The following is a 270,045-nucleotide window of genomic DNA, read 5'->3' as shown; positions in this document are numbered from 1 at the left end:
TCCCATTCTTCCAGGCGCTCTCCGCTCTCACGAGCCCCTGGCGCCCCGGGTGGGTGGGGCGGGTGTCTCCTTCCCCTGCCCGGGCCAGGAGTCACGCGCTGGGCCTGGCACGGGGGAGGCCCTGCCTGGGGCGCGGGGCTCTGGCTGGCAGGTCCTTGGCAGAGCTGGGCTGCCCTGGAAGCCCCGGGCCGGGGCAGGCACACCCCTTCCATCCTGAAGCCTTCTTCCCAGGGGAGAGCACCCAGCCAGGCCCACAGACAGTGTGGCCTATCGCGGGAAGCTGGTCCTTGGGGCAGGAAGCCTGGAGCGTGAGCCCCAGTCTGGGTTCTTGCTCAACATACCTGGGCCCTCGGCAACCCAGCCCTGGGCCTCTTCTGCAATGGGACACTCAACTCATCCCCCAGCCAGCGAGCACTGGGCTGAGCCGCTCCTCTGAGGCTGGGCCACCCTCCCAGGGGCCTACCTCCCTTTGCTGTGGCCTGGCCTGGCCTGGCAGATCTTCCCTCCCCAGCTGGGAGCTGGCCCCCTGGCCTTATTCCCAGCGTCTATCTCTGCTCTGGGCAATTATCTTGGGCTGGGCGAAGCTGCTCCAGATAGCGGGTACTGGGCGGGCTGGAAACGCCTCGGGCACCCCCACCCCCATGCCCAGCCTGGGTCTGGTGAGGTCAGGATCTCCGTGGCCCCTGATAACCTGCCTGGCCAGGGCCTCTGGGCTCTGTATCTAGCGCCCTGTCGGGGGAGCTGAGATAACCAGGGTCCAGCCGACCCAGATCTGACCAGCCCTGGGTCTGGGAGTCCTGGGGGAGGGCCTGCAGGCCCCGTTCCCCCTCACTCTAGGGCTGTCCTCTGGGGGACTGTCGCCGCTGGGGAGCGCCGGGGACGTCGTAACCCCCACCTCCTCCTCCCAGCCCTGTGCTGGGCAAAGCTGGGGGGAAGTCCCGCCAGCCAGGAGCTGTGGGAGGAGCCGGCATGAGGGCACCAGACTGTTGCTCCTGTGCCCTGCTGGGCCAGGCTTCCTGGCACACGCTGGGCCGGGCCGGCCAGCTCCTCGCCTGGGCCCATCTCCTGCTGCCCTGGCCTGGGCCCCCGTGGCTTGCAGTGACCTCCCTCGGCTTCTCCCCTGCGCGGTTCCCCCAGAGCCTCCCAGCCCACCTCGGGCTCTCCTCTCAGCAAGGAGCCCTGAGGGCCCTCCCAGACGGAGGACTCTGGCCTCCTCTCAGGGGGCTCCCGGCCAGTGAGTAGACCCCACCATGACCCCTGAGTGGACCCCACCATGAGCCCCAAGTGGACCCCTTCATGGCCCCCATCATGACCCCCGTACACAGAGGGGGAAAGGGTTTTGCCGCAGGGTGCACTCAGAGGAGGGTCAGTCAGGATTTGAACCCAGGTCTGTTTTTAAGAACAGAGCCTGGCTCTGGCCAGACCTCCTGCTCTGTCCCGGGGGATCGAGGGCCGGAAGGGCAACATGACAGGAACTAGGCTGGGACAGGTCCCCCGGGACGGACAGTGGCCACTTAACCATGTGTGGGGGATGGCCTGTGCCCTGGGAGCCCCCAGGGCAGAAGGCCCTGGAGCTGGGGGTGGTAAGTGAGGCCTAGGTGACCGGAGCAGGGGCTGGGACCCCATTGGCCAGCTCAGGTGGGAGTGACCTGTTGTCGTGGCTCGCCTGGGGCCACCAGGACCAGTGGGCTGCCTCCTGCGTGACCCCTTGGCCTGCCCGTTGCGTGCGGCCACAGGCGGCCAGCTTTCCGGACCCCAGCTTCATTGCACAAGCTCCTGAGGTCGTCAGCACCAAGGACCGGGTTGCACCACCGAGTTCCCAGGCCAGCTTCCTCTTTGCTCTGTTGACGACCTCATGAGTGGCTCTCTGGGCTGAGGGGGTGTGGACCTCTGAGCCCTTGGCAAGTCCCAGAAGCTGCCTCCTGGGCTCCTGAGATGGGTGGGGAGCGTGCCGAGCCCGGACTGGCCTCGGTCTGCCTGGGGCTCAGCCTGCAGGTCTCTGGGGCTCGCCGGTGAACCCTGGGACATGAAGCTTCTTGGACCCACTGTGCAAACAGACCCACACGGAAACAGACCCTCACGGAGGGAGCAGAAGCCCTAGAAACTTCTTGTCCGTGAGCTCATCTGCTCTTTTCCAAAAATTGAAGCTAAACAAACCCAATCAGCCAATAGGACAAGCATCCTCTCACCTCCTCACAGGGGGAGAACCGGAGTCAAAAGAAGTGCCCAGCCTCCAAGTGCCCTGAAATTCCTCTTCCTCCTCCAAAAAGTCCTCCCAGACTACATTGCCTCGCCGGGCCCTCAGCCTCCTTAGGCAACGGGGCGTCCTGCCTGTTGCTACTACGCCCCGCACACTCACAGCCGCCCCGCGCCCCGCCCACCCGCAGGGGCCCTTTCTGCCCCTTGGGGACCCCGTGTCCCCTTCCTCCTCGGCTGGCCTTGGCACTGTGCAGCGTCCCTAGATGCTTGCTGGTTGCCTCCTTTTCTTCACCTGCAGGAAGGGTGATGGCTTCCCTCAAGGAGTGAGGATGGGGGAGCTGGCTCATTTGTGACCTATTAGTGCCCCAGCCCTGGGGGGGCGCAGGCGCCTTGGTTCCCGAACCCTGGGCTCCGAGCCCTCGGGGTTGGGGGGTGCTGGCCTGTGGCCGAGGCAGGGCAGGTAGCACGTGTGGGGCCGGGCCTGACCTCAACCAAAGGGCGCTCGTCGACAAAACAGGCTGTGCTGCTCGGCGCAGACAAACCGGCAGGTGCACGGGAGGGAAGAAAGGAAAAAACACAGGCGGCGGCGGCCTGGAGCTCTGTGCTGGTGGCCGCCCAGCCCCCAGCCCTGCCCCCGCCGTGCGGTTCTCACGGAACCAGAGCCGCCCTGGGTGGACACCTCGCAGCCTGCGGCCTTTCCGCCCGTCTTACGGCAGGTCCCACACATGTTGTTTTCATTGTGTGTCAGTTACTCAGTCGTGTCCGACCCTGTGCAACCCCATGGACAGTCCACCAGGCTCCTCTGTCCATGGGATTCTCCAGGCAAGAGTACTGGAGGGGTAGCCGTTCCTTTCTCCAGGGGATCTTCCCAATCCAGGGACTGAACCCAGGTCTCCTGCGTTGCAGGCAGATTCTTTACCATCTGAGCCCCCAGGGAAGCCCCCCATACATATTGTTGTTCAGTCACTGAGTTGTGTCCAATTCTTTATGACCCCATGGACTGCAGCATGCCAGGCTTCCCTGTCCTTCACCACCTCCCGGAGTTTGCTCAAAATTATGTCGGTTGAGTCGGCCTACGCGTGGTGCCTGACAGTAAAGGAAAGTTCACGTTGCCTTGTCCTTTAAAAGACTGAAGCTTCGTTCAGGCCAGGCCCTGCTCCACGCTTCTGCAGAGTAATTAGCCAGGTGGCCGCCAGGGGCCCCAGCAGACCCCCCGCCCCCACTCCCCAGCTGCCCGTGGGCTCCAGGTGCAGGCGGGGATGCCCCAGAAAAGCCTCCTTTTGGGCCTGAGCAGGCCCGGACCTCGCACCTCCTTTCTCTCATCCCTTTCTCCTGGTTTCGGCTGGTGGGGAGTTTATTGCCCTGAAATACAGGTTCCAGCCCTGGCTTGCCCCTCCCTGCACCTGTCCAGGAGGCCTCCTGCTCACCCTCCCCACGCAGGGCACCCCTGGAGTGGCTGACTGCCGGCTCCCAGGCTCCCGATTGCCCCAAATCCAGCAGCTCCCTCACAGCTGCTCCCAAACGTGCCTCTTCTCATCCACGGTCTCCTTCACCCTGCAGCAGCTCCACGCTCTGTTCCCAGCCCACGGGCGAGGCTCTCAGGGCCAGAGAGGCAGAAATTCACCTGAGGTCCCCTCACTGGGTGGGGCTGCCTCCTCTTGGGGCCCTTCCCCACTCCCTGCCTCCGCAGTGAGGCTCCCAGCAAAGCCCGACAGTCTGTCCCAGCCTCCCCCAAAGATCACCTTGACCACCGGCCCTGGAGATTGTGACCATGGGCTCGCCCCTGCGGCTGGGTTGTCAGGTACGGGGCCGTCATGCAGCAGACCTGCGGCAGAGCCCAGCTGGCCTGGCTGCCTCTCCTAGCCACCCCACCCTGGAACGCCCCTGTCCCCTCCCTGGGCTCTGGCTATGGGACCCTCCCATCCTGGCACCTTGGGCTCACCGCTCCTCGCCCCAAACTGCCCCTCCCAGCCCAGACAAGCCCTCTGGCCCCGGCACCTGTTGAGGGTCCTTCTGTACCAACTGCCTTTGGGGAGGACTCCCTCCCGAAGACCTCTCACCAGCTCCAACCCACAGCCGTGGACCGACGTGTCCACTCTCTGCCTCAGGGACCATCCCAAGCTCAAAGCCACACCCGCACCACTTCTGGCCTGCCCACTTGGACCTTCATATCTCCTGACTTGTCTGGATACCCCCCACCCTCCAAGCCCATTGGACCCTAAGGCCGAGATTCACCCCAAGCCCCCACACCCTCCCCCTGCACCCCTGATGTCTCTCAGCACCCCCACCCCCTGCAGCCCCAAGGGTCTCCCCAGACCATCCTTTCTGGCTGCCTCTTAAAATGCAACAATGGTGATGAATCCCTGACACTGCTGGGCTGGTGGAGGGGGTTGGCAAGCAGGATGGAGTCAAAGCTACTGCAGCAGAGAGGGGTCCCGGAGCCCCCCGGCCTGCGAGCTAGGCCAGGCAGCCTCCCCCATCCAGGTCGCCCTGCAGGCACAGCGTGTTTTGACAGCTGGGAGGGCCCAGGCCGGCCCCTGGCCTGGCCCGGGTTCATTTTTAATTAGTCTTTCTGGAGGCGAAAGTGGGGAGGAGGCCGAGCAGAGGAAATCACCTCCATCGGGGAGGATAACTCAGCTGGAGGTGGGGGAGCACCCCCCTCACCCGGGGGGCCATGGCAGGGCAGCGGAGGGTGGGGAGCGGGGAGGAGGGGCTCCGGAGAAGGCTCTGGAATCTGCTGTCCGGCCGGCTGGGATCCAGAACTCCCTCCTCCAGGCTTCCCGAAGATGAGGGGAGGCGGAGCTTCTGTGACCCAAGGAAGAACGTGTCCCCCCCCACATCCTCCCCACCGCCATCCCCAACATGTGAACAGCTGTGACCGAGCATTTCCTGCTCCTGGCCTGGGGGCCTGGGTGGATAGGGGGCTCCTGGGCGGTGCCCCACTGGCCTCGCTCCCTGGGGCTGGGGCTCTGGAAAGCGGCGGGGGTGGGGTGCTCAGGGGCAGATGCGCACAGCCCTCCCCCAGCCCCCCACCATCGGCCAGGACACAGGACACATCCGTGCCTGGGCTGGTGAGGCGGGTGGAGTCGGTCTAGAGTCTGGAGGGTGGGTACGTTGTGACAAGTGCTCGAGCCCGCTGTGCCTCAGTCTCCCCGGGTCACACAGGGCTCCTTGTGGGCTTGGAGGCCTCTGTGGGGACCCGGGGGCTCCCCTTGCCACAGCAGGGCCAGGTCCCTGGGGAGGGGAGACGTGAGCGCTGTGACCTCTGGCTCCCCGGTCTGGGGATGAGGCCGCCAGGCCCTCCCTCGCGTATATGCGGAGCCACGCGAGGACCTCTGCCGTCTGCCCTGACTGTGGGGGCAGGACCTGAAGCTGGGTACACATCACCCGCTCCTGATGGAGCCGGCCGGCCCTGCCACGTCCCCAAGGCCCAAGCTCCAGGCCTCTGCACGTCTCAGGGGCCGGCAGGGCGGGTGGCACCCGGCCTGCTAAGCGCAGTGTCCGGGCCCTGCTCACAGCCCGGGGTCAGAGGACCCAGAAAGGACCCCTCAGTTGCCACCTTCTGCTCCCTGCAGATTCCAGCACCCTGGCAGGAGAGGGGCCTGGAAGCTAATGGAATGGGGTTTAGGTTCGGGGGCCTGGTCCTCGACCACCTGCCTCTCCTCTCTGGCCCTTTCTGCGCTCGGGCCCAAGCCTGCAGCTGGGGCCAGGCGGGCCGGTCAGGGGAGTTGAAGCGGTCCCCTCTTGGTCCCCAGGGACATACCCTTGGCAGCAGGGAAGCCCCTGCTCTCCACCTCCGAGGCCCCGGCCCGCCCCCTCTGATAGATTCCCCTGCCACCCCCTGCTTTGTCTGCTCAGACCTCTGCGCTCCCCACGAGCTGCTCCCTTTGGGAAGGCCCTTCCTCCCACACATGTCCCAGGCCCACTGACCCCCTTCTCCCCAGAGTGCCTATCACCCCTCCAATTCAGTGGGGGTCTTGTGCTGGCTGCCAACAGGGGTCCTGCCCCCCCAAGCCTGGAGCCCCCTGGGTCAGGGTGCAGAAGGCACTCGGTCAACACTGAGGTCATGCGGGAATGGCTTGCTCTGTGGTCCAAACCGAGGCCCAGTGGTCAGCTGGCGGGCTGGACAGGAGGCAGCCACTTCCTGGGCTGGCTGGTGACTCATGGTCCCGTTTCTGGAAAAACTCCCACCCTCTTCCACCCCGACCAGATCCCAGGGCAGGGCCCGGCCACATGGGGGCCAGTGTGGGGAATGTGGTTGTGATTAGGGGCCGGGGCCGGGGCCTGGGGGGAGGGAAGTGGGGGCCCCCGGGACAGGGACAAGATGCCTGCTGAGATGCCTCCCCCTCCTCGGCCACTGGGCTGGGCTCCCCGAGCTGCCAGGCTGAGGCTGAGCTGCCCGGGCCTCCCCAGATGTTTTTATCCTGAGGATCAAAAAACCCAGTCACACTGAGGGTGGAGGGACCCCAAGCCCTGCCCTTAGCCTCTCTAATGCCCAGGACCACCTGTGGGGCCGGCCCTCCTGGGTCCTGCGTCTCAGAGAGGCTGCAACACAGCTGGGCAGGCTCTGGCCAGGCCTGGACCATCCGGAGGAAACAGGAGGCTGCTAAGCAGGGTGGGACGAGAGGTTGGTCCCCACCAGGCTTCCAGGCCACCGTCTAAATGCCGTTTGCTCAGCAGGTCCCTGGAAAAACATCCTTCTGGGAGGGCTTGAGAGGGGCCAGCAGAGGCGGGCTAGGAGGGCTCTGGGCAGGTCGGGAGCAGGGCCCAAGCCTCCTGAACAAACAGCTCTCGACCCACGGCAGCTGGAGCTGGGCCCGGCCTCCCTCCCAAGCCCATTTGGCTCCAGCGGCCACCCGCCCTCGCCCGCGGCAGGGGATGGAGCGGTGACAAGGAGGCGTGGCCCCTGCGCCTTTGCGTGGAGCTGGGCACCTGGCCTGGCTGGGGACCCAGCGCATGTCTGCATCTTAGCAGCGTGATTGGTGTGGAATTCACGTGGCATCCAGTCTGCGCATTTCAAGTGCGCCGTTCGGGGTCTTCAGCTTATTCACAAACAAGGGCGGCCGTCACCAGTCAAGCCTAGGACTTCTTCATCTCCTCCAGAAGAAACCCCTCATCAGGTCGGGGTCCCCCACCCGCCACGCCACCCTCCACCCTAAGGAGCCACTCAGCCTCTTTCTGCCCTCTGTGGACTCCTCCGTTCTGGACGTTTCCCGTAAGGGAAAATCATAAGCGACGTGGCCTCTGGGGCCGGCCTCTCGCTGGGCATGACCTCCCAGGCTCACGCAGGCTGAGCCGTGTCTGTCCTCAGTCCTCTTCACGGCTCAGTGACGGTCCACGGACCGGATGGACCACAAGTAGCTTATCCTTCACCTGCTGATGGGCACTCGGCTCTTGGCTGCCGTGAGCCTGTGTGTCCAGGCATCATGTGGCCATGCAGTCCTTGTTCCTGGGTATGTGTCCCCCCAGGAGTGGCCCTGCCAGGCCATCTGGCAGCTCTGGGTTTAATCCCTCGAGGAGCTGCTGCCTGATTTCCGAGCAGCTGCCCCATTTCACGTTCCCAGCGTCTAAGGTTCTGATTTCTCCACCCGCTCGCCAGCCTTCCCTGGATCATCTGGGCTCCTCTCCAGATATGGACAGCTGAGCTGGCGGCAGGTGTGAGCGTGAGGAGGGCCCAAGACGCAGGCGCACCGGCGTTCACTCAGCACCCGGGGGCTGGTCCAAGGGGGCTCAGCCCTGGAGGCAGGTAGGGTCACTGTTTTCGAGAGTGCGGCTGGGAGAGAGAGCAGCCCGCCTCAAGTAGGGGCTGTCCTGTGGGGGCACAGGCCGCCTGGCCCACCCCCTCCCTGGGCGGTGCCCGCCAGGCTTCTTGGCGAGACAGGAATGCAGGGAGCACAGGGCCGCTCTCTGTCTCCCAGCTCCACGCTTCTCCTGCCCGGGACCTAGAGTTGGCCAGTAGGTCTGAAGCCAGAGAGCCCGGAACAAAGAACATCCAGGCGTGAGACCCTGGAGGGCCCTCCTGGCTCCCAAAGCTCCCTGGGCACCGTGGCCAGAACGTGAGCGGTGCCCAGCCTGGCCCGCCACCCCCGGCTTGCCTCTTTCCGCCTAGGCACCCATGGATGCCCACGGGCTGCGGGCCCTGCTCCCCTGCCGTCTTCTCTCGCTTGGAGCACTCCTGTTCCGTGGGAGCCCCCTTCCAGCCCCGGCCCCTGGTGGTCCATGCCCTGCCCACTTGCTGCCCCTGGGTGATGCCGGTGGGTGCCAGGAGCCCTGGGATGATTGTGCCCAGGCCCTGTGCTGGGCTCACAGGGAGAGGCCCTGCCTGGCTTGACTCAGCTGCGGCCCCGCCCCCGTAGGAATGCCTGTGACCATTTGGGCAGCACTGTCTGCCCACTTGCTTCCTAGAAACCACTGTCCCTTCCCTGGGTGGTCCCCAGAGAGGTGGCAAACAGCCAGATGAACATGCTAGGCACCCTGACCTACTGGATCCCCAGAAGCCCCCGAGGTTGGGTAGAGTCACCCGAGCACCAGCTGAACCTTCTGGCAGGCTCAGGGTGGAATAGCACCCTGCCCCTCAGCTGCCCCTCGGGTTAGGTTTCAACAGCTCCTTGGGCAAGGCTTTGGGAGGAGGCGTCTGCTGCGGGGGGTTACACCTCAGGGCAGGTGGCGAGGGGAAGGTGCAAACCCCAAACGCCATCAGTTCCTTCTAAGGCGAGACCAGAGCCCTCGGGCGCCTGTGTGTGGAGTTAGCAGACCCCTGGGGGTGCAGACCGCTGCTCGTCTCACCCCGCCACCCCTTTGCTTCCAGGCTTGTTGGGGTGGCCCAAACCACCCCAACTCGGAGCTCTCTGGGGACAGGGTGCATGGGCCACTCGGCTCCCCTACACCTCACGAGATGCCCAACAGAGCAGACGCTCAGAAGAGAGTTGCCGAGTGAAGGGCCAAGACGTCCAGTGCCCAGGGCTAGGCCCCTACCCACTGTGTCCCCACAGGTGGCTTCCCTGCAGCAGAGCTGGGTGGTCCCTGTGCCATCACCCCCAAGCCCCGGGGCCAGCACGTGGTTCAGGGGCTCCTGGGTGTTTGGTGGGAGGTGTCCCTGCAGAGAAAGCCCCTATAGAGGGAAGAAGGGTCCAAGAAGGGGTGGGGGGTGTTTGGGGCCACTGCCTGCAGAGGGAGGAGAACTGGGGGGGCGGGGGGCTGGAACTAGGCCAGCCTGCGGAGGTGGGGGTTGGGGAGGGGGTGGCTCTGCCCCCCGAGGCCTTGGGGCTCCCACAGTGGTGCTGGGGTTGGGATCCGTGCAGTCAAGGAGACCCTGCCCCTCCTCAGGACCCCTCTTCAGGGCGTGGGCACTGTCAGGCCTGCCCAGCACCTGGCTTGACTCTGTCTCTGTGCCTGCTGCCCGCGGCTGCCCAAGGGGAAGCCGCCAACGAGTCTTTATGGCCTGCCCCCCAGGAGGAGCCTGTGGGAGGGCTGGGGGCCCCAGAGGGGTAGGCGGAGAGGCCTGACCACACACACCATTTGCTGAGGCTGCTGCCCAGCTGCGAGGCCTCACCCCCCTGCCCAGCCCCCAGGGAACCACCTCGGCCCATTTGGCATTTGTCCCTCTGACCGAGGAGACCAGAGGCTTGTTTTCCCAGGGAGTGGGGACAGAGAAGGAGACAGGGGCTGGGGAGAGACTGGGGCGGGCCAAGAGAGGGCCAGCGGGCTGCACCCCCAATCCCCAGGAGGCTGGCCGGCTGCGGGGAGGGGCAGGCCAGGCCACACTTGCTCCCTGGCTCAGCTGCCCGGCCCGGGGGAGGGAGGGACAGGTGAGTCAGGAGCGGCCAGGCCCACATGCCAGCGGGCACGGCACAAAGACCCCTTTGAAATCGAGATCAAATGCTCTGGGAAGAGGCAGTGAGTTTCGGGGCCTCACCATATAATGTGGGGGGGGGGCAGGTGAGGCAGGAGGCCCGCTTCAGAGGCCTGAGGGGTCCTGGGAGCTTCCTGCCTCCCCCTTTCTTCCTTCCCCATTTCATCCCTCCTCCCTTCCCTCCTCCCATCCCTCCTCCCTTCCTTCCTCTTCCCCCCTCCCTGCTGCTTCCCTCCTTCCTGAAGAGGAGTCCTCAAGGGAAGAATATCTCATCTTAACTGAGCCAGCGCTGGCTGACCACCTCCACGGGCATCCTCAACCACCTCCATGGGCACCCCGACCCTGGCCCTGCGGGCCACTAGGCTGGAGGCAGCTGGCACCTCCACACACAGGGCAAGGCCAGCAGGTAGCTCTAGGATGGACAAAAAGGTGTTGGGAGCAACGGGACTCAGAAACTGCAGCGGGGGGTGATGGCTCGGGGCTTAGGGCAGGGCTCCTGGGACGGAGCCTGGGAGTTCGGCCTGGGAGACCTCATCAGTGCAGAGCAGAGAGGAACTTGCCTCCCTCATTCTGAACACTCAGCCTCTATTAATATCACTGAGCAGGGCTTCGCCCCCGGGTACTCCCCCAACACAGCCAGCTGCTTGGCGTCCGCACCCCGGCTTGCCGCCCCAGGCCCAGCACTGGCATCTACTCCCTTGCAGCCCTGTGGGAACCATCCAGCTGCATGGCTGGTGGGTGCCTGGCCCGCACCCCACCCCCGGGGTAGGGTCATTAACGTCCTGGCCCTGCCCACAGGGCCTCCCCAGGTACACACTGCCTCCCTCTCTCACCAGCCGCCCATTCCAGCTGCTTTGATCCCCAGCCTGGGAACCCGGGCTCTGCCTCCCCCACACCTCTAGGCATCTCTGGGCACCGTGCCCTGAGCCTGGGCCAGGCCTGCCCCTGCCCCTTGACCCCTGCCTCCCTCTCTGGTGCAGTTCTGGCCTGGACAGCAATCCCCAGCCCCCGCCCCCCTCACCCGCCACCAGCTCAAGGTGGCCACATGGTCTTAGAGGTGCCAACTCTGTGTGTCTCTGGCAAGAGTGTCTGGAGGCAGAGCCTGGGGAAGGGGCAGCCCAGGGCAGCGAACTTGGAATGAGCCATGGCTCAGAAAAGCCCCAGTGGTGGGGGGCCCGCTGCCTGGGGCTGGGCTTCGAGAGGCTGTGTAGTGGGTGCGGCTGCTTGCAGGTGGGCACGGAGGGCCAGAGAGGGGCTGGAGCTGGAGAAGCGCTGGGCACGGGTGTGGGGAGCAGGCCAGGCTCCCAGCCCCACCTCTCTGGGTCGCAGCGTTCCACCCAGCTAGGGCCAGAGGAGCTGGGGGTGCGGCTGGGCTGGGGTCCTGGGCTGAGTGCCTACCCACCTGCACGGGCTGGCGGTCCAGTGAGCTAGGTTACGGCCCGGAGCCCCCAGGGCTCATGGAAGGATGAGGTGCCCTGGGCTGCACCCCCTCCCCCAGCCTGGGACGGCTGCTGCTGAGGGACCCCACCCCAGGGGGAGGGAAGACATCAGGACACCCAGAAACTTTCCCTCCCTGCCCAGAGGCCAGCAGCCTTTGAAGTGGGAAGGTTTGGCAGCAGGAGGAGAAGGGCCAGGGTATAATTAGAGACGGAGGTTTCACTCTCTCACACTCAAGGGAAAAGCAGCCGGACTCCCAGGATGGAGGCTGGCTCCTCATACAGAAGCCTGGGCAGGGTCTCCCGGCTCCACGGCCACCCTGGCTTCCATCCCTGAGAGCGCAGGTGGTGGGACCTGCTCCCTGAGGACCACCTACCTGCCTCGTGATGGAGAAGGGAGCAGGCAGAAGGCGGAGGGGGCTCCTGGCAGCGCTCCCCTCCCTGCTGCGGGGGTCAGCTCAGGGGGCGCCGCCCTCATCTCCCAGGGTCTTTCCACCTGGGGCCCGGATCCTGTTTCTAGAACAGAGTGGGGGGAGCCCCTGGGGCGTCAGGCAGGAGTCATGGTCAAACCCTGCTGAGTGTCATCCCCAGAGAGCAGGACCCTGGTGGAGACCAGGGCACCAGGGCTGTGCTGGCCAGGTGTACTCTCTCCTGGTACTCTCTCCTGGTACTATCTCCTATACTCTCTCTCCCCAAACTCTCCTGGTACTTTCTCTCTCCTGTACTCTCTCTCCATACTCTCTCCCATACTCTCTCTCCTGGTACTCTCTCCTGGTACTCTCTCACTGTACTCTCTCCTGGTACTCTCTCACTGTACTCTCTCCCCACACTCTCTCCCTGTACTCCCTCCTGGTACTCTCTCCCTATACTCTCTCCTGGTACTCTCTCTCTCCCTGTACTCTCTCCTGGTACTCTTTCTCTCCTGGTACTCTCTCACTGTACTCTTTCCTGGTACTTTCTCCCCATACTCTCTCCCTGTACTCTCTCCTGGTACTCTCTCTCCCTGTACTCTCTCTTCTGGTACTTTCTCCCCATACTCTCTCCCTGTACTCTCTCTCCTGGTACTGTCTCTCTGTCCTTTCTCTCCATACTCTGTCTCCTCGTGCTCTCTCCCTGTACTCTTTGCTGCTGCAGCTGAGCCTGTGCCAGGAGGAGGACCCCCCTGCTCTCGGGCATCCTGGGTTGACAAGGAGAACGGGGCAAAAGGTTGACCCATGGGTCTGGCCACTCCTGCCTCACCTTCTCCACCTAAACTCTGGCCTTTGGCCATCCTGTGCCCTGCCTGGAACACAATTTTAACTTTGCCTCTTATCTGTCTTTTAGGTCTCAACCTGGATCTCCAGCCAGGCCTCCCTAAGCCCCCCTATAGTGAAAGTCCCTCATCTGCACTCTTGCATGCTCCGAGCATCTTTATCTCAGCACTGACTACACTGAGCATAAATCCCAGTGTCTAACCCTCTCCTTACTGTGTAATCAGAGGACACAACAGAGCCTGGTGGTGATTTATGCGTCCTCCCATTCTTCCTTCCTTCCATCTATCCATCCACCCACCCCCCTATCCATCGATCTATCCACTTATGCATCTACCCATCCACTTATCCATCCATCCATCCACTTATCCACCCACCCATTTATCCATCCATCCATTTATCTATTCATCCATCCACTTATCCATCCACCCATCCACTTATCCATCCATCCATCCACGTATCCATCCATCTATCCATTCAGTTCAGTTCAGTTCAGTTCAGTCGCTCAGTCGTGTCTGACTCTTTGAGACCCCATGAATTGCAGCACACCAGGCCTCCCTGTCCATCACCATCTCCCGGAGTTCACTCAGACTCACATCCATCGAGTCAGTGATGCCATCCAGCCATCTTGTCCTCTGTCGTCCCCTTCTCCTCCTGCCCCCAATCCCTCCCAGCATCAGAGTCTTTTCCAATGAGTCAACTCTTCGCGTGAGGTGGCCAAAGTACTGGAGTTTCAGTTTTAGCATCATTCCCTCCAAAGAAATCCCAGGGCTGATCTCCTTTAGAATGCACTGGTTGGATCTCCTTGCAGTCCAAGGGACTCTCAAGAGTCTTCTCCAACACCACAGTTCAAAAGCATCCATTCTTCGGTGCTCAGATTTCTTCACAGTCCAACTCTCACATCCATACATGACCACTGGAAAAACCATAGCCTTGACTAGACAGACCTTTGTTGGCAAAGTAATGTCTCTGCTTTTGAATATGCTATCTAGGTTGGTCATAACTTTCCTTCCACTATCCACCCATCCACTTATCCATCCATCCAGTTATCCCTCCATCCATTCACTATCCATCCATCCATGTATCCATCCATCCACTTATCCATCCATCCATTCACTATCCATCCATCCATTCACTTATCCATCAATCCATCCACTATCCATCCATCCATTTATCCATCCATCTATCCAGTTATCCATCCATCCATCCACTATCCATCCACCCATCCGTCCATCCACCCACCCATCCATGCATCATCTATCCACTCCTCCCCTTTTCCACTCACTCAGCACAGGCTCATGGGGCATCTACTCTAGGCCGGGATCTGCTCTGGGGAGAGGACACAGAGGAGAGAACAGAGACAGCACTGTGGGAGGGATTATATCAGGGGCCTTGCGGCAGCCCTTCCTAAAAAGGCCATCTGAGCTGGGTCTCTGCAGGGGCTGGAGAAAGGGCAGGGGAGAGGTGCCCGCCTGTCCCTGCAGCCACGCTCTGAGATGCCGGGCCCGGGCCATTGTCCCAGGGACAGCAACGCCTGCCAGCAGAGTGTGAGGTCACCTGCAGTACTTCATTTCAGGGAATGACCCAACTATGGGCGTGGGAGGGGAAGCACGCCTACACACCCACACGCACATGCATGCACGCACACACACCCCTAATTTCTTGTTCCTCCTCCTTCCCAGACTCAAGAACTGAGTGTCCAGAGCTTCAGGGAGGAGTCCAACCATGCAGTTGGTGACAGTGCCCTTCGGGTCAGTGTGGGGGCAGGATAAGGGCGGGGTTGGGAGTCCTGTGCCCTTGAGGCTGCCCCCACGGCTGTGGGCATGTCACCAGGTGGGTCCCCTTCCTCTGATAGCACCTTCCTTCCTGGCCCTTCAGGCCTGCTCCAGAAGCACTGCCAGGAATAGCGGGCAGTACACCCCAGAGCAAGGGCACGTCAGGCATCCAGAAACGTGTGGCCCACAGTCCATCCAGCCTCAGGCCCCTGGGGGCGGGTGGGGGAGAAGGGGCCCAGCCAGGACGGGCGCAACTCCTGCAGCCCTGCACTGGGACATTGCCCTGAGGGCAGGCTGCCCCCACCTCTCCTCACTTCCTCGGCCGCCCTGGAATCAAACTGCTGCTTCTCACAGGGCGGGGCCGGGAGGCTCTCTGGATGGCAGTGATGATCTCCAGGCTCAGGGTCCAGCATGGACCAGGAGAGCACGGACAGAGAGGGGCTGGACAGAGGGGTGCACAGCACGGGGCACGGCCTCCCTAGGAAGAGGGTGGAGAACGTGTCTGGAAGGCCTTGGTGGGGCCTGTCCCGGCTAAGGTCTAAAGAGGGACAGAAATTTGTCAAGGAAGCCAGGCGGGGAGCCGGGCGGGGTGGAGGGAGGAGGCGGACAGCGCAGCTCAGCAGGAGGACCGGCCCCAGGCAGCGGGGACGGAGGTCCCCCACAAGCAGCTGGGAGGGCCGTGTCCCTGGAGGTCGGAGCAGCACACGGTCCCCACGCTGACCCCTGAAGCACCTGCATCAGCCACCCATGCAGCTGCCCACCAAGGCCCCTCTATGCCTCTGGATAGCTGTCAGCAGCCAGAGGTCCTGCCAGTGGTCCAGCCCTAACTTCCAAGAACAGATGTGCAGGCGAGGGGCATGGAACATGACCCCCCTCTCTGACTTTGGCTCCCCCACTGGCCTGACCCCACGACTCCGGCCACACTGTCTCTGGGCAGACACTCCCACACCCAGACTCCAATCCCCGAAATCCCTCCTGCCTGGGGCTCCCCAAGGAGGGGCCGACGGTGGCAGGGGCCAGGACCTGTGGAGCGTAATAAATACTCATTAAATGAATGAATGCAGCCGGAAGAACTCGAAGCCAGGCCCACAGTCACCGTTAACCAAGACAGGTCCTGGGGGTCTCAGAGCAGCCTGGAGGCAGGGCGTCCTGAGCCCACTTTACCTGGGAGCCGAGCACCTTGCCTGTGGGTGCCCCAGCCACCCCTCCACCCCACGCCTTGGGTGAGCAGGAGCAGGAAAGCACTGCACGTCCCTGGGACTCGTGGGCCCTGCCCAGCCCTCCAGCCTGAGGCTTGCAATCCATGCGGGGTCTGTGCCTGAAGGGACAGGTCCCTGGAACTGGGGAGCCCCCGGCAGGCAGCAGGCAGGGGAAGGAACTGGTCATTGTGGCCGCGGTCAGGGCAGACAGAACCTAGAGATGGCTGGGGTACCCAGGAAGGGCAGGGCAGGCCAGGCTTCCCAACAGTGCTGGACGCCCTGTTCCTTCCAGCCCCTGGGGGCCCTCTCTAAGCCTGTTTGGGGCAGCAGAGCAGGCCAGGCACAGTCCAGGAGCTCGGCCTAGGGTCCGACTTGCTGGGAAACCCTCAGAACCCTACCCTGGGAAGAAGGGCCTGGCCATGCCCACTGGTGGAAGTTCTATCCCTGCCGCCTTCCTGCAGGAGGAGACGTTTCCTTGGCCATTTAGGAAGCTAGAAGACGTGGTCCTAGGCGTGGAGCTGGGGGAGACGCTGACTTTGGGGCAGGGGTGGCTGAATCTCATGAGCCAAGGGCAGCCCTGAGGGGCTCCTGAGCTGGGGAGGGCCTGGGGCGTGAGGCTGGTCGGGTCCTGTGGGCATGGCTTGCACTCTCCCTTCCCAGGACCCGCCCAGCTGCTGATCTAGGGCTCAGGAGAGTCCTCAGTGGTGGGATCAGGGACGCACACTTCCTGTCCAGGAGCCACCCTGTCCAGGGCCCCAGCCAGCCACCGGCTCTGACACACACTCCCTCAGGAAATCCTGGCTCCGGGGCGGCCCCCGGCTCAGGGAGGCCAGAGCCCCGGGGGGTGAGCCTGTGGGGAAACGTCCAGTGGTCCTCGTCCATCAGGCCCCAGTGCCACTGCACCGCCCCCTCCCCGCATGCTCCCATCTGCCCACGGCCCTCCTGATCCTGCCTTCCCACTGCAGGCCCCTGTCACCTGCAGCATGGGCCCCCTTCCCCACCCCAGAGTGACCCCTGCCATGAGCACCCTTCCACGGGGCCTCCCCAAGCCACATCCCCTGCCTGCACCTCTGAGCCAAGTCTGGGGAACTACAGCCTTGCCCTCCCCCGCTGCCACTTTACATTAGGGGCTCCAGACACCCCACAATCTGATCCTCACCCCCCCTGGGGAAAATGCACCTTAGAGCAGAACGGCACACCCAGTTTTCAGAGTCAGAGGACTAGAGACCCCAGGAGGCTCAAGCTCAGACCGGGGAGTCTGTGGGCCTCAGGCTGAGTCCTCATCAGGGGAGGAGGTGTCCCCCACACCTGACAGGTGGGGAAACTGAGCCCGGGGCAGGGGGCTGGAGATACAGAGGACGTCTGAGTGTGCAGAGCTGGGCTGGCTGGGCCACGGCCTGCTGGCACCCGGGGAGCCCACAGCAGGGGCTGGAGGCACAGCGGCTCCCTGCAGATGGCCCCCAGCCCAGCCACAGGGTTCCCCAGGCTGCTGAGAGGCTAAACTCACACAACCACTGTCCTGGGCCAGGAGACTCCTAACCAGAGGGCCGCCTCCACCCGGCGGGCCTGCCAGAGGCCACCCAGCCAGGGCTCAGTCCTCCCCACCCACCCACTGCCCTCCAGGGTGCCCAGCCTGGGCAAGAGCCTGGCTCCTGGACTCAAACTCCAGCTCCACCCCCAGTGGTCAGTGGAGACTGGGTGGAGGGGGGCAGTGGAGGTGTGCCAGGCCCCTGGTGGGTGGACTCAGGCAGAGAGGTTCTGCTGCAGTCGGGGTGCAGGCAGTGTGCAGGCACAGCCCTGGGGGGCTGGACCCCCTCCTTGTGGTCCTCCAGGCTCTGTGGCCACCACCCTTTTCCCAGGACAGATTCGGGTTGGGGCCCAGGACTCAGCGGAGCCCGAAGCAGATCAGAGCTTGAATAGCAGCTGTGCTCGCTAGAGGGGAGGGTCAGCACCAGCTAGGGAGCCCACCTGAGGGACCCCGGCCCACCCCTGTCTCTCCCTGCGGGACCAAGCCGGCCGCTCGGTTCCCACGTTCCCAGGCTGCAGCGGCAGGTGTTCCTGTCCACCTGGCCCGCCCCTCCCTGCCCGCCTCCCCCACACGCTAGGGCCCTTGGGACCTCTCCCCTCCCCCATCCCACCCACACCCCCAAAATCACCCCCCGGAGACACCAGACACGGCAGGCCCCGGCGCTGGCACTCTGCAGGCCCCTGCCAGCGCACAGAGTGGACGGAGGAAGTGAGGGCCGTGCAGGGCGCCTGGCCCGGGTCACTGAGCCCCTGCATCCACCTGGGAGAGCTGACGGGAGCTCCCGGGGCCTCCCCCTGCAAGGGAACTGCTTCCTGGGGAGGCTGTGTCCCCGCTGCCCTGGTGGCCACCCTAGAGGCAAGTCCAAGGCACTGCAGGGTGCCCTGAAGCCCCCCGCCTGGCACGGAGTCCAGGACACCTGTCAAGAGCAGGCCTCTCCTGCCACATCTCCTGGTCCCCAGCTTGGGGGCCGCCTGGGGTTCTCAGGAGGGCCTGAGAGCAGGCAGCACGGACGGCCCCTTCAACACGGGGCCAAGCGGTCGGTGAGCTCCCTTCCGACCAGGGCACCCCAAGGGGCTCGAGGCCGAGGTTGGGAGAGGAGGGAATATGCCCGGGCAGTGCTCGACCTGACATGGGGATCCCGGGACGGGAGGAGTGCGCAGAGGATGGGGCGGGGTGCGGGGACAGGTGCGCCTCCGCACGGAGCCTGAGGCACATTCCTGGCATGCACACACTCCCCTGGACACACACAGGCGTGTGCATGCACACACAGAGTCCCTGCCCGCCACCCTCGGGCACCTCTGGCGTGGGCGCTCGCCGGGAGGAGCAGCGGGGGCTGGACCCCGGGTCCCACCTCTTCCTCTATTCATGGCCAGTCCCCTGAGTGCAGACACTGACGTGGGTCGGGGGATAAGGCTGAGCAGAGCAGGCCGGGCGGGAGGAGGCAGGCACCCACAGGGAGGGGACGGAGCTGCCCTCTGGCTCCACTGCCCCATTTCCACTGGGCCTGGAGGGCGGCAGCGCCCAGGGCATGTGGGTCGCGGCCCCCGAGCTGAGACGCCGGGGCTCGGGCTGCCCCCGGAGACTTCGCTGAGGCCCTCGGGGTGGGCCCCCCCACCCAGCCCTGGGGCCTCACAGGGAGCCGGGGTCATGAAGGCTCAGGCATAGCCCTCGGTGGTGAGCAGGGAGACCCAGCCGCCCCAGTGCTCAGCCCCGAGCAGGGGGCGGGGACCCCCGAGTGGCAGCACAGCAGGGACACCCGCAGACCCCAGAGGTCAGCGGGCAGCGGAGATCCCCTGCAGCCAAGCTGGGCTCCGGCCCACCAGGTTTGTGGCCACGGCAGGGGCCTCAAGCTCTGTGAATCCAGTGCTGAAACAAGGCCCACTGTGCAGCGTCGGGGCCAAGCTGAGCGCCTTGCATCCCCAGGGTGTGACTCACCACATGGCCGGGCATCTGGGGGACACACCCCACCTGGGTGGCACCTGCCCCTCCCACACACCCACCCCTGCCCGTGCACGTGGGCACCTCACATCACAAGCTGCGTCTCCTCTGAGCAATTGGGACTTGGGAGGGCTCCATCCACGTTGGGATGTGAGCAGCAGCCCTGGGCACCCAGGGGCCCTGTCCTGGGCTCTTAGGGCTGCAGACAGGGCTGCACAGCCGGGACCCAAGCTGAGCAACAGCTCAGCAAAGCTGCAAAATTGCCTGGAGACAGGCCCCGTCGGAGTTACGAGTTATGAGCAAGAAGACGTTGGGCAGCTTGGGGCCGCTCCTCCCCTCGCCAGCCGCCGTGGCCACTCTGGGAGCCGGCCATGGGAAGCCATGGTCATCAGACGCCCCCCGCCCCCAGCTGCCCACCTCACTTGGCCAGTTCCCCTCTGGGCCTCAGCTTCCCATCCATCATGAGGCAGTGGGGGCCCAGCACCCAGGCTGCTTCCCCCCACCCCCGAGAGTCTGCTTGGAAGTTTCTGGGCCTAGACGTGAGGGGGAAAGGCAGGGGAGGGCAGGAGGAGAAGAAGGTCCAGGTGGGCAGCCCCAGGCCCGGGGGAGGGCTCACACTCTCCCTCTAGCCCACCCCTGCTCTCTGAGCCTGCCCTCTCAACCGGAAGCCTTTATGATCCCCAATCTCCTGCCAGCTGTACCTCCACTCCATTCCTTCCCAGGACAGGAGGGACCTGAGTAGAGCCTGCTGGGGGGTGGTGCAGGGCGGGAGCAGGGCCTCCTAAGCCCACCCTCCCAATTCAGGACCACCCTGCCCCCGCAGACGGCCCTGGTTCCAGCCTTCTCAGAGACCCCTCTGGCAGAGAGGGGCTGGGGAAGGGGGGGTCTCCTCCACACATCGACCTGCTCCTCGCTTTCACTGGTGCTGCTGGAGATGGGCTGCAGGTGGTCCCTCTCCACAGATGCCCCCTGACCCCTGGCACCCAGTCTGGACTGAGGGCTTTGGGCTGAGGGTGGTCCCAGCCCGTCCAGACTCATCTCCATTCCCGGAAGCACACGTGTTCCCAGGAGCCCTGCAAACCCAGGAGCCCAGCCTCCGGCAGCCCCTGTCCTGGGAGCTTTCTCAGGAGGGGCTTTCTCAGGAGTGCTGGGTGGGTGGGGGGCGGGCAGGCTGACGCCGGGTGGGGCGCAGTCTTGGACACAGCGGAGACTGAAACTGGGAGTTTCAGGTGCGAGGCTGGGCGAGGGCCAGGCCGGCAGGTGAGCCGGGCGGGCAGGTGAGCGCCGCAGACTGGTTTCCTAATTCCTCCTGGAGGCTCAGCCCCTGGTGCCCGCCTGGGTGGCCCAAGCCCCCTTGTTCTGACATCATCCCTTTCCCAGGGCAGGGAGGGCCCGCCAGGGACCCTGAGAGAGCCTGCTGCTGCGGGGGTGGGGCAGCGGCGGCTTCCTTATCTGTAACTAGGGGCAACAGCGGTCTCATCCAGCCGCAGGGTCTCCCCACCCCTGCTCCCAGCTGTGCCATCAGCTCCTGGGAAGCTGCTGCTGCCTCCTCCAAGAGGCCCGCCAGGACCTGGGGCTGGAGAGGAGTCCACCCCCTCACCCCACCCCCAACTCCCAGCCACATGGAAACAAGCCAGCCTGGCTGGGACGCCCGCTTAATCTTTTGCTGAAAAGATAATTTCTTTCTGTACCATTGTCGGGCACTGGTGGGGGGGAACAAAGGGGCTTTTGTGACAGCCCCCCTTGGTACGACCCGGCAAGGCCTGGCATTTTCCCTCCAAATGTAAAGCCCTGTAACGGGAAGTTTTCTCATAACCCTCTCCTTTTCTCAAGTACAGAATCACTTTTGTTACCGAGGGCCAGCGCATGGCAGTGGGGAGGGCCCGGTTTTTCCTTCTCATCTTTTGCAAAATGCCCTGTGCAAGGGGCCTGGAAGGCGGGGGGCAGGGTGGGGAGCTGAAGCGTGCCCCTTCCCCTCCATCTTTCCCTGGGGGAGGAGGAGGTGAAATGAACACATTCCTCAGGGCTTGAAGCCCACGGGCCTCCAGCACCCACTGCCCTGTCCGTGGGGTTAGGACCATTCCTCCTTACGATCCATCCATCCGTCCATCCATCCATCTGTCCGTCCATCCGTCCGACTGTCCATCATGCCTGGCAGAAGGGCCAGAGGGCACAGAGCTGTGACTCCCCCATCCCACTCCCACCCTGCACAGCAACCCATCAGCTCTACCCTTTTCTCCCACACACTCACCGCAGCTCTTTGGGAATGCAAAAAATAAGGGGAGGATCACACAAAAAGAGAAGATAAAAATCAGCAGTAATTCCTCCTGGCAGGGACAGTTTCTTAGTACCTAGGGCATGTCCTTCTAGATTGGATTGGCCCTGCACACTCATAACAACACATCTTGCCTCACAAAGTTGGAGGCTCCGTTCATTCATTCATTCCTCGGGTAACCCTCAAGCAGCTCAGGGCCCGGAGCTTCGCCCTAGACCAGAGGGGCTGTTGCAAACGAGCCGCCCTGGGGCCCAGCCTTCCCCTCCCGAGGGAGAGATAGCCATGGGGTAAACACACTGGTTTGTCATCCAATCACGCTATCACCTGACGCTGGATGGTGAGCGCTCACCCGGACACTGGACATGTTTCTGCAACGCCCTTGCCGGTCGTGGGACTGGGTCTCACGGAAAGCGTTGTTCCGCGGTTTATCAAACATGCTTTCGGGGCAGCTTAGTTGTGAAGCTGCTGTTTGCATGCCAGGTGCTTGCTGAGTGCGGTTTTGGAGGTGCTGTGCGAACGCTGCTGTGCAGATGAAGAGACTGAGGGTCAGAGAGGTACCCTGCTGAGCCCACCAGGGACAGCACGGGGGCTGTTTGACTTGGCAGCTGACGTCCCCTCCCCGCCTCCCGTGGGGCACTTCTCTGTCCCTCCTCTGACCCTCGACAGAGTCAGCCTTGTCTGGGACACCTCTTTCCCGCCAGGCTCTGGGGGCCTAGCCAGGGGCTGTGGCAGTGAGGCTCTGGGACCAGGCATCATCTCAGGAGCTTCCCACCCCCATTAGGGCTCACCGAGCCGTCACCCATCAGACAGAGGAGGAAACCCCAGCTCAGGAGGGCTGGGCTGGATCGGGGTGCGGTGGTTCCCGGCTTCCCTAAAAGAAGCTGGGATGAACTGGCCCCTCCTGTTCCCACAGCCCGGATCTCCCCACAGATAAAGTCAAGCCGTCTTTGGACTGCTTCCGTAAGCGTGACCCCCTGGGACCGCACCAAGCTGGAGTTGTATAGGATAATCGTTCCTCTGTGGCTGGCCGATTTCACTCAGCGTGATGTCCTTGTGGTTCTTCCACGCTGCCATCTGCATGGAGATTCCGTTCCTTTTCGGGGCTGAGTCGTATTCCAAAGCTAGTACTGCCCACACTCACTTCCGCTCTGCACCCATCAGGGCACACGCGGGTTGCTTCCACGTTTCAGCTGTTGTGAATAATGCCGCTGTGAACGTGCACCAGCAAATCCCTACTCAAGTCTCTATTTTCAATTCTTTTGGGTAAACATCCAGAAGTGGGATTGCTGAATCGTCTGGTAATTCTTTTTTTTTTTTAATTAATTAATTTATTTTCGGTCGTGCTGAGGAGGCTTGCAGGATCTCAGTCCCTCAGCTTGAGATCAAACCCGGGCCCCGTAATGAAGGCACGGAGTCCTAACCGCTGGGCCGCCTGGGGAGTCCCCGTGCGGTGTGAATGATTCTGTGTTGCGTGTTTGGAGGGCCCGTCACACTGTTCCCAAAGCGGCTGCACTCGTTTACAGCCCAGCAGCAGTGCTCACAGTCTCCACGTCCCCCACATCCTCTTCAAAACTTGTTTCCTGGTGGTTCTGTTTTTATGTTGACAGCAGCATGATGAAATGGGTGTGAGACGGTACCTTGCTGTGGTAACGATCATTTTCCCCAATGACCCCTGGTGTTTAGCCTCTTTTCATGCGCTTCCTGGTGAGTTGTATGTTTCCTTTGGAGAAACGCCGGTCTTCTTGCCCACCTTGGAGTCGGATTCTTGTTTTTGTTGTTGAGTTGTACGAGTTCTTTAAAAAAATTTTTTTTTATTTTTAATTTATTTGACTGCACTGGGTCTTAGCTGTGGCACGCGGGATCTTCAGCTTTCGTTGTGGGATCTTTACTCGTAGCACGTGGGATTTTGTTCCCCGACCAGGGATTGAACCTGGACCCCCTGCGTTGGGATTGCAGAGTCTTAGCCGCTGGACCGCCAGGGAAGTCCCTGTAGGAGTTCTTAGTGAATCCTGGATATTACCCCTTGTCATGTATATGATTCCCTGGGCTGCCTCTCCACTGCCTTGATAGTGTTCAAAGCACAGACATTTGATTCTGGGGCATCCAAGTCTCCCGTACAGCTTCTTTGGAAAACGCACTCCCCGGGGAGATCCCGGGGTGGGGGCCCTTCCCTGAGGTTCTCCTTGGGCACACCTGGGACCAGGTGGCCGGGAAAGCTGCTCTGGGCTCCCCCAGGAGACAGGGCTGGGCACTGGCGAGAGGCGACGAGAGGCACATGGCTGCTGAGGGCGCACCGTGAATCCAGCCCCGCCCTAGGACAGGGGCATCGCCTGTCCTGGGGGGCAGGCGAGGCACTGGGCAGCACAGGTCCTCCCAACAGGCGCCCGCTCTCGGGGGCCCCGGCACAGGCTTCCTCCCAAGCCCTCTCATTACAGACGCTGATCCAACGCAGGAGGGAGGCTGGCTTCCAATTCCAGTTCTCAGTTCCACTGAGAACCTGGCACATTACTGCTCAAAGTTAGGACTCGGTGGCCAGGATGGGCAGCCCTGGCCATGTCACTTCTGTCCCGTCGTCAGCACTGTTTGATTTTCCTGGAGCCGCCATGACAAAGGGTCACAGACCTGGGGCTGCCAGCAACGGAAATAGGGTGTCCGCCTTCTAGCATCTGCTTCCATCACTTCACGCACATGGAGGGGGAAACATGGGAACAGTGGAGTCTTGGGCAGCAAAATCACGGCAGACGGAGACTGCAGGCATGAAACTAAAAGATGCCTGCTCCTTGGAAGAAAAGCTATGACAAACCTAGACAGGGTATTAAAAAGCAGAGACCTTACTTTGCTGACAAAGGTCCGTATAGGCAAAGCTATGGTTTTTCCAGTGGTCATGTATGGACGTGAAATCTGGACCGTAAAGAAGGCTGAGTGCCAAAGAATTGATGCTTTCTAACTGAGGTTCGGGACAAGACTCTTGAGAGTCCCTTGGACAGCAAGGAGATCAAACCAGTCAATCCTAAAGGAAATCAAGTCTGAAGATTCATTGGAAGGATTGATGCTGAAGCTGAAGCTCCAATACTTTGGCCACTTTGGGGAAGAGCCGACTCATTGGAAAAGACCCTGATGCTGGGAAAGTTTGACAGCAGGAGGAGAAGGGGACGACAGAGGATGAGATGGCAGGATGGCATCACCAACTCAATGGACATGAGTTTGAGTGACCTCCAGGAGCTGGTGATGGACAGGGAGGCCTGGCGTGCTGCAGTCCATGGGGTCACAGAGCTGGACGTGACTGAGCAGCTGGACAACTCTGGAGCCACAGGCCTGGAATCAAGGGTCCCAGTGTCACGCTGCCTCTGAGGGTTGCAGGGGAGGGTCCGTCCTGCCTCCTCTCGCTGCTGGGGGCTCCAGGGCTCCTTGGCATGTGGTCGCGTCGCTCCAGCCTCTGCTCTGGCTTCATGGGGCTGCTCGTTTGTGACTGGGTCTGTTTCCTCTTCTCTCTGGAGGGCGCCTGTCAGTGGCTTCAGCTCCCTCCTCAAGCCAGGGTGGTCTCATCTCAAGACCCTTAGCTAATTACACCTGCGAAGACCATGCGTCCAAATCAGATCCCTTTCTGAAGTTCCTGATCCCCATGACAGGGGGCCCCTGCTCAGCCCCCCGCAGGCCCTCAGTTTCACCCGCCCGGCACACCGGGCCCAGCTTCTCCCGCAGCAGTGAGGCCCAGTGATCAGACCCGTGGCCGGAGCCCTCCGGCTGGGCCTGTGGTTGCTTCATCGCTCAGTCGTGTCCGACGTTTTTGCAACCCCACGGACTGCAGCCCGCCAGGCTCCTCTGTCCATGGGATTCTCCAGGCAAAAATCCTGGAGTGGGTTGTCATTTCCTTCTCCAGGGAATCTTCCCGACCCAGGGATCTAACCTATGTCTCCTGCATTAGCAGGCAGGTTCTTTCCCGTCGAGCCACCTGGGAAGCCCCTGGCTGGGCTTACCTGGTTCTTTTGTCCATGATGACTCTGGCTTCCTGGGGTCTCCTGGTCCTGGACAAATGGAGTAGGGCAGCTTTACAGCCCGAACTCACTACGGACGCTCTCTTGCTCCGGGTTCCACTCAAAACTGACTGCGTTCTGAGCTACCCAACAAATGAGGTGGGGCAGTGCCCAGGGGGGTCTCTGGAGCTGCCTCTTGGACCACTGAGGCAGCTGGGGCAGGTGCAGAGGCGCCATCGGGCCACAACCGTCGGAGACCAGCGGCCCCTTGCAGTGTTGGAGGGCGGCGTTGGTCTCTGCCATCAGGTACCGCCCGCTGGTGGAGAAGCCCCTGAGTCTTTGCTGGGCTTGTCAACCACTTGGCACCTCTTGGGCCACCAGTCAGATTCCCTCAATATCATCAACACAGAGAGCTTGTAGGATGCTCTGCGGAGAGGCACCACTTCTGACCTCACCCCCACGCTCCGCTGGACGGTCAGGCCAGGTCCGTTTCTGACCTCACCCCCATGCTCCACTGGACAGTCAGGCCTGGTCCGTTTCTGACCTCACCCCCGTGCTCCGCTGGACGGTCAGGTACAAGTCACAGTGGTCTCCCCGTGTGCTCCCTCGGGTACGCCGCTGCTCTGGGAAACATCCGGGCCCCTCCAGGAGGCTCCGGCAGAACTGCCTCTGCAAACCTTGCTTTGTCCTCACAGGGTTCTTCCTTGAGGGACCCGTCTCTGATTCAAGTGCTGGGCTCCGGGTCTGAAAGCCGGCCCAGGTGAAAATGCTTCTACCGCAGCAGCTGGTGCCATTCCAGCTCACTGTCCCCGCACTGCGGGACAGTCCCCCCGGCCAGCTCCCGCCCATGTTCCCATCGGCCTCGCCCCACGGCTGACAGAGACCAGCGCGCCCTGCCGCCGTTGCCGCGGGCCCCCGGGGCTGGCTGCTGTCCTGGCTCGGCTGCCCCGGGGCGATTCTGGCCTCCGCCCTCTGACATTCCCCATCACGGAGGCTTCGGGAGCTGGGAGGCGGCTCCTGGACGCACCCTCTCCCATCCAGCTGGCCTCCACGGCCCGGCCACCATGGAGCCTCCGCTGCAGCGTGCTTCCTGCCGCGTAGGCCGGGCTGTCCTCCGGGAAGGCAGAGGTGGGCAGAGGGTTCTCTGCATCCTTCCAATGCTCACATGTGCTGCCCCCGCCCCTCAGCTAATGTGGGCTGAGCCCCAGAACCAGCTCCAGGGTCAAATCCTGACCCACGACCCAGAACCACCGTCAGAACTCTCCCCACGCAGCATGACCACGGCCCCGCCCTGGCCCCCCAGGGTCCTGTGGTCCCCCCCTCACTAGTCCCCCCGCCCCTGCCCCGATGGTCACAGCAGCCTGGCCTTGGGAGAGGCGCGGAAGGGAAGGGGAAGGCGGGGGTCCCATGGGGCATCTGCGAGGTGCCCAGAAGGAGTGGCCACTCCTGGGGGTGTCCTCTCCTTGGACTCCCTCACCCAGGGCCCAGAGTGCCCTCCTGCCAGGTCAGAGCCCCGACCCATCCCGGGGGGCCGTGCCTGCCTCCCCTGCATTCCTTGTGTCCACTGAGGTCCTGGAGCCCCACATCGCCCGCCTCAGCTCTGGCTGCAGGGTAAAGCCAGGGGTCTGGGTGAGTCTCCCCTCCTGTGGATGGAGGGGAGCTCGGCTGACAGCCGCCAGACCCAGCCGTAACGTGATCGTCCCCCAGCCCCTGGGTCTGGGGGGACCGCAGCCGGCCCCCCCTCCCAGATCGCCCTGGCAGGAGGGTACACACCTGTGGCTCTAGGCCGGGGCTGTTCCGCCACCTGACTGGACAGCACCTGGGTTCCAGAACCCCACCCTGAGCTTCCCCTCCCTGGAGCCACGCCAGGGCCAGCAGACCTGGTGTGGCTCTCTCAGGAGCAGACCCGAAGTCCAGGCCGGCTCAGTCCTTGGAGAAGCCAGGGAACCACACGAAATGCACCCCAGGACTCCCTGGGAGCAGGGGTCATGTATTGACATTTCCGGCCCCCAAATGCTGTCACTCCTGGGCAAAGTGGATAATACAGGCGCCAGCTGCTGGAAGAGAGGCGACGCAGGCACAGCACCCACGGATTGGGGTGGGAGGAGGGAGCGTCAGGCGGAGCAAACAGTCAGCCTGGGGACTGGTGGGGATTCGGTGCGGTGAGGCAATCTAGGAGGACTTTCAGGCAGTGGTGTGGCCAACCCAAGCTTCACCCGGGAGGCTCCTGTATTAAGACAGCACAGGCCTTTGAGGCCCAGCTCCCACCAAATGAGCCTGTTCTTACCTCTTTCAAGGGCACAACCCCCTGGGGCCCTACTCTCTGGGTGAGGAAATCTAGCCCAGGATGGCAACGGGATGCCACAGGGGCCACCCACCGCCTCCTCCTTCCCCTCCTCCGGCTTCTTCGTGCCCTCAGGGGCCCTCCCCTGGAGGCCTGGCCGCAGGGCCCAGTGCTCAGACGGAAGCCTCCTTCAGCTCTGAGCTCCCAGGGAGGCCATGCCGGTCTCCAGGTTGGAACGGCACCTGTATCTTGAATCCCAGAGCTACACTTCCACCTGCTCCCTCCCCACCTTCCTGCCGGGAGAAGGCAGGCCCCTCACCCTGGACCCCCACGTCTGCCGCTTCCCAGCAGTGGTGCCCCAGAATCTGCAGGCTCTGCCAGCCCCTCTTCTGCCCCAGGTCCCCCTCCACCGGTGTGAGCTTCTAAGGAGGGATCATGAAACAGTGTCCGAGGCTTAATCCCTGCAGGACTCCCCACTGTGGCGAGATCAGAGCTCCCTGTGCCTGGGCGGTGGGCGGTGTGTGTGGGGGGCTGTCACTGCCCTGGTGCCTTCCTCTCTTGGCTCCCTGAGCCTCACGCCCTCCTCCCTGTTTCTTGGAGGCTCCAAGTACTCACCCACCACAGAGCCTTTGCACAAGCCGCTGCCTGGCCAGCCGCTCCGCCCACACTGACTGACTAGGCATCCGAGTGGATGCACGCAGCTGCTTTCCAGTCTGTGTGCTGAGCTCCTGGGAGCAGAGCTGTGTGGGCACAGCAGGTCCTCGAGGAGTGAGTGAGCGAGGCAGGGGAGAGGGGCACAACCCACCTTCCCCAACTCGGGGAGGCGCTGGCTCACCTGCCAAGACCCAGGGAGGGCCTTCCATCCAGCCAGGGGTCCCAGGACACCCCTGCCGGCTGCAGGGCCTGAGGATCATGGGGTGGCAGGGGCCCAATGAGGGGTTGCCCATCCCAGGATCCCCCTTCTTGCGCTGCGCCCTGGGGTTCAGAGGGGCCTTGGGGGCCAGGCCAGACCAGCCAGAGAGGAAATCCTTGTATTTTTGAGGACAAATGGAAACACCGCTTCTTGTTTATTTCCTGGTGAATTGTGCCCAGGCCAGTAGGCTGGAGGGAGCCGAGCTGGGGTTAACTCTTTCTTCTCTGGATTTAATTGTCCCTCCTTCCGCCTGGCGCTCCTCTGAGGCTCCCAGAGCCTGGGGAACTGCTTTCCTGTACTCCAAGGGGGAGGGGAAGGGCTGCAAACACACACACAAATCAAAGCCTCAGCAATAAATGAGCCCCCAGCCTGTGGAGTCTGAGAACCCGGAAACGCCCCCGCGTCGGCCCCAGAGCCGGGGATGCGGGGCCCGGGAACCTGGGGCTTCTGACCCAGAGGAGCCTCTCTAAGCCTGCGGGTGGCTTCGGGGATCCTGGGGTGGGGGGCTCGTCTGCGGCAACTTTTTCCCATTACCTCACCCGGAAGGGCTGAGCCAGAGTGGGGTGAGCCGCCCCCCTGGAGCCACTATCAGGCCGGCGCTCCGGACCGGTGTCCTTGTGTCCTCTGCAGCCAGGGCTGCGTTGAGCCCAAGGTAGATGCAGACCCAGTGTGCCGGGGGTCCCTGCCTCCACTGCCCTGGCACCCTCCTGCCAGGCAGCAGGCTGGCCTGGGGTGGGGGGCAGACTCTGCAGGGGCTCAGACCCACATCCTGGCTCAGCCCTTCACAGTGCACTCTGCAGGCTTTGATGCAGAAATTTATGAAGGCCGATGGGTAGACCCACAGCTGGGGGGCAGGGTTCACGCAACAGGAGGCAGGTGGCCCCACTGCGAGGAAGGTCACTCTGGGCCGGGCAGGGGCCGTTTGACCTCCCAGGCCTCCCTACAGCCTGGAGGCTGCACCCAACCAAAGAGGACACTGAGGCTGCTGGGGAAGACCCGGCGTGGGGGCAGCCTGCTGTGGGAAGACCCAGGGTGGGGGCAGCCTGCTGGGGAAGGCCTGCGGTGGGGGCAGCCTGCTGGGCAAGACCCAGGGTGGGGGCAGCCTGCGGGGAAGGCCTGGGCTGGACGCACCCCTTACTTCCCACGGTCTGGAGGCAGGGGCTTCTGCAGCCCAGGACCCCCTCCTTGGCAGAGCCTGGAGAGGTGGTCTCCTGCCCACCTGCCTCTGGCCCCTGCTAGGCTGGGGCCCAATGGCCCGCCTACTCCGGTCCCCTCCCCCCAACTAGCCAGGCTAGACACTGCCCCCAGCAAGCTGGTTCTCACAGTCCCAAGGCCACTCCCACGCTGTTCCGCAGTCACCCCCCTGGCTCCCAGCCCCCGCCCTGCGGCTCGCTGGAAACACCAACCAGATGTTGGGACAGTGGCCCGTGGTGGCGGGGAGGAAGTGGCTGGGGGGTGTCCACCTGGAGAGTAAGCAGGGCCTGGTGGGGCTTGGGCACATCAGAGAGAAAGAGCCCATAACAGCCCCATTGATCAGACAGGGAGATGAGGACCCGGAGGCCCACAGCTGACCCGCCCAGGCCAGGGGACACAGGCCTCCTCTGGGGTCTCTGCCTCGCTGTGCCTCAGCAGCCCACACAGTGTGCATGTGTGCACACGCTCGTCCACACACGTGTGCACACACTCGACACATGTGTGTGCACACACTCATCGACACACACGTGTGTGCACACGTTCACACGCTGCAATGTGTGCACACGCTCAGCAATACACGTGTGTGCGTGCACGCTCGTCCTCACACGTGTGCACATGCTCATCCACACACATGTGCACACGCTTGTCCTCACATATGAGTGCACTTGTACACTCGCAGGCACCCACCCAGCACACACGCCTGAGGACAAGTACACGCACACAAACGTGCGCACACAGGAGCACCCACACAGCATGTGGTAACACACTCACACACAGACGGAGCCCACCTGTGTGCACACTCACACGTGCACTCAGGCATGGGGTACAGCCGGCTCCCCCTCTCAGCCACCAGGCCTCACCCAAACCTGAGTCTACAAGGCCCTAGGCCCTGGGCAAGGAGTGGGCAGGGTCGGGGCTAGGGGGAACCTGCAGCTGTGTGATGCCCGCAGGGAGGCAGGGAGACGCTGTCCAGGAGGACAGGGCACCTGCCCAGAGGGCCCCTGCGTGGGCAGAGCCAGGACAGCTCCCTGCACGGGGTGACCAGACCCCCTGTCCCGGGACCTCCCGCCGTCTGGAGTCCCGGCTCTCGGCCCACCCCGGGCTCTTGACTCAGCCCGTGTGTCACCGGATAAACATTTATTGGATATTTCCTGCCCGGCCCCAGTCCTGAGTGCCTGTCTCCACCATCAGCATGGGGGCCGAGGGAGGGGGTGAGTGTGCAGGCCGGGTGTGTGGGAAAGTGTGGCAATGCGAATGTGCACCTGTGCGGGGAGCCGGCCCCTCGGCCCTGGAGGGAGCGCTGCCCTGCGCTGGCCCCACTTCCCGCCCGTAGGGTTGGGGGGCTGGGTTGGAGGCAGGCCCTGGCTGCCCCCTCAGCCTTGGGGTCTGGCCCTGTGGTCCTCCGGGCACCTGGCCGCACTGCTTTGGGGTCTGCGCCTTCCTGCAGTGCCCAGGCCTTCTTCTGGGTCTGTGCCTGAGTTGACCCCTGGAGTATCGCCTGCCCTCTCAGTTGGCTTATGTGATACCCCCACTCACCCTGCTGGCCTCAGTCCCCGCCTCAGGCGTCTCTGCGGACCCCTAGCAGGGCCACCCCTCCTGAGGGCGAGTTCCCAGGGGCCCATGGGCCCAACTCGCAGTGAGCGCTCTGCAGACGCGTGGAGGGTGAATATGGGAATGAACGCATGAACCTCTGCCTGGCTGGGAAGAGCGAGAGGAAGCATGGGAGCCGCTGGGGCCCAGGAGGAGCCCTGCCCAGCGTTTCTCCTGCCCCTCCCCGTCACCACCCTGTCCCGGGGTCCCATCCTGCAGGTGCCAAGACCAAGGCTCGGAGAACTGGAGGTATTTGCCCCTGGTCGCTCAGGTTCACACCTTCTACTCCGGGGGTGGGGTCAGCACCCCCATTGGCTGGTTCCAGCAGGGCCTGTGGGCAGAGGGGCCGGGTGGCAGGGCAGTGAGTCGGGCCCACGTTGCTGGGCCTTTGTGCCCCCCCTGTAGCCTTCTGAGGGGCAGCCCCTCGGTCTGGGAGCAGGGTGAGGGGGCCCTGGCTCCCCGGCTGCACTTGCTCGTGACCCCGTGACCCGAGGCGTGCAGGCTGGGCCCGGGTGAGCAGCTGGCCTGTCCTCCCGCCAGCCCGTGGGAAGCAGAGGTGAGGGGGAAGGAAGGCCGGCTCCAGCCAGCCTGGGGGGGGGCAACTGCAGGGACGTCCTGGGGCCGCTCATTGTGACCAGGGCTGCAGGGGAAGGAGGAGGAAGCTGGGGGGGCTGCAGACCCCAAGCAGGGAGGCAGAGGGGTGGGTGGGAACTGCCATGGCCCCAGGTCCGGCTCCCCGGCCACCCAGGCCGCCCCTGGAGACGAGCACCGCCGGGCTGCTTCCCTGGGGACGGGGCGGTCGCTGAGTGCTTGCTGTGTGCCTGAGGGGAGGCAGGCACCGCGGTCGGCTAGAAAGGGACACACCCGCCACGCTCCAAGAGACGCCCTGCTGGGAACCCTGCGAGCCTGGGAGGGGGGCGCCCTGGGCGGCGGGGGTCCAGAGGGCTCCAGGTGGCCCTGCCAAGGGGTAGGACAGCTGTCACAGAGGACCACAGGCGGGACGCTTAGAGCAACAGGAATTAACCGCTTCCTAGCTCTGGAGGCAAGTCTGCCTGCAGGCCGCTATCCCTCGGAGGCTCCAGGGGACAGTACGCTCCCTGCCCTTCCCAGCCCCTGGCGTCTGGCTGGCGACCCTCGCAGCTCCCGGGCTGGCAGCAGCATCGCTGCTATCCCAGCCTGCCGTCACACAGCCTTGCCCTCTTCATGTCCGTGGGGCCATGGACGCCTGTCACTGCATGTGGGGCCACCCTACCCTGGGAGGGTCTCATCTCCAGATCCTGACTGAATTACATCTGCACGGACCCCGAGTCCAGAGAAATTCTCCTTCAGAAGGTCCACGTGAACCTACCCTTGCGGGGGATGCAATCCGACTTGCCACAAACACCGTGAACCCTTGGCCCAGCTCCGGACATCCAAGGGGCCCCTACCCAGGTGCTATCTTCAGTCCCTGCGCCCTTGAGTCAGAGTTAGCTGGTGGGGGGTGGGAAGGACTCCTACAGAGGGAACAGCGTGGACAAAGGCCTGGAGGCTGGGCTGGGGCGCTGGGGCCCAGGCCCGGGCGGGCGCGCTCCCTGCTCTCTGCGGACGGCCAGCTGCCTCGGCTTCCTGGCAGTGTGCCCGGCACCCCCCTGCCCGCAGGTGGCTGCTCTCCTGGCCCTGGAGGTAGAGGCTGTGGGCCCCGTAGCTGGGAGCTGGGGGGGACGGCCTGGGCTGTGGGCAGGCCGGGCTGGGGAGCAGAAAGGAGACACCCGCTGTGAGCCCGAGGGCCTGGGAAGCCTGCGACAGGTACGTCCCCAGCTCCCGGGGCCCGGCCAGGGCCGGGCTAAGGTTTCCTGAGCTGGTGCCGAGGCTGGGCTGGGGTGTCCCCAGCCCGGGCCAGCCCAGGGCCCGGCTCCCAGGGCACCGCAGAAATGTCCCTTTGTTGGCCGAACAAAGCAGCTTTGAGCCGGGCCCTTATCTCAGGTGCAGTGAGATGGGGCTCCGTCGAGCCAGGCGGGAGCCAGCCGGCCAGCCTGGACGGGGCCCACCCCCCTGAAGGAGGGGCAGGGCAGGGCGGCCGGAAGGGGCTGAGGGGGTAGAGGGTGGGCTGTCTCCTGCTCTTCAGGGCCCGTGTGGGCTCACAAGGGATGGAGCAGGCCCATCAGATAAGGCCCAAGTAGAGAGGCGGGCAGAGCAGGCAGACACACCCAGGTGTCACGGGCAGACACACCAGTGGACACGGGCTGGCCTGGATGAGGGTGGGGTGCCCACTCCGTGGCAGGGTCCCAGTGGTCAGGGGCTGCTCCCTGGCCCATGCCTGGGTCCCTCTGAAGACAAAGCCCCCAACTCTGGGTACCTCAAGGGCAGGGCCAGGAAGTGTGTCCTGCAGGGGTCCCTGCACCTGGCCGAACCGCCCCCCAGGGTCCCAGGGAGCTCAAAGGCCCACCCAGGCGGCGAGGGTGGGGCGGGACGCCAGCCAGAATGTGGCGGGGACAGGTCGGGTCAGGACAGCTTGGGGGGCCTCAGGCATCTGGTCAGCTGGCACCCTGCTGTTGCCCTGGCCTCCATTTCCCCATCTGTGCAAGGACCCCCAGGGCTCCAGGGAGACTCGGCCGCCCTGCCCTGCTGTCTGAGCACCCACATCGGGCCGCCTCGGTGGGTGGGGCCCCCAGGAGAGAGCGCAGTGGAGGACCAAGATGGGAAACGGGTGGGGTCAGTCGGTGGCACAGCTCGCTGCCCACCTGCCCCCCACACCCTCAACAGGCGGGCTATGTCTCGGCGGCCTGGCACCCACATGGCCTGCAAGGCGCTGGACGCAGACGTGGGCATTCGGTCCCCTCTCTTCTCGCCCCTGTGTGTATTGAACAGATGAATGTGTGAACGAGTGGATGAGAATAAGAAAATAAGAGGAAACGGGCAGGCCCACCAGCCCGGGAATGCAGGGTGTCTCCGGCAGGAAGTTCTCTCATCAGGCCCAGAAGATGCAGGGCTTTTCCGGAAGACCGAGGGGTGAAGCTGCTCGGGCTGGGTGCCCACCCTCCCCTCCAAGGGCTGCAGGATGGCGGGGCTGGGGGGCAGGGCATCCCGGCAGGTTGGAGGTGGGAGTGGGGGTGAGTGGGGGGTAAGGGGGTAGGGGGTTGGTGAATTAGGGGGTAGTTTCCTGGCTCAGTGAATGCGGGCCTGAGCAGACACCCTGCCCACACCCTCCCTGACCCCTTGGGAGCTGCCTGGCCACCGAAAATTGTCCTAGCGGCTCAGAAGGACTGGGAACGGGCGAGACCAGCAGCAGGCCCTGTCTAAACAGGCTTATCTCAGCGTGCTCTGTGGGGTGCAGGGGCCGCCCCCTCCCAGCTATAATTAGGCCCTAGTTGGAGCTGGGCCCTGGGAGGACCAGGGCTTTGCTGCACAGAGGCCCCCTGCAGCCCCCAGCCTGAGCCCCTGGAGCTTGGCCAGGCCGAGCGAAGGGCAGCCACGTCCCCTCTTTCCCCGCTTCCCCCACCACCACCCCGGGCCCTCCCCCCACACACCCCGTCCCTCCCCAGCCCAGGGTCAGAAAGCAGCCACTGAAGAGACCGGTCCCCTTCCCGCCTGTGAGCGGGCCTCTCTATTTCCTCTCCTCCCACTCCCCTTGACTTTCCCACAAACATCTCTGCGCATAAAAATAACTTCTTTGGGAATGACAGTCCCTGGCCGCCTCCTTCTGAGCCCCCCTGCCTGAGGGGGTCTGGCAGCCCGGCCCAGGATGGGGTCCCTCTGAACACTGGGCTGTCCGCAGTTGTCTTTAGAGAATTTCACCGACAGAAACACCCAGGCTGGGTTTGTTTATAAGTACCCAGTGTTCGGGGCTATAAAGGTGGGGGTAATACCAGGAGTCTCTGGGTCGGGGTTGGGGGCAGCCTTATGATATTGTAGACTTTGATGCTGTCTGTTTTTTACCAAGGAAAATGACTTCTGTCGTTAAGACCATTTGCCAAGTCATTTAGAATCTTTATTTTATTGGTTGGGAAAACGGTCTTCATACAAAACCTAGCCACTGCCCCCACCCCTCACCCAGGGAAGTAATGGTTCCCACGGGGCGGGGCCTTGCAGCTGGGGGTGCTCCATCTCAGCCCCCCAGGGGAGGTGGGCTCGGGGGTGCTTGTGGTTTTTCGGAGAACGTCCTCACCACATCACTAAGGACAGAGCCTGCCGGCCTGCGGGTGGGGCTGGCCAAGGCCCGGGAGCCTGACGCAGCACCCTGTGGCCCCCCGGGCCGCCCCCTGAGGCTCAGTGTCCCCGGGTCAGCGGGGGTCCCAGTGGAAGGCTGGCGTCCGGGCTTGGCCCTGGGGTCCACGGTACTAACCACACACCTACACGGTCACACGGAGAGAAGAAGGACCCCCTTGCGGCCACCGCGTCCCCTCTGCCCGCTCCGCGTCACGACCTTTCGACCACCTCAGCCCCTCACGGAGGCCCTCTGTTCCCACGCGGGTTCCCCTCAGGGTCTGGGACCATTTCTCTAGGTGCGTGCTGACGGGGCCCAGCTGTCTCTGAAGCCCGGGGACAGTTTTATGGGTCTCGGAGCCTCACGGCCCCGTCGCCAGTGCCGCCAGAGTCCCCGGCTTCCCACAGCCTCACGGCCCGGGGTCAGCGGGCGTCCGCTCGGGTGGGCTCACTCGGCTCCTCTGCTTTAGTCTCGCCCTGCCGCATGTCCGTCGTCCAGCAAACACGCGTGAAGTGCCTTTGGGAGCAGGGGGTTGCTGCGCGGACTTTTCCCTAGTTGCGGTGGGCAGTGGCTACTCTTGCTGTGGTGAGGGGGCTTCTCACTATGGGGGCTTCTCTTGCTATAGAGCGTGGGCTCTAGGCACGTGGGCTCAGAAGTGGTGGCTCCCGGGCTCCGGAACACAGACTCAATAGCTGTAGCTCACAGGCTTGGCCGCTCTGGAGCCCGTGGGATCTTCTCAGATCAGGGACTGAACCCACATCTTCTGCATTGGCAGGCGGATTCTTTACCCCTGACCCACCAGGGAAACCCGAGGTGCGAGATTTTGTGCAAGACGCTGAGGCATAGCAGCCTAATCTTGACATCCTCCTGCAAAGCACGTTTGTTAACCAGGTTTTTCTGAAAGGGTGAAGGTGGAAACACCCTAACAGCGGGATGTGGGGGCCAATGCCGAGGGATCCTCCATGTCCACATTGCTCAACTATATGCAAATGGATTTTAAAATCTTGGATGAAATGGGCAATTTTTAACCAAAACTTGCACTAGAAAATATCGAAAATGTAAACATACCAGTGATCAGAGAAGAAAAGCAATCGTATGACCCACCAAAGCACAGGTCACCAGCAGGATTCTGCCAAAGTGTCAGGAAGGAGATTGCTCAAGCGCGGTTTCAACTGCTTCAGCCCATAAAGGAAGGGGGGAAAAAAAGAAGGAAAAGAAAAGCTTCCAATTTTATTTTATGGGAACAGCATAATATGAATATCAAATGCAACTGTAAAATTGCACTAAAATATTTTAAAACTGTAGACAAATTTCACTTTTGAAAATCAAGGCAGAACTCCTAGGCAGGCATCAGCTGGCAGAACCTAGCAGTCCTAAAAAGATGACGCCCCCCTTCTCCACCCCCACCTGGGCCCTAGGAGCCAGGATTCCGGCCCGCACCTCTGTACCCTCGTCTTCATCCTCCATGGACTTGCCCTCGGAGGCTGCAGGTGAGGCTGGGCAGGGATGGGGGTGGGAGGAGTCCCCACCTCGTGGCCTCCCTTTTTGCCCGGCCTCATCCCTCACCTGAGCATCTCTCTCCACGTCCTGTGCTGACCTGTCCCAGCCCTAAAGACTGGAGCGCATATGGCCCTCAGGCTGTGGGATCGCTTGCTATTTCCCCAATCCCCGCCCCCACCTCTGTAAATAGTCCTTTACAAAGTCCTTCAAATTACCTCATCTGAGCACAACGTCTGTGGACTTTCTGCACTCTGAATTATATGATTGTACCTCACCTTTGAATAGCTTAAAAGAAAAGAGATATTTCCACTGAGATCCAAAAAGGCATTTGACAAAATGCATCAATATTCTGGATTTTAAAAAATCATAATAAAACAAGCTTCCCTCGTGGCTCAGATGGTAAAGAATCCACCTGCAATGCAGAAGACCCAGGTTTGATCCCTGGGTCGGGAAGATCCCCTGGAGAAGGGAATGGCAGCCCACTCCAATATTCTTGCCTGGAGTATTCCATGGACAGAGGAGCCTGGTGGGCTACAGTCCATGGGGTTGCAGAGAGTCGGACGCGACTGAGCAACTAACACTTTCAATAAAATAGGGCTGGGCAAATATTTTCTTAACTTGATAAAATATCTGTCTTCACCCCAAAGCAACACCTTGCTTAATGTGAAAACTTTAAAAACACATGTATAAAAGTCAGAATTGGACAATGGGATCCACCAATATCTAACATTGTTCTAGAGGTACTGGCTACTGAAATTAAAAAAGAGAAAGAAATAAAGTTATGACGATAGGAAAAAGAGGAGATAAATGTGTCACCATTTGCAGACAATTTTATTGAATATTTAAAAAACTGAACTCTTTCAAACAATTAAAGAATTCCTTATGGTGTCTGGGAGCAAAATAAATACAGGAATCTCAATATCCTTCATGTACAAATATTAACCCATTGGGCGATATATGAAAGACTCCCTATCAGTTCAGTTCAGTCACTCAGTCGTGTCCAACTCTTTGCGACCTCATGGACTGCAACACGCCAGGCCTCTCTGTCCATCACCGACTCCCGGAGTTTACCCAAACTCATGTCCATTGAGTCGGTGATGCCATCAACCATCTCATCCTCCGTCATCCCCTTCTCCTCCTGCCTTCAATCTTTCCCAGGATCAGGGTCTTTTCAAATGAGTCAGCTCTTCGCATCAGGTGGCCAAAGTACTGGAGTTTCAGCTTCAACATCAGTCCTTCCAATGAACACTCAGGACTGATCTCCTTTAGGATAGACTGGTTGGATCTCCTTGCAGTCCAAGGGACTCTCAAGAGTCTTCTCCAACACCACAGTTCAAAAGCATCAATTCCTCACCATTCAGCTTTCTCTACAGTCCAACTCTCACATCCATACATGACTACTGGAAAAACCATAGCCTTGGTGAGATGGACCTTTGTTGGCAAAGTAATGTCTCTGCTTTTTGATATGTTGTCTAGGTTGGTCATAACTTTCCTTGCAAGGAGTAAACATCTTTTAATTTCATGGCTGCAGTCACCATCTGCAGTGATTTTGGAGCCCAAAAAACTAAAGTCAGCCACTGTTTCCACTGTTCTCCCATCTATTTGGATGAAGTGATGGGACCAGATGCCACAATCTTAGTTTTCTGAATGTTGAGCTTTAAGCCAACTTTTTCACTCTCCACTTTCACTTTCATCAAGAGGCTTTTGAGTTCCTCTTCACTTTCTGCCATAAGGGTGGTGTCATCTGCATATCTGAGGTTATTGATATTTCTCCCGGCAATCTTGATTCCAGCTTGTGCTTCATCCAGCCCAGCATTTCTCATGATGTGCTCTGCATATATAGGATTGCTGTAAAATTATAAAATATTTGGAGATCAATATGATATTCCAAATTCACATTAAGAAATATTTAAAATGCTACTGAAGGACATAAAGCAATATTTAAACGTATGGAAAGACCTAACTTAAAATATAAAGACAATACCATAAAGAAATCAATTCTCCTTAACAAATCCATAAATATATTGATGGTTCACTTTCTGAAAAGCTAAATGAGATACATTTTTCAATTAAACAACCTAATTCTAAGTTTCATGTAGAAAACTAAACAAGCAAAAACAGCCAAGAAAATTCTGAAGAAGAAGTATATTTCAGTAAGAATTAGGTTGGTTGCTATAACAGAAACCCGTACTCAGAGGCTTATTCTGATGAGTGTTTATTTCTCTCTACGATAAAAGGAGCCCCTAGTGAGGCAGGCAGCACAGGGCTGCCTGGCTGTGGCGGCGCCGTGGTATTCAAGACACAGGATCCTTCCATCTCTCTACCTTTTTGCGTGATTTCCTTTCCAAGTTTGTCTAGTGGTGCAAGATGGCTGCTAGATTCCAGCCATCACCTCAGATTCCAGGCAGCTGGGAGGAGAAAAGAAGGAGGAGCACTCCTTTACAGAGAAAGTCCTTGGAAGCACCAAACCACACTTCTACTTTCCCCTCTAGAACCCCTGTCGTCCCCCGTCTGGAGCCGAACGCTGTAGCCACAGTCCTCTGCGTTGCTGCTGGGGCACGCATGTTCTCAGCGCTTTGCTCAGATAGAACCATGTTACACAGGAGGAAAGGCGAAGGCTATGGCTCCTGCATTCTCTGCCGGTGTAGGAAGAGGAAACTAGCCCCCACAAGCATCAAAACCATTACAACCTAGAATAGTTCAAACAGTGGGATGCTGGTGCGAGAATAAACAAGTAGATTAATGGGACACAATAGAACCTCAAACGGTTTCAAACACGTAAGAGAATTTCGCACATGGCAAACACAGAATTGCAAATCAGTGAGAAAAGATGGCTCATTCGAGACCCACCCATACCTGGGAAGCCATCTGGAAAGAATAAAGAGAGTAAGGTTGGAGCTATATCTCACATCTCGTACCAAAATAAATTCCAAATGGGTCAGAGATTTGAAAGGGGAAAATTGAAACCACAAAGTCTTAACAATAAATAGTAGAAATTTCTTTATAAACTTGAGATGAGAACTTCCTAAGCAGGATGTAAAATACAAAAACACCCAGAAACACACAAAGGAGTGTTTGGATCATTTCAAATACACGAAATAAAATTTCTGCATAGCAAAAGCCACACAAAGCAACTTGGGGAAAATATTTGCAAATTGTGTCAAACAAAGAGCTCGTCTCTATCATATGTAAAGAACTCCAACAAATCAACAACAGGGCCACAACGCAGCGGGGGATAAAATGAAAAAGCAAAGGGCGAGAACAGGAGTCTCAATACTCTTCCTTTTTCATGAAAGGAAAAAGCAAATGGCTCCTAAAGCGATGAAAGACACTCAGGCTCACTCTTGGTGAGAGAAACGCAAATGATGGCTGCGCTGAGGGCATGTGTGCCTCTCAGACCGGCAGAGACTCCGATCGCACACTCCTGGCATTGCCATGAGAATACAGGGACTCGCACATATTACTGTAGATTATTGGAAATGGTTACAGCCTCAGCAGGCAGGCGTTTGGCAAAATGCCTCAGAATTACAAACTCACATCCTGCGACCCAGTGGTCCCACCTCTAGGAGGGCATCCTGCCCACAGTCACCTTGGGTACCAGGTCATGGCAGCATGGTTCCTGAGCCAGCCAGAAGAAAACCTTAAATGCCCATTAGTGGAATGTACTAATATAAACCACATAGGAAGGCAGAGAGTAAGGAAGAAAGCCTTCCAGTTTTAATAAAAGGCCGTGTCTGCAGACTGTATGTGATAAAAAGGAGGCCCAGCGGTGTGTGGAATGGGCTTCTGATTGTGTCAGGGAACAGAGGGGGCTGGCAGAGACGTGTGCACTAGACATGCCAGCAGAACCTGGTCTGGGGAAGGCCCCACAGACAGGGCACCTGCCGGCCCTCAAGACTGGCTGCATGAGAGCCAGGGCATGTGCAGAAGGCTTTCCTCAGCGCACTCTTTGGATCCCTGTTGGTTTCAGGACCAGGCGAATGCGAGTGAAGGAGGGGCTGGGGTGCTGGCAAAGCCCGGCCCCCTGTTCCAGATCTGGGTCGGGACTCTGGGGGTGTGGGACGAGCTGTGGAAGGCTGGAGAGGTCGCTTATTCATTCATTAAACAGGCTGCTGATTGCAGAACTCAGTCCTGACCAAGCAGGCTCTTCCCTCTGGACTCAGACCTCAACAGCGGTGACACAGCGCCATTGCAGCGGGGAGCGGAGGGGCACTGACAATCCCTGGGGCCCAGGGCCATGCTGTGGACAGTCAGACCCTGAGGAGGGGGGCCTACCAGGCTGGGATTCCAAACAGAGGAAAGAGAATGCCTAAGGCCCAGGCGGGAGGCCCAGTGAGCTGCCCTTTCCACCCAAGAAAGTCTCTGTGGAGGGGCTGGAGGGTCGGCCCACAGAAGGGGGAGGGCCGGGGTGGAGGACCCCTCCCTGCGGGCTGCTGAGGGGCAGCTTCCAAGACTGCTTTCTGGGGAGGCCTGGCCCGGGCTCATCAGCATCTCATTTGCATGGCCATTCATCCTCTGGGGCATTCCCAGCCACCCCAGAAGCCCCTTCCTGCCCTGGAGAAAGGGACCAGACCTGGGTCCCCCACCAGTGCCCCCCACACTGCCCCTCTCCAGAGGGAAGGACAATGGGGTGGGGAGGAGGCGGAGGCAAGGTCTGGCTGGGCAGCCAGGCTGGCGGGAACCATTGTGTGTGGGGCCCCCGAGTGTTTGCATAGCAAGTGCCTTGGCTGCTGAATGGGGCACAGGCATCCCAGGAATGCTGCCTGAGCTCCGAGGGCCTGTGGTCTCCAGCTCTTGGCCAGCCAGGCACATCCTCGCCCAGCTTCCGAGTCCTTCTGCCACTCACACCTGGCAGGCGCAGGGCGGACAAGGATGAGAGGGGCCAGGTTTCGGCAGCGGGTGGGAGTGACCCGGGCCCACCAAGCACAGTGGCTCAGCTTGCGCGCTGCACCACGCCAGCGCACCCCATTCACCCGGGCGGCCACAGCTACCAGCAGCCCTGCAGTCTCCCTGTTGACCTCAGTGATCTCAGCAGTGAAAGGGGACAGGACATCCCTGCCCTGACAGGGCATCTGCTCTCAGCCCAAGGTGGGAAGGGGAGGTGTGGCAGAAGCAGGGGGGGCAGAGGGAAGGAAATCTGCTAACTCTGTGAGATGGGAGAGGCCCCTGTCCCATAGGCTGTGGGCCACGCAGGAGCATGAGGGGCTGCTGTGGGTCGTGCGGGGTCATGGATGCCTTGGGGGTTCCCCTCTGCTGATCTGGAGTGACGGCCGGTAGTTCAGAAGCAGCCCCCGCCGCTGTCTGGGAAGTGGGGGAGGCGGTTAGGGATGGGGTCTGCCTCCCAAGGAGCAGGAGGTGAGTGGGTTGGTACCCATCAGAGAGGACACGAGAGTCAGCACCCAGAAAGCACGGCCAATCTGATCGGCACTGTTCCCAGAGACAGGTCCAGGGGTGTGCTTTCTGGCGGGGGGCAATGTACCTCGGGGAGAGAGCAAGGGCAGAGGTTAAGAGGTGGGAACAGGCCTGGGGAGTGCCAGGCGCAGGGAGGAGGGCTGTCAGTGACGTTGGTAATCGGGGAGGTTGGCACGGAGCAGGTGGGTCACCGGGGATGGGGGAAAATGAGGCCGAGGGGCAGCCAGGAGGCCCCGGGCATGGCGGCCTGTCCCCTGTCTACCCCAGCCCAGGGACGTGCCATCCTGGAAGCAGGGGGTTAGTGGAAGTCATGGGCAGCCTGGGGGTGGCAGGGCCCTGACCAGCCCTGAGCTGGCATCCACAGCCCGGCAAGGGGACACCGGCAGTCAGCAGGCCAGCTGGGGCCAGGCTCCCCGGGAGGCCCAGCCTTGCAGGAGGGTGGCCCCCTCTGTCCCCTGCCACCCCCTGGAGCCCCTGGGAACTAGACAGGGTGGGTCAGATGCTCTCACCTTCTCCGAGGGAACTCAGCCCCACTCTGCCCCACATCTGCTGTGCGGTTTACGGCCAGTGGCTCCCTTTTCCTAGCCTCGGCAGCCCATCCGTCAAATGGGGATGGCCGCTGACCTCACCAGCCAGGGCTGAGTGATAACTCCGACTGGCTCAATGGAGCTGGCTGAGGGGATTCCTGTCGGCATTTGAACAAGCCAGGAGAGCTCCGTGGTGGAGGCAGCACTGGGAGTGGGAACATGACCAGAGGCAGGTGGGCCGAGGTTCCCAGTGCTGGGAGGGCCACTGGTTCCCAAAGTGGGGATGAAGAACAGGCTCTGGGAGTGGCAGGGGCTTGCCAGGGACGCAGAGGGAGGGCTGGGCGGGGCGGGCTCAGGAGCCTCTAGGGGAGGACAGCACCTCGAGGCCAGGAATGGAGATGGGTGCCCTGATCGCCAGGCCTGTAGGTCTGGGCATTCTCAGGGCATCTCATGGTGTGGGCCAAACCTGGGGGTCGGGGCTGGAAGGCTGGGCCGACGGCTGGAAACAAGGATCTTGTCCACCTGCAAACCTGAGAAGCGGCATCAGAAGAGCCTCAAGGGGTTGCAAGGAACTGAGGTGGCTCCCAGCCTCGGGTCTTCCCGGGCCTCCAGTGAGGGGCCGGGGCGCATGGGTTCAGGGCAGAGAGAGGGCATCTCACCCTCCCATCCTTGGCAGCGGTGTTGGGGGCCTGTCCCCCCATCTCAGGGTCTGAGTGCCAGACGGGCCTGCCCGCCAGCAGGTCCAGCTCAGCTCTGGTCCCTGGCGCAGGGCCCTGGCTCTGGCTGAAGGGGAGGCCTGGCTTGGGGTGAGGGGGGGAAGGGCTGGGAAGGGCAGGGCCTTCCTCACCTGGGGGCACAGTGCCAGCCCTTGCCCCTGGGACTGGTGTCGTGCCAGTGGGGGTCAGCTACTTGGAGGGAGCACCCCGACCTGCCCACGCTTCAGGCTTCTGCAGTGGTGCTGAAACTCACATGACACAGAAGCGTGCGTCTTAGTCGCTCTGTCCTGTCCAACTCCTTGCGACCCCATAGACTATAGCCCGCCAGCTCTTCTGTCCATGGGATTCTCCAGGCAAGAATACTGGAGAGGGTAAGCATTCCCTTCTCCAGGGCATCTCCCTGACCCAAGGATCGAACCCGGGTCTTCCACATTGCAGTCAGATTCTTTACCGTCTGAGCCACACAGGGGTTCCCGACACACACGTAGTCACTTTAAACTGAACCATTCAGCGGCATTTCATGCATTCTCTGCAGTGAGCGAGCATCACCACGATTTAGTCCCAGAGCCTCCTTGTCGCCCCTGGAGGAGACCCCACCCCACGGGCATCACTCGTACCCTGCGCCCGCCCCCTCCTGGCGGGGTCACTGTACCTGCAAGGATTTACCGCCTGCAGGCTCTTCGCAGAAACGGGAGCCTGTGGCACCTGCCTTCCTGTCTCACCTTCTTCACTGAGCACATGGGCCTGAGGATGTGCCAGGACTCCAGCCCCTTCCTTCCTTCTTTCCTTCATTCATTCGTGCCAAGGGCAGCACTCAGCCTGTCCCCACGAGGTCCCCAGGAGGCCACGTGGCAGCCGCCCATGTCGCCTTGAAGTCCCTGAGGAAGGCAGCGCTGCCCTGATTTCCCGGTGAGACAATGAGGCTGGGGGAAGGTTAGACGGGCTGGCATCCCTCCCAGAGACCAGGCCCCGGGCTGCGCTTTTAGGGAGGGACACGAAGTGGGGGGGTGCTTGGCATGAGGGCTGAGGGCAAAGGCCAGGAGGGGTTGGGTGGAAGGTCTGAAGTCAGACCGGGGCTTCCCCGCTCGGTCTTGGGCTGGCTCCCCATCTGGGGTGTGGAGGGGATGAAGGAGCAGCAGGCGCCCACAGGGAGCCAGCCTGGGCCCGTCCCAGTCCCGGCTCCTGGCAGAGAAGAGCAACGCCCCCACTCAGCCTGGAAGCGATCCGCATCTCTGTGAGCCTTGAAACGCTTGACGGTGAGAAGGCTGCCTTGTGGGCAGGGGGTGTGCCGCTCATCATCTGCGTGGCCTTCCCCAGCCTGTTCACCTCCCTGTTAGGCTCCTGGGTCACTCTGAAATTAGGTCTTAAACAGAAAGAGTGGGGAGTGTGTGTGGCCAAGTGCCAGCCCGATGGTGGCAGACCGTGGGAGGCTTCCCCCCACCCCTCTGCGTGGCCCCAGGGGTCCTGGGGAGCCTGGTGAAGGCTCAGACCCTCTCCCCAGGAAAACTGGAAGCTCAAAATCCTGCATCAGACTCCAGGGTGTTCTGGGAACTGTGGAGAAGCGTTGCGGCCACTGCCAGGGTCATCAGATCCCATCCTGCCTTGCCTCTCTCCCGCCACGTGACTCAAGCTCTCCACTTTTGCACGGCCTTCCTCACCATATGGTCAGATAACTCATTAGAGAAAGAAACAATGCGGCCTGCTGGGATGAATGCGGGCTACTGCCGTTCCGGCCAGAGTCCCAGCCTAACCCTGGTTGCCCGAGGCCCTGCCGCTGAGGCTACTACGCCTGCCACCTGCAGGAGGAAGACCCAGCCGCAGAAACCTGGACACGAGAAGGTTAGGAGGAGAGTGGCCGCAGCTGGCTGCTCTCCGGGGCCTGCTGCCTGGCACATGGGCCGCGGGTTCCTCTGCTCCCTGGGCCCCACTAGCCCTCAAGGGTCAGGTCCTTGTTGCCCCTGCCCTCCCATGAGGAGGCCTGCGTCTCACCCCAGGGTCAGCGTGTGGCTTGGGTGGGGTGGCACCATTCCCCGGTCGGACACCTGACCACTTACCCACCTCCTCCATTTGCGCACTCTTTGCCCTGTGCCTGGCTGGGCTCCCTGCCCGCCAGGCACTGCCAACACCCGGGCCTGGAGCTCACGCTCTCCCAGACGTCCGGGGGGCCCAGGCCCTTCCCCACGCCCCGAGCCCAGGCCCTTCATGGGGCAGGGACACTGACTGCTGTCCATGTTCTGTTTAAGACCCCAGCAGGCTCCAGGAGCGGGAGCAGAGGCGGCCGGTAGAGGGTTCAGGGTTCGATGGTGTCGGCCCCCAGCCAGTCTCCCTGGGAGAAGACCCCTCACTCCACGCATCCTAGTGGACTGGGTCTCAGAGACCACCCCCCCCCACACACACACACCAAGTGCACAGGGCCAGGTCCCGGCTGTGAGAACAGGCTTCACCCTAGGCCACACCAGGGGCGCACACACTAGCCCCCAGAGAGCCTCCTGCCCTGCAGCTGCTGAGCTGGAGACAGAGCCTGCAGTCTCAGCCCCTGGGGGCCCCGGGGTGGGGGGTGGGTCTCCAAGTCCAGGGTTTTGTGAGAAGGTCCCCCCCGCCCCCTGCACGGGCCACAAAGCAGAGCAGAGCATGGCAAGAGCCCAAACCACGGTTTCCTACCACCTGGAACCAGGGCGGATGCCGGGGCCACCGGAACGCTGGGTGCTCGAGGCTTCGTCCCCGTGGCCCGGAGAGTCTGCCGCCGCCGCCTCCTCCCATCGCGTAGGAACCGTTTCCCACGATGTTGGAACTTTCCACAGGCCTGACTTCTAACAACTGCACATCATTCAATTAGACAGACGCGGACGGTTTCTCAGCCGGCCTCTACGCACATCTGGGCCGCTTCCGGGTTCTATCGCTTATAAATAACACAGCCAGAGGAGTCTCCGGGCGGCTGGTTTTCTGGGTTTCCCATTATTTCTTCAGGTTAAATTCCCAGAAGCAGAATCACTGGGTCAAAAATATGAACACTTTATGCTTGTTGCTACACACAGAAGTCAGAATAAATCTGGGACCCTGTCTGGCACGGAGACGGGACTCCGTGCTGAGCCGCCCCCTGGGGCCAGGCTGCCCGGGAACCGGCAGCTCCCCGGCACATCCCCGGGGGCTGAGATGGGGGCCTGGACTTCATGTGGGGTGGCGGGCTGGCACCAACCTCGGCCCACGCTGTGGGCTCCCTGAAATTCCCACGAGGGCCCCTGGTGGACCTCCGAGCTGACTCGGCAGCTGGAGACGGGGATGGGGGTGTAGACGCCAAGAAGTCATCACTTCCTGCCCGTTTCAAACATTCTGTGAAGCCCTATGATCCAGCCCTTTCCCTTCCCGCTGGGCCTCCAGCCCCTGGATTTTCCTGTTTACTGCACCCCAGAGGCTGGCCTTGACCTGGCTTCTCTCCTCTGGGGCTGCTTCCCGAAAGGACTGTCCGACTCCATTTTTGGCCCAGGCCGGCAGGTCCAGGGCAGACGGGCTGGCCCGAGGGTTGACACCCCACAGCTGGGACTGACGCCAGGCCACGCTGTCCCCAACCCATGCAGCCAAGCAGGGCCCTGCTGTGGGCTTGGGGCCCCAGAGCTGTGGCGGGCTGTCTGGCTACCCATGGCCTCCGAGGCTGTGACCCTGGAAGGCCAAAACCCAGCTCTGGGGTCATGCAGCACTCAGCTCGGTGCATACAGGGAGGGTTAGGGTTAACCCCAACCCAGTGTGACTCCAGCCTAGGAGCTCAGCCACTGAGCTCAGCGCTCAGTGCGTTGACCCCTCGTCTTTCTACTCCAGGAAGAACCAAGCCTGAGGGACAGTGCTGGGGGCACTTGTGTCGCAGAGACCGCAGTGTCGTGGGGAAGCGTTCTGTGCAAGAGTGCAGACAAACCATGATGTGTCCGCCTTCCTTTGTGTGGGTCACAGCAGACCTGTGGGCTGAGCATCCCAAGGCTCTCCCTGCAGCGCTGGGCAGGCAGGGGGCATTTTTCACCCTGTATTAGCTTTCTAATCCTTGGCCCATCCCATGGGGTGAATAGGGTAGGAAGAAATATTCCCATTTTCCAGAGGAGAGAGGTGAGGTGACTCATTGTAGTCACAAAGCTGGTGACCAGAACAGTCAGGATGAAGCCTTGAAGCCAGGCCTTCTCCTCTCAGGTTGGGGAGGGGATGGGCCCTGGGGTGGGGCCAGGCCAGGGTGCAAAAGAGCCCCTGTGGACAGTAGGCTGAAGACCCCGGGGCCAGGCACCCTCCCTGTGGACAGCAAGCTGAAGACCCTGGTGCCAGGCGAGGCTTCTGCCCTGGAGCCGGGCACCCTCCCAGGTCAGGCCCAGAGGCGGCCCCACCTGCATGGTCTGGCATCAGCCATGTCACTTCCTACTGTGACCTGCGTCTGCTCCTCTTTAGCACCACATCTAACCTCTGGCTACCCCTCTGCCCCTGTCCCCCGCATGTCTCACTGTAGCTCTCTCTGGGGCAGGTTGTTGGCCCTGCTTTACAGATGGGAAGGTCGATGCGGGAGAGCTGGACCTGCCTGAGGAAGAGTGAGGACCCGCAGAGCCGGGGGCAGCCCAGCTCCGGGGCTCCCACCCGGACACCAGGCCCTCACGGTCTCAGGACAGCACAAGACTCGCCCAGTGAGGGCCGGGCCGGCCTGCCTGGTTCCTGGGGGGACACACCGAAGCCCAGCGCCTGCCGGGGTGATGGAAACGTCTCCCAAGAGTCAGCACAAACTGCGGCCTCGCTGTGGGGCCTCCGGGGGCCTCCGATTCCCGCTGGGAGGCTCCCCTGAGCGCCTAGGTGCGGAAACACCTGCTCGCCCTGGGATGGAGGCAGCCGGCACGGCTCCGCGTGCGGGAGAACGCAGGGCTCAGGCGCTTCCTGAGCGGAGCCAGCACCCCCGTCTCGCCCAGCCGTCCAGCCTGGGCAGAGGAAGGAAGTGGGCACGGGGCGGCTGGAGGGAGGGTGCCCACCCTGGGCCCGGGTGGGAAGGGGGCTCCAGCACCCGGTGGCCGTGGCGCAGCCCCAGCCGGGCCGGGCGACCTGGGAAGGAAGTGGGTGGATGCAGTGTCTGCTGTGGACAGGCATCACACCAGGAGGTCTGCTCCAAGCCCTGAGGTCACTGGCCACAGGGGCTTCTCAGGCTGGCTTGGCAAAGTCACGGAGACCGGGGGTTGGCGGGGGGGCAGGCCTTGGAGGGTTTCTGGCTGCTGTTTGGCAGCTAGGCCTCCCCGGCTCTGGCCGGGTACCAGGGCAGCTCAAGGAGCCCCGAGCGGCCATTCTCACAGGCAGGCAGAGCTTGCCCAGCCACCGGGCGTCTCGGGGATACAGGCCTGGACTCTCATCTGGGCTCTGCTCCCAATGCCTTGTGCCCATCCTGAATGCTACCTTTGCCTCTGAGGCCTCAATGACCCAGTGGTCCTGCAGTCAGGACAGCCTGGCCCAGCCTTCAGCAGGGTTGCTATCAGTAAAAGGGAAAGATAAATATTTAGTTGCTTTGTAAGTAGTAAAGCCCTGGAAGGATGAATGGTTTTATTCAGAACAGCTCCAGGCGTGGCTGAATCCAGGGGCTCCAGCGATGCCATCTATTTAAGTTTTGTCTCTGTCCATTTCTGGGCCCCTTGGGCTCTGCTCCCCACCGTGCGGCAAAGATGGCTCGTGTCCCCACCACTCAGCAACTCCTGTGGAAGATGGACTCTGCACAAAGCCTGGACCTCTGCCACGGGCAACTCGGGCCTCATGCCCATCAGTGGACACAGAAGTCCAGACACACGGGTGGATGATTAAGGGAGCAGCAGTAGATGTCCACCCAAAAGGCTGACTGCGAGCCAGACCCAGAAGCCCTGAGCATCCACTTAGCCCATTCCATCCCCTCACAAGTCCCAGAAGTGAGTCCACTCTACAGATGAGGAGCCTGAGGCTCAGAGCAGGAAAGCCACCTGCTTAAGGCCACTCAGCTTGCTAGACTGTGGCCAAGAAATGTGGATCAGGGGGTCCTGACCCCAGAGTCTAAGATGCACCCCCCAAGCTCTCCCTCGGGCGTTAGGGACGACTCGGGAAGCCCTTGGCAGCGCAGAAGTCAGTTATCCCTGTACCAGGGCCTGTCTTCTGGGGGCGCCTCTTATTTGGGGTTGACACTTGAGGTGAAGCCTCTCAAACTGGGTACCTGTGAGGCCCGAGAAGAGCTGAAACCCATGGGACAAAACACAGCCTGTTTATTCTGAGCTGGGTCTTACTCAGGGGCAGGTGGTAGATGTCAGGAATGGTGTGGATCCAGCTCCAGACCTTTCCATAAAGCAAGGAAGTCACAGCGAGAGAGTTGCACAGATGGGTTAGTCCCAGGGTCTCAAGAAGTCATGTTTACACAAGAATAGAGTCTGTTGCGTGTGCAATAGCTCTATACTACATTATCGGGTGTGTAAGAGTGTTATTGCCCCAGGAGGTAACAGTGGTAAAGAATCTGCCTGTCAATCCAGGAGCTGCAGGAGACATGGGTTCAATCCCTGGGTCGGGAAGATTCCTCTGGAGCAGGAAATGGCAACCCACTACAGAATTCTTCCCTGGAGAATTCTGTGGACAGAGGAGCCTGGCAGGCCATCCATGGGGTCACAAAGAGTTGGAAACAACTGAGCGTTTTAAGTTAACCGGTTAATAGTGTTATGCCTGAAAAATAAGTACAGAACTTAATTTTAAAATACTTCATTGCTAAAAAATGCAAGAGCTGTAGTAGTAACACGAAGATTCACTGACCACAGTCACCATAGCAAATGTAGTAACGATGAAAACGTTTGAAATATGGAAAGAATTACCAAAATGTGACACTCAGACAGGAAGTGAGCAAATGCTGCTGGAAAAATGGCTCCGACTGACCCACTCAATGCAGGGTCACCGCAAACCTTCAATCTGTAAAGATCGCAGTGCTCAAGAAGTGCAATAAAATGAGATGCACCTGAATTCTAAAACAAATGCAAACTCATTTTTAAATGTGAACACGTGCATTCGTGCAAGGGGACAGCCATAGTGGGCTCCTGGTCAGGACAGAACCTAGAGCTTTCCTGACCTTGAGATGCAGACCTGAGCTGCAGAGACCCTGGGCTGTGGGGTGACCCCAGGCGAGGTGCCGGAGAGCGGACACAGCGTGGGAGACAGGGGACTGCCATGAGCCGGCTCAGAAAGTCCCTGGCTTGTACTTTTTCATTCATCCCCCGGGTTGAGTGTCTCTACTGCAAGCCTCAGGCTCTGCGGATCTCGGGCAAACTGTCCCACACAAGTCCTGTCCTCAACGGAACGAGTCCTGACCCGATGGGTGAAAACTCAAGAAAGTCACATGACATCTAACCATAAAGACGGCCCAGAGGCTGGGGTGTGGGCCTGGGGAGGCTCCTGGGAAGGGACCCTAAGAGAGGAGGAGCCTCCACCTCTGAGACAGTCCACCCTGCGGGCTCTAACAAAGGCGGGGAAAAGCGCCCAGATGTGTTTTAAACACGGCTTCTGATGCTGTAAGTCAACTCCACTCCCATAAAAGTTAAACAAGCAAAACCCTCGGCCTTGGCTGGGGTTGCCCACGGCATAACTCCCTTCTCTACGCTTCTTGGTTTTGTCTGAATTTTTATAATGGGGGTCGATGGGAGTGTTTTCATTCATGTGAAAAAAGTGGAACCGGTAAACACAAACATGTTTCTTTTTCCTCAATTGGCCTTGAAGTAAAAAAAAAAAAAAATTGCTTCCCACGGAGGGAGAGAGGCCCAGGCCTCCCTGGCTCACCCGAAGTGCGGTGCCAGCCCGAGCCTCTCTGCCTTGGTCTCCCCGCTCGGGAAGCTCAGAGCCTGTAAGGTCGGCTGCGGTCAGGAAGCCGGGCCCTTCTGGGGATCCTCCCCACCTTCACGTCCCCTCTGGGTCCCTGGGTCCATGGCCCCGGCCGCTGTGGGTCCCAGGGCCCAGCTTGGGAGTGAGCATCACGTGTGTGTGGGGGGGGTATAAATGAGTGGTGTGGGGGCTGACAGGGCCTCTGGGAGATGGCGCTGGCCCCCCCACCTCCACACGCGGGACGTACCCGGGGGTGCAAACACAGCACGGCTTGCCAGCTGGAGTCTGCGTCTAGTGGGCAGGGCAAGGTCAAGTCTCAGTGTCGTCGTCGCATTTTGGCAGAGCGTCCTCGCCCCGTGGGGCGGCGGGTCGTCTCCTGGCCCAAGGAGGGAAGGGCCCAGCACTGGGGGCCGGCAGCCGCCAAGCACGGAAACCAGGGCAGCTTTCTCCCCGCAGGCCGCAACGAGCCGAGTCCCACTTTACGAGTGGACCGACACCAGGGCATCTCGCGAGGTCGTCTCATCTAACGCAGGCCCTGCTGCTGCCGCGTGCCAGCTGGCGGGCATGGAGGCTGGTATAGGCAAACCCCGAGAGATCCCACCTACCCTCGACCCGCCCCCTTGCGAACACCCGCAGCCCCCTGGTGCAAAGCTTGTGAAACTCAAAAACCAGCTTTCTCTGCATTAAAACCCCTTGCATTGGTTTCCTGGCCAGAAGTCCGAGATCAAGGTGTCAGAGGCGCCGAAGACGGTCTCCCGGCTCCCCCAGCCTCTGCGGCTCCCGCCGGCGGTGGGCAGTTCTCAGTGGGTATTCCTGGCTTGCGGCCACATGCCCCTGATCTCTGGGTCCGTCGTCACGGAGCCTGCTCCCAGGTCCCAGATCCCTTCGTCTCGGGACACGGGTCACTGGATGGGAGACCACGTTCTCCAGCCTGGCCTCACTTCAGCTTGATCACATCTGCAAAAACCCTATTTCCAAAGAAGGCCACATTCACAGGTTCCCAGAGGAAACCATCCGCTGCATCTCTGGGGACACAGCTCAGCTCGTAACACCCAGGAGTGGTGGCAAGTGATAAACCAGGACCTGCTCTTGGCCAGCAGGGCCCGGCATGGTGAGGGACACGGGGCCCACGGATCCTGTTGAATGTACCCAATTTCATTCGGCGCAGCCAGGCTAGAGGCTCAGGAGAGCCCCCTGGCACCCGTGGCTGGTTCCCCTGGGAGCAGAGTGGATGTGCCGGGGCCAGCCTGCCTGCACAACATCTCCCTTCACTTCCTGGGGTCTCTGCCCCCCGACGCCTCCCCAGAGAAGCCTCCCGAGCTGACCTCGCCCAACGACCCTGCCTCCCGCCTGCCCCATCGTGCAGCACAGAAGGAGCGATGTCCCCTGAGTCCACAAAAGGCTCTCTCACCACCCAGCCAGGACCCTCGTCCTGCTCAAAGCAAAGCCGGAGGTCTCCAACCCCTACTCAACCCCCTGTTGCCTTGCCATCGCCTCCCTGCACTCTGGGCACCAGTCCATTTCTCAGCTGGGGGTCCAGTGGGTTCAGAGCAGACTCAGCCGATGGAAGAGGTCGGGGCTCAGGTGGCCTCCTAACACAGAGGCCGGGTAGGTCACTGCTGCCCGGGGGTTGCAGCCCCGGCCTGGCAAGATGTGCAGGCACATAGACAGACAGATGGATGGATGGATGGACGGCAGGCCGCTGCAGCTGGTTGCTGGGCATACCGCATCACGTTCTCTGGGACTAGCTGGGCCCCCTGCGGCAGCCGGGGTGGGGCAGTGCAGGGCTGTCCCCGCTCCCAGCTTTGCAGGGCCACGGTGGGCAGAGGTCTCCACGCAGAGATGGCATCTGCTTTGCTTCATGGCTCTTCCCACGTATTAACAGCCAAGCCCTGCTGTTCTAAGTGAGGAGCAGACGGTAGTACAAACACACTCAGGACCCCCAGCTTTGGGGAAGCGCGGGTGGATACCCACCCTCAGAAGCCAGGGCCCCCAGGAGGGGTGAGGGGCCCCTGTCACGTTCACCACCACAGCCCACCTTCCCCAGCGCCCTGCACAGGGGCACTTGACCCTGGCGCCAGCAGAGCCCTGGGCTGGCGGCCCTTCCGGGTCCTGCCCGCAGGCGTGGGAACCAGCGTTCCTTCTGTGAGATGAGAGGGAACGCGGGGCAGAAAACGCATGAGGCCCGTCCCCCCAGCCTCATGGGTGCCCAGGCGGGGTGCTCAAGGCTCAGTAGTCACCCTGGCCTTTCCTGCATGAGGCTAAGGCCAGGAGGGGTCACCATCAGGGTTCCCAGGTCCGCCGCCCCCCACACCGCCCCACGGCCGTGCCCCCGGGAACAGGCACCCTAATCCCATCACAGCCTGCTGGCTCCCACAGCGCTCAAGTATTTTTATCCTCCCTGTGCCCGGGCAATAGCTGGTCTGATTTATGTTGTGCTAAGACCCTCGGTGGCTGCAGGCCCCTCTGGCGGGCTGGACAGTGCTGAGCAGTCCTCTCTCCAGTGGGGACCACACAATTATCGCCACACGAAACACAGCTTTCCTTGCTGGTTTTTGAGAACTGTTGCACCAAATGTTTGCCTGAGAGATGCTGATTGTGATGAAAAGAAGAAGGTTGGAGAGGCCAAGGAAAAAGGGACAAGAGAGCGGGAGGTTGCAGAACCCCCTCCGGATCGCGGGAGCTCCCATCGCAGGCATGGACCACTGGCATTTGCCACCAAAGAGCCTGTTTTTATTTAAACGGCCCAGAGCAAGTCTCTGACTAAACTAACATTCCCACGCCAACACTCAGCAGCGCCTCTGGTTTTTGGCAAATTTTTTCCTTAGCTGTCAAGGCAGAAATATAGAGAATTCTGGTCTTACTTAAGGATTGTTGGGGTTTTTTTTTCCCCTGCCCCTGGAGACATGAAAATAACTCACAGATGTGCAGTACCTGCTAATGTCTGCGCTCCGTTTAGTCCGGGAAGAGAATTCCCTGGGCTCCGTGTAACCCAAACCCCGATGTCCAGGCCCATTTTCTTTTTAACAGGGGGCCGCGGCAGTGGTGGGGGGCGGGCGAGTGCAGGGGAGGGCGGACGTCCTAGACATGTTTAAATGTGTCTGGAGCAAATGGGAGGAAACCCAGGCAGCCCCGAGAAAGCAGCGGACGGACGGGCTGAGATTCCCCATGGGCCCACGGTGGGGTCGGGCAGCCGGAGGGGCGGGGGCGGTGGGCGTGGGGGGGTGGGTTCGCAGGGTGGGTGGGGGGCAGAATGTCTGCAGAGGCTCCTCTTCAGCAAATCCCTCTGGGGCAGAAAGATTTTGCTGTGGGAAGCCTGTGTCTTCCCTATGAAAATAAAGATGGACTTTTTTAAGAAGGCAATTTCCAGCTATTTTTAACTTCAGAAAGGAAGAAAGGGAAGGAAGGCGGGACGGAGGGAGGAAGGAAGGGAAGAGAGAAGGAAGGGGAGAGGTTGGAGTTGGGGGAGGAGAAGCCCAGCCCGGTTGTTCCCGCGTGAGTGAGTGACTCAAGCCTGCCGAGGCTCCTACCAAAGCTGGGGGTGGGGCCAGGCAGTTTCATCCCCCGGGGCCCTTTTTTTTTCTTTTTTTTTTTTTTTGGAGAAAGTTCTGAGCTGCAGCCAGCAGGGCTGGGCTGGGTAGAAGCTCCCTAGAGCCAGCCTGCCCCCACCTCCCAGCAGGCTCTGCAGGGGTCCCAGGACCCACGGGTGGGGGCTGGGATGGGGACACCAGGCTGGGTTCCATGACTTCAGAGCCTCAGTGTCCTGTCCAAAAGGTGGGCAACCCCGCCCCTCAGCCAGCCCTGCAGGGGTGTCACCTCTGAGCTGGACAGCCTTCTCTGAACACCCCCACCTCCCGCCCCAACCTGCCCCCCACCGCCCCACGTTTTAGCCAGCCAACCCTGCTCCACACCATGCCCCCAGTACTAGGTGGGCCCTTCCTCCTCAGGCTGGCTGTCTCCAGGGATACCCAGAAATGGGCCACTGAACCCTGAGTGACCCAACCCCGAGTCTAGCTCTGCCCTGGCCCTCTGGGCAGCTTAGGGGTCAGGGGTCTGGAGAGGTCCAGGCCGGGCCCGTCTTTTCAGAGCTTGGGAGACCAGGCCCAGAGTCCTTTCCTGCTGGGTCAAGCTCTGAGCATTTGGGGAGGGGGGTCCCTACGGAGAAGCAGGTGGTCTGTCAGGGCCTGGGCACGCCCCGTAGCCCATGCCTCCATGACAAGCGCCAGGGCCAATTATGCGGCTCTCGAAGCCCACACCAGCCAGGCCTCATCAGCTCACCTGCTCAGGGAGGCAGCTACCTGTCAGGGGATTTGCCTGGGCAACACTCCCTAGGCTCTGTGCCTCCCTCTGAGAGGCTGACCCTCCTTCCTGGGTTTCCTGGGCAGCAGGGGGCAGGCCGGGGGGCTCACAGTCAACCCCGTTCCCTGGCCCTGAGCTGTCTAGAGGCCTTGTGCCCTCAGGGAGTGACCGCTGTGTGTGACAGGTGGACAGGCCCCTCAGAAGGGCAGGGCCTGGTGCAGGGTCCTGCAGCATGGCACCGTTTGGAAGTCACCAGAGTGTATGCATCTGTTGGGGGCGGCAGGACCCACAGTGACAGGTCCCTGCGTCCACCCCACCCCCTGAGGAACACCGCATGGAGGTGTGAGAGTTGGGAGGCCCAGGGGTTCTGGGACAGCTTCTTTTTTAAAATTATTTTATTTATTTATCTTTGGCCATGGTGGGTCTTTGTCGCTGCTCGGGCTTTTCTCCAGTTGCGACTGAGTGGGGGCTGCTCTCCAGCTCCGGGCTGCTCATCGTGGGGGCCTCTCTTAGGCACAAGGGCTTCAGTGGTTGCAGCACACGGGTCGATAGTTGCAGCTCATGGGCTCAGCAGTTGTGGCGCAGGGGCTTCCGGATGGCTCAGTGGTTCAGAATCCGCCTGCCAAAGCAGGAGATACAAGAAACACAGTTTCCATCCCTGGGTGGGGAAGATCCCCTGGAGAAGGACCCGGCAACCCACTCCAGTACTCTCGCCTAGAGAATCCCATGGACAGAGGAGCCTGGCGGGCTATGGTCCAGAGGGTTGCAAAGAATCGGACACGACTGAAGCGATTCGGCGCACACCCGTGGACTTGGTTATCCCGCGGCAGGTGGGGTCTTCCCAGACCAGGGATCAAACCCATGTCTCCTACAGGGGCAAGTGGGTTCTTTACCACTGAGCCACCAGGGAAGCCCTGGGACAGCATCTTGGAGCTGGTGAGGCCAGTGAGGGAGGCGTTATTTCAGCAGAGCAGGGACCGACCCACTGCAGACCGCCTGGGACTCAGGGCACGAGGGGCTGTCCCCAGGCCTGGCGGAGCTGGCCCAGGAGGTCTGCCAGCACCCGCAGGGGGGCCCCGGCCGGCCCACTCCCAGCACAGACAGATCTGGGTGACTGTGGATCCCTGCGTGGGGAGTGAGTGCAGGCAGATGAGCCAACTGGAGACCCAGCCTACCCCTTCCCTTCTGGGTGCTGGCAGGAGTCCAGCTTGGGGAAGAGGAGCGGGGAGCAGGCGGAGCCCCAGGCACACACGCACGGGGGTGCCCGGCCCGGGTGCAGCCCGTCGTGGTGGAGGCATGCTACGTCGCCACCAAAACCACCTCCAGAAAAACGCTCGAACCTCTGGAAATGTTCTGGGTTGCTTTCAAGACGAAAAGCGTGGACAGGACTCTAGGAATCTGTTGGTAGAGGAGGAGACCAAGCCCAGGGCGGCAAGCATGGGCCCTCAGTGAGCCTGCTGGTCAAGGCCTGGCTGTGGTGGGGCAGGAGGCTGGGCATGTCTCAGGCGCCCAGGCCCTCTCTTCCCAAGCGGGTCAGACACATTTTACAATTAAGCTCAAAAGGTGGACAAGCGCCACCCCTGGGGTTCTGGGCTCGACCCCCGGCTGCCCTGGCGGGCACGGCCCCCGCCCCCACCCTCACCTCTCCCCACATTCTGTCCCCTCTGCCGCAGGGCCACCGTCACCTGCACCGAGCTGCCCAGCTGCCCCCACGCTATGAGCAGCCCAAGAGGCCAGGGCGGGCAGCAGCCCTGTTGTGGTCCCAGACAGCTCACCCCAGGCTTCCAGAGCCCATCTGCCTGCTGAGGAGCAAGGCAGGGACCTGGCCAACCTAGAATCAGTCTTCTCAGGACGACCAGGAAAACCAGGAGCACCCCACGCCCTCCAGGTGCATCCGAAGCACCAAGACCAACCTCTGCAGGAGGGAGAGGGGCTGGGGCCCTAGGACCAGGAGTCTCTGTCTGGCTGCACCTTAGAATCAGGGCAGGGGAGCTTTAAACAGCACCCCCCCACCCAGCAAGCCAAATCATGCTGGACTCCCTGGAGGAGGGGGCTGGGGTGAGTTTCTTTGGGAGGCAGGAATGGACTCCCCAGCAGACCTCCCCTGCCCATCCTGGCGATGGTATCCCTGGGGGCAGAAGAGGGGAAACTGACCAGCTCAGCCTGGGATGCGGGGGCTGAGGGCCTTCTCCTCTTCGGGCCCAGCAAGCTGGACCCTGCAGAAGAGCGTGGCCACAAGACACTGACCCCTCTGCGAGCCGGGCCTGCAGCCTCACCCCCACCAGTCCCAGGTTCCCCAGGCGGCCTGGGGGCCTGTGCAGGGACCACCCGGCAAACCTGGCCCCAGTGCCCACCACAAGGAGGCAGGAAGCCCCAAACCATGTTCCATTGCTGTGCCCCCCAGATTCAGTGCTGGCCACCCCAGGCCCCACTCTCCCACTGGGCTCTGGACAGGACCCGCACCCCAAATTCCCCTCCTCTCCCCAACACCCCCAACCAGGGCTGCCCCTAGGCTGCCCATCCTGTAAGAGGAGGTCTCCAGGGTCTGGGCCGTCAGGACCCCCAGTCCTCCCCGCCTCAAACCCCTTGGCCTGGGAAGGTTGTTAAAGAGAGATAAGAAGGGGCCTAATTTGTGATTGGAAAAGCTTGGTGCCCACTTGCCAGGGCTTGGCCCACCTCCTTCCCAGGCCTGGAGGGGAGGGAGGCCTGGCCCAGCCCCTGACCTTGGCCTCACACAAGCCCCTCCCCAGTCCCAGGCACTTCTGATTTTGCCAGGGTCTCCTGGGGGCCCCAGTCGCCCACGGGATACCCCAGGAAGCAGGTGGCTGGCATGGGGGTTAGAAGCTTGGGAGGCCCCCTTCTCTGTTATCACTGGCTAATGAGAGTATCCGGCCCCTGGGCAGAGGCCCAGTGTAGGCCTGGCAGGGCTGGCAGAGTCAGGTGAGACTCCCCCAGTCCCAAGTCCCTCCTCCAAGATTGCTTCCTCGGTGGAAGGCTGAGGACTTGCTCCCAAGCCAGGGCTGGATGGGCCTTTGCTTTTGATCTGGGGCCTGTTGGCAGAGACGCTGGGCTCCAATGGAAGGGCACACGGGCAGTGGCCCCAGAAGAGTGCCGGCCCTGAAGCCCTCCTCTGTCCATCCCTGGGAGAGGAGAGGCTGTGGCGTGCAGAGCCCTGAGACTGTGAGCTGGTTGTTGTGGGTGGGCAGGGGAGGGACTTCGCAGCCGCACCCCCCACCCCCTTCCTGCTAAGGAAAATCTGCTCCTCCAGGCCGCCTGGCTGCTGTTATATAAACATCTCTGCTGCCTCCAGGCGCCTCCTCTCCCGGGCACTGACCCTGAGAGGAGTTACCCCAGGCTCTGAGAAGTGCCATGCCGCCAGCTTCCTGGAGGAGGCAGGCCAGGGAGTCTGAGCAGCAGCTGGACAAGCTGTCCCTCCTGGTGCTCACAAGTGCATCCTAGCTGTCCCCAGGTGCCCTGCAACAGGTGCACCAAGGAGGGGGGCTGGAGCGACCTGCCCACCAGCAGGCAAGCCCCACGCTGCCCACCTCTCTGGGCCTCCCTGGCAAGGGCGGTTTCTCAGTCAGCCTCTGGGATTTCTGCGGTCCTGAGGGTTCTCCTGCCAGGGAACCGCACGCCGGCTCACTACCCTGTGTTGAGAGGGGGTGCTGTTTTGTACCAGTGTGAGGCTGTAAACCGGCTTAGCAGGGACAATGGCAGGCATTTTGGACGCCCAGCACTTAACCCGGGCTGGCACAGGATGCCCAAATCTGGCGCTGTGGTGCAGAAATAAGTCACCCGGAAGGAGCACGGGGGAGGGTCCAGGGCTGCCTGACCCACAGCGTGCTTCGCGGGCCACCTTAGGCTGGAGGCGCGGGAGAAGGGGTAGGACGGTGACCAAGCAGCGTCCGGAGGGGGTCCGTCGTGGGGGAGCTGGTGCGCAATCTTTCTGGCCAGGAGCTGGCCCCAGACTATTTCCTTAGGGATACCCAGGGTCCCTTTGGCAGAGGCTGCAGCCGCGGCACCACCATCCTTCAGGGTCAAATGCCACGATCTTCACAGCCGCGGAGGTGGGGGCGGGTCTGGGCTGAATCTTTCAGAGGTTTTAAGTTGCGACCAGGGGGGCTTCTAGGATTGGAGCCCCGGGCCAGGGGTACACTCAGGGCTGCCGATGGCGCGACTTCTCCCAGAGCCTCTGTCCCAGGGACCCCCACACTCGCCTGCCCGGCCCAGGTCCTCTCGGGGACAGGCCTGTCAAAGGCGCCCCTTTTCTCGCTCCGCCTGCGCCTCCTCCGCTATTGAGATGTAAATCGTTGCCAATTGTCGCAGAGTGCGGCGGAACCCACAGCCGGATCCTTCCGCAACCCCGGAGCAAACTTTGGGTCTCCGAAAACTTTCGAACGAGAAGTAGTCCCTTAGGGCATGGGCCCCGACCCCGCTCCGCACGGCCGCGGCCCCCATCCCCGGAGGACCCGGGCTTGGGACCCCGCGCCCCAGCCTGAGGAGGCGCGGGGCTGGTCGAGGAGAGTGGAGGGGCGCGGCCAGCGAGGGGGCGCGGGGTGCGGAGGGATCGGCGGGGGCGGGCCCCGGGGGCGGGGCCGACGGGGCGGGGGCGGAGCGCGCGGCGGCCGGGAGCCTCACTAGTGCCTCGGCCGCGGGAGGGAGCGCACGGGCACCGGGATCGGGGCGCGGGCCGCGGGCGCAGCGTAGGAACGATCGTGGGCGCGGAACCGGGCCGGGGAGGCCGCGAGAGCCCAGGGACGCTCTCCACCCGGAAGGAGAGGGCAGTAGCGGGCCGTCACCGCCCGTGGGACAGTCCCTCTGCGCGCGGGTGTGCCCGAGCCCCCGCCGGCCGGGCGCAGGAGGCCGCCCCCGGGAGCAGCGGGCAGCCGGTGGGCAGGCATGCCGCCGCTCCTGGCGCCCCTGCTTTGCCTGGCGTTGCTGCCCGCGCTCGCCGCACGAGGTAGGCGACTGCCCGCCGCGAGCCCGCAACTTTCCGCGCCTTCGGAAACTTTTGGCGGCTCCCTAGGCGCGCGTCCTCGGGTGTCTGGGAGCGGGCGGCCAGGGTGGGGAGGGGGACCCGGCGACCCGGGGCGGGGTAGGAGCCAGAGTCCCGGGCTCGGGGAGAAGGACTGACCTTCCCCCGCGCCGCTTGCCCGATCGGGATGGACTTGGCGCCGCTCGCGCCTGGAACCGAGTTTGGCGCCGGGTTTGAAGTCGGCTTTGAAGCCGGGCGTGGGCATCTGGGGGCCTGGGAGACCTAGCTCTGGGCTCGCCCTTTACCAGCCGCGCGTGGGGCTCGCTCCCGGGGCGGGCGGACGAGCTGCCTACTACTTTTCGGTTTGAATCGAGTCGGTTTTGGTTTCCTGTTGCTTTGGGGCCATTTATCTTTTTTCTTCGCCTCTTGCCCGCGCCGGGGGCGGATGTTGGGGCGCGGAGCTTGGGGTCCAGGGCGCCGTGATCGTCTTTACAGAACCGCACTGCGGGACCTGGCTGCCCAGCGTGGTGGGCAGAGGGGAGCAGGGTGGACCAGGCGGCCCGGCCCGGCCTCCCTTCGGAGTAGGAGAGTTCGCGCAGGACCCGGGCGAGGGCCCCAGACCCAGGTGTCCCCCGGCTCCTGGCCGCCCCGCCCGCGGTGTCCCCTCCCCACACCCGGTCGCTACTCCTATCCTGGCTCACAATTTGGGGCGGGGTGGGGGTCGTGTGTGCGGAAGATTGAGCTGCTACGGATGGACTTTCACTTTGTGGAGTTCACATTTGGAAACCTTGCAGGGGTTGGCGGGGCAAGGGTGGGGGGGTTGGTCATTCCTCTCCATTTCCCGTGGAGAGGAGCTCCAAGGAATCGGATGGTGATTAATGCTTCTCTTCCCCTAAAAGTTGGAGGGAGAGCTAGCTCCCTACTTCCTGAAGATGGGGTTCCATGTCACACCCCCGTCCCCACCCCCAGAGGGGGCTTAATTTACACAGCCCTGGTAAGAAGGAGGCAGGGGGTGGGTGGCGTGGGGGGTAGTGAATTAATTGATCCCTTCCTGGGAATGAAGTCAAATTCCTTCCAAATGGAGCATCTTCACTGCCACCCCCAGCCCCTGGCTGTGGGGGGGGGAGGCTGCCACTGAAGATGCCCACCCTGGGGAGCCGGTGTTGAGTCTCGGTGGAGGCGTGGCCAGGTCCCTGGGGTGCAGTCCTGGTGCCCCAGGAGGCGGCCCTGGCGCACAATGGGCTGCTCTGATTCCTCCGCCGGGCGCTTTGTTGGCGGGCGGGGCAGCGGCTCTTGCAGCTGTCGCATTTTCCCACGAGCTGGGGAGCTGAGTGTGGCCAGCACTGCCACCCCCCCAGCGCCACCCCCTGGAAGAACTTGTTTGAACAGCAAGACAATCCTGGTGGTTGGATAGGGGCCTCAGCCCAGCCAAGGTCCCCAGTGAAGCTGGGGTGAGGGGTGAGAAGTTTGGGAGACTGGCCCAGGGTCATCCCAGCGTTTCTTTCCTGCTGTCTACAATGCATTTCAGGCCACTCCTCCCCACCCCTCCACTCACTTTGAGCTTGACCTGTCCACCTGCCGCCCAGCCAGTCTATTCCTCCCCGCCCCATCTCTGACCCCAGAACTCTGGGCAGAATGTTGAGTCCCCTTGGGGTTCATGCAGGGCTTCCTGGGGGCCCCCTGCACCCAGTAACCCCATGACAGGAGGTGAAGGGTGGACAGTGCCCCTGGGGGTGCTGGCCAAGCTGACCTCTCCTCTTGCCCCTCCCCAGGCCTGCGCTGCTCCCAGCCCGGTGAGACCTGCTTGAACGGTGGGAAGTGTGAAGTGTTCCCCAACGGCACCGAGGCCTGCATGTGAGTATGGGCCCCGCGCCCCTGCAGGGACCTGTTGCTTTGTCGGAGCGGAGCCCCTGCCTTCTGCAGCGGGCCAGCGGGGACAGAACACTGGGCCATTGTCTTCTGGAGATGGCCCAGAAGGCTGGGCGCGGTCACGTGCTAGTTTATTGGACAAAGTCTGGCAATTACTTAATCACCAGCAATTATGCTGCGTGTGGAGCCCAGCCTGGCCGCTGGGGGTTCGAGCGCTCCTTTGAGGACCACCTCGGGCTCCTGGGGTGCTGGGTGGGCATCCCTGCTCCCCTATTTCTTCCCAAAGTCCCTGAGGCCTGCAGGGAGGCTCCAGAGCATCTGGACGGAGGCCAGGCCCTCCCCGCCCCGCCAGCCAGGGAGAGTGCCTCTGCTGGGGGCAGGTGAGGCTTGCTCCAGGCGGGTGAGCGCCTCCTGGACAGGAGGTGCCTCTGAGCGAGAAACTGACTAGTTCAAAGGCACACCCACCCTTTGCCGCCCTCTGCCTTCCCTGGCCTCTCCTCTCTGGCCTCAGGTGAGGTTGGGGAAAGGCGGTTGGAACTCATCGTGGTGGCTGTGCCCGTCTCTGCAGGGGTATGGGTGGGAGTTCCTGCCAGGAGCTCTGTCTCTGTCCCCAGCTCTAACCTCCTGACCTGGTGGCCCTTCGCCTTCCCAGCCCTGGGTCCTCAGCTGTGAACGGGGGTGGGGGGCGGGGGTGGCGGTGGTGTCCGGAGTCAGGGAACCTGGTTAGGATCTATCGCCTGCCTGCCTGCGAGTACCGGTCAGCCTCTCGGGAAGTTTTTCTCCTGTGGCCGATGCCCTTCAACTTGAGTTCGTCCCTGATGGGAATACCGAGCAAGTTCCTGGCGGCTGGAGAAACGCCCCCTCCCCAGGCTGCAGAAGTGGGTCCCCAGCCGGGCTGGCGCGCCCTCATTCCAACTGCTGAGGGCCCATTCCCTTGACAACCCCCAGCTCGGGCTCACTGCCGGCCCAGCCAGTGGGCAAGCAGCCCCTCCTCCCCCCACCCCGGCCCCAGACTGAAGCCAATTAAGCAGGGCTGTGAGCAGTTTAATGGACAAAACGCATTGTGTCTTTGTCGGACACTAATGAATGCGCACTACTTTTTTTTTTCTTTGCTTTTTTTGGGGCCTTTTTCTCCTCCTGCAGAAGCCTCACCGACGCTTGATGCCCTAAATCTTGTTTCCTTTCATTGAGAGACCGACAGCTGGGATTCAGTGGAAGTGCAGGGGCTATTGTTGGGGAGGCGGATTAATGCTGGGTGATTAAGTATGCGTGGCTTCCCAGAATGCCCACTCCCTTCCCTGCCGCTCACTGGGATGTGTGTGTGTGTAGGGCTGGGGGCAGTCTCCGTATTTCTGCAGAGGGCTCTGGGGAGGGCAGGGGCAGTGCTGGGCTGGGGAAAGTAGGAGCCGTCTCTTCTTGCGCCATCACTGGGGAATTGGGACGGGGCAGCCTGGGGCCCCCCACCCCGGGCCAGCGCTCCGGCCACACGCTGCCCTGGCTGCTGCAGCTGTCACCCACTGGCCTCCGGGTGAGGCGCTTCAAAGGGACGGGGTTGGGGGAGGCTCTCCCACCCCCAAACCTGGGCAAACCTGGGCAGGCAAGTTCCTGCCTCCCCAAGCCAGGCCCTGGATCAGGGCTAGGGTGCCGGCCTTTTTCCTCCTTTTGGCCTGGTGCTACCCCCCACCGCCACCTTGGCGGGAAGCCTGCCTGTCTGGCCTGGCACCCCGCCTCACTCGGCCCACAGAGACCCCATTGTGTGCATCCTGCAGACCCACTGGGAAGTTGAACGGAAGTGCCGTCCTTGCAGGCCCCAGCTCTGGGCGCCTCGGGCCGGAGGCAAGGGATCAGCCATGACGGCTGGCCAGGGCCAGCCGTGGGCAGGCCCCAGTCCAGGCTCGCGGGGCAGGGTGGGGGCACTGTGGCCCCCCCCAGGGTCCGCGCCGTCTTGCTCTCACCCACCACCCACTGGTCTGCGGAGGTTCTGCTGGCGGGGGCGGCCCAGCTCTCTGGGCTGAAGGGGAGAGCTGCTTTCTTCTCTCCAGGGTGTCTGGGTCTCAGGCCGACCTGGGTGTGAGCTCTGGCTCTGCAGCCTCCAGCCGGGACCTGCAGAAAGTTCTGTGACTTTCCTGCTGCTCCCCTGTGGCCAGGGCGTGGGAATCGGTGCTATCATGTGCCAGGCGCATTCACGCCAGGTGACTCATCCGTTTCCATCCAGAGAGAGGGAGCCTTCCCCAGAAGCCGCCCGTCAGGTGTCTGCGGGGCTCGGGGTCGGAAAAAGAGGTCCGTGTTGTTGCGAAGGCCCTTCAGGAAGTCCCAGAGAGCGGGGCCGGGCCACCCGATGGCCGTGAGCCTCTGGGGGCGGAGTGCTCTGCCCCAGGAGGGTGGCTGTGTGTGGTGGCCCCAGCTGGGGGTGCCTGGGGAGGCTGGTGAACCAGGGGCGGCCTCAGGTGGGTCTTTGGGACCCTCTGCCGCCTCGGCGCCCAGAGTACGCTGGAGGGAAGTCGGGCAGGTGGTAGACCTCGGCTTTGGACGATCCTGTACTTGAGGCCAGGCTCTCCCGTGCCCAGTGTCCTCATGACCTCAAGTCATCGGGTCTCCTGAACCCAGATTCCCCCAGTCTGTAATCTGCGCTTGATCTGCGATTGATCTCTTGGTGGTGCGTGAAGGTTACGTAAGAGGCACGCAGCAGGCGCGGGGCGAGTGTCCGCTCCCTTGCTGCCTTCTCCTTTTGAGCTGACAGCGCTGGTTTCAGGATCCCCATTCGAGAGAGTTTAGTTGTCTAATGAGTGAGTTCAGAGAACCCGAAAGATACGGCCTGGTGGGCCCGAGCCGGGGCACCGCCTGGGAGGGGCCGGCCAGCGACTCCGAGGACTTCTCACCCGCGGGGGCACCCGTGAACACCCTCCTTGCTTCCTTCCCAATTCTGAGCACCTGTTGTGTGCTGGGCGCTGCTCTGGTCGTGGGCATGTGGGCCCAGGTCTGATGCAGCCCCCGCCCCCATGGTCTCTCCGCTTTCCAGTGTGGGGGTTAGGAGAGGCGGCCTGAACACGTGACACGTCAGAGGGAGGGGAGTGCCGTGGGCAGGGCGGCCCGGCCCCACGTGGCTGGCAGCAACCCCGGAACCGTGGGCATCGGGCGTGTAGTGGGGCCCAGAGATGTCGGCGCCAGGCCCAGCGTCACACAGCCCGGCGTAGCGCCCAGCCCCGCCTCGCTCTGTCCGGGGACGTGTGTTCCTAACCACGGCCGCATCCTGCCTGTACTGCCCCGGGGCCCTCGCTGGTCGTCCTGTGAGGAAGCAGGGCGGGGACAACGACTTCCCTTTAGAAGAAGAGGGTCAGGGGCCGAGTGGAAGTGACTCGGCCACCCGGCTGCAGAGGAACACTCTACATCTGTGTCACCTGGCCCGCCCGTTTCCACTGAGTCACCTGCGCGTCCCGGGCGAGGCTGGGGGAGGAACAGGTTAATTCTCACCCTCACCCCCGCCCCCACCCCGGGCTGAGACCGAACCAGGTCTGTACAGGACTTCCTCTGTTTGTCAGCGCCTGGGCGCCAAGGACGCAGGGTTAGAAAAACACAGCAAACGCACAGCCGCAGCCCAAAACCATCACCTGCTGCCTCTGACCACGGGGGGCGGACGTCAGGGAGCACGCGACCCCCACAGGAAGGTGCCCTCCTCGGGCCTGGCTCTGCCTCTATGGCGGCCAGTGTTTTTTCCACTGGGGGAAAAAAAAATAGGGATTTTTTTTTAAAGAGAGAGAGAAAAAAAAGAAAGCTGTGCCCTTAGCTGGAAGAGGGTGGGGCCGGGCAGACAGCTGAGAGAGAACGCTTTTCGTCAGGACAGCTGAGCTGGGTCAGGGCAGCCGGGGCCACTAGTGAGAGGGCGGGTGTGGGGCCCCCTCCCCGAGGTGGCGGGCGGTGGGGGCAGGTCCAGAGGGCGGCACGGCTCCACTCCCCCGGGGCTGGGTGGCAGCCCAGGGGTCCCGCGGAAGCCGGCACTGGCTCCATCCCTCGCTGACAGTGACGCTGATGGGTGGCTATGGCTGTCGCGGGCAGATGGGGCTCCCGCTGGGCAGGGCCGGGCCAGGCTGGGCTCGAGGAGGGCACCTTTCCTGTTTCATGTCTCGCCTATAAATAGTGAAAGGATGTGGCTTTGCAGAGTCGATTGAGTGTCCTGATTGCTTTCCTCAATGAAGTGCCCACAGTCGCTCCATGCACAGACAGCCCCTTTCATCCGGCCTCGTAAAAGTGCGGCAGACGTTTTCTTCGGCGGCCTCACACCCCCTCAGGGTGGCGGCCGGCTCTGCATCTCATCCTCAGTCCCCACTTTACAGGTGGGAACGGCTGAGGCTGAGAGATGAAGAGGCTGGGAACGGGAGTAGGGGACCTGGGGCCAGCTTGCCTCATCTTCTGCCTTCGTGTCCGGGCACATCCGGAGCCTGGCAGACTCTTCCCAGAGGCTTTAACGAGCGGCTGGCCTGGGGGCATCGCGACCTGTGGGTCAGGGGCCGTTTGATGGGTCCTGAAGTTCCCGGCCGGGCTGTCTCTGGCGGCCGCACCCCGTAGTCCCATGGACTGTAGCAGGTACAGAGCGACTGGATCCTCCTCTGTGCCTGAGAGTGCAGGGTTAGGTGGCCGCCCAGAGCTCCCTTCCAGCGGCATCCTGGCAGGACCCTGGGATGGGCCCGCAGATGCCCAGGAGGCGGCAGTGGGCTGCAGCGTGGTCGGGGGAGGAGGGCCCAGGAGCCAGGCCTGGCCGTGCGGTAGGGCAGCTTCTGCCTGCCTGGGGCCAGCTCTGGGCTTCGGTGTCCTTACCCCCACCCCCTGGGCCTGCTGGTGGGCCGTGGACACACCCACTGGAGCGGGGGCCGTGATTGACAGGTGCTGCTGCAGAGGAAGGGCCGCTGGGCAGAGAAGAGCCCGTTGCCAAAGTGGCCTCTGTTGGCTTCTTCCCTGGCATCTCCTTCCTCAAGGCCCCGCCCACCTCGCTCCGCTGAGGTCACAGGTTGCTGAAGACCAGATGCGGGGTTGGGGCGGGGCGGGGGGAAGGGAGGATTGATATTTGTATTTTGGCGGTCGGTTTCACATATTATAAGTTTTATGATTTTAGATGTTTAAAATGTACATTTCGGGAGACTTGCCTGGTGGCCCAGCGGTTAGGACTCAGGTTCCGCTGCAGAAGGCACAGGTTCCATCCCTGGTCGGGGAGCTTAGTCGCTTCAGTCGTGTCTGACTCTGTGCGACCCTGTGCCCTTACAGCCCTCCGGGGTCCTCTGTCCATGGGGATTCTCCAGGCAAGAATACTGGAGTGGGTTGCCATGCCCTCCTCCAGGGGATCTTCCCAATCCAGGGATCAAACGCATCTGTTACGTCTCCTGGATTGGCAGGCAGGTTCCTTACCGTTAGCGCCACCTGGGAACTGTGCGACACAGCAAAATAAATAACCGAATAAAGTCTGCACTTCAGCGGCGTTTAGTACATTCACAACGTTGTGGGACCAGCATGTCTGTCTAGTTCCAGGTTTTCACCACCTGAACAAAACCCCCATAGGCGTTAAACAGGCGTCCCCCCTTGCCCTCCCCGCAGCCCCGTGTGCTCTCACCTGCTTTCTGTCTCTGGCTCTACCTGATCTGCGTGGTTCACATGCGTGGACTCGCACTGCTTGCCTCTCCCGCCTGGCTTTTTTCGCCCGGGGTGCATGTCCGTGCGTCACTCCTCTGGGCGCTCGCTGGACTCGACCTGCCTGAGAACGTCGGGGGGTGGATGGCGGTGGCCCAGCATGGTCATCCTGGTATGGCCTTGGGCAGAAGTCCAGAGGCGGTGGGTGTCAGAGGTGGGGGGTGTCCGGGAGGCTCCCTGGAAGAGGCGGCGCTCACTCCTGTGTCCGCATGGCCAGCCATGGGACCCCCTTGAGTGGGGCCTGGCACATCCAGGGGTACCTGTTAAAGTGGGGTGGCGTGCCTTCAGGTCCAGGGGATGAGCGCACAGGGCTCCACGGCCGGCACCCCACCGCCTGCGCGGGGCATCAGGAATGCGAGGGGCAGCGGGCGTTTACTGAACGCTCTCTAGGTGCTGGGGCAAGGCGGGCAGGGCAAACGCATGCCTGGCTCGTTGTTTGAGAACCAGACTCGAGGGCAGATGCCTTCACCTCCTGCAGGACGAGGCTGGTGCTGTGGGAATACCCCGCCCGGGTGCCCCAGGCCCACTAGGGCCTTTTGGAGGGAGTCCACTGTGGAGACTCAGGCAGATGGGCTGCAGACAGGTCAGCAGGAAGAAGGGCAGCTGGGGGGCAAGTCTGAGACCTGAGCCCCTACCCACGCCGTCTGCCTGCTTCCCAGCCTTGCCCTGGCCTGGAGCACATCTCTCCTGAACCCTCAGGGCTCATCTCGGAGTTAGTGGGTGTACCCTTGGTGGGAGGCACCCCGCCTGGTGTGAGAGGGCCGAGGGTCAGGGGCCTGGGCCCTCGCTCTTAGCCACAAGCCGATCGCCTCCCAGTGGCTCTCGGGGCTCAGGGAGGCTCCATGTTTCCTGCAGGGCACCAGAGGGGTGCTCTTGCAATGTTAGCATCTGGACACTTGCTCGGCCCCAGTGGGGAGGCTTGAGTGGGTCCCCCCGTCACAGGTGGGCGGCAGCTCTCTGTGCGTCTCTGAGACGCGTGGAACTCTGAGAACAGAATGGAACTCTGAGAACAGAACGCCCTCCCCAGGGTTTCACCGCTGAGTGGTCCCTCCTGGCTGGGGCTCTACTCCCCACCTGCACTCTCGCTGCCCCTGGCATGGAAGCGTCCTGGGAAAGGGGGCCTTGACCTCGCCATCCACTCCCCGCCGAGGCTCGGGCGCAGGGGTCATCATCATACCGGCATTCACACGTTCAAGTGAATTAGGTTCATCGTTGCCCGTTCCCTTCCTGACACCGAGCTGCTGCTCTGCATGGGAGCCCGTCGGGTGGCGTGTGGACACCTCCAAGGGCCCGGCCTCGCCTTCCACGCGGCGCCCGCCCGCCCCTTCTGTGGCTCAGCTCCCCCAGGATCCCCAGCCCCTTGCTGCGCTGTCTCAGGCTCTCCTGGGTGGGGGCCTGGGACGGCCTCTAGAGGTCTGATGTGAGCCTCCTGCACCTGAGTCGCTCCGTTTCCTGGAAGGTGCATCCGGGGTCCTGGTTCTCAGCAAGCCTTGGTGGAGGCGGGGGGTGCCCTGGGGAGGCCGCGCTTCCAACGCCCACGTGGCGGTTCCCAAACAGGAGAGGCACTCAGACAGCCCGCCAGTCCCCACCAGCCTCAACCTGGGAGTCCTCGTGGGACAAGTCAGTCACTGGGCTTGGGTGTCCATCGGGTGTCTCTGAAGTGCTTGAATCGGTTGCTCTTCTCCGCTGGGTAAACGATCCCTTGTCCCTCTGTTGACACTGCTGATTTGCTGAGCAAACTCTTTGCCCTGCAGGCAGCATGAAAGTCCAGCCTCAGCCAGCCCTGCCGAGGCCTGGGGCAAGCAGGTCCCATGTCATCACGTTGGCCTTAGGGTCAGGGCAGCGGGCCAGGAGAGGGGCTGGGGGTCTGAGCCGCGCCGCACGGGGGACAGGCCGCTGGAGGCTGGGCGGGCACTCGGGGTGACACGCGGGCCCCAGGCTGGCCCTCCTCCGGGGACCCTGCCGGCCTCCTGCTTCCTTCACCCCTTGATCCTGGGTCAGCTGAGCTGCCAGCCTACTGCCTGACCCCAGGAGGCCTGCTGGACAGGCAGCTGGGTCCTGGCGGGTCATCACGGGTCCACCGGGGGATGAGTGTGAGAGGAGGTGGGCGGCTGCCCCTGGAAAGCTGTCGGTGCCCCCCTCCGTGTGAGAGGAGGTGGGCGGCTGCCCCTGGAAAGCTCTGTCAGTGCCCCCCCTCCCGCAGGGACCCGGGGCTCGGGGACCTGCCTCCCACCGTTTCCTCTCGGTTTCGGTTGCTGGTAAGCGGAAACTACACGGTTACTGGAAATGACAGGTCTAGGGGAGAAGCCAGAGTTTTGAGTGTGTGTGTTTTTCCCTGAAAGCTTTTCAGTACAAGACATGCTGGGCTAAGACCGGGCTGAGGCGGGGCCTGGGGGTGGGGGGTGCTGGCCCCACTTCCGCCCCCAGGGCCTCCGTCTCCCCTCTGACCACGGAGAGGGCTGAGGGAGGTGACTGCCTCTGGGCCTTCCAGGTCAGCCTGAGGGTCTCTCCTGCGCTCGCCAGGCTGGTTCCGGCTCCCAGGGGTGGCCGCACAGGGCGGGGCTCCCCTCACTTCCCCCTCCACGGCTCAGGATGAGGGTGGCCTTGGGCCTGACTGAGAGCCAGACGGGGTGGGGGAGGCCAGGCAGGGCTGTGTGTCCCGGTGTCCACGGTGGCAGGGGCCTCAGGCCATGACGGCTTCTGCCCGGGGGTCCAGGGCCCAGGCCCGGCCCAGCACGCCACTCGGCAGGCATCTGGGACATGGCCTGGGTCAGGGCTGGACCCAGCTAAGCCCATCCGGGTTTCTAGAAGGCCTGGCCTCCAGGCCACAGGCAGGCACGGTCCACGTCAGCTGCCCGGCCCTGTTCCAGCTCGCTGCTCCCGCCAGGCTGGGAGAGCGCTGTACTCTACAGCACAGGCCATGGTGGGCTGTGTGACCGGGGGCTGCTCACCCGCCCCTCTGAGCTCCCCTGTAAACAGTAACACACGTGGGTCCCGATGGGACATATCAGCGTGGCTTCACTCCACTCTCAGGCCTGTTCCCAGTGCTCCCAGGCCTCATCCAGAAGGCTCTCTAGAGACCAGCCCAGCCCGGATTTGGGTGAGGTCATGAAGGGCGCTCATGGCTCAGACGATAAAGCGTCTGCCTACAGTGCAGGAGACCTGGGTTCGATCCCTGCATCGGGAAGATCCCCTGGAGAAGGCAATGGCAACCCACTCCAGTACTCATGCCTGGAAAATCCCATGGACGGAAGAGTGTGGTAGGCTACAGTCCGTGGGGTGGCAAAGAGGCAGACACGACTGAGTGACTTCACTTTCATTTTCACGGAAGGGCACAAGGTCGTGGCCAGCCCGAGAACCTCCTGCTTTCCCCATGGAGAAGAGTCTCCCCTGAGCCCAGAACAGTGCGGGTCTGTCTCTCAGCAGGTCCACGCCAGCCTGGGTGCAGCTGCCAGGGTTGTGTCTCCTGGTGTCTGCTGTGGTCCCGTGCCTTGGTGACTGTGCTGAGCCTGGGGTGGGGGCCAGGGCGGCTGCGGGCTTGTGGGCAAGCCTGGGGACACGGGGCCTGGTGGTCTGCCTCGCACAGGGGTTGGGGACTGGGCAGGTGGCGAGCCTGAGCTGGGAGAGGCGTCCAGGGAGAGGGTCTCACGGGAGCCTCATCAGGGCCCGCTCTCCGCTGGCCCGCCCAGCGGCCGGCGGCTGTGGGCTCCGTGCTTCCTCTCTGTCCCTAGAGCCGGACAGACAGGAAGGAAGGCCACATGAGCTCTTGTGGCTGAGGGTGGTGACAGGTGTCCGGCATTGGTGGGACCCCTCCTGCCACACGGAAGGGGTGTGGGGAAGCCGGGGCCCAGGGCAGCCCCACCCCGCCGGCTGGGAGCTCCCCGATTCCCAGGCTTCTCACTCAGACACCGCCCCCACTTCCAATCCAGGGTTTTGAGTTTCAGCAGATCTTGTGGGGTTGTAAGAACACATTGTCTGCTCCGGCCCTCCCGGTCTGGGAGATCAGGCGGTCAGGTGAGAAACCCAGGCCTCCAGGGTGGGGGAGGGGGAAAAGGAATGGGATGCGGAGGCCCCACACCCCCTCCTCCACCCAGGGAGCTCCTGCTGGCCTCCCAGCTGCCTCCAGGGGGCGCTGTGCTCTGGCCGCCCCCCACCCTCACTCCGAGGGCCTGGAGTCTGACCACCACTGGGGACAGCAGAGGTTAAGAGCTGCATTCAAACACAGGTAGTGCCGTGGGCATAACCTGCCAGAGCCCTGGTTTTCTCATGTGTACAGTGGGCCAGTGTCCCTGCAGGCCCATTTTGAGAAAGAAGTGAGATAAAGCCTGAGTACAGGTCCGGGAGCAGGGAGGGGGGTCCACAGTGTCTTCGGGGACCCGTGTTGAGGGGGGTCCTCAGTGTCCTCCCGCGCTGCATTCTCAACTGGAGAATGGGAAGAAGCGGGGCTGCCCTGAGTGTCCGCTCGGGTCGGCGGGAGAGGATGGGAGCCACCGGGCAGGCCTCCCCTCTCCCCGCACCGCCGCACAGCTGAGCAGAGGCGGGCACTTGCAGGATCGTTTCTGGCTTTGGCTCGGATCTCAGTCTGTGGTTGCTGACTTAATTAATCGAGTTTTGGATTAAGCGCCGCCCCCCCCCCCCCACCATGGCGCGGGCCGCACGCTCATCGATCCCTTCCCTTCGTTGTATCCAGTGTCTGGGGCACGGGTCTGGCTCCGTCTTGTGACGAACAGAGCTCCCCGGCTGCTGGGGGGGTCCCCTCCCTGGCCTCCCAGAGGTGGGGCTGCAGGCTCGACCACGTGGGTCTCAGGGGGCTGTTGGGGTGAGCCCTGGGTAAGGACACCCATTCCCACCTTTGTCCAGCTCCTGGCTCCATCTTTGGGGGTGATGGTTGGGGAATTAACCCAGCAGAGCAGGACCGCGGGGGAGGAGTGGGCAGCAGGCTTTTCTTCCTCTCCCAGCAGCCCCCAGGGTTCTCGGGACAGCATGTTGGCTGTGCCTTTTGCAATGTCCGGAGGGGCCGGCCAAGCAGCGGTGTGCCTGCCCGTGGGTGGGCCCGGGTCGTTCTCTGCCCACTGCAGCTGGGCCATCTCCAGGAAGCCGCTTGACCTCTGCCTTTCCATCCCTTCAGACGGGCAGCCACTTCCCACGTCGAGGGTGGGGCAGCTCTGATCGCCGCAGGGGGGTGGCGAGCCGCAAGCATTGTTTTCCCCGCAGTGGGAAAGGTGGCTTCCCGGAGGACCGCTTCCGTCCACACACAACACAAAGGGCTTCCCCGCGCTCCTGCACTTCCTCTTTCCAGCCTATTCTAAACCATCCAGAGGTGCAACTTGGGAGAAAAGAGGCAGACAAAGAGCCCCGAACCCGGGAGGAGCTGCTGGGCCCAGCGGCTCCACGCCCCACCCTGCCTGGACCCCCTTCCTCCTCTGCAGCTGCTGCCTGTTCTCCGCTGAGGGTCAGCTGCTGTTGGGGGTTGGGGTCTGTCTGCCTCAGACCTGGCTGGACCTTTTCCGGGGTCCCCTGTCCCTCTGCAGCCCTGGCTGCTGCTCGCCTCCTCCCTGAAGCTTGGGAGCCAGGGCAGCGCCCTCCCCTGCAGCTCTGAGCCGCCCCAGCCCAGCGGCCGTGCGGGCTGGAAGCAGACCGCAGCTCAGCCAGGCGCCGGCTGGGTCCCTGCAGTCGCTTCCTGGGGCAGCTGGGGCTGCAAGTGGTGGGGTGCTGTCGCACAGTGTGGCCTCCAAACTCCTGCAGGGCTGGCCAGGCTCCGGGCTGCCCTGGGCACACCCTGCCTGAAGCAGAAAGGGACCGAGACAGGAGAGGGCAGAGGGCCGTCGTCTAGGTGCTCTCGGGCACGGCAGAGTCATGGCTCAGACAGTGGTCTGGACCAAGGATGCTGAGGGTTTGAGAGAAACCTGGAGCCCCGCCCGCTGCAGCTCTTACCCTGGGGCCGTCGGAGTCCCTGGGCACCCCTGGCTTTTGTGTCTCCCAGGGGCTCCGTTCCTCACAGCTGAGCTGTCCTGGTTGTGCCCAGTGGGGGAAGGACCCCAGGATGGGCACGGTGGGTGGGCACAGTGGGGGAGGCCAGCAGAGGCCACTAAGCACCACCCCCAGTCACTGCGCACCCCCCTACCTGCCACGAACACAGCATCCTGGAAGCTGTGATTCCCTACTGGGATTCGGGGCCCTTGAACCAGCCTCTGCCCAGAGGGGCTCAGGACCCCTGGCAAGCCTTGTCCAGGAGCACAGGTGGACTCCTTGACCTCGCCCCCTCTGAGGGAGGAGCTGGGGGCTCAGAGTCTGTCCGATGCACCCCCCCTCTCCTGGCCTCAGTCTTCCTGTTCCATAAGCCGGCAAGAGCCTCCTCTGCCCAGTCTGCAGATGGCCCCAGTCGCCCGGGCTGGGCTGGGGGTCTGAGAACCTCCCGGGCAAGCTGCCCCGAGGTGGACGGGCCTGCCTGCCTGGTGGTGGGCCGTAGTGGTCTTTGTTTGGCATCCTGGACCACTTCTGGGGAGGAGGGGGTACCCTGACGAGCCATCCGTGCTCCCTGGCCCCCCTCTTCGGGGCCGCAGTGACACTGTGTTTGTTGGAGGGTCCTGGGCAGAAAGCCTGTGAGCGAGGCAGTCTGGTGTGGGGAGGGTCTTCTAGCAGGCACCCCACTGCAGGCAGACTGGGGCTGGGCGTGGGGGGTGGGAGGGGACTTCGGCTGCAGCAGGTAGGACCCCAGGCCCTGACTCAGCCCCCCGGGGATACGGGCTGCATGGCTGGGGGTCAGGGACATGCATCCATCCCTGTCTGCGTTGGGTGGCACAGTCCCTGCCCACCTTTGGGGCACAGGCCCCGGGCCTGCAGACGTGGCCTCCAGCCATGGGTTACCGGCTCTTGCGCTGATATCCCAGGCCCCAGGCAGCAGGGTCGGACGGGGCCCTCCGTGCTGGGGAGCCCTGTGTCCCCCACGGCTTTCCTTAAGCAGGTGCCCGGGCCCTGGTGGAGCCACCGTCCCCAGGGACACATCGGTGAACTGTGTGCAAATCCAGTCTGGCGGTGTTGGCTAGAGTGAGAGTCCTCTGTGCCCCAGATGCCCAGGCCACCTCTGCACTGGGCCTTCTGTGCCCTCGATCCCCCAACTCGCATGAAACGCAGGCCTGGCAGGCAGTGCCCATCTGTGCCGCAGAGCCCCCCAAAAGTTCTTCTGATGGACGGTCTCGCCCATCCATTGGTGGTGCCCCTGGATGCCCCTCCCCTGGGGCGCCTCTGTCCGGCCTGCAGAAGGAAGGGGGCGGCACACCCCCGATGACCCCCGTCTGCACCCCCACCCGGCCAGGGCCCTGTGCTCACCCAGCTCTGCCCCGCTCAACCCCCCACTCAATCACAGACTCCTCAAGGGCAGAACCCATTGAGTCCTTCCTCGTGCTGAGTCCCGCCTTGGAACTGCGGGTAGAGAGAGCTGTCATCTCTCCCCTGGGGGTGGCAGATGGCTCGCTTAACTCAGAAAGGAAAACAGCATCATTTAGCATTAGTCCCGGGTGAAGGGGTGAAAGGTCAAGGCAGCATCTGCCTCCGGACGCTTCTGGGGCTGCATTTCTATGGAGCCGCGCTGTGGGGTGGGAGGGGTGGGGGGAGGAGCTGGCTCGGAGGAAACTCTGAAGGAGGCTCCAATGAGCTCCAGGCTGGCGGCGGGTGAGCGGGTGTCCCAGCAGCTGTTCGGCGCTGCCGCCCCCCACCCCGGGTGCCGCCGCTCTGCAGCTCTGATCCTGGAGCCCCCAGCCACCACCTGACCCTCAGCTGCTGTTGGTCATGGTGGGCCAGGACACTCCGCTGGGCGATGTGTGGGCCGGAGGAAAGGCGAGTGGAGGAGGAGACACTGAAGGACCACTTTCAGAGGGGAGCAAGGAAGGGGAAGCTGCCACGGGCCCCCAGGCGCCAGGAGCCGAGTGGCACGGTGCACGGGGGGGTTCTCGTCCAGCCTCAGGGTCCCCGACGGCCGCTGGCCCGGAATCCTGAGGCAGGTGTCGGGCACGACTTTCCCCTCCAAGCACAGGCCCCTGTCCCTGCCAGGCACTTAGGCTGAGCTGCCAGGACAGGTGTTCAGGACCGAATGGCCACGAGGGACTTGGTCACTGGTCCCAGCGGACTGGCCGCGTCTGAGCAGCCTCACGGGCCCTCTACCTTCTCAGGGAAGTGCGGGTGCCGTGGGCGCCTCCCCAGGAAACCCTGGCACTGCAGCCAGGGTGGGGGGCAGGCGGGGACACGTCTAGGTGAGGGGGGAGCATGGCTGGAGGCCGCCCAGAGCAGGGACAGGCCTCTGTGATGGGTTGTAAGGCCCCTCCACCCTGCCTACCCACCCCTGCCCCCCGCCAGGCTGACCTGGCCCTGGGCGTCCTCCCATGGAGCTAAGCCAGGCCCTGGTTGTACCCAGCACCCCCCCGGAGCACCTGCCTCAGCAGCTCCCCCCTCCCGAGGCTGTCCCTCCCTCGCTGCCCTGCCGCTCCCCTGGCTGGGGTGCTTGTGGTGGACGGCGGCCAGGCCCAGCCCTGGAGCCGGCCCGCATGGGCAGCGTGCCTTCACAGCAGCGTCCGCCAGGCCTGGACAGGAGCAGGGAGGACAATGGGCCCCCTCAGCCGCTGCCATCCCCCCACGGAGGAGCCTCCCCGGCTCCTGCTCCGCCCCCCGCCTGCCGGGGCTGGCAGCCGCCGCTGCGCTGGCCAGGAGCAGCTGCCGCCCGCGTCCCCGGCCACAGGCGCACCTGCTCCCCAGCCGCCCTTTGTCCCTGCTGCCGCCGCCTGATTTACTGGGCGCGCTTTTCCTCCCACTAATTCACGCAGCCTCCCTGGCCAGGATGCTCTCGGTCCAGGTGGGTTCTCCCACAGTCCTCTGCGTTAGGCTCCCCGTTCAGGACGGGCTTGGGGTGGGGTTCAGGGACACACTGCCCCGTGGCTGGAGGCTGGAGGGTTGTGCACCCCAGTGGGGCCTTTCTGGTCCACTTGGGAATGCTGCTGAACCAGACCAGTGATGAAGGCGGAGCCCACACGGAGGACGCGCTGGGCAGCCTTGTGTGCGTTCCCCCCAGGCCATGGGGCAGGCCTGCCTCAACTCACCCACCTGGGTGGGCTTCCCACGCCTTGGAGCTGAGCATGGACAGGGCAGGCGGGCTCCCACCCCCCGCCCAACTTTGATGACCAAGCGTCCTCTGTCCAGCTCCCACTTTCTGCTGCTCTTTAGTAGCTGGGAAAGAAAAAAAAGAGCCTTTTCTCCAATAGGGAGCGGTGGCCAGCTCCTGCCTGACAATGGAGGGCATTGAGAGGTGGGGGAGGTGCTACCTCCTGGGTCTCCCCCCTCCCCTCCAAGGCTCTGGGTTCCCAGTGCCACTCAGGCTGGGACCAGGCAGCCTGTAACTGGATCCACGCTCAGTGGGGGCCACACCACCTTCCCCAGGCTCCAGGGTATGGCCCTGCCGGAGCCCGAGGTCCCAGGGTGCCGGTCGCACAGGGGGTGCGTCCTGGGGTCTGTGCCCCCAGAGAGGAGCCAGCCACACCGTCCTCCTCCCCTCCCTGAGCGGGCTGGGCGGGAGCCGCGGCTCAGCCCTGAGTTACCGCCCCTGCGCCCCTCCCAGAAGGGCAGCTGGTTTTCTTTAAGCCAGTTGGTTTGGGACTTTTGGCTTCAGGCGACAGATGGTGGTCCGGAGTGGCCATTTTGCGTCCTCCCCGCCCGCCCTGCCCAAGCCACAGCCTCAGAGGAAAGCCCCTGCTTCTCACGGATCCCCCGCCCCCAGGACGGAGGCTGCCCCCGCCCCCTCTCCCTGTGCAGCTTTGGGCAGGAGGGGAGGGAGGGGGCCCCGGCCGGCTGGCATTTGTCGGGGGCGAGGGGTCCTGGAGTGAAGGCCTGAACCCCAAGGAGCAGCCCCTCTCGGGGGGGTCTCGGGAAGGTGGGGTGGTCGGAGCCCAGGAGGGCCCTCTTTTCCCCCAGAGTCCCCTTGGCTGCCCTGCAGGGGGAGGGGCCCCCAACCACCAGCGCCCAGGGCTGTGGGCCCAGCGTCAGGGCTGCCTTCCCAGGCCGCTGCCAGCTGGGGGCCATGGGCGCGTTCCACCCCAGAGGCTCTGCCGCTGGGAAGAGGGAGGCCTGGCTGGTCCCAGAGCCTCTCCTGGGCTTTCCCTCAAGCTCAAGGCCGCGAGGTGACCCTGGGGGGCATGTACCGCCCCGTCTCAAGAAGCCGAGGCAACAGGTGGCCAAGGGCGGCCCCGGGGCAGGGGTGGCAGGTGCCGAGCCCTTCCCGGTGGGGAGCGCCGGGGACCAGGCCTGGGGCTGGGCGGGGGGCAGGGCGCCCCCCACTCCCGGCTCACCTGCTACCGTCGCAGCCCGGGAGCCGGCACAGGGCCTGCCGGAGTGGCTGTCCTCCTGGCCCCTGCTTTCTCCAGCTGTGCAGTGGGCTGGGCTTCTGATGTGAAGCCTTCACCCCCGAAAGGGAGAGACTGCGTCCGGGCACCACGCGTGGGTGAGGGTGGAGCGCCGAGCAGCACAGTCCTGTCGCGTCAGACCCCCGAGAAAGAATTCCACGTCGGCAACAACAGGGGAGCCCGGCCACGTGGCGTCTGCAGTCCCATCCCTGTTTGCTCTCGTGTTCGTACTGAAAGAAGAGCCATCTGTGAACTCTTTTATTACCCAAATAATGCATATTCGTTACAGAAAACCTGGAGAGAAAGAGAGTAGGCAGGTCCCCGAAACAAAAGGTTGCACACAACACCATTCCCTTCCACGGAGAATGGCTGGGTCTGGCCCGCGCAGCCCCTTCTCAGTGGCTCACGGGTGCAGACAGACGCCTCCGTGGCTTCTGAAACCGACGCTGGGGCCCGCCAAACACTCTGGTCTCTAATGTCTCCAATTAACATAATCACTGTTTTTATGGACATGAAATTCCCTTGATGTAAAAGTAATCACTTTAAAGCGGAGAGCTCAGTGGCGCTTGGCACCATGGTGATGTTGGGCAATGACCCCCACTCTGGTCCCAGAGCCTCCCCGAGCCCTTTGAGGGGGGCTGCTGCCCAGGAGGGGACCCCCATGGATGCCGGGGCTGGTGGAGGGCTAGCTGGGGAGTGGGTGCTCACCACCCTGGCATGTCTGCTACAGCTGCGGCGGGGCCTTCGCGGGCCAGCAATGCCAGGCCCCCAACCCCTGCCTCAGCGCCCCCTGCAAGAACGGCGGGACGTGCCACACGACGGAGCGAGAAGGCCTGGTGGACTATGTCTGCGGCTGCCGCCTGGGCTTCTCGGGGCCGCTGTGCCTGACGCCCCGCGACCACGCTTGCCTCGCCAGCCCCTGCCTCAACGGCGGCACCTGTGACCTGCTCACGCTCACTGAGTACAAGTGTCTGTGCCCCCCGGGCTGGTCAGGTGAGGACCCCGGAGGGGCGGGGTGGGCTGGCCTTCCCCCAGCCGCCCACACAGCCGATGCCGGGCCCCCGTCCGCGTGGCCGTGGACGGTCCTGGACTGGGCTCGGCTGTGGGGGTCAGCGATCCAGAAATTGCCCAGAGTCCCCACTCTGGGGTCCCCATGCCGCTTTCCAGCCTTGGAGGTGTCAGTTTCCGGCTCGAGGGCACCCCCCGGCCTCATGCCGCAGCCTCTGTAAGAAAAGGGGAGACTCCCCCCCATCCCTGCAGGAGCCGTGGTGTCACCGCCGGCTCAGGAGGGACGCAGTCTGGGTCAGCTCCCCAGGGGCCCTGGCCTACTGTGCGTCCCACAGTGGTCACTTAGCCCCTGAGCGGTTGGGGTCCCCGGGCGGTGAGGAGCTCATGCCACTGGGCCCATGCCCGGCTCACCCACTGTCCGGGTCTGGACGCTGCCCCCAGCTCACAGGAACCAGGGAGGCCGGCTAACCACCCCCCCACCCCCTGCCCCCCCAGGGAAGACGTGCCAGCAGGCCGACCCCTGCGCCTCCAACCCCTGTGCCAACGGTGGCCAGTGCCTGCCCTTTGAGGCGTCGTATATCTGCCACTGCCCGCCCGGCTTCCACGGCCCCACGTGCAGGCAGGACGTCAACGAGTGCAGCCAGAGCCCCGGGCTCTGCCACCACGGCGGCACCTGCCTCAACGAGGTCGGCTCCTACCGCTGCGTCTGCCGCCCCACCCACACCGGCCCCCACTGCGAGCTGCCCTACGTGCCCTGCAGTCCCTCCCCCTGCCAGAACGGGGGCACCTGCCGCCCCACGGGGGACACCACCCACGAGTGCGCCTGCCTGCCAGGTACTGCCCGCTGGAGGCGTTCAGGGGGTGGGGAGCCGGGCAGGCTGGGTCTGGGGGCATCACCCGAGCCCGGGCGGTTGGAGGGCAATCTTGGGGGTGGTGCAGGGTAGGCTGTGGGATGGGGGCACCCACCCACCAAGTGCCGCCCCAGGACAGGTCTGCTGTGACACCCTAGTGCTCCTCCCCTGTGCCAGGGACCCTGCCACCCCCAGGGAGGGCCTGAGCATTCCGTCTGCTCCGGGGTCACTCTGCTCTCCTGGCCCCCTGCTCCGAGTCTCCCAGGCTGTGGATACCAGCCTCCTTCAGGCCCCCCCGGGAGGCCCCTTATCCCGAGTTCCCTGGGACCACGTGCATGTTACAGAATTCTCCCCCGCTGCGGGGAGCACCCTCGCCTGTGCTGCCCACGGGGCTTCCCCTGGTTCCTGGAGGTAGGGCCGGGGGGGCCGGGGCTCACGCGTGCCTCCCCCCAGTGGTGGCCTTCCTCCTGGCCTCTCCGGTCGCCCACTGCCGGGGCAGGAATGACGGGTAGGCCCAGCCCTCCCCATCCCCCCAGCAGCTCCACCGTTCCTGTTTCATGTCCCAGACTTTCCACTGTAGTTTTCATCTGAGTCTGATTTGCTGCTGCTGATCTAAAAATACTAATAATGACGAAGAGGTTCGAAAACCTCTAGTCTATCACTTGCATAGGGGCAGTTAGGCAGAACTGGGAAGGGGAGGGTGTTTTGGGGTGGGGCGACGAGGAGGTGGGGTCGGTGGGGTTTGGGTGCTGGAGAGAGGAGGGCCCAGGGTCTGGCTGACTCAGGACTGACCCAAAGGTCGCTCCGGCCCCCACACGGCCCTTGGCCCAGCCCGGCCCTTGCAAAGAGGAAGTGCTTTTCCCGCCCGCAAGCCCCGGGCCTGTTGCCTCTGCGTGCAGACGGCAGGCGTGTGCATTTCCGGTCCCTGGTTCTCCCCTCACCACCTGCCCGCCCCGGCACTACCCACTGCCCAGCTGGGCTGCGTGGCTCTTTGAGAGTCTGAGTTCAGATGCCTTCCTGAGGGAGGCAGGCTGTGGGACCCCAAGCCTGCGCCCTTGCGTCTGGCCCCGCGGGTCAGGCGGGGCTGTGGTGCGGGCCGGGGGGTGGTGGGAGGCATGGGCCTGGCAGAGGAGGCTGCACACGTGGAGCAGGTGGCCCCACCAGCCGGAGGTGATCTGAGGCTGCGGAGAGGCGGCGCTTTAGGCCCGCCGCACGCAGGAGGGACTGGAGTGTGGGTGCCAGGCTCTAGTCGGGGGGGCCTCCGAGGGAGGGGCAGGAGGGGGTCCAAAGGCGCCCCGGGAGGGGCATTAATTAGTAACCGGCTGCAGGTTTGGCTATTGCCAGACGCACCTTTCTGGGTTGATTATTGAACCAGCGGGAGTCGAACGGATTAATAGCTAACTGGTTGGACGTGGAGGTGGTGCGTGGCCACCTCCTGGCTGGGAGAGGGCAGGGAGAGGGTGGGGGGCTCCCACCCTGCCTGCGCCTCTGCTGCTGGGAAGTGTGGGGGCCGCACCTGCACGCACACCCCCACCCCCAACTGCCTGCCGGGGTCCCTCTGTCTCCCTGCTCCAGTTCCCTGCGTAGGGTCTCCCAGGCCCAGCGTTGCTCCGTCAGATGGGGTATCCGCGGCCGCACATGGGGGTGTGCAGACAACCCCGAGCACAGGGCTGGGCCCGCAGCCAGTGCCCAGTCACAGAGGCCATAGCACAGACGTCTTCTCCGACAGAACCCTGGGGAGCCTGTGATTGTGGGTCCCCGTCTGTTCAGCTGGCCCTTTACAAAACGATTGCTTAGGAATGTGCTGACCGTGGGCTCTGGGGTGTGGGGCCCGGTCACAGGAGTGGGGAGGGCAGGGTGTGGGGCAGGGACTCCAAGGGCTCCGAGGCGGTGGGCATCACAGGACAGGCCGTGGAGAGCAGCTCTCCGCCCAGAGTAGGGTGTCCTGGGTCCAGCCAGGAAGGTGCCAGAACCCAGGGCAAGCGTGACAGGACGGGTGTGGGCCTGGCCCCGTGAGGAGGCCTGACCGGGCGGCTGGCCCCTGCTGCAGGCTTCACTGGCCAGAACTGCGAGGAAAACATTGACGACTGTCCGGGGAACAGCTGCAAGAACGGAGGCGCCTGTGTGGACGGCGTGAACACCTACAACTGCCGCTGCCCCCCGGAGTGGACAGGTGCGTGCAGCGGGCGGCTCGGGGGGGTACCTCTGCTGCTGGAGTCTGTCCCCGTGGGGGGCAGGCAGGAGGGAGCTGAGATCTGGGGCGGGAAGGATGCTGTGACCTGTAGCTGACCGCCCCCCCGCCAGGGTCGGAGGCCCCCCAGCCCCATGGAGCAGCACAGACGTGGGCGGCACCAGCCCGTCTGTGTGGGCCATTCGCAGCCTGGCCCCGGGCTGGCCTGGCCACAATCAGGTCCCCAGTTTGAGTCCAGCTTGCTGGCCAGGACACAGGGATTCTGGCCAGCAGGATGCAGGCCCTGCCCACAGGTGAGCATGGACACGGAGCAGCCAGGCGAGAGCCCCCAGGTGCCAGGGGTGCAGGGGAAAGGCTGAGTCTGGCTGGCGGGGCTGGAGGAAGTCAGGAAGACTTCCTGGTGGAGGTGAGGGTCTCAGCTTGGCGGAGGGGGCTGGAGGCACCGACTGTCCCGGCCCCTCGCAGGTCAGTACTGCACAGAGGACGTGGACGAGTGCCAGCTCATGCCCAACGCCTGCCAGAACGGCGGGACCTGCCACAACACCCACGGCGGCTACAACTGCGTGTGCGTCAACGGCTGGACGGGCGAGGACTGCAGCGAGAACATCGACGACTGCGCCAGCGCCTCCTGCTTCCAGGGCGCCACCTGCCACGACCGCGTGGCCTCCTTCTACTGCGAGTGTCCCCACGGCCGCACGGGTGAGCGCCCAGCCTGCCACCGGGCGGAGGGCCCTTTGGCGGTCAGGCCCGGGCGAGGGGCCTCACACAGAAGCTCACGCTGCAGCTCTGTGGGGCCCATAAGGGGGGAACCCCAGGAGGGGCCTCCTGGAGTGAAGCGGGCGGCTGTGAGCCTCCTGGAATAGCTCCGGCATCGTAGGGCCCTCCACAGGGTCACTGGCTGTGTCGTGGCGGGGGGGCCCTCCCTGGGGAGCCGGGTGGGAGCGGACACCAGCTGTGGGCAGTCGGCGTTCCCAGCCGGGGGAGGTGGGGGGACAGTGACGCCGCTGATCCCCACCGCCATGCCCAGGTCTGCTGTGCCACCTGAACGACGCCTGCATCAGCAACCCCTGCAACGAGGGCTCCAACTGCGACACCAACCCCGTCAACGGCAAGGCCATCTGCACCTGCCCCTCGGGGTACACGGGGCCGGCCTGCAGCCAGGATGTGGACGAGTGCTCGCTGGGTACGGGCAGCCGGGGTGCTGGGGAACCTGTTGGACGTGGTCCGATGGGGGTAGCGGGTCTGATGGGGAGGCGGGCACACCCCCAACTGCTCCAGAGGCCAGCACCCCTTACCCGTACTGCATCCACCGCCCCCCCGCCCCCACCAGGCGCCAACCCCTGTGAGCACGCGGGCAAGTGCATCAACACGCTGGGCTCGTTCGAGTGCCAGTGTCTGCAGGGCTACACCGGCCCGCGCTGTGAGATCGACGTCAACGAGTGTGTATCGAACCCGTGTCAGAACGACGCCACTTGTCTGGATCAGATCGGGGAGTTCCAGTGTATCTGCATGCCCGGTACGCGGCCGGCTGCCCGCCTGACCCTGGGGGTGGGGAAGTCGCATCGCCTCTGCCCCCGGCCTCCGTGCCCACCCAGGCCACAGACCCCCCACGGTTATCTGGGGAGACTTGAGCTAGGTCTCTGGGGCGCAGCGGAGAGCAGGCCAGCACTGGGCAGATGGGTCAGCCCTGGGGAGCAGGTGTGGAGGGAACGGGGCATTGCTGACCAGCCCGCTCCTGCCAGGCTACGAGGGCTTGCACTGCGAGGTGAACACGGACGAGTGTGCCAGCAGCCCCTGCCTGCAGAACGGCCGCTGCCTGGACAAGATCAACGAGTTCGTGTGCGAGTGCCCCACTGGTGAGACTGGGCCCCGCTGCCCGCCCTGCCCCTGCGTCAAGGCCGGGTCAGGTCCCCGTGGCGGGAAGGGGGCGTGAGAGCCTCACCTCCGGAGTGTGGGCGGGGGGGTGGGTTGGTTTTCAGCCCCCAGCAGACAAAGCTGGGCCGGGCAGCGTTCCTGGCCCCCACCTCGCTGAGAAGCCCGGGGCCCAGAGACCGTCCTTCCTGCTGTCGTGCCCTGGTGGGAGGAGGGCCGGCCAGCCACGCCCACCTGCGTCTGCCGGCAGCAGTGGATGTGATGGCCAGGAGGGCCTATAGAGCCTGTGGGGGCCCTGAGCCTGTCGCAGGGAAGGGCTGGGGGACGCCAGGCCCGGGGAGGTGTTGGGGGTCAGAGCCCTGGACCTCCTGCGATGCAAATCAACTGTCCCAGACACCGAGCTGGGAACCGAATTCTCAGCCCAGCCCGGCTGTAGCCATGGCAACCGTCTTGGGCTGAGCCTCCTCTGAGGGGGCAGGGCGGGAGGGCTAGGACCCCAGGGGTGGGCTCTGAAAGAGGGCGAGGCAAGGATACGAGCGTCTGCCGTTTGCCCAGCCCTGGCCAAAGCACTCTCGGGGGGCCCTCCCGGGCGCCCCCTGCCCCCCGACCTTGGCCAGCCAGGGCTTGGCTGTGGTGCCGTTGTGCCCCTGGCGTCTGATTGCCGTCCCCTCCCCGGCCACAGGCTTCACCGGGCACTTGTGCCAGTATGACGTGGACGAGTGTGCAAGCACACCCTGCAAGAACGGCGCTAAGTGCCTGGACGGGCCCAACACCTACACCTGCGTGTGCACAGAAGGTGCGGGGCCGTGGCCCCGGGCAGAGCGGAGGGGCAGAAGCAGGCGGTGGGGTCCAGGGGAGGGGGCTGCTCGGAGGCTGAGGCTGGAAAGGTGACCCCTCAGTATGGAGGGGGCCAAGAGCAGGGCGCGTCTCTGACCCCAGGCAGTTGCGGGGGGTGCCCCAGACATCCCCAGGCTTCCCTGGCGGGAACAAGAGGACCCCGGGTCTGCTCGATGGTGTCCTGGACAGCCTGGTAACCCAGGGAGCGGCCCCCCGCCCCTGCAGGCTACACGGGGCCCCACTGCGAGGTGGACATCGACGAGTGTGACCCCGACCCCTGCCACTACGGGTCCTGCAAGGACGGCGTGGCCACCTTCACCTGCCTGTGCCAGCCGGGCTACACGGGCCACCACTGTGAGAGCAACATTAACGAGTGCCACAGCCAGCCCTGCCGCCACGGGGGCACCTGCCAGGACCGCGACAACGCCTATCTCTGCTTCTGCCTCAAGGGGACCACAGGTGCCTGGCCCTGGGCAGCTGTGGGGCTGGCGGGGGGCAGCTGCGGATGAGTGAGCAGGAGCGCGTGACCACCTCCGGTCTCCCACCCCCAGGACCCAACTGCGAGATCAACCTGGATGACTGCGCAAGCAACCCTTGCGACTCCGGCACGTGTCTGGACAAGATTGACGGCTACGAGTGTGCCTGTGAGCCAGGCTACACAGGTGAGCCGCCCAGGATTCGGGGGCCTGCAGGGCTCTGCTCTCCCGCCTGCGTCGGGGCCTTGACTTGCAGATCAGGGTCTCAGGACTATGGGGGCCCAGCTCTCGGGCCAGCAGCCTTGGCGGCTGTCGGCAGAGGCTCTGGAAGGGCCGGGGGCGGGGGGTGGGTCTGGCTGACGCTGGGATGGACATCCTTGAGCCTGGCATGCTGGGTGAGAAGCAGCCCGGCAGGCTCACAGTGGAGCCAGGCTCCCGGTGCACATGCTGCCCTCTGCCCCGAGCGTGTCCAGCGTGGGCCCTGGGTCCCGGGAGCAGAGCTTGTATCGGTGAGAGTCTGAACCTCGGGAGGGCCTGGGATGGAGCGGGGGGAGGGGGGTGCTCACGGAGAGGGAGACTGAGGCTCCGAGGGCGGGGAGCCCGACCCCTCTCCTGCTCCTGGTGTCTGAGCTGCTGGGACGCCCGCAGGGAGTATGTGTAACATCAACATTGACGAGTGTGCAGACAGCCCTTGCCACAACGGGGGCACCTGCGAGGATGGCATCAACGGCTTCACCTGTCGCTGCCCCGAGGGCTACCACGACCCCACCTGCCTGTCTGAGGTCAACGAGTGCAGCAGCAACCCCTGCATCCATGGGGCCTGCCGCGACAGCCTCAACGGGTGCGTCCTTGGAGCCCCGCCCTGGGGGGGGTGTGGGGGGAGCTGGCGGGTCTTGGGCGGAGCAGACAGGTGCTCCCCAAGGATGGGTCTGCCGTGGGAGCCCTGAAGGGTGCCATGCATGGGCGCTCGCTCGGCTCCTGGTCTGAGCCCAGCGCTGCCCTCAGCTCCAAGTATGACCAGGGAACGCGTCTATGCCAAGGCAGCAGACCAGAGGTGAAATCTCTGAGATCTCTGAGAGTGGAAGGGTGTCTTGGGTCGTGTCTGAGCCCCTTTGGGCCACAGCTCAGTCGGTAAAGAATCAGCCTGTGATGCAGGAGACCCAGGTTCGATTCCTGGGTCGGGAAGATCCCCTGGAGAAGGAAATGGCAATCCACTCCAGGATTCTTGCCTGGGAAATGCCATGGACAGAGGAGCCTGGCGGGCTACAGTCCATGGGGTTGCGAGAGCCGGACACGACTCAGTGACCAAACCGCCACTGAGCTTCCGTAAGGAGGCTGCGAAGGTCATCCGAGGCTGAGGCTGGGGGCCGGAGCCTTCTGTCCCACCCTGCCCGCCAAGGACGGGAGAGGGGCTGCAGGGCAAGTTAATCACCAACTGCCAGTGATGTATTCAGTCACGCCTGTGTGAGGAAGCCTCCATAAAAAGGCCAAGTGCGGGAGTTCAGAGAGCTTCCGGGTTGGCGAACAGGTGCTGGGATGGGGTGGGGACCAGCTCTGAGCCCTTCCCCATCCCTGGCCCCGTACGTCTCTTCCGTCGGGCTGTTCCAGGTTTCCCTGCTTATAGTAAACCATTGATCTAGTAAGTCAAACAGTTTTTCTGAGTTTTGTGAGCCGTTTCTGCAAATTTCAAAGGAAGAGGTCTGGTTCCTGGCTGTTTGGTCAGAAGTAGAGGTGGCAACTTGGGGCTTGGGGTTAGTGTCTGACCTGGGGCCAGTCTAGTGGGTCCCATTCCTCGCTGGGGGGTAGAGGGCAGTCTGCGCTGACTCCAGGCACTTAGGGCCAGGACTGGGTTGCGGGACACCCAGCTGGTGTGGGAACCCCGCCCATACATGTGGTGCCAGAACATTAGAGTGTAGAGAAGCTGACTTTTAGTTTCCGACACCCACTACGTGCCTGGCATTGGCTCTATCTAAATGGGGTGATGGACATGGCAGGGACCACACGCCCTCGTTTTGCACAGAGAGGGTAAGCAGCCTGTTCAGGGTCAAGCAGCAGGTGAACAGTGGATGGTCTCCTGACCACTGCTCTGAACTGGGCACTGTCCCAAACCCTGACCACCGTCTTAGTCGAGGTGGGCTATTTAAAGTCGTTTAAAGTACTCCAAGGGTCAGAGCGGGCCAGTGTCTCCATCTAATCAGGTCGTAGGATGGTGGCAGAGTCTGGGTTGCTCCCAGCCTAGGCCCCGCCCTCTCTGGCTACACCTGAGCCGCCGTGTGGTTGCCTCTGCAGGTACAAGTGTGACTGTGACCCCGGGTGGAGTGGGGCCAACTGTGACGTCAACAACGACGAGTGTGAGTCGAACCCCTGCGTCAACGGGGGCACCTGCAAGGACATGACCAGCGGCTACGTGTGCGCCTGCCGGGAGGGCTTCAGTGGTGAGTGGGACGGTGCAGGCCCTGGGGGCCACGTGGAGCCCGGACACAGGCCAGCCGTCGAGAACCCCGGTGGCTCCTGGACCCGCTGGTGTGGGTTCCCAGGTCCCAGGCTCAGGGCAGGGCTTTTCCTCCACGCCAGGCAGAACTTGGCCATAGCACCGGGGTGACGGCCACACCAACCGCGTTTCCTCTCTCCAGGGCCCAACTGCCAGACCAACATCAACGAGTGCGCATCCAACCCGTGTCTGAACCAGGGCACGTGTATCGATGACGTGGCGGGGTACAAATGCAACTGCCTCTTGCCCTACACAGGTATGGGCGGGGCCTGGAGGGCAGGGGCGGGGCCTGTGGTGTGGGCGGGTCTGGAGTGCAGGGGCGGGGCCTGTGGTGTGGGCGGCTCTGGAGGGCAGGGGCGGGGCCTGGAGGGCAGGGGCGGGGCCTCGGCAGGTGGCGCAGGTGGCTGAGGTGCAGGGCGGCCTTCCTGGGCTGGCCTTGTCTGCATGCCTCTGCAGGCACCCCAAAGGCCCTGCTCTGTGCTCCGAGCCTCAGGCCTGGCTGCGTTAGGGCCTTGCCCTGCAGGTGTCTTTGCTCATAAAATAACCAGGTGCCTGGGAGAAAATTTGAGCACAAGCAAGTCCCTACTTGGGGGAACTGCCTGGGAGGTGGCCCCCTTGGCGGGGGAGCTGGGCCTGGTCTGTCAGCCTCCCCGCCTGCTGTTCAGGCTGCCCTGGAGGTAGGGGGGCCAGGCTGCCCTCCCCATTGCTGGCCAGGCCTGAGGGAGTCCTTTGATGGCGGGCCCTCTTTGTGTGGGGAAACAAGGAGCCCTGTGTTCCTGCTGAGAGTGGCGGGAGACGGGTCCCTGGCATCTCAGCTGCTGCCATTGGCCCGGCCGGGGGAGGCGGGATGTGGGTCCCCTCCTGAGGAGAGATTTGGCAAGTACTAAAAAATGGAAGTCACACGCGCTCAGGCCACCAGGCCCCCTGGGGATGGGGCAGGGGGTGCTGCCGTTGGGGATGGTCCTGAGAGGCCCCCATAGGCAGGGGTGGGGCCCGTGACTGCGGTTCTCACGACACCGGCGGCCTGTGGTCCGAGCAGTGTTTTCTTTGACCGAAGCTGGGGACCTGGACTTTCTCTCCTCGGCCGGTGAGGAAACGCCCCCCTCCCGGTGGCCGCCCAGGGCACACCCGAGTCCCTTTCGGACACGCTGCCATCGGGGCTGGCGGCCGGCGGGGAGGAGCCGGCCTGTGCTGACCCGCTTCCCGTCCGCCCGCTTCCTGCTTCCCTCTGCACAATTGTCGGAAACCCTGGCGAATTTCCTGCCGGCTGGGGTCACTGTGGAAACCGATAGAATGAAAGGCCCGGGCCGGTCACCCCCACGGGCCGGGGAGATAATGGGCGGCCGGGAAGATAACGCTTCCTCGCGGGCTCGGGACACAGCCCCGTGGGCCGTAAACAGGAAACCCCGCATTGGGCTCTCAGGGAGGAAAGGTCACCCAGAGTGCCGGGGTCCAGGCAGACTCCCGCTCCCACCCGGGGTCCTGACGCCGTGTCCGGTGCTCCCCTGATAAGCAGCCATGCTGAGGGCTGAGGCTGGCACGTTCCCTGCAGTCACAGCCTTTGCTCAGGGGCCTCCCAAGATGGGCACTAGCCGCCCAAGGCACCGAACCCCTGGAATCAGCTCCCAGGCCACTGGCTCAGCACAGGGCCCTTTGCCACCAGCAGGGCATGAGGCTGGGAGCCAGTCCAGGGCCCCTGTGACGTTGTGTGTGGGGGGGTTGTCAGGCCCGGCCCAGCCCTTGCTCCTGGCACTATCGGGGGCTGGGGCCCAGGCCATTCCCCCAGCCTGTGGGGGCCCAAGTGTTCCCCTGGTTCACATTCAGGCACTCACACAGCCAGGGGCCCGGTGCCCCGCTGTGTGTACCCCCCGCCCCAGACGCAGGGCAACCAGACGTGCTTGGACGGTAGAACCCCCTGTTGATGGTGGCTGCCGTGGCCTCTGTCAGGATGTGCCCCGGGCGTTGACCTCTGGCTGGGGCTCCTGGGGGGCTCACCACCCTGCCTGTCCCTCCCAGGGGCCACGTGTGAGGTGGTGCTGGCCCCATGTGCCCCCGGGCCCTGCAGAAACGGTGGTGAGTGTCGGGAGTCAGAGGACTACGAGAGCTTCTCCTGTGCCTGCCCCGCGGGCTGGCAGGGTGAGTCCGGGGGTGGTGGGACAAAGGGAGGCTTGGAGAGGCTCAGGGGCCACGGGCTGGCAGGGGGAGTCCAGGGGACGCTGGTACTGGGTTGGGGGAGGCTCGGAGAGGCTCGGGGGCCATGGGCTGGCAGGGTGAGCCCAGGAGGATAGGGTGGGGAGCCTCGGAGAGGCTCGGGGGCCACGGGCTGGCAGGATCAGCCCAGAGGGTGGGGGGACGGGGGTGGGGAGGCTCGGGGGCTTCAGGCGACTCTTGCTAGTGAGCCCCCGTCCTTGGGGGATGAGCCAGTGGGCTGCAGGACCCTCCTAGGCTCGAAGGTCTGTCTCCTGCTTGGCCCAAAGTCAGGGGGCAGCCCTTTGGAGAGCTCCCCCCTCCCCGGACGCCCCCAGAGGGTTGTCCTGTGGCACTGGAGGGCCTGCTCCGGGGGGGCAGGCAGTGCCCCGTGGGTACTGGCCGAGCCAGCGACTCTCGTCCCCTTCCCCAGGGCAGACCTGCGAGATCGACATCAACGAGTGCGTGAAGAGCCCGTGCCGCGCGGGCGCCTCCTGCCAGAACACCAACGGCAGCTACCGCTGCCACTGCCAGGCAGGCTACACGGGGCGCAACTGCGAGACGGACATCGACGACTGCCGGCCCAGTGAGTGGCCGGCCGGCCCCGCCTCTGAGACGCCCAGACCCGTGTCCCCAGGCGGGCGCGGGGCAGGGAGCGTGCCAGGGTCACGTGGGAGGGTGGGCAGGGCAGTACCGGGTGCACGCTTGGCGCTGGCAGCCCTCTCGATCCAGCTGGACCTTTTGGAAGGGGCTGGAGGAAGGGCTAGGGCAGGGCTGGGTGGCTGCTGTCGACCAGCGAGGTGGTCGTGGGCAGTTCCAGGGGCTGTGGTGCCAGGCTGATGGGCCCCCTACTCGTCCATCCTAGCATCTCCCAGCCGGACTCCTGGGCTCCTCTCCCCGGGGCCGCAGCTGCCCCGTCCAGCGTGGCTCTTAACCTAGTTGTCCTGACCCCTGAGGAATGGGGCTCACACGACCTGCGGTCCAAGCGAGGCCGAGTGCCTCATCTGGCATTACCAGCAGGCAGGGAAGCCTGTGGCCACGGCCTGTGTGGGTCTCACTGTTAAGCCTGCCCACCCTTATGGCCTGGGGACTGGGAGCTTGTGGGGCAGCATAGACCCCAAGCTCGTGATTCGGCCTGCTGGACTGGGCTCCCTGCGGAACACCCCAGGGGCAGTGCCAGGAGCCTGCAGCTTTGGTCGCCCTGGCAGAGGGGTGGTGCCCAGCTCTCAGGCCTGCTCTCCGGTCCCCTCGCAGACCCGTGCCACAACGGGGGCTCCTGCACAGACGGCATCAACACGGCCTTCTGCGACTGCCTGCCCGGCTTCCAGGGCGCCTTCTGCGAGGAGGACATCAACGAGTGTGCCAGCAGCCCCTGCCGCAACGGCGCCAACTGCACCGACTGTGTGGACAGCTACACCTGCACCTGCCCCACGGGCTTCAGCGGCATCCACTGCGAGAACAACACGCCCGACTGCACGGAGAGGTGCGAGGGTCGGCCACGGGGCCACGCGCGGCACCGACAGACCTGTGTACCCAGCAGATGTCCGCCTGGGGGCGGGCACTTGGTGCCAGTGTGAGACACCGTTCCTCCTGAAAGGGCCGTTGTCCATTCTCCCTTGGGGATTAGAAGCAGGAGCCCTGTGGTTTATCCTCAGGAACTGCTGTTCCTCCTTCCATTAGCCGGGGACCTCGTAACTGGCGTGTGTCCTTATTTGCCTTGACTGCCAGGAAGCTCGGCGTGGAACATCACACTTGTCCCCGGTTTCTAGCATTTATCTCCCACGCGGTCTGGTTTCTGCTCATCTTTGTCTTGATCGCGACACACCTGTGTGTGATATGAAGCTCCTCTAAGCACAAGTTCTAAAGAAGGCAGAGAAAGGAGTGTGGTGTGGTGTGAAAGCCTGGGGTTCCCTGGGACTCCTTCTGGCCTCCCCAAGCTCAGCCAGGCTGTTGCCGGCCTGTCTTGGTGCCCAGACCCCTGTGGCCACCCTGATCGGCGGTGAGGGTGCCGGCATGGATGTACCTGCTTGGGCAGGGTCCTGCCCCCAACTCACCACCCCCTTGCTGCCTGCCCACCTCCAGCTCCTGCTTCAACGGCGGTACCTGCGTGGATGGCATCAACTCCTTCACCTGCCTGTGTCCACCTGGCTTCACGGGCAGCTACTGCCAACATGACGTCAACGAGTGTGACTCTCGGCCCTGCCTGCACGGCGGCACCTGCCACGACAGCTACGGTACCTACACGTGCACCTGCCCGCAGGGCTACACGGGCCTCAACTGCCAGGTGAGGGGCCGGGCACGCCGAGCGCCCCGGCCGGGTGAGGGGGCGCCCCGGCACACGCCGAGCACCCCAGCTGGGTGAGGGGGGGCCCGGGCACACGCCGAGCACCCCAGCTGGGTGAGGGGGGCCCGGGCACACGCCGAGCGCCCCGGCCGGGTGAGGGGGCGCCCCGGCACACGCCGAGCGCCCCGGCCGGGTGAGGGGGCCTGGGCACACGCCGAGCGCCCCGGCCGGGTGAGGGGGGCCCGGGCACACGCCGAGCGCCCTGGCCGGGTGAGGGGGCCTGGGCACATGCCCAGTGCCTTGGCCGGGTGAGGGGGCCCGGGCACACGCCGAGCACCTCGGCCGCATGCCTGGGCCCCTCGCCTGGATTCCAGCTGGCTCTCCCACCCCTGGGAGCCGAGGAGGGGCCAGATAAGTAGGCAGAGGTGGTGAGCAGGGCGGTTTCCAGCTCAGGCAGCAGAGGCCACAGAGCAAGAACAAGGACCAGCTGTTGGGGGGAAGGCGGCTGAACGCCAGTGTTTGCATGAAGACTGTGTAAAAGTATCAGAGGTTTATCTTCTTTAAAGATGTTCACACACAAAACACCAATTAGAAGAGAGCTGTTTCCTTCTTAAGAAAAATCTTCCTCCAAGGAAAGGCAGCCTGTTGTCTGGATTCACCACCAAGGGCCCAGAGCAAGAGAGGGGCCCCCGTGGCCCCAGTTGCTCCCGAGCAGGGGGGCCCCGTGGGCCTCGGTGTCCGTTTCTGTGGACTGGGGGGAGGTCACGGGCCACCTTGGGCGCGAGGGTTTCTGGCGCCCATGTGTGTCCCCCGCCGGGTGGGCTGGGCCCGTGGGGGCGGCGGGTGGGTGTGAGCAAGGCTGCCCCTCGTCCCCAGACCCTCGTGCGCTGGTGCGACTCGTCCCCCTGCAAGAATGACGGCCGGTGCTGGCAGACCAACGCGCTCTACCGCTGTGAGTGCCACAGCGGCTGGACCGGCCTCTACTGTGACGTGCCCAGCGTCTCCTGCGAGGTGGCCGCGCGGCAGCAAGGTAAGCAGCCCAGGCTTCTCCGTGCCCACTGGGCATCCGACCTCTGAGGTCAGGAGGCGTGCTGCCCAAGGCGCGAGGTGGCCCCTGGGGAGGGGAGCTGGGGCCTCACACTCCGCCCGCTGCGTCCCCCACAGGCATCAACGTGACCCACTTGTGCCGGAACGGGGGCCTCTGCATGAATGCGGGCAACACACACCGCTGCCACTGCCAGGCCGGCTACACGGGCAGCTACTGCGAGGAGCAGGTGGACGAGTGCTCGCCCAGCCCCTGCCAGAACGGGGCCACCTGCACCGACTACCCCGGCGGCTACTCCTGTGAGGTGGGCACACGGCCCTGGGGCGGGGGTGTGTGTGTCTGGCCTGAGTGCTGCTGAGGGCCAGGCCCTGGGCTGGGAGCCAGTGCGGCAGGGAAGACTAGACTCATCGGGAGGGCTGGGTGATCAGGAAAGACTGCTTGGAGGAGCTGTCCTCTGGGGGCACCTGCAAGAGGGAGACCCTGAGAAGCAGGCCAGGGTTTCCCCTCCCCCAGGTTCACTATACTAACTCTATACTAACTCCCACCTCAGGCAGTGAACCGCAGCTTACCAGGGCCCTTACCAGGGTCTCCACTTGGGTCCTTCTGGTAGGAGGGCTTTGCGAGGCAAGAGGGTAGCTCGTGGGGCCCCGTCAGCCCGCACAGGGGTAGGGGACACCCCGGCTGCCCACTGAGCCTCAGGCCCACGCCTCGCCGTCCCCTGCAGTGTGTGGCCGGCTACCACGGGGTGAACTGCTCCGAGGAGGTGAACGAGTGCCTGTCCCAGCCCTGCCGGAACGGGGGCACCTGCATCGACCTCACCAACACCTACAAGTGTTCCTGCCCCCGCGGCACACAGGGTAGGCTCGGCCACACCCGGGGAGGGCGTCGGGGGCACACAGGGTAGGCTTGGCCACACCCGGGGAGGGCGTCGGGGGCACACAGGGTAGGCTTGGCCACACCCGGGGAGGGCGTCGGGGGCACACAGGGTAGGCTTGGCCACACCCGGGGAGGGCGTCGGGGGCCACAGGGTAGGCTTGGCCACACCCGGGGAGGGCGTCGGGGGCACACAGGGTAGGCTTGGCCACACCCGGGGAGGGCGTCGGGGGCACACAGGGTAGGCTTGGCCACACCCGGGGAGGGCGTCGGGGGCACACAGGGTAGGCTTGGCCACACCCGGGGAGGGCGTCGGGGGCACACAGGGTAGGCTTGGCCACACCCGGGGAGGGCGTCGGGGGCACACAGGGTAGGCTTGGCCACACCCGGGGAGGGCGTCGGGGGCACACAGGGTAGGCTTGGCCACACCCGGGGAGGGCGTCGGGGGCACACAGGGTAGGCTTGGCCACACCCGGGGAGGGCGTCGGGGGCACACAGGGTAGGCTTGGCCACACCCGGGGAGGGCGTCGGGGGCACACAGGGTAGGCTTGGCCACACCCGGGGAGGGCGTCGGGGGCACACAGGGTAGGCTTGGCCACACCCGGGGAGGGCGTCGGGGGCACACAGGGTAGGCTTGGCCACACCTGGGGAGGGCGTCGGGGGCTGGTCGCCAGCGTCCACCTCCTGGACGTCTGACCCCCGGCCGGGACACACCTGTCGGAGGCGTGGGGCTCGAGAGAGGCCACGTGGGGTCTGATGGTGCCCGGCTTGCAGGCGTACACTGCGAGATCAACGTGGACGACTGCAACCCCCCCATCGACCCCGTGTCCCGGGGCCCCAAGTGCTTCAACAACGGCACCTGCGTGGACCAGGTGGGCGGCTACAGCTGCAGCTGCCCGCCCGGCTTCGTGGGTGAGCGCTGCGAGGGGGATGTCAACGAGTGCCTGTCCAACCCCTGCGACGCCCGTGGCACCCAGAACTGCGTGCAGCGCGTCAACGCCTTCCACTGCGAGTGCCGTGCCGGCCACACCGGTGCGTGCCGCCCTGGTCGGGGGTGGCGGGCGGCGCTGGGGGCGGGGGGTCGGCACCTCACGCCACTCTTGTCCCCAGGACGCCGCTGCGAGTCAGTCATCAACGGCTGCAAAGACAGGCCCTGTAAGAATGGGGGTAGCTGTGCAGTGGCCTCCAACACGGCCCGCGGGTTCATCTGCAAGTGCCCAGCGGTAGGTGCCATGGGCAGCAGATGGTGGGGAGGGCTTCTGGTCTGAAGGGGGCAGGAGGACACCCCCGCTCAGCACGCCTAGTGCCCTGGGGTGGCCAGAACTGCCCCGCCGCCCCCCGCCCCCAGCCTGCGGGTGAGCTGGAAGGCAAAAGGTGGCGTGTGTCTGGACTCCACTCTCCGCGTTCCCCTCAAGACAGTTTTTCTTGTGTCTTTATGTTTAGAGCGGTTTAGTAGAAAATTGGTGCAGGAGGGTTCCTGTGCACCCTCGCCCCCTGCACACCCAGCTTTCCCATTATTAACATCTTGCTCGCCTGTGGGCTTCCCCAGTGGCTCAGACAGTAGAGTTTGCCTGCGGTGCGGGAGGCCAGGCTTCGATCCCTGGGTCAGGAAGATCCCCTGGAGAAGGAAATGGCAGCCCACTCCAGTATTCTTGCCTGGAAAATCCCTCATGGACAGAGGAGCCTGGCGGGCTACAGTCCCTGGGGCCACAGAGAGTCGGACATGACTGAGCGCCTTCACTTTCGCTTTCTTTTGCATTTGGGGAACACTGTTACCGTCAACGACCAACATTAACATGTTGCTAAATGACCTGTACACTGACACGCTAAGTTCAGTCCACTCCACGTCGTGTGTTCCTGGGCTCTGGCACACCCGGTGCTACGAGAGCCCTGTTGCAGGATCCCAGGAGGCCGTCAGTTTGCCCAGAAGTGCCCCAGGCTCCTACTGTGCCCACCCCTCCCTCCTTCCCTCCCGATTCCTGGGAACCCCCCCACCCCCGAGTGTTTCGTGTTGACTTTCTTTAAAAGGAAAGCCCGCCAGCCCTTGTGGGTGGGTGGGGGACGCAATGGAGCAGCCAGGCGGGTCCCCAGCACTTGGGGGTGCCGGCTCACCCCTCACACCCACGTGGCCCCTCCTGCAGGGCTTCGAGGGCGCCACGTGCGAGAACGACGCCCGCAGCTGCGGGAGCCTGCGGTGCCTGAACGGCGGCACGTGCATCGCGGGCCCGCGCAGCCCCACCTGCCTGTGCCTGGGCCCCTTCACCGGCCCCGAGTGCCAGTTCCCGGCCAGCAGCCCCTGCGTGGGCGGCAACCCCTGCTACAACCAGGGCGTCTGTGAGCCCACCACCGAGAGCCCCTTCTACCGCTGCCGCTGCCCCGCCAAGTTCAATGGGCTCCTGTGCCACATCCTGGACTACAGCTTCGGGGGCGGCGTGGGCCTCGACATCCCCCCGCCACAGATCGAGGAGACCTGCGAGCTCCCTGGCTGCCGCGAGGAGGCTGGCAACAAGGTCTGCAGCCTGCAGTGCAACAGCCACGCGTGCGGCTGGGACGGCGGCGACTGCTCCCTCGACTTCGACGACCCTTGGCAGAACTGCACGCAGTCCCTGCAGTGCTGGAAGTACTTCAGCAACGGCCGCTGCGACAGCCAGTGCAACTCGGCCGGCTGCCTCTTCGACGGCTTCGACTGTCAGCGCGCAGAAGGCCAGTGCAAGTAAGGCGTGCGGGGACGCCACTCCACGTCCGTGATGTCCCGCGGGGCTGGTGGGGGGCAGGCGAGGGGGCCGTCCGCTCACCAGCAGGAGCGGAGCAGGCGGGAGGACACTGGGCTTCACGGGCAGGGCAGCGCACAGCCAGGTGCTGGCCGAGGGTCTCCGGGTGGACAGGAGCAGGTGTGGCCCCAGGGGACCCAGGCGTGGAGGGGGCCCTGAGCTGTTGCCGTGTGCCCCCAGCCCCCTGTACGACCAGTACTGCAAGGACCACTTCAGGGACGGGCACTGCGACCAGGGCTGCAACAGTGCGGAGTGCGAGTGGGACGGGCTGGACTGTGCGGAGCATGTGCCCGAGCGGCTGGCGGCCGGCACGCTGGTGCTGGTGGTGCTCATGCCGCCCGAGCAGCTGCGCAACCGCTCCCTGCACTTCCTGCGCGAGCTCAGCCGCCTGCTGCACACCAATGTGGTCTTCAAGCGTGATGCCAGTGGCCAGCAGATGATCTTCCCCTACTACGGCCGCGAGGAGGAGCTGCACAAGCACCCCGTCAGGCGCTCCGTGGACGGTGGGGCCCCACTGCTCCCGGGCGGCGCTGGCAGACGCCAGCGCAGGGAGCTGGACCCCATGGACATCCGCGGGTGAGCGAGCCCCTCCTAGCGGCCTCCACGCCCTGACCCTCAGGGCTACCCCCCTGCCAGAGAGGGCAGCACTGTCCTCCCGAGATGGGGAAAGAGACCTGGGATTTCAGCTCCCGTGACGGGCGAGCGGCAGAGACGGCATTCCCGCCCGGGCTCAGCTCTCAGGGAGGCGAGGGACTGGGCTCTGGACACCTCCATCCTTCTGAGTTGGGGACCAAGGCCGCCCGTGGCTCTGTAGGAGCCCCACTGCCGGCAGGGGAGCGTTCCGAGGAGTGTCGGTGTGAGCACCACGCATGCCCTGCTGGTGCTGGACAAGGCGAGCCCTCAGGGCCACTGTGCACCTCCAGGCTTGTTCCTGTCCAGACCCAGCTCTCTGCCTCCCCAGGCTGCCCCCCTGGGGTTCTGGGAGCACCCTCTCTCCCCGCCCATCCATCAGGGTGACTCCACAGGAGCCAGAGCCTGTCCCTGGGGGCAGGCTGGCCGGGTGGGTGCCAGGAGGGGGCTGGCGCCCAAGCCCCCTGACCTGGGCTCTCCCCCTACCTCAGGTCCATCGTCTACCTGGAGATCGACAACCGGCAGTGCGTCCAGTCGTCCTCCCAGTGCTTCCAGAGCGCCACGGATGTGGCCGCCTTCTTGGGCGCGCTGGCCTCGCTGGGCAGCCTTAACATCCCCTACAAGATCGAGGCTGTGCAGAGTGAGTGGCCAGCCCTGCTCCCCCAGCTACACTCCCACGGGAGCTCTGGACTGTCCTGGGAGGGGTTGTGCATGGGAGAACGGCCTCCCAGCTGCACCCCCACCCCGGGATGCTCTTGTTCTTTGTGCCAGTTGCCACCCACGGGGGCGTGTGTCACGCCATCCAGAGTTCGGGGAGCGCTTTTCTGGGGTTTCCCACCGGGCACGCTCTCTCTCCCTTAGCAACAGCTGTCAGCGAGGCTGGCCCAAGGGAGTCCACACATCCACCAGCAAATGTTGGAGGGGAGACTTTTCTCGCCCCACCCCTTCCTCCCGATTTTTGTTTGTTGGGTATTATTTCAAAATCATTACGGTTTTTTTTTTTTTTTTAAAGAGAGAGAAAGCAAAGAATTGATCGATGTCATGTGAAGTGTTGAAGTTTGTATCTGGAAAATCCCCCTAAATCCTTTGTCTTAACAGCTCGATGCGAGTGCAGCGATTTGAAGTTGCCTAATCCTTCTCCCTTAAAGGAGAAAAAAGTAAAAGCTGTCTCCAGATAGCCGGCTGGTGCAGGAGAGAATTTAGCGATAGTTTGCAATTCTGATTAATCGCGTAGAAAATGACCTTATTTTGGGGGGCGGGATAGAGGCGAGCGGGCGAGGACGAGCCGGGCCGCGGAGCCAGCGCGCTGCCCCCGGCCGACGGCCTGCCTGGCTGCGCGGCCTGATGTCCGGGCGCCCGCCCGCGGCCGCTGTGCCCGCAGGTGAGACGGTGGAGCCGCCCCCGCCGCCGCCGCTGCACTTCATGTATGTGGCTGTGGTGGCCTTCGTGTTGCTGTTCTTCGTGGGCTGCGGGGTGCTGCTGTCGCGGAAGCGCCGGCGGCAGCATGGCCAGCTCTGGTTCCCCGAGGGCTTCAAGGTGTCGGAGGCCAGCAAGAAGAAGCGGCGCGAGCCCCTCGGCGAGGACTCCGTGGGCCTCAAGTCAGTGGGCGCGGCGGGGCGTCTGGGTGGGGCCCGGCTTGCGGGAGGCGGGGCTGCCCCTCCCCTCCTCCGCGGCGCCCCCCTTGGGCCCCGGGCATGGGCGGGGCCTGGAAGGGGAGGGAATCTCCCTGGACCCCCGCTCCCCGCTTAGTCCCACCTCCCCCCGCCCCGTCACCCCCAGGCCCCTGAAGAACTCCTCGGACGGCGCCCTCATGGACGACAACCAGAACGAGTGGGGCGACGAGGGCCTGGAGGCCAAGAAGTTCCGGGTGAGTCGGGGCTCCAGGGGCCCCGCCCCTCCCCGCCCCGCCCCCCCCTCCCCGCGCCACGGCGTGACCCTCTGCTCCACGCCCTTCCTTAGTTCGAGGAGCCCGTGGTCCTCCCTGACCTGGACGACCAGACGGACCACCGGCAGTGGACCCAGCAGCACCTGGACGCCGCCGACCTGCGCGTGTCTGCCATGGCCCCCACGCCTCCCCAGGGCGAGGCGGATGCCGACTGCATGGACGTGAACGTCCGCGGGCCGGGTAGGTGGCTGGCCAGACACGCTGCCCCCCACCCGGGGCTCCACCCCCAAGCACCTGGTGGCACTGGGCAACCCGCGCTTCCCTGACCTGGTGACCCGCCCACCCCCCTGTCCCAAGCCTCAGGGTCGGTACCTGAAAACTCCCCAGGCCTTGGAGGGGGTGAGGACCCCCAGGAGTTGGTCAGCCTCCTCGCTGCCTCCCCTCTAGGAGTACAGGTCTCAAAGTGTGCTCTGCCCTCAGAGTTGATTTCTTCTTTCAAAATGCATCTTTTGAGACACCCAGAGTGCCTGTTAGCTTGCCTCCTCTGTCTCCTGGACGGGGCTGTGGGTGAAGGTCTCGGGCAGGTCAGGACGCGGAGCCCACCAGCTACCTGGCAGCTGGACTTGGTTCTGCCCTCGGGGAGCTTAGACGGATTGCACTGGCGCTGGGCAGTGTGGCCGTGTGCACTGGGCCTCCGTGGGCTGCGCCCCCGCTGAGGTCTGTTACCCCTGGGAGCAGCTACCAGGGGCCAGCCTTCCTGACCTGGCCCCGTCCCTGTCCTGCCCCGCTGCAGACGGCTTCACGCCCCTCATGATCGCCTCCTGCAGCGGAGGGGGCCTAGAGACTGGCAACAGCGAGGAGGAGGAGGACGCGCCCGCGGTCATCTCGGACTTCATCTACCAGGGCGCCAGCCTGCACAACCAGACAGACCGCACCGGCGAGACCGCCCTGCACCTGGCCGCCCGCTACTCGCGCTCCGACGCGGCCAAGCGCCTGCTGGAGGCCAGCGCGGATGCCAACATACAGGACAACATGGGGCGCACCCCGCTGCACGCAGCCGTGTCTGCCGACGCACAGGGTGTCTTCCAGGTGGGCAGCCGTCACGCGCCCTTCTGCGTGCCCTCGCCTGCCTTCCCTCCTTCCTGGTCTGGGCCCAGAGCCCTGATTCCAAGCCTGGCCGGAGCAGGGACAGCTGGGGTTCCCCCCGCACCCCAAACCTTTGTACCCTGGAGGGGGCGTGAGGCCAGGGAGGGTGTCAAATCCTCTGTGGCATGCCCTCGGGGCAGCCAGGCTGGTGGTGCTAAAGCAGGAGAGGCCACAGGGACCTACAGGGGCAGGACCTCCTCACTCTCACCCAAGACAGGCCCATCCCCTGCGCCTGCCCCTCCCGGCCCCCAAGCCCTCCCCGCTTTGGCTGCAGGCATCGATCGCTTCTGGCGATGGGGAGAAGGGCTAGAGGCTGCTGATTGCTGCCTGCAAGCAGCAGTGGGGGGGCGGCTCTGGCCTTGCTGGGCTTCCAGGATGAGGATGGATTAGGGACGTGGGTGCCTGGGTCTCTGGGGAGCATCCCTGGCAGAAGCAGCTTTTGAAAGCTGCCAGCCGGTCCCCTGGCCACAAACCCCCAGGCCCCGGGCCATGCTGCTCTGCACAGACGGGCGGGTAAATGGGGCACAAATGGGGGGTGTCACAAAAGTCTAATGATTTCCGACATGTTGTCTTTTTATGGAAATGAGAGATTGGGGACAATTAAACGAGCCCCTGGAGGCAGGCCCTGGCCGAGTTTGCCCAGGCGGTCTCTGTGGCACGTAGAAACATTCCCTTGGGCGCTTCTTGGGGTGATGCCGGTCCGCACACAGCTCCTCCCCAGCTCCTTTCGTCCCCCCCTCCCGCCTGCGAACAGTGACCATCCTTCTCTCTCATGCTCCAGCCCCACCCCTCTGGCAGAGCCTGGTGGAGTTCTGCCCACTCCCCAGGCTCCCATGCCACGTGTGTCCGGGCTCCCTGGGGCCACCCGACCCCAGGAGGGCTGCATTCGAATCGGGCTGAGTCCCAAGCACGTGTCCCGGAGCGGGCGGGGGCCTCGCGCTCACACTTGCTGAGCCCGAGACTTTCCCTGTGGTCCAGATCCTGATCCGGAACCGAGCCACCGACCTGGATGCCCGCATGCACGACGGCACGACCCCGCTGATCCTCGCTGCCCGCCTGGCCGTGGAGGGCATGCTGGAGGACCTCATCAACTCTCACGCCGACGTCAACGCTGTGGATGACCTGGGTGAGTCCGGCTGGGCCAGCCCGAGGGACAGGGCACGCCACGGCCGCCTGCCCACCCCTACCCGCCTGCCGACCTCGGACCTGCTTGCCGACTCCTGACCCGCCCTCTGCTCCCCTCGCAGGCAAGTCCGCCCTGCACTGGGCAGCCGCGGTGAACAACGTGGAGGCTGCTGTCGTGCTGCTGAAGAACGGGGCCAACAAGGACATGCAGAACAACAAGGTGGGCTGGCTGGCGCGACACTTCCCCTCTGCCACTCCTTCCCGACCGGGGGACCCCGAGCCACGACTTCAGCTTCTGGGCCTCGGCTCCCTAACCCGTAAAGTCCCAGGAGAAGCCCCGGGGAAACAGAGACGTGGACCCCGTAGTGGGTGCCCGTGTGGTCGGCGCTCCCTGCCTCCCTCTGGCCACATTATCAGTCCCCTCCCGGGCCCACGGCATGGGCAGCTGCAGCTGTCCCCCCGCCCCCATGTCACTGTGACCTGCGACCTCAGCTCTGTCCTTGGCTGTCACTGGCCAGGGCGGGTTGACCCAGATGGTGCATGCTGAGCCAAGAGGCTGGTGGGCTAGGTGGGGGGCTCTGCATTGCCAGGCCCCCAGATGGAATGGTGGGTGTCCACCTTCTACACGTGGACCGCCTCCGGCCTCCCTCAGCCTCGCCGCGGTCTGTCCCTGCGGTCAAAGTGTGCTCTTTCCTTCCTGCCCAACCCCAGCCTGGCCCTGCGTCTCCTGCACTTGTCTTTGGGCTCCTGTGTCCCCGAACCCGCCCCTTCCTTCACTGACCCCTGAAGGGATCTCCTGTCCTGGGGGAGGGACGCAGGGGATGCTGTTGGGCCCGGTCACTTCTGAGTCTGCCATGGGGCAGAGGCATCATCCCGCCTCCTTCTGGGGAGACAGGGTGACTGACGTGACTGGGGTGACAGGACTGCCGTGGCGGGGCAGCAGCTGCGGCCAAGGCCACGTGTGTGCCAGGCAGACACCATCCGGCCTCACCCCACACAGCAGCCTCAGGGGGCATACGTGGCATGTCCGCTGTACAGATGAGAAAACCACGCCCTGGGGACAGAGCTAAGATGTCAGGGTTCCTCGGGGACCAACTGGTGCCCACAGACACACTTTAGTGACCCTGAAGCCCCTGAAATCGTGGCAGGGTCTCCATCTGTGTGGTTTTGGAGGAGGGGAAGGGGGGGCACAGTCTGTTAGATTTCCTGTGGGGTCTCTGACCCCATGAAGGTGGATCCCCACTGGTTTAGAATATAGGATCCCACAGGTCCTCTGGGTCTTAGAAGATGCGTTTAAGGTGTTTTTGTTTGTAAGACATAATAGTGATGGTAGGACTCTGGGGGGAGGGTTGAGATGAGGTGCCTCCCCTCCGCAGCAGGGCGGAGGCGGGGCTGACTGCTGGTCCATCTGGTGACTGGTGACCCCTGCACCTGCCCCCGTCTGCTCCCCTAGGAGGAGACGCCCTTGTTCCTGGCCGCCCGGGAGGGCAGCTACGAGACCGCCAAGGTGCTGCTGGACCATTTCGCCAACCGGGACATCACAGACCACATGGACCGCCTGCCTCGTGACATCGCGCAGGAGCGTATGCACCACGACATCGTGCGGCTGCTGGACGAGTACAGCCTGGTGCGCAGCCCCCCGCTGCATGGCGCCACCCTGGGCGGCGCGCCCACCCTGTCGCCCCCGCTCTGCTCGCCCAACGGCTACCTGGGCAACCTCAAGCCCCCCATGCAGGGCAAGAAGGCCCGCAAGCCCAGCACCAAGGGCCTGGCCTGCGGCGGCAAGGAGCCCAAGGACCTCAAGGCTCGGAGGAAGAAGTCCCAAGATGGCAAGGGCTGTCTGCTGGACAGCGGGAGCGTGATGTCGCCCGTGGACTCCCTCGAGTCCCCCCACGGCTACCTGTCAGACGTGGCCTCCCCACCCCTCCTGCCCTCCCCTTTCCAGCCGTCTCCCTCCGTGCCCCTCAACCACCTGCCCGGGATGCCTGAGACCCACCTGGGCGTCAGCCACCTGAGCGTGGCGGCCAAGCCCGAGATGGCGGTGCTGAGCGGGGGCAGCCGGCTGGCCTTCGAGGCAGGGCCACCACGCCTCTCCCACCTGCCCGTGGCCTCCAGCACCAGCACGATCCTGGGTTCAGGCGGCAGTGGGGGCAGTGGGGCTGTGAATTTCACCGTGGGTGGAGCTGCGGGCTTGAATGGCCAGTGCGAGTGGCTGTCCCGGCTGCAGAACGGCCTGGTGCCCAACCAGTACAACCCGCTGCGAGGGGGCGTGACGCCGGGCACCCTGAGCACGCAGGCTGCCGGCCTCCAGCATGGCACGGTGGGCCCGCTGCACGCCCCCGCCCTGTCCCAGGTGATGACCTACCAGGCCCTGCCCAGCACACGGCTGGCCTCCCAGCCTCACCTGGTGCAGCCGCAGCAGAACTTACAGATGCAGCCGCCGAGCATGCCGCCGCAGCCAAACCTACAGCCGCACCTCGGCGTGAGCTCGGCCGCCAGCGGCCACCTGGGCCGGAGCTTCCTGGGAGGGGAGCTGAGCCAGGCGGACATGCAGCCGCTGGGGCCCGGCAACCTGGCGGCGCACACCGTCCTGCCGCAGGACGGCCAGGTCCTGCCCACATCGCTGCCGTCCACGCTGGCCCCGCCCACGCTGGCCCCGCCCATGACCACCGCCCAGTTCCTGACGCCCCCCTCCCAGCACAGCTACTCGTCCTCCCCCGTGGACAACACCCCCAGCCACCAGCTACAGGTGCCCGAGCACCCCTTCCTCACCCCGTCCCCGGAGTCCCCCGACCAGTGGTCCAGCTCCTCGCCACATTCCAATATCTCCGATTGGTCCGAGGGCATCTCCAGCCCGCCCACCAGCGTGCCGTCCCAGATCGCCCACGTCCCGGAGGCATTCAAGTAAACAGCCGGCTGCCCCCAGGACCCTGCGCTTCCTTTCCCAAGCCCTGCTGGGGCGTGTGCGTGCGCTCCATGGATGCCGGGGCCGACCAAAGGAGCTTTTTTTCAACAAATGTGTTTTTATACAAAATAAGAGGACAAGGGTTTTTAAATTTTTTTTTTTAGTATTTATTTATGTACTTTTATTTTACATGGAAACACTGCCTTTTTATTTATATGTACTGTTTTGTATGGCATCAGGTAGAAACTTTTATCTGCTCAAAGAAAATAAACTAGTTCTCAGTCATGATTTTCCTACTTAGGATAAAGACTCCTAGGTATTTGTAAAATATAAACAAAGATTCATGATGTGCAAATGCCATTTATTTATTGATTTCCTCTTTTTTGAATCCCAAAAGAAATGATGTCAGACAAGGGTGGTCTGAGCCAGCATTGTTTAGAAAGCTCCAGGGGTGCCCGGGGCCTGCTTTGATTTCCCCAGACATCCCCTCACCCCCACCTCCAAACCCGGAGCGCCCTCCTCCCAGGACTGCCTGCATCTTATGAAAAGATGCATCTAGAGAAAGAAAAGCAAGCCCTTTCCTCCTTTGGCACGTGGGTTACTTTGTACCTGAAGTAGGAAAGTAAAGTGTAAAATGATGTGGTTCGTGCATTTCGGTGTACTTTTAAACTTTTTAAAGCTATGTCTCTCAGATCGTGTTCTTGGGGTATGCCCAGGGTACATCTCATGGTACCAATCATGAATCTTTGTTTCAGGTGCAGTATTACGTAGCTGTTCTTTGGCATTGTGAGTTCTTGTTCTTTCTGGAGTCTCCCCTGCCCCTCGCCCCTGCTGATGTTTAGCATCATGTGAGAAGTCGGAGGTGTGGCCATGTGGCCCACCTTGGACCCCACGTTGGGGAGGCCTCCCCCTTCCTGGGGAAAGACACTGCCGGGCCGCCCTGTTGGAGGCATCTCAACTTGAACTGCATCTCCCAGGTTCAGCGGAAGATGAACTGGCGCCCCTGGGGCCCAGTGCCGACGCGCCCGGTTTTTATAGGAGACTTGGAAAAATGTGAGTGTGTCCAGCCTCAGTGCTCAGAGACCCTGGTGCCAGGGCCTGGTGCGCCCTGGGGTGCTCGGGTCACCAGGAGCCTGCTCGCGGGCCACCCCTCCCAGTTCAGGGGATGGGTGTGTGCCCAGGGTAGAGCAGATTTTTACATTATCAAGTATAAGCCTGTGGCAGATACATATCTGTAAATACATTTTTAAAGGGTGATTTTGTTTAAGAAATCTGATTGGACAAATCTGTCAGGGTCGTGCTGATAAGGGATGTCAGAACCCAGGCCCCACGACCTGCAGCTGCCGAACCGTAGCTCCTGAGAGCAAAGCCGGGGGGTCCCGCGGCCCACCGCACTGAGTCTGCTGCCCCAGCCTCGCCGGGCGTGCTGTGGGGCCACCCCTAGTGGGCACGATCAGACTCTTCCTAAGATGTGGTTTCTTTTTGTGTTTTATAAGATAGAGTATAGTTTACATAAAAAGAAAACTTTTTAAAAAAGTTATCTACCTACAAAACTGTAGGTGATTAAAATGATGTATTTTTTTTCATCTTTTTTGTTAACAGATTGCAATAAAAATGATTCCGATGGTCGTCCAGATTTTGCTAAACTCGACTGTGGTCTTGGCTTGCTTTCTGAGAGGGAGGGAGAGCGATAGAGAGGGAATGCCAGCCCAGGCTCCTGGGTGCCAGGGTCACTTTGTCGGGTCAGATATCCAGTGTCCATCTACCCTGCCAGGCCCTGTGCAGCGGGGCAGAGACCGCACAGGGAGCAGGGCACACAGAACCCGAAAACCAGGCTCTCAGCTGTCTCTCAACTGTCTGGGTCACGGAGGGTAAGGCACCACTTACTAGCCTGGGGCCCACCACTGCAGACAGGAGGGGCACAGGGAAGAGTCCAGGCCCTGGCGTGGGGCAGGTGACATAGTGAGTGGGGTAAGTTCTGTGACCCCCAAGGGGTGCAGGCTGGGCAGAACCACTGTCTCAGGAATCCCAAACTGGGCCGTCAAGCACAGGGCTCCGATCTTCCTCGCTCCTCCCTATGCCTTCCTCCCTACCTGCCCCCGCCCCTTCTCTGCCTGTCCCACCCCTTATGACTCCGCCCCTTCTCCACCTGGCCCCGCCCCTTCTCTGCCTGCCCCACCCCTTCTCATGACTCCACCCCTTTTCCACCTGGCCCCGCCTCTTCCTGGTCCCGCCCCTTCTCATGACTCCGCCCCTTCTCCACCTGGCCCCGCCTCTTCTCTGCCTGGCTCGCTCCTGCCCCTTCTCTATCTGACTCCGCCCCTTCTCCACTGGACCTTACCCCTTCTCTACTTGGTTCCTCTTCCCTCTACCTGGCTCCTCCCTTTCTCTACCTGGTCCCGCCCCCACGCCAGTGGCTTCAAAACAGATTAACAGTCCACTGACCTTTTGCGCTGTGGTGTTGGAGACGACTCTCGAGAGTCCCTTGGACTGCGAGGAGATCCAACCAGTCCATCCTAAAGGAAACCAGTCCTGGGTGTTCACTGGAAGGACTGATGCTGAAGCTGAAACTCCAATACTTTTGCCACCTCATGCGAAGAGCTGACTCACTGGAAAAAGACCCTGATGCTGGAAAAGATTGAAGGCAGGAGGAGAAGGGAATGACAGAGGATGAGATGGTTGGATGGCATCACCAATTCAATGGACATGAGTTTGAGTAAACTCCAGGAGTTGGTGATGGACAGGGAGGCCTGGTGTGCATGGGGTTGCAAAGAGTCAGACACAACTGAGTGACTGAACTGAACTGAACTGACCACCTTCCGCTGCAAAGTGCCACCTGTCCCTGGCGTGGCCCATCTGGGCACAAGGGTGAACCCAAGATTTCCTCACTGAGTGCAGATGCTTCGTTTCTGGGACAAGAGGTACTGGGAAATGGAATATGGCAAATGGCTGAACTTTCATCGTGGAGGAGGCTCTCAGCCTGAATTCTGCCCAAAAAACTCCCAGCACCCCTAAATTCCACTCCTAGGTGTGCACCAAGAGAAGTGAAAGCGGGCTCTACAACGGTCCATATACACATGTGCTCACAGCAGCCAAGGGGTGGGGACAACCCAAATGCCCATCAGCTGCCGACTGGTGAACCAGGTGGGGTAGGTCCACACTGTGATGGCTAATTTTATGTGTCACCGTGGCTGGCGGTGCGGGGCGGTGCTCAGATTTGGCCACACGTGAGGGATGAGATTAGCATTGCAATCTGGGCTGAGTAAAGCAGATGCCCCCTCCCCTGCCCCCATGCAGGTGGGTCTCACCCAATCAGGTGAAGAAGATATGAATAGAACAGAAAGGCTGAGGAAGAGGGACGTCCTGGGGCCCGACTACTGGAGCTGGGGTATCTGTCTCTTCCTGCCTTCGGAGTCTCCATAATAATATGAGTCAGTTCCTTGTAATAAATTTCTTTATGTATTGATACACCCTGTTGAGAGTTGGACCATAAACAAGGTTGAGCACTGAAGAACTGATGCTTTCAAATTGTGGTGCTGGAGAAGACTCTCCAGAGTCCCTTGGACAGTAAGGAGACCAAACCAGTCCATCCTAAAGGAAATCAACCCTGAATACTGATTGGAAGGACTGATGCTGAAGATGAAGCTCCAATATTTTGGCCACCTGATGAGAATAGTTGACTCACTGGGAAAAGACACCAATGCTGGGAAAGATTGAAGACAGAAGGAGAAGGGGATGACAGAGGATGAGATGGTTGGATAGTCTCACAGACTCAATGGACACAAACTTGTGCAAACTCCAGGAGATAGTGAGGGACAGGGAAGCCTGGCGTGCTGCAGTCCATGGGGTTGCAAAGGGTTGGACATGACTGAGCAATTGAACAACAACAACAGCATCCTGTTGGCTCTGTTTCTCTGGAGAACCCAGACTAAACACACACGTGATGGACTATTGTGTGTGTGCTAGTCACTCAGTCGTGTTTGACTCTTTGCGATCCCACGGACTGTAGCCCACAAGGCTCCTCTGTCCATAGAATTCTCCAGGCAAGGATACTGGAGTGGTTTGCCATTTGCTCCTCCAGGACGGACTATTTTCAGCCATAAAAAGGAATGAAGTTACCAACACAAGTTACAGCTCAGTCAAAATGCAGAAAGATCACGCTGAGTGAAAGAAGCCAGACAGCAAAGGCTGTGTGCTTCCATTTGTATGAAACATTCAGAGTAAATAAACCCAGAGAGGCGGAAAGCAGATGAGTGGTTCCCAGGGCTGGGAGCTGTGGGCAATGGGCAGTGAATGCCCAGTGGGTCTGGGGCATTACTTCCAGAGATGAAATGTCTTGGAAGCTGACAGAGGCGGTGGTTGCACATTTTTAACATGGTAAATGCCATTGAATTCGCTGTAAAATGGTTAATTTCATGCTCTATGAATTTTACCTGAATTATTTTTTTTAAAGAAAGAACTCCTAGCAGTGTTTGTCCTCCCAAGAAGTTCCTGGTGGTTGTGGGATTCCCACAGAGGCAGCAGGATGGGCCTCAGGGGACCTCACTGCTCCCCCAAACCCTCGGGCCCCCAGCAACAAGGAGAGCGATGCCATGTCAGGTTTAAACTGGGCATGCCCAGAACCTGGCCCTGCCCGTCGCCTTGCGGGCGAGTTCCTGGGGGCAGACCAATCACAGCCACAGGCTGAGGGCTCTGCCCTCCCCTGCCTGAACCTCCCCTGATGCCCAGGGGACGCAACCCCCAGCTGTGCTAGGGCTCAGAAGCATCGGCATGGATTCCCCCGGCCCCAGGGTGCCCACTGCAGGCTGAAAGACCGCCCGAGACCTGCCCACTGGGGCCTGAACCTGCTCCCACGGCCTCAGCTCCACTGCCCACCAGCATTTCTGCTGTTCACCGTTCTCATCCTGGACACACAGTCTGAGCTGGCCTGCTCCACCAGCCGTGCATTGAAAGGACACCTCCCAGGCCACGGTGCACCTCCCACAAGGAAAAGGACACAGCCTCTCCCTCAGGGCTGTACTCAGCCAAGACAGCCCTGGCTTGGGGGTCTGGCTTGTTCTGGCTTGGGGCTCTGGTCCTCCCAAATTCGTATGTGGAAGCCCCAGCTCCCAGGACCTCAGAATAGCTGTCTCTGGAGACTGGGCTTTAAAGGGGTAATTTAGGGAAAGTGAGGTCAGTGCGGGGGGCCCCAAGCCAATGTGACTGGGGTCCTCAAAAAAGAAGCAATCGGGACACAGACTCGCACAGAGGGAAACGTGAGACCCGGGAGAAGGCGGTCACCTCCCAGCCCAGGACAGAGGCCTCAGGAAATCCGCCTCACCAACAGCTTGGTCTCGGTCTTCTGGCACCCAGAACTGTGAGAAGTGAAATTTCTGTGAAGCCACTGGCCTGTGGCACTTATGTTTTTTAGCCATGGAATCTTAGTTTCCTGACCAGGGATCGAACCCGGGCCCTGGAAGTGAAAGCTCTGGGTCCTGACCACTGGAGCACCAGGGAATGCCGTGTGGCACTTGTTCTGGAAGCCCTAGCAGATATATATCCCAGGCATTCCAGTGCCACGTGCATGCCCACAGCTGCCACGGCCACGGCCAGCTGGCCCAGCTGTCAGCCCTGGTCCCCTCCCCTCCTCGGGGTGTCCTACCCCAGGGGTCTGGAGACTTGTGCTTTTCAACACGCAAAACTCGTGAGGTCAACACGGAGTGGCCAGTCCACCCTCCTGCCGTGCCCTCCTCTCCTGGCTGCTCACCGTCAGGGGTGGGGTTGGGGGGGCACCTTCCCTGAGGCCTCCAGGGTGATTTAGAGCAGCGCTGTCTGCCGGAAAGGCAATGCAAGCCATGTGTGCAATTTCAAATATTTTAGCAGCCACGTTAAATGCAAAAAGAAATGGGTGAAGTTTATTTAGTAATATATCTTAGTTAATCCAACAGACCCAAAATACTGTCACCTCAGCATGTAACTGACACAAAGTTAATGGGATCTTTTAGCTTCTTTTGGGGTAGGAGGGGGACTGTCTTTAAAAGCTCATGGGTGTTCCAGGCTTACGGCGCACCTCAGTTTGGACCGGCCACAGCCCAGGTACTTGACCGCCACACGTGTGCACGGCCACCATGTTGGGCGGTGTGGATTAGGCGGTCAGGATGGCTGTCGGCCCCTCAGCCCTGCAGGAAAACCCAAGGTTCTGCTCCACCTTGTCCCAGAGCGAGCCCCAGAGGTGGCTCTGCGCCCCTCTGGCCAGAGCGGAGACGGGATCTGGGAGCCAGGAAGGACAACCTCAGGGCCCACAAATAAACAGACCCGCGGGGCTACACACGCCAAGAAGTGAGCAGAGCGTCTCAGGCCTTGGTGCTACTCGGGGGGCTGCCCGCAGCTGCCATTCTCTTCACTGAGAAAGGCTCGCTTCCAGAGGCTGTGCTTAGCCTCGGAGCGGAGGACCACTCTGCGGCGGCTTCATATCCCATCACAGCCAATGACGAATCCTTTGCGGGCCAGCCCAGATTCGGGAACCGTGCCCAGGAGCGCTGCTGGAGGGGCAGAGCTGTCAGCAGACAGTGGGTGGAGACCTTCTTACGCTCACTGTCATGATGGGGTCCCAGGCATAACAGCAAAGGATTATTCCGTCAAAGTATTTCTATCAGGAACCTGCACGGTGTGGTTCAGCTTGACCCCGGGGAGAATCGAGAGACCCAGAGCGCTGTGTCCCAGAGGGTATTTGATGGGTTTGGGAAGCGGCCCTGGGTCAGGGGATCCTTTCCCTCGGGACCTGTTGGGCCCTGAAATGCCGGTGTGCACCGTGCATCTCCGGGAGGGAGCGCGTGTGCACTGGCTCCCAAACGACTCACCGTTGCTGCAGAAGCCAGTGCAGAGCGGGCTGCACCGGGCCTGGAGGCGCTGCTCCACGTGACTCCGTCCTAAGGATCATCGAAGGGGCCACGCCGGCTGCTCCTGAGCTTCCTGATTTGTGTTGCTTGTGTTTCCGCCTTCCCGGTCACAGTCGGAGGACCGCAGGGAGGTGGTGTGCCGTCTTGGAGACTCAGTACCTCAGGGTAAAGTGGAAACTGCTTCGACCCAGCCTCCTGGGCTGGCGATGGGGCTGCAATTGTCAGGTCCCTGGCACAAAGCTCGTGGCACGAGGTCAGGACTCAGAAATGGCGCCGAGTCCTACAGCTGCGTTCTCGGTGCTGCCTCTGGGGACCCATGCGCATGCGCAGGCCAGGCAGCAGCCACTTTCTGTGGACACGCCACCATCCCGATTAGGACCGAGAAACTCAGGCTGGACGCAGTGATGCTCTGAGCTCCAGAAGCGTTGTTTCTAGGTAACACGACAGACACCACGTGTGAAGGACCTCGGGGCTACACTCTTTACTGTCTTCTCACACCCTTGAACGACACGGCAGATGATGTTTTATCGATCACATCCGCAGTTGAATTCGTACTTGTGTGTAGATTCACGGTATTCACTGCAAATCTCTACGCAGGCGCACTTCAGAGATATGATGCGTTTGGTTCCAACGCACTTGGCTGCAATCAAATGAATGTCACAGCAAGTTAGTGTGAATGAAGTGTGAACAGAAGTCACGTGAGTGTTTCGGTTTCTCAGTGCATGTAAAAGTTATGTTTCCGTTAGACTGTAGTCTATAAGGTGTGCAATAGCGTTATCTCCGGGAAAAAAAATGTATACATCTTAATGAAAAACCACTTTATTGCTAAAAAATGCTAACCATCCTCTGAGCCTTCAGTGAGTTGTATAATAGTAATAAATTCAATAGAGAAGGAAAGGGCAACACACTCCAGTATTCCTGCCTGGGAAATCCCAAGGACAGAGGAGCCTGGAGGGCTCCAGTTCATGGGGTCGCAAGAATCGGACAAGACTTAGCGACTAAACCAGCACCACCACCAATAACATCAAAGATCACTGTCCACGGGTATTGTAACAAATATAATAATAATGAAAAGTTTGAAATATGGTAAAAATTACCAAAATGTGACAGACAGGAAGTGAGCAAATGCTGTTGGAAAACGACTCTGACAGACGTTTCACGCAAGTTTGCCACAAATCTTCAATTAAAAAAAAAAACAACGCAGTATCTGTGAAGTGTAACAGAGTGAGGCAGCCTTATACCAGAGCTGTTGCCACCCTGTTCCTGATCTCTGCGTTTTCAAAAAAAGAGCCTTGGGAACTCCCGGGGGGTCCAGCGGTTACAAATTTTCACTGCCGAGGGCACAGATTCAACCAAGGATCCACACACAATTCAGTTCAGTCGCTCAGATTCTTTGCGACCCCATGGACTGCAGCACACCAGGCCTCCCTGTCCATCACCAACCCCGGAGTTACTCCAACTCATGTCCATCGGGTTGGTGAGGCCATCCAACCATCTCATCCTCTGTCAGCCACTTCTCCTCCTGCCTTCAATCTTTTCCAGCATCAGGGTCTTTTCCAAGGAGTCAGTTCTTCACATTAGGTGACCAAAGTATTGGAGCTTCAGCTTCAACATCAGTCCTTCCAATGAACACCCAGGACTGGTTTCCTTTAGGATGGACTGGTTGGATCTCCTTGCAGTCCAAGGGACTCTCAAGAGTCTTCTCCAACACCACAGTTCAAAGACATCAATTCTTAGGAGCTCAGCTTTCTTCACAGTCCAACTCTCACATCCATACATGACTATTGGAAAAACCATAGCTTTGACTAGACGGACTTTTGTTGGCAAAGTAATGTCTCTGCTTTTTAATATGCTGTCTAGATTGGTCATAGCTTTTCTTCCTAGGAGCAAGCGTCTTTTAATTTCATGGCTGCAGTCATCATCTGCAGTGATTTTAGAGCCCAAGAAAATAAAGTCTGTCACGGTTTCCATTGTTTCCCCATCTATTTCCCATGAAGTGATGGGACCAGATGCCATGATCTTTGTTTTTTGAATGTTAACTTTTAAGCCAGCTTTTTAACTTTGCTCTTTCACTTTCATCAAGAAGCTCTTTAGTTCCTCTTCTCTTTCTGCCATAAGGGTGGTGTCATCTGGATATCTGAGGTTATTGATATTTCTCCCGGCAATCTTGATTCCAGCTTGATGTACTCTGCATATAAGTTGATGCATCATGATGTACTCTGCATATAAGTTAAATAAGCAGGGTGACAATATACAGCCTTGATGTACTCCTTTCCTGATTTGGAACCAGTCTGTTGTTCCATGTCCAGTTCCAACTGTTGCTTTGACCTCTATACAGATTTCTCAGGAGGCAGGTCAGGTGGTCTGGCATTCCCATCTCTTTAAGAATTTTCCACAGTTTGTCGTGATCCACACAGTCAAAGGCTTTGGCCTACTCAATAAAGCAGAAGTAGGTGTTTTTCTGGAACACTCTTGCTTTTTCTATGATCCAGTGGATGTTGGCAATTTGATCACTGGTTCCTCTGCCTTTTCTAAATCCAGCTTGAATATCTGGAAGTTCTTGGTTCATGTACTGTTGAAGCCTGGCTTGGAGAATTTTGAGCATTACTTTACTAGTGTGTGAGATGAGTGCAATTGTGCGGTAGTTTGAACATTCTTTGGCATTGCCTTTCTTTGGGATTGGAATGAAAACTGACCTTTTCCAGTCCTGTGGCCACTTCTGAATTTCCCAAATTGCTGGCATATTGAGTGCAGCACTTTCACAGCATCATCTTTTAGGATTTGAAATAGCTCAACTGGAATTCGCTTCTACTAGCTTTGTTCGTAGTGATGCTTCCTAAGGCCCACTTGACTTCACATTCCAGGATGTCTGGCTCTAGGTGAATGATCACACCATCGTGATTATCTGGGTCATGAAGACCTTTTTTGTACAGTTCTTCTGTGTATTCTTGCCACCTCTTCTTAATATCTTCTGCTTCTGTTAGGTCCATAGCTTTTCTGTCCTTTATTGTGCCCATCTTTGCATGAAAAGTTCCCTTGGTATCTCTAATTTTCTTGAAGAGATCTCTAGTCTTTCCCATTCTTGTTTTCCTCTATTTCTTTGCATTGATCGCCGAGGAAAACTTTCTTATCTCTCCTTGCTATTCTTTGGAACTCTGCATTCAGACAGGTAAATCTTTCCTTTTCTCCTTTGCCTTTTGCTTCTCTTCTTTTCTCAGCTATTTGTAAGGCCTCCTCAGACAACCATTTTGCCTTTTTGCATTTCTTTTTTGTGGGGATGGTCTTGATCACTGCTTCCTGTACAATGTCACGAACTTCTGTCTATAGTTCTTCAGGCGCTCTGTCTATCAGATCTAATCCCTTGAATCTATTTGTCACTTCCACTGTACAATCATAAGGGATTTGATTTAGGTCATACCTGAATGGTCTGGTGGTTTTCCCTACTTTCTTCCATTTAAGTCTGAATTTGGCAATAAGGACTTCATGGTCTGAGCCACAGTCAGCTCCCAGTCTTGTTTTTGCTGACTGTTTAGAGCTTCTCCCCCTTTGGCTGCAAAGAATATAATCAATCTGATTTCATTGTTGACCATCTGGTGATGTCCACATGTAGAGTCTTCTCTTGTGTTGTTGGAAGAGGGTGTTTGCTATGACGAGCGCGTTCTCTCGACAGAACTCTATTAGCCTTTGCCCTGCTTGATTCCATATTCCAAGGCCAAATTTGCCTGTTACTCCAGGTGTTTCTTGACTTCCTACTTTTGTATTCCAGTCCTCTATGATAAAAAGGACATCTTTTTTGGGTGTTAGTTCTAGAAGGTCTTGTAGGTCTTCATAGAATCTTTCAACTTCAGCTCCTTCAGCGTTACTGTTTGGGGCATAGACTTGGATCACTGTGATATTGAATGGTACGCTTTGGAAATGAACAGAGATCATTCCGTCGTTTTTGAGATTGTACCCAAGTACTAAATTTCAAACTCTTTTGTTGACTATGATGGTTACTCCATTTCTTCTAAGGGATTCCTGCCTGCAGTAGTAGATATAATGGTCATCTGAGTTAAATTCATCCATTCCAGTCCATTTTAGTTTGCTGATTCCTAAAATGTCGATGTTCACTCTTGCCATCTCCTGTTGGAGCACTTCCAATCTACCTTGATTCATGGACGTAACATGTCCATATTCCATGTCTGGTCCTAACTGTTGCTTCTTGACCTGCATACAGACATCTCAGGAGCAGGTAAGGTGGTCTAGTATTCCCATCTCTTTAAGAATTTTCCACAGTTTGCTGTGATCCACACAGTCAAAGGCTTTGGTGCAGTCAATAAAGCAGATGTTTTTCTGGAACACTCTTGCTTTTTCTGTGATCCAACGGATGTTGGCAATTTGATCTCTGGTTCCTCTGCCTTTTCTAAATCCAGCTTGAATATCTGGAAGTTCTTGACTCATGTATTACTGAAGCCTCACTCGGAGAATGTTCAGCATTACTTTGCTAGCATGTGAGTTGAAGGAAACCATGAGCCACGCTGTGTAGGGCCACCCAACATAGACGAGTCGTGGTGGAGAGTTCTGACAGAATGTGGTCTACCAGAGAGGAGAATGGCAAACCACTCCAAGTATTCTTGCCTTGAGAACCCCATGAACAGTATGAAAAGGTCCCACAAGCCGTGCCAAATACAAACAACAACAAAACAAGCCTTAGAAGAGTGTGTGACCTTAAGGAGGTTAGTTATTCCCCACCAAAAGGAAAGAAAGAGAAGCTTACTGCCCCAGGCGACGTCCTTCCCGCCACACTGGGCTCAGGACCTGCCAAGCAACCAGTGACCTAGTGGGTGCCCGCGGGTGCCGAACCTGGGTCCAGCCCGCGTGGCTGTGAGGATTCAACCACTGAGCACAGAGCTCGAAAGAGCCACGTTCTCTGGTGTCGATTAAGCTCAACCCCGGGAGGATTGATGGAGCAGGTATTGGGGGCTACAGACCCCACCACCCTAGCGGCGTCCAGCAGTGAATACCCTCCAGAGACGGCTGCAGTCTGGGCCTGACGCAAACTCTTTCCTCTGGCTGCCCCGAAGCTGGATCCTGAATGAGCCTGGGCCATGCCAGCATCCAGAGCCCAGATCCAGCAGGGCGGTGGCTTTGCAGGGCCCAGACAGCCCACTCACAGGCGGCACTTTGGCTCCCCCTGCTGGCAATGCTCTGCCAGGGTCCCATTTCCAGAGCAGATGACCCCCAGGGACACCTCTGGAGGGCCTGGTGAGGGCCGGTGAGTCTTGGCTATTTACCGTGTATATGTCTGCACCTCACCTGATGCTCAGGGCCATCGCCTGCGACGGTGCTGTTGTCCCATTTTACAGATGAGGAAGTTGAGGTTCAAAGAGGAAGATCACTCCCCTGAGTTCGCCCACTCAGGCCAGAGCGTGTGACTCCCCAGGCACTGTCCTCTCAACCCCTCGAGGGGCCACCTCCCTTTGGAGGCCTGGAGAGCCTCCCTCGCTCATTCATCACTGTTCGGACAGAGAAGCCCGTGCTCAGGGAGGGGTGTGCCAAGCTCATGTTGCCAGGAGTCAAGGCCACAGCCAGCCTGGCACTTGGCAACCCGCAGGTGTAGGAGTTCCTCCAGGCTCCGCCCTAGGCCCGCTCCAATTGGGATCCCCAGTCCCCCCGGCCTCCAGGTGCACGCCTGTGACTTAGGTCACTATAATGCTGATGCTCGGGGTCTTGCCCTCCTGTCCTATCTGTTCCCTTGGCTGATGTGTGTGAACCGTGTGCTGTGCCGAGAGGGTGCAGATGCAGCTGGTAGCCAGAGAGCCACGTCCCGCCCTGGGAGGTCATCTGAGGTTCGACTCTCCCCACCAGCCTGGCCCCTGCAGCCTTGCCATGCCCCTAGGGGACCCTGGGCTCCTGGCTCTGGCTACTGCTCCGCTACACAACCCGGGGGAGGTTAAAGAGATGATGTCACGCCTGGCTGGAAAGTCCCTGAAGGCTTCCCTTGCTTTCAAAAAACAAGCGTGAATCCCCTCACGGGGCCTGCAAAGCCGTACGCAATGCACACCCACTGGCTCCCACACCATTGCCCGCCTTCTGGGTCTGCCCTTTGCCCCTCCAGAAGCTTCTTTTCACTTCTGCCACAAATGCTTCTCCTTTCCCACCCCCCAGCAGGTGGGATCCAGGCCTTGCCAGGTGCCCCCGCCTGCCCTGAGCACATTCACAGCTGCCCTGTGTCCAGCTCCCCAGGGGCAGAAGCCACGCTGGTCTGCCCCACGGCCACAGCCTCAGCTCCTCCGGGTGCCCGGGGCTCGGTGAGAGCCCGGCAAACATCTGTGTTCAGCTCTGAGACAGAGGGGTCCCAGGATTTCCGGGTTCCCACTGCAGCTAAGAACACAACGCAGATTTTCCTGTGGCTCCCATGGGATCAGCATTTTCCTGTGTTCTCTGCTGCTGCTGCTGCTAAGTCGCTTCAGTCGTGTCTGACTCTGCAACCCCGTAGACGGCAGCCCACCAGGCTCCCCCGTCCCGGGGATTCTCCGGGCAAGAACACTGGAGTGGGTTGCCGTTTCCTTCTCCAATCTGTGTTCTCTACTTCACCCTTATTGCTTCCCCGGGGGTTCAGCAAGAAAGAATCCGCCTCCAATGCAGATGTGGGAGACTCGGATTTGATCCCTGGGTCAGGAAGATCGCCTGGAGGAGGAAATGGCAATCCACTCTAGGATTCTTGCCAGGAATTCCCATGGACAGAGGAGGCTGATGGGCTACAGTCCATGGGATCTCAAAACGTCAGACAGGACTGAGTGACTGAATAACATTATATGCTTAGTACTTGGCTCTTATGAAAGAAGTTCTCTGAGACCTACGAGGTGCCAGATGCGTTTCCAGATGCTGGGGGTGAGAGACAGAGCTACGTTCAGGCCACAGTGACACTTGTGCTGACATTCACCAAGCCTGGCTGGGTCGGGGCTTGGCCTGGGTGCGGAACATTCTCCTGCGAGGCCCTCCAGGGCTCTGGCAGGGTTCTAATGGTGCTGGCCTTACGTCTCAAGGAGATGTCTCCCACGTCTCACCTTTGGCCAGGCCACACACCAGTAACCAACCTGCAGGCACCCCGACAGCTGCCTGACACCCAGGTGCCACAGAACAAACTGACAGGCGCAGCCACCGCCTCTGGACCCACCTCCTCCCCGAGGAACCGGCTGCCACCCCTTCCTCTCCAATCGCTCAGTCCGCCTCAGCCCCATCCCTCTCTGGAACCCCTCCCTGCAACTCTTCCCACCTCTGAGGCCCTGATACGCTTTCTGCCTGGACCACCCAGCCAGCCCCGTCTCACAGAGGTCGCCCCTTCTCCCAGGCCGAGCCGGGCAGGCCACCTCCCACGCCCTCAGCCGCAGCATCCAGGACTGAGGGTGTGGTCAGGGCTGGAGCAGAGCAACTGGCCTGCCCTACAAAAACCCACGGGTCACACCTGATGCCCCGAGCAGAGAGAGGGGCACAGGCTCCTGGCCACGGACCACCTGAGACGGCTGCCCAAGGGCCCCTGTGAGGTCTGCCTGGTAGGCTGGTCATCAGGGGATACTGAGGGGGGCCCTTGACCCCCTGACAATGTGCTCAACTGCTAGACCAGCACTGTCCAAAGGAAACGTAATGCCAGCCAAAGGTGAGATTTTAAATTTCCTGGCAGCTACATTAAAAGGAAATGTGAAATAAATTTGAATAGTGTATTTTATTTAACCCAGTATGTCCAACGTATTTTCATTTCAACAAGTAAGGCTGCCACTGAGCCAGTTCGCTTCTTGGCACCGAGGCATGGACTCTGCACCTGGAGCCCACCCTGGTTTGCACCAGCCACCCTGGAGGGCGCAGTCTGGTGGCAGAGGCCACCGTCACTACCGCACACAAAGCGACAGGACAACCTGGCTCCCGCCTCCGCCTCCATGCACAGCCTCCGTCCTCCGCCTCCGTCCACCGCCTCCGTCCTCCGCCTCCGTCCACCGCCTCGGTCCACCGCCTCCGTCCACGCCTCCGTCCTCCGCCTCCGTCCACGCCTCCGTCCTCCGCCTCCGTCCACCGCCTCGGTCCACCGCCTCCGTCCACCGCCTCCGTCCACCGCCTCCGTCCTCCGCCTCGTCCGCCTCGTCCTCCGCCTCCGTCCACCGCCTCGGTCCACCGCCTCCGTCCACGCCTCCGTCCTCCGCCTCCGTCCACGCCTCCGTCCTCCGCCTCCGTCCACCGCCTCCGTCCTCCGCCTCCGTCCACGCCTCCGTCCTCCGCCTCCGTCCACGCCTCCGTCCTCCGCCTCCGTCCTCCGCCTCGGTCCACCGCCTCCGTCCTCCGCCTCGGTCCACCGCCTCCGTCCTCCGCCTCGGTCCACCGCCTCCGTCCACGCCTCCGTCCACGCCTCCGTCCTCCGCCTCCGTCCACCGCCTCCGTCCACCGCCTCCGTCCTCCGCCTCCGTCCACCGCCTCCGTCCTCCGCCTCCGTCCACCGCCTCCGTCCTCCGCCTCCGTCCACCGCCTCCGTCCTCCGCCTCCGTCCTCCGCCTCGGTCCACCGCCTCCGTCCTCCGCCTCCGTCCACGCCTCCGTCCACGCCTCCGTCCTCTGCCTCCGTCTACCGCCTCCGTCCTCCGCCTCCGTCCACGCCTCGGTCCACGCCTCCGTCCACGCCTCCGTCCACGCCTCCGTCCTCCGTCCACAGCCTCGGTCCACCGCCTCCGTCCTCCGCCTCTGTCCTCCGCCTCCGTCCACAGCAGTTCTGTGTCCCGTGTGTTCTGGGTGACATGACTGCAGCTCAGATCCCAACTTTGCCCCCAGGAAAGAGTGGGTGATTCTAGCCCACTTCTGGAGGTGGTAACATTTGTATCCAGCCTCCAAGTATGAGCCAGGGGAGGGGCTGGGAGAAAGGAGAGAGGAGTGGACAACGCAGGCAAAAGGAAGGGTGCCTGCCGGATCGTGAACAGCATTGGCCGTCATGGTGGTGCACCCCTAGTTCACATGTGTCAACAGCACCCTCTTTCAGTCCCCAAACTGCGCAGGTGCTCACCCTGCTTAAACCCCAGGTTGACGAGGTCAAGGAAGGTGACAAACGCACACGGCTTCTAGGCAGTAGCCTGGGTCTTAAAGCAGATGGTCTTTGACTTGGAGCCCTGCCTCCATGGCCCAGAGGTTTGGTGGCTCAGCAGTGGGCCCAGGAACCCTCTCCTGCACACCAGGCTACAGAGATAACCAGAAAGGGATTCCACACAGAGGCTTAAGAGGGAGAGGAAGGGAGGGGGAAAAGCCCTAAGCCTTGATCACGACTTTCCTTACAGTCACCCCGTATAAGTCTACACCATGCCTCTTTCACATCCTGCCCAGGGCCGTGAGGTCTCCAATTTGCCCTGGGCAGGTCGCTTTCTGCTGCTTCCAGTGTCTTCAGGTTAGAGCTCAGTGGGGCTGACCACAGGGCTCCTCGAGTCAGCAAAGGGGAAGTCTGGGCTCGAGCTCTTGAGCTCTTTGAACTCAACTTGAGGAGCGCTGACCCTAGGAGAGTCACTGCTTTCCCTTCTGGGTGAGGGTGGGGGTGGGTAGGAACAATGACATCTCCCTGCAGGGTGATTTGTTGGGACTTAAGACTGCAGACTGGTGGCTCAGAAGGTAAAGCGTCTGCCTACAATGTGGGAGACCTGGGTTTGATCCCTGGTTCGGGAAGAGCCCCTGGAGAAGGAAATGGCAACCCACTCCAATACTCTTGCCTGGAAAATCCCGTGGACAGAGGAGCCTGGTAGGTCACAGTCTGTGGGGTCGCAAAGAGTCAGACACGACCGAGCGACTAAACTTTCACTTTCAGTGACTGCGGAACACAGTGACCACCAGGAAGAAGGGGACAGAGTGGGGGGGCCCAGGGCTGTTCCACCGCGGGTTCCCTGACTCTGTGTTTGAACAGGCTGGGAGCTTGACTTCTGCAAGGCAAATGTTAGCTTAGCACAGTGGCCACGTCAGATGGGCTGAAAGCTTCCCCGCACCCGCCCAGGGCGCTGACAGCGTGGCTGCTCCCTTGCCAACAAATAGAACCACACTCCTTCCTTCTTCCCAAGCTTCTGGGTCCCACCAGCGCCCAGGGTGCCCTCCCACCCCAGCCAGGCCAAAGCACAGCGGGCAGCGTTGCTGGGAGCTCAGCAGCTGGGTGGGGGACAAGTGGACAAGCCCCACGTGCCACCCCTTCTGCCCTCCATAAGGCCTTGGGGCCAGCCGGACAGGCTGCTGCTCTTCCCTGTGCCAGGCAGGCGGCAGGTGAGTGCCCTGGGTCAGGCTGGCAGCTTCTTCACCTGCCTTTTCTCACTGGGAGAATGACGTTGCCAATGGCAGAATCCTCTCCTCCCTAAGATCCTCTATGACTGCGTCTCAGGGTGGGCACCGGGAAGGGGGAGCGACCACAAAGAGGCACAGGAGAGTGAGGCCCAGCGCCCCAGCCTGCCACTCGGTACCTCGGGGTCGCCCTCATTCAACACAAATATCCACTCGACAATGGTTAGGGAAAACCACACAGAGACCCTAGCTTCCGTCCACAGGGCATCACTGGGCTAATGCCGCTCACTGGAAGGAGAGTTAGGGGCCCTGATGGGATTTAGGGCGGACAAAAGGGGGTCCGGAGGCTGCGCGGCCACCGCCAGGGAGCGCGGGGGAAGGAAGCGACAGGACAGAGCACGTGTCCGGGAAAGGCGACGGCCGAGCCGGGGTGGGGCGGCTGGGGGCCGCAGGTGCACAGGACGACCCCCCTGAAGCGGGAGCCTGGGTGGCTGTGGACTGGGGGCCAGGGCGTGTCTCTTCCTGCTCCATCGGTACGCAGCGGGAGGGCTTCCAGAGAGCTACAGGTGCGCCGGGACAAGGTTGCGGGGCAGATCTAGAAGCCCCCGATGCCGGGGGCGGTAACTAGGCAACCCGCGCGCCGCCGCGAGCCGCGCACGCGCAGCCCACGCGGGCGGCCGGCGCATGCTCGGTGGCCTTCCGCCCGTCTCCCAGGCTTCGGAGTCCAACGGCAGGACGCGAGGAACGCGCCTGCGCCAAGGCGCCCCTCGGGTTCTCGGAGCAGCCCGGTAGCCGATCGCGGCCGGGGTACCTGCTGGCGTCGGTCGTTCAAGACTGAGCCTTTCCTTGGGTCTGCTGGAAGGCTCCCGACTTTTCTCACATCTTCAGGCCAGAAGAGGCCGGGAGAAAGAGCCAGCATAACCCGTGCGACATCCCAGAGCGGTGCTCGCGCGCCGGACTGGGCAGGTGGGCGAGGGGAGGGGCCCCAGGGATGGGCGGTGGAGAACGGGGGCGGGGGCTGAGGGGCGGGGTCATGAGAATGGGGCGGGACTGGACGCGGCTTGAGCGGGGCGTCCCGAGGGCCCCTCCGAGGGGCGTGGCGCGCGCTGACGTCGCTGTCGGACACGTCGGCGGCGTGGAGGCCGTGGCCCCCGGAGCCGGATGTGCCAAGATGGCTGCTGCGGCTGCTGTGTCGGCGCTTGTCGCAACCGCCGAGCAGTCTTCTTCGCGCGGCTCTTGAGGAGCCAGGGCCGGGGGTCGCGGAGCGGCCGGCAGGAGCCGACGGGAGCCTCGGCCTCCCTGCAGCGCGCCGGTGAGTGTCGGGGTTGGGGCGGAGGGAGGTGACCGGACCGGGCCCAGCCCGAAGCGAACGGGAGCGTCTCCGGGGAGCCGCCGGGGGGCTCGGGCGGAGGCGCCGGGGGGCTTGGGCGGGGGCCTGCGGGCCGAGCAGGCCGGGCGACCGCCATGAGTGCTGACGTGGCCCACACCTGCACAGGCTGTCGGGTCAGTTGTGTGAACCCTGGCCGTTGTGGTCTCGGTGTGGGGTTATGTTGGAAAGGCTGGAGGAAAAGCCAGACCTGCAGCTCTTTAGAGAGTAAAAATCTCTCGGGAATTCCTTTCACAGTTTAGCGTGCCCTTTGCTTCGAAGGGTCCGCAGTTTGGTTTCTGCTGAGCCGTGCCGGCGATGAGGTACACTGACATTTGAACCGAGAAACTACGGCCTTGTTGCGTCTATTGGTAATCTCGTGGGGAGGTTACCAAGATGTTGCAACCGAGGTCAGGCGCTGTGTTTTATATCAAGGGGCAGAGGTGTGTGCCCACCAACCTGCCCTTTCTGTGATGAAAGTATTATTGTAGAGCGTCTTGGACGTGAGACAGCCACCTAAAATCAGTTTTGCTGTTTTATCTGTAAAGTTTTAAGTAGCTTGGAGGTTGGGTTGCTTATTAATATTTTGTTCGATGTAGAGGTTAACTGGAAAGGTGTTTCCCGTCCCCGGAAATGGTTAAGAAGCAAACTTGAGTCACAGACAGTTGTTCCTAGGGTGATAACTTGTTCAAGTGTCTGCACCGCCCTTCTTCCCACCGCCCCCCGCCCCCCCCCCCCCCCGCAAATGCTCTTTCTTAGGGTTCCGGGTGCTCTTGTCTTATAGAGATCCAGCAAGAGGCAAAAAGTCCTTTCTTTCTTGTTCTCTGTGACTCATACGCCTTAATAGCAAGTTCCTGCAGTTTAAGTCTCAAAAGTTTTCTTTAGGGTAGCATGTAAATTTTAACATGGTTCCCTCCTGCCTCTGTAAGCATCTTGACTTAACGTCAGAGTGTCCTTTGGCTCTTCGTTGCCTTCAGCAGTGTTGAGAAACCCCCTTCCTTTTCCCTAACGTCTGAATGTTTGATTCTGTACTCAGAAGAGCTGGGGTCTGTGCTGTCTTTGTGCCCGGTGTCCCATAGTCTGATAGATACGTCGGGTAGCAGTCGCCTCAGGGGCAGAGCCTGGACTCCCAGGTGCTTCTTGGAGCTCCGGTTGGTTTATCCGCTCGTGCTTGAGGCGGCTGCCCTAGCAGGAGAGACGTGTGCTTTCGTTATCTCAGTTCAGTAGCCAGGAATTTATATTGAAACAGGTTGTGCTTATTTCAGGTAGATCCAAGGCAGCTTAATTGAAGAGCTACAGTTATGAATAATGTATCTTTAGGGAGATCAGCTGGTTTCTTTGAAGCAGTCTGCCATTTTTAAAATTAGATGACCTGAGGCTACAGAATGACTTACTGGACAGAATCAAAGTCCCTATAGTTGAGATAAATGATATGTGCTTGCATTGTTTTTCTGCTGATGAATAGAGAAAAAGATGAAAAGAATAATGTTCAAGGCAGAAGATTGTTCCAAATGAAACGGGTTTATTGTTGAAAAGCTGTTAGTGGTCAGGGGGAGAAGGGGAAGCTACTTTGTAGGGAAGTGATAGAGTCTGCTTATGAAGCGGTCCTTAGGAATTGAGAAAATAATGCTAAGAAAGTTTCTGCACGGAAAATAATTGAGTATAAACGTTTTGTGAAATTTAGATTCAGATAAGATTTCGCTCATAAACAGCTACAGGGATTAGGGCCTCCCAGAATTCACTGTGAATAGAATTTCATAAGATTAAACCCAGAAAGAACTCTGAAACCATCATTTCAGTTGTCTTGCTTTATAGATGAAGGAATCGGGTCACCCCCGGAGCAGCGGTGCGGCTGGGCCATTCAGCTGGCGCCCAGTCCTTTTCTCACAGTGACACTTGAGGAATTAATCCTGTGGGCCTGTGCTCTGTGTTTTGTTTTTTAATATACGCTGTTTAATGTGATTGAGGGTTTCCTGCTGAAGCCTTCCAAGGAGGATGCCATCGCTTTGTAAGTGGTCTTGGGTGCCTCCCTTTCACATGTAAGAGGAAAAGGCTCTGCTCTCCTCTCCTGGGTCCATGTAAAGCTGAGCTGTAAGTGTTCTTAGTTTTAAAATGATAGCTTAGAACCAAAGGAAGTCCCTGATGCAGTTCTTTGTATATTTAATTCCATGAAATCTAAGTGAGTGTCAAAATGCTTGTCTATTAGAAAGGATTCCCTGTTGGCCCGGGAAAAGGCCATGTCCGAGCAGTATCTGTAGCGGATTCATAGGGCAGCTTTTGTTAGTAAATGACTGGATTTAATATGCATTCATTCACTTTTGTCTGTCTTTTGTCCAAGGACAGGAACATTGTACCCTCGCAGAAACATGTGGCTCACAGTGCAGGGCCCTGTGTCGCTTCTCCCTTTGGTGTCGGCTTTTTCTGTGACAGGCTCCCCTTAATCCATTTGTGAGGGTGTCGCTGGGGAGTAGGCTGACACGTGGAAGAGGAATTTGTAAAGAGACGGTACTTGGATTTTTGTCTCAAAAGTGCAGGTTAACTGTTTAAGATTATACTTAGTATGTTTTATTGAAAACCAGACAACCACAAAAGACGCTGTAAAGAGGATTTCTGCTCCTTTGTTTTCCGTAGAGGGTCTGTGGGCCGTCTGCTTGTCACTGACAAGTTTTGAGTGAACTTGGTTGTTCCGTTTCAGCACTGCTTTACGGTTCCTTGGGATTTTCACTCCAGGCGTAGTCGTTACAACTCCAGTCATCACACGCAGCTCGTTTTGCTGGTGGTGTGCAACCAGTCACAATGTGGAAACGGAGACATTCTACAGGCTGGGATAAAAGGCGTTTTAGGCGCGTATAATCCAGATGGTTGTTATTTTGCAGCTTGTGTGACTCTGTGTTTTATGACTCTCTTCAGTTAAAACGGAGAAGCAGGTTTTTAACTTTGGTTTTCCTTTCCAAATATAAAATTAACCTGTGTGAAAAGTACGGTATGTGGTCTTAAGAGAGGAGGCGGCCCTTTCCAGACCTAGTGATAATTTATCGGAAAATGTGGAGGCACTGTGTACCTGGTGCCTCGTGTTGGGTTCTGCTTGGTCCCTGCCAGCTTGCTGAGGGCATTGTGGAGGCGGTGGGCATTCCACGTGGGTATGTAGCTCGGTGACATAACTGACTTTCACAGCAGGGCAGTGACTTGTCTGAAGTTGCTTGGCCGGCTCCAGCACCGCCAGCCTTGGCGTCCAGGCCGGTGTTGTCGCTCCGCAGATAGCAGTCCTCCCAGGGGTGGGCGAGGGGTGGGTTATCCCTCAGGACTTACAGGATGCAAAACTGTTTTCTCATTTTTTTCTTCTTTCTCAATTTTCCTGATTGTAGCCAGGACTTTGAATAAATGGATTTTATGCTAACTTTTTCCTTTTTTTCTTTTTCAGTTCAAATTAAGGAAAGCCTCCCTCCTGCTTCTTTCTGCAAGCAGCATCTCATTGTGCAAGAGCTCAGTCATGCAGCCGCCGCCCCAGGCTGTGCCGTCTGGCATGGTCGGGCCGCCTCCGTCGGGGAGTCCTCAGACCATGTTCTGGTCTAACAGCCCTTACCGGAGACAGGCCGGCAGCCACGCTCCGATGGCCCCGGTAGCCTGCCCACTGCAGCCAGTGACAGACCCTTTTGCTTTCAGTCGACAGGCTCTCCAGACTACATCGCTGGGCGGTTCGTCTAAAAGCAGCCTGCCCATTTTGCAAGGCCCAGCCCTGCCGTCGTCCCTGCAGCGTGCTGGTCTGCCCGTGCCTCACACAAACACTGGGGACAGCTCCCAAGGGCCCTGCGAACCTCTGCCAGGGCCTCCGGTGCAGCCCAGGGCAGACGCCAGCCCATTTCCCGGGGCGCCAATGCCCTCGGCCTCACACGGGCCCGAGACGACCAGGAGTGCCAAGGCTCCCGGCCCAGAGCCTGAGCTCCCGGACCCGCCGTACCCGCCACAGTACATCCCAGCAGCGGGGTCCAGCGGCGCTCGCGGGGGCCTTCCACAGGGGCACGCGTCTGGGCCCGACAGGCCCCTGAGCCGGCCGAGCCCCCCCGACAGCGCCACACCCCCAGCAGCACTCCCGCTACCCCCTCAGCCCTGTCAGCAAGTGCCTGGGCAGTGGGGGCCGGGGCAGGGAGGTCCACGGCCCCCAGGTCAGCATTACTGGCCTGGCCCAGAGGGGCCCCCGCAGATCCCAGGGCCCCACGCCTCCAGCGTCACCCACTTTCCCCCTCTGTCCAGCCTGCATCAGCGTCCTGGCCACGAGCAGCTCGGCCCCCCGGCTTCCTTACCAGGACCCTCGGCCAGTGGTGGAAAAAACGAGGCCGCCTACCTGCCCAGTGGAGACCACTCAGCAAATAGCTTTGATCCAGAGAGCGCGTTCAGGCAGAATTCCAGAGTTGGGAATGCTCGGGCAAACCAGGAGCTCAGGTCGAGTCCTGGAGTGAACAGAGAGCAGCTGTCAGGCCTGGCTGCTATTAGCCCGCTCGCTCAGGTAAACCGCCCGGAAAGCCGTTCGCACTACCTGCCGGGCGCCGGGGGTGGCTGGACCCCACTGGAGGTGGGCTCGGGCGCACTCGCCATGTTTTTCAAAGGAGGAGAGACCGAGAACGAAGAGAACCTCTCGTTGGAAACAGCGGGCTCTGCTGGGCAGGCCGACATAGACGGTTTCTGCCTCGGCCAGCTTCCCGCACACGTGGGCGTGGGAGGCGCTCACCAGGCCTTTCCCAGAGGCTCCAGCAGCGAGCCCATGCAGCTGGGGGGAGAGCCACAGCCAGCCTCTAAGGCAGCCGCCATGGACGTGTGGGCAGACACGGCCCGTGCAGGGGCGCAGTACGAGAACGTTGAGAACCTGGAGTTTGTTCAGAACCAGGAAGTTCTGCCGAGCGAGCCCCTCACCATGGATCCTTCCTCCCCAGGCGATCCGCTCAGGTGCGGGCCCCTTCCTGGCCCAGCTGGCCCCAGGCTCAGTGCGGTGGGCCCTGCGGGCAGCGGGGGCCCCAATCTCGAGGCCCTGGATATGACAGCGCACCCTGCACGGTCTGACAGCGTGTCGTCCGGTTACGGCGGCAAGAGCCACCGGGCCCTTCCAGGTGCAGCCAGGCCCTGCGACTCGGGTACCTTCATTCAGCAGGAAGTGGGAAAGCCTGAGGATGAGTCTGCAGGGAGGTTTTTTAAGCAGATCGATTCCTCTCCTGTCGGCGGCGAGACAGACGAGACCAGCAGCCAGAACTATCACGGCAGCCTGTCCCAGCCCTCGACCCCCAGCCCCCCAAAACCTACGGGGGTATTTCAGACGAGTGCAAACAGTTCTTTTGAACCCGTGAAATCGCACTTGGTTGGAGTAAAGCCCATTGAGGCAGATCGCGCCAACGTGGTAGGAGAGGTGAGGGGGCCCAGCGCCCACCAGAAGCAGCGCAGAGCAGCCGCTGCCACGCCTGATGCCACCCCTGGCAACCTGGAGCAGCCTCCTGACAACATGGAGACCCTCTTCCCGCCGCAGCGCTGCGTGCCGCCTCTCACCACACCCGTGGAGGCCGGACGTGGACTTCTGCAGGCCGCGGGGCCGCCCTTGGAAACAGTGCTGCCCGCACCCGAGAAGAGACCCTCGACCAGGGCGCAGGGGCCTGGGACGTGTGAGAGCCCCGCCACGACCTTGTGGGCGCAGAACGAGCTCCCGGACTTTGGGGGCAACGTCCTTCTGGCCCCGGCAGCTCCCGCGCTTCATGTGCCAGTGAAACCTCAGCCGTCTGAAGTGATTCAGCCCCCAGACGAGGGGGTGGCACGGCAGGTGGGCCCTGGCTGTCAGAGTGGGGATGGCCTTGGCACTTCTGAGAACCTGGAGAACCCTCCACAGCTTGGCGAAGAGGAGGCTCTGCCGCCGCAGGCTGGCCCCGGCTATGCCAGCCTGCTGTCCTCCCCGCCCACTGAGTGTTTGCAGAATCAGCCCGTCTTGATCGCCCAGCCCGATCAAAGCTATAGTCTGGCTCAGCCTGTTAACTCTTCTATGTCCTTACCAAATTCTAACGAGAAGGCTCCATCCTGGAGAGACTCTTCTGTGGGAGATAAGCCCTCAGTCAGCGGCCGGGCTGCTGGTGGTGATCCTGGAGAGAATGTACCTTTGTCTGGGATGCCAGCCGGCTCTCTCGTCTGCTCGCCTCCGCCTAACCATCTGGCTCAGAGTCCTTTTCCACAAGCTTCTGGTACCTATGACATGGTTTCTAATCAAGCTGCTAATTTGCTGGTTCAACTGCACTCTCATCCAAAGCCTTCACTTCCAGAAGGTCAGAAGGCCCACAGCGCAGAGTCTGTGCCTCCTGAGGGGCTGCCCAGCCCTGCGGGGGCCTCGGGCCTGGTGTTGGTGCCGCCTGCAGGCGGCAGCTCTGTGCCTGGCAGCAGCAAGCCAGGCCTCTGTGGCAGGCGGGACGGAGCTGTGGGAGCCCTGGACTGCACGTTCAGTAGGACTTTAGAAAATCCTGCAGGAGTGTACGGCCCAGCCCATGCAGATGGCCCGGCCTCTGGTCAGCAGCCCACTGCCAGTTGTCGGCCTCTTGGGCCTGGGGCGAACAGCCCGGACCGTTTCTATCAGCAGGTGATGAAAGAGGCTCAGGACCAGCCCGGTGCAGAGAGAGCCAAGCAGGAGCTGGCGCCACCACTGCCCGCTCTGCAGGGGCCCAGAGCAGTGCTTCCGGAGCCTTCAACCCCAGGGAGTCCCCCGGTGCAGGCACAGCCTGCAGACCCGGCCCAGCCTGCAAGCCCAGCTCCTGCTGACGCGGGTCAGCAGCTGCCGCCCCGGCCACCTCGGTCCTCCAGCGCCTCTGTTGTGTCCACCAGCTCGAGCCAGGCGGCCCCACGGCCCGACCAGCAGTGGCTGCAGCCCCCGCCTCCCGACCTGGCTTCCTATTACTACTACAGGTCCCTGTATGACGGCTACCAGCCCCCGTATCCCTCCCCATACCCGCCGGATCCTGGCCCAGCCCCCCACTATTACCAGGTAGGGCCATGCTCTTGGGCGGTTGAGCGCTCTGACCAGTGATCTCTTTCTCATGTCCTGCTCCGGGGCAGGGTTCTGCGGTCAGTCCTGAGGGAACCCATGGTCCCCCTGCTGGCACACGCCTCTTCATGAGCTTCATGAGAAGGGTGCTCCCTGTCCCAGCTCATTCTTTGGACCACAGCCCTTCTCCTGGAGGGCCACGCTGCACAAGAGCCTGTTTTATCTGGGGAGAATCACTACTTCATTTTGGTGTAGCACAGCATACCCCACCTTACGTGAGAAAGGACCCTCACTTCCTGTCCTGCCCACCGGCTCGCAGCAGAGCCAGAGTTCTGGGTGGCACATTTTGGAAAACTGGAATAGCCTCTTGAAGCTTCTTTCTGGTTTTAACATCAAAAACTTAACATGAGAAACAAGAGGCAAACTCTAGTCTTTTAAAGCCCTGCTTTAGAATAAAAGCGTTCAGGGTACGAGGCCAGGCTTGGGGCGTAGTGCAGGTGGAGCAGCTAGGAGCGGTGGCGGCGTGCACGCTCGGGCACCCGGCCACAGCACGGGGCCGCCATGCTGCACGGGATCCTTTCTCAGCTCTTCTCGGTGAGCCAGGCCCACGGGTGCTGTTTAGCTTCCGATTCATCCTGCTTTATTGTGACCCACGTGGACACCTTTGATTGTCTGCTCGTTACCACCTCATGTCCTGGCCCAGCATTGCCACAGTCTGCAAAGGTAGAAAGATTGTGGACCAGGAGTCTGGAGCTCCTTGCGTGACGTGGCTGTGGGCCCCACACTGGAGGCCCCACAGTCAGAAGCAGCTGAGGGAGCAGAGCTGTGGTGGGCTGGGGGCCGCCTGGGGGTGGGGCGGCCTGAGGGGCTTCAAGAGTCTGTGTATGCGTGGGAATGAGTTACATGCCTAACCCTGAGACCTGGGAATCAGAGCCAGGAAGAGCCTCAGAGACTTATTTGCATGGAGGGAAATGACGCTCTGCAGGACCCCAGGGTGGGCCGGCAGAGTGTGGAGGGGCCCGAGCCCCAGCGGTACCCGGCACTGCTGCGTGGGAGCCCAGGCCCCAGTGGGGGTCAAGAGTAAGTCCAGGTTACGTGCTGTCTCGTTCTCCACCCGCTCTTGACAGAGAATCAGGCCCTGAGACAGGAAAGACAGGTCTGGCTCGTGCCTGGATCACCCATCCCTGCTTCAGGTTCCAGCATGGCTGTGGGGCCGCAGGGCTGCTGCATCCGGAAGGGGCTGAAAGCCTCGTGAGGCTAGAGCGCGATCCTCTTTTTGGGGCTGCCTGTGCCCGCGGGACCCAATCCCAGGGGACCCGGATTGTTTTGCTTACTTGAATTGGTGCCGGAGATGGGACCCCAGGTTGTGGGGTCTCAGCACCTACTCAGGTGAGACCTCAGGAAGCGGAAGAGAGCCCTTGAGGCTCACCTGGGCATGGCCCGCTGCCGTAGGCTGTCTCCTGAGCCAGGCCGGGCTGGCTGTCTTTGGCACAGGGCTGTCTGCAGAGCCTTACCTGGGTCCTGAGAGCCGTGCCAGGTGCCTGCGTAGGTGGCTCCTGGCGTCTAATGACGATGTCCTTCTTCCGGCAGGACGTCTACGGCCTCTACGACCCCAGGTACAGGCCTTGTGACGGCGCTGCCTACGTGGACCCCTGTCGCTGCCCCGAGCCCGAGCGGCCCGGCTCCCGGGCCAGTCACTGCTCCGACCGCCCGGTCGCCAGGTGATGCGTGTTTGTGTTGCCGGCTGTCGTTGTAGCTTAGTGGTTCGGGGGAGGCCATGTTTGCAGAGAATCATACAAACCTGTTGGGTGTGTGTGTACGTTTCGTGGGTGTGGATAGATCGTAGGATGCATCTTTGAATCAAACTGAGCCCGCTACCCAGCACAGCCACAGGCACGTCGGCAGGTGGTCTTGGTCAGGCCAGACCCTGGGCGGGGCCACCAGGGAGGCCCCCTGCTCTCAAGCAGGGCTTCTCCTGGCCTGGGCAGTGGTCCTGTTGCCTGTGGTCACATAGCAGCTTTTAACCTGTGGAGGTTATTCCCCACACTGGTTCCAGAGGCGCCCAGGTCAGGCAGGCTCAGGCTGTGACCTGGGGTGATCTGTTGGTGGCAGCAGCCGCGAGCCTGGGCTGTCTGCCTGGCGCTGCCTCCTGGGTCGGGGGCCGCGAGCCTGGGCTGTCTGCCTGGCGCTGCCTCCTGGGTCAGGGCCCCCAGCAAGCTCGCTCTCACTTTTCTACCTGACTGAGCGCGTCTCGGTTCTGCAGTTACAGACGAGGCGTTTTGAAAGGTCCTTGGCGTCGTGTCTTCCGCTGAGTAAAATTTAAGCAGGCCACAGCTCTCCCACTCAGGTGTCGGTGGGTTAGGGCCCAGCTTTGCCACCTGCCATAGTGGCCCCTGCACCCAGGCACCTCGTCTTGCAGGGCCGGCTTTCTGTGAGACTGTGAGGCTTACTCCGGCTTGTAACGGAGAGAGTGGCACAGGGGAAGGCCGCGTCCCCCACTGCCTTACAGACTTAGAGCTGCTCCTGCTGCTTCAAGGCCTTGGTCGCTCGTCTGGAGAGCTAGCCGGGCCTGTCCGGGTGGACCCCTGTCCTTGCGGAGGGACGCACTCAGCTTCAGACCCCTGCACTCTGGGCACTCGGTGGGAGACCATGCCCATCTGTCCCCTGGGAGGCGAGACTGGCATCACAGTGGGTGCTCTGATCTGGGAGAGCAGCAGGCAGATGTTTTCTGGAAGCCCTGAGAGGCGAGGGAGGGCGGGGCTAGGGCACACACACCTCGCCCTTCCTGTCTCCTCTCCAGCCTTCGGGTTAGCGCGAGGGGCCCGTGAAAGCTGTGGGCTGTTGTGACTGATCGGAGGCGGGCCTTGCTGCCTGGCAGGGGTTTGAGGCCCAGCCTATGGTGTCCAGGTCCCCTCTGCGTCCTCACTGCGCCCTCCTCCCCGCATGTGCACGCGTGCAGACACGCGTGCAGGCCTATGTGCATGTGTTGAGCATCCGTGTGTTGTGCTCATGCCGGGTGGTCACAGCCTAGGGGAGCTGCTGGAGGGAGGAAAGCGCCCTGGGTATCCATGTGGAGTCCTTGCTGCTGGGTGACGGGGCTGGGCAAGCAGCAGGGTGGCCGTGCCCTGCCCTGCCCCGCTCAGGGCGCCCCACCCCACTCAGGGTGCATCTCTGGGCCCCCGTGGTGGGGCCGGTGGTGCCCGAGTGCTGCCCCAGGGCCCCCAGTCAGCGGGTGCTGTTCCCTCGGTGGGGGTAGGGGGGCGCTCTTCAAGGGCAGCTGCACCTCGGAGTGAGCCATTCTCAGGGGTTTGCAGTCACAGTTTAAAAATCAGAAGTGCTGTTAAGTCCTTCCAAGGATCTTTTTGACCCAGCGGGCCCGGTCCCGCCCATCCTGCAGTGAGAGGCAGCAGCACTGGGCAGTCAGCTGGGATGGGTGCAGGGCCTCCACCCCTCTCGGGGGACACACAGTCACGGTTGGGGGAGGGTGTCACAGTCGGTGCTGGCTTGGTGTCCGTGGCTCAGTGCTTTTCGCTTCTGCTGAGCACGATTCCAGAGCCGGGAGAGCCTGCTTCAGCATTGGCGTTGACAGGATGGATTCCTGAGCGCACCAGAAAGCGTCAGCTGTCTTCTGCTGAACAACACCTGAGTTGCTTCAGCAGATAGATCTCAATTCGCTCCACGGTAGGGAGTCCTGTAATCTTTTTGTCGTCACTGGTTTGGATCTCCTGATTGGAGTTTTTCCACAACCAAGGTGCCATGATGAAAGCCTGGGGCTCTGGGTGTATTGACTGGAATCTTGTCGCATGCTAAGCAGCAGCTCATCTTGTTTTGTAACAGCACTGTGTGTGTGTGTTTCAGGCAAGTGTATCCTGAAGGTTACTATAATTCCAAAAGTGGATGGAGCAGTCAGAGTGATTACTATGCAGCTTACTATTCCGGCCAGTACGATTACGGAGGTACGTTCAGAAGCTGTCACGGGCTTACCGCAGCAGACGCCTTCAGACCTTGGTGCAGCCAGGCGCCAGGTGGCGGCGTGGTGGACTTTCTTAGGAAACTTTTCTTTTTTATTAGTCATGTGATTTTATCTATAGCCAAAGTAGCAGAAAGTAATTTGCGTCTAGAAATAACTGTATTGCTACTGTTCATTGACAAGTATTACCCAAGTCACAGTAGTGTGTTTTTATCACGTTGATAGATTTCTTTGGTTTTCTAGCAAAGTGTAATTCTTGGTAGTACCAGAGTATGTGGCTCATCCTTACACGGACGAGCTAAAATTGATAGAAATAAAATGAGGGGCCGGCTGCCCCCTGCACCATTCACGTGTGATGTGCCCGGGGGCCTAGTGTAGCAGGAGCCCTCGGGTTGGACAGAGCAGCCTCAGGTGGCCCGTGCCCCTCCCCTTCAGGCGCCCGCTGTCGGGCGGCATGTGCGTCTTGGCGAGCATCCCCTGAGCAGCCCTCCTGGGCCCCCTGCCTGGCCATGGCCAGAGGGAGGGTCCTGACCCAGCACAGCCCCTACTTCCCCATCTTCTGGGGCTCCTCCTCCACTTTGTATTTGCACTGCTTCACACATTATAATGTTAATTAATGTGTTTTGGAAAAACAGTTTTTTAGTTTGAGAGTGTTTTTTAGATTTTTATTCTTAACTGAGATACGGTTGATTGAGTGTTGTGCCTGATGCCTGCTGTCCCAGAACAGCTCAGTTGTACACGTACATTGGTTCTCTTTAAATACTCTTTTCCATTGTGGTTTGCTCCAGGAGACCGGGTGTAGTTCCACGCACTGCGCAGTAGGCCCTTGCCTATCCACTGAGAGTGTTTCTTAAAGCTGTGTGGACCACATTAGAGAAAAGAGATGAATGATTTTTTTTTTTAAGCACGTGTTGAGAGAAATTTAGCCAGTGGGCTTTGAGGAAGACACGCCGGATCCTCTCGTGCCTCACGGTTCATGGTCCCCAGAGTCGTGCTGCTTTTCGGGTGGAGAGTTTGGTTCCTCTCGGAGGCTAGGAGCATCCTTCAGTCCTGGGATGGCCTGGTTTCTCCAGTGGTAGCCAGAGGAGTGTCTTTTTCACATTGTACTGACCTGGTGATCTCTCACTATAGACCCAAGTCGCTGGGATCGGTTCTACTACGGCCCTCGGTTCAGAGACCCCCGTTCCTACGACAGGGGGTATTGGTGTGATACCGAGTACGACTTGTGCAGGAAGGAGAACTACGCCTACGGTGACAGGTGGGCAGCACAGACTCCAGCACGGAGGGCGGGCCGTGAGTCAGCCGGGCCTTTGCCCTTGGGTCCTGCGTTCACTCGAGAGCTGCGGTTGCATCTGGCTCCCAGGCACCCGCCACTGTCAAAGAAGGGTGAACCAGAGGTTCTTTCTTCGGGCTTTTGGTGGGGAACTGACCTTAGAACCAGCACGGGGAGTCAGTTCAGCCTCTTCTTCGCAGGTCCATGAGAGGCGTGACTGCCTTGGAATGGACCCCCAGCCTGTATCTCTTGGTCTCAGGCAGGGCCTGAACTTGGCTGTGGGTGCGGTGACCCCACTACAGTGTGGGCTGTGGCGAGTGTCATTCCTGGGGTCAGGACCCTGGGGGGCTCAGCCGTGTGCAGCATAGGAGCCTTGCCTCTGCCTACTGCCTCCTCCAGGCCCGAGAAATACGATGACCGCTACAGGTACGACCCCCGCTTCACCGGGAGCTTTGACGATGAGCCCGAGCCACCTCGGGACCCTTACGGGGAGGAGGTGGACCGGCGTAGTGAGCACAGCGAGCACTCGGCACGGAGCCTGCGCAGCGCGCCCAGCCTGCAGAGCCGCCGCAGCAGCTTCAGCGCCCACTCCCACCAGGTAGGCGGGGGCAGGCTCCGGGGCCACCTGGGGTCACGGGGGGCGGCGAAGGGGCTTCACCTATCCGCTTTGTGCTCCCGAAGAGTCAGGTGTACCGGAGTCATAACGTGCCCTCCGGGTCCTATGAGGTGCCCCCTCCGCCGGGCTCCTTCCACGGTGATTACGCCTACGGCCCCTACGGGAGCGACTTCCATGGCGCACCAGGCTTTCCAGAGTACGGCTACCCCGCCGAGGCCAGCTGGCCCTCCGTGGAGCAAGGTGTGTGTGCAAGGCCCTGGGCTCACACAGTGCGGAGGGGCCCAGGGGCTCCTGGGACCAGCGTCTGCGCCTGCGGCAAGAAGGGCTGGGCTACGACCCAGGTGGGAACTGGTGATGGTCGGGCCTGGGCTTCCCTGGGAGCTGCTGGCCTGTCCATCACATCCACTTCAGTGCAGCGCTGCCTTGAGGCTTCCTGCCCAGGTCAGCTCCCCATGTGGAGGGACAGCAGCCCCCTCCCACCACCCGCCCTGCGAGGCTGACCGCACGGGTGCGAGGCTCTTAGAGGAAGCCTGGTTCTTGCAAAGCTCCTGATCGTTTACTTACCGCACGAGCTGCACCTCAGTGCACCTTTGAGATACTTGATCACGTGCTGTTTCTTGGAAACCTGTACAAGTACGTGAAGTTTGAGAACAAACAGTATAAGAGATAACTGATGGACTTGCTCGAATGTTCCGTAATTGGAGATCTCCCTTCCTGCTCGCCTGCGGTGTCTCACTCTCAGTCGTTACCTCAGCGCGCTGATGCTGCTCTAAGGTCGTAGCTGTGAGGAGTGCGCAGGGCCGCCTGAGCAGGTTTCTGTTTTAAAAGCACAGCACATCCTGATGGCTCTTAAAGGAATCTTTTCATTTTAGAGGAGAAACTCCTTGTTTTTAATGGTTTGTTTGTGTGACACATGTGTAAGTTCTCCTTTTTAATAGGATATTTAATAGTTGAAAGGCAGTCGATCTGGATAATCTGTGATTTCGGCTGTCTGGGTGTCTTAAAAACTTGAGCTGTTGATCTAGTTGAGAAGCATTAAACAGTGACAAGCTGGCAGCTTCTTTTTCACTTGATCCACATGTAGCTCCGTCGAGACCCACTTCTCCCGAGAAGTTCTCGGTGCCTCACGTCTGTGCCAGGTTTGGTCCTGGGGGCCAGCTCATCAAAGTGATTCCAAACCTGCCTTCAGAAGGACAGCCTGCGCTGGTTGAAATTCACAGCATGGAGGTAATTCCGTGGGGAGCAGTTCCGTGTCATCGTTCAGCGCCCCCACCTCAAAAACGTGCTTTCCAGCCTGTCCTCTTCCACTTGCGTGTCCTTGCCTGAAAAGCAGTCTTAAGCAACGCTAACCCATGAGTCTGATTTGTAGGTGGTTTTGATTCTATTCTGTCATCTATTTTTCCTCCCAGGAGTCAATATTTTGTTAGTAAGAATTTTAGGGGGGGGTTGTGGTTCGTCCCCTGGGCTGGGAAGATCCCCTGGAAAAGGAAATGGCAACCCACTCCAGTGTTCTTGCCTGGAGAATCCCATGGACGGAAGAACCTGGTAGGCTACAGTCCACCGGGTCGCAAAGAGTTGGACACGACTGAGCGACTTCACTTTTTTACTTTTGTGTTAGACATGGAGTTATCCTGTGTTCATTTTTTTGTTGTTGTTTGACTTTCTGATTTTGGAGGGAGGGCTCCATAGGTGCTCATTTTACCGGTGATCTGGAGAGTGGGTAGAGGAGCCTCGTGACCTCGGGGGGCTGACGTGGGGCACACCACTCTGTGCCTGCAGGTCTCTTCCGTCGTGTGTATCCAGGCCCCGCGTCAGAGTCTGGGCAGGAGGAAGGGATCTCACTGCTTAAGTAAAGTTTAGAAGTCACTGTCGTAGAGCTGGCTTGCCCATGATCTGTGATGGAGGCGCTGCCCCCGTGGGGCACAGCCCGTCCCAAGGACGGTGTCCGTAGCTCTGTCTGCCGATGTGGCCAGCAGACGTGGGCTGGGCCAGGTGATGCTGTGCCACCCCCGTGAACCACTCTCCCCGTCCCTCTTCTGTCCCTGCCTAGACCTTGCTGCAGCATACACCGGAGCAGGAGGAGATGCGGGCCTTCCCAGGACCTCTCGGCAAGTACGTGCCCACAGAAGCACTCTCGGTGCCCCGCCCACTGGCTGTGCCGGGCACGGCCTGGCAAGTGCTGCGGCTGCTGTTCACCAAGCGTGTGTTCTTTTTGCAGAGATGAGACCCATAAAGTGGATGTTATTAATTTTGCACAGAACAAGGCTACAAAGTGTTTGCAGAATGAAAACTTAATAGACAAAGAGTCTGCGAGTCTTCTCTGGAGCTTTATTGTCCTGCTGTGCAGGCAGAACGGGGTACGTGTCTCCCCTCCTAGAGCGTCCCTTCTCGTCGGCTCTAGTCCCGGGGTCCTCAGCCCCCAGGAGGATCAGGCAGGATTTCTGGGCCAGGCATTCCCGTCCGGGGGGTCCCGCAGGAAGCAGGAGTCCAGTAGGGCATGTGGTTTGGGGTAAAGGGAGGTTTGGCCTCCGCATCGTCGGCCTGCCCAGCATGTGCCTCCGGTGTGCCGTGTCGCTCCTGGCGAGGTGGGGAGCAGCTCTGCACCCGAGGCGGTCTGACGGGCCCTCCCCGACCAAGGCTGGGGTGGTCTTGCCCCCTCGGAGGGTCTGTTTGTGGTTGAGCCTGCTTTCCCTCTTGTCCCTCGCAGACCGTGGTGGGCACAGACATTGCAGAGCTCTTGTTACGAGACCACCGAACCGTGTGGCTTCCTGGGAAGTCGCCGAATGAGGCCAACCTGATCGATTTCACCAACGAGGCTGTGGAGCAGGCGGAGGAGGAGGAGTCCGGCGAGGCCCAGCTCTCATTCCTCACGGACAGTCAGGCCGCCAGCACCCTCGAGAAAGACACAGAGCGGTTCCGGGAGCTGCTGCTCTATGGCCGCAAGAAGGTGAGTGACCCGCGCTGGCGTGTCGTCTCTGAAGGTGCGAACGGCAGCTTGTCCTAAGCGCTGCTTGTGTCAGAGCTGCCGGTCCCGTGTTGAGTCACTCGGCAGGTGAGCAGGCCTGAGCCTGGGCTGTGCCCCGCCCCTGCTGCGTGTGGCGCGTCTCGGGGTGAACACGTGCATAGGACAACATCCGTGTGTCCTGACGCAGGTCGGGGGAGCGCACCGTCGCTGCGTGAGCGGGCGGGGCCTGTGCCAGAGTGGAGCGGCCTGGGCACAGGCGGGCGGCGCCGAGGCACACGCCCTGCGCTGGCTCCACGCGGGCACCTGGCAGTGCAGAGTGGGGCCCAGCGAGACTCATGGTTTGATAAGGAAATGATCTTAAAGTAGACATTTTACAGCTGATGGAAATCCCACATCTGTTCATTTAATTACTGTTTGTTAAAACGTTTTTGGCTCTTGGTCAGAAGTTTTCTGAATTGCGGCCCAGGTTACTTGTGGAAGGGGTGCTGCAGTGCGAAAGGCCCTACCGGTGCTGGGCAGATGCCCAGGGGGGCCCAGGGGTCATCCTGGGCCTGGGGAATCTGCGTCCTCGAGGCCTCAGTCACAGCGGAGGGGATGGCAGTGTGCTGCTCCGCTGGCCCTGGTCCCACAGCCTGTGTCCCTGGGCCAGCGGTGCCAAAGGCAGGCGCCTCCACGGCCTCCTGCAGGCCCCACCGGGGGAGCTGGGAGCCGGCTCCCACGTCCCCGCGTGGGGCGCGCGTCTCGGGGCCTCCGGGTCGTTTGGTGTTACCCCTGTAGTTGTGCCCTCTGTCCCTCCCGACGGCACACACGCCAGGGCCCCTGTCCTTCTCAGGGTTCAGACACGCTCTTGATGCTTTGCAGGACGCCTTAGAGTCTGCGATGAAGAATGGCTTGTGGGGTCACGCCCTGCTACTTGCCAGTAAGATGGATAGCCGGACGCACGCCAGAGTCATGACCAGGTGAGGAGTCCTGCCGTGGCGCAGGCTGTGGGCATGCCCGTGGGCCGGCGCCCAGCCTCCTGTGGTCTGGGGAGCCCACAGGCCCCTGAGCTCCTGGCAGAGGAAGCTGGGGAGGCACGTCTGCCACATCTGGCTGCGGGCTGACTGGCCCTCCTCGGAGGGTGTGGCTCAGGGATTTAACTGTTTTTGTCGACTGCAGAGTTTAATTCTATAAAATCTCAACGAATTCTGTAGTCTCCCTCTCCTGCAGTCTTTTAAAAACACCAGTGTGTGTTTGGCCCGGGTCAGGCGTCAGGCCAGTCACCAGATGGGTGGAGGTGAGACCAGGCTAGTTCTGTGTCTTGTTTTCTGACCTGGCTGAGCTTCCTCTTTTAACATCTGCTCAGGTTCGCCAACAGCCTTCCAATCAACGACCCCCTGCAGACTGTCTACCAGCTGATGTCTGGGCGGATGCCGGCCGCGTCCACGGTCAGTGGGTCCTGACGACGCCTCAGCTTGGCCTTTGTGCAGAGTCCGCGCCTGCTTCCTTCTCACACCCACGTGCTCAAGCCCTGCAGAGCTGAGTGTGTTCTGAGCCTCAGGGTTTTTTGCTTGCTTCTGGTTTCAGTGCTGTGGGGATGAGAAGTGGGGAGACTGGCGGCCACACCTGGCCATGATCTTGTCCAACCTGAGCAGCAGCGTGGATGTGGAGTCTCGGGCCATGGCCACGATGGGCGACACCCTGGGTAGGTCAGGGTGGACGCGGAAGAGGGGCCTGGGCCTCGGCGCTCCAGCCCGAGACTGGCCCTCTGCCCGGGGTGTCCGTGTGTCCCTGGGAGTGCGGTGCTGTCCTGGAGCCCGAGCCCGCCTGCTTTCTCTCCCCTCAGCCTCCAAAGGGCTCATCGATGCTGCGCACTTCTGCTACCTCATGGCCCAGGTCGGATTTGGGGTGTACACCAAGAAGACCGCAAAGCTTGTCTTAATTGGGTCAAACCACAGGTAAGGGACATGGCGTCATGGTGCCCGCATCCCTTAGAAGGGACGAGGCCCCATGCGGCTGCGCGGAGCCGCGGTGCCTGGGGTGCTTGGCGCTTCGGCTTCCAGGGGCCGCTCCGCGTGACACGACACCTGTGCTCCACAGTTTGCCGTTTTTGAAGTTTGCGACCAACGAGGCGATCCAGAGGACAGAGGCCTATGAGTACGCGCAGTCCCTGGGGGCGCAGGCCTGCTCCCCTCCCAGCTTCCAGGTGGGCCCGGGCTCTGGCGCACTCCCGGGGCTGGGCCTGGTCAGTGCTCACAGGCCGCAGCTGTTACAGGTTTTATTCAAAGAAACAAAACGATGAAATGGGTTTGGAAATCTCGAGGAGGTCTTAACCAGTAACGCTCGGGAACAGAAACCTGTCGCGTTGAGGGTTCTGACTGAAGTTTGGTTCTCAGACCTCTTGTGTACTAAGAACTTGCACTGTTCGGTTGCAAGTTCTTTTCTGTCAGCTGTGGACTTTTCTGTCAGGGAGGGTGGTACCTGACGGGACTGTGCATGCGTGTGTGAAACGGCGTGGCATGTGGGTGCCAGCCGAGCAGGGTGAGCGCGCTGGTGGCTCCCAAGAGGCCGTTCTCACGGCACAGGCGTGGCGGCGCCTCGTGCTCACTCCGTGGTTGGGAACGCTGACAGCTGTGTTCAGGGCGTGTGAGTTTCTCGGAAGCTTAGTCGTGTACCCTGATCTAAAGTTGCCGGCGGGGGCTGGCTCTGCTGTGAGCAGGCGGGGCGGGGGGTGTGGAGAGCCCGAGGAAGGACGGAGGGCCGGGGCAGGGGCGGCCGGGGGCAGGGGGCAGCCCCGAGCGGCTCGAGCACCGCTGAGCTCGTCTCTCTGTCTCAGGTGTTCAGGTTCATCTACTGCTGCCGCCTGGCTGAGATGGGGCTGGCCGCGCAGGCCTTCCACTACTGCGAGGCGATCGCCAGGAGCGTCCTGGCGCAGCCGCACAGACACTCGCCCGTGCTGCTTCGCCAGCTGGTGCAGGTGACGCCCCCGCCTGGGCCCCCGGGGGCCGCAGCCACGCGGCTCTTGGACCGCCCGACCGAGACGAGCCCTGCACACTCCTGGGCGGGAGCAGGTGTTAGCACCTCAGCACAGGGCCCTCCGGGAGCTTTGGCGTGAGAAGGGCCGCTGGCAGGAGGCCCGCATACCCAGGCACCCCAGCCTCGCACTTGGCACCGGGGGCCTCGCTGGGCTGGGTCCTGGCTGTGGCCCTGCGGCCCCAGCTTCCTGCTCCGTGAGATAGAGCACGTGATGACCTCCTGGCAGTGCCCGGTGTCCACGTGTCCCTCTCCCTGGAGGTGGCACTGAGCCCGCGCTCGTGACACTGAGGAGTCTTGCCAGGGAAGCTCTCAGAGTCACAGGAGCCACATGAACGGGCTGCCGAGCCCTTATCTCTGCCCCGCGGCTCCCGCCGTTACCGCAAGGCCAGACTTGCTGCCCCACCCCCCACGGCCCCCCGAGAGGGAGCGGCCCAGGTAGGGGCGCCTCGGCGAGTAGAGTCCCGTGGAGGCGGGCTCAGCACGCCAGGGTCCGTCCGGTGCTGTGGCCTCCGCGGCCAGTGCAGGGGCTGCTGACGTCCCAGGCCCTCTCGTGTGTACACTGTCTAAGATGGTCCCAGGCCCTCTCCTCACGCGTACACAGTCATGGACGGTCCAGAGAGTGCGACTCGGGCCCCCACGGTGGAGGAAAGCTGCATGTGCCGTCTGGGTGTGTTCAGGCCATAGCAGGTTTGGCGGGCGTCTCCTGTGGGAACAGAGCCTATATCTCCATGTGTTTCCAGGTCGCCTCCCAGTTGCGCCTCTTTGACCCTCAGCTGAAGGAGAAGCCGGAGGAGGAGGCATCTGCAGAGCCTCCTTGGCTGGTCCAGCTGCAGCTCGTGGAGAGACAGGTCGAGGTGCGCTGGGTGTGAAGGGGCCCTGTGTGCACACCAAGGGCTCCCGTGCTCAGGACACCTCTGTTAGGGGAGTGGGGGGCAGCGCCCATGCTCGGGACACCTCTGTCGGGGGGACGGGGGCGGTGTCTGTGCTCAGGGCACCTCTGTTGGCGGGGCGTGGGGAGGCAGCATCTGTGCTCGGGGCACCTCTGTCGGAGGGCGGGGGGCAGCGTCGGGCGGGGAGATGCCTGAGGCTTTTCTCCCTCAGGAGGGTGCTGTGGCCTGGAGTCAGGACGGAGCCTGCCCGCCACACTGCCCCAGCTCACCAAGCCCTGAGGTGGGGCCCCGTGACGGCCCAGAACCCACCCAGCTGGTGGGCCTGGGTGCCGACAACCCACTGCTGGCCCCGCCAGTGACCGGCGCCGAGCTCTTAAGCCAGGATGTGCGGCTGCTGCCCTCAGGTGAGCCCGCGGCCTCCTCCCGGTGCTGCCTCCCTTGATGAGCCGGTCGAGTCCCAGGGCTGTGAAGGTCGGGTGGGGTGGGAGGGCCGTGAAGGCAGTGGGCCTGCACGGGGCTGGACAGCCGCCTGCTGGGCTGTCGGGGCTTCCCGTGGCCTCGAGCCCGCGCCATGCGGAGTGAGGCCCCTTGACGCCCTGGCAGCCTCAGCCTTCGTGCTCAGACGGAGAGTTCCCGTCTCCCAGTGAATGAGGCAAGTCCGCGGAGTCCCTGGGGCGAGCACATGGCCTCAGACAGTCCCTTCTGCACCGTCTCCTGCAGCTCCTCTGACGCTCCCCGATGGCCCAGCAGCCGTTCCCGTCCGGGTGCCCATGTTCCCGGTGCCACTGCCAGGTCCTGTCGAGCTGGGGCCCGTACATGGTCCCCCAGGGGCTGTACCTGGCTTTCCAGAGCCCTCTGGGCCTGACCCTGTGGCCCTGTACCCCGGACCTGGGGTGCCACCTCTCCAGGAGACGGACCGCCTGCTCCCGGAGGCCAGGGGCCAGGACACAGGTGGGTCTGCAGAGGGGCCGTCCTGAGGGCAGAGTGGAGTGGGTTTGCTCTTCAAGGAGGTGCCTGTAGGAGGAACCTAAGTCATCCTAACCTGGAGGAGGTGGGAGTGGGTGTCCCAGGGTCGGGGGGGCAGCCCTGTGACCCAGAGGATGCACCAACCCTCCTCCTACAGGGCTATATCCCTGGCCGTCTGTCCACCTGGACAACCTTCCTCTAAAAGTGAAGCTTTATTTTTACACATTTAGAACAGTGCAGTCTGGGTTTCAGAAGGTCGTGTCGGGGGCCCTGGCGGGTGGGGGAACTGTGCGTCCCCAGCAGCGGGCGTGGCCACGGAGCCCCCCTGCCTGGGTGCCGGTGCGGAGCTCACCGGAGCCGCGCTTCCTTCGGCAGGGGTGGTGCCGCAGGAGAGACCCAGCAGAAGCTCGCGCTCGGAGCCGGGAGAGGAGGAGTTTGGTGGGAACTTCGCTGATACGGTATTTGCCCATATGGTTTTTGTCTTTAAGCTGTTTGTTTTCTGTAAACTCCAGTGAATAAGTACTTCTTCTTTCTTAAACTGTAAGTAGGTCAACGGCACTTAAATTTATGAGGTTGTCTTTTGAATTAATTTCATAAAGAGAAACCTTGAATCCTTAAAACATGAAGAACTGTTGTAAACATTAATAGGGAGAAAAGTAACGGTATAAAAGAAGGCTTTTAAGGAGGAGAAATACGTGTGTATAATGAAACCGTCTTGTCAGTTTTAAGCCTTCTGAAATGGAGAACTTCTCTGATTTCTGCATCTTTTCTAGGATCTGTAAAACTTTTAGTGCTTTCCTTGAAGTTAGGATTCATCGTATCAGACGTGTTTGACATAAACACACACTCCGTCTGTGTGCTGTGATTCCAGGGGCAGGGGTGGGAGGGCGGGTGGAACAACGCTTTTCTATCCGTGTTCTGGAAGCTTCTTACAGATAGCCAATTCTTTTTGCTGTCCTGGGAAACGCTCCTTGTGCGCTTTCCCATTAAAACATTCTGTCCCTGAGAAAATAAAAGTGGCAGTTTAACTGTATTGAAAAAACTGTCTCAACCTGGGGATGACCATCTTTCTGAACAGTTCTGCCTCTCAAACCGCCCCATCCTCAGTGCTTGCGTGTGTCCCCCCAGGGCTCCTTCAGGACCTCACCAGGTCCCGACGCGCCGCCTCAGGCCCTGCAGCTGCCTGCGCCGCTTACGCCCGCGCCCGAAGCGCAGAGACCTGTCCAGGCCGCCAAGAAGGAGAACAAGGAGCCGAAGAAGGTGACTCACAGCCCCAGCCGGGCAGGGGTGGGGTGCCGAGGCAAGGGGACATCGTGTGTGTGAAGATGGGGCCCAGCGTGTTCTGGAAGGGCAGCGTGTGTGCAGTGAAGTGTGTGCGGTGTGTCTGTGTCCACGTGTGAACCACCAGCTCAGAGCGGGGGACGCTGCCCGCCCCAAGGCCCGCGGCTCCAGGGCCCATGCAGCCGCCCGGAGGCTCATGTCAGCACTGATCTGCCCCCACTGCCCAGGCTGGGCCGCGCGTGCGGGAGTGGCCCTCGCCGTGCAGTGCCTCATCGTGGGTGCGCCACGCTGCTGCTGTCCTTTCCCCCGGGAACGGACATGAGTCGGTGTCGCTCAGGTTGCGTTTATTGGGGATCCAGCCGCGTGAGTCTTCTTGTCTGTGTCTTGTGGTGGACGCACTTCTTTCCCAAGGGTGTATCCCAGCATCACGGGACAGCTGTGTGTCCAGCTCTAGAACGTCCTGCTGGACAGGCCTCCTCGCGGGTTTACCAGGTGGTCCTTCCAGCACCAAGCAGGCAAGACCCCGGCCGCATCGTCCCTGGGGCCGCGTTGTCTGCCCTCCTGACGGTTGCCACCGTGCCGGGGTTGGTGACACTGATGAGCAGTGACACGGCGCCTTTCCGAGTGCCTGTCTGCCCACCCCGACCTTGTCTGTGGAGGGCTGCTCAGGTCTTCTCCCGTCCTTTACGGGGCCCTCAGGTTGGCGATGGCCCTTCTCACGTGGATGCAGGTTCTGTCAGATGTGTCTTCTGAGCGTCTTCTCCAGCCTTGGGTGGCCTCTTACCCTTTGGTGGCTGCTTGGGAAGAACGCTGTTCTCAGTCTAGTGCTCAGCAGAGTCGGCTTTCACGGCTGGTATCTTTTTTCTTTAATTATTTATTTTTGGTTGTCGTGGGTCTGGGTTGCTGCACCCAGGCTTTCTCTAGGTGGCCGCAGGTGGAGGCTGCTCTTTGTTGCCACAGGCTTCTCACTGCCGTGGCTTCTCTTGTGGAGCACGGGCTTCAGGGTGCTCGGGCTCCTGGGCTCTAGGGCGCAGGCTCCGTCGTCGGGGCTCCTGGGTTTAGTTGCTCCGCAGCACAGGGCATCTTCTCGAATGAGATGGAACCCATGTTCCCCACGTTTGCGGGCAGATCCCTACCCACTGTGCCACAAGGGAAGCCCCCGTGGCTGGTATCACAAGTAAACACAAGTTTAATTCAAAGCGTGCACAAGCCGTGCAGGTGACTGGACGCGGCCGCCCGCCCCAGTGCGGAGTCGGCCGCGGGTTCAGAGGGGGTGGGGGCTGTGGAGCTGCTGCTGCTGCACTTTGCGGCGGACGTGATGGGCAGCGTATGCAGGATGAGGCCAACCTCCCTGACGCCTGACCTTTCCCAGTCTGGGGGTGCAAGGGCCTGTTTTGAGGAGCCCGCACGGACTTGCTGGCTGTCACCACTGCTGGGGGAGACGGTCTCAGGCTGCCTATTGTTGGCATTTGGACATGAGAGGCTCCAGGAGGCACGTCACTGTTGCGATTTTTGTAACTGTGGTGAGATACTCAGCACGTTGGTCACTTCCACTGTTTTAAGTGCGCAGTTCTGTCGTGCGGCCACCACCACCGTCCCCGGGGCTCTGTCTTCCACACCGAAGCCCTGCCTCCACTGCGGTGAGGCCCCTCCCACCTCCAGCCAGGCGTCTGCTTCCTGTCCCTGTGGCCCTGGCACCTGCAACCTGACACCGGGGCTTGCGCGGGCTGGCCCTGCTGTGCCGGGCTCATTTCTCTCAGTGCCACGACCTCAGGCTTGTTCTGGTGGTTTCTCTGTTCAGAGCAGCGAATCCTGGTTCTCTCGCTGGCTGCCTGTGAAGAAAAGGACAGAAGCTTACCTGCCAGACGACAAGAACAAATCGGTGAGTCCTGCCAGGTGGGCCTGGGGAGCCGGGGGTTCTGCAGCAGCAGGGCGTCCAGCTGTCTGCATGGAGCATCTCAGTCCTCGGCGAACCTGGGCCGACGCCTCTCGCGCTCAGGGCCTGAGTCTGCTCACCTCGTGCTGCTGAGTTTTCTTTTTTACTTTTCACAACCCCGGCAGATCGTCTGGGATGAAAAGAAGAACCGATGGGTGGACGTCAATGAGCCAGAGGAGGAGGTGAGCTGGGACCACGGGCGGAGAGGCGCTCCCTGGGGCAGGAGCTGTGGGGTGGTGGATCTCCAAGCGGGCTTTCCTTCCGCAGAAGAAGGCTCCACCTCCGCCTCCAGCTGCCCTTCCCAAGGCTCCACAAGCTGCCCACCCTGGTCCCGGAGGGCTCCCCAGACCCACCGTGAACATGTATTCTAGAAAAGCAGGTAATAGGGCCCGGCCGAAAGTTAGAGGGGGTCTGGGTTGTGCGTTTGTCCTGTAGACACTCCAGAGCCCGGCAGGGACCACTCGTGTGTCAGGCGTGGCTTGTCTCCCACGAGAGGAGGGCTGGTTCTCTGAAGATGAGTCTGGGGTGGGGGTGCCCGTCCTCCGGAGCAGTGAGTGGTCTTGGGCAGGGTGGATCCGATCAGTTGGAAAGGCAGCCTGGCGGCATCCTGGCATGAAGTGGGACCCTCACCTGAGCAGGAGGCCCTGGGAGAGGCTCCTGGTCAGAGCCCAGCCTCCCTGGGGCTGGAAGTGGGGTCCCCATGGTCCCTGGACACACGGAGGACGGAGCTGGGGGCCATGGCACGGGGGTGACCTTGCTTTCCCTCCGTGTCACAGCTGGAACCAGGGCACGCTACGTGGACGTCTTGAACCCGGGGGGCCCCCAGCGGAGCGAGCCAGCCCTGGCTCCCACTGACCTCTTTGCACCCCTGGCCCCGCTTCCAATTCCAGCTCACCTGTTGGGCCCAAACGCAGGTACACAGCCCGGGCAGCAGGGCTGTCCGCTGCCAGCCTGCTGGCCTCAGGTCTCCTTCTGGGGCCCTGGCCTTGGTCCTCTTTCTAGAAGAGCACCATGGACGCAGAGCGCGAGGCCCACCGTGGTGTCTGCAGGCGTGTGTGCGTGGGGGGGCGGGCAGTATGTGTCCCCTGGGGCTTAGTCCCCCGGGCACCAGGGCCGTGTGGACAGCAAGGGCCTCCTCCGTCTCCCCGCAGATGCAGAGGAGCTGCCATCCACTGAGGGGGCCAGCAGGGAGGGGCCGGCCAGGCCAGAGCCCACCTCGGATCCCAAGGTGAGCCATGCACACAGCAGGGCATGGGGGCCAGTGGAAGTCAGCCTCCTGCTCCCCCAGGAGGCGGCCACGTGCAACTGTTCTCTGGGAACACTCTCCTGCTGACGTTTTAATGGTATAGAGGGTTTCTTTGTGTGTGTGAAATACAATTATTTAGAGTTTGATATCTGAGGTTAGATGGAGCTTGATTTCAGCCCTGGTTCTCCATTAGTTAGCTGTTTAAAGTTTGGGGGTAGGAGGGGACTGGTGGTCCAGTGGTCAGGACCCTGTACTTCCCCTGTAGGGGCGAGGGTTCAGTCCCTGGGTGGGGAACTAAGATCCCACAAGCGTGTGGCAAGGCTAAAAAGGGGGGGCAGGGGATGGGGTCACTCAGCTCCTTTGAGCCTCAGGGTGCCGCCACATGGATGGCGTCACGGTGCCCGTCGCCATGGGGCACACAGCAGGTGCCCGGGAAGTAAGGATGCGATGCGGGTTGGAGTAGCAGGTCTGTGCAGAACCTGCAGGGCTTCTCAGAATGTGCCCCGGGAGGCCATGCTGCTGTCCCGGGTGGTCCTGCCTTGCGTGGGAGCCTCGGGCTCACCCGGCTTTGCTGGCAGCAGCCTCCCCCCTGTCCCGGCAGGTGTTCGGGCCTGCAGTGGCGTCGCTCCCTGGACCTGAACTCCCAGCATCTGGACTGGATGGTCCCCAGGGAGGAGAGGTAAACGCCACTGGGGGCGCGTCTGCGGAGAGTCTGGGACTCGGAGGCCCACGGTATCCGAGTGGCTTCTCTAAGACGATGTTACTGGGTGGTGAGAGGGCAGTTGAGAAACTGAGGAACCGGAGCAGCACTGTGTTTCTTAAAAAAGGCACACTTGTGTCCGCACAGTCATTGGGGACCTTGGGCCAGAGTGAGGGCTGCAGGCGCTCCTCAGCGGGGTCCCCTCCGTGCCTCGGGCAGCATGAGGTCAGGCCACCCGAGGCCCGGGGCTAGGCGAGCGTCTCTTGGACGGGTCATTTCCTGTAAAAGCTGTCTGTGAGCAGGAGCTTCAGGCTTTCTCCCCATCGAGCTACGTTGATCTAGCGGCGGCGTAGCTCGTTGGGACCGAGCTGCCGGCTGGAGCCGCGGTGCCGCGCTGACTCTGCTGTTCGTCTGTCTGTGTTCTTGCTGTTTTGTAGCTTTCGCGCTGTAGTTCACTGAGCTCGTTATCACGGGAAGTGAGCCAGCATTTTAACCAGGTACCTGTAGCTGGCCCTGTGCACGGGGCTTGTCTTTCCTCTGAGATCGCTGTGCTGCTCAGTCACTCTGCCCCGGCCCCTGACGCCACCTGTCGCCGCTCAGCCGTCACATGCCTGAGGGCACCGTGCTCCTTTCTTTTGAGGTTCTCAGAGGGTGGTGTCGAATATCCAGGCACATCCACGGTCAGACTGACTCCAGGACGCCCATAGCAAACGGCCAAGTTCTGTGGCTGTGCTCTTTCTGAATTGAGTTTTTCAAAGGACTAGTCACAGGCATAGCTTCGCGGGGTGCATGTGTGCACGCGCGCACATCAGAAGCCAACTGGGGTCAGGACGCTCTCATTTCGAAGGCACAGGTTCTGTTTTCTGATCAAACAGGAGAAAGTGTTTTAGGCCAGGCAGGGTGAGATGGTGGCCGCTGTCCTGCGGTCAGGCTCGATAGGAAGTAAAAGAGCACTTCTTCCAAGCGCTGTGGGACTAAGCTTTCCCTTGGCTCAGCAGAAGGACTTCCTGGGACGTGTTCGTTTGTGAACTAGAGCACTGGATTTTGTAGCTGGACGCCTGAGGTCTGGAGCGATCCCCAGTTCCTGCTCCCCTCCCCCACTCCTGCGTGTGCATGCCCCAGTTCTACTGTTTTCTGAGCCCCGTTAAATAATTAAATGTAGTTCTGCAATAAGCGCCTTTGACCTGCTTCTGTGGCGTCTTCAAAAGTGTGATAAACCCTTCCTCAGAAACAGTGTCTGTATTTGCAAACGAACCAAGCTGCTGTGCTTGGTCAGAGGGTGAGACGGCCTCTGTGTGCTCCCCAGGCTCCCGGTGCTCTCGCCCCTGCTGGGGCCCCTTCTGGGGCTGCGGTGCCCTTCTACAACCCTGCTCAGTTTGCACAAGTAAGTGCCCTCGCTGTCTCCCCGGCTCTGCTGCTGCTCTGGGGGTGGGCGTGGGGGGCCCTGGGGGAGGGGGCTGGGCGCCCCATCCGTTTCCTGCTGATGCTGCCCTGGGGTGGGGCTGACCTCCTCCTGTGCTGACTTTGGCCCCTCTTCACCTGGTGGCTGGTGATCTTCAGGCTGGAAACGCTTACTTTCATTTGTCTCCCTCCCAGGCTCTGGCCTGGAGAGAGTGGACGGGAGGTGGGGGCAGCCTTGGGATGCAATAGAGGAGGGGGTCTGTGGGGAGGTCTTGGCTTTAGGAATTCAAAACCTCCCCTGACCGTGGGCCGTCCCAAGGCAGACCCTGCCCTTGCCACCTGGGGTCCCCAGCCTCGGGCTCCCTCCGGGGTGGGCCCCCACGACTGCGCCCTCCCTGTTCCCAGCCGCCATCTGCGTCTCCACTCCACAGCTGAGGGGATTCTTCTCTACTGCATCTTCACCTTGCTGATGCCTTCACAAAACTTCTTGACTCTGACTTCGTGTAGGGCTTTCCTGGGACCCAGAGTAAACGCCTGTGCTCCAGGCCCGCCTCCCCGGGTGCTCCCTGCCTCCCCCTGTCTCTGGCCAGGGCTCCTCAGACACCCGGCTGTGGGCACGGCCTCACCCCACCACCCTGCCTTAGGGACCCGGGCTGCGCATGAGACGACAGCACACACCTGTTTGTTGAGACCCGTCATCTGCTCAGCTTGGTCCGCGGCCCCCTGGGGCCAGCGTGTGGACCTCAGTCCTGTCCCTGTTGTTTCAGGCCCCTGCTGCCTCAGGAAGCTCAAGGACGGGGAGGATTGGCCAGAGGAAGTACCCGGCGTTAAGCTAGAAGGGCCGCGTCCTGGAGCAGCACCGGGACGGGAGATGGCTGTTCCGCCCAGAGGTCAGGCCAAAGGCCTGCGACTCCAGTCTGTCCCCACGTGGGCGTGAACACAGCAACTCAGAACTGACGTGTGGAGCGTTCCAGCATCAATTCCACGCCTTCACGGTGCTGGATGAAGAGTGGCTCTCTGACCCAAGGAATGATTTAAGGACCAGCGTTTGCAGGCACCTGAGGACGTGACACTGAGGGAGGCTGGAGGCGTCTTGGCTGCAGGAGGAGTTTGCTTCTCAGTGACTAAGGCATCTCTCAAAACCTCACGGTGAATCGTTGCCAGATAAAGCCCAGAGATCCTTTCAGATGCCAGGAGGAAACAGTGCACCTTTGACTCAGAGAGGAGCTTGCCTGCCTGCCCTGCACCCAGAGGCGGTCAGGTCAGCCCCTGCTCCACGTTGTTGAGCCTGAAAGGGTGCTTCGTCTCCGAGGAAACTGGGCTTCCTTTAGTAGCAGCTCCGTTAGGTTTTGAGAGCAGCCCTCGGTACTGACCTGCGTTTTATCTCCTGGAGCCAAGACGTGCCCAGCTCTGCGTGGTCTCCTGTGGCCTCACCAGGACTGGGAGGCTTCCCACAGTCAGAGGGACCAGCTGGGACAGAGCTGTTCTGAGTGATGGGTCCAGCGTCACAGCTGGGACTCCGGGTTTGGTTTGGGTTTTTCTCTGGACCCGCCAGGCCCTGCTTCCTGTGGCCGGCCCCCGCGGTGCTGTCAGCTGACTGCTGCCTCTCACCGCTGCGTCGCTTAGGGAGCTGGTAACATCCTGAAGAAAGTGGCTTGCAGCTGTTTCTTGTCCGAAGCTCCCGAGTCCGACCTTTCTGGCCCCAGACTTGTCAGCAGCTCCCCTGCTGACTCAGCCTGTGAACCTGCGCAGGACGATGACCTCCGGGCGGACTCAGCTTTAAGGCTTCATCGACTGTTCTCAAAACTGTTCACATTCTTCTTCTTCTGTCTAAAGGGACTAAAGAAAAGATTTAAGTATTTATAAAAATCATTAGAAAATAATTTCTGTAGAACGCTGGGGGACGTGGTTTGTTGGGTTTTAATCCAAGTGTCGGGCTTGGGTGGGATGGGGTCAGCACAGGGCCCTTGGGTCCACTGGGTCGTCTCGGAAGGACCCGCAGAACGGTTTCCAGGACGCGTCCCTGTGGGAGGGGCCGACCTCACTGGCGGCGGCCTCGTGTCCAGGGTCAGTGCTAGTGCGACCCCCGGGCTGAAACCTGCCCGTTGTCTGTGTTGACCGCCAGTGAGTTTTGATTCAAGAAGCTTCCTCTGAGGCGGGAGCTGCTATTTTTCCTAAATGCAAATTGTTAAATAAAATATTTTGCGCTCTCAAGGCCTTTCACGCTGTCTCCTTTTGTTTATTGAAGCCTTTGGGGACCTGGGTTTGATTGGCTTCTAGGGCTCCCTGGGCCACTGCTTTCTGTCCCTCCACCAGACCCGCCCGCTAGGGGACCCCCCGGAGAAAGGGGCTCCTCTCCGATGGGCGGTGGGCGGGCCTAACGGGAAAACCCATCCTGAGGGCAGTGAAGAGGGACCAGGGTAGCGCTCTGCTTTCTAGGCTCCGGTCCCCCAGGGTCCTCACTAGTCAAACACGGAGACGAGGGGCGGGGCTGGGGGCGGGCCCGAGGGGCGGGGCGCGAGCTGCGCTCGGGGGAAGGAAGCCGCCGGCACTCCCGGCACCCACCCGAGGGCGCCCTCGGCCCTGGCTCCACGCGCCTGGGTCCTCCGGCCGCCAGTGGCCGCTGCGGGCGCCGGGATCCAGGCCACCCTGTCCGCCGGTTGCCGGGGAGCGGCCGCTGAAGCCCGCGGAGCTGGGGAGCTGGCGACGTCGAGAGGTGGGGGCGCGGGGCGCGATGACCCTGGTCGGGGGCGGCAGTCCTGGAGAAAGTCCGGGGCGGGGACACGGGGCCAGCACGACCTAAGCTCCGAGTGACCCCTGGGCGGGAGCCCGGAAGCCTTGAGCGGAACGACCCCTGAGCTGGGCTCGAGGACAGGGCGGGGTGACCCCGGGGTTGGAGTCCGGGCGCACGGGTCCCTGGCGCGGGATCGGGTTGTGGGATTCCCCGGCGCGGAGCGGGGCGCGGGTGTCCGTGGCGCGCCAGGATCCCCGGGCGCGCGTCTCGTGCCCCCTACTTCGTCCCCAGCCCCGCGGCTCCGGGCGGTTGTTACCCTGGGGAGCGGGCAACCGGCCGGGCCAGACTCGCTAGTCCTGAGTCAGGGGCCTTCGCGGCCGGGGCGCAGACCTGCTCAGGGTCGCCTGCTCTCGGGGCGGGATCTGTGGGCCAAGCGATGGTGGTGGGCGCGCAGGTGAGCGAGGTAGGGCCGTCTGACCCCGGGGAGGGGGCCGGGGGCGGGGCGGGGGAGGAAGGAATGGGCTCCGGCCAGATCCCCCATCCGAGGCTGCACCTACGCCTTTGGGGTGGAAATTCTCGCTAGTTGGGTCCCTGGCTCCCCAAGTGAGAAGCAGCGCCCCCGCCCCCCCCCCACCCCCTGCAAGAAGGAGACTTTCCTCCATCCTAAGATGCTGGACTTTTCACCCATCTCCTGGGAGGAGCCAGCGGGCCAGGACGCATAAATGCTTGTTCTTGCTGGGCCGCTAATGACCTGTCTGCTCCGTCACCCTGCCCCATGCTGTCCTTCAGGACCATTAAGTGGCATCACTGCCCCGGTGATGAAGGCTAACCGCAGGGTGTTCCCTTAGGTACTTTCTGGAGACTCCGGACCTTCGGGGCTCCCAGCCATGCAGCAGCTGATCCTGTCCGAGCCGGACCACCCCAGGCCCGAGGGGGAGCTGCTGCCATGCCTCCGCTCCGCGCCCCCCCAGGCACGGCCAAGCACACGGCCCTGACCCCGGGCGTCGGCAGCAGCCCCCAGAGGAGCCGTTTCCCGGGTCAGCCAGGCTGCCCCCGGCCCTGAGAGCTGGCCCCCCGGACTATGCCATCCAAGTTGGTGAGCTTGGGGCATTCAGAGACCGCCTCCCAGCAGCCCACTGCCCAGGGGTGTCTGTGTCCTGAAGGCAGCATGCTCAAGGGACTGCTTCCGAACAGTGATGAAGAGCCTGTCCCCTGCCTGGGGTCCCCGGCTGCTGGCGGCCGTCAGGGACCCGAGAGGAGCCCAGAGCTCCCCCTGGATACCCCAGAGCAAGTCAGCAACGAGGACCCACGGGCCCAAGCGAGACCCTTCACCCCAAAGCCGCCGCCCCCGAGGCCCAGGCTGGAGCGGGCGCTGTCCCTGGATGAGAAGGGCTGGAGAAAGAGGCGTTTTCGAACCAGCCGCGAGGACCTGACTGTGCGGAATGGGGCCAGCCCCTCGGGGGGCTCCCTGCAGGACGAGGCCCCCGGGACCCCCGCCCGCAGTGGCTCCCCGCCCTGCCTGAGCGCCTCCCTGCAGGAGATCCCCACAGCTCGCAGGGCCCCGGGCAGCGGGGGGCCCTCCTCATGGGGAAACTGTCTTTCTGGGATGATCAGCACGTCCCTGGACTTGCTGCACCGGGAAGGGGCCTCGGCCGGGAGCACCCCTCGGCTGGCCAGCCTGCTTTCCCCGCGCCCGCTGCCCGCCATGGCCCGCAACATGGCCTCCGAAGGCCTGCGGACGGCGAACAAGGTGGACCCAGATCACGCCGACTACAAGCTCCGGCTGCAGGCCAGGCTGTTCCGGGCGCACAGCAGCCTGGGTCCCGGCCGGCCCCCAAGCCCCCTGGCCTACGATGACTGCTCCCTTCACTCGTCCAGGTCCACCTTCAGCCTCCTGGCGCCCATCCGTGCCAAGGACGTCCGGAGCAGGTAGGGCCCTGGGGGAGGCGGCCTCGGGTCTCGGGAAACCCTCAGAAGCCCCATGAGAGCCGCAGGCAGGTTCTCCTGAGAGTGTGTGTGGGCCGTCTCCTCCCACCCGCCTCTCCCAGCTGCACCCCCAGCTTTTCCTTCTGCGTCTCAGCCCCACAGGCCCCGGTGAAACACAGCCGGTCAGATGCACAGACCCCTCTGCACACGGGCAGGCCGTGTCGGGAGCCGCCCTCCGTGTGCATGTGCAGGTGGGCCCAGGACTCTGAGGTGTGTCCCGGACCCGTGTCCACACGGTTCCTTTGCTGAGGACCAGTGTTAGGCGGCCATGCCCCATGTAAATGCTGGCACTTTTCCAGGATGGAGAGCTGCATGAGGCTGGGGCCCCCAGGGGTGTGGCCAGGCTGCCCCCAGGGGAGGGGCCCCATGGCCAATCTCCAGCAGGGAGGGGCGCAGGCAGAAGCCCGACCCCTGTCCTTGACACTCAGGAGCGCCCCAGAGTCTCCTAACAGGCAGGGCTCGGCCCCCAACCCCGTGGGCAAGGAAGATGCTGGGTGTCCAGCGTCACAGGGCTTGAGTGGTTAGTCCTAATTATCGCCTAATTTATATCTTGAAGGGGAGGCAGGTGCTGCCCCCATCTCCAGCTCTGAACCCCCTGCCCTGAGCCGGAGCCTCAGGGCACACCACACCCCAGGGGCTCCTAGCCTGACCCGTCCACACCCACTGGCTGTGTGCTGGCCTGCTGTTTCCGGAGCTTGGGCTCGGGGCCACGCTGCGGCTCAGAAGCCGTCCTGTGCCCTCCCTGCCTGCCCCCACTGCCACCAGCGCGCCCCTCCAACCCAGACCACTGACTGTTTCGAGTCTGTGAGCCACGCAGTTTCTGGCAAGTGTTGACCTCTGCCGTGGGGATGAAAAAGCAGCCCCAGGCCACACACATCAACAGCATAGTGTTGTGGACAAAGGAATACTTTGTTCAAGGAGGCCGAAGTGTGACTTTCAGGTCATTTTCCTTTGGCACAAAAATACTTCTTTTCCCCAACCACTGAGAAGTGTAGGGGATTTCCCTGGTGGTCAAGTGGCTAAGACTACTCCCAATGCCGGGGGACCGGGTTCAAGCCCCGGTCAGAGAACTAAATCCCACGTGCCACAATGAAGAATTGGCGTGCTGCAACTAAAGATCCCGCATACCACAGCGGAGATGGACGCTCCCACGTGCCATGACGAAGACCCAGTTCAGTTCAGTCGCTCGGTCGTGTCCGACTCTTTGTGACCCCATGGACTGCAGCACACCAGGCCTCCCTGTGCATCACCAACTCCCGGAGTTTACTCAAACTCAGTCCATCGAGTCAGTGATGCCATCCAACCATCTCATCCTCTGTTGTCCCTTTCTCCTCCTGCTCTCAATCTTTCCCAGCATCAGGGTCTTTTCCAATGAGTCAGTTCTTCGCATCAGGCGGCCAAAGGATTGGAGTTTCAGCTTCAGCATCAGTCCTTCCAATGAATATTCAGGACTGATTTCCTTTAGGATGGACTGGTTGGATCTCCTTGCTTCACTGACCCATGACAGCCAAATAAATACACAACGTCATTGATTAAAAAGGAGTAATAGGAACACTGAAAGTGTAGGAGCGAGTCTCAGCTTGTGGGCTGCACACAGCCCGGACCTGGCCGGAGTCAAGGCCAAGGACGGAGGAAAGGGGAGTGGATTGTGCCCTTGAGGGGCTGCCTTCTGCACACACTGCAGACGGGGCTGGTTTGGAGAAGGCAGCCCTTCAGGCAGCCCGATGGGATCCTTAACACAGGGCGGCCTCAGGGAGGCGCCTGCCTCCTGACATCGCGAGCTCTTGTCCTGCAGAGCTTGGTCAGAGTTTAAGAGCCTCTCAGGTGAGCTTGTAAGGACTGGACTCTAACTTCACCTCCTTGCAAGGGATTGGTGCCCATCTCTGCAAGCCAGGGTCTACGGTCTTCTAAGCAAGTTGGAATGAAAACAGCAAGTGAGACCTTTGAACTTGTCAGCTCTTCACATCAGGTGGCCAAAGTATTGGAGTTTCCGCTTCAGCATCAGTCCTTCCAATGAATATTCAGGACTGATTTCCTTTAGGATGGACTGGTTGAGCCTGGACGTTTGAGCCTGTGCGTTCCCCTCCGTCTTTGGGAACCTGATCATTCAGGCACAGTCCTTGTCATGGGTCCAAGGGAAACAGTTTTCACACAGTTGAGAAGGGAAAAAAAAAAAAAAAACACCGAGGCAGTACTAATAGTCCTTCGTGGACATGTGAAAATTACACGAATCTCAGGTTTGTCCCTAAATGAAGTCTCCCTGGTGCTTGGGCACACACGAGGCTGCTCTCGGGTTAAGTGGAGACAGGCGAACAGCCCCACAGGCAGAGTCCTCGCAGGGCCTCTGTGGCGGTGTTTGACTCTGCACCGTTTGCATGAGTTCTTCTGTGAGAGCCTACAGTGGATTGAACCTGCAAAGACCAAGGCATCCCAGGAAGCCTTTACAAGCTCCCAGTGCTGGCTGGCAAGGCGGAGGCCGGAGCCCTGGAGAAGGGCGTGTCCCCCCCAAGTCTGCTTACAGTCCAGAAGCCCACCTCGACCTCTGCAGCCCTCCCAGGGCCTTGCGCTTAGAGGGTCCCCCCAAAAGCCCCAAACATCACCTGCCTGTCCCTTCCTCTCCGGAGGCCAGGAGCCTGAGGGTGTCTGTAGAGCCCTAGACATGGCAGGTTTCCCTGGGCTCCAGGGGCTCTCCGCACTGTGCTCCCCCCATCCCCCCCCCGGGGTCCTGAGGCCACTCCAGCTCTGGGAGGGGGCTCCCGGCCCCGGAGGTGTGTTCTGCTCCCAGCCCCTCCCTGGGTCCATCTGCTGCAACCCCCGGCTCAGTCTGGCCCGTCTCTGCAGGAGCTACCTGGAGGGGAGCCTGCTGGCAACTGGGGCCCTGATGGGGGCAGATGAGCTGGCCCGTTACTTCCCGGACCGGAGCGTGGCCCTGTTCGTGGCCACGTGGAACATGCAGGGCCAGAAGGTGAGCGGGCACCGGCCCCATGCAGGACGGGACGGGGTTCCTTCTGGATTCTTCCCCGGGGCACGCAGAGGAGCCTCCTGGCCGTCACAGCGGCCCTCGCCCCCCTCTCTTACACGGCACAGATGCTTAGGTTTTCAGAGACGCTGTTCGTGTCAGAACAATTCTAGGTTGACAGCAGGTTTGGGAGGAAGGAGCAGAGATTTGCCGAGAGCCCACCCCTCACCTGGCCTCCAAGTGGCTGCCCCCTTCACCCGTCAGGCGGCCCCGCTGTTCTACTCGCCCTGCGCCACTCGTGCGAGTGCCTCCCAGATCCCCACAAGCGTGTGGGGACACGGGTGCCCCGATGCACACCGCGGGCGGGCGTCCACGCTGTGGTCCGGGTCTGTCTCCCGCCGTGTATCCCCGTGGTCGGGGCTCATGTCCATCCCGCCTGTGAGCCGGGGCCCCGGGACGACCGCAGCCAGGGGGCGCAGGGTTCACCCACTGATTTCTGGGGGAGCCCAGTAGGGGCTTTCTCTCCAGCCACCCCGTGTCTCCTGGGGGATCCCTTCCCACAGCTAGGGGTCTCCACCCCTGCGTGCGGGAGGCTCCGATTCTGGGGCCACCCACGGGCTTCCTCCGGACGGTGGGCGACCTAATGCCCAGCAGGGTTTCCGGCCCTGTCTGGAGTGCCTTCTGTCACCAGTGTGCGCCGAAGCGCATCCCGTCCAAAGAACAGAAGTGGCCGCATCCCGGGCTCCCATCCTTCAGGGTGATGGGCGGGGCTGCTTCAGGACAGGCCCCTCCCCACAAAACCACCACCTGAACGGAAGTGCGGGCTGCTGGCTCCACTGTCACCGGGAGCCCCGGGCTGTCCGCGGCCTAGCCTGCACCTGGGGCCCAGAGCGCCCGGGCCGCAGCTGGTGGGGAAGTGGAGACCGCCGGCGAGGTGCCCACTTTCCTCCCCGGGGCTGCTGTGAGGGCAGAGGTTGGGGGGTTCCCCTTGTAGGCAGCCACGCCCGGGGGCCGGAAGCAGCACAGTTGCTGTACGTGGGTCCTGGCAAGGGGTGGGGCACAGGCCCTGCGAGGACAGGCCGAGGGAGGGGTGGGCAGCCTGCCCGGGCCAGCGGCTCCCCGTGTGTGGTCAAGGGTGTCCAGACAGCAGAGCTCCCGCCATGGGGCCCCTGCAGCCCCTGCCAGAAGCTGCCCTTCCGCAGGAGCTGCCCCCGAACCTGGACGAGCTCCTGCTGCCGGCCGAGGCTGACCTGGCCCAGGACCTGTATGTTGTGGGCGTCCAGGAGGGCTGCTCCGACAGGTAGGGCCAGGGCCTTCCCCCTGCCGCTGCCCCACATGCTCCACGTCCCCGACCCGCCGCTCCAGCGTAGTCCTGTGAACCAGTCTCGGTTCTTTGCCCGAGACCCCCCTGTGAGGGGAGACATGAGCTGTGGTCTAAGCCTGGGCTCAATCGGGATCGCTTTCTTCTCAAGTGGGGACTCAGAGTTTAAAAGAAATGCGATTGAGGTTCTTGTAAATAGATAGCTGCTCCAGGAGAAAGTGAGGCACCCAGCACAGCACGGCCCCCAGCTCAGCCCCTGAATGTCACTGCTCACCTGTCCCGGCCGTGTGGGCAGTTCAGCTGGTGACTGGGGCAGGGTCGCGGCACAGGCCTGGCCGGAGTGGAGGTGCCCGGTCTGCTCCGGACACTGGGGGGCAGGGTCTGGGCTCCAGGGAAGGTGGCCCCCTCCTGCCTCCCTGGGCTCCTGCTCTTGGCCTCTGGGAGGCAGCGGAGGACCCGTGGCCATGGTGGAGACGCAGGGGGCGGTCCAGGCTCGCCCTCGAGCTTGCAGCTCTGACCACCCCCCGCCCCGCAGGCGGGAGTGGGAGGCGCGGCTACAGGAGACGCTGGGCCCGCATTACGTCATGCTGTACTCGACAGCCCATGGCGCGCTCTACATGGCTGTGCTCATCCGCAGGGACCTCATCTGGTTCTGCTCAGGTGGGTGCCCCAGGCTGGGCGTGCGGGCTGGGGGTGGGCAGCCTGGCCGGCCCACGGGGATGGCCCGGTCAGCCCTGCTCCTCCCGCAGAGGTGGAGAGCTCCACGGTGACCACCCGCATCGTGTCCCAGATCAAGACCAAGGGGGCCCTGGGCGTCAGCTTCACCTTCTTCGGCACCTCCCTGCTCTTCATCACGTCCCACTTCACCTGTAAGTCCTTTGCCGTAGGCCCCCCCATTCGCCTGTAGGCCCCCCTTCACCTGTGAGCCCCAGACCCCTCGAGGGGAGGGTCACGGTGCAGATGCTGGGTGATCAGACCTTGCTGGGTAGGGGGTCTGTCTCGGACCGACCCCCAGGCACCAACCTTGGGCTCAGAAACCTGCCTGTGGAGAGGCCCCACCCTGCTGTCCTTGCAGCCGGAGACGGGAAGGTGGGCGAGCGGCTGGTGGACTACAGCAAGACTGTGCAGGGCCTGGCCCTGCCCAAGAACGTGCCGGACACGAGCCCCTACCGCTCCGACGCTGGTGAGTCGCTTTACCCTCCCCCCAGACACGGCAACTTCTCTCATTCTCTGGGTGGTTTAATGGAGAGGAATGTTTGGAGCCTTGAGAACCAAGGCCAGAAAAGTCTGCAATCGCTCACCAACCTGAAGCGAGGTCTGGTGCCAGGCTCCCTGAGTTGTGACCCTGTGAACCCAGAAAGCTGTGGACACCCCCCCACCCCCGCGCCTCCCTCGCCCTGAGCCCCAAGGGTGTCCTGGGCTGCCCCCCTCTTTCGGGGGTGCAGGGAAGTGTCCTGACCCGGAGTCGGGGTGTAGACACACAGTGGTGGGGGGGGGTCTCACACACTTCCCTGCCGCTCATGCCCCAGCGGACGTCACCACCCGCTTCGACGAGGTCTTCTGGTTCGGGGACTTCAACTTCCGCCTGAGCGGGGGGCGGGCGGCCGTGGAGGCCATCCTGAAGCAGGACCTCAGCTCCAGCGTGCAGGCCCTGCTGCAGCACGACCAGCTCACCCGCGAGATGCAGAGAGGTGAGCAGGCAGGGCGCCGCTGTGGCCGGGCGGGCCCAAGGGGCGGGGTGGCGCTGGCCCTGAGCCGCCACCGAGTCGGGGCCGTGCCCCTTCCCAGGGTCCATCTTCAAGGGCTTCCAGGAGCCGGACATCCACTTCCTGCCGTCATACAAGTTCGACGTCGGGAAGGACTCGTATGACACCACCTCCAAGCAGAGGACCCCATCCTACACGGTGACCGCCCGGGGCTGGGGAGCGGGGTCAGGCCTCCTGGGGGCTTCCGTGTGCGGGGACTCGGCTGGAGGGCAGAGCAGGCCAGCCCAGCCCGCCACCAACCGGCCCCGGGACTGCCCGCAGGACCGCATCCTATACAGGAGCCGCCACCAGGGTGACATCTGCCCCGTCAAGTACTCCTCCTGCCCCGGCGTCAGGACGTCCGACCACCGCCCCGTGTACGGCCTGTTCCGGGTCAAAGTGAGGCCAGGGAGAGACAAGTCAGTACCCTTGGATGCTCTCGCTCCTGGGCCCCGGGCGGGGGCGGCCTGAGAGCACAGCCTGGTCTCTGCGTGTCCCGGTGCCCCGAGGGGAGCGGGGTTCTGGGTGCCCCGAGGGAAGGTGGCTGTGCCGTGGGTCAGAAGCCAGCGTCAGGCGAGCGACGCACCAGAGGGTGCGGGCCTTGCCCGCACCCCGAGCCAGCCAGGCCTCCCAGGCACATGCCCCCTAAAACAGCCAGTGGGTGGCAGGGGCCACCTACCAAGGGGTCGGCCTGGCACAGGCGGGAGGCAGCGTCCGCTGGCTGTCGGCACACAGCTGCAGGTGGGCGCGCGGATGGTGGGCCTGGGCGCAGCCCCGGGGACCCAGGCCTCAGCTGTGCCCAGCTCTTCCACATGCCGCCTACCCGTGGCCGACACTCAGGTGCGGGGGCCAGGAGGACAGTGCCCTCCTGACGGCCCTTCCTCCCCAGCATCCCACTTGCCGCTGGCAAGTTCGACCGGGACCTGTACCTGCTGGGAATCAAGAGACGCATCTCCAGAGAGATCCAGAGGCAGCAGGCACTCAAGAGCCAGCACGCCAGCGCCATCTGCACCGTCTCCTGAGGCCTCCTGAGGAGGCCCCAGGGACGGGCCATTCCAGAACAGAACCAGCGTGTCCCCGCAGAGCCCCCGCTCAGGCTGACCTCCCTGCACCGTGCGGCCGTCAGCGGCAGAAGGACCGTGTCAGGCTGGCCGAGCGCAGGTCACAGGCCCTGCGGGCAGGCGCCCTAACCTCCCGTGTTAGGTGATTACGTGTGCACATCCAGGTTCACCGTTAGCAGCAGCACCCCCCCACCACCCGCCCCAACCCAGACCAAGAGCGGCCCTTCTGGCACCCAGTGGCGGGCAGGGGGTGCTGCTGGGAACCAGGAGGGCCAGCCGCCGCTCGGCCCACAGACTGCCTTGCTGTCCTCCCCCAGCAGTTGGGTCCACCTGCTGAGGTCATGTTGGCCCAGAGCAACAGCAGCGTGAGGGACGCACTTGCGGTCTGGAGCAGCCGCCGGACGTGTGGGGTGTCGCCGCTTTGCGGGCCGAGGCCACCCCACCGATATCTTTTCTTAAAGGGTTTAGAGCCTGTTGCCGCCTTGTGGCTTACCCCCTTTAAAAAAAAAAAAAAAAGCATAGGCTTTGAATGTGGGAAAATCTAGGGGCATTCAATCTAGTCTTTTAAATTATTTATTTTTCCATATTTATATTTTTAAATAAATGCATATATTGAATCTTAAGCTCTTTTTGGCCAAAGATTGGGTCCCAGAAAGACCAGTCTTGCACACCTGTGCTTGCAAGGCTCTTGCAAGCACAGGCTGTCACTGAGAGGGGAGCTCGGCCTCACCTGGCCCCGTCCTGCATTTGCACCCACACACGGCCCCAGGTAAGTGTTCTCGACAGATCCTGTTGAGCGATATTAAGTCACTTCCAACCAAAATTGTATCCAACTTTCATTAGCCTCAGCTTCCAAAATGTGTCTCCATGTCAAAGTGATACACACCCAGTATTTTGATACAAATTCAGAAAATTCCATGAATGAGAATGCATAGCCTATCCCATCTGATTTCTGGAAACTCTTAAGACTGGATGTATGAAATTTGATGAATGTACCATTGAGCTTTCAACCAATTAACAGGAAGTCTCTTGTTATAGATCTTTGTGATAATGGGGGTCACAATGAGTAGGGTTTTATGGATTCTTTCTCAGCATTTTCTCTGAGAAATCATGGAAAAGTTAGTGACGTTGATATGAATTAGTTTTGCTTGAGACTGAGCTTCATGTCCTGAGCTGGGAGGGGGGCGGGTCACTGCACACATCTCACGGGTCCACAGTGAAGCGGTGTATTTTATGTAACCAATTAGACTTTTGTGAATGGGATTTTACTTGGCAAGTTAGGTTGAAATTCAAATTAATGAAAATGAAATTGACCAGGGTCTACAAAATAAGCTTCATAAAGAACTGAAATATAACCACGTGTGAGGGTGGTTTTTAAAACCTGGCTCTTGCTGTCTCAAACGTGCTGAGTCCTGCCACAGGCTGGCACCAGGCTGCTGCCAGGGCGTGAGCATAAACTGCCAGCCAGGCAGTCCCTGAGGATCAGCCTTGCAGGGGTGCCAACCAAGAGGATGACAAAGGGGCACGCAGGGCTCTGGAAGCAGAGTGGACAGCGTCGGGGGTGGGGGCCGCGTGAGGCTGAGTGCAGTGGAGGGGGCCGTGAAGTTGGGGGCAAGCGTCCAGGAAACGAAACCCTTGGGGCTCAGCCTCCCAGCAGACACGGCCCGGCTGGTACCAGCTCCCAGCACGCCTCCCTCTGTCCCATCGCAATGACCACAGAAGGCCCCAACCACTGGGCCCCCACTCAGCGGATAGCAGCAGAGGGGCGAGTGGGGGCAGGGACTGGCACCTCCCACCCAGGCCAGGGCTCTTGTGCGGCAGCAGAGGGACAGAGATGTGGCGACAGGCTGTGGCAAGGCGAGTGGATGTGACGGATGACGCCGAAGCTGAAACATTTATTTGACGGCCTGAAATCACTCCTGCACCCAGCAGGGCTGCCCCTGGGCTTTCAAAACAAATGGCCTGGAGTCGACTCTTTGCTACAAAGCTGTGCACCCCGCTGACGGCCAGGAAGGAAGCCCCCCTCTAAACCACAGCAGCGTCCGGAGGGCGAAGCAGCCAGTGCAGTGCCCAGGTCCCGCAGGGCTCCACACAGCCTCAGTCCTCCTGCCGCCCAGCATGTCCCCCAGTCAAGTCTCAGAAGGCCCAGCCGCCCCGCCTGCACACCTCGGAGATCAGGAGAGGGAGAAGCTTCCCCCCATCAGTCAAGCGGGATGAAGGGTCACTCTGGGACCCCAGATGCTGGTGTGGATGGCCACAGCCTCCAGAAGTGGGCAGGCTGGAGGGGCCCGCTGGCCTCCAAGGAGAGGTCAGGCCTCACCCACTCCAACACCACTCGTTTCAGGGACCCTGTGGTGGCCCCACTTGCCCAGATTCCTGGGCGAGCAGGAAGGTGAGCCTGGCCTGACCCGCACCGGTGGCTCCCCCTCCCTGCGAGTCCCTGGTTTCCGGCCACAGGGCTGGAGAGCAACCTTTATTCTGCTGGTTGCCTGTCTTCTGAAGGAAGCGTGCTCTGCTGAGCTGTCCACTGATGTTCAGGGAAGTCCCAGGCCATGAACGTCTGCCCTGCCGTCACCCCCGAGACGCACGGGGGGCGCGCCGCTGTGGCGCCTCTACCGGAAGAGCCGGTACACCCGGGGCAGGCGCCCGTCCCTGCTGGCCAGCGCTGCCTGCACATGCTCGTACGCAGGCAGCTCACTCAGGTCTCCCAGCGCAGCCACAGCGGGCTTCCCACGGAGCATCTTGGAGGCGACCCTCTTGATGTCCTCCGGCTTCACGTCGCCTGGCACAGGAGCAGAGGTGTCAGGGCCACCCCGCACACTGCCGCAGCCCAACCCTCCCCACACTGTGGCAGTAGCCCTGAACAGACTGGTGGGTCCCCCCGCCAGCGCCCCCCACCTGCCGGGAGCGGTGCTAGGGACTGCAGAGCGTCCGAGTGCAGCCAAGAGTGGGCTGCAGTGGGTCAGGGCGAGGTCTTAGTGGGCGGGCAAGGGTCAGTTTCAGACACACAAGGATGTGCTCATTCCCAGAAAGTAATAACCAAGGGAAAAAACAGGCCTCGTTCGATTCACCTACAGAACTCCACAGGAGAGTAAAAACTACCTCCTCAGGGCTGCATGGACAGTGGATGGGGTTGGAACCAGGGGGCTGAGGGGCCGTACACGCAGCCCAGCGTCAGAGGAGGGACTGACACCCCAGGAACTAATTTCCTACAGAAGATGAGGCCTTGGGGAGGTCGGAACTGTGGTTCTCAAGCACGAAGCAGCTTCTCCGAGGGAAGACAAGAGTTCACACACGGGTGGGGTGAGCGCAGTTCCCAGCGGGCCTCCACACCCAGGAGACACTTCACCTAGCGAGGTGCCTCCACAAAGCGGCAGGCGAACTCTTCTGGGGTTGCAGACCCAAGCAATCTACAGAGGCCGAGAGCCACAGGCAGATGAAGCTTAGGGCACGCCTGGACGTTCAAGCAGGGAGACCACCAATGCCTGGCACAGAGCCACTGTGGGGGCTGGTGCCCCTCCACGTGCAGTGGGCTCTGGCCACGCACTCCACCCAGGTCCCCGCTGAATCTGTGTTAAACCTGGAGGGGCTGTGAGGCCCGTGTGTGAGGGGGCAAAAAGCTGGGGCGGCACGAGTAAGTCGCTGAGCTGGCACTGGCAGGGCTGGGAAGCACGCCGGGCGAAGGGCAAGGCAGGGCCCGAGCCCGCAGGGCCTCCACCCAGGAACCCTACTCACGGATGAGTGCACACAGCTCGTGGGGCAGCTTTCTGGAACGTGTGGCCAGCACCTGCCTCCCCACGTCCTCAAAGATGACGGGCCGGGCCTCCAGGTTCATCATGAGCATGGACGTGAGCTGCGTCTTGGCCCGCTCCAGCTCCACCTGCAGGGGCATGTGGCTCAGTCCTCACGCCCCAGCACCCGGCCACTGGCATGTGGCCCAGGCGGCAGAGGCTGAAAGACATGTCCTGAGAAAGGGTCTTCGCTTACCCTGGGCTGAATAAGGGAGGAAGCCCCCCGGGCCCAGGCTTTTGCCGAAGTCACCAGCCAAGTCCCGCCATGCTTTATCCTCGGGCTTTCTGGGTTGGGGGGAATGCACTAACAGGGCCTTGGCCACATCCCAAACAGGCCTAAGTCCTGCCTCCCTGGAGCGCTTGTGTATAAACAGTCTGCTGTGTGACACAAGCAGGAAAAACCACAAACCCCCGAACTGCAGGACCCCAAAGGGGACCGCACACGGCAATCAAAGGAAAACAAATTGGCTGCCGGCTCTGTCAGCTCCAGGGCCTCCCCCCAGCCCAGGAGCAAGGCCCGGGCAGCGGTGCTCACCCCACCAGCTCTGCACCTGGGGCCCCTGCGACCAAGCAGGAAGCTTAGACTGAGAGCCCAGTGGCCACGTCCCTGAGGCCCAACCCGGAGCTCGAGGGGAGAGGCGGTGCTGAGGAGAGGCACAGGCCACCTGCTAGGGGCGCGCAGGCCTGGAGAAGCATCAGCACTGACTCCGCACCACTGAAGTACGCTAAGTCCTGACCTAACACAGGCCTCATTCACTTTTGCAACTTCAGGCAAATACTTTTTGTCTCAAATTGGCGTTGCCTGAGAGAAAAACACTGCACTGTTTTTCTGGTAGGATGCTAACGATGTCAAGTGCAAACTTCCACACGTGTTTTTATTCTTAATACCATGCTTCTTATCAGGAAAGAAATATGTGGTAACTGCATATCCTGCAGACAAGACACGCAGAAAGCAGCTCTAACCCAGAGGAGACGGCTCATGCGCCGGGCTCTCTGCTGCTGGGTGCCTGTGGAAGTGTATGAGCACAGTCCACATGGACCGTGTACACAGAACGTGCTCGTTTGTGCCAGCTCTGGTCCAGGAAAAAACAAGACTTCTAAACGTGTATGGCATAAAAAACAAACAAGGAAACAGGACTTAAAAACAAACAAGAGCCAGAAAAGGTGAGACAAACGCCCCGGGTGGCCAGCTCATTCTGTGGGGTGCTTCTCCAGTTCCTCCGCAGGCGGCTGAGGTGCCGTGGGGCGGGCCCAGGAGGCTGGGCTGGGGGCTCCTCAGCAGGGACATCAGCAAGGACGGGCCCCCGCCTGCGGGCTGTGCTGCCCCGGCTGAGACGCTGCTGGGGTGGGCACGGAACACAGGCCACTGCTGGCCGCCCCATGCCGTAGTCTCCACCAGCCAGCACCACAGATGTACTCACCACGTCCACAGTCCCAGCCATTAAAACAAACTCCCTCGTGACGATTTCCACCATTTCTCGCACCTGCAAGAGAGCGGGAAGCACGAGTGTGCCAGCTGAGCCCCGTGGCCCCGGCCCCGGGGGAAAGCAGCCCAGCCTCACCTGTCTGGGGTCGGCGCTGGCGTGAATGCACAGCAGGCCCGTGTCCTCGTAGCTGTGGTGGTAGGAGGTCGCATTGTACATCCAGTGGTGCCTGCGAGGGCACAGGAAAGGTGTCACAGCCCAAAGCGGGCTCAGCTGGGCCAGGGCCCCAACACACCTGGACACGGCACGCCCGACCCACCTGTTGAGCACGTTGAGGTAGAGCCTGGTGAACATGCCCTTGCCGGGCCCACCGGCCGAGAAGGAGCCGCCCCCGCCCATCATCATGTTCAGCACTGCAAAAGGGATGAAGTCCCCCTCCTGTGGGGACACCGGGGTGGAGGGAGGGGCGGGGGGGGTCAGTGGGGAGAGGTGAAGGCCCCTCCTGTGAGGACACGGCGGGTGGGAGGAATGAAGTCCCCCTCCTGCGGGGACAAGGCGGGTGGGGCTCATGGTGGGGGGGTGACATCCCCCTCCGGTGGGAGGCTGGGGCAGCACTCAGCAGGGCAGTGGGACGCACCAGGAAGGAGCAGCTCTCCAGGCCGATCATGATGTGTGTGAGCTCAGGGAATGGGGTGGGGCCCAGGCTGACGTTGGACATGTCTCTCTCCAGCTGCAACCAAGCAGAACGGGTGTGCGTGCTCAGATACGGGCCACTGGGCCTCGGTGCTCCTCAGGCCAAGGGGTCTGTGACCAGGCCTACAGAAGTCGTGCAGTAACATCAGGAGGCCCTGGAGAGGCGAGAGCCACTCGAGCCTCTGGCTCTGGCCCAACTCAGCTCTAAGGAGGATTTGGGTTAAGGTGAAGCTGCAACAACATCATCAACTCAAACACCCACAGGATAAACGTAAGATACCACCTAAAAAGAAGTCCAAGAAAGCACGCGCAGCCCGAGGTCACGGTGTTACCTTGACGATGCCCCCAGTGTACTGAGCCACCGATCTGTCCACGTGCACGGCCGCCCCCGTGCCCCAGGCGGGACAGGTCCCCAGGAGGTACTTCCGGGCGCACTCGACCAGCTGTGCGTGCTCCACCCCTACCCCGGCCAGCACCATGCGGTCAGGGGTGTAGTAGTTCCTCAGGTAAGCGTGCAGCACGTCCCGGTCCATCTTTCCGACGTTCTCCGTGGGGCAGAAACGGTGGAGCCCCACCGTGTTTTCCCTGTACGCCGCCTGGGCACGGAAGTGAGGGGAACACACGTGACACAGAGAAGGCGGCCAGGCCCCTGAGAGCTGGCCCGCGACGACCCCCAGCAGACAGGAAGCCGCCAGGGGCTCGGTTCAGCCCCCCGAGAGCTGGCTCGCGACGACCCCCAGCAGACGGGAAGCCGCCAGGGGTTCGGTTCAGCCCCCCGAGAGCTGGCTCGCGACGACCCCCAGCAGACGGGAAGCCGCCAGCGGCTTGGTTCAGCCCCCCGAGAGCTGGCCCGCGACGACCCCCAGCAGACGGGAAGCCGCCAGCGGCTTGGTTCAGCTACTGCTTGGCGGAGCAGCTCTGTGCGTTTACAAAAATAGTAAAGCCCGCCGCTCCGGAATGAGAGCTCGTACGAAACATAAAGGGCACGTCCCAGAGCTCTCACTGCTCTGAGGGCTGGTGAGTTTACAGCGGGCACTGCTGACACCTGAGAAATCCCAGGCGTCTCCAGAGGTGGCCCCGGGGCGCCGCGCCCGCCTCACCTCGTGAACCATCTCGGTGAGGAGCGGCTCCGGGTCGGGCCGCATGTTGAGGTCCTCCAGCTCAAACTGCACAGCCATGCGCGCCATCTCAATTTCCTCGTCTGCAAAGAACCAAACCGAGGCTCAGGAGGAGCCACCTGGAGCCCAGGTCCCTGAACAGGCCATGTCGCTGACCCGTGGGCGCTGGCAGTCTCCTCTGCCTTCCCCGGGACAGTCCTGGGGGACGTACGTGCGAGTCGGGGGGACGGGGCACACCCTGCAGGCAGACTGGAGGACTGGGCATGTTCCGGCTCCGGCACGAGGCAGCCACACGGACCTGCTCTGAGGCGCAGCCTCCTGCAAGAGGCACGCCGGTCCCCAGCCGTCCACCCAGACACACGCACAAACCAACATCGGGGGCATTTCCTCAGGTCACCGGGACAAGCGCCAGAGAACCATGAACGTGGTCCTGTAGCCTGGGACCCCGCTCCTCCACCGCCCCAAGGCCAGGCTGCTGGGAAACACCGCAGCCAGCCCAGTCTGGCACTGCTCCTGGCGGGGAGTGCAAATCCTGCCGTTTGTAAGGCTGGGGAAGGCGGGGGGGAGACAGGGACATGGAGACTCCTGGTAGCACACCCGTCAGTATATAAACACCACCCGAGAGGCCTTTCTGAAATGAAAAGACCTTTCCACTGCAGATGCCGCAGAGCAGAGCGAGGCGTGTCACGCACCCAGCACCAAGCACGTTTTCTGTGAGTGTGCTTTCCAGTGTCCCTGTACTAGCCGTCCCTGGCCGGGCAGCCCAAGGCTCCAAGGACACCATGCCCCTCCCCAGGGCAGGACGCCGACACAGCTCCAGGCACCCCACCCCCAGGGACCCCTCAAGCAGCCGGAGCGCACACCTGTCAGCCTGGGGTGCAGGACCACGTCTGCCAGCAAGCCTACCACTGTGTCCAGGCCCTTAGAATCAGCAGACACAGCATACATGGTGGTGTCTCTGAAAAAACCAACAAAACCAATCCTGGGGGCACTGAGGGCACGACAGGCATACGCGGGGTGGGGTGGGGGGTAACGCCACTCTGCATCCAGGCTCAACCCAAACCTGGTGCTGCTCCCCTTTCCTGTCGCACAGTATGAACCCTCGGCAGGCAGGATCCACACCCGCACAGGCTAAGCGCCGGAGTGGAAGACACTGTCCAGCAAACGCGCGGGGCTCTGAGCGGTCCTCGCCAGCACAGGCCCCTCCACAGCTGTCCCTGCCCCCGTGCTGTGTGTCTGGTGCGTGGCCGGTCCGGGGGTGCACACCTGGCCTCAGACAGCAGCACTGCGACGGGACGGGTGCACCAGGTCACCTCGGAAGGGGAAGCACAGGCGTCCCCTTGCAAAGCCTCGTGGCTCTGAAAACTAGAGCCACGAGTGCGGGCGGAAGGGCGATCTGGCAGGAGGCCAGAGAGCACAGCAGCCACAGGAGAGGCGCGAGCCCTGGAGCAGAGACGGCCCCCAGGGCCTCTGCAGAGAAGGGGCCATCTTGAGCAGGGCAGGGAGAGAGAACCAGATGGGGAGCTGAGAGTGGGTGGGCTGCGTAGGAGCAGGACTCAGGCCCGCCTGACCAGAAAGGGACCTGGGGACACGGAGGAAGAGGCTCTAAACGACATCGAAGGCAGAGACTCTGACTTCACTCAGAGGCAGCTGGGAACCACCAGCTTCTCAACAGACTTCTTTTTGAACCCATGAACACAGAGACCATGCTAACTCTAATCCTTGTCATTTCACTATGTAGCATTCAGATGGTAGTAAACAACCACTTAATCAAGTAGGACCCGGGACTTCCCTGGCAGCTCCTGCGTTAGGATCCTGCACCTCCACTGCAGGGGGCACAAGTTCGATCCCTGGTCAGGGAACTAATAATAAGATTCCACACGACACATGACGCACCCCATCCCCAAAGTGTGATCTTTGCTCATCTCATATTGCCCTGAACAAAGCTTCCTGAACACGCCCTACCCTAGATAAACGCTACCTGTCTTTGTCCACCACACCCCTGGCTGTCTGTGAACCCCCCTCCCAAACAGACCCCTGCCTCTTCAGGCTGAGTCTCTGCAACTGCTACTCTTCAGGTCTGAGCCTCTGTCTCCCATCGTTCCACCTGGCAAACTCCCTCAAGAACCAGGCCAACGTCAAGTCACTTTCCTGACTCCAGAACGAGTTAGAGGCCCATCCTCCACACTCCCAGCACACCTTGGGTCCCTGGCTCTTACGCCCATCACCTGTGGGGCCGCCCTCTGCCTGATCTGTGAGCACCGTAGAGACCCCCTGTGCCCAGCCGGCGGCCTATCTCCAATGACCAGGGAAACGGCCTTCTGGAGGCCCCGTGGCCCTGCAAGTCTGCCCACTCTTCCAATTCGCCACCAGCTCTCTGCCTGGACCAGGGCTCGCTTCTCACCACTCAGCCCCACAGCCTCTTCCGGGGGGGGGTTCAGGGGACTGTGAGCAAGGATGAGAGCAGCAGCTCCACGCGATGCAAGAGGGATGTGTGTGTGAAGCCGGCATACCTCGAGGTCTGGCAATCACAGATACCCCCGTGCTTCTCCAAGGTAAGCAGAATTTCATCTTTGCTGTCAAATCTCTCAGTAGACTACGAAAAATAAGAGAATCTAAATAAGCAGTCCAAAACAACCTCCAAAATACAATCTTTAAGAAAATATTTTACTTTTGCTTTAAAAACACATTAAATCAACTTTTTTTTTTAACTCAAATGCCTTTAATTAACATCAACTCAGCAACTTAATCACTTATGGAAATTGCCATTCTAAAAGAGGAAACTGGATAGGTTCTTTCCAAGCATAGACTCAAAATGACCAACTGGACACTGACCGAAAATGCCAATTTTTCCAAAAAGTGAGCAATTCCACTAAGATATTTCGCTTCGTATCTTGATCCAGAGTTAATAAGAACTGGTAATAAAAAGAAAATTGACAGATTAAACCAAATGTTCAACAGGAAACACTTAAGACAAACCTTTTAAAAGAGTGAATACAACTAAACAGCCAAATTTAAACATGTGAGAGTGATGAGCATGTCCACTGTCTCAATTCTGAGCACTTCACGGGTACACACACGTCAGTATTTACAGGATTCTTCACTTTATGCTCGCCGTAGAAAATTTTTAGAGTAACAGAAAAGTAGAAAGAGGGAAAACAAACCCACCACCGAGACAGCTACCGTTCATTCTGCAGCTGCTAAACCTTCAGATTCTATAATGTGCTTTTTCACTCAGGACACAGTTTATTAACTATGCCCTAATTACAACTCACAGTCGACTGAGGTGTGTGCATTTTGCAACAAACAGGACCACCCCCAACACCACCAACAGTACTCACTCCCGACTGTACAGAACTGTCCAAACTTATTCTGGGATGCCACACGGAGTCCATTGTCCAGTGTGGTAACTTTGGTTTCAAACTTTTCTTGTCCGTCAACTGTAGCAAAAACAGGCTTGGGTACTCCCGGCAAGGGGGAAGAGAGGGGGATGTTGGGGTAGGCACCACCACTGCTGAACCGTCTGTATGCGGGGTCTCCAAACCTGCAACAGAGAAGGCGGTGCAGGCATGAGGAAAATGAGACGCTGCGGCCTTCCCTGGCAGCCCAGTGGTCAGGACTCGGCACTTTCACAGCCGGGGCCCAGACTCAATCTCTGGTTGGGGAACTGACATCCTGCAAGACACCTGGAACGACCGGAAAAAACAGAGAGAGAGAGAGAGAGAACAGCGTAAACTGTGGTGGCCACCAAGGTGCAGCCTGTATCTCCTCATGCAGAGATTTCTACACCATCCCAGAGACAGGGCAGAGGCGTGACCAAGGGCGTCACTGACGGAACAAATTCTGCCTGAGCCCAGGCCCTTGAGGCAAGCTGGTGCTGTGTCTATGAAACAGTAGGAACAGCCCTTTACGGGTGGGGGCTGTGTGGGTCAAGTCAGTTTCTGCTCACAGAGCACCTGACCAAGCTCTGCCCTTCAAAAGCCCCCCTGGAGTCTAAATGGAAGCCACACCTCTTCACCAGGTCCCAAAGGCTTTGTATGCTCTGACCCCCGACTCACTCTCCAAACTCATCTCCTAACCCGTCGAGCCCCGCCGCACCAGGTGCGCCCACTGGCCCGCTGTTCACACTCTCAACACACTGGCTCATCACGCCCGCAGCTGGGCCTGCCCTGCCTTCTTCACCAGCACTGCTCACAGGGCTAACCCTTCTCTCATTTCCCACCTCTCTTGGCTTAACACCTCCTTGGAGGCTGCTCTTCATTCTTCCTGAAGTTGTCTCCTGTTTCCTACCGCGGAACTGCGGCTTCAAAGCTGATACTCTAGGTGCGCGATTGTCTGAACCCACTGCCTGGTTTCTGTCATCATAGCACCCGGCTCCCACGCAAATGCTGTACACAGCGAGAAGGCAAAACCCCACCTGTCGCCTGAACGAAAGTGCTAGTGTGGGAAAAGGCCAGAGGTCCAGAGGAGAAGGCGCACAGCGCCGCGGCCAAGGGGACGGCTCTGGCCGCCACGGAACCCCGGCTCCGCGGGCCCCAAGGAGCCGAGGCCCCGCGGACTCGGCCTCACAAGGGGACACGCGGCCGGAAGGGGCCCGAGGCGGAGATGACACGTGACCTCGGACAAGCCCCCGACCGCCCGGGAGAAGCGGGAGGGGGAGGAGAGACGGATGAAGCTCGGGGCCGGAGCCCGGGGCGCCAGACGAGGAAGCCCCACCGTCGCCTCGGGGACGGGGCCGGGGGCCCGCACCCCCAGCCCGCTCACCGGCCGCCGCGCCACGGCATGGGGAAGCCGGAGGCGGGGCACCCAGGGGGGCTCGGGCTGCCCCGGCCCCCGGCCGACCCCCGGCCCGCCCTCGGCTCACCTCGGTCGCGAGCGGCCCCACGAGCCCGAGCCCCGCAGCAGCCGCGTCGCCGCCAGCACCATGGCCGCCATCTTGTGTCCCCGCCCACCGCTTCTGTCGTCACTTCTGGTTCCGCCCCCGGCGCCCCGCCCCCCCGGCGCCCGCTCGCGGCGCTCGGCCTCGCGATTCCGGTGCGCGGAGCGGAAGCAGCGGCCAGAGGCTCGGAGCGGCGGCCGAGCGGCGGGCGACGGAGGCGGGCGACTCGGGCCGCGGCCGGGACGGAGCCGGGGCCATGGAGCCGCCGCTGCCGGGCTGAAGAGGGCTGGCGCCGCGCAGCCCGCGGCGATGGCGGGCTACGCGCGCCGCCCGGGCGTCACCCCGCTGTCCCGGGCCCGGAGCCTCGTCATTCCGGACGGTGAGCGGGCGGGGGACGGGCGGGCGGCCGCGGCCCGGCGGCCGCGCTGAGGTCCAGGTGAGGCGGGCGCGCGGGTGAAGTCGCTCTTGTTGTTATTACAGCTCCCGCGTTCTATGAGCGCCGGTCTTGTCTCCCCCAGCTAGACTGTGAGCGCCCCCCAGCCAGGGACCTGGAGTCCCACTTCTTCGGCATTCGGCCGACGTTTATGTGCTATGTGCCCAGTCCGGTGCTAGCTTCCGTGGGAGACACAGGTGAGAGAAGAGCTTCAGGGACCCCGCCCTCCCCGGGGCCGGCGCTGCTTGTGGTACCGCGCGGTAGCGCAGCTCACCCCTCGCGATGACCACTAGCCCCACCGTGTGCCGGGCACTGGGAGTCCCGCCGCCTGGAGCTCACAGTCTGATAGTGGAGAACCCCCCGCCCCCGCCCCCGCCCCCGCCCCGCCAGACAGTTCCGGTAGACCGCAGTAAATGTTGGCTTAGAGGTAGGCCCAGGGTGAGCACAGAAAACCCTGTCTTTCTTCGAGGTGGGAAGGATAAGGGAGCCTTCAGCAGACCAGGCTTCCCATTCCTTGGTCCCCTGCAGCTAGGCGGAGGCCAGCTTTAGTTCCTCCTAATTCTCCCCAGGCGGCTAACACTGCTTGGCCTTCAGGGTATTCGGGGGCGTTTAGGTGGTTCTGTCGGGGTCTGAGAGCCATTGACCACCCTTGTGGGCGTTCAGGAGGTACCACAAGATCTGCCCCACTGGGCGTCAAACCTATTGGGAGGTATTTCAGAATCACAGATGCCAAGGCCCATGGCAGCAGCCCATGTCCAGAGGCAGGAGCCCATGGGCGTGAGCTTTAAACGTCCTCCAGGCTGTGAGAAACCGCTGCACTAGAGACCCCGTGTCAGAGAAAGCTGGGGTCACAGAGCACTCGTGTGGTCACAGTGGGGTGATGGTGTCTCTCTGCAGATTTTGGCTATGGAAAGGGGAAGTGTGCTAAGCAAGGTCCACCGGGAGCTCAGAACACACACTTTGGAGGTAGAGTAGTTCGGTAATCCTTTGTTTTTCTCTCCATCCATGTCTCCACGTGCCAGGCACATGCCCAGGGGTGGGGCTGTAGATCTCACAGCGTATAACTAGTATACCTGGAGCCCGGAAGAGCCAGTGGGAGTAGAGCCCCACAGATCTGATCTTCACCGTCAGGTGGAGGGAAGGAGGGCGCAGGGCAGGAGGGAAGTCACGCCTGAGGGGTCTGAAGAGACGGGGGTGGAGCTGAAGTCACAGGAGCCAACTTCACACAGGACTGGCAACTGGGCTGGGCGTCATCGGTGGGCTGAAAGGGCTGTGGTGTGGCTGCCTGGGTCCCCAGGGAGTGGAGAGAGAAGGGAAAGCTGAGGTGAGGCGGGAAGAGGCTGTTCCTGAAGCCTCTGGCTGGGAGGCGGGCCACAGGCGCCTCCGCGCTCCCCACGTGGAGCCCAACGGCAACAAGGCGCAGGGGGCGTGGGGCGGGGCGGGAACCAGGCTCTCGGATGCCCCAGTCGCCCGTCCTGTCAGGCAGCTGGTCGTCTCTCGGTGACGGAAAGGACATGAGCATTCCCAGTGTAGGTGGGGTCGCGTTCAGGCGAGGGCAGGGAATAGGAGCTCCCTCTGAGGGCCTTCAAGAGGCTTTCTCCTGTGTGACACTTGGTGTCTTTCAGATGATAAACTTGGAGATCTGGAAGCGGCAAACCCGTTCTCCTTTAAAGAGTTTTTGAAGACCAAGAACCTGAGCCTGTCGAAAGAGGACACCGACAGCAGAGTTTACTCACAGGTATGCCTGAGGCCGCGTTCGCAGCGACCCTGGAAGCCCTCCGGACGTCTCTCCTGAGGCGCGCGGGACAAGGGACGAAGCGGGGCAGTGAGGAGTTCAGGCCCACCAGGCTCCTCTCTCTCTGTGCCAGCAGCAGACGTCTGGGAGGGACGGCCTGCAACGGCCCCAGTCTAAGCATCACTTCCCCGCCTTCTCTAGGAAGCCACGAGGCACTCGCTGGGACTCGACCGCACCTCCCCAGCTTCCCAGACTGTGGGCTATGGCCTGGAATATCAGCAGCCATTTTTTGAAGACCCAACGGGGGCTGGCGACCTCCTGGACGAGGATGAGGACGAGGAGGACGGGTGGAATGGGGCCTACCTGCCGTCCGCCATGGAGCAGACGCACTCCTCCAGGGTGGCCGCCAGCACGTCGCCCTGCAGCACGTACGTCTCCTTTTTCTCCAACCCGTCGGAGCTGGTGGGGCCCGAGTCTCTGCCCCCATGGACGCTGAGCGACTCCGACTCTCGCATCTCCCCGACGGGGAGCCCCAGCGCTGACTTCACAGCCCACGGAGAGAGTCTGGGGGACAGGCACCTTCGGACACTGCAGATAAGTTACGAAGCAGTAAGTGAGGTGGGGGTTGCGTCGGCGCCCCTCCCTGGTCACTGCTCGTGCCTGAGCAGCATTCTTGGAGGATGCCGGAGCCCCCAGCGTCCTCCATGGCCTGGGGTTTGGGCTCCAAGCACGAAAGGCTGTGGTGTCGCAGCTGCGGCAGCATCCCCGTGCTGACCGTGTCGGCGCCCGGAAAGACCCAAGGAGGACTGGCAGAGGACTGCCGGGGGGCCAGTCTCCAGCGTGAACGGGGGCAGGGGGAGACCCTCAGAGCGCTGCCCCTCAGAAAATGGTCCACTCCAGGCAGCGGTTGAGGACAGCTTGCCTGGTGAAAAGATTACAGTCGCTTAGAGTTATTCTGAGTAAAAGTGGAGTCTGTGACAGGTTCTAAAAAGCAGACACTTCGGTTCTCTCTTTCTCTATGTGGATTATAGAGTGATACTCTGGAATGTTTTTGTTTATTAAGAAGTTCCAGAGCCAAATTGTGAAAATGAAGACTCCTTTTGAGTGAGACACTGAGTTTCTAATAAGGATTTTCTTTTTCTGCAGCTGAAAGATGAGAATTCTAAGCTAAGAAGAAAGCTGACTGAGATTCAGAGCTTCTCTGAAACTCAAACAGAAATGTATGTAAGCTTTTGGATAGGCTCGCAATTCAACCATGTCCCGACCCTCAGAAACCACTGTGAAAGCGATAATGAAGTATGGGAGTTGGACTGAGCCCGGGTTTTATTGCACTAAATCCTCGGTGTCAGATACGTTTTTCATGTTCTGTGTTAAAGTTTAGTTGAAAACAGAGCAAAACCAGCCACTCTTGATGGTGGCGCAGGGGGCTGTCAGATAGCCTCCCCCACCGCCCTGGGCACCCCGACCGTGAGCTGACCTGTGTCTAGCTCCAAGGCTGTGCTCCTCCAGCTGCGTTTTTTAACCCTGGGCTCCTGTGGTTTTTATCTGATCAATCCAGTTAAAACTTCTGATAGTCTATTACGCTCAGAATTAGTCACAGGAGTTATTGATAACCCAGGCCTTTTCCTTAACAAGGGTGAGGACGCTTGAGCGGAAGTTAGAAGCGAAAATGATCAAGGAGGAGAGTGACTATCACGACCTGGAGTCGGTGGTGCAGCAGGTGGAGCAGAATCTGGAGCTCATGACTGTGAGCAGCCAGGGCCCTTGTTTGCAATGGAGAGGTGGGCGGGCCTGCCTGGCCAGACGTCGTGAAGCGTTGGGTGCCGCTACCTGGGGGGCCCAGGCCGGGGCCATGAGCAGGGGTCCCTCCTATGGGCTGCCCAGCCGTTGGGCGGGCCCGCCAGGTGACGGGGAGGGACGGGAACAAGGGGATGTGCTGTGTCCAAGCTGCCGTGTCAGTGATGGCTTCTTTTTTTTTTGGTCGGGGAATCAGAAACGTGCAGTGAAGGCAGAAAATCACGTCCTGAAACTGAGACAGGAGGTCAGCTTGCTCCAGGTAACTAGCAAGAGGGCCTCACCAGTTCGCGTGTGAGTGAAAGAACCTTTCCTCCTCCACCCTCCCCTCCAGTTCCCTCCCAACAAGACAAAGCACCCGAATCAGGACGTATGAGCTGCCTTCTCAGGGCCTCCTGGTTGAGCCCCACACGGGGCTGGGGGTGGGTCCGAGCACCCCAGATGGCGGGCGAGGTACCAGCACGGCAAGAGGTCATGTCCTTCAGGAGCCCCCCAGTCAGGGCAGGGCGCCTTGTCGTGGGGGCACACGGTGCCCTCTGGTCGCACTGCCTCGGGCGCGGGGCTTGGTTTCGGTCGGACGGCCTCTTGGCCGCTTCCTGCTCAGCCGGAAAAGTCGTAACGTCTCCTCTCCCACAGGCCCAGGTCTCTGACTTCAAGCGTGAGAACGAAGCCCTGCGGTCAGGCCAGGGCGCCAGCCTGACGGTGGTGAAGCAGAACACGGACGTGGCCCTGCAGAACCTCCGTGTGGTCATGAACAATGCTCACGCCTCCATCAAGTGAGTGCGGGGCCCTGGCCGCTGTCGAAGCTGCAGGCTGGGAGGCGGGGCTCGTGACCCTGTTCACCCCAGGGTCATGGGAGGCAGCCTGGGCCAGCAGCCCCTCCCGGTCCACATGGGGATAACTGATAACCATTCTCACCTGGGAGGCTTGAGGGTTAGCATCAGGCAGGTCTTAATCGCCTGCAAGACGTCTACCAAGATTTTGGGTGAAACAGGATGACAGTACTGTCTCTCTCATAAAAACACATGAACTTGAACAGGGCTCCCGGGAGGCGTCCTGGGCCGGCGTCCTCTGTCTCCCTTGAGCGCAGCGGCAGTGGTGTCCAGCCACAGCCACAGACAGTGAGGCCCGTCACTTTTAAGCTGAACACGTAGTGTGTCTGGAGAGTAAATCTAACGTTGAACAAACTGCGGCTTTTGCTCGAGACCTTCTTTGCTTTAACGCTCTGGGGTTTTTGTTGTGTGTGTTTGTTTGGGGGTTTATGGGGAGTATTTTTTGTGGGGCGGGGGTGGGGTCAGGATGCACCACGCAGCTTTTGGGTTCTTAGTTCTCCAGCCAGAGCTCAAACCTGTGCTCCCTGCAGTGAAAGCGTGAAACCCTAACCGCTGGGCTACCAGGGAAGTCCCCGTGCTTCTGTTACTGCCCCGGAGCGATTGTATTAATAGAAGCCATCCGTCACCTCTGGGCTTTCATTTCAGGCAGCTGGTTTCTGGAGCTGAAACGTTGAATCTCGTTGCTGAAATCCTTAAATCTATAGACAGAATTTCTGAGATTAAAGACCAAGGGGAGGAGTCGTGAGAGCCACGGAGGTGCTTCCAGCTCCCAGCTCTGTTTACATCCTGAAACCACTTCCCGATGGATTCCAAGCTGCCGAGGCGTCTCTGAGTGTGCAGACTTCACCCACAGTAAAGCTTTATCCCAAGACACTAACTTCGTGACGTGCGGCAGTGTTATTAGCCACACACGGGGCCGCACCTGCGCTTCTGCGTAGCCTTTCTAGCTGAGCTCCACACCGCCTCGTAGACGCTGATCATCTATTTGAAGGCAATTCTATAAAAGCCAGTGATTTTTTTTTTAAGTTAGTAAACGAAAGCAGCGGTTCTGTAGTGTTTCCATCGTCATTGCAGCGCTCTAGCTGTAAGATGAGTTCCGTTGGCCGTCTTTGCTTTTGTCAGTAGAGACACACTACGCGAGCCGAAAAGTACACCCTCGCCTTGGACAGGGACGTGTGCCTTACTGCCCTCGCTCAGCGTGCCCTGGCTTGCGGTCTGCTCCCTCAGCTTCTGGCAGGGGAGGGCTCTTGCTTGGTGGTCTGAGCACAGGCGCCCTGCACGGCGGCCACTGTTGTCCCCCAGGGACCAAGGTCAGCACAGGCGTTCCACAGCCGGACGCGGGCTAAGAGCATCTCTTCACGGGCCTTCGCCTGGGAGCGTTGTGGCTGGAGGGCTTGATAGGCGTTTCCAGCGGCAGCTTGCGCAGCGACGTGCAGGGTTCAGGGACGGGAAGCGTGCGCAGACTCCCCAGGTCAGCTTGAGGGCCCCCAGGGTGCCTTCCAGCCCCTCCTATCGGAGGAGCTATAACACACACTAGATGCCTTTTGCGCTCTTTTCCTGTGGGTGTTATTTTTTTTAAATAAACGTCCTTTTCTCCTCCTGTTCAAATCGACAGTTTTCTTATTTAATAAACTCTAAAAGTCACATGCAGTGTCCCTTTTTTCTCTGTTGAGCCTGCTCTTTATGTTTGAGAATCACACTGTCAGCCTTGTTCTAACAGGTGGTTTGTGCTGATAATGCAGCTTGTGGGGTTAGGGTTTGCCCACAACTGCCGCGGGGCCTGGCCACAGCGACCGCGGACTGTGGAGAGCCGTGGGCAGGGCGGGCTTATGTGTCTCGAGTGGGACCCACGAGTCCAGCGTTGGCGCGTTTGCCATCACTTCATCAGATTTTCAAGATGTTCACATTGCTAGGCCCTCTGATCTTAGCTCAGAAGTCTACGGTCTTCTGGCCCTAAGATACAGGGCCCCCTCTGGCCCCCTCTGACCTACATCTTACCCCCACCCACCACCTCTTGCTCCTGCCTGTTGGTGAAAAGTGGGCTCCCAGATCAGTTTTCAGAGCAGACTTGAAACCTGGAAGTCTAGCCGGAGAGTGTTAAGAGTGAGGGTCTCTTGCATGGGTACATGTGACGGCACGGGTGGCTCTATGCACAGCCCTGCAGAGGGCACTAGATCACCATCTTTGAGTTGCCTTCACCCACCGGCCCACAGGCCGGGCTGGCTGGGCAAGAGGCAGGGCGGCTTGAAGTGTTCCACAGTAAAAGAAGAAAAGAAAACCTCAGATGACAATTCACACTGGCTTGACTTTGTTGACCAGGTGTCTCTGCCTGTGGATCTGAACTCCGTGGGGGTCCAGACCTGGGCTATCATGTGGGTGCTGGGCGAGCAAGGGATGGACTGGCAGCTCTGCAGCCCCATCGCTGGCGTACCAGAAGGGCGTGGGCGCCCACCCATCCCGGGACTCTGGCCACGGGGAGGCAAATCCCAAAGAAAGGCAAGGCCAAAGGATGCTCAGACTACCACACAACTGCACTCATCTGACACAGTAGCAAAGTAATGCTCAAAATTCTCCAAGCCAGGCTTCAGCAGTACGTGAACCGTGAACTACCTGATCTTCAAGCTGGTTTTAGAAAAGGCAGAGGAACCAGAGATCAAATTGCCAACATCCTCTGGATCATGGAAAAAGCAAGAGAGTTCCAGAAAAACATCTATTTCTGCTTTATTGACTATGCCAAAGCCTTTGACTGTGTGGATCACAATAAACTTTGGAAAACTCTGAAAGAGATGGGAATACCAGACCACCTGACCTGCCTCTTGAGAAACCTATATGCAGGTCAGGAAGCAACAGTTAGAACTGGACATGGAACAACAGACTGGTTCCAAATAGGAAAAGCAGTACGTCAAGGCTGTATATTGTCACCCTGCTTATTTAACGTATATGCAGAGTACCTCATGAGAAACACTGGGCTAGAAGAAGCACAAGCTAGAATCAAGATTGCTGGGAGAAATATCAGTAACTTCAGCTATGCAGATGACACCACCCTTATGGCAGAAAGGGAAGAGAAACTAAAAAGCCTCTTGATGAAAGTGAAAGAGGAGAGTGAAAAAGTTGGCTTAAAGCTCAACATTCAGCAAACTAAGATCATGGCATCTGGTCCCATCACTTCATGGCAAATAGATGGGGAAACAGTGGAAACTGTCAGATGCCAAGGTCCAGCCCCAGCTGATCCAGGGTATTCGAAGGAGAGACGGCCTAGGCGACTATTTATATGCTAATTAGAGATATAAAGAATAATAGAATGAGGATAGCTCAGTAGGAAAATTCAGTGGAGAAAAGAGGCTGAGTAGCTTGGTTTACGCGGGAGACCAATAAAACTTCAAGACAAGAAGTTTGCACCACTTACGTAGGCCGCAGGCGCCCTCTCGAATAGCGGAAGGTGCCTCACCCTAGACACCTTCTCGAGTGGGTCTTAGAAGCCCAGGCATAATTAGTAAGCGTGGTGGGTTCCGCGCTCCAGATGGAGACTCAGCTGGAAGTTAAAGGGAAGAATGACATGGGGAGACCAAGCATTGGTGAGCAAGGCCCGTAGCTTTATTTTTAACAGGGGCTTTTATACCCTAAGTTACACATAGAGGATAATAGGGGATGCAAAGTCAGCAGTCTTTGATTCTTATCAAAAACCAGGGTTTCTTTCCTGCAAATTTATCATATACAAATGGTTTAGGTGATTTACATCATCTTGTGGCCAGAAGGCCTACTAACATTTTATGACTCTTGACAAGGACTTGTCAACAAAGACTTATCTTCTCTAAGAGTAATTATTTTAAGGTTTAGCGCCATCTTCCAAAGATAAAATTGCATTCCTATAGGGCGGATGTGTAATGGGTTTACAACAAAGGAAAGAATTTATTACCTTAAGGGTCTAAAGTTACTAACACCAAGGCCACTACTTATTTTTTCTACATACCCACTATTAATTAATACACATTCAAGGATACAATTCAGGGGATGTGAAAACTTGGCAACAAGCATTGGCTCATCAATGAAATCCTTTACTAGTTTATTCTGACAGTTTCTAACTCTCTGAGAGGTTCTAAGCTATTTGAATATCTTAAGCTTCCCGTGCCTCTCGAGGCTGGGAGACTGTAAACAATCGTATGCATAGCTGTAGGAGTCCCGGTAAACTTGTCAGGCGAGTTAGAGAGCCATCTGAGGGGTTTGGATTTAAACACTCCTAATTGCCCAGGAACTTTATTAATTGGAGCTGTAAGTTAACTCTTTGACAGAGAGAGCGAGATGGTGGTAGGGGACAGCCCCCAGTAAAGTCAGAGGTGAGAGCACAAAGCAATAAAGTAGGCAGACTCTGGTTCTTTTGGGGGTAGATGCTCGAGAATATCCGGGCGGACTCCTGAGGCTCGATCCCGCCTTTGCGTATGCTAAGCCTCCTTCCTCATGACCTTTGTCACGAGTGGAATGCCTCACCGGCTCCCAGCAGTCAGACTAATTTTAGGGGGCTCCAAAATGACTGCAGATGGTGACTGCAGCCATTAAATTAAAAGACGCTTATTCCTTGGAAGGAAAGTTATGAGCAACCTAGACAGCATATTAAAAAGCAGAGACATTACTTTGCCAAAAAGGTCCCTCTAGTCAAGGCTATGGTTTTTCCAGTGGTCATGTATGGATATGAGAGTTGGACTGTGAAGAAAGCTGAGCTCCGAAGAATTGATGCTTTTGAACTGTGGTGTTGGAGAAGACTCTTCAGAGTCCCTTGGACTGCAAGGAGATCCAACCAATCCATCCTAAAGGAGATCAGTCCTGGGTGTTCTTTGGAAGGACTGATGCTGAGGCTAAAACTCCAGTCCTTTGGCCACCTCATGCGAAGAGTTGACTCATTGGAAAACACCCTGATGCTGGGAGGGATTGGGGTCAGGAGGAGAAGGGAACGACAGAGGATGAGATGGCTGGATGGCATCACCGACTCGATGGACATGAGTTTGGGTAAACTCGGGAGCTGGTGATGGACAGGGAGGCCTGGCGTGCTGCGATTCATGTGATCGAAAAGAGTCGAACATGACCGAGAGACTGAACTGAACTGAACTGACGTGGCCATGGCCAGGACAGTCCTGAGCACTCGGCGGGTTTTCTCCTCGGTTCCTCTACCAAAACCCTGGAGACAACTCACGGAGAAACAGCACAGACAAGCTCGGGGGCGGCTGCAAGAGGTCCCACCCCCGGGAGCGTGACCAAGGCACCCGGGACCCCAGCCGAGTGCCGGCGGACGCGGGCAGTTCCAATGCTGGCCGCGCGGGGGCACCACCGGCCCGTCCCGAGAGCCCGATCCCAACGTGCCTTGCGTTTCCGTCGCGGCCTTGGAGGCGGGACTTCCGGCCCGCGGCGACGTAAGGAAGCGTGTGCGTGGAGGCTGAGGGGCCGGGTCCCAGTGCAGGTGAGGAGCGGGCAGGGGAGGGCCGGGAGGAGGAGCGACCCGGGAGAGCCCGGGGGCGGCGGGGGAGGAGCGGCGAGAGGCGGCATGCCGGCCGGCTGGGGAGCGGGGTACGCGCAGGGCCTTGTTATCGCCCGGGCCCCGTCGGGGGCGCGCGGGTCGGGCGGCCGGACTACGCCGCCCGTCCTGGAAGCCTCGTTCCCGCTGCCTGCGAGCTGGGGGCGTTCCGGGTGGCGGCGGCGGCCCTGTTTGCCGCTCTGGAGGCCCCCGATCGCCTGCACCGGGGGGGCGTTGCGGGGCGGCCACGGGTGGGAAGGGGCTTCTCCTGGGTGTTTTGGCCCCTAAGTCTGAGCCTGTGTTTCCCTGGCGTTCCCGCTGCCGCCGGTTTATTCTCCCACTTGTTTATTAGACGTCCCAGACTGTTGTTTCCAAAGGAAAAGAGGTACCTGTTCCTTTCTCAGAGGCTTGTTCAGGCTCAGTCCCGAAAGCCAGGTGTTGTGCTGGGGCTTCAGCAGGCCCTGCCCTCCCGGAGGGGGCTTCCACCCAAGGCTGTGGACCCTGCCCCCCGGTGGGTGTGTATTTTATTTGGTGCCCGATGCCCTCTGTGTCCAGCTCTGTGCTGGGGGGCGAGCGGATGCACCTCGGGGTTATGGACCTCGTCCTTGTCCTCTAGTGACTTTGCCACCACACTTTGCTTTTGATGCATTGGGTTTTGTGGTGGGAAGACAGACCGGGCAGCTGGGCGGTGTTGCTATCCATCACTGCCCTCCCGCAACCCCTGCCCCGGTGCTGGCTGCAGCCTCAGCGTGGCTGACAAGGCAAAGAGCAGGAGCTCACAGGGCCCTGGGGGTGCCAGGTAGGCCCAAGGCTCCCCAGAGATACCGTCGTCACGCCTGGGCTTCTCGGAGCCCGGTGCCTGCTCTGGTCAGGCTTCTGCCGTCCCCCGCAGGGCCGAGCGTCTGAGGGGCAGGTGGGGTTCCCGCGTGCTCTGGGTTTCTGACATCTCAGGATGTGTTGCAGGCGGGGCTGTCATGGATGTGGATGCTGAGAGAGAGAGGATCTCCAGGGAGATCCAGCAGCTGGAGAGGATCTTGGATCCCTGCTGCTCGAGCGTCAGCATGGACGTCTCAGAGTCCAGTCTCAACTCGGATTCAGATGCAGGTCAGCACCCACACTCCTTGGTCAGAGCGGCCGTGTCTGCCCTTGGACCACGGTCAGCCACAGTGCGTCACACCGCTGGGTCTTTAGTCCGCTGGCCAGCATCACCATGCTCTCTCATCAGCCCCTGGCCCTGCGGGCATGCATGAGCACCCTGCCTCTTGGGGCCGCAGGCTGTCCTGGGAGGGGGGCCCTGCTCTCCTTCTCAGGATCGGAAGGCTGCTGGCCTCAGCCCCCCGGCTTGAACAGTCTGCCACCGCTGAGACCCCTTGGATCTCTTCCTGGTGCTCAGGCAGCTGCCCTCTGTCGGAGGCCCCCGCTGCCAGGGCTCCCCTTCTGCCCACCCCATGTGCTCCCCTGGGCCCCGAGCACCCCTCCCGGCAGCTCTGGCCTGAGGTCTGCCTGCACAGACCGAGCCATCCAGGGCCCAGCCTCCCATCCCTCAGGCTCAGGGGCGGCCCTAAGGCTGAGCCTGTCACGGTTCCCAGCTACATGGGCCTTCTCTCACCTGATCCTGGGCCTCTGTGCGTGGCCCCCCTCCCCGCTCTGACCAGCTCCAGTTCCCCAAGGACAGAGCTGTCTCGCGTGAAGCCTGCCCTGGCTGTCCCTACAGTTCCTGTTTGCTCCATGCCTGGGGAAGCCCCACGTTAGGCTGACATCTTGTCTTTCTGGCTCATCCTACCCTCAGCCCAGTGCCCACTGCACACAGAGGGCTGTGCTCAGCCCCCCGGGCATAGGCGGGGGGTGGGGGAGGTCCACGCAGCGTGCATCCCACCCCAGGCCTCTTGTCCCCTGTGGACCTCCTCGCTTCAGCGCCCCGCCCCCCGCCGCCCCCCAGTCTGTGGCTGCACTGGCCGGTTGGTTTCAGCACCTGTGGGGTGCATCACCAGCTGCTGCGTCCAGCGCTGGGCACCGACACCGTGTGCTTGCATTCCTGCAGATTCGCTGCCCGACGAGGACTTGGACTCGGACGCTGCTGGCCCACTGCTCTCGGTAACCTGCGGCCTGAGGTGGCCGTGCTCGCTAAAGTGGACACACCACCCTTCCAGTGGGTCTGGGGAGGGGGTGCTTGGAACTCACCTTGGCTCTTCTGCATTATTAAAGTCTCACGGATGTTGTCAGTCAAGAGAGAAGGGGTGTCATCAGAAGTACACACGTCCCTAGAGATAATCGTCATCACAGCTGGGCGTTCACTCCTCTCGCCTTCTCTTAGCTCCTGCCGGCCGCACTGACCTCAGCCAGACATGACTCGGGGGAGGCTGAGCGTGCTGCCTGGTCCTGCCCCGTAGTCACCGCTCCATGCGTCGGGGGCAGTGGCAGCCCCGGTCGGTGCGCGCGCGCTGGAGCCGAGAGCAGCAGCTGGGAGCAGAGGGAGCGCTCGGGCCTGCCGCTCCGTGCCTGCCATCTGTGTATCTTGTGATTTTCTGTTAGTTTGGGAAATTTTTATAATTGCTTTTTGTTTTTCCACTAAGTCGATAGACATGGATTTGCTTCCTCTTTGTAGTAGCTGGGTGGTGCCCTGATACGGACTTACTGTAGTTCCGCAGCCTTCAGACGCGCCACCTTGAGGTGGCTGTTTGGCTCAGCTTGGTTTCAGTCTTGCCGGCGCCGTGGGGCCCACGTTCCCACTCCCTGCGTCTGCCAGCAAACCTGTTGTACAGCGAGTCTGAGTTTCTCGGGAGTTTTTACTGTCGACGGTGAAAATTGCTCATTTCCTCATTCTCTCACCTGAGGTGTATTCTTAGAGATGGCATATGAATCGGCTTTGTTTTTTAATTATTTTCTTTCTTTGTTTAAATTTATTCATTTTTAATTGAAAGGTAATTGTTTTACAATATCGCGTTGGTTCCCATCACACATCAGCGTGTATCAGCCATACATATCAGCCATACACATGAGCCTCCCTCCCACCTCCCGTCTAAATTGGACCGTTGTAAACTAGGAGACGTGTCCGGGCGCTGTGTGGTCCACGGTCAGGGTGGCGTGTCACCGGCCCAGCGGCCAGACCGCAGCTCACCTGCAGCCCTGCGTGTGCGCGTGTCTCCCTCACCTGCAGTTCCCCACTTGTCTCCAGGAGGAAGAGAGGTGGGGTGAAGCCAGCAACGACGAGGACGACCCCAAGGAGAAGGCGCTCCCTGAAGACCCGGAGACCTGCCTGCAGCTGAACATGGTCTACCAAGAGGTGGTCCGGGAGAAGCTGGCAGAGGTCAGCCTGCTGCTGGCCCAGAACCGGGAGCAGCAGGTCAGGCGGGCCTGGCCCGGGAGGCGCTGCTGCCCGGCCCCGGGGCACCGGGCCCTGGGTCCTGTCCTCCAGGGGAGCCGCTGCTGGCCGACCCACCAGCGGCCCTGTGTGTCTGCTGCAGGAGGAAGTCATGGGCGACCTTGTGGGCGTCAAGGGCCCCAAGGTGAAGGACGACAGGAACCCGCCCCCAAACCTGTACCTCGGACACTTCATGAAGCCCTACTTCAGGGACAGGGTCACGGGAGTGGTGAGTGGCCCGCGCGCTGCTCGCGTCCCCGCGACCTGCCGTGGGCATCGGGACTTCCTCAAATTCTCAGGAGCGTGTTCCCCGGCCTTGCTGAACTGAAGCCCTGCCAGCCCCAGGAGGGAGCGGCAGGCCTGTGTCCTTGGGAGGGAGCAGGTGGCTTCGGCCCACGGACAGGCGGCGCTGAGTCCTCCCCGCGGGGGCAGCCCCCTGGCCCTGCTGCAGGTGGTGTCCAGAGCCGCTCCCCAGGCCGTGCTCTAGGGCCGGGCGTCCACGCACACTGGGGGCCAGGGTCCTGAGTCCCGGCGGAGAGCATGCTTGGCTCTGCCCACAGAGTGATCCGCCTGCCATTCTCCGACAGGGGCCTCCTGCCAACGAGGACACGCGGGAGAAGGCTGCCCAGGGCATCAAGGCTTTCACGGAGCTCCTGGTGACCAAGTGTACGAGCCCCGCCCCAGGAGTCCGCCCTGACCGCTGGCCTGGCCCACCTGAGGGCCTGCCCTTCCCCACTGAGTGGGGTCACGGGGTTGGTTTGTGAGGGAGAGACCGGGCCTCCCCGGGCTCGCTCTGTGCTCTCCCACCTCATCCCTGCTCCGGGGTGTGTGCTGGGGGCGAGTCCCGGGCGGCCTCCCGCACGGTCACTTCCTTGCCACGGGCTGGACAGGGTGGGCTGGGGGGTCGTTGCTGACAGGGTGTGACCCTGAGTTACCCCGTCCGCATCCTCATCTCTCTGCAGGGAAGACCTGGGAAAAGGTCCTGCTCAGGAAGTCGGTGGTGAGCGACCGCCTGCAGCGGCTGCTCCAGCCCAAGTTGCTCAAGTGAGTGCGGAGGCTCCCTGCCCTGGGGCGAGGCCCGGGCGGGCTGGCGGCTCCGTGGCCAGAGGCCTTGCGCGCGTCCTCTGAGGCAGCAGGAGCAGCACAGCCCCTGGCCTCTCCCTTGGGGGCGGGTGTGAGGGCCAGCCCGTCCTCCGTGAGCCGTCGGCCTGGATTGGGCTGCGCTGAGAAAGAGAACTGTTGGCAAGACGGGCGTCCCACATGTGCTGACGGGGTGGGATCTCCTGACCACGCTGCAGCACCTGGGGTCAGGCCAGCGGTCCCTAGGGCCGCCTCCCGGCTCGAGTGGGTCCGGGCTTGTTTTGGGGCAGTGGGGTCACGCCTCGGGTCCTGCTCGGCTTGTCCTGGAGGTGGTTGTCTCTGAGGGTCAGCACGTTTGGAGATCGGACGACGTGCCGGGTGCCAGTCGTGTCTCCTGTGTGAGCACCGCCGTGTGCACTGCCCGCGTGCCCGTCACAACAGCTGCACACAGGGCTGCGGCTTTCTCTCTGGGTGTTTGGTGGGGAGGGTCAGCCTTTGGAGCCTGTGCTCCCCACAGCCGTGCCGCGTGGCGTGCTGGCAGGAGACCAGCCCCGCGGGTGCCTGCCCAGATCCGTGGAAACACCAGGCCAGCTGGCCGCGGGCACAGCATCGCCGTCGGTCCCACAGGCGCCTTTCCCTGCCTTTCAGGCTGGAGTACTTGCAACAGAAGCAGAGCAGGGCCACAAGCGAGCTGGAGAAGCAGATCCTGGAGAAGCAGGCCAGGGAAGCGGAGAAGGAGGTGCAGGACATCAAGTGAGTGGTCCTGCCGGGGCGGGCATGGTCTGTGGGGAGCTGAGGGCTGGCATGACCCCGTGCCCCCGCCCTCTCTGCAGTCAGCTCCCGGAGGAGGCCTTGCTGGGCGACAGGCTGGACAGCCACGACTGGGACAAGATCTCCAACGTCAACGTGAGTCCCAGTGGCCAGGGTGGGGTCAGCACCGGTCATTGAGGCCACGACCTGCGTGGCCACTAGGCCTGCTGGGACTCCCTTTGGTCACACGCAGGTCCAGCAGCATGGATCGCTTTGGGGGCTTCCCCGCCGGCACTTCCCGGCAGCCTGGACAGAGACCCCACTCCCCGCGGCCCACTCCCACACAGACAGGTCTGTTTGTCTGTCTGCAGTTTGAGGGAGGCCGCAGCACGGAGGAGATCCGCAAGTTCTGGCAGAACCACGAGCACCCGAGCATTAACAAGCAGGAGTGGAGCGAACAGGAGGTGGCCCAGCTGAAGGCCGTCGCAGCCAAGCACGGCCACCTGGACTGGCAGAGTATCGCCGAGGAGCTGGGGGTGAGGGTCACGCTGCGTCCAGGGCCCGCCCTTGCAGCCGCCAGAGGGTCTGCTCGGGCCACTCGGGAGGGCAGCTGGAGGGTCTGCTCGGGCCACTCGGGAGGGCGGCTGGAGGGTCGGCTCGGGCCACTCAGGAGGGCGGCTGGAGGGGTTGGCTCGGGCCACTCGGGAGGGCGGCTGGAGGGTCTGCTCGGGCCACTCGGGAGGGCAGCTGGAGGGTCGGCTCGGGCCACTCGGGAGGGCAGCTGGAGGGTCTGCTCGGGTCACTCGGGAGGGCAGCTGGAGGGTCGGCTCGGGCCACTCAGGAGGGCGGCTGGAGGGGTCGGCTCGGGCCACTCGGGAGGGCAGCTGGAGGAGGTCAGAGGTTGCTTGGACCACACCACCTCCCACGGATGCCCTCCTGAGCAGCCTTGGTGTCCGCCTGCTTGGTCCCTTTCCCGAGCCTCACCTCCTGCTCTGGACCGTGCTCTGGTGGTCTGGGAAGACTCTTTACCTGGTTCCTTTGGGTTTTGTTCTTTCTCGTCTCCTAAGGCAGGGACTGAGTTCTCACTCACCTCTGTCTTTAATGAAGATGGTGTTTGAGGTCCAGTTTTCTGAGAACAGCGTGGTACAAAATGTCTCTTTTTTATCGGTTTTGGCGTGACTATGGTTTTCATTGCTGCTTTGGATCTTAAATTATGTAGAAGTATGTTGTATCATTTTTAAACAGTGAGGTTTCTTAGAAAGCCTTTTATTCTTCAGTTTGAATTTTATGGCAGTTTTAAAATTTATTCTCGTTTTATTTATTTTTTTGGCCACTTCACGTAGCATGCAGGATCTTAGCTCCCCAGCCAGGGGTCAGACCTGCGTCCTCTGCAGTGGAAGTGTGGAATCTTAACCACCAGACCCCCAAGGAAGTCCCTAAAATCTCCTCTTTTTAATTTCTCACTTTTGTGACCAAGTGCATGGTTACAGCAAACTCAGCTAAACTTAGCAAAGCCATTTAAAAACCAAAGTGCATCCTTTGTCCTGAATCTAGGAGTCTGTGAAAGCCTGTTAAGTAGAGTTTGTTACATCTGTGAATTGTGCTCTGAAATAGTTGTGTTCATGCGACTAGGCTGGAACCTGGCCTAACAGTGCAGACAAGTCCTTCTGCCTTGTGTCTCTGTCTTGCGATTGCATTTAGATGCTGTGCAACTTAGTACGCACTCTTTTACTTACTTGGTAAATGATGCTCTAAAAAGTCATTTTATGCCCTGAGTCCTAATGACTGGACCACCAGAGAGTTCTTCCCTTGTCTCTACTTCCTCAGTCTGTCTCTTTTATTATTCATTTGATACTGGCTGTGTTGGGTCTTCGTCACTGCGTGTGGGCTTTCTCGAGGTGCAGTGCGCGGGCTTCTCGTTGCAGCGGCTTCTCTTGCAGAGACGGGCTCTAGGGCACACGGGCATCAGTGGTGTGGCACACGGGCTTCATTGCTCCAAGGCATGTGGGATCTCCCCGGATCAGGGACCGAACCCATGTCTCCTGCATTGACAGGCGGATTCTTTATCACGGAGCCACCAGGGAAGCCCAGTATTTTTAAGACTGTGTTTTTGTTTTGTCTTGGCTGCACTGTGAGGCTTGTGGGATCTTAGTTCCCTGGCTAGGGATCGAACCCACGCTCCCTCCAGTGGAAGCGCGGCGTCTTAACCACCGGACCACCAGGGGATGCCCAAGGCTGGTTTTTTTTTTTTTTTTTAAAGCTGTTTTAGGTTCACAGCAAAGCCTGAGAGGAAGGCACAGGGCTTACTCACACACCCTTTGCCTCCACATGGACACAGCCTCCCCTGTTATGAGCATCACTCACAAGACGGAGATTTTTTTTTTTCTTTTTTACCAGAGATAGATCTACGCTGACTCGTCGTGGTTCTCATCGATACGCATTTAAGGTTCCTGCATGTCTTTTCGTGGCTTGATGGTTCTCTTCTTGTTCATGCCGATTAACATTCCATTGTCTAGATGGGCGAGAGTTTTCCATTAACCTACTGAAGGGCATCCTGGGTGCGCTTACAAGACTTGTCAATTATGGGTAAAACTGCCAGTAACACCCACATGCAGGTTTCTGGGTGGAGGGACGTTTTCCTCCCTTTGGATAAATACCTGGGAGCACAGCCGCTGGGCCACGCGGTGCGGACGCGCTCAGCTTATGAGAAAGCAGCTGGCTGTCTCCCACAGCGGCTGCGCCGCCCCGCGTCCCCCTCATCTGGTGCGTAAGGGTTCTGCATCTCGGCTGCTTTTGCAGCGTCTTGGGTTAACCTGCGTCTTCCTGGACGACTGTCCAGGGGGCACTTGTCCCCACGCACCTATCTGCCTTCCGTATGTCGCCCTTGGTGCGGCGTCTCCTGAGGTCTTGGCCTGACTTTTGGTCAAGCTGTTCACGTTCTGATGCTAAGTCATACGTGTGCTCTGTGTGACTCAGGTAACCGTCCGTATCACATGTGCCTTTTGCAGTTATCTTCTCCCAGTCTGGGACTTGTCTTCTGATTCTCTTGCCATTGTCTTTTTAACTTCGGTGAAGTCCAGCTTAGGAATTCTTCATTTTACAGATCCTGCTTTTGATGTCTCAAAAGACATCGCCAACCCCTGTGCTCTGTAACCAGAGAGCTTTCTCTGGGAGAGAAGACACGTCACGTCACCGCAGGGGGCTCGTGGAAAACCGCTTTTCCACAGATGAGTGAGGGGGAGGACATGCACAGAAATGTTTACAGTGGGCCCCGGGGGTCTGTGAGCTCAGCTGGAAGCTGGGGGGCCTTTACCTCGGAGCTCTCCCTGAGAGGGCGTCCCTGGACACAGGCGCCACCCCAGGGACTCTCCAGCACCACCCTGACACGTGCATCTCTCAGCCACCCCTGAGGGGGGCTTCAGAGGGGGTGCCTAAGGGCCGCGGCCCGGCCTGTAGTGCAGGACGCTTCGCCGCAGTCCTGGCCAAGCAGAGGCCTCCCTTGGGAATTTGTGCTTGCGGTGATTTTGGTGTCACATCAGGGAGGCGACGTTTGTGGGCACACTTCGATGAGCTGATGTCAAGGGCCCTCTTCAGTGGCCCTGGGCCTTCTGTCGGGGTGCCCTCCGCCAGTGCCCCAGGGCGGCCTGGTCAGCCCCTGCCCCGCTCTGGCCCTGCAGACGCACCGCAGCGCCTTCCAGTGCCTGCAGAGGTACCAGCAGCACAACCCGGCCCTGAAGCGCAGGGAGTGGACGGAGGAGGAGGACCGCATGCTCACGCGGCTCGTGCAGGCCATGCGCGTCGGCAGCCACATCCCCTACCGGAGGAGTGAGTCCCACACCTGCCGGGCAGGGCCCTGGTCCACTTGGGGGGGCGGGGGCGGTGCTGTGACGTCCGGGCCACCTGCGGTCAGTTCTCTGTGGTCAGCGTGGCTCCTCTCTGGGGGACCCAGGAAGCACGGCGCCAACCAGCCCCCTCTGTCCGCAGTTGTCTACTACATGGAGGGGCGGGACTCCATGCAGCTCATCTACCGCTGGACCAAGAGCCTGGACCCCAGCCTGAGGAAGGGGCTCTGGGCCCCAGAGGAGGACGCGGTGTGTCTGGGGCCTGGGGCCTGGAGTTCGGGCTGGACTGGGCTGGGCAGGTTGTGACCGGCTCTGCTCCTGTCTCCTTGCAGAAGTTGCTTCAAGCAGTTGCCAAGTATGGGGAGCAGGATTGGTTTAAAATCCGGGAAGAGGTGCCAGGTAGGAGCGATGCCCAGTGCCGAGATCGGTGAGTGGGACAGCTCTGGGCAGAGGAAGGCTTGCTGGGGTTGCTTCCAGGTGGGCCACCAGGTGGGTAGGGAGACTGGCCCAGGGTGGCCTGCTGGCGTGGGAAGAGGGTGTGGCCTTGGGGGCAGGGAGGATGCGGATGGACCCGCTCAGGAAGCAGGGTCGCTTCTTTTTGAAGCCAGACGTGTGCACGGGCTCCACTGGACATCCTTTGAGATCCCCTGGTGGCAGTTTCCCTGAGTTTTTTTTTAAGCAGTATTATTCATAATTCACGTAGAAACCATTCATTTAAAGTAGATAGTTCTGTAGGTTTGGGTGTATTTCTTGAGCCGTGTAGCCATCATCACAATTCTAGAACATTTTGATCACCCCACAAAAGAAACACTATTCCCTACAGAAAAAAAAAAAAAAAAAAATTCAAGAATGGACCAAAGAGACTTCCCTGGCGGTCCGGTGGGTAAGACTATGCTCCCAATGCCGAGGGCCCGGGTCCCTTCCCTGGCCAGGGAGCTTGATCCTACGGACCACAACTGAGACCCAGCGCAGCCAAATAAAGAAATAAATACTTAGGGGAAAACAAGGCACAATGGGCTTGAACGCACGTTTCTCCAAAAGACGCATAAACGGCCTTGAGCACGTGAAGAGCGCCGGCGTGGTCATTACGGAAATACAGGTCAGCGCCACCGCAGGGTGCCGCTTCACGCACTTCAAGATGGCGCATGTTTTATAAAAATGGGAAATAAGTGTCGGAGGGGATGCAGAGAAATCAGAACCCTTGTACACTCTTGGTGGGATTGAAACAGGGCAGCCGCTGTGGAAAAGAGTTCAGGGATTCCTAAAAAGATAAACGGAGAATTACTGTATTATCTTGGAGAAGGAACTGGCAACCCACTCCAGTATTCTTGCCTGGAGAATCCCACGGACAGAGGAGCCTGACGGGCTGCAGTCCATGGGGTCACGCAGAGTCAGGCACGACTGAAGCGACTTAGCACAGCATGTTGTCTAGCAATTCCACCCTGTACCCAAAAAATGGAAATCAGGGACTCAGACATTGTCCACCCCTGTTCATAGCAGCGCTGGGCACAGCAACCAAAAGGTGGAAACGAGCCACGTGTCCATCAGCAGATGAGCAGATAAACAGGCGCGATGCTGACGCTGCACGGACACTGAGCGGGGCTCTCGCGCGTGCCGCGCCGGGACTGAAGCTCGGAGGCCGCGTGTCCGCGTGGCTGTGCGTGCTCGCTCTTCTCAGCGGTGCCTACGAGTGAAGTCACAGGGTCATGTGGGGATTCGGTTTAACCTTCCGAGGAGTGACCATTTTCCAGAGTGGCTGCACCACCTTCAGGGCATCCCCACCAGCAGAGTAGGAGGGTCTCCGCGTCCTCGCCGGCTCACACTTCATTTTCGATTCAAGCCACCCTAGCGGTGTGAGGCGGGATCTCTGCACTTCCGGTCTGCTTTTCCCAAAGGGTGTTGATGTCGAGCGCCTTTCTCGTGTGTTATTTGGCCATTTCTGTGTCTTCTCTGGAGAAATAGCTATTTCTGTCCTTTGCCCATTTTTAAACTTGAGTTATGAGGGTGCTTGGTATATTCCAGGAACAAGTCTCAGCAGACACATGATCTGCGGACCCCCTCTTCTAATCTCTGGGTTGTCTTTCACTTTCTTGAAGGTGACCTTTGAAACACAGAAGTCTGTAACTTCGTGCAAGTCCAGCGTGCCTGTGCTTTCCTTCTGGTGCCTGTGCTCTGGGTGTCATGGCTTAGAAATGAGTGCAGGCGCCAGGACAGCGGCAGGACAGCGGCAGGAGCGCGTTCGCTTCTAAAGTCCCTTTGTTTTTATGTCGCCTTCAGATACCTCAGAAGGTTACATTTCAGCTTGAAAAAGGGACGATGGAATTCCAAAGAAGTGAAGAAGTTAATTGAATTGATAGAAAAATACGGCGTTGGTAAGCCCGGACTCCCGTGTTTGCGTACCGTTCACTCACGTGGTGGTGGTAACGTTTGCCCGTGTCATGAAGTGACCCTGCGTCTGGTGACCGCCCGTCCCGCACACGGTCACCATAACTTACTGACCGCGTTCCCCACGTGGTGTGTCACATGCCGGGGCTGATGTAATTCTGTAATCGGAGGTCTTGCCTCTTAGTGCCCGGCGCTTGCGCTGTCCCCTGCCCGCCCTGCCCCGTGGCAGCTGCCCGCCCTGCCCCATGGCACCTGCCCACCCTGCTCCGTGGCAGCTGCCCACTGCTGCTCCATGCGCCCACTTTCTGCTTGTTTGGTGTGCTCTGTTTTTCGTATTCCACGTGCAACTGAGGTCATACTTTCTCTGTCTGACTTACTTCACTGGGCATCACACATTCTAGATCCATCCATGTTGTTGCAAATGGGAAGATTTTTTTTTCTTTCATGACTGAGGAATATTTCATTGTGTATATGCGGAATATATGTACTTATTTTTCTTCGTCCATTCATCTACCAGTGGACACTTAAGTTGCTTCCATGTATTATTGTAAATAATACTGTTGTGGACGTTGGTATATTAACTCCTCTTCAAATGTTTTGGAAAAGTCACGCAGTCATCTGGTCCTGGACTGTTGTTTGTTTATAGAGTTTTATTATTATTATTATTGATTCAGTTTTCTTCCTGGTAATCAGTCTGTTCATAGATTTTATTTCTTCCTGACTCAGTCTTCAGCTCAGTTCAGTTCAGTCGCTCAGTCGTGTCCGACTCTTTGTGACCCCATGAATCGCAGCACGCCAGGCCTCCCCTGTCCATCACTAACTCCCGGACTTCACTTAGACTCACGTCCTTCGAGTCAGTGATGCCATCCAGCCATCTCATCCTCTGTCATCCCCTTCTCCTCCTGCCCCCAATCCCTCCCAGCATCAGAGTCTTTTCCAATGAGTCAATTCTTCACATGAGGTGGCCAAAGTACTGGAGTTTCAGCTTTAGCATCATTCCTTCCAAAGAAATCCCAGGGCTGATCTCCAGAATGGACTGGTTGGATCTCCTTGCAGTCCAAGGGACTCTCAAGAGTCTTCTCCAACACCACAGTTCAAAAGCATCAATTCTTCGGCACTCAGCCTTCTTCACAGTTCAACTCTCACATCCATACATGACCACAGGAAAAACCATAGCCTTGACTAGACGGACCTTTGTTGGCAAAGTAATGTCTCTGCTTTTTAATATGCTGTCTAGGTTGGTCATAACTTTTCCTTCCAAGGAGTAAGCGTCTTTTAATTTCATGGCTGCAGTCACCATCAGCAGTGATTTTGGAGCCCCAAAAATAAAGTCTGACACTGTTTCCACTGTTTCCCCATCTATTTCCCATGAAGTAATGGGACCGGATGCCATGATCTTCGTTTTCTGAATGTTGAGTTTTAAGCCAACTTTTTCACTCTCCTCTTTCACTTTCATCAAGAGGCTTTTTAGTTCCTCTTCACTTTCTGCCATAAGGGTGGTGTCATCTGCATATCTGAGGTTATTAATATTTCTCCCGACAATCTTGATTCCAGCTTGTGTTTCTACTCAGTCTTAGGTGAGTACTTTTCTAGGCGTTTATCCATTTCATCTGGATTGTCTAGTTTTTTTTGGAAATACAGTGTTTTGTAATGATCTTACCTTGCTATTTAGTCACTCAGTTGTGTCCAACTCTCTGCGACCCCATGGACTGTAGCCCACCAGGCTCCTCCGTCCATGGGATTCTCCAGGCAAGAATACTGGAGTGGGTTAGCACTTCCTTCAGGGGATCTTCTTGACCCCTCGGATTGATCCCACCTCTCCTGTGTTGCAGGCGGGTTCTTTACCGCTGAGCCACCCAGGAAGCTCATGATGGTCTTACACGAGCCTTCACATTTCTGTGGTGGTAACTTCTTTCCATTTCTGACTTTAGTGATTTGGGCCTTCTCTTTTTCTTGATGAGTCTGGCTAAAGATTTATCAATTTCGTTTATCTTTTCAAAGAAGCAGCGCTTAGTTTCATTGAGTTTTTTTAATCTCTAAAGTCACTTTTTGTATCTGCTTTGGCCGTGCTGGGTCCCCGCTGCTGCGTGGGCTCCTCTAGCTGCAGCAAGCGGGGTCCCCGCTGCTGCGTGGGCTCTCCTCTAGCTGCAGCAAGCGGGGTCCCCGCTGCTGCGTGGGCTCTCCTCTAGCTGCAGCAAGCGGGGTCCCCACTGCTGTGTAGGCTCTCCTTTAGCTGTGGCGAGTGGGATCCCCACTGCTGCGTGGGCTCTCCTTTAGCTGTGGCGAGTGGGGATCCCCACTGCCACGTGGGCTCTTCTAGCTGCGGTGAGCGGGGCGTCCCAGGTCGCCGTGCGCAGGCCTGTCGCTGGGGTGGCTTCTCTTGCCGTGGGGCACGGGCCTCAGTAGCTGCGGTGCGTGGCCTCAGAAGTTACAGCTCCCAGGCTCTGGAGCACAGGCTCCGCAGTTGTGGCACGCAGGCTCCGTGGCACACGGGGTCTTCCCAGACTGAGGATTGAATCCGTGTTCCCTGCATTGGAAGGCGGATTCTTAACCTCTGGACCACCTGGGCCGCGCCTGTGTGTATCTCTTCATTCCATCTGGTCTAGCGTGTTGTTTAAGGCAGTGTTTCCTTATTGATTTTTTGTCCAGATGGTCTGTCCATGGATGTAAGCGGGATGGTAACACCCCCTACTGCGCCATGTTACCAGCAACTTCATTTTGCCCAGTCCTCTTTGTTTATTCCTAAGCATTAGATCAGTTAGGTCTCCCAGTCTTGGCGAAGTGACCTTGTGTAGGAGCTGTCCTCTGGGCCCAGCAGCACAGTCTTCTCTGGTCACCAGAGTGCTGTGCTCTGGGCGTGCCCCTGTGTGGGGTGTCTGGCAGGGTTGACTGCTGAGGTGCTGGCGGGCAGGGCTGGGCCTTGGTTTACTGGGCTGCAAGGCTGCGCCTGGAGCAGTGGCTCTGGGTCTGCTGCAGGGCAGGGCAGAGTTCCCGTGGGGTTGCCAGCACACCTGGGGTGCGGGTGGGTTGGTGTGGGACTCCTGCCAGCCGCTGGTGGACAGGGCCATGCTTCTGGAGCTAGGAGGCTAGACAGAGAGTTCCAGAAGGGCACCCACCCGCCCTGGTGTTACCACGGCAGACTCAGCCCCCGGCAATGGCTGCTGCCAGTGTCTCCACGCCAGGGGCGTCCTGCTGCCTCCCGCCTCCGAGAGGCTCTCCACAGCCAGCTGCGTGTCTGCCCCAGGCGCCTTGCAAACCACTGTCTCAGGTCTCACGTCAGACTGTGTGCAGAATGGAGCCTCTGTCTCCCGCAGCCCTCGGCTCCCGCGCACGCCCGCCCTGCTGGTCTTCTCTGAGTGGCGCTAACTGTGAAGTGTCAGCGGGCGCAGGCAGGCTCGCGGTCTTCCCACTCCAGTCCCGGACACGCTTGCTGCCCGGGTTTCTCGCAGCTCTGAGGCCCTGGTTTGCGGTGGAGGCTGCCTCCCCGGCCACGGGCTCTCCTGCTCCACATGTGTCTGTGTCTGTTCACTGTGCCACGTGGCTTATGGAATCTCAAGTGCCCAGCCAGGGACTGAACCTCAGCACTGAGCTCACAGAGTCCCAGCCGCCAGGCCACTCAGGTTTATTACAGGAAGCTTGGGAGTGGAGACGCAGGAGAAGGAGAGCAGCACAGCGCCCCCATCCCTGGAGGCGGCTGCTGCCCGCGCCTGTCCGGTCCTCCCCGCGCAGGCGGCTCTCCTGGAGGCCAGCTCCTTTAAGCTGTCTTTCCGCGTCGCTGAGCAGCCAGGTCTCACTTTGCCACATGCCGGTACGCTGTCTGTTACCAGTGTTTCTCGTCTCTACCTGTCCTGCATCCTCGTCTTCTCTTCCACGATCACACGTGCTTTCTTGAGTACTAGCACGCAGGTTATTCACCCTGTCTTCTGACAGTTGACTTCTGTTGCTCATTTTCTGTTAGAGGGGTGGAATGGGCTAAGGGTTCAGTAGCTCTGTCTTTGCTTATGTTTGTAACATCTCCTTAGAGTAGACCCTGAGCTGTCACATGGCCAGGTTTGAGGGGCCTGTCACATGCAGGCCGGCCGCCCCAGCTTGCCATCCCACCCGCACGGTGTGGAAGAAAAGGCCAGATAACCTGAAACATCTGCCTTAGAAGCCTGGGCACACAGCTATTCCAGGGCCAGTCCACGGAAACTGGGGTAGCTCTTGAGTTATGGTTGTGCGTTTGCTAGAACCTCCCCTCGGGGAGTCAGATGCCGGCTTGTCATCACCTGCGCGGGCTGGGGAGCCCGATGCAGCCTGCGGAGGAGCTGCCAGTACGCTGCAGAGTGGAGAGTTCGGACCAGTGTTGTCGAAGCCCGCCTGTAAGAAGTAACATCGTGTTGTTTTGCTCTCGTAGGTCACTGGGCAAAAATAGCCTCTGAACTACCCCATCGGTCAGGCTCCCAGTGCCTGAGCAAATGGAAGATCATGGTCAGGGTGAGGCTTTACTAAAAGTTGCCCCCCAACTCCCCGCAGACGGGTAGCGTCTCCCCAGGCAGGACGAGGGGACAGCAGCTGGTGGGGCAGGAAGGAGGGACATCTGGTCCGGCCTTGGTGTCTCTGCTTCCGGGCACCCGAGCACAGAGAGACCTGGCCTCTTGCGGGGCGGGAGGTCCAGCCCCGCCCCTGGCTCCCTGCAGGCGCCCCTGCTGAAGGCCTGCCCCCAGCTCCCCCTCACTGAAGCCCTCCCTTCACAGCAGCGGCAGCGGGCCCGCCGCAGGGCGCGCTGGAGCCCCAGCAGTGGAAGCAGCAGCAACAGCAGCTGGGAGGACTCAGAGCCTGAGGAGGCCCCGAAGGATGTCCCGGAGGAGGCCCCGGCGGGCGGCCCGGAGCCGCCGCCAGCTCAGTACACCGTGCCGGACATGGACTTGTGGGTGCCCGCCCGGCAGAGCACAGAGGAGCTGCGGGGAGCAGTCGCCGGGGGCTGCCCACGCCCTCCCGAGGGCCCTGACACAGCCCAGGCCACAGCCCCGGCCCCCACAGGGCAGCTGGCTTCCAGGAGCCGGAGCGCCGACCCGAGGACCGTCGGGTGCCTGTGCCCAGCCACCGCTCACCGCTGGAGCTCCGAGGGGCTGCTGGGCAAGGTGGGTTCAGGGTGCAGCACGCCCCTGCCCGGGGGTCACCGGGGCTGCGCCCAGTGGCGGCAGCGGCCTGGGTGTGGGGCAGAGGCCTCCCCATTGCACGTCACGGCACCCGCTCCTGGCCCCTGAGAGCTGCCCTGGACAGCTGCTGACTCCCTGGAGGCCGGCCCCCTCCGTCTCCCCAGCTTGCTTGCTTTCTCTTTTTTTTTTTTTTTGCCCCATTCACAGCCTGTGGGATCCTGGTTCCCAGGAGTTGAGTCCGGGCTCGAGCTGTGAGAGCGCAGAGTCCTCACCCCAGGCCCTGCCAGGGAATCCTCCAACTCATTGGCCCTCAGCGCCCCAGGACAGAGCTGTTGGATGGCCTTAGGGACACACCGCCCTCCTCTGAGGCCACCTTACTGCAGGGGCCGTTTTCCTAGCAGCCTGGGTGCAGGGTGCTGTGTGTGCCCAATGGCAGCCAGCTTCGCGGGGGGTGGCTGTTCAGGGCACCCCTGGGGACGGGGCCGTGGGTGCTCGGGACAGGCCTAGCTGCTGGTGCCAGCCGCAGCACCCAGGCCGCCAGGACCATCCTGACCCCTGCCACCCGCCTGTCTCCCCTCCCTGCCCCTCCCTGCCCCTCCTGGCCTGGGTGTCCCCCCGCCCTCTGGCTCCCGGCGTAGAGTAGAGGAGTAGAGGACAGTGCGGGCAGGCACATGGCAGCCCCGCAGCAGAGCCCAGCCCGCATGCCAGAGGCCTTTCTCTCCCCAAGCAGGAGAGGCTGAGGCAGCCTCACCCGCCTGGCTCAGCCCCAGGGCTTAGCCCTGGCGGCGGCAGCAGGGACGAGGCCAGGCCCCGCGTGCAGCCACAGTGGGCCAGGACCGTGCAGCGGCGCCAGGGACACGCCCTGCAGAGGAGGCTCCTGGAGCACAAGCTTCTGACGGCCGTGAGCCCGTGGGTGGGAGAGGTCGACCTGCTGTGCGCTCGCCCGAGGCCCGCCATGCGGCCCCGTCGAGGTACTGCCCGGGGTGCCGGGGGCAGAGGCAGGGGGCCGGGCACCTGCCCTGGGGCCACGAGGGGGAGGAGCGGCAGGGGGCCGGGCACCTGCCCTGGGGCCATGAGGGGGAGGAGAGGAAGGGGGCGGGGGACCTACAGGCATACCTGCCTGCCTGGGAGGGAGGGGCAGGGCCCATGCACGCAGTGTCAACCTGCAGGGGTTGCTTCGGCCTCCTCCTCTGTCTCGCTCAGCACGTGGCAGCTGGCTCTGGAAGGGGCCCGAGGCTCACCCTGGCATTCCCAGTGCGCAGGCGCCCACGGGCGGGGCATACGCCCCAGGGGGCGGGAGTCTCGGGCTCAGGAGCACCCGTCCCTGGCTGCCGCCAGCCTGTCCTCAGGGCCCTCAGCCCCTTTCTGGTTGAGTGCAGCGGCCGCTGGTGTGCTGTCTCCAGGCGGCTCTATTCACGTGTCCGTGTCCCTGCAGCTGATGGTATCAGGAGACAGCTCCAGGGCGCCCACCTGGCCAGCACCCCAGTGTTTGCCCTCCTCATTCAGGTGAGAAGCCCCCAAACACAGCTTTCTTCTCTTGTTCTTTACGTTTTGGTGGAGTTCTGAAGCCTGTGGTGGATTCACGTCTCCAGGTCCAGGCTTTTTAAGGCTGTGAATCCTTGAAAGTGGTCCTTCCGAGGCCCGTGACTCTCAGCAGTCGAGTCAACGGGGGAGGGGCAGCCTTGGGGTGTCCGTGCCACCGTCCCTGTGTGGGAGGGCCTGGGACTGAGGGGACAAAGGTCCTGGACATCCCACAGGGCTGGGCCAGGGCAGGGGGTGGGCAGCAGGCAGCCTGGAGGACCCAAGTCCAGGCTGGGCGGGAGCCACACGGCCATGGCCTCCGGGACTGTGCAGCCGGGCCAGGCCCCCCGGGTGTCAGTCTGCTCTGCGAGAGCCGCTGTGATCAACACTGGCCTGAGTCCCTCCATGGACAGCCTCGTGGGGCGGGGAGCCTCAGGACGGCGGGAGGGGCCTCCTGTCACGCGGTGTCAGCCGTGTGCCCTGCACCCCTCAGCTGTTCCAGATCGACGTGACTGGCTGCATGGAGGTGGTTCGAGAGAGGAAGGCCTGGCCGCCCGCCCTGCTCCAGGCTGGTGCCGGGGACCCGCTGCCCCTTCAGGTGAGGACTGAGTGAGTGCCTGGGTCCCCAGGTGCCCGCCACCCTTCCCTCCCTCCCATGCAGCGGGGGAGTGAGGCATTCCCAGGTCCCCGGAGGCTGGGCCAACGCCCGAGAGCAGCCCATGCCCATTGCTGGGAGAGTCTGCCAGTCTCCAGGGTGGGCCTGGCAAGTCCAGGGGGTGCAGGGCTCCACGGGCACTCAGGCTCGCCTGGCTCCATGGCATGTCTCTCCCTGGTGCCGTACTGCCCCTGGGTAGGGGGGTGGGGGGGGCCATTAGGCGCGTGCTGCCCTGGGCACTGGCATCCTTGGGCCAGGTCCCTGAGCTTGGTCACTGCTGGAGGAAACAACAGCAGAGCATTGCTGGCCGGAGGAGCAAGCGCGGTGCTGTGGTGCCCCGTCCAGGCCTGGGGCCCCCTGCCCTCCCGCCTAAGCAGCTGGACCCCCTGCCTCTCCTTGACCCCACCGACGCGCGTGCTCCCAAGGATGCCTTGGCGTGGCCTCGCGCGACGAGGGGCCGGGCAGCCCTGCGTGTGGGGGCGAGAGGCGGCCTCGGGCGGCGTGGGGGTTGCCCTGAGGCGCTGACACCGCTCTGCTTTCTCTTCCAGGAACCCTCGAGTGCCCACAGTGCCCCAGGTACCGCTCGCCTGCCCCTCCCTTTGGGTGGTGTATGTCTAGACCTGTTCCAGGCTTTACGTTCCAGCGCCTCGTGGCGGGGGTCTCTGAATCCCACCTTGGGGTGGCCTGGCTGGCATGAGCAGTCAGCCTTTCCCAGCCTGCCGGGAGCAGGGGCCCCCTCTGGGCCCAGGCGTCGGGCGCAGCCTCTCCTTGCCTGTCCCCACGCCGGCAGGATCGGGCAGCGGTCCCGGGTCCTGGGAGGTGACCGCGGAGGGCAGGGTGACGGTGCCGGCAGTCCTCATGTGAGGGTGTTGGAGGCGCAGGTCATCAGGGCCTTTCCGCCGGGCCCGCCCTGGATGGGGCAGAGCATGGGAGTGAGGGGCGGTCTGGGGTGTGCAGGCAGATCGACAGCCCTCGGCCCGGATGCAGCCCCAGCAGCAGCCCCCGCCCCGCAGGCCCTTCCCTGGGACACAGGGCCCATCGCCAGACGCGCTTCAGCATGCCTTCCGTCCTCCCCAGGCTGCCTCACCCAGAGCGTGCCAGCCCAAGGGGCTGCAAAGCAGAGCACCTGCCCTGAGGGAGGCAGAGGGCCGCAGGCCTGCTGCGCAGCGTCCACGCCACAGGCAGCCGCCCCGGCTCCATGCAGACCCCGGCCCAAGCCCAAGACCGTGTCTGAGCTGCTTCGGGAGAAGCGGCTGCAGGAGGCCCGAGCCCGGAGGGCCGCGCAGGGCCCCGCCGTCCTCTCGGCCCGGGTGCTGGTCTCCACGCCCATGGTCCTCCAGCCGCTGGCCCCCCCAGGCGCCTCCGTCTCCAGAGTCGTGCTGTCTGGGCCTGGAGGCCCTCCAGTGACCAGTTCCAGTGTTTCGGGCTCCTGGGCACCAGTCAAGAATGAGAGAGCCCCGACTCTGCACGCCTTTGCCCTCAGCCCGGCCACCTCCAGGGCCCCTGGCCAGGTTCCTGCGAGCTGCCCGCTGAGTGCTCTTGGACAGTCTCAGGCCCCTGCCACGTCCCGGAAACAGGGCCTGCCTGAGGCGCCCCCGCTTCTGCCCGCAGCCCCTAGCCCCGTCCAGCTGCCTGTCCAGCCCCTCAGCCTGACGCCAGCCCTGGGCATGCCCGCGGCAGCCAGCACCCCTCTGCCCGTCACCTGGGTCCTCACGGCACAGGGGCTGCTCCCTGTACCCCTGCAGGCCGTGGTGAGCCTGCCACCGCCGACAGGGGCTCCTGACCCCACGCAGCTATCAGTGATTCTGCCACCCTCGCCCACTGAGACTCCAGCCAGCCGGGGCCCCAGGCTCCCTGAGCAGAGCCGTCCTGGGCCACCGGCAGCCAGCACAGACTTGGAGCCAGAGCCTCCCTGCAGGACGGAGCCCTTGAGCAAGAGCCCCACAGAGGTGGCTGAGGCCTGTGGCCTCGCAGAACTCACCTCCCATGAGGAGGAGGCCCTGGTGTCTGGGGAGACGTCTGCACCCAGGACTCCCTCCCAGGACACACCCCTGGCCCACCACCCAGCAACTGGACCCCCCAGCTCCAGCCCGCAGCCCCTGCACGGGGCCCCAGGGGCTGCCTCAGGGCCCAGGGAGCCCCAACCTCTGGACCTGGAGGAGCCCCTGCTGCCCTGGCTCGGGCTGGAGAACGGACCCCTGGACTTGAGCCTCCTCTCCCAGGAGAGCGAGGTGGCCACGCAGGAGTGGCTGAGGGGGCAGCAAGGGGTGCCTGTGCCCGCCCTGGGGAGCCAGCTGGCCTACCAGCCGCCCACGCTGTGCAGCCTGCGTGCGCTGTCCGGCCTCCTGCTGCGCAAGAAGGACTTGGAGCATGGGGCCGTGGTCCTGGCACCGGGTGGGCCGGCCGGCGCCCTGCAGGCCTCGCTGGGGCTGGTGCGCGAGCGGCTTCACGACAGCCCGGCCTACCTGCTTCTGCGGGCACGCTTCCTGGCTGCCTTTACCCTGCCCGCGCTCCTGGCCACCCTATCCCCCCGTGGCGTCCCCACCACCCTATCGGCAAGCACTGGGCCTGACCCCGAGACGGACAGTGACGACTTTGACCCAGAGGAGCCGGAGCTCACCGACAGCGACGGGCAGCCCGGGGACCCTGCCCAGGTAGGCTGTAGTGGGCACAGAGCCCTCGCCCACCCAGAGCAGGAGAAAGTCACAGCGCGAGGTGGCGGCTGATCTCAGGAGGAAGAGGCCATGCCACGCCGCCCATCACTTGTGGACTCCGGGCAGCAGGAACCTCACCGCCAGCATGGTGGGGTGAGGGGCCCACCGCCCCGGCCTGTGCCAGCAGGCAGTGGCCTGTGCCCATTCCCCCTGCTGCACACGCACGCCCCACCTGTGTTTTGGGGAGGTCAGTCCACGTGCCCATTTCGGCATGCCCACGTCTGCAGCCTTCTCAGCTGCAGAAGCCGGGCCACTTTTGTTTCCAGACTAGAACCCAGATACAGACACAGGAAAGGGTCCCCTGCTACTGTGCGCCCAGGGAGTCCCTGGTCCCCTCAGGACACGGAGGGTCCTCGGGTCCCTTGCAGGCATTGATCCTCCCAGAGAACCCCCAGGAGCAGCCCGTCCCCATCATGTGGGGGTGACCACAGCAGTGAGGCTCGCTGCTGGATTTGTGGCCCCCCACGCCCCCCGCAGCTCGGCCTAGCCCACTTCCCTTCCCAGGGGCACGGCCTTAGGAGTCCGCAGGGTCTTCCAGGCTGAAGCAAAGGGCAAGCTCTGCTGGCCCCCGGATACTGAGGGTAGGAGAGCCGCTGTCCCCAGCAGCATGGGCAGCTTCCCTCAGGCCCTGCCCCCTGGCTCAGCTGGGGGAACTGTGGTATAGCAGGCTGGCTCTCGGGGGGCTTCTCAGCAGGGATCGGAGTCCCCAAGTGAAGGAGGGGTCAGCAGAAAGTCAGCCCCACGTAGCCCCAGGAAGACAGCGCCTCCCGTCCAGCCCCAGTGAGGGGACACACTCGAGGAGCTGCCCACTCCTCGCTGCCTGTCCCTCCGGGCTGGAGGGTCACTCTCGTCCTCTGCCTGGACTTCAGGGAGCCCCGGACCCCAGCCAGGGCTCTGCCCCCTCCTGCCCAGACAGCCCTGACAACCTGGACGTGCTGCAGACACGGCGCTCGAGGCACGTCCGCAAGCGGCGGCGGCTACAGTGACCGCGGGGTGAGTGCCCGGGTGTTCCCAGCTCCCCTTGGCTGCGGTGCTGTCGTGAGGGGTCGGGCGTGGCACATGGGCCTCCCCTCGCCCACTCCCCTCCCCGGCTCTGCACCCCCGCCTTTGCTGCTGCCCTGAGGCCGGCCCCTCTGTGCCCCGGGGTCTTGGCACTGCCAGCTGTCTGCCTGGCCCTGTCCTCTTCCCATCTGTGAGGCCTGTCCCTCCCTCCATCCGGCTCTGCTTGGTGATCCATTCCTCAGACGCCCTCCCCGACAGCAGCCCCATCCTGAGGCCCAGCCATCCTCGTGGTGCCTGTCCTTCCCTGACGTTCATTCGTGTGGGTCCATTATCTCCCCCAGGACGTGAGCCCTTCAGGCAGGTGTAGGGTACCCCGTGACCAAGTAGGCGCAGCCTGGTGGGTCTTCAAGAACTGAGACTCAAGCCCAGGAGGATGTTCGCAGAAGCAAGAACTGCAGCCTCTGAGCAGCGTGGACATGTGCGGGAGGTCCTTGGTCCTGGAGTGGACAGACAAGGGTGGCACACGGGGCCCTGGGTGGGTGGGGACTGCAGAGGGGCCGCCTGCACTGGGCCCGCTCAGGCTCCAGGGTGTGTCCTCCACGTGGCCCCTCCAGAGACTGCAGGCGGGCAGCACTCCTCGCTCCTCCCCACCCGGCCCCGCAGGGCAGCACTGTGCCTTGGCCTTGCTGGCCGTGGGGCCCAGCTGGGGTCGGAGCACCCTGTCACGAGGGTCCTCGTACGTTCTAGGACTGCTCAGAGCTGGCCAGCCGATGCAGCTGACAGGCAGGGGGGCCCGTGCTGGACTCAGGCGAGCCCACCCAGGAGGGGGGGCTCCGCCAGCAGTGAGCGCGTCGTCCTGGCTCGGCTGGTCCCCAAGGGCACCCAGAATGTTGGAAGAAATAAAGAAATGTCCTGTTTGTAATTAAAAACAATCCACGGACTCCTTATGGTCTCGTCCAGTTCTGCACATGCTGGCACTTAGCCAGCTGGGCTCCGAGGTCCACGGAACAGAATGGGGGAGCAACAGGTCTTCCTGCTCCTGGCTCCAGGCAGAGGGCAGCCCCTACCTACCCAGGGGCTCGGGGCTCTCCTGGTGCCACCGTGGGCAGGGCAAGCCCACTTCCTCCGCCATCCAGACCACACAGGCGGGTCCCAGAACCTGTGGCTGCCCGGCTGCCCACAGGCCCCCCCCGGCAGCCTGCACGGTGGCCACGGGCCAGCACTCCTGTGATTTCGTGCAGGCATTTCTTTGGCAGGAGCTTTGCGCCCCTCTCTGCTTCTCCGTCTGAAGGAGCTCGGGTTTGGGGGTCTGGTTATCCCCTCCAAGGCTCTGGTTTCTCCCGGGGGCTCTGTTCTCACACACTGCTTCCTTTTGCGTTCACTTATCACGGGAGGTTCCCACGCAGAGGAACGGGGCCCCCGCCCCCCAGACAGCAGTCCCCGGGGTCACTTGACTCCCTTTCCTCCACGCCCAGACCCCACCGGTCGCGCAGCCACGGGCTGACTCGCCCGCCCAGGCGTGTGCATTGGTGCCTGGTCCTCAAGTCACCAATTCCACTTTTCCTTGTGACTTCCTCTGACCTGGGGGTTAAGACGTTTGTTATTTGATTCCCAGATACTTAACTTTCAAGCACACTGTGAGGAAGGTCCCTCCACAGCCCCGCTGCACAAAGTGAGAGCTGTGGCTCAGCGAGGGCCTGGGCCCGGCGTCCTGCCTGCCACCGGTGTGCAGGGCCAGGGCGCAGCTCACTCCTCTCCTGCACCAGGAGGACCCCCCCACCCCACCCCTGGGCACAGCTCCCCCAAGGGGAGCCCACCAGGACTTCCAGGGATTAGCCTGCTGGGCCAGGAGGCAAAGGAAACCCCGGGGGCTGAGGCTCAGGACCCCCAGGAAGCGAGCACAGGAAGCCAGCAGCCGTGGTCAAGCTGCTGCCCACCAGCTGCGGCCCCTTCCCGGAGCTGGCGGTCAGCCCGGCAGCAGGCAGCTCTTGGTTCAGCCAGTAGGGCCGGCCCAGTGGGGCTGGGGGCCAGGCTCTGCGTCCCAGGGCCTGGCTGTCACCGTCCCCCATGTTGTGGAGAAGGGCTGCTCCTGGGAGTGGACAAGGCTGCCCAGGGGCTGGCAGGGATGCGAGGTGAGCGCGGCGGCTCCAGCCCTGTACCCGCCACAGATGCCAGGCTGCAGTCCTCACGGGAATACAGTGGGCTGGATGGTGACTTGGCCTCGTCCAGCCCCGGGGAGAACCTTGGCTGGCCCTCCCGCCCGGTGCTCCCAGCAGCTTCCACTTCCCTATCCCCGCCTCCCGGGGCCGCCCTGCTCAGGGCGAATCAGGAGGCTGCGGGGGGAACGGTCCCCCCTGCCTCTGGGGTGAGCTGGGCCCGTCAGGAAGTGCACCCTGGGCTCTTCCCCCCCCCCAGCTCTGCCCGCCTCCGTCCTGGCAGCCGGCACGGCACTGAATCCGACAGACAGGCGTGCAGGTGCCCCCCAGGCGGATGCAAGGTAGGCTGACCCAATGCCCTTCCCTCAGGTGGCGCCCCAAGCTCGGGCCTGGGGCAGGGGACGGGGTGTGGGGCAGACCCAGCGGGGCACCAGGGAGTCCTGGCTATGTGGCCTGTCCCTGCTCCACGGCCACCCTGTGCCGGCCTGTCGCTTCAGCAGAGGGAGCCGTGGGGGTCGGCAGGTGCAGGATGCATAGACGTCAGGGTTGGCAGGCAGGGGCCGGCCCGGGGGTGCTTTCATTCAGCGCCTCGTCTGCCCCGGGCAGGCGGTGCAGCCCGAACCTGCCGCCACCCTCGTCCCTAGGAGTGTAGCCCGTTCCCTGCGAGCTGGAGGCTTGTCCTTCTCTTGCCGCCACGGATCGGAAGCTCAGTGGGAGGTGGCGGGGTCAGGGTCTCCATCCCCGCTGCCAGGAGGAGGAAACCCGCGGCTGCCCCCAGCTCAGCCTAGCCCTGGAGAGAGGGGCTTCTGGACATGGAGCAGGAGGGAGGTGCAGTGGGCCGTTCCGGCGTAGGGGGGGTCTCCTGGTGGAGAGCTGGCTGGGCAGCCCTCAAGAGCGAGGCCTCGTCCGGGAGGTGTAGAGGAGCCCTGACGGCTAGGGCCCAGGGCCCGGGAGCCCACCCCTCCCAGGACACCCGGGCCTGCACCCTCCAGCGGGCCGTCCACAGGCACCCTTCCTGGAGGGCACCGCGTCGCCAAGCCTGACCCAGGCGGGAACGGCCCAGTAGCTGCTGGGCAACTGTTGCATCACCGGAAGAAGGGAGGCTGGGAGGATTGGACGTGAGGGCTGCTGTCCCGCGGGCAAGGAGGAAGTCCCGAAGCACAGCCTGGGGCCCGGGTGCCCGGCACTGGCCCCCTCCCTCACGTGCCTTCCGCCAGCCCCCACAGCACTTGGGGTGTCCTGGGGGGTCGGGCAGGGCCAGAGGAGGGCCGCGGGGCTGGCGACTGTGTCCTCCTGGACACCACCCTGACCCTGGAGCATCTCCACGCCACCCCTGACGCTTACCAGGGTCCCTTGGGAGAGAAAGCCCAGGGCGCCTGGAGGGTCGGCAGCAGGGCCTGTGGAGGCGGGGGGAGATGCTGGGTGAGTCAATGGCAGCAGGGGGCTCCTCCCGCCACGGCCGAGACGGCTGGCCTGGGCCCCCGCGGGCCCGCGGCTCAGCAGCGGCCGCCCCCCACCCCAGCCATGTCCGATTATGAGAACGAGGACGCGTGCTGGAGCGCCCTGGAGGGCTTCCGGGTGAAGCTCATCTCTGCCATCGACCCCGCCCGCGTGACGCCCTACCTGCGCCAGTGCAACGTGCTGAGCCCCGACGACGAGGAGCAGGTGCTCAGCGACCCCAGCCTGGTCACCCGCAAGCGGAAAGTGGGTCAGTGCCGCGGGCGGCCGCACTCTGCCCCCCACCCTGGTCCCCCGACCCTCACCCTGCCTCCGCCCCGTCTGCCTGCCACTGTGCCCGCTCCCCACACGGCAGACGCCCCTGGGAGCGCCCCAAGGTGGGGCCAGGCTGGCCCCCTCTGCAGCCTCGTGGGCCACCACATGCGTCCTCTCTGAGTCACAGGAGTGCTCCTGGACATCCTGCAGCGGACGGGCCACAAGGGCTACGTGGCCTTCCTCGAGAGCCTGGAGCTGTACTACCCGCAGCTCTACCGGAAAGTCACGGGCAAGGAGCCCACCCGCGTCTTCTCCGTGATCATCGGTGAGCGGTGGGTGCAGGCCTGGGGGCGCGAGGGGCAGGGGAACCTGGTCCCCTGATGCGTAAACCGCCGGTGAAAGGAAAGGAGTGAGCCTCACGTGGGGGCTGCCAGCTTCCGGCCCTGTGTGGGCGTCCCTCCCATCCCGCCGGCCTGAGCTCGTGGAGGGGCAGAGGCTGCAGGAAAGGGAGCCCGAGCCCCAGGGTGGGGCCTGTGGGAGGGGGGAGGCACAGGCTGATGCTTGGCCCAGAGCCCCTTCTACCCAGAAGGCCCTCTGACCTCGCCGAAGCCCTGCCCGAGAAGCCAGCAGGGTCACGTCCTCCCACCTCTCAACCAAGACAGAATTAGAGAGGGATGGACGCCCAGACCCCGGGCTGTCCTGCCCTGGTGGGGTCGGCGGGGTGGGTGGGAACAGGGCCCGGAGGTGAGTCCGCGCCTCAGTTTATCCCCCAGGCGGGGAGCTGACCCCTTGGCCAAGCCGCCCCGGAGCCACTCGGTCCTCGAGTGGGGGCGCCATCTGATCCCGCCCGCTCTGCAGACGCCTCTGGCGAGTCAGGCCTGACGCAGCTGCTAATGAGCGAGGTGATGAAGCTGCAGAGGAAGGTGCAGGAGCTGACGGCGCTGCTGGGCTCCAGAGACGACCTCACCGAGGAGCTGCGCGTGAAGGACAGCCTGCTGCGCAAGCTCCAGGAGCGTGTGCAGCGGCTCAAGGAGGCCTGCGAGGCGGGCAGCCGCGAGCTCCAGCGCTGCAAGGACGAGAACTACGACCTGGCCCTGCGCCTGGCCCGCCAGAGCGAGGAGCGCGACGCGGCCCTCACGGGGCACCGCGGGCTGCTGCTGGAGGTGCCTGGGGCGGGGGGCGGGGTGGGGCAGGGCCCCGGCCGACACTGACAGCACCCCCGCTCCCCGCAGATCGACCGGCTGAAGCACAGCCTCATGAGGGCGGAAGACGACTGCAGGGTTGAGCGCAAGCACACGCTGAAGCTCAGGCACGCCATGGAGCTGCGGCCCAGCCAGGAGCTGCTCTGGGAGCTGCAGCAGGAGAAGGCGCTGCTGCAGGCGCGCGTGCAGGGCCTGGAGGCCTCGGTGCAGGTGGGCCTCCGGGCCGGCGGCGGCGGGCTTGGGGGGAGCCGGGCCCGTCCCCCCACCACCCTCTCCCTTCACCCACAGGAGGGGAAGGCGGACCCGGGCCGCCCCCACGTCCAGGTGCCAGAGGAGGACTGGCAGCGGGTGCAGCGGGACCTGCAGCAGCAGGCCGCCACCATCTTCTCCCTGCGCAAGGACCTGCGCCAGGCCGAGGCCCTACGCACCCGGGTAGGCAGCGGGGCCTCGCGTGGGGGTGCTGTCGGGGGGCCAGCCGTGGCCAGGAGCTGCCCTCCAGCCCGGCCACTGGGGCTGGCTGTCTAGCTGGCGTCTTCCGCAGAGCGCGGAGGAGAAGGAGACGTTGGAGCTGCAGTGCCTGGCCCTGCGGAGGGACTCCAAGATGTACAAGGACCGCATCGAGGCCATCCTGCAGCAGATGGAGGAGGTCGCCATTGAAAGGGACCAGGTAGGGCCATGCCAGCCTTTCGGGGGAGGCGGTCGTCAAGGCAGCCTTTAATGAGCTCCGACAGAAGCGGTTCCTGCTCCTTCAAAGCCATGAGCGCTGACACAGGGGTGTGTGGCTTAGCTTCAGGGATCGTCGCTGGAGACAGAAGCTGGCTTTCTCCAAGTCTTCCTGCAGCCGCGGCCTCCCTGGCTGGTCACTTCGGGCCAGCTGCCTGGGCTGACCTCAGTGTCCCCATTGAGGAGGGCGGGCGTGAGAGCACATGGGGTGTTCGCTCTGAAGAACATCACACGGCCGTCAACGATTGTGTTCTCGGTGCCAAGTGCGCCCGTGAAACAGGAAACGCGGGAGCAGGGTGGCCGGGGGCACTTCGGGGGAGGCGGTCATCTCCTTTGTTTTCTGAACGGTCCGCACTTCCCGTAGTGAACCTGGGTCGTGTTTACAAACGCCCCAAACGTGAGCGCTGTCCTCAGGGAAGAGGGGAAGGGGCCGCCGCTGGCCCTGCCTGGCCCCTCCGCAGCCTCGTTGCTGGAAATTGTCCCGGGAGCGTTGCTAGAAATCAGACTGTGCTGAGAAGTGAGAGATCGGGAGGGGAAATGAAAGCCAGGGGGAGGTGTGCGTGTGTCCTGGGGCGTGGGGCCAGGCCACGCTCACAAGGAGGCTCAGCAAGGGTCCCACCCTGACGCTTGCCCTGCCCCCTCTGCCTGCAGGCCACCCTGATGCGGGAGGAGCTGCACGCGCAGCATGCACGCAGCCTGCAGGACAAGGACGCGCTGCGGAAACAGGTCCGCGAGCTGAGTGAGAAGGTGGACGAGCTCCAGCTGCAGCTGTTCCAGCGCGAGGGCCAGCTGCTGGCCGTGGAGGGCAAGCTCCGGCGGCGGCAGCTAGACGCGCTCATCCTGGTGGGCCTCCGCAGGGTCAGCCCTGCCACGGGGGTGCTGGAGGGGGGCAGGGGCTGCAGCCACGCAGGAGCAGGTGTGTCCTGGAGGCCACAGAGCCCCGGGGAGGAGCCGCCAGGGGTCCCTGGCCCTTCCTGAGCCCCTCCTCTCTCCGGAAGGTTGGCTCCTCGCTGAGCCCCCCTGGAGGGTTGCTGCAGGGCTGGCGCAGCTCAGGGCTGGGCACGATGAGTGGGCAGGGAGGTACATTCTGGCCAGGCCCAGCCGGGAGGGGCTTCCTTGGTGGGGGGCCTGGCCCAGGACCCCACCCCACGCCCAGGAGTGGCTCGGTTCCCTCACAGCCTGCTGACAGACCCCTATTCTGTGACCGCAGAGCTCTGATCTGGAGGACAGCTCACCCAGGAATTCCCAGGAGGTGAGCATGACTGCAGGTCAGGCCCGCGCGGGCTTCACCGGACGCTCTGGGCCACAGCCTACGCCAGACCACAGTCCCGTACGCAAAGCTCTGGGAGCTTGGCTGTGCACTGCCTGCCCTCTGCTCCGTGCCCACCTGGGCAGCATAGGTCCCTCCCTGAGAGGCTGGCACCGGGGGACGGTGGTGGGGACCGCAACCCGGGGTTGGCAGCATGGACCATCAGGTCCGCTCCCGGCAGGGCGGCGGTCTGATCGCCCCATGTCTCTTGGGAAGTTCTTGCCCCCTCAGGATCTGGAGGATACCCAGCTCTCAGACAAAGGTGAGGACACCCGCCACCTGTCCTGGAGGAATCTGACCAAGGCCTCCCCGTGGTGGCAAGTTGGCTCCTGTCTTGACCTTCAGCACACACGCTGCATGATGCTGGTGCCGGGGGATGCGCGCCCCAGCCCTGGACCCATGACCTTCATGCCTCATTTCAAAGATGGGCACATTGGGGCTCAGAAGGATGAGCAACCCCCAGAAAGCGGACAGGACCCCCCTTTGAGCCTGGGGCCCAGGCTCGGTCAGCTTCCGCTCGGCCCGGGGATGCTGAGAGGAGGGGCACCCGCCCTCTGGAGCAGAGAGCGGGGCAGTGGCCACTGCCCGGGTGCAGCCTCCCAAGAAGTGGGGACAGACAGGGAAGGGGGTACAGCTCCGGGTGACCGCAGTGGGGGCTTCAGGCGGCGGAGGCGGGATCACTCTGCCTGCCTAGACACAGGGCGTGGGGTGGCCCCGGGGGGATGATGAGGGGCTGGCTCCGAAGCTGGGTGTCAGATGGGAATTTGGGAGGGTGGGGGCGGGGTGGGGGGAGGGGCGCTACCACAGAGGTAGCGTGTGAAGCCAGACAGACTTCCTCAGCGTCAGACCCCAGCTGCTGGGGGGGCGCCGAAAGAGGAAGAGGCAGCAAATGGAGAAGTGAGGACTCGGTCCCTCTGCTGCCGCCCAAAGACGCAAACTTGAAGCCACCGAGCCCCCACGGGGGACGGGCAGGAAGGACCCACAGGCCATGAGTCGGCAGTGAAGGCCGCTGGCCAGCCTGGGAGCCCCAACCCTGGGCTGGCATGGCGCCTTGCAGGAGGTGGGGCAGGGTCCAGGGTTGAGGCCACGGAGGAGGGAAAGGTGTGAGCTTCAGGGGAAGACCTGGGCCTGGGCCGCCCCCACCCCCATGTCCCTGAGACCTGGGATCCATACCCGCCCCCCACTGTGGACAGTTCTGGAGAGCCAGCCCATCAGAGCACTTTTTCTGAGGGTCCTGAGCCTTGGGCCCTTCCAGATATGGAGGGAGCCCTAGGACCCCAGCCCCTGCTTCCAGGGCACCTGAGCCGTCTACTCTGGGGGTTAGAAGTGAATGTTGAGTCCCCGTGTCTACACAACGGGAATCCTGGCAGGTCCAAGTGAGGACCCAGGAGGTGGCACAGGGCTGGCCCAGGTTGAGGAGGTAAGAGGTACCAACCAGTGTGACCCTGGCAGCTGGGCAGGACCGACAGGCACTCTCCCTTCCAGGCAGCCTGGCCATCGGGGAGAGCCCGGAGCAGCCGTCTGTGGCTCTGCAGGAGGAACAGCTATCACTGACCCCAGAGGTAAGGCTGCCTGGGGTCCCTGGGAAGCCCCTGGGGAGGTTCTCAGCCTGGACACCGGAGAGTGACTCCTCCACCTGGACACCCGGGGGCTGATCCCAGACTCTGCCCACGGGCTCCTGGGGTGTGGGTGTTTGGAAAGTGAGGTGAAGCTGAGGCTCCTCCATTTGTGGACAAAGCTGGGCAGGGGGCAGGGAGCAGTCCAGTCTTCTGGACAGGGCTCAGCGTTAAGTGAGTGGAACTCGGCCTCCCTTTCCATTGCACTGAGCCCGACAACAAAAGGGGTCACCCCAGACACTGTAGTGGAAGGAACCCTGGCCTGGAGCCGTGGGCCCCCGGGCCCGTCATGTCATCTGAAAAGAGGGACAGCGCACCCAGCCGACCTGGTCCCCAGTGCGCAGCCCCAGGGCCGGGAGTGGGGCCCACAGGCCGAGCCTCGCCCCTCCTCCAGGACGCAGGACTGAACGGCCGGGAGCCCCCAGAGAAGGAGAAGGGCCGGCGGCGCCTCAAGGAGAGCTTCGAGAACTACCGCAGGTGGGCCCGCGTGGGCGGTGGGTGGGGCTGCGGGCGGGGGCCTCATGCGAGCCCGCGCCCGCCTGCGCTGTCCGGTCTCCCGCAGGAAGCGGGCCCTCCGGAAGATGCAGCTCGGCGCGCGGCAGGGGGAGGCGGACGGAGAGAACACCACGGGCAGCGACAACACCGACACCGAGGGCGCCTAGCCGGCCCCCCGTCCAGCCCTCCCCGTCGCGGGAGGAGGCGCGGCCCCCCCAGGCCGCCTCTTCGTCGGCGAGCATGGGCGGGTTCTGTGGGACGCGCACACGTGTCGCGACCTTAAAGTGCAACCTTGTCAATAAACTACCGCGGTCCGGACATCGCCGCCTCCAATGGTCTCGGTCCAGCGCGCCTCTTTCGACGCCGCGCCAGCCGGCACGCGCCGCCGGCCGCCAAGGGGCAGCGGAGCTCACCGCCGGCCGCCAGGGGGCAGCAGAGCACTGCCCGCCCACCGGCGCCGGAAGCCGGGGAGGGTCGCTTCCGCCGCTGCCCGCTTCCAATATGGCAGCGGGGCGGGGCGGCCGGCGGGCGGCATGCTGCGGGCGGCGTTGAGCCACGTGCCGATACTGTTGAGCTGCGCGCGGCCCCGCGGGCCCAGCCCGAGGTGGCTGTGGGATCGCCGGGCCCGCCTGCAGGCCGCGGGGACAAGGCGGGCCTGGGGGTGGGGCTGGCGGCGCTTGAGCTCCGAGCCGGGACCCGGGCCGGCGCACTACCAACTTGTCTACACCTGCAAGGTGGGCCCGTGGCGGGGGCGGTGCCGGGAGGGAGGGGCCCGGACCCGCATCTGGTGTTGCGGAACTGTGACGGAGGGTGGGGCCATCCACAGGGGGCGGGACCTCCCTGAAGGGGTGGGGCTATCATTCGGGGGAGGATCCATCTGGGAGAGGGCGGGGACGCGCGAAGAGGTGGGGCTACCAGTGGGGGCGGATCCTTCCGGAGGTGGGGCTAAGATGGGGCGGGGCCTTCCAGGAGGGGTGGGGCTATCACTTGGGGTGACAGATCCTTCCGGAGGTGGGGCAAAGATGGGGCGGGGCCTTCCAGAAGGGGTGGGGCTATCACTTGGGGTGACAGATTCTTCCGGAGGTGGGGCTAAGCCTTCGGGGAGGGGCGGGGCCGTGTGGAGGGCCTCACTTTGGAGTCTCCCCAAGGTCTGTGGGACCAGGTCCTCGAAGCGCATCTCCAAGCTCGCCTATCACCAGGGTGTGGTCATTGTGACTTGCCCGGGCTGCCAGAACCACCACATCATCGCCGACAACCTGGGCTGGTTCTCAGACCTGGATGGCAAGAGGTGAGGCCTGCCTGGGCAGGGCTGAGGACAGAGGCCTGTATCCCCCGGGCTAGCCTGGTCCATCCTGAGTCTGTGGCCCCACCCACCGTCCCTGGGGCACCGCCCTTCTAAATGAGATTACAGAGCCCAGCTTCCTTGTCAAGAAATGCATGGTTGAACTTGAAATTCAGATGAACCATGATAACTTTTTGGTGGAAGCATGCCCCAAGTATGCGATCTTCTGCCCTAGGCCATCCCCCTTTGGCCCTGCTTCACTGCCTGACCTCTGCTCTCAATACCAGCCTCAGAGGCAGCAGGACCTGGTGACATGTCCCCCTACCCCCAACAGGAGGGATCAGACTAGGTTGACTCTTAAACAGCTTACCTTTCGCTTTGTGGTTCCTTCCTTGACCCTACAAGGCGCTCCTTCCTAAGTATCTGCTATGGGGTGGGGGTCCTAGCATGCACATTTCTGTCCTCTCTGAGGCTGGCAGGCTGCACCAGATGGGGCAGATGTGAGCTAGTGTGGTCCGGGGCTCTGGTCCTGCAGGTCAGCCTCGCCCCCTTGTGGAGAGCAGTGTTCAGTGAGGGGCGGCGCACAGTGAGGGACTGTTCAGGGGCCTCTTGACCGGGTGGTCCTGATGCCACACCAGTGCAGGACCCACACACTTGAGCTTGGCCTGGGGTGCCCTTGAGGGCCCGAGACGCAAAACGGCCAAGAAGCGTTACAGCACCTCCCTCTTTCTCAGGAATATTGAAGAAATCCTGGCAGCCAGAGGGGAGAAGGTACGCCGAGTGGCTGGCGATGGGGCCCTGGAGCTCCTTTTAGAGGCTGCGGGGCCCCCCAAACCCACCACTGCTGCGGAAGGGGCTGAGGACCAGGATCCCACCCAGCCCAGCAAGACGGAGGCTAGCTGACCCGTCTTCTGCCTTGGAGAAGGGTGCTCCAGCCCTGGGCTACTCTGGACGTGCCTGTTTTCCATCAATAAACAGACTTCACTGCAGAGGCTGGGACCTGGGGCTCTCCTGTCATCCCTGCCTCTGGAGTCAGAGTGAGTCACAAGCACGCTGGAGGCCGCATCTGAGTGGGAGGGCTGGATGTTGCAGTCTGAGCCCTACCCCACCCCCACCCCCAGGGCTGCACTGTGTGGCCTTGGGCAGGTCTCTTTGCCTCTCTGAGCCTCTGTCTTCCTATTTTCTGATGAAGATGCTCACAGTGCCACCTTGTCAGGAGTTACAGAAGGAAAGACAGGACTCAGGCACAGGGTGGGTCAGCCTTGCCCCAAATGCCAGGACCCAACCGTGATGGCCAGTTAGCCACTGTTCTCCCTGAGGGGCAGAAGCCCCACCATGGGTCCTATCCCTCTGGCCTTACACAGGAGGCCCCACAGGTCCTTCTGTGCCACCTAGACGCACCTGTGAGCCGGTGCCAACCTCAGCCTTGACCCTTGGCCATCAGCCAAGCAACGTCAGCCAACCAGGCTGCTCACTGTGGCCACAGACAAGCTGGACAGCTGTGGTGGCGAGCGGTTTGGGGGCTGGGGCTGCCGTGTGCTTGTCCCCCCGCCCCCAGGCTGTGTGATTTGTCTCCCAGCCTAGCTTGACTGCTTTGTCAGGATGTTCCTGTGTTTATGAAAGCGTGTTTATTTCCAGAAGTGTTCTGGGCTGTGTGACCTTCAGCATTAATCACCAGCCACAGTCTTACCGGATCCCCACAGGATCCGAGCTCCTGACAGCCGCCCCCGTGGGCACGGGCCTGGGCATTGTTCTCTGGGAGCTGGCAGCCCATGCTCTGTCTTGATTACCCACCCTGTCCTTCCCGTGGCGAACAACCCCCTATTATCCTGCCCAGAACCTCCTGTGACATTTGCGGAGTCAGTCCTGGAGGCTGAGCCAGCCCCCGGGCCTGCTTCTCCACAAAGGCCCTGAGGGATCTCTGGCCTTGGAGCAGCAGCGTGGGGGCAGGGCTTTGCTGCCCACGGAGGGTTAGGGGCCAATCTGGGGAGGCCCAGGGAGCCGACTGGACGGTGAGAGCGCACAGCATCCCAGGAGTGCCCCCAGCACAGACCTTCCTTCCCTGGGCAATTGGGACATGTTTGCTTGCCATGCCCTTTCCTGTCTGCCTTCCGACCCTGAGCTCCTCGGTCTGAGCCTGGAGGGCAGGGCAGGCCCTGGGGACAGTAGGGCACGTGCACCCAAGGCAGGCTCCGGACAGCTCGTGGTGGCCCCCGCGCCCAGAGCCACTGAAAGCCTCCGCACTGGCGGGCAGGCGTGTTGGTCCTGTCTCACTGTGCTTCCCCCCTGGAAACCCCAGGAAAAGCCCCTGCCCTTTTCCTCCCCCCGCCTCCTGACTGACCCCGGCACCCCCACCCCCCCCGGGTGGCCTGTGAGCATCAGCGGCTCCGAGCAGCCTTGTCCCCGGTCACTGGCCTCACCACAGTCTGGTCACCGCCACCCTGCTGTCCCTTCGCAAGGCGCCTGGCTCTCTTCCCTTCCTCACCCCAGGCCAGGACCTTCTCCAAAGCCTCAGTTAGGTTTCCCGCCTTGCAGGCTGATTCTTTACCAGCTGAGCCACCAGGGAAGCCCCAAAGCATCACACTAGGGAGTCGAGTGTCTGGGCCACCCTCTGGTGGTCCTGTAATCCTCCAGGTGTGGTCTGGACGTAGAAAGCCTCTGAGGACAGCTGGCTTGGGAATGCTGGCTTCCAGGCCATCAGACAACCTTGTTCCTGCAGGACTGCCCAGAGCCTTCAGCGTTCTGATCTGGCTGGGAGCTGCTGAGACTCGGTGCCCCTGTGTTCCTGCTGGCCGAGTACCAGGCTTCCTGGGCACTGAGAACTCTCTCGGAGTGAGGGAGGGCTCGCCTTTCCCCGTGGGGGCCTCGCCATCCCCCTCCCTGCATTTTCTCCTCCATCAGAGTGTTCTGACCCCACCCTGCAGGCTCTGCCCACACTTTCCCCTCCAGCCCGGTTCCTCCTAGCCGACCCCAGCCTCCCCACCCCTGTGGGTGCCCCCCTTGCTGTCCAGCCTGCTGTGGCCAGTGTAGGGGGGCAGGGAGCAGCAGGTCACCGGGCTGAGGGGAGAGGCCTCTCGTGCCCGCTCCCCGGTCCCCAGGCCAGTTTCCTCAGTGGCGCCTTCCCAGGCCGCTTCGCCAGGCTGGCCTCTGCGGTGGGGGGCGTGGCGTCAGGTCTGCTGACCTCCCTTGCTCTGAGGTGGCCGTCGGGTGCTGGGCAGGTGGGCCACGGCTCTGCGGGCTGCTGGAGCCTGGATGGGAGCGGCCAGCCCCTGCCTGGGAGCAGTCAAGATGGAGCCACAGCACCTGGTGGGCTGGCTGGTGCCCCCGAGGCTCGGCCGGGCACCATGCTGCTGGCGTCTGAGGCTCGGGTGCTCTGCTGAGTGGGCAGTCTGACCAGGCCCACCTGCCCGTCTGCCCACCATGCAGGTGGGCACTGGGGTGGCTGTACCAGGCTGGCACCACCTGGTGGTCTGGGGCCCTGTCTGGGGCGGGGCCTCCTGCTGGCGCACTCTGCCGTTGCTGCTGCCTGCACTGAGCGGGTGGCTGGGCAGGCCTGCTGCCGTGGCCACGCCCGTGGGGAGAGGGCTCCTCTCTCCGCGAGGCTGGGGTGCAAGACCGTCCTGTCCTAGCTCCCGCCTCCTGTGGTCCTGGCACCCACAGCTTCAGATGTGGCCAGAGGAATGGATGCTGTTCCAGGTCCCTGCCAGTGCCCCTCTGAGTGCCGGGCTCCAGTGCCCAGAGGTCTGGTGTTCCCCCCTCCCACGAAGCCTCCTGGACGCAGCCTGGGACCCCTCGGGCTCCCCCGCCCCCAGGGGATCCCATCGCTGGAGTGTTGTCAGGAGCACCGGGGCGGGGGATCCTCTGTGTTCCAGGGTGGGTCTGCCTTTCCCAGCTGGCACCTCTCGGGCAGAAGTCTCCTGTTGCTCCCCGGCCTCCTGCTCAACCGCCCCCCCAGGTTGGCCCTCGACCTTGGCCTGGTAGACAGACCCCTGCCCTGGCTCTGGGAACACTTTCTCCCTCTGAACGCCAGAGGAGCCCACACGGTTACCTCCCGGGCGTGGTCCCTGAGTGGACCGAGGTGGGGTCTCAGCTGGGGGAGTGGGCCCTAGTCAGCCTGGCCTGAGGCCTGGGTCCTGAAGGTTCCAGAATACCATGTCTGTAGCCAAGACTTAGGGCCCAGAGATGCAGGCAGGGCGCCAGGCAGGCCCCCGTTTCCATCTACCCTTGGTCAGCAACCCCTCCTGCATGCTGGGAGGTGGTGGGGCTCCCAGCAGGGCGCTGGGTCAAGGCCGGGGGTGCAACACACACCCAACCGCCTGCCGCACTGTGTCCCCAAGACCTCTCCCCGTCCCCCGGTGGCACAGAAGCCCCAGGGCTTCACCATGTGGACCCGCCAGACCATCCTGGTCAAAGTGGCCTGGAATGAAGCCTTCTGGGCAGGGCCCGGGCTGCCTCAGCCCAGGAGAGGCCGGAAACACCTGGGCTCCAACCCCAGCGTCCCCACAGGCCATGTGTCCCTGGGGCTGCTGCTTCACCCCCCTGAGCCCTGGCCCCCTCAGTGATGGGCACAGCAGGGACAGAACCCATGGCAGGGGTGGGTGGGAGGAGGGGCAGCCTGGGTGGGCCAGTTTGCTGACCCAGGTGAGGCCGCCACTGGGCCCCCAAGAGGACAAAGACCCTCGCCAGCTCCCATCCCAACACAGATGACATCCACTTGGCAGACTTTTATTTTTTCAGGAAAAACAAGAACAAGTGTACCTCTTGGGTTGGAAAGGACCCGTTAACATGGCAAACACACGTGTGAGCAATAAATACGCACCTACGTTCAGGCGTGAGGGTGGCCCAGCCCTGTCCTCTGACCCCACATCCGCCACCCCACCCTCGCTCTTGGAGGCCCCCTGAGCTCCCCAGGCTGTACAGAGCGGCAGGGGTGCAGTGGCCTCCTTGCACTCGCTGAGCAGGACCCTGGGGCTGGGTAGGGTGCCAGCCAAGAGAAGGAGCCGCCTCGTGCCCGCAATGGTCGCGGTCTCCCAGGGGGCCTGTCTTCTGCCCGATCCCTAGGGCGGCCCACCCCGCAGGAGAAGGGGGTGATGTCACTGGCCCTGCGAGGTGGGGTGGGGGCTAGTTGCTCCACCCGCCCTGCTGATGGCCGGTGGGGCGGACCTTTCCCAGCTGGTGTGCCCAGAACCAGGCCGGCTCAGTTCCTGGGCTCCTGGGCTTGGAGTTGAGGAATGTGGCAGGCCTCCCGGCCCCGCAGGCTCATGACGACATGCCTGGTGGGGCCCGGGGGCCTGTGTTGGAGGAGCACTGCCCTCTCAGGCTGCAGGCTTTCCGAGTCTGCCTGTGTCCTCCTCCTCCAGCCCCAGAAGGAAGCAGGGGACAGGGCCTGGGAGGGGAGCCCTCCCCAGCGGTGAGGCTGAACTGGGGTGAGCACGCCTGTGCTCAGCATACCAGGGACAGCTTCCAGAGAACAGAAATGCCTGTCACTGGTGGCCCCAGAGAGGAGGCTTCAGAGACGCCTCTGGGGGTTGGGGGGGTGGTGGGCAGCAGGGCTTCACATTTGGCCAGGCGGGGGGCAGGGAGAGAGTGGAGAGGATCCGGACAGCACCGGGGCTTTGGAGCCGACATGCTGAAGCCCGGCCCGGGGCAGGGCGAGGGCGAGGGCAGGGCTGCAGGAAGCCGCGTACCACGTGGGGCGAGCGCGGGATGGGAGCGAGCCCCGGCCCGAGCCCGCTGCCCTGGGTGGGGCCACAGAGGGGGCTGGGTGCCCGGCGTCCAGCGCAGTGGGCGGGGCCGCGTGGCTCAGAGCCTGCCCTCAGCCGCGGCCTCAGGAGGCTTCTGGGGGGGAAGGGGGTGTAGGCATCCTGGACGTTGGTGAGCACACCCCACCCCAACCCCGTCCAGGACTGAGGGGTGGGGGCCAGGCCTGGCTGTGGGCGCCTTAGCTGGCACCGGGCTGGCACTGCTGCCGGGACTCCGGGGGCCCGCCCACCTCCTGCTCCGGGCTCCCGGCAAGGTCCACCCGCTGTTCGTCCATCCGCTTGGCCTGGACCCTCTGGATGAGGCTGAAGAAGTCCTCATCGGGCATGGTGGGGCCGCGGGGCGGCACGTCCGGGGGCGGGCAGCGCTGGTCGTCGATTCTGGAGGACTGGGCAGATACACACGTGCAGGTTGGCACCTCGCGTTCCCGCCTTCGGGGCCCCGGCCCAGGGCTCAGGCACCTCAGGGACCGCTCCAGGCGGAGGCCACTGTCCAGTGGCAGTGCCCGCTCAAGCCTGAGAGCCACTCAGGCCACCTTGGGCCTCCCTGGGCATCAGCTCCCGGAGGCAGACCTGGGAGCCAGGACCCCAGAACGGCCTTGCAGGGAGCCACAGGGTGTGACCGGCCGGACACGGGGCGGTGCAGGCAGCCTCCCAGGTGTGCTCCTGGGGCCCCCAGGCCTGGGGTGTTCTCGAGCGGCAGGGACAGGGTAGGGCAGCGTGGAGCTCCCCAGGGCCCCGTGGAGTCAGGGGGCCCAGGGGGCCGTAGGGCTTCTCTGCAGGGTCTGGCGCAGAAGGGCTGGGAGCCGGCGCAGTCCCCGGAGCACACGTGCGTGTGGGCGGGGGGCTCGGGGGTTCTCGGAAGGGGCTGGTTTGGAGGCTCCGCGGACTCGCCCAGGGCGGTGCTGTCCTCTCCTCTGTGGGGATGAATGTCACACTGGAAACTTCCCAGCTTCCTGCATGGGTGGGTGTGGACGGGCGCTGCGGCTGCCCCCTCCCCAGCCACCTCCCCGGGGGTTCCCAAACCCCTGCCTGGACACATGGGTCAGACCCCTCGTGTCCTCCACACTCCAGGATACAGCCTGGCCCTCGGTTTTCTCCATCCAGAGGTGGACGGCTGGTGGGGTACCCCAGGCCATGACCCCGGGGGCCCGGTGATTCCCCCAGCTCACCTCCTGAGCTCGAGGGAGGGCCGGCCCGAGGTGCACAGGGCTGAGCAACCACGGGCACCTGGTAACACCAGCTGAGCCAGCCAGGGGGGGCTGGTCCCCCAAGACACCCTGAGAGAGAAGGACCAGGTCCCCAGCCAGGAGGGGGCCTGGACTAACCCGGCCAGGGGCGCAGATGGGGCGGGGGACCCGGGCTGCAGCCCCACCTGGCACTTGATGAGCATGTTGAAGAACTCATCCCCCGGCTCCTGGGGCTCCCCGTCACCACGCAGGTGGCCCAGGTTGTTGTGGGTGATGCGCAGGCCGGGCAGGCTGCCCACGCTGGCACGCTGGTCGTCCAGCCGGCGGCTCTGGGAGCTGGCGATGAGGTCAAAGAACTCCTCGGTCTGTGGGGAGGCTGTCAGCGAGGGCTGGGCTGCAGGGCGCCAGAGGTCAGGCCGGGGAGGCAGGGACCCCGCCCAGGGGCCCCCAAGAGCACCTCTGCCGACCCCAGACCCCGGCTGCTCTCAGTCAGCCCTGCAGGGGCCCCCACGGGGAGGGGGGAATGCAAAGAGCCCAGCCTCCCACGCCTGTTCCCTGCACGACCCGGCGTGTCCCGGGGGACGGGAGGGTGACAGGTTACCGAGGATTGGAGCCCAGGGCTCCCGGTGACGGGGGGCACTTTACAGCTGGCCCGCCCCACCCTCGGAGCCTGCAGCGGAGTGGGGGCCGACTCACCGACCCTCCCCTCCAGGGCTGGGGTGGCTGTGGCTTCGGCGGCCGCGGGCTGGCCGTCCTCCAGCGGGCAGCGCTGGTCGTCCATGCGGCTGCTCTGGAACTTGCTCAGCAGATCGAAGAAGCACTCCTCGTCGGGAGACGGGGCCCGGGGGATGCCCTGCGGGCCGGGCGGGCAGTCAGCTCTGGCTCCAGGCCAGCCACAAGGTGGTCCTGCTGTCCCGCGGGGACGCCCGGACACGGCCGGGAGGCTGCTCGGCTCGGACCAAGGTCCGGACCCTCCTCTCTCGCCTGCCCCGTGCCCCCAGCATTCTCCCCGACCTCTCCCCTCCCTCAGCCACCGCTCCGTCCGGGTCTCCTTCAGCCTCCCCAGACGCGACACTGGTGTGCCTCCCCGCACTGGCGGTCACCACCACCCGCCAGCAGCCTCCCTGTGCCCCGGGCCCCCCTGGGCACTCGTGTCTGCTTCCTGCAGTGAGCACCACCCGTGCCTGTATGCCTCTGGAGCCCTGGCACCCAGCCTGGCACTCACCACTGTCTGTTAAATGAACAGACGAGCAAGTGGGTGAGCGACTAGGCCCTCAGCAGGCAGGAGCCTTTACAGCCGCTCCACACACTCCAGATGCCAGGGCCCTGCCAGTGACCCAGGAGGTGCCAGCCCCAAAGGCAAGGAGCCCGCCCTGGGGGAGCTGAGGGCGTGTGTGTGCCACCCCAGCCTCACTCTGGACCCGTTTATAAAATCCCCGATCAGTGGGCAGGCCCGGAGGACAGCTCAGGTGGGGGCCGGGACCCTGGGCTGGGGCTGAGGTCAGGCTAGAGGTGTGGCGCCATCATCCCCGACCCCGTCCTCCGAGCACTGGCCAAGGGGTGCATGCAGCAGCCCGGGGTCTGCTCTGGGTCGCTGTGGCAGGGCGAGAGCCAGGACGCCAGGCTGGAGTCCTGGGGGAGATGCCCGCAGTGGGCATCAGTGTGCACTGGCGAGCACCAACACTGGGGTGAAAAGGCCCCCCCGGTGGGGTCGGGATGGGAGGGCCGGGGCCACGGTTCTGGGCTAGGGGGTGGGATGAGGTGGACAGGCATGAGACCAGGTCACTGAGGCAAGCTGAGTCCCACCTGGCAGGGGGTGCTGGGCAAGCCCACTTCCACTGGCCTCAGTTTACACCCTGTGGAGGGCATGTCGGAAATGCAGGACCCCCAGTGCTCTGGACAGCCTGTCGCCCGCCCCTCTCATTGGGAAGAGGCTCAGTCCTGGAGTACAGCCGGGACTGCTGAGACCCGGGCTCTGGCTGTAGGCCCATGTCGGCCTCCACTGGCCGACGTGAGCGCGGTGGGGCGGGGCAGGAGCCGAGCGGGTGGCTCTCGAGGAGACCCCGCTGAGGCTCAGGCTCTCAGATTACCCCCTTCCTTACCCCCTGCTTGATCAGGGCAGGCCCAGAGCCAAGTCTGGAGGTTACAGTTCGGAGTCCTGCCTTGCAAGGTTCTGCTCTCCTGTGGGTGCCCACGGAGCCTGGAGGGAAGGGACAGCCCACGCCAACCAGCCCAGAGGGGCCCTGGCTGGGGGACTTGCTTCACCTCGTCAGGGCCTTGGGGACCTGCAGAAAGCGGCTGGGGGCCGGGGGCCGAATGTGAACTGGAGGGGGTTCCGCACAGGGCTCTGCTTGCAGGCCAGTGGGGGCCCCGGGCTGATGGGTGAGGGTTGAGCACAGCCCCGCTCCACTTCAGGGGACAGCTGGTGCTCCGGGCCCCCAGCCCGCCTCTGGCCCCGGCTGGGGTCTCCCAGGTGAACCATGGGCCAGGCCCCTCCCAGGAGAGGGGTGACCCGGGGGGGTCCACGTCACTCGACATGTGTGCCCCAACACTCCTCCAACCTCCTGCGGGCTGAAGCTCAGACTCCAGGTAGGGCACCTGGAGTGGGCAGGTTGCTGAAGGCCCCTCCACTGTGGCCAGGGCTGGGCTGAGAGGGGCCCCCTCCCGGCTGTTCCATGGCGCCATCCCAAGCTGGGCTCCCCAGGCGCCGTGCCAGAGCCACCTCAGCCCAGAACCCGGGACCAGCCCGGGGCCTGGCAGCTGTCTCCCCCAAGAGCCTGGGAACACCTGTGAAGGGTGGGCGCCTCTCGAGCTGGACATTGCTGGACTGAGGCCACAGGCGGAGGGGGAGCCCGTACCCTTCTCCCGGGACAGGGCCCTGCACCCCAGCAGGACGCACCTGGGGACCTGGGCACCCCACGCTCCCCCGCCCTCTCCTTAGCCCCACTCGGTCTTTCTGTCCAGAAGTCAGGGCTCCTTGAGGCTCACTCCAGCCCCTCCTGCAGAAGCATCAGCCCACCTTCTCCCTGGGAGGAAGGAGCTGGCCCTGGTGGCGCGAACCCTCCCCACCCCCAGCCCGGGTAGCCCCCTCCAGCTGCCACCTGCCCAGGACAGAGGGCGGGGGCCAAATGCCCTGGACTTGCCCCACGGTGCCGGCCCCCCGGGGAACTGCACTGGCTGACCATCCACCCGCCCTGGCCCCCAGGCGGGAACGCTTGGCCACCTGAGTCCGGTTCCCACAGGCCACGAGCCTCCACCACGCTGGGGACCCCACACTCACGTGGATCCACAGCCGCTCCAGCGGCGGCCAGGTGGATGGGGCGCGGGACCACGTGGAGCCTGGGCAGGAAGCCAGGGTCCCTGCTGGGCAGCCCTGCCCGCAATGCCCAGCGCTGCCTCACCGCCCAGACCCACCCAGCACTGTCAGCCTGATGCTTAAATAGGCCCCAGGGCGAGGGCACCTCCCCGTCCCCGCCCACCCCCGCTGCACGCACACACAGACACAGACACTCTCTCCATAAAAATTCAGAGATGGGGCTCAAGCGCGCGCACACACACACACACGCACACTCTCTGTAAACACTCAGAGATGGGGCATGCGCGCGTGCAAACACACACACACGCACACTCTCTGTAAACACTCAGAGATGGATCTTGAGCATGTGCACACACACACACGCACACACATGCACACTCTCTGTAACCACTCAGAGATGGGGCATGGGCGCATGCACACACACACACACATGCACACTTTCTGTGAACACTCGGATCACGTGCGCGCGCACACACACTCTGTAAACACTCAGAGATGGATCACGTGTGCGTGCACACACACACACGCACACTCTCTGTAAACACTCAGAAATGGATCTTGTGCATGTGCGCACACACACACACACACATGCACACTCTCTGTAAACACTCAGAGATGGGGCATGGGCGCGTGCACACACACACACACTTTCTGTAAACACTCAGAGATGGATCGCGTGCACACACACACACACACACACACACATGCACTTTCTGTAAACACTCAGAGATGGGGCATGTGCGTGTGCACAGACACACATGCACACTCTCTGTAAACAGAGATGGATCACGTGCATGTGCACACACACACGCACACTCTCTGTAAACAGATGGATCGCGTGCGCACACACACACACGCACACCTTCTGTAAACACTCAGAGATGGATCGTGGGCATGTGTGCAGACACACACACACACACACTTTCTGTAAACACTCAGAGATGGGGCATGGGCGCGTGCACACACACACACACGCACACTTTCTGTAAACACTCAGAGATGGATCGCGTGCACACACACACACACACACTTTCTGTAAACACTCAGAGATGGATCCCGTGCACACACACACACACACGCACAGTTTCTGTAAACACTCAGCGATGGGGCATGGGCGCGTGCACACACACACACACACACACGCACACTTTCTGTAAACACTCAGAGACGGATCCCGTGCACACACACACACACGCACACTTTCTGTAAACACTCAGAGATGGATTGCGTGCACACACACACACACACGCACAGTTTCTGTAAACACTCAGCGATGGATCCCATGCACACACACACACACGCACACTTTCTGTAAACAGAGATGGATCATGTGGACACACACACACACACGCACACTTTCTGTAAACACTCAGAGGTGGATCCCGTGCACACACACACACATGCACACTCTCTGTAAACAGAGATGAATCACGTGCGCGCGCGCACACACACACACTCTTTCTGTAAACACTCAGAGATGGGTCACGTGCATGTGCACACACACACACACACACACATGCACACTTTCTATAAACACTCAGATGGGGCATGCGCGTGTGCACAAACACACACACACGCACACTCTCTGTAAACACTCAGAGATGGATCACGTGCGTGCACACACACACACGCACACTTTCTGTAAACACTCAGAGATGGATCGTGTGCACGTGCGCACACACACACACGCACACTCTCTGTAAACACTCAGAGATGGATCATGTGCGTGCACACACACACATGCACACTTTCTGTAAATACTCAGAAATGGATCGTGTGCATGTGCGCACACATACACACACACACTCTCTGTAAACACTCAGATGGATCGCGTGTGCACACACACACACGCACACTTTCTGTAAACACTCAGAAATGGATTGTGAGCACACACACACACACACTCTCTGTAAACACTCAGAGATGGAGCGCGTGCATGTGCGCACACACACACACGTGCACACTGTAAACACTCAGAGATGGGGCATGCACGCACACACACACACACACACTCTGTAAACACTCAGAAATGGACCACACGCACGTGCACACACACGCACACACACACTGTCAACAGAGTTGGATCGCGCGCACACACACACACATGCACTCTCTGTAAACACTCAGAGATGGATTGCGAGCATGCATACACACACACACATACTCTCTGTAAACACTCAGAGTTGGATCGCGCGCGCACACACACACACACACACACACATACTCTCTGTAAACACTCAGAGATGGATCTCCCTGAGCTTGGAGCCTCGGGCGGTCACTGCAGCGGGGTAGGGGTGGGACCTGTCTGGGGAGCACCTTCCCATGGACAGCAGCCCCTGCTTCCTGCCTGAGCTGGCCCAGCGTGGGGAGGAGACAGAGGGTGGGGTCCTTCCCTGTCCTGGGCTTTGGGGGCCCCCTGCACAGTCGCCTCCCAATGCAGCAGACCCCTCGACCTCTGCCTGGCCTCAGACTAAGACCCCTCAGCCAGAGCAGACTCCTGGGCCTCCAGCTGCCCCAGGAAGCGTCCCTTTCTGCTTTTGGAGGACTCTGGGGTCAGTGTCCGCCTGGCCTGGGGTTGACCACCCAAGCTCTCTTGGGGAGGCAGCTGCGAGCCCCGCAGGAGAGGCGAGGATGGGATGGGCACACCAGAGCGCCTTCCTGGGCCCCTCTGTCCAGCCCCCTCCACCGAGGGCTCAGAGCTGCTGCGGGGACTGGCCCTCCGAGGCTGCCTCTTTTCAGGTGCCTGCTGGACACGAGGCTCAGCCTATCGGGGTCCAGGCCTCCAGCCCAAGAAGCCAGGCTCTGAACTCCGAGTCATGGGATCTTTCTTCAGGGGCACCGACTCGGCCTGCAGCCCCACCTTCTCCTCTACAGGGCCCCGCCTAGGGGTGTTAGGGGCCGATCCTGAGAAACCCCAGCCCACCATTCCCCGCTGGAAGCCCTCAAGCCATCTCCTTCCCTCCCAGGGGCTCAGGTCCCCTCCAGGGCTGCGGTGAACGGGCGCCCGTGACACCCTGCCCCTCGGCGACCACCTGTCTGGCAGAAGGGATCCCCGGACTGCAGGCGTGCGGAGCGGCTGGACCAGTGGACAGGCAGGTCGGCTGGGCTGTGTCTGGGCGGCCTGTGCCCACCTCCTCAGATCCTGCCTTCAGGGCCCGAGGCTCAGGGGCCCCACAAGGGAGGGTCGGGTTTACGGCTTTGGCTCAGGTGCCTCCTGGGGACGCCTTCCAAAACTGCCCTTGTGCAGGGAGGCAGGTGTGGCTGAGGGTTCGCGAGAGTCAGACTAGTCTCTGCACTTCCTGCTGCAGGGGCGGGGGTGCTGCTAAGCAGCTGGGGTGCAGGCTCTGCCCCCCCACTCAGCCCCCGTCTCACAGCACGGACAACCATCAGCTGGCACGTACAGTCCTGGGTGAAGCCAGGCAGTGGGGCAATGAGCAGAGGCCAGGCCTTCCTGCTCCTGAGCCCACTGTGGCTCCCCGGCACCCTGGCCAAGTCCTGCCCTGCCCAGCTCTCTCTGGCTGGGCCACTCCAAGATGCCCCCAACCTTCAGGGCTGACACGGCCCTGCTCCCAAACCCCTGTCCCAGGACAAATACTCAGTCCTCTCAGACCACCTAGTCAGACCCCGAAGTCGCTGCTGCGCTGGGGACAACATCCTTGCACAGCCTGGGCCCCAGGGGCCGAGGGGAGGGCCAGGGCCGGCCCCTTTCCCATGGGCAGCATCAGCAGCAAGCAGGCCCTCTCATCTGGGGCCCAATGGAGCCCCAAGCAGGAGTCCCAGCACCTTCCCCAGCCCCACACCCTTCCCTCATCCCACTCCACGGACACAAACTCTGGCCATCCGCCAGCCGTCCAGTGGAGCTGGGGTGAGGTAGGGTCAGCGGAGGCCACCCCAGGCTCGTGGGAAGATGGGTGCAAAGCATCTAAGAATACCCAACACAGCACCCACGGCCTGCGGAGGCTGGGAGGTGCTGACTAAGCCCCTGAAAGAACTATTTTTAGACTAATTCTCAGAGATTTGGACCCAGAGGTTCTGCAAGGGGGGAGGGCTCCAGGCTGACCTCTGAACCCGCACGCATCGGGGCATGTGCCCCTCTGTGCCCCCTGCACCTTGACCAGACCCTGAGGCCCTGGAGAGGCCAGCTAGGCGCCTGGGCACAGTGGAACGCCTGCTCAGCAGCAAGAAGCCCGCCCCTCCCCCTGCGCCCCCGTCTGCCTGCCTCCCCCATCACCCGGCCCGTCCATTCATCTCTGCACACTGTGTCCCCAGGACGGGGCTGCTGACTAGGCCTGAGGACCTGAGTGGCACCCTGAGCTGTCCTGCAGACCCCTCCTGGGCTGCCTGCAGTCCCTGCAGTGAGGCCTCCTTCCGGCCAGTGAGTCAACACTGCACTGAATGCCCTGGCCTTTCAGCAGGACCTGTGTCCACCAGGAGCCAGGGGTCAGCAAAGACCCACGACCTCAGCCCCTGGAGAGACCCCGGCCTGGCCTCCAGGCGGGCGGGGCAGGGTGGGCGGTGGAGCCCCCCACCAGCGCCCGGGGAGGGGTCACCTACCGTGCGAGGCAGCTGCACCCGGACGTCTGCGCTGTCCAGCGGGGAATGGCTGCCCTCCCGCGGCCTCCTCTCAGCCGCGTCGGGCCCTTCTTGGTACTTCCTGCTCCTCACGGGGAGAGGGAGCAAGTCCCTGCTGGGCCCCCGCCAGTCCCCCGCGTGGTGGCTGTCTCCATTTTGCTCCTGAGGGGGGAAGGCTGGGCATGGCCAGTGGTTCGAAGCAGCACTCCCCAGCACGGGATGCAGAGGGTCGCCGACCCAGGCGGAGACACTCAGGTGCCCGAGGGAAGATAACACGAGGGGCCTGGGTGGCCAGCAGGCAGGGAGAGGCAGGGCGGTGCTGCAGGAGCTCAGATTCCCCCCTCAAACGTCCACCTTCCCAGGCTGAATGCTGGGTGACCGTGGGCGGCCCTGAGCCTTGTCTGCAATGGAGACCAGCGTCCAGTACACTGTGGGAACCAGAGGCTCCGAGACAGCAGGCCATGGCTCCAGGGCCACACAGCACCCTCCCCTGGGGGGGTCCAGAGCGCCAGGGCCCACTGTTCCACCCGAGCAGACAGGGATGGGGGCTGGCCAGGCCGCGGGGGTTCTGCCACATTTAAGGACCGTGGCTTGACCCTGGGGGGTGTCGAGCCTTGCTGGCCGGACCAAGGGGAGGGTGAAGGGAGCCCATGGAAGCCATGGGGCCCCCAGGGGCCTCTCTGGGCAGGGGGGGCCCGTGCAGGGTCCTGAGCCGCAGAGGGCACATCGGTCTCCCTTGGCGAGGACCAGATGCGGGCATGAGTCCCAGCGAGTGTTTATAAGCTCAACACACACCCCCAGGCTGGTCACGCCCTGTCCCTCAGCGACCACAGGTCCCTACTCACCCGCTCCAGGGGTAGTCTCAGCAGGTCCCAGGTCTCCGCGCTCAGCCTCTGCGTCCTCTTGGGTCTGGCCCCTGCAAGAGAGCAGGCCCGGTCAGCTGGCAGCACGTCCAGGCTTCGAGATCAGCCAGTCTGGGGGCCAGGGACCACCAGCTCCCACCTCCTAACCCACGTGGGGGCCAGCGCAATGTCCACACAACCTCTGTGCCCCGCCTGGACAAGTACCCGGGTGTCCAGAGGGCGCTGACCGCACAGGGGCCAGGCAGAGTCTGGCTCGCCGGCCCAACCCACGCTCCAGTTTCCCACCGAGTTCTGGGCCTGGCTCTTCCCCACCGGCCTTTGCGTCCGCTGTTCCCTCCCCAGGACGCCCTTCCTGCGTCTGCACAGCCGTGGGCCTCAGCCTCCGCTCTGTGGCTCCCGCATCCTGCACCCTGCCCACACGGCAGAAAGCCCAGGTCCTCCCGGGGGGGCCGAGCAAGCACGCCTCTGAGGGCCCGGCTGGACAAGCCCAGGAAGTGCAGGGCGAGGGGCAAGCAAGGCCTCGGGTGGTGGTGGACACTCTGGGGGTCCCGTCTCTGGCCTTGGACCTGTTAACACCCTGTGGAGCTGGGCGCCCTCCTCCCCCTCCACGGTCAGACGGGCGGGCCAGCATGTTGCCCACCCCCCGTGCAGGGGAGCCGTCTCAGATGCCCACTGAGCCGCAGTCATGAACGTGGTGGGCTGCCCTCCGAGCCCCACAGCACCCGGCTCCCTGTGAGGCTGAGCTGCCCTGCGGACACCTGTGGCGAGGCGAGGGGAGCTAGACTCAGAGGCCGCGCCGTCCAGCCCCTCGTCGCGGCCAGGCGTGCACGCCACGGCTCATGGCCACAGAGGGCAGGGCGGGAGCCCCCAGCCTGGCACCCCCGCCCCCAAGCCTGGGCCTGGCTCCCGCAATCGCACCCACCGTGGGGGACACGGTACGCAGAGGGGAGCCGATTCTGGCGGCCAGTCATCCAGACCAGTCCAGACTGAACAAACGGAACGTCCGGAGCCTCACGAGGATGGGGCAGGCGTCCCAAAGCAGCTGGAGGCGGCGGCTGGACTGCCGTGCCCTCCTCCCCGCCCTGGCCCCCAGGGCTGGAAGAAGCTACCCCCATGCCCCACCCTCCGCTCCCCAAAGGCCGAGTAACATGCCGGCCAGGCTGGGGACACCAGGGGTCCTTGGAGGAGCATCTGTGGCCACCGTCCCAGAGCTGGGGAGGGAGTGGCTGCCGCAGCCCAACCAGCCGTGCCAAGGTGTCCGCAGGCCTAGGACCAGGCCGGCTGCCAGCCCCCAGCCCTGCTGCCCAGCCCCCACGGTCAGGCCAGGCCTGCTGCTGCCCCCATGGAAAACGGCAGCCGGCCGGTGGGCCTCTGCCAGGCCCCGAGCCAGAGGGGCATAGCCTCGGCCCACGGCTGAAGGAGAGGAGCAGAAAGAGGGGACCCCGGCTGCCCATCACGCCCACACAGGGAGTGAACAGAGCCAGAGGGACCCCTGTCCCATGGCGCCTACTCACCCCAGCCGGCAGAGCCTCCTCTCAGCTGCCCTCACCCGACCCCCTCGAGGCCCCACGAGGCTTCCCCAACCTGGACGCCGGGCCCCAGCCCCGCACGGCTGCTCCTGTCCTGCCCTGGCCCCCACCACCAACGGCCCCTCTGAGCCGCGCCCGGCTCCGGGGCGGGCCCCTCCATGGCCCATGTGGACGACAGGCGGAGGGCCCTCCGGCTGGGCCGGGCTAAATGCACCCTCTGTCTGCACAGTGCATTCTGAACCCGGCACTTCCAACGGTCCTAGGGCTGAGCCGGCCCTGACTGGGGACATTCAGGCGCCGCTGGCTGCCTTCCTGCCCTGCCCACCCAGGGGTCGGGCCTGGAAACTTCCTGAGGACCGCCCACCACCACCCAGTCCGAGCCCCTCACCCTCGTTTCTGTCCCTACTGGGCATCTCGACACACCTTGTTCCAACTCGCGGGTCTTTTAGCTGCCCAGCCCAGGGATCCTGCTCCGTCCTTGCGTCCACTCCCCGCTCCTGGCGGCTCCACCTTCGGAGTCCGCCCGGAACCGCCCTCCCAGCCCTGCCCCATGGTCCCTCCTCCATGCCAGGGCCCGAGAGGTGCCCGAGTTCTGGGCTGGGTCTTCCTGCTTGTGGGACCCTGCGGGACACCCCAGCTATGGGGGTGGGACTCATACACGGTCCACAAGGCCCCCGCCCCCTCCCCTGCCGCGGGGCCTTTGCACGGCTGTTCCCTCACCCAGGCTGTGGTTCCTCCCTGAGCTCCAGGCACCCTCCCTGCCCTCCTTCACGTCTTCACTTAAATGTTGTGTACAGATTGAAAGCCTGGGTCCCCCAGATTTCATATGCTGAAACCCCAGACTCCTAGCCAATGGTCCAGGGGGTGGGGCCTGGGAGGTGATGAGGGTGACTGAGGCTCACAGAAGACAGAGAGGCCCTCGGGGGGCACACCCCCTCCACACTCTCAGCCCCACCCCTACCCGTCTGCAATGCAGGACAAGGCCCCCCACAGGACCCCACCACATGGACGCCCTGCTGCTGGACGCCCAACCCCCAGAACCCTGAGAAGTAAGTGTCCGCCAGCAGGCCACCCTGTCTGTAGGCTTTCTTACGAGGCTCGAGCTGGCCGTGACAGCGGCCTCTGCGTGGCTCACCTACTGCTGTGTTTACGGCTACCCCCGCCCCACCCCAGATCCCTAGCCAGCCCCAAAGCACCTGTAACATGACTGGCTTTCTGCACGCGTCACTTTTTATCGCCGCTGCAGCCCTCAGACTCGGAGAGAACCCGGCACATAGTAGGTACTTTAAGAATGGAACAGGTAGCAAGCATTCACTGAGCGCCTACTGTGTGGGGCCGTGGGCAGCTTCACGCGCTATCCCCTCTGGGCCGTCCCCAGCAAAGAAGGTCCCGGCCATGGACCAGGACGTGGACACGTGGGCTCAAAACAAGGCAACAGCCTGGAGAAGGCCACAGAGCCCCAGGACGGGGAGCCAGAGCCAGGATGGGCCGTCAGGCCACAGGCGGGCCTGCATGGGGCAGTTGATAGGGCAGGAGGGCCAGGCTGAGAGGAGCCAGAGAGGAGACAGACATGGGGACAGGTGGGCACCCGTGGCCCCACGGCCCTGGTCTGTCCATCACGGGAGCCTGGGTGGGCTGCAGGCCACTAGCTGAACGCACAGACGGACAGAGAGCTGGTCTTCAGCCTCCCAGGACGTGAGTCATGCCCTTGTCCCCACCCAGCCACCTTCCCGGGATGACCAGCCGGCCTGCTTCTCAGACGTGGACACGGTGGCTCAGCGAGGTTACCTGGTCAGCCGGGGCCAGAGCCCGCAGCCTAAGCACTCACTCAGACATGACACCGACATACACCCCCACCTCCAGAAATGGCTAGGCGTGGTGTCCAGGGACTCCAGGGGTTCTGGGGCCAGGGCACCCCGAGCAGGGCCCAGAGGGTGAAGGGACTGTGCTGGGCACAAGCTGGGGCAGCGGGGCGGATGGGCGTCCCGCAGAGGGCGCGGGCGGGCAGCCCCCCAGGGCTCGGGACTGACTCCCTCATCCTGTGCACCAACCATGCCGCCAGGGGTGCAGGAAACTGTCTGGCACGCCCCGCCCCCCGGGCGCCCTACTGGAATGGGCAGGGGTGGGCACACCAGGCACCTGGGGAGGACAGACCCTGACCAGGGGCACCGGCGGCAAGGAGGTGGCCCCGCCCACCCAGACTGGCTCTGGGACCTCTTTGCTGGGGTGGGGGCAGCGAGGGCTGTGAGGGTCACGTGCACTGAACCCAGCTGACCCTGGGTCCTGCAGCTGCACAGTGCCCCGGTCTTCATCAAGGCAGGGAGGAAAGGCCCTGAGGCCTGGCCCCCAGCCGGCCAGTGACCACCAGGCCCGGCACCACCACGGGCCTCGCCGGTGTCACGAGGCCATGCCCACCACAAGGGCTGTGGCCGGTCCCCCCGACCCTCCTCCTGGGAGGACGCCCCTCCACCAGGGCTGGTTACACCTCCCCTCACTACCAAGCTCTGGGTTTGCAGCTGTACCCCCCCAACACTCCCCATGCCCAAGACAGTTCCCAGAAGACAGTCTCCCAGCTTTCCGGAAACTGGGCCAGACCACCGCCGGTGCTCAGCATGCCCCGGAATGAACCGGTGAATGAATAAATGAACAAACGATGCCACTCCTGCAGACAGCGCTGCCACGGCCCCCGCACCCCCGCCAGGCTCACCGGACCCGGGGTATCCTCCGGGGCTGCCTAGACTCAGGGTGCTGGCCTGCCTCCAGCAGCGGCATCCCCGGGCCCCCAGATCTGCCTCTGCAGGCCTGGGCCCTGCTGCCGTCCTCCCGAGAGGACAGCCTCATCCAGCGTCTGCTGGCAGCCGGGCGCTGGCGGCCTTGGGGGAGGAGGCTTCCGGGGGCCCTGGCGGGGAAGGATCTGGCCCTGGGCTATGCAGAAGAGCAGGCGCGGGGAGGACAGAGGCCGCCTTGTTCCCGCCCCACCCCGCGGCCCCCTCTCCTCTGCCCGCCTGGAGGAGAAGGAAAACACCAGGAGAGCAGACGGCCGCTGGGCCATGCCTCCGGGGGAGTCCTTCCAGATGCTGGGCCTGGCCCTGCCCCCACCCGCTGCTGGGGTTCCCAGAGGGCGGTCCCATAGAGCAGGCATGCCAGGGGGCTCTGGACAGAGCTGCCACTCTCCGGAGACCTCGCCTGCGGAGAAGATGTCAGCGTGCACAGGTTGGGATGGGGTGGGGAGCGAGAGGAAGGGGGGGCCGTACTGCATCCCACCCTCAGGGGCCACAGTGCCCCCAGAATGAGGGCGGCGGAGGGTCCCAGAGCCTCTGCTGCCTCCCTTCCATCGCAGAGGGTGACGCGTGCCCCCGGCTTCCAGACTGGCCACTGTCACAAACCCGCCAGTGTTACAGCCCAGAGCCCCAGAGACCCGACACGGCAGCCAGACGGGCCAGGGGGCTTTGGAGGCCGGGGCAGGCGGGCCCCCAGGAAGCCCAGCCATGAGGGACTCGGGGCTGGACTCCCCGGAAAGTTGAGAGCCATGGGTGCGGGACTCCGTGAGCTGGACGGGAGAGGACGGCTAACTGCCTGTCCAGCTCCCGCCCCACACCCCCTGCAGTGTGAGAGGAGCATGGGGCCACCCCTCCCCCTGCCTCTCCCCTCCCCCCTCCCCTTCCTGATCCCCCGTCCTCTGCCCCCCAACACACACTTTCTAATCTATCTACCTGGAGAAGTGTCACTGACCCACACGGGGCGAGCCCACCAGTGAGATTACAGGCTCTACGGCGATCAGCCAGCTTCAGCTGATTGGCACCCTGCCTCTGGCCGGTTGAGCCCCCCTCCCTCCTTCCAGCAGCCCCGACCCCGCTGTCCCTACAAGAAGCCCTCCCCCAGGCCCAGCCCCCCTCCCTGTCCTCATACCTGCCCTGGTGATAAACCTGGGGGGCTCACTCAGGGTGACCCCAGGCCCTCGCTGCCCCAGAGGCAGAAAGGACCAGCCCCGGGCCCCCTTGCCCCGCAGGGACCCTGTCAGTCTGTCACCACTTTCCATCTCTGGATCCACCTTGCCCCCAGCACCCCATCATTTCACCCACCCCCAACTGTGAGCTCCAGAACAGGCAGGTTCCGTCAAAGGCTGACGCCCCCTGGGCACAGGGGCTCAACACCTTCTGAGGGACCCCGTCCCTAACCTGGCAGCTCCGTTAAACGTTCTGCAGTCTGGGGGTAGACCCCACCGAGCCCCCCAGCATGAGCCAGTGCCTACCGACTGCTGGTGGCCAGCCCGCCAATCCCTGCCCTCCCAGGCCCCCACACCTGAGCTGAGGTCAGAGCCTGGGGCAGGAGGCATGGGACCTCCCACTCTGGCCCGTAACTCACCTTGGGCCTCATAGCCGGCCAGGTCTGGCTTCTCTGCGGCCGCCGGGCTGGCCAGCCGGCCCAGAGCCAGCTGCAGCTGCGCCACGTTCATGCGGGCCGTGAGCTCCCCGCTGCGGTCCCCGATCTGCAGCCAGGGGGGCCGGGTCAGTGGGCCCCCATGGGACCGCCACCACCCCAGGGCTCCAAAGGCACCGGGCCCCCCGCACCCAGAGGCTTGGTCTCCCGGGGTACGTACAGGAGCCTTCCCGTGAGCTGGTGGCCTTTCTCAGCCCCGCATCCCCGAGAGCCCTGGCGAGCACCCTCGTGGCAGGGAGGCCTCGTGCTTACCCGGAAGCAGGACACAGGAAGGCTGCCCGAGTGCAGCTCCAGGGCCCCCCCAGCAAGGCCCTCCCCTGACCTGAGCTCCCCTGCCCGCCCCCCACCTCCTGGGCACGAGGGCCTTGCTCGCCCCTGGACACAGGGCGGTGGTGGGTTTGGGCAGCACTGGGGAGGGAGGGGACCTGGCTCTGCGCCTGGGGCTGCTTCCCAGGGGAGGGGTGGGGGCCGAGGAGCGGGAGGGGTGAGGCGAGGAGGGGCCGGCCGGGAGCCAGGGCTCACCCGTGCCCACCGACCCAGGGGCGACCCTGGTCACAGTGGGAGGGCCTGGGTGGACAGGCTCACTTCCCTAGGAAGGTGCCTGGTTGAGCGGTCCCAGGGAAAGACCCTCCCCACAGGGTGGCCGCGCCTTCACGCCCGGGACTGCCCCTGGCAGGTGACTTCCACTCGGCTGTTGGGCGCAGGAATGCCACGGCCCAGCCTGGCGCAGCTCCATCAGGGACAGGAGCAGCGGAGAGTGGCTTTCCAAAGGCAACACTAACACTCGGAGGGGCGAGAACGGGCCCCCGCTGCCCCCTCCTGACCGTCTGGCTGCAGGAAAGGAGGGGCCACCAGGCCCCTCACGGGGTGCCGGGGCCCCTTCACAGGAGATGGCGACCGCCAGGAAAAAGTTCAGGGCACACAGAGGCAATGTCAGGAGCGGCTGGGGGAGGGCTTCAACGCTGGCGAAGGGCAGACTCAGGGCTGAGGGCAGGGCAGGCCCGGCTCACCTCCTGGGAGATCTCCAGGTGCTTCTTGGCAAAGGTCAGGGCCTGGGCCGGGCTCCCCATGGATACGTAGGCGTTCCCCAGGCTCCAGCATGCCCGGCCCTCGCCCACTCTGCCAGGGAGGGAAACTGAGTCCATGTCTGCCCACCAGGCCCGCCAGCCTGCCCACTCAGTCCCACCGTCCTGAGCCCCCAGCCTCCAGGTGGTCAGGGTCCCCACCTTGGGAGGTGGTGAAGGATGGGGAGGGTCGGTGGTCCAGGTGTGGCCTTGACCACCCCCTCGTGGCCGGTGAGGCTCTCACCCTGGTGGCAGCAGTGACTTCATTCCCTTGGCTCAATCGTGTCCGATTCTCGACCCCATGGACTGTAACCTAACATGCTCCTCCATCCATGTGATTTTCCAGGCAAGAATACTGGAGTAGATTGCCATTTCCTTCTCCAGAGATCTTCCCAACCCAGGGATTGAACCCGGGTCTCCCTCATTGTAGGCAGACGCTTTACCATCTGAGCCACCAGGAAAGTCCTTGTTAATTTTTAAATTGAGGTAAAAGTAATATAACCTCAACCCCCGTAAAGTGCACGATTCAGTGGCTCCACGTACATTCACAACCTACAGCCCTTGCCTCAGACTACCTCCAAGACATCATCACCCAAAAGTAAAACCAGAGCCCCTTGTGAAGCCTCCTAGCAGGGCAGCTTTTCGGAAGACCCTTCCTCTCCTCCAGCCACGAGGGGCTCTGGCCTGTGGACTCTGAGCTTTCTTGCTGTAGCCACTACCCCCAAGACCTGCACGCACGGCTGTGAGCTTAGGGGTCTTGTCAGTCGGTCTGTGTCTCCGCAAAGACTGACGCGCACACAGATGTGGAAAGAGGGAGGCTGGAGGGGGGCGGGTATTGTTCAAGGGGGCAGCGGGCTGCGGACTGGGGCCCAGCCAGCCCAGCACCCAGGGGTCTCCCCACTCCCTCCCGGTGGGCAGTGCGGCTGACCTATGGAAGAAGACTGAGCTCCGGGGGGGGTCTCCTGGTGGTCAGAGGCAGAGCGGGGCTCAGACCCAGACCAGCGAGCCGCCAGGCTGCTGTGGTCAGCCTGGGGCCCGAGGGGGCAGTCGGAGCCCTCCGTGGGCCTGCGCCGCCTGCGTCCCCGCTGCACACCTGTCAGCCAGCTCCTGGGCGATGAGCAGGTGCCGGAGGTGGTACTCGGCTGCACGCTCGTAGTCCTGCAGCAGCGTGTACGTGTTGCCCAGGCTGTAGCAGGCCTGCGCCTCCACCGCCTGGTCCTTGAGCTGCCGGGACAGCTGCAGCGTCTTCCTGGGGGGGTGGGGCAGCAGGGGTCACCCAGGAACGGAGGGGGGTTCAGGATTCCCCTCCGTCGGGGGCCGGGGCATTGCTCGCGCTCCCCAAGCCCCCTTCCAAGGGGTAGACAGGGGTGGGGGATGCGGATCCAGCCCCAGGACCCCACGAGGGCATCTCTCTGCCCCGCTGTCGGGTAACACAGAGCACTGCCCCCTCAACCCACGGCCCCGGGGAGGCCGGGCGGGCAGGCCTTGTGGGGGGCGCCTCCCTGGCCTGGTGTCCACGTGCCCTCGCCCGTGCCCTCCCCGGCCCACCCGCTCCCCAGCCGGGCGGTGGCGGCTGCCTACTTGTAGTACTCAGCGGCCACGTCAAAGCGCCCCAGAAAGATGTGCGCGTTGCCCAGGTTGCTGTAGGCTCTCCTCTCTGCCGCTTTGTCTCCAAATTCCTTAGCGATGGCCAGGCGCTGAGGACGCAGATGCAAGGCCTGGGGTGGTCACGGGGCAGCCCGGCACCCGCCGCCGGTGGCAGGGCTGCACACCCGCCCGGCACAGCCAGCCCGACGTCCACGTGCCCAGGGGGCAGCCCAGGAGCCCCGGCACCCAGCCCAGGCAGAGCAAGGAGCTGGGGGCAGCCCTGCCACCCTGCCCAGGAGCCCCGGTACCCAGCCCAGGCGGAGCCAGGGGCTGGGGGCAGCCTGCCGCCCCGCTCACCTCCTTGGGCAAGGCCATGGCCTCTGGGAAGCTGCCCAGCAAGGGGCTGGGGGCAGCCCGCCGCCCCGCTCACCTTGTGGAAGGCCATGGCCTCTGGGAAGCTGCCCAGTGAGGGGCTGGAGGCAGCCCGCCGCCCCGCTCACCTCCTTGTGGAAGGCCGTGGCTTCTGCGAAGCTGCCCAGCAGGTAGTGGGTGTTCCCCAGGTTGCCATAGGCCCTGCCCTGGGCCGCCCGGTCACCCAGCTCCTTCACCAGGGACAGGTTCCTCCTGGAGGCCCAGTGCGTGTGAGCCGTATCCCTGCCAGCAACGCCCCGCCGCCCGCCCAGGCCAAAGGATGCTGAGCCCGTGGCCCCCAGGGGTGATGCCCCCTAATGGGAGCAGCTCGGTGCTGAGCTCGAGGACTCTGGTTTTCGGGCGCCGAGGCCCGTCAGGCCAAAGCCAGGGGTGGGTGCTGTGGGGAGGGGGGCTGCCCGGGGCCCCGCCCGCTCTGCTCACTCATAGAACTCGGAAGCCCGGCGCAGTGTCTCGCGGACAGCAGGCGGCAGGTGCCCCGGGTCCTGTGCGGCAGTCCAGGACAGCTGCTTGCCCTTGGCATGGTACACATTGCCAATGTTGTACAGAGCCCTCGCCTCCCCGACCTGGGGGTGACACCGAGACCGGGGCTGCCTCCAAAGCTGCAGTCCCAAGGAGCCGGGCACCCAGACCCTGCACGCACACAGCTGGTGTTCCCACGGCCTGATTTGTGGTCCCCCCTGCCCCTGGGGCTACGAGTGCAAGGGCATCACCTTGTCCAGACACTAAGGTAGGGGTCACGAGGAGGGGTCTGTCCCTCCCGGGTCACCCCTCTGATACTCCAGCTAAGGGCTCCGGCTCTGCCACCTCCAAGGGGGCCCAGGCCGAGTCGGTGACCTCTCTGCGGTGGAGCCCTCCCACAGCAGTGATGTCATCCATACAGAGGAAGGGACGCTGACCCCACAAGGTCACCGGAGGACACTGAGCAGCCGTCAGGGGCCCAGCAGAGCCTCTCTGCCCAGGCTTCCTCCCAGAGCCACTTCCACCCCCGCCGCCCCCTGGCCCAGCAGTAACAAGCACTGTCGGTGGACTCAGCGGAGAGGTCGGTGAGAGGGGAGCGGACGTGGAAGACGGGGGCCCGGGACTCAGCCCCACGGCCTCTGCGTGAGCCAGAAGCACCCTTGTTTCTGAACAGGGACCGTCCCCCGTCTTCCTCCCAGCTAGGGCGCCCGGGACCCTGGGTGGTGTCCTCTGGGGCCCAGTCCCAGCCGGGGCGCCTGGCCAGCACTGCCTGCCCACCTTGTCCCCCTGCTCCTGGGCGATGTCCAGGTGCCGCTGGCAGCAGACGACAGCCTCGTCAAAGCGGCCCAGCACCTTGAGCGTGTTGCCCAGGTTCCCACTGGCCTTGGCCTCCCCCATGCGGTCACCAATGGTCCTGGGGGGCAGAATGGAGTGAGGGGCTGAACCGAGGACTGAGCCCAGCGTAGACCTGCATGAGGGCCTCGGAGGACCGGGGTGACCCCTGCAGTCCCTGGGATGGTGCTGGGCAGGGGTTCCGTGGTGAGCGGGCCAAGCCCAGGATGGACCCTCCACCAGGCCAGGTCTCGGTGAGGCCCTGGTAAAACCCGGTTTCAAGGCCGGGAACACCGGGAGCCTCGCGATGGGAATTCACCCTGTGGCAGCTCTGTTGGCGCACACGACCTCGGCTGGCTGGTCCCGAGAGCAGGGCTCAGGGCTGGAGGCGGAGGCCTGTGGCCAAGGTGCTCGGAACAGAGAAGCCCAGCCCCCGCCTAGGAGGTCTGGGGGCTGGGGTGGGGGGTGGACAGGGAGGGTCAGCAGGCGGCGGGGCGGGGCGGGGGGAAGCTCTAGAAGCCAGAGGAGAATGGAGCCCCTGGGAAAGGGGGGCGTGTGGGAGGGCGGGGGTGGGGCCGGGGGCTGAATGGGCGGGGCCGGCAAGGAGGAGGACTGCTCGGGTGGAGCAGGGCGGGCCCCCGCCAGGGGCAGGCCACTCGGCACGTGACGGGTGGGGGCGAGGCCTGAAATGGGCGGGGCCGGGGCCTGAAATGGGCGGGGCCGACAAGGGGGCGGGCCCCTAAGGGCAGGCCACTCGCACGGGGAGGGCGGGGGCCTGAATGGGCGGGGCCGAAAAGGGGGCGGGCCCCCAGGGGCAGGCCACTCGAACGGGCGGGTGGGGCGGGCGGGGGTGTGGCCGGGGCCTGAATGGGCGGCCCCCACGCGGGAGGGAATGGGGCGGGGCCGGGGGCTGAATGGACGGGGGCGGCAAGGGGGCGGGCCCCGAGGGTCGAGCCACGCGCGGCGGGTGGGGACGCCGGCTCACCGGGCCAGCAGTAGGTCGTGCTTGTGGTACTCCAGCGCCCGCGCGTACTCTTTCAGGTAGAAGTAGGCGTTGCCCAGCTGGCTGTAGATGGCACTCAGCGTCTTCAGGTCTTCGGTGCCCACCTGCACGGCGGCCTCAAAGAAGGCCACGCCCGCCTTGAAGTCGCCCGCCTTGCACAGCCGCTCACCCTCCAGGGCCAGCTCTAGGCACGAGGCCTCCATCCTGGTCAGAGAGGACGGGTCAGGGGTCCCAGCGGGCCCCTTAAGGCCATCAGGCCTGGGGCCCTGGCTCCTCCTCGCCACGACGGGGCCCCCCGGACGGCTGGGGCCCGGCTCCCTTTGGATGAACGCGCAGAGGCAGCTCTGGGTGGGGAGGCGAGCCCACCCCCAGGCCAGCACGCTGTGTGGCTCGCGGTGCCAGAGCCTCACTGCCCTTCCCCACCCGCCCCATCCCCAAGCCCGGGCCCCAGACTGCCGGGAGAAGGCATGAGTGCAGCTGCAGCCGCCCCTGCAACCGGAGGACACGGCCTCCATCCCGACTCCTGGCCGCTGGGCGGAGGGGCTGCCCCTGGGCCGGGTGCCACCCGCCACCCTCCAGAGGGGCACAGCGGCTTGGGGCGGGCCCTGATGCCCGCTGAGGACGGGAGGCTCACGGGGTCATGAGATGGTCGGGGCCACATCAGTGGGAGCTGATCCCAGCCCCTTCCCTGTCCTGTGTCCTAGAGTGGGGCCCAATCTCCAAGCTCTCGGAGGGAACTAGGCTGTCCCTGTGCCAGCCTCCTAACCTCTGGGGGCAAGGCTGCATCTGAGCCGATGTCCTGTCCTGGGGCCAGAGGGGGATGGGGGGGTGGCAGGCACAGAAGGAGTCTTGGTGGGGGGCCTGAACAGAGGGTGGGGACTCCTGCCACCCCACCCCGCTGAGACAGCCCGCAAAAGTGCGCCCCGGAAAGGTGGGAGACAGCTCAAGAACCTGTCCCCGTCCCCTTACTCCCACCGCCTTTGCGTGTCGCCAGAGCTTGTGGAAGAGTAACTTAAAGTGTGCTCGCCAAACAGCCCGCTGCACCCCCGAGCTCATCCCTGCCTCATTAGGACTGAGCAACGACCAGGAGTTACCGGGGGAGCCAACGTTATTTCCCTAAGAAACAGGCAACATTTTCTAGGCCAGTGCTTCTCAACCGCCCTATCCAAATGCCTCTCTGAGACAGATCACAGCGCCCATTCGCGCTGCCCCTGGGTCGTCGAGAAAACCAGGTGACGCCTTGAGAACAGGCTGGGACACAGCTGCGAACCCCCCGAGAAGCCGAGCCCTGTGCCCTGCACCCCACAGGCTCAAGGCGTTCCCCGGGCGGCCCCCCACATCGGGGTCACTGATCCTCCCCTCCCGGAGGGTGCAGGGCCCACGCCTGGGGACCCCAGCCTCTCCGAGACTCAAGCAGAGCCCTGCAGCCTCTGAGAGCTGGAGGTCAGGGACCTGGCCTTGAGACCCGGCTGTCAGACTCGTCAGCGTGTCCCGCTGACAACACGCCCGCCTCACCGAGCGCCCTGCCCTCCAGACGCCACATCACTGCCCACGGGCAGCGGCACCCCCACAGCCAGGGCCATGCATGGGGCTCCTTAATTAAGGCCTGCTCATCCCTGCCCAGCTGCTCGCCACACAGCCAACTGCCCTCTCCTCCCCGGGGACTCAGGGTCTAAAACGTGGGCGTTTCCAGAGCCCCGCGGGCACTGGCCCCAATCTGATCACAGGAGCCGCCCCCTCCCTGCCCAGACATGTGGCAGCAGTGGCTCAGAGCAGAGGTTTCTGGTGCAGGCAGGACCCTGGGCCTAGGCGTCAAGGGTGCAGGGGTGCAATGCCAGGGTGTGTGGCCGTCTCTGGGAGCGCCAATGGGGGGAGGCCTCCCCCTGGGGAGGCGCCAGGCAGGGGGTCCTGGGAGCCCCGCCCCCACCCCTGCAGGTGCCCGCCTGCCGCACCTCTTCCCCCGAAGGTCTCGCATCTTCTGCACGTACAGCCACAGCTCCAGGCCCACGGGCAGCAGCAGCGGGCGCGGGCGTGGGGCACCGTACACCACCTTGCACACAGCCTTCTCGGCCAAGCTCAGGGCAGCGGGCGGGCCCTCCGGGGCAGCAGCCGGCATGCTGGGAGCTCCGGGCCTCCTCCCCGGCCGGCTGCGGGGTCCCCTGCCCGCCCCCCACCCTGGCCCCAGGGCAGCCGGCTCCCACGGACCCTCCAGGTCTCTGGCAGGTTCTCCGCGGCCTCCCAGGGCCTGTGGCGGATCAGAGGATCAAGGGCGGCTCAGAGCTGGGATCAGCACCGTCAGCAGGGCGGGCGGGCGGGAGCCCCGAGGGAGCTTGTCCACACGCTCCCCTCAGGGGCTGGCACACAGCCGCGGGGGTGCACAGCACCAGCGCCCCCCACCCCCAGACTCTTACTGCCCCCCAGCCCTGTGGCCGGTTCGGGGCCAGAATCCGGCCACACAGCACAAAGGAGCCTGGAGCACCTGGTTGGTTTGTGGGAGCACCGAGGACCCAGTGCGGGTGGCCCCCACCCCTGCCCCCAGAGCTGGGATGGGCAGGGTCTTCACTTGGCCTCGCTTCGTCCTCCTGGACCCCTGCCATGTCCGCCCCCGCGCCCAGCCTGGCCTGCGGCAGGGTCAACGGGGGCACAGGGTCCAGGTCACCCTGTTAGTCCCCCGAGCCTCCGGGACGCTGCTGGGTGACCAACACCTGACCGTCGAGTGAGCTCCAGGCCTCGAGTGTCCCCGGGTGCAGGGCCGGGAGGAGCCCGGGGCTGGGACTTGAGATGAGCAGACACCCTCCAGCCACCCCAGAACCTTTCCTGAAAGCTGCCGGCCCCTGGGCCGCCTTGGCAGCGCGCTCCCAGTTCCTCCAGCGCCGTGGCTGATAAGGAGGCTGGAGAGACCCTCTCTGGGCAAAGGGCAGAGCCTCTGGAGGAGCAGCGGTGGTGGGGGGCGCTCAGTGCCGAGGCCCAGCCCCAGGGCTCGGTTGGGCAGAGCAGCGGGGAGAAGCCCGAGGCCCCTCGGGGCACCGCAGTGGCCTACCCCTGCTGGGCGCTCTGTCCCCCCCACCATGGGCAGCCCCTCCTGCCAGGTCGCTCGCCCATCTCAATCATGGGCCTCGGCCGGGGAGGAGGCCTAGCGAGGCTGCAGCAGGGAACCCGGGACAGGGAGGGAGAGGCTGGGTTCAGGGGCAGTGAGACCCAGGCTGGGCCCTGACCCCCAAGACCACCTATGTCTGAGCAGAGACAGGATGCGGGGGTGGCGGTGGGAGGCCTGGGGCAAAGCCGCCCGGGATACTGACCCAGGCCAGCATCAGCTCACCAGGGTCGGCAGATGCTGCTGCTCTGGCCGGGGCAGGGGGTGTCTGGGAGGGCGCTGGGCGGGTAGATCAAGGGTGCGAGGATGAGGACCGAGGCCAGCCGCAACCCGGTCTGCACCGGACCCTGCTTCTCAGGGGGTCCAGGACAGGGCACCCTCCTCCTGGCCCTGAGGCCTCTGTCCACCCCCGGGACGGCTAAGCTGAGGGGCAGGACAGGGCCTGGACCATGTCTTCCTTGCCCAGCTCCTGCCGATAAGCTGAACCCCCAAACTCTGCACCCTCATGTCAACCCCAGGCCCTTCCTCCGCCTCCTGGGGTAGCAGCCCCCCAACACCCGCACTGCAGGCCATCCTCTCCCCTCCCCCACGAGACCGCCCACCCTGGCCAGGCCCACTTCCTGGCTCAGTGAAGAAGGCTCTGGAAGTCTGTCTCCCCACACCACCTCCGCAGGCCTGGAGGTATCTGTGGGAGCCATGTCTGCTGCGGAGGCACGGGAGCTGTGGCGCCCCGAGGCCACCGTTCAGTATCGGCCTGCCGAGCCGGCCTGCCTGTCCCTGTCCACTGCCCAGGACGCCTAACTGCAAGACGGCAGGGCCTCCAGCAGGCCTGTCCACCCAGAGGCTGCTGGGGCACGAGACGGGGGCTCCCTGGGGCCCTGGGCCAGACTGGCCAGGGCTTTCAGGGCCCGGAACTGCGGTCTTAGTTCCCCCTTCGCGAGCCTCACCCCTCAAACCCAGAGAGGGGCAGCCCATACACCTGGGATTTGCCACGTGGGCTAAACAGGTCCCTAACTGCTAACCGACAGTCCCCCACAGCCTGGGGAGAGACCGGGCCCCCAGCCTCAGAGGCCTCAGGGACCACGCTGCCTGCCCCAGCCGGGCCACATCCACCTGTGAGATCCGCTCTCCAGCACCAGTGTGGCCCAGAACATCTCTCCTTCAAAGTGGCTGACCAGGGTCAGCCTTCCCAGCAGCCAGACCACAGTGGCCAGGAGGCAGGGAACCGTCTGCCAAGCTCCCGCCACCTGCCCACTGGCTTACCAGTTAATGAAGTGCTTATTGACCGCCCAGCGGCCAACCTTGCTGTTCCGGCCACCACGTCACCCCCGATACCTCTCCCACCCGTCCTCGGCGTCCGAGAGTAGCCATCAGCCCTGGCCCCTACTGCCCTGCCCTCTGCCCACACAGGCCCCCATCCACCTGTCTCCCCAGACGGCCCAGTGTCCCCTGGGGGCCATCGCAGAGGCTCACCAGGCAGGGGCTGGGTCCCCATCGACCCCTCTCTGATAAAGGCAATCATTCCTGTCCAAGGCCGTCACCCACATTCTGGGTGCCTGGGCAGCCGCCCCAGGGCCCCCGCTCACCCCATCCTGCCATCCCCAGAGCGAAGCCACACTGACTCCCCTTCAGTCTTGGGGGTGATCTCAGAACAGCAGGGACAGGCGGCCTGGTGGGGGCAGGAATCACTGAAGGGGAGAGGCGTGTCTGTCACAAGCTTCAGAAAGCAAGCGCCTGAGGATCGCACGTCCAGGGAGCCCAGTGGCATGGCATCCCCTTCCGGGAGCCTGCTGATGGGGGCACCTCTAATGAGCCCCCTACCCCACTCTCCCCTCCCAGCCCCCACCAGGAGCACTCAGCTGCTGGCCTCACAGAAGGCAGGAGTTCAGAAGAGGACAGCCCACGGCTCCCCACTTTGGGGGCTTCTTGGCTACCCGCCCATTCTCCCCGGGCCCTCCGCCCCACACCTCTGCCCTGGGGAAACAGGCCCAGGGGCAGTGCACCAGGGTTCTCAGTATTAATCGCTCCTGTGAGACCCCACCCACTTCTGCCTACCTGACCTGGTCCCCTCTCCAGGGCCCCCTCGGGACATGGTGGGCTTGTGGACACATTCACGCTCAGGCTCCTCTCAGTGCCAGTTCAAAGCCCAAATCCAGGACCCACTTTGTAAGAACCGAACTCATCTCCCCAGGTAGGAACATTGGTGTGGGAAGGGGAGCCACCAGGCTGCGGGGGCAGTGGGGGGGAACAAGGCAGAGGAGACCCGACCTGGCCCCAGGGAGCCCCCCACATGCTGGGGTTTCTGGGACAGCCACCCGTGGAGTGCTCAGACACAATGGCTCCTGTCCGTGGGGCATCCACGTGCCCAGCTGCAGGCAGCCCTGTGCTCCCACACCACAGCGGGGCTCCCTGGACATTCAGGCTCCCAAGGGATAGCTTTCTGGCGGCCTCTGGAAGCCGGTTCCGAGCAGAAAGAACCCTGCGCACACCCAGCCACGCTCAGGTCCGACCCCCATCCCCATGGGCCTCCTCACAGGCCATGAAAGCAGGCTCCTGGCCATGAGCTCGGACTCTCTGCCAGGTCTGCCCCCCCAACCTCCACCCAGGGCTCAGCCTGCAAGGAGTCCAGGCGGGACCCGGGGGCCTCTCGCGTGTTCGCTTTGCGCTCTGCTGCCCTGCCCACAGACGGCTCCCCCAGGCCACTGGTCCTTGTCCCTGTACCCGCCCACACCCCAGGCTCCCGGGTCAAGCCTAGGGGAGGCTAGCACAATGTGGACCGCATGCTCCGCCCGCAGGGTCTCCCAAGGCTAAAGCGCCCAGGGGCCCCCTCCACCCACAGCTCCCCTGCACACACATGCACAGCCAGATCACCGCCTGTCATTCTTCCAGAACGTGGCCTCCACCGTGGGCAGACGTGGCCCGTAGAGCCCCCCATTCCCATGGGGGCAGGGGGTAGGGGGGTTTGCCATGCAAGAGTCCTCAAGGACAGGCCTCCGGGGTCAGCTGTCAGTAAACCCACTGGCAAGCTCCTCCCCCTGCGTGGGGCCCAGGAGTCAGGCCGGGGGCTCAGCGCTCCATTCCGAGACCACACAATGGGGGCTGTGTCTCCAGCCAGCAGCACAGACCAGACAGAGGTGGGAGGGGCCGCCAGGGCCTCATTCCACAGGTCGGGGTGGGGAGGGGTGATGGAGGGGCAGGGGGGGCACCCAGCGGAGGTTTGCGGCTGGGCTGGAGAATCCGTGTAGGCCACACTAGGCCCCTTGAGGAATCAGAAGCCCCCCAGGTCTTAAGGATGGCTGGGGGAACTGGATGAGGTCACTCCAAGGCAGGGGCCTGTCCAGGCCATGAGGAGCCAGGCCTGCCTCTGGGATCCACAGCCAGGAAGCGGGCCCTGCCCAGCACTCGTGCCGGCCCCGCTCTGCCGGACACCTGCACATGAAGGCAAGCCCTGAGAGACCTGTGCCCTCCCCACCCCAGGTCAGGCCCAGGGCGTCAACTTGTAGCACACCCTTGACCAGCAGGGAGTCACCAAGCAGGCACGCGGCCCAGGGGCAGAGCCACCCCATCATCCCTGATGGGCGCAGGGCGCAGGGCCCGGGCCGCTGGCATCACCCGGGAACCCGCCCCAGGCAGGCACCTTTTCAGGCAGGCACACACCCACCCAGCTGCCTGGCTCTGTAACCCCAGCCCAGCTGCAATCTGCTGAAGCAGAGGCACCTGGTGGGTGGGGGGTGACCGGCCCCACCCGTGACACACCCGTGGTCCCCTCCCCACAAGTCCTGTGGCAGTGGGAAGGAGGTGCCAGGCTGGGGAGAGAAGTCCTGGCAGCCCCCCACCACACACCTGCTGTGCTAGAGGCCAGATGCTGGCAGGGCAGGGCTGGAGTAGGGGCCCCTTTCCCAGCCCTGGACACTGTGGTGAGAGGGGCCCATCTTGCCCACCCCCTAGCCGCCCCTCCCTCGCCGGTTTCCAGGGGGTGGGCTGTGGCAGGCCCAGCGCCCCCAGCCTCGGACTCCCCTTCCTCCGCCCTGGGGCACCCTGAGCCCCCGACACCCTCCTTCGGCACCCCGCGTCCCCCCACCCCCGCCGGCCCACTGGGAGGGGCGTCCCCGCCACGTTGCGCGCCAGCCGCCGCCGCCGCCTTTGTTCCGGGCCGGCCGCTCCCGCCTCCTGCGTCGGCGGCCCCCGCCGCCCGGTCCCCGCGCGTCCCCGCCGCTCGCCCAGCCCACCTGGAGTAGAGGCGCCGGGCCGGGCCGGGCAGCTCGTCGGCGGCGGGAGGCGCCGGGCCCGCCATGGGGTCGGGGGAGCCGAGGGCCGCGGGCCGCGCACCCCACGCTCGCGCCGGCCCCCCGCGCCCGTCCGCGGGCCGCGGGCCGCTGTCCACCGCCCGCCCGTAGTCCGTCCGTCTGTCCGTCCGCGCGGGCGGGAGGCGCCGAGGAAGTGATGCGCGCGACGCCGCCCCTCCCGCCGTGGCCGTGATGTCACCGCCGCCCGCGGGGGAGGGGGCGCGGGCCAGAGCCGCCGGTCCCTCCTCTGTTCGCGCGGGTGGGGGAGGGGAGACAGCGCCGGGGGTGGGGGCCCCCCGCGGGGCGGGGGCGGGGCAGAGCCTTGGGGGTTCCTCTGGCACCGGCCTGGAGGGTGCGCCCCCAACGACCCCCTCCACGGTGAGTGCGGGGGAGGGGCTGGCCGTCAGCCTGGCTGCGGGGGCTTCTGGGGCCTGGGAGGCCCCTTCTTCCACCCGGTTGGAGGCCCTCCTGCCTTTGTTTGGCAGGTGACCCCTCCTCCCTTCGGTGGTCCTCTGTCTTTCCTCTGGACCAGCCCCAAGGTGCCTCGGCCACTTCTCCAAATGGGCAGTGGGTGCAGGGCACCCCGGGGGTGCCTTCCGCACACTTTGGCGAGGCCATCCCCCACGTGAATTGGGGCACGTGGGAGGGTGGAGCAGCCTCAGGCAGGGCCTGAGTGTGTGTGTGTGTGTGCGCGTGTGTGTGTGTGTGTTGGGGGTCAGCTGGCCTGGGAAGGCCAAGATTCTGCAAGCCTGCCCACCACTCTGCATTTCTCACTTCTGAGACCTTGGTTGGCAGCCTCCCCACACCCAGCCTTGGTCTTCGCTGTCTGTGAAAACCGAGGAAGGCTGCAAGGAGAGTGGCTGGCTGCCCACCCACCTGAGCCCAGCGTCCCAGCACCAGGCCGCCTCCTCTCCTGGGGATTCCTGGGGCCCCTGACGGGTGACGTGGCCTCGCCTCCACCCCCCGGGTTCTGACTGCTCTGGGGTGGGGGTGGTCTCACAGGTTCTGTCCTAGACCCTTCTCAATCTCCGCCCTCCCAGTGCAGTCAGAGAACTCCAATCCTGGAAAAGTTGCCGTGACCCAACGGGACAGGGACGAGTCTGGGGACGGGAAATGGGCTGCTTTCCCCTGGGGACACACTGGCCCCTTCCCGGAGCACTGCCCTAAGGTCAGGAAGATGCCAGCCAGCCAGGCCGCTCCAGCCAGACCTTCCGCTTCAGCCAGGACCCTCGGGAGAGTGCAGCCCACAGGACCCTGGCTTCAGGCAAAGGCAGCGTAAATAAACACGAGATTAAAAAAGGGCTCTTGGCCCCGAGCTGGTCTGTTTTTCCTGCGGAAGAGGCAGCGAAGATGAGAACCATCTGTGCCCAGAGCGCAGCGGCCGGCGGCTCAGCCCACGCACCCTCCCCTGGTGACCACAGGAGCTGGGCAGGGCCTTGTTCTCAGGCCTGGCTGCGGCCCCGAGCTGACCCCTACGGAGTGCAGGGTGCTGAGGGCAGCTCCCTAGGCCTGCCTCCTTGGGGCACCCCTGGGCTGGCGTCAGAGGACGAGGGCCCCCTTCCTGTGCCAGGCCTGCGCTCAGTGTCCCCAGGAGGCCACCGCTCTGGCTCCCTACGGTCACCTGGGTGTGCAGCCAACTGCCGTGTGTCAGGAAGGCTGCCCTCATGGTGATGTGCTGTGGGGGCAGATGGGGGTGGTCCCTGCAGAAGGGTGGGGTGGGTATCTTCTCTCGTCCTTCCTGGGAAGGGGGAGACCCGTGGGAAGCTGGAGTCCCTGGGCTGGAAGGGTCTTCTATCAGAGCTTCCCCAGGGGAGCTAGGACCATCTTGGGGGTGCTGGGCAACGGGCCAGGCTCAAGCTGGCCTGAATCAGGCCCTGCCCACCCCAACCCTGCTGGGTGCCTGGCACAAGTTGCTTTCCCTGTCTTGAGTTTCCATTCTGCCCCTCAGGGTTCAGCGGCCCTATGCCGCTGGGGTCGGGAAGGATCGTGGGTCCAGACAGTGATGGTCACGTTGCTGGGCGGCAGTCAGAGCTCAGGGTGCCTACCGTTGGGACTGTGCTTCTTCCCCTCTGGGCCCCTGCAGGCAGTCCTTGGCACACGGCACGGAGGTGTGTCTTCTCCCGTCCAGGGACCCGACCGACTCTCGTGGAGAGGACCCAGGAGGAGGGTGGAGTGTGGACGGGCAGCACGTGGCCACCCAGGTGTGAAACTAAGTGTGCCTCAGCTCCACGGAGAGCAGGGGGCTGCCGGGAGGCAGGTCTGGGGGAGGAGGGGTCCTGGGGGCAGCAGACCTGGCTCACCACCCTCCCATCCGTTCCGCTCACCCTCGGGGCTGCTCCTCCTTCCCCCCGGCCTCCCAGGGGGTTGGGGGGGCAGAGACCTGCTGCCTGCACACACCTGCGCTCTGCATGTCCTGTCGTGTAAATTCTCCCCTGTGACGCTCGGAGCGCCCGCCCTGGCAGAGTGTTCCGACAGGAGGCCGTGAGCACACCCCCTCCATCCATTCCCGAAGGAGTGTAGGGAAGAAAAACAGTTTCCCACCTGGATCCTCCTTCCAGCCCCAGTTAACAGGTGGCAGCAAGACGATGCCGTGGGTGGCGCAGGCAGCGATGCTGGATCTTGTCCCCAGACGCACCACCGCTCTCGAGCCACGCCCCCCTCCCACCGCACTCAGAGTACCAACCCTGCTGCTGGCGGCTGTCAGCAGCGCCGCCTCCGCCGGGGGGCAACTGCCGCGTGCCTGTCCGCCAACACTCAGCCCTCCCTGGCATCCGCTTCATCAGCACGCCCTTCCCCTTGGTGAGCAGACCGGACACTGATGCCCTAGGTCACCAGGCTGGGTCTCAGGGGAACTGAGGTCAAGCCCGGTTTCCTAACTGACCCCTTCCTGGGCCTGTCCCCGAGACAGGCCAGCAGGGAAGTGATGCTGGACAGTTGCAGGGGTCTGGCTGAGCCTTTGGGGGTGGAGAGGCCTTGGGCCTCTGGAGAGAGGAGGGCACTCAAGGCCGACATGGGCCTCAGGTGAAGACCAGGCTGGGAGAAGGTAGTCAGGCTGCCCGGGGCCATCCCTGCACAAAGAACCAGCTCCGAGGCTCAGGCAGGACATGCGAGCTCTGAGACAGCCCCCACCCCAGGTGTTTGCTGGGGCGGGGGGCAAGCTGAGGATGACGTGGTGGCCGGCGGGACAGCTCCCAGTCCCTGCCTCCTCCCACCCCCCCATGCCCCCCTTCCCCACTAGACTGCTCCTGCAGGGCCCAGGGGGGCCTGGGTCACCCCCAGGTACCACCAGCAGAGATGCCCAATCTGGGACCCGAGGCAAAAGGTAAACGGGGAGAGGGGAGAGACCCAAACACACAAATGCACGCACACACATGCGTGCACATATGTGCTTAGATAAAAAGAACACACATTTTTACCATCATTTCTAATAATCTCATAACCCTGAGAAAGAACTCGCTCTACTGCACAGCTCTGGGGTACGTGCCATCCATTGCCCCGAGGCCCCCAAGACACCACCCGCCGCCACTTCCTCTCCTTGAGGCCTCGATGTCCCTGGAGTGGGAGCTCTGGGTGGGCAGTGGGTTTTTGCAAGAAGCCCGGAAGGAAACGGTCTGCCCACCCCAAGGTCCTGAGGGCCTCACGGGGAGAGGACACGCCCAGGAAATAGCTGGAGGTGTGCTCGGAGCCGCACGCCACCGCGTCATCCAGTGACACCCGGCCACACGGCATTTCTGGGCCACCGGCTGGCAGCTTTGTCACCGGGTTTGTGGCCCTGGGCCCTGTGGGGAGGAGGCAGGTGCCTATGGGGCAGGCCCGTGCTCACCTGTCCAGAGCGGGCTCACCCCTGGCTGATGGGACCGAAGCTCCCGCCCCCTGCCAGTCTGTGCCCCCAGGCCTGGCAGACACTGTGAGTGCTGGAGAGAGATGGAGGGAGAGAAAGAGAGGGAGAAACAGAGACAGAGAGAGACAGAGGGAGAGACGGAGAGACAGAGAGTCAGGGAAAGAGACAGAGACAGAGAGAGGGGAGTGTATTTGGGCTCCAGGCTCTTCAGGTGGCTCCAAGTCCCCCAGGCCTTGGGTGTGGGCTGGGAGGGGATATCTTTTATCATCAGCCTAAGTGTGTTAGTTGGTCAGTCATATCTGACCCTTTGCAACCCCATGTACTGTAGCCTCTGTCCCTGGAATTCTCTAGGCAAGAATACTGGAGTGGGTTGCCATTTCCTTCTCCTGAGAATCTTCCAAACACAGGGATTGAACCTGGGTCTCCCACATTGCAGGCAGATTCTTTACCATCTGAGCCACCAGGGAAGCCCACCCACATCCTCGTAAACCAAACAGAATTAGGAAGTCAAATCCACTGCTTCAAATAAATGCTCGGAAGCCCCCAGGGGAACAGAAAGTGCGGTGGGTTTCTTCTGTTGGTGGGGTTCTACGCCCACCGGCATCTCTCCATTCCAGCAGCGTGACGGTGGGTGGTGGCCCGAGACCCTCTGGGGAGGGGAAGCCAGGCCAGGCTGGGTTTAACAGCCCAGATGCCTGGGTTCACTTTGGACCCGGGCCCACCTCTCTGACCCTTACCTCCCACACTGGGACAATGACGGAGGCCCAGTCAGCGCTGGGTAAACACAACCTTATGGGCCGTGGCCTCTGTGTAGTCTCCTAGGGCTGCGATGACAAATGACCACAGCTGGGTGGCTTCAAGTGGCAGAAATTGTTCTCTCAGCTCTGGAAGCCGGAAGAATTTGGGTGCTGGTGGGGTCCCGCTCTGTGTGAAGGGTCCAGCAGGGGTCCTCCCTGCCGCTTCCAGCTCCTGGAGCTCCAGGTGTCCCTTGGCTTGTGGCCGAGTCCCTCCCCTCGCTGCCTCCATCCTCACGTGTCACCCTGCTTCCCCCTGTGTCTGTGCTCTCTGTCTTTCCTCCTGAAAGGACTTGCATGGGATTTAGGATCTTAATTTCACCTGCAAGGGCCCTTTCTCCCAAATGAGGTCACGCTTACCACTGTAGGTGGGTGTCTCTTTGGGGACCACCCTTTACCCCACTGCACTCACATCTCAGAATTGCACTTACAAGGCTTGCCCACAACGTGGGTCATGTAACACATGTAGTTCTGTAGTTTTCTGCTCTCAGTTAACATTATGTTGTGAGCATCATGGGGACATCATAGATACGGTCAGAGGTGGAGGCTGAGTGACATTCACCCTGCGGCTGTGTCACTGTCGCGTAACCAGGTCCTTACCTGTGGACACAGGCCGGGCAGGGCGCCTGTGTGCTCCAGGTGGGCAGGGACCCGCCGCGATCGCTGCAGCTCCTGGTGCGGGGCTGACGCTCAGGTGGTCACTGATGGAGAAGAGGCTTCTCTGTGCTGGGACCCCTCCCAGCTACAGCGCAGGGCGAGCGTGGGGCTTGGGACGCAGCAGGGCTGCTCATGAGCTGGGCCCCAGCCCTCCTCTGGGCCTCTCTCTTCTCCCTCAGATGGGAGCCCGGTGAATGAGGTTTTGCTGGGAAGCCCGTGGCACAGCCCTGGAGCACGGCAACGAGAGTCTCGTATATGGGGCCCATGGGCCAAGAGTTTGCCGGCCCCTCTGGGACAGCAAATCCTTAAAAAGACAAAAAATGTCTTCAAGAGATGGGAATACCAAACCACCTTACCTGCTTCCTGAGAAACCTGTATGCAGGTCAGGGAGCAACAGCTAAAGCCGGACATGGAACGACGGACTGGCTCCAAATTGGGAGCACAACAAGGCTGTGTATTGTCACCCTGCTTATTTAACTTATATGCAGAGTACATCATGCGAAATGCCGGGCTAGATGAAGCACAAGCTGAAATCAAGATTGCTGGGAGAAATATCAGTAACATCAGATATGCAAATGATACCACTCTAATGGAAAAAGCGAAGAGGAACTAAAGAGCCTCTTGATGAAAATGAAAGAGGAGAGTGAAAATGTTGGCTTAAAATTCAACATTCAAAAAACTAAGATCACGGCATCTGGTCCCATCACTTTATGGCAAATAGATGGGGCAAAAATGGAAACAGTGACAGACTTTATTTTCTTAGGTTCTAAAATCACTGTGGACGGTGACTGCCGCCATGAAATTAAAAGATGTTTTCTCCTTGGACGGAAAGCTACGACAAATCTAGACAGTGTATTAAAAAACAGAGACATGACTTTGCTGACACAGGTCCATATAGTCAAAACTATGGCTTTTCTAGTAGTGTATGGATGTGAGACATTAAAAAAGGCTGAGCACTGAAGAATTAATGCTTTTCAACTGGGGTGTTGGAGAAGACTCTTGAGAGTCTCTTGGACAGCACGGAGGTCAAACCAGTCCATCCTAAAGGAAATCAATCCTGAATATTCATTGAAAGGACTGATGTTGAAGCTCCAACACTCTGGCCACCTGATGTGAGGAGCCGACTCATTGGAAAAGACCCTGAAGCTGGGGAAGATTGAAGGCAGGAGGAAGCGGAGAAGTAGGCGACAGAGGATGAGATGGTTGGATGGCATCCTCGACTCAGTGGACATGAGTTTGAGCAATCTCCGGGAGCTGGTGATGGACAGGGAGGCCTGGCGGGCTGCGGTCCTGGGGTCACAGAGTCGGACAGGACTGAGCAACTGAACAACGACTGGGGCAGATGCTCCGTTTGGCAGCAAGGCCAGGTGCCCCTGGGGCCACGAGGCTGCGGTCAGGAGCTGGCCTGCTGGCCGGGAACATGGAAAAGCAGCTGGAGCTAGAGGAAGGTCTCTGAGCCCTGGGCCCTGCAGCAGGGGCCCTCACCCTTCAATACCCCTGCCCACATTCTCATTTCCCTTGACCTTCACCCCTCAGCACTGGTGCTCATCACCTATGTGTCACATGCCACGCCAAGAGTGTGGTCACAGAGGCTGGAGGATGCCTGGTTCCCATGATACCCGCTCACCCCTCGAGAGCCCCCTCATCCACCTGCCTGAAGGCCCTGCCCACCGCCAGGTATGGAGGAGGAGAGGCCCAGCCCCCACCCTTCCCCACCCTCAGACACCATCACTCTCGGGCAGGTCTGGGCTGCCAGGCCAGCTGGAGGGGGAGCGTGCCACCCCAGATCTGGGCCAGAGCCACATCAAGGGAGAACTGGGGCGCTCAGGGGATGTGTGGCGGCTTCCCGGGAGGAGGGGAGGGCGGGGTGGGCAGCAGGCAGGGCTCTGTGCTCACACGCACCCAGCCCTGGGGGCGCAGAACTCTGGGCAGAGCAGGGCGGCGGCCAGCTGCTCAGGGCACCCCGCGCTCTGGGAGCTCTTCACAGGTGTTCTCAAGAGGTGCTGATCACCCCCCGCCCATCCCCGGCCACCCGGGAGGGGGGTGAGGCCTGAGGCAGGCGTGCAGTGGCTGGAGGAGCTGCTCCCCTCAATGGAGTCCTCGGGCAACGTCTGTCTGTCCCAGCCCTGATGAAACAGACGGAAAGGAGAGTGGAACCACACCCTTGCCGTGCCCCACCCCCCACAGGGCTCCAGCCCAGGCAGCTCATGGTTGCCATGGAAACCCCCGCATCCCCCGGTCGCCCTCTCCTGGCTTTCTGCTCCTCTCCTAACCCTGTGCGCCCTCAGCCCAGGGTTAAGCAGTAAGCAGGGGGGGGCGCTAGGGACCCTTCTCATGTGTTTATTCATCATGGGGACCCTGGGACAAGGACAGTGGGTCCTTTTCCTGATATCCGAGTCATCTGGTCAGGACCCCGGAGTGGGGGTGGAGAGGGAAGGACCCTGGGGACACCAAGCCCGATGGCCGTGCATGGTTTTCAGGTTGCCCTGGGGGTGGGGCTTCCGTATCTGTGGCCCTAAGGAATCCAGGGCTGACAGCTCACGTGTACAGGGGCAGCCGTCTGTGGAGCAAACCCGGTGGCCGCCGCGTGAGGCCCTAGGAGCCCCTGGTAGGAATAGCACATGGTCCTGCCACCCACCCCACTGCCCGCGGTCGGCACAGCCCTCCTTCCTTCAGACCGCAAACCTCTCAGGACGAGAGCATGGACCTTTCCCCAGAGAACCGCATCAGGCCCGGGGCAGCTAGGTGGGCAAGCTGCAGGAAGGAAGGAGAGGCGGGGGCGGGGCCTCTCTCCCCAGGGCCCAGCATCCCTCCCTCTCTCTGCAGGGCTGGTCAGAGCTCAGGATTAGGGCAAGGAGCTGCTGCGAACCGTCAGAAAGCCCCCTTGTGGGCTTACCTGGTGGTCCAGTGGTTGGGAGTCCACTTTGCAATGCAGGGGACATGGGTTCGATCCCTGGTCTGGGAGGATCCCACATCCGGCAGATCAACTAAGCCCATGTGCCACCACAACTGGACCTGCGCCCCAGAGCCTGGGCACTGCAGCTACTGAAGCCCACGGGCCTCGAGCCTGCACTCGGCAACAAGAGAACCCACTGCACTGAGAAGCCTGTTGTTGCTGTTCAGTCGCTCAGTCATGTTCGACTGTGCGACCCCATGGACTGCAGCATGCAGTCCTTCACCATCTCCCGGAGCTTGCTCAAACTCATTGAGTCCATCGAGTCGGTGATGCCATCCCACTATCTCATCCTCTGTCGTCCCCTTCTCCCGCCCTCAAACTTTCCCAGCATCAGGGTCTTTTCGAGTGAGTGGGCTCTTGCATCAGGTGGCCAAAGGATTGGGCCAAGAGTAGCCCCTGCTCTCTGCTACTAGAGAAAGCCTGTGCAGAATGAAGACTAAGCGCAGCCAAACAAAATAAATGTTAAAAGAAAAAAGCCCTCTTGGGCCTGCCTGGGTGGGCTCACCGGGCCCAGCGCCTGAGGGCTTGGAGCCTGGCCCGGTGTCTGCGTCAGGGCCCAGTAAGCGTGTCTCTTAGTCAGCTCGAGCTGTGTAACGAAACATCACCGAGTCTAAGATCGAGGCCCAGGCAGACTTGGCTCACGGTGAGGACCCTCGCTGTGTCCTCACGCGACCTTTCCTCTGGGCGTGCGCATGGGGGCAAGGAGAGAGTGGGAGCCCCGGGGTCTCCTCTTGTAAGGACGCTGGATGCTGTAGGACCAGCCGCTGCTTCCGCATGACCTCACTTAACCTCGATTCCTTCCTTATCCAGACACAGCACCCAGGGCCCCGGGGAGGACGCAGAGCTTCAGGGCCAGGCGGGGGGAGCCCCTCCTCCGATGGCATGCCAGGGTGCGGAGCCCCGGGCTGGGCCACGGCTCTCCTCCTGGCTGCGTCCCCACCCCGCAAGCCTTGCCCTTCGTGGACTTGGGCAACACCAGCCCACCAGCTGGGGCCCCTTTCCCGTTCCGGACCGCCCTCCAGGCCAGCGGCCTTCCGCGCCACCTGGGAAAGGGCCAGAGTGCATCCCTGGAGGCGCGCCCTGCTTTCTCCAGAAGCCAAGAGGCTGGCAGCAGGAGGTGTGAGATGTAACCACTGGGCCTGGGTTTGGAGGGCACGCCCGGGAATGCCACCCTTCCCTGGACCTCTGGGACGTTCATGGTGCAGCAGTCTTGTGGTCTTCCCAAGTCCTGGCTGTCGTATCCGCTTCTGCCCGAGGCCCACCTCTAGGGTGTGCGTGTCACCCTGGGTCTGATCGGCCAGCCCGGCAGCATCGTGCCCCCGAGAGGACGGGTGGACGTGACGTGTGTGGCTCAGGGCAGCGGAGTCAGACAGCCCTGGGCAGGTCTGCAGCGGGCGCTGTGTGCCTCCCACATAGGCAACGCCGTCCGCCTCTGATGGGGCCGGAGACCGCCCCGCACCGTGGGGCCCTGTGTCCCTGGGGCCGCGTCCCCCTGCCCCGGAGACTGTGGTCGGCGTCCTGGGTCCACTGCATTTCAGCAGGGCCTGGCCTAGCCAATGAAACGGAGGTGCGGGGACCGGCCTGCGTCCTTCAAACCCTCCAGGAGGGCGCCGGGAGGCGACGCTCGTTTTGTTTCACTCTCTGGACCTCAGAGGGGAGACTTTTCATACCCTTGACCTTCCCACCACGATCACAACAATAGCTCCTAGCCCACAGAACATGGATCCAATGTGAGGGTGTCCAGCTCTACATCCACAGACTAGGGAGGGGGCCGATCACGGGAATCTGTGACCCCGCAAACCCGCTGTCAGGTGGGCCCCGGGCAGCACCCTGGTAACGGCCTGACAGGGGTCCGAGGGCATCAGTGTCTACCCGGCCCTGTGTCCCGACATCCTGATGGTGGCTGCCATCCCCCTGCCCACCGCACTCACTGCAGGTGCCTCTGGGGAAGGCGCTCACAGGTCACAGCCAATGAAGACAGATGACTGAGGCGCCCAGGGTGGCTGCCCTGATCAAAAAAAAAAAGCCATGGTCACTGGCAGGGGTTTTGGCCCTGAGCCGGTTTTCAGGCCTGGAATCCACGCACTGAGGAGGTGGCCTGGTGGCTGGGAGACTTGTCTCAGCGTAGGAGCTGGAGCGTTTCCTTTCAATAAGGGAAAAAAAGTGGTTTGTTTTCAGCGGTGGTGATCTGAGGTCTGCATCTCAGAACCCCAGAGGGAGGTGCTCTGCACAGGCTGGTGCGGCCGCTCAGGGCAGCGACTGGACTGGGCAGCCCCAGGCGGTGCCAGAGGCCCGGGGGCAGAGTCCGGACAGCAGATGTGCTGCTGTCTGCCCCCCGCCACCCCCCACCCCGGGTAGTGTCAGGGTCTTGTTTGCTTAACTTGGGATCGGGGGGAATGTTCCAGAAACTCCGAAGGAGGAACTTTGGCTCCTCACAGGCTCCAGCCCCCTTGCCCAGCCCTCGGGCCAGGTGGCTTCCCCTGTCTCTCTGACACTGATGGGCAGAGCCCACCTGTGTGGACATGCCTGAGCCCATCCGTCTTCCGGGGCTGGGCTCCTGGGGCCCGAGGAGGCCCAGGCACGGCCGCAGGGCTCGCGCTCCACACCCGCCGGCCACAGGGTCGGCCCCTCTGGACCCTGTGTCCCAGGGACACGGCCACCTCCAGGGCGGTCTTTCCTGGAGGGTCCAGCTCCAGTCCGAGCTGGTGTCCGTCGGTGTCCAGCTCTCCCCGGGGGCCGAGCGGCTGCGGCTCCCGCATACCGCCCCCAGAGGCGGCAAGGGGCACACATGCCCCTGAGTATGTAAGAGGCCAGACTGCTGCAAGTTCCTGTCCCCTAAATCCCAATTTCCTGAACACCAAGAGGCTTTCTTGGCAAAAGACTATTTTCTAGAGTTTTCTGGGTGGGGAGAAACATAACTGTGGGGGTGGGGTGTGGCAGGAACATCAAAACCCTGTGGGACACCGCCCCCCCCCGCCCCCCGCCGCACCCCCACTATGATGGGGAGAGGGCGCCACCTGCTGGCACTGCCCCATAGCCAGCCAAGTTGTTGGCAGGGGAGATTTGGACATTTACCGGGCAGCCCCCAGGACCCTTGGGCAGCATCCTGCCCCCACAGGCCTTCAATTGGAGCTGGACAGGGTAGGGATGGGGGGCTGGACACACCTCCCCCTCCACTCACCAGCGCCCCTAGTTGGAAAACCAGCATAAGGGCCACAGGAAAGCGTCAGATCCCAGCCCAGCCACCCACACCCCAAGACCCATCTGCACGCGGATCCATCTTGTACAGGTGCCCAACACCCCCCGCCACCTCCGGCCATTCCGGTGGGGCTGCCATGGTGACCCCAAGACCGTGAGGGGCTTTGTGGGCAGTGAGTGTGGTGTGTTGGGACCTCCCCTCCCCCCTGCCCCCCTGCCCCCGCCCACCTGGTCTCCAGGCCTGGAGGGCTGCTCTGGAGGCGTGAGCTGCCCGGGGACCCAAACCTGCTGTCCTGTGTCGGAAGGGATGCCACCCGTCCACCTCCAGGGCTCCTGCTCCCAGAGCCCCGCGTGGGGGGTGGGGGCTCTGGGGAGGAGGGAGACAGCGGGCTGGATGGGCCCGCGGCCACAGAGGCGGGGCTAGGGCAGTTCTGGGCCGTGGGGAGGCTGTCCTGAAGGCCCGCCTGCCTCTGCCCAGGCGGGGCGCTGGCCCAGGTGAGGCCCCTGGCGCCTGACACAGGTCCCCAGGCTTCGCGCCTGGAGGAGGAGTCCCAGTATCAGACGGATGCCAGGGTTTCTCTGGCAACATCAGGGCGGCTTCCCTCCCAGCCTGGCACCCGGCCTCCTGAGGGCCCAGAGGCCTGGGTGCCCTGGTCCCCACGCTCCGCTTGCTGCCTGCCTCTGGGCCACGGCCGCTGCCCGGTGCCCTCCCAGCTTCCAGCGGGTGAGTCCTTGGGGGCTCCGCCTGAGCCCCGCCTGGCCTCCCCAGGCCCTTCTCCCTGGGCTGGGCCCAGTGCAGACCAGCCTCCCTCCCCCGCCCTGCCCCCAGGAGGGGTCTGCGTGCCTACGGCCCTTGCCGAGGGCCGAGCCAGGCTGGGCGTGTCGCGTCCACAGCCTCCTGTCTGGCCTCGCTGGTGCTCCTAGTCTGGGAGGGAGGTGGCGCCCAGGGCAGGCCTCCGGGCTGTGTGGCCGTGGGCAAGGTGATAGTGCCAGCTCACCTGGGGGCACACCAGGCCTGTGTGGGTCGTGTGTGTGCCGTGTAGGGTGTAACGTGTGTCTCTGTGTGGTTGTGCGGTGTGTCTATGTATGTATAGTGTGTTGTCTGTGTGTGTGTTATGTTGCTTGTGTGTGTCTGTGTCCCTTGTGTGTCTGTGTTTGGTGTGTGTGTGTGGTGTGTCCACGTGTGGTGTGTGCTGTGTCTGTGTGTGGGGTGTGTGCTGTGTATCTGTGTGTGAGGTGTATGTATTATGTGTCTGTATGTGAGGTGTGTATATTGTGTGTCTGTGTGTGCTGTGTATTGTATTTCTGTGTGTGAGATGTGTGTATTGTGTGTGTGGGGTGTGTTGTGTGTCCATGTGTGTGGTGTGTGCTGTGTGTCTGTGTGAAGTGTGTGTATTGTGTTTCTGTGTGTGAGGTGTATGGTGTGTATGGTGTGTGCTGTGTCCGTATGTGAGGTGTGTATATTGTGTGTCTGTGTGTGTGGTGTGTGCTGTGTGTGAGGTGTATGTATTGTGTGTCTATGTGAGGTGTGTATATTGTGTGTCTGTGTGTGTGCTGTGCATTGTGTTTCTTTGTGTGAGGTGTGTGATGTGTGTGGTGAGTGCTGGTGTATGTGTGTATGAGGTGTATGTATTATGTGTCTGTATGTGAGAGGTGTATATTGTGTGTCCAGGTGTGTGGTGCGTGCTGTGTGTCTGTGTGTGAGGTGTGTGGTGTGTGTGGTGTGTGCTGTGTGTCTGTGTGTGAGGTGTGTGGTGTGTGTGGTGTGTGCTGGGTGTCTGTATGCGAGGTGTGTGTATTGTGTGTCTGTGTGTGTGCTGTGTATTGTGTTTCTGTGTGTGAGGTGTATGTGTTGTGTGTCCATGTATGTGGTGTATGGTGTATGTCTGTGTGTGGTGTGTGCTGTGTGTCTTGTGAGGTGTGTGTATTGTGTGTCTGTGTGTGGTGTGTGTCTGTATGTGAGGTGTGTGTGCTTTGTGTCTGTGTGTGTCTGTGTGTGAAATGTGTGTATTGTGTGTCCATGTGTGTGGTGTGTGGTGTGTGTCTGTGTGTTGTCTGTATGTGAGGTGCGTGTGTTGTGTGTCTGTATGTGACGTGTCTGTTGTGTGTCTGTATGTGATGTGTGTGTGTTTTGTGTCTGTGTGTGTTGTGTGTCTGTATGGTGTGTGGCTGTGGTGTGTGTGTGTCTGTATGTGAGGTGTGTGTGTGTTATGTGTCTGTATGTGTATTGTGTCTATGTGTGGTATGTATTGTGTGTCTGTGTGTGTGTGTCTGTATGTGAGGTGTGTGTGTTGTGTGTCTGTGGTGTATGTGTATCTGTGTGTGTTGTCTGTGTGTGAGGTGTGTGTGTTGTGTGTCTGTGTGGTGTGTGTGTGTGAGGTGTGTCTGTTGTGTATCTGTGGTGTATGTGTATCTGTGTGTGTTGTCTATGTGTGAGGTGTATGTGTTGTGTGTCTGTGTGGTGTGTGTGTCTGTGTGTGAGGTGTGTGTATTGTGTGTCTGTGTGTGGTGTGTGGTGTGTGTCTGTGTGGTGTGTGTGTCTGTGTGTGAGGTGTGTCTGTATATGAGGTGTGTGTGTTGTGTGTCTGGGGTGTATGTGTGTCTGTGTGTGCTGTCTGTATGTGAGGTGCGTGTGTTGTGTGTCTGTATGTGACATGTGTGTGTTTTGTGTCTGTGTGTGTTGTGTGTCTGTATGGTGTGTGGCTGTGGTGTATGTGTGTCTGTGTGTGAGGTGTGTGTGTTGTGTGTCTGTGGTGTATGTGTGTCTGTGTGTGTTGTCTGTGTGTGGGGTGTGTGTGTTGTGTGTCTGTGTGTGTGCTGTGTGTGTGTGTTGTGTGTCTGTGTGTGTGCTGTATGTCCGTGTGTGTGGGGTTGTCCGAGGGGACACGTGTGTCTCTGAGCCTCAGGGCAGGCTGTCTGCAGGTCACTTCCCGAAGGGCCCAGGGCCTGGCTCAGCCTCGGGCTGGCCTCCTGCAGCCTCTTGGCCCCTGGCCCTCAGCCCCCCAGCCTGCTCCTGTGGAGACGCTCGGGCCCTGCGTCCCCAGGCTGGGCCGGCAGGCGGCCGGCAGGTGCCGTGGCGACGCGCAGGGCCGTGCCCACTGTTGCTGCTGTGCCTCCTCTGTGGTCTCTGCCGGGGGCCCCGGGGGCTGTGGGCGTGGTGGGCCGAGGGCCGCAGCCTGCTCGGGCTTGCTCGGGCCGGCGTTCCTGGGGACGCGGCGGGGACAGTAAACAGCGCAGCTGTTCAGAGCAAAGCCAGGCCGGCTTCCAGGAGACAGCGCCGTCCTGCCCTCTGCCAGCCGGCGGGGCCACCTCTCACGCTACAGGGGGCTGCGGGGGCGGTGGCCCCGGCCAGGGACGGCCCCGGGTGGCAGCGAGGGACAGAACCAGCTGCTCGGGCGGGGCACCGCTTTCCGGCCTGGCTGTGGGGGTCAGGCACGGCAGGAGGCCTGGGCTGGCCCGAGTGTGGACAGAGGCGTCTGCTCTCGTTTCTCACCAGGTGCCCGGCCTGGGGCGGGCACTGAGTACCAGGTGTCTTCTGACACTCACGAGAGCCCCACCGAAGGAAGTTGCTGTTGTGCCCACTTTCCTGATGAGGAAACTGAACGCCCTCCCCGAGGTCACCAGGGGGTACCTGGCAAGCCTGGAGTCGGGACCCCACCACGGCACCCACCAGGAGCCGGGCAGAGGGACCCGGGGACGATGGGCTTGCTCTTTGCACCAGCCCCTCCCAGCCGAGAACCCTGTCCTTCATGAGCCTACGCTGCTCTGATCAGAACCAGCCTGGCCCTGGAGACCCATGGGTGCTGTCTCTCCCAGCTCCGGGGGAGTGGCCGGCCGTAGAGACTCCTGCCCGGCTTCCGGTCCTGCCGGGGCCAGGACACGAGACTGCGGCTGAGCCTGTCTGAGCCATCAGAGTGGGGCTCCTCCCAAGGGACCCTCAGTGGGACAGCTGAGATGAGACCCCCAACTCCTCCACACGGGGCCCAGCTGGGCTGGGGGCTATGGCTGCTGCTAAGTCGCTTCAGTCGTGTCCGACTCTGTGAGACCCCATAGATGGCAGCCCACCAGGCTTCCCCGTCCCTGGGATTCTCCAGGCAAGAACACTGGAGTGGGTTGCCACTTCCTTCTCTACTACATGAAAGTGAAGGGAAAGTGAAGGCACTCAGTCGTGTCCGACTCTTAGTGACCCCATGGACTGCATCCCACCAGGCTCCTCCGTCCATGGGATTTTCCAGGCAAGAGTACTGGAGTGGGGTGCCATTGCCTTCTCCGGGGGCTCCTGCAGCCATCTGCATCTGCATTCAGGCCACTGCCACCCCGTAGTCATCCCTGACCTGGGGGAGGGGAAGCAGACAAACAGGGCCCCGCTCCCAGGGAGGGGAGGGGATCTTCCTTGGAGAGTGCATCACGCTGGCAGGAGCCGGGGAGGGGTCAGGAGGGCGGGCTGCAGGCCCCACACCCGCTGGAGGGGTTCAGCTGAGATGCTGCGGGCACACCTGCAGGGGGGAGGGCGGCTGTCCGCCCCCCATTATCACCTCTGCCCAGCGGCCTTCTTGGAGCCGCGCAGAACGTGACCCCAGGGGGGACCCAACTCTGCCACTCGTGGCCATCCAGCTGCAGCCCGGCTCAGAGCCAGGTGGCCGCCCCCGTGGAAACTAACAGTGTGGCGTGCAGGGGTGGCAGGAACGGGGGGCCCTGGGCCGGGAGCGGCCTGACTCCGGGGTGAGCGGCTGCGTCTGGAAGGGGCTCCGCAGCTAGGTGGGCAGGAGGAGAGGGAACCCACTTGGGGCTTGTCAGAGCTCACAGGGCGACAGAGGCCATTGGGTCTGATTCCAAGTTCACCCCGCATTCATGTCCAGGATTGTGCTTTTATCGCCAGTAGCCCCAGTGGCTCGACAGGTAAAGACTCTGCCTTCGAAGCAGGAGATGCAGGAGGTTCGATCCCTGGGTGGAGAAGATTCCCCCGGGGAAGGAAATGGCAATCCACTCCAGTGTTCCTGCCTGGAGAATCCGAGGGACGGAGGAGCCTGGCGGGCTACACTCCGTGGGGTGGCACAGTTGGACGCGACTGAGCACGCACACGCATGCAGCATGCACACGGAGGGTTTGAAGTGACTGCCCCGCCGTGTTTGTGGCCCAGCTTCTTCCTGGAGAAGTCGGTCTCTGCTGACTGCTGGGGGCAGCTTAGTCCCTGCTAGGAACAAAGGGTCACCAGGCTCATCTGTTAGGAGAACCTTCTCGTGTTGGGGCTCCTGCCACTTGCCCTCAGAGTGACCCTTTCTCTCTGCCCTCCAGAGGGGGCTGGGAGTCCAGAAGATGCTGGGAGGATGCCCCCCGCCCCAGGGACCCCAATTGATGGGGAAGCCTGAGGGCCTAGCGGAGGGAAGTCGTTCAGAGGCCTGGGGTCAGGCCTCTGCTCGGGTGTGTGATCCTGCGGCCAGAGCGAAGGAGGGGCGGGAAGGACGTTCATTCTCACCAAGGTCGCAGGGGGATTTGCCGGGGGGAGTGAAGGAGATGGAGCTGTCTGGGGGTCCTCTCAGCTGTCCAGACTCTAAGGGCTGTGTGGGGGACACCGTGGTCATTCCTGACGATGTCCCCCCGCCACCCAAACTTGCAGCCACGTCCTAAGACCTGCTGCCCCCCCTGCGTGTCAGGCACCGTGCCATGACACGCCGCGTCCTGCAGCCCTCCTGGAAGGGCCTGCTGCCCTGTGCAGACCGGGGTCAGTGTCCCAGGGCCCGAGCCACTCCCAAACACCCTGAATGTATTTCAGCTTCACCAGGTGACGTCCCCAGTGGAGCGGGCCAGCCTGGGCAGGGCGGGACTCCGGGCCAGGGGCAAGGGGCAGAGCTGACCCCACGGGGCTGCCGACTGGGGAACCTGACCGCAGAGGGGCGCCGTCTTTCTGGGTCACCAGTGTGTTTGAGGGCCCCAGGGCCGGAGGCTGGATCTGGGGTCCGGGCGGCTCTGTACCTGCCCCAACCCGGTGCCAACGGCAGGGAGGTTGAGTCGGGGCGGAGTGGGGCACCAGGCAGGGTCCGTCCCGGGCCGTTCCCGCTCTGACTGGCAGCGAAAGCTGGGGCTGTGTCCCAGTGAC

The 270,045-nt window shown here is 62.3% G+C and overlaps 9 protein-coding genes and 3 long non-coding RNA genes across 48 annotated transcripts; 8 read left to right on the top strand and 4 right to left on the bottom strand.

Annotated features, from left to right (window-relative positions):
- Nucleotides 1–37,902: 37,902 nt before the first annotated feature.
- Nucleotides 37,903–47,155, bottom strand: LOC133257731 (uncharacterized). Its single transcript, XR_009739670.1, has 2 exons — nucleotides 46,410–47,155; nucleotides 37,903–38,938 (listed from the first exon to the last, which is right to left on the bottom strand). It is a non-coding gene; the product is annotated as an uncharacterized LOC133257731 (long non-coding RNA).
- A 9,075-nt stretch (nucleotides 47,156–56,230) lies between these two features.
- Nucleotides 56,231–60,493, bottom strand: LOC133257730 (uncharacterized). The gene is made up of 2 exons (XR_009739669.1): nucleotides 59,542–60,493; nucleotides 56,231–56,484 (listed from the first exon to the last, which is right to left on the bottom strand). It is a non-coding gene; the product is annotated as an uncharacterized LOC133257730 (long non-coding RNA).
- A 44-nt stretch (nucleotides 60,494–60,537) lies between these two features.
- On the top strand, nucleotides 60,538–106,996 carry NOTCH1 (notch receptor 1). Of its 2 annotated transcripts, XM_061434091.1 has the most exons (34): nucleotides 60,538–60,825; nucleotides 62,613–62,694; nucleotides 79,501–79,763; nucleotides 80,274–80,612; nucleotides 82,680–82,802; nucleotides 83,286–83,519; nucleotides 83,848–84,003; nucleotides 84,151–84,336; nucleotides 84,563–84,676; nucleotides 85,375–85,488; nucleotides 85,755–85,988; nucleotides 86,081–86,191; nucleotides 86,654–86,846; nucleotides 88,295–88,440; nucleotides 88,639–88,752; nucleotides 90,513–90,632; nucleotides 91,117–91,269; nucleotides 91,938–92,166; nucleotides 92,766–92,967; nucleotides 93,844–93,997; nucleotides 94,132–94,316; nucleotides 94,737–94,869; nucleotides 95,660–95,917; nucleotides 95,996–96,108; nucleotides 97,027–97,598; nucleotides 97,837–98,232; nucleotides 98,778–98,926; nucleotides 99,668–99,884; nucleotides 100,066–100,153; nucleotides 100,246–100,411; nucleotides 100,965–101,260; nucleotides 102,296–102,443; nucleotides 102,565–102,662; nucleotides 103,896–106,996. In XM_061434091.1, the coding sequence occupies exons 1-34, from the start codon at nucleotides 60,765–60,767 to the stop codon at nucleotides 105,348–105,350; spliced, it is 7,602 nt and encodes a 2,533-aa protein (XP_061290075.1). In that variant the 5' UTR covers nucleotides 60,538–60,764; the 3' UTR covers nucleotides 105,351–106,996. The 2 variants fall into 2 exon arrangements, with proteins under 2 accessions (XP_061290075.1, XP_061290077.1); XM_061434093.1 differs by lacking the exons at nucleotides 60,538–60,825; nucleotides 62,613–62,694; nucleotides 79,501–79,763; nucleotides 80,274–80,612; nucleotides 82,680–82,802 and adding an exon at nucleotides 82,853–83,113.
- Nucleotides 106,997–120,908: 13,912 nt separating this feature from the next.
- Nucleotides 120,909–153,335, top strand: SEC16A (SEC16 homolog A, endoplasmic reticulum export factor). Of its 8 annotated transcripts, XM_061434042.1 has the most exons (31): nucleotides 123,716–123,805; nucleotides 127,281–130,862; nucleotides 132,453–132,583; nucleotides 134,721–134,818; nucleotides 135,964–136,090; nucleotides 136,505–136,703; nucleotides 136,787–136,961; nucleotides 137,806–137,948; nucleotides 138,772–138,833; nucleotides 138,940–139,078; nucleotides 139,429–139,668; nucleotides 140,548–140,645; nucleotides 141,032–141,113; nucleotides 141,253–141,370; nucleotides 141,512–141,623; nucleotides 141,766–141,871; nucleotides 142,502–142,642; nucleotides 143,442–143,555; nucleotides 143,803–143,995; nucleotides 144,312–144,542; nucleotides 144,933–145,015; nucleotides 145,686–145,817; nucleotides 147,640–147,720; nucleotides 147,900–147,956; nucleotides 148,042–148,153; nucleotides 148,551–148,688; nucleotides 148,926–149,002; nucleotides 149,622–149,699; nucleotides 150,158–150,217; nucleotides 151,027–151,104; nucleotides 151,889–153,335. In XM_061434042.1, exons 2-31 carry the CDS (start codon nucleotides 127,350–127,352, stop codon nucleotides 151,955–151,957), a joined length of 6,987 nt encoding a protein of 2,328 aa, XP_061290026.1. In that variant the 5' UTR covers nucleotides 123,716–123,805; nucleotides 127,281–127,349; the 3' UTR covers nucleotides 151,958–153,335. The 8 variants fall into 8 exon arrangements, with proteins under 8 accessions (XP_061290024.1, XP_061290028.1, XP_061290023.1 ...); XM_061434044.1 differs by lacking the exons at nucleotides 123,716–123,805; nucleotides 150,158–150,217 and adding an exon at nucleotides 123,371–123,459; XM_061434043.1 differs by lacking the exon at nucleotides 150,158–150,217.
- A 384-nt stretch (nucleotides 153,336–153,719) lies between these two features.
- On the top strand, nucleotides 153,720–164,282 carry INPP5E (inositol polyphosphate-5-phosphatase E). 3 transcript variants are annotated; one of them, XM_061434073.1, is made up of 11 exons: nucleotides 153,720–153,837; nucleotides 154,704–155,784; nucleotides 158,683–158,806; nucleotides 160,003–160,100; nucleotides 160,657–160,781; nucleotides 160,871–160,990; nucleotides 161,197–161,304; nucleotides 161,651–161,812; nucleotides 161,910–162,025; nucleotides 162,149–162,285; nucleotides 162,756–164,282. In XM_061434073.1, exons 2-11 carry the CDS (start codon nucleotides 154,937–154,939, stop codon nucleotides 162,886–162,888), a joined length of 1,971 nt encoding a protein of 656 aa, XP_061290057.1. In that variant the 5' UTR covers nucleotides 153,720–153,837; nucleotides 154,704–154,936; the 3' UTR covers nucleotides 162,889–164,282. The 3 variants fall into 3 exon arrangements, with proteins under 3 accessions (XP_061290057.1, XP_061290058.1, XP_061290059.1); XM_061434074.1 differs by lacking the exon at nucleotides 153,720–153,837 and adding an exon at nucleotides 153,864–154,309; XM_061434075.1 differs by lacking the exon at nucleotides 153,720–153,837 and adding an exon at nucleotides 153,864–154,318.
- A 520-nt stretch (nucleotides 164,283–164,802) lies between these two features.
- On the bottom strand, nucleotides 164,803–174,899 carry PMPCA (peptidase, mitochondrial processing subunit alpha). 3 transcript variants are annotated; one of them, XM_061434083.1, is made up of 13 exons: nucleotides 174,818–174,899; nucleotides 173,295–173,497; nucleotides 172,789–172,868; nucleotides 172,467–172,549; nucleotides 170,817–170,911; nucleotides 169,936–170,036; nucleotides 169,168–169,431; nucleotides 168,780–168,872; nucleotides 168,462–168,580; nucleotides 168,281–168,371; nucleotides 168,140–168,202; nucleotides 166,663–166,807; nucleotides 164,803–165,709 (listed from the first exon to the last, which is right to left on the bottom strand). In XM_061434083.1, the coding sequence occupies exons 1-13, from the start codon at nucleotides 174,886–174,888 to the stop codon at nucleotides 165,540–165,542; spliced, it is 1,578 nt and encodes a 525-aa protein (XP_061290067.1). In that variant the 5' UTR covers nucleotides 174,889–174,899; the 3' UTR covers nucleotides 164,803–165,539. The 3 variants fall into 3 exon arrangements, with proteins under 3 accessions (XP_061290067.1, XP_061290070.1, XP_061290069.1); XM_061434086.1 differs by lacking the exon at nucleotides 174,818–174,899 and having other exon boundaries at nucleotides 170,817–170,909; nucleotides 173,295–173,444; XM_061434085.1 differs by lacking the exons at nucleotides 170,817–170,911; nucleotides 174,818–174,899 and having other exon boundaries at nucleotides 173,295–173,444.
- Nucleotides 174,878–181,271, top strand: ENTR1 (endosome associated trafficking regulator 1). Of its 7 annotated transcripts, none has more exons than XM_061434077.1 (10): nucleotides 174,878–175,211; nucleotides 175,313–175,462; nucleotides 176,163–176,231; nucleotides 176,891–177,003; nucleotides 177,202–177,609; nucleotides 178,147–178,220; nucleotides 178,636–178,747; nucleotides 178,994–179,056; nucleotides 179,431–179,570; nucleotides 180,273–181,271. In XM_061434077.1, the coding sequence occupies exons 1-10, from the start codon at nucleotides 174,878–174,880 to the stop codon at nucleotides 180,370–180,372; spliced, it is 1,563 nt and encodes a 520-aa protein (XP_061290061.1). In that variant the 3' UTR covers nucleotides 180,373–181,271. The 7 variants fall into 7 exon arrangements, with proteins under 7 accessions (XP_061290061.1, XP_061290060.1, XP_061290063.1 ...); XM_061434076.1 differs by lacking the exon at nucleotides 180,273–181,271 and adding an exon at nucleotides 179,834–180,043; XM_061434079.1 differs by lacking the exon at nucleotides 176,163–176,231.
- Nucleotides 181,272–184,983: 3,712 nt separating this feature from the next.
- Nucleotides 184,984–210,078, top strand: SNAPC4 (small nuclear RNA activating complex polypeptide 4). 6 transcript variants are annotated; one of them, XM_061434060.1, is made up of 23 exons: nucleotides 184,984–185,076; nucleotides 186,094–186,234; nucleotides 187,172–187,224; nucleotides 188,306–188,473; nucleotides 188,595–188,720; nucleotides 189,079–189,157; nucleotides 189,454–189,535; nucleotides 190,220–190,324; nucleotides 190,405–190,477; nucleotides 190,693–190,857; nucleotides 193,999–194,146; nucleotides 194,306–194,412; nucleotides 194,496–194,590; nucleotides 196,441–196,535; nucleotides 200,945–201,024; nucleotides 201,285–201,671; nucleotides 202,420–202,660; nucleotides 203,125–203,195; nucleotides 203,704–203,808; nucleotides 204,414–204,441; nucleotides 204,943–206,519; nucleotides 207,449–207,572; nucleotides 207,923–208,513. In XM_061434060.1, exons 2-22 carry the CDS (start codon nucleotides 186,105–186,107, stop codon nucleotides 207,563–207,565), a joined length of 4,032 nt encoding a protein of 1,343 aa, XP_061290044.1. In that variant the 5' UTR covers nucleotides 184,984–185,076; nucleotides 186,094–186,104; the 3' UTR covers nucleotides 207,566–207,572; nucleotides 207,923–208,513. The 6 variants fall into 6 exon arrangements, with proteins under 6 accessions (XP_061290044.1, XP_061290041.1, XP_061290043.1 ...); XM_061434057.1 differs by lacking the exon at nucleotides 207,923–208,513 and adding an exon at nucleotides 209,997–210,078 and having other exon boundaries at nucleotides 204,414–206,519; XM_061434059.1 differs by having other exon boundaries at nucleotides 207,449–208,513.
- CARD9 (caspase recruitment domain family member 9) lies at nucleotides 210,002–217,113 on the top strand. Of its 9 annotated transcripts, none has more exons than XM_061434069.1 (13): nucleotides 210,002–210,078; nucleotides 211,260–211,445; nucleotides 211,638–211,775; nucleotides 212,309–212,613; nucleotides 212,683–212,862; nucleotides 212,941–213,084; nucleotides 213,194–213,319; nucleotides 214,027–214,218; nucleotides 214,586–214,627; nucleotides 214,916–214,946; nucleotides 216,170–216,246; nucleotides 216,695–216,777; nucleotides 216,863–217,113. In XM_061434069.1, the coding sequence occupies exons 1-13, from the start codon at nucleotides 210,072–210,074 to the stop codon at nucleotides 216,960–216,962; spliced, it is 1,611 nt and encodes a 536-aa protein (XP_061290053.1). In that variant the 5' UTR covers nucleotides 210,002–210,071; the 3' UTR covers nucleotides 216,963–217,113. The 9 variants fall into 9 exon arrangements, 5 of the variants coding, with proteins under 5 accessions (XP_061290053.1, XP_061290052.1, XP_061290051.1 ...); XM_061434068.1 differs by having other exon boundaries at nucleotides 214,901–214,946; XM_061434067.1 differs by having other exon boundaries at nucleotides 214,586–214,946.
- A 172-nt stretch (nucleotides 217,114–217,285) lies between these two features.
- On the top strand, nucleotides 217,286–219,066 carry DNLZ (DNL-type zinc finger). Its single transcript, XM_061434090.1, has 3 exons — nucleotides 217,286–217,529; nucleotides 217,944–218,083; nucleotides 218,812–219,066. The coding sequence occupies exons 1-3, from the start codon at nucleotides 217,329–217,331 to the stop codon at nucleotides 218,978–218,980; spliced, it is 510 nt and encodes a 169-aa protein (XP_061290074.1). The 5' UTR covers nucleotides 217,286–217,328; the 3' UTR covers nucleotides 218,981–219,066.
- Nucleotides 219,067–222,786: 3,720 nt separating this feature from the next.
- Nucleotides 222,787–257,828, bottom strand: GPSM1 (G protein signaling modulator 1). Of its 6 annotated transcripts, XM_061434062.1 has the most exons (15): nucleotides 252,446–252,658; nucleotides 245,105–245,326; nucleotides 244,066–244,201; nucleotides 243,250–243,392; nucleotides 242,898–243,021; nucleotides 242,392–242,507; nucleotides 241,904–242,059; nucleotides 240,757–240,865; nucleotides 239,672–239,795; nucleotides 233,760–233,830; nucleotides 232,897–233,076; nucleotides 225,723–225,879; nucleotides 225,212–225,420; nucleotides 224,070–224,225; nucleotides 222,787–223,915 (listed from the first exon to the last, which is right to left on the bottom strand). In XM_061434062.1, exons 1-15 carry the CDS (start codon nucleotides 252,508–252,510, stop codon nucleotides 223,880–223,882), a joined length of 2,004 nt encoding a protein of 667 aa, XP_061290046.1. In that variant the 5' UTR covers nucleotides 252,511–252,658; the 3' UTR covers nucleotides 222,787–223,879. The 6 variants fall into 6 exon arrangements, with proteins under 6 accessions (XP_061290046.1, XP_061290048.1, XP_061290045.1 ...); XM_061434064.1 differs by lacking the exon at nucleotides 252,446–252,658 and adding an exon at nucleotides 257,738–257,828 and having other exon boundaries at nucleotides 222,787–224,225; XM_061434061.1 differs by having other exon boundaries at nucleotides 222,787–224,225; nucleotides 252,446–252,657.
- LOC133257728 (uncharacterized) lies at nucleotides 252,763–253,804 on the top strand. The gene is made up of 2 exons (XR_009739668.1): nucleotides 252,763–252,880; nucleotides 253,543–253,804. It is a non-coding gene; the product is annotated as an uncharacterized LOC133257728 (long non-coding RNA).
- Nucleotides 257,829–270,045: the final 12,217 nt, after the last annotated feature.

This window comes from Bos javanicus, chromosome 11 (genome assembly GCF_032452875.1).
Source record: "Bos javanicus breed banteng chromosome 11, ARS-OSU_banteng_1.0, whole genome shotgun sequence".
Taxonomy (NCBI): domain Eukaryota; kingdom Metazoa; phylum Chordata; class Mammalia; order Artiodactyla; family Bovidae; genus Bos; species Bos javanicus.
Note: the sequence above shows the minus strand (reverse complement) of the source record. Positions and strands in the feature narration are given on the sequence as shown.

Coding starts and splice junctions, on each gene's coding strand:
- NOTCH1 (XM_061434091.1), top strand. CDS start 60,765: ATGCCGCCGCTCCTGGCGCCCCTGCTTTGCCTGGCGTTGCTGCCCGCG. Junction 62,695..79,500: donor AACGGCACCGAGGCCTGCAT/GTGAGTATGGGC, acceptor TGTCTGCTACAG/CTGCGGCGGGGCCTTCGCGG. Junction 100,412..100,964: donor CGTGAACGTCCGCGGGCCGG/GTAGGTGGCTGG, acceptor GCCCCGCTGCAG/ACGGCTTCACGCCCCTCATG.
- SEC16A (XM_061434040.1), top strand. CDS start 127,350: ATGCAGCCGCCGCCCCAGGCTGTGCCGTCTGGCATGGTCGGGCCGCCT. Junction 134,819..135,963: donor CGGCCAGTACGATTACGGAG/GTACGTTCAGAA, acceptor CTCTCACTATAG/ACCCAAGTCGCTGGGATCGG. Junction 149,700..150,157: donor ATGGTCCCCAGGGAGGAGAG/GTAAACGCCACT, acceptor GCTGTTTTGTAG/CTTTCGCGCTGTAGTTCACT.
- INPP5E (XM_061434073.1), top strand. CDS start 154,937: ATGCCATCCAAGTTGGTGAGCTTGGGGCATTCAGAGACCGCCTCCCAG. Junction 155,785..158,682: donor GCCAAGGACGTCCGGAGCAG/GTAGGGCCCTGG, acceptor CCGTCTCTGCAG/GAGCTACCTGGAGGGGAGCC. Junction 160,101..160,656: donor CAGGAGGGCTGCTCCGACAG/GTAGGGCCAGGG, acceptor CCCGCCCCGCAG/GCGGGAGTGGGAGGCGCGGC.
- ENTR1 (XM_061434076.1), top strand. CDS start 174,878: ATGGCCGCCATCTTGTGTCCCCGCCCACCGCTTCTGTCGTCACTTCTG. Junction 177,610..178,146: donor TGCAGATAAGTTACGAAGCA/GTAAGTGAGGTG, acceptor CTTTTTCTGCAG/CTGAAAGATGAGAATTCTAA. Junction 178,221..178,635: donor TCTGAAACTCAAACAGAAAT/GTATGTAAGCTT, acceptor TTCCTTAACAAG/GGTGAGGACGCTTGAGCGGA.
- PMPCA (XM_061434083.1), bottom strand. CDS start 174,888: ATGGCGGCCATGGTGCTGGCGGCGACGCGGCTGCTGCGGGGCTCGGGC. Junction 169,432..169,935: donor TCACCGAGATGGTTCACGAG/GTGAGGCGGGCG, acceptor TTCCGTGCCCAG/GCGGCGTACAGGGAAAACAC. Junction 168,581..168,779: donor TGGAGAGCTGCTCCTTCCTG/GTGCGTCCCACT, acceptor GTGTCCCCACAG/GAGGGGGACTTCATCCCTTT.
- SNAPC4 (XM_061434057.1), top strand. CDS start 186,105: ATGGATGTGGATGCTGAGAGAGAGAGGATCTCCAGGGAGATCCAGCAG. Junction 201,025..201,284: donor AATGGAAGATCATGGTCAGG/GTGAGGCTTTAC, acceptor CTCCCTTCACAG/CAGCGGCAGCGGGCCCGCCG. Junction 203,196..203,703: donor TGTTTGCCCTCCTCATTCAG/GTGAGAAGCCCC, acceptor TGCACCCCTCAG/CTGTTCCAGATCGACGTGAC.
- CARD9 (XM_061434067.1), top strand. Junction 211,446..211,637: donor CACCCGCAAGCGGAAAGTGG/GTCAGTGCCGCG, acceptor TCTGAGTCACAG/GAGTGCTCCTGGACATCCTG. Junction 212,614..212,682: donor ACCGCGGGCTGCTGCTGGAG/GTGCCTGGGGCG, acceptor CGCTCCCCGCAG/ATCGACCGGCTGAAGCACAG.
- DNLZ (XM_061434090.1), top strand. CDS start 217,329: ATGCTGCGGGCGGCGTTGAGCCACGTGCCGATACTGTTGAGCTGCGCG. Junction 217,530..217,943: donor AACTTGTCTACACCTGCAAG/GTGGGCCCGTGG, acceptor AGTCTCCCCAAG/GTCTGTGGGACCAGGTCCTC. Junction 218,084..218,811: donor TCAGACCTGGATGGCAAGAG/GTGAGGCCTGCC, acceptor CCTCTTTCTCAG/GAATATTGAAGAAATCCTGG.
- GPSM1 (XM_061434066.1), bottom strand. CDS start 247,238: ATGCCGGCTGCTGCCCCGGAGGGCCCGCCCGCTGCCCTGAGCTTGGCC. Junction 245,327..247,074: donor CGAGACCTTCGGGGGAAGAG/GTGCGGCAGGCG, acceptor CTCTCTGACCAG/GATGGAGGCCTCGTGCCTAG. Junction 243,393..244,065: donor CCCAGGAGCAGGGGGACAAG/GTGGGCAGGCAG, acceptor TGTCACCCCCAG/GTCGGGGAGGCGAGGGCTCT.